We start from the raw sequence: 288,358 nt of genomic DNA, 5'->3' as shown, positions 1-288,358 counted from the left end.
ATTCCGCCGCTACAAGCTCCGCCTCGCCAAAGACACCTCACATCTCCATCACATCTCCCATTTCCCTGCTCCACCCCTTCCACCGCCGCCTGATTAATATCTCATCAAGTGCTCCACTTTTTTTCCTCCAAGCGGCTCATCCGTCATGTGGCTCAACTACGTTTCACTCCTGACGGTATCAATCTTTGAAGATTGCGCCGAGGTGATGCTCCTATAAAAAGAGGCGGGAGATAAAGTTGTTCACCTTTAAATGCTGCGGAGATGGATGCACGACGTGTCAAAAACACAAAGCTGCTCAATCGCAGCTGCTGTTTTCCTGATTAAGACGTTTCAAGCTGCACTGTTACAGTCAATAAACAGCTGGACGGACCAATCAGAGTGGCAAGATTCCAATAAGGTTCCCTCTTAATTGAATCGGACAACAGATTGGATTTATTAACTCCACAAATATTTACTTTTCTTCCTGGGGCCTAAACTCATTACTCTCCTATGGATTTCTCATCCTACACATCCACAGCTGTAAGTTAATAACAGCCTTGCTCTGCATTGTTCTGAATTATTTCCACAAGCTACTGAGCACCAAAAGAAGACGATTTGATGAACAAGGGAAATACACAAGCCACAAGCAGGTATTGATTTGAAAATAGAAAAAAATAAAGATCAACTGAAGATGTCCAAACAAGAGTCGTGTGATTTAGTTTAGAGCAAGCTGTATTTGTATTGAAGAAGATTTTTATGGCGTTTACTTTAGAAACTTTGAGGCTACATGACATTCAACGTGACATTACAGCCTATTGAGCCTCTAGTGTGCTGCAAACAAAGTCTGAAGTTTGACATTTGCTGTTTTAAGGGCAGACGTTTTCGCGTCTTTGTTACTTTTGTAAAAAAAAAAAAAAAAAAAAAAATGGTCACATTGCTGCAAAGTCATCAGTTTAACTCAGAATAGTTAATAACCAGGATTTAAAGCGTCCACGGGGGGAGGGGGGGGGAAATCAGGTGACGCTCCCCATATTCAAAAGAAGATTTCCAAGCGTCCTGAGCTCCCGAGACACAACACATAATTCATCAGAGCGCCGAGGTAATTTATTTCCCTCCGTTTTAATATGTTACAGACGAGTGCTCGTGTGTCTTTCTGCCATTGTTGCTTTACAACACAGAGGCCAGGCGTGTGGCGCGGCCGCCGCTTCTGCACGCCGTTCAGCCGATACCTGTGGTGCCTTTCATGGTTCAGGGCGCTCTAATTTCAACGGGAAGTTGCACATATTTCATGGATACATCCCTGCTATAGAGGGGGTGGGGGGAGAGAGAGGAGGTATAGTAAGGGGGTGGTCGCACACAGGAGGAGGCTGATGATGGACTGTGCCTCTTGCTCCTGTGTGATGCAGGCTGGCCACTTTACAACACAAGGTTCTGAATCATTTGGTTCAGCCACTGGCTGCACTAAAGCTGTTTGATGCCATGCACCCAGGGCTGCTTGATGGAGGGATTGTTGGGAGTCCCACCGTTTGGAGGTCATTGTGTTCACCTTACCAGAGTAGTCACATCATTAATCCATCTAAAGGAATGGTGTTTGAACTGGGAGTATTGGGGACGCATTAAGGGTACATTATTAGGGTAATACAAGGGAGTTGTATTATTGTGAACGTACAGTCGAAACGCTGAGAAGATGGTTGTAATAATATGAGAAAAAAGTTCTTATATTTGGAGACGTAGCTTGTATATAACAGGAACAAAATCGTAATATGACCATACACCATAGCATAAAAATTATTTCCTCATAACGTAACTGTTTGATTCTCGTAATACTTTCAAAACCTCTCTGTTCCCTTCAATGTGGTCTTAAAACCCTGTCGAGCACTTCTGGTCAAGTTTTGAGTCCAAAGCCAGGATTTACTCAAACTACCTTCTACTAAAGCAGGACATCTCACCTCTGACTTTCATCTGTTTTCTTGTTATTCTTTTTGTAGACATGGTAACAAAAAGTCTGTCACTTACAGAGAGATGAGGATGTAAAAGCCAAAAAGCAACAGTTTCCTTGACGCCATCTCGCACAAAGTCAGACAAAATGCTCTCAAATAATCCATTTAACCACAAAATCTTTTGGTAAAAAAAAAAAAAAAAAAAAAACTGCACACCTGTCTAAAATGTCAATGTGTTTAAAACAGCAAGAACACCAAGCAGGACCTTTTCACTCTAGTACTGCCCATCCTCCTGTTAATATAGGCATGCTAATGAAATGAAGAGATACGACACGTTCTCTCACCTTGAAGCAGACCTCACTGTAGTCGACTCTCTGGAAAGTTTTCCCCAACAACATTGATGCTGCTCCAAGCCTCTACTTTCACTTTAAAATCCCCATCAGTGTGTGGAGACGTTACAATCAGCAGCTAATACACAGCAGGAGGGCCAGCTGATTACTCAGGAACATCAATTAGGATAATGAAGCCTCAGGCCCTGACATTAGGGATGGGTAACAAAGAGCAGATAAATAATATACTAAAATATTAAAACAATCTGGGAGGTAACTCTTTGTACTGAAGACTTTCCTTTTCATCTTGATGAATGATAGTTAGAGCTTTATGCTTGTTTGTCGTATTCATCTCTAGTCTTTTTATTCGCTTGTTTTCATTGATCTAAAGTTTTGATTGTTTCATTGTTTGATTTTTTTGGCCATGCACTTCATTTCTATCACTATTGAACTTTGTACTTATTTTACTCTATGGATTTTCAACATTTGATTATTGTCACTAGTACCTGTCACACATCTGCTTGAGCTTGTTTTTTTTTATTGTTTATTACTTATATTAAATACTACAACTACTTCATTTCTTCATTTACATTTCTATATAGTTTTACATCAGTATAAGACATCAAAGACATTACAAAAGAGAAATATAAAAACTTTCCTAAAAATGAATAACATGTTACAAACAAAGGATGCATACAAAGACCCCATTTCAAATAAAGACTGAAAATTAATTTTTATCTGTTTTCACAAGAGTGTACAAATGCATATCTGCATTTTTAGATATTAGTGTTGTGACACTGCATATAGTCACACACTTTCAAATAGATCTGTTTGAACTCTTTAAAGCTAAAATCTGAGACCTGTTTATGATTATTTTTACCATAAAAATCAGGCCACCTAATAGAAAAGGCTCGCTCTCTGGGAGGCGCATCCATTTACCGGCATATTTTACACAACGTTATCAGTTTGACTGTAGTATTCCCGAGGTGAGTTGGAGTAGGGACCTCGAGTGTTATCCCAGCTGCTTGGATTGCGTCTCCTCAGGGCAACAATAATGTGTTAGATTCTAATCAATACCCGACGCCTGAAGAAGAATAGATCACGGAGCTACAGCTGGACTCCACCTCACTGTCCATCCCCCTGCTAGTTATGAATCAGCATCCTCTTCCTCCAGAGGACCCAAAACACAACGCATACATACACATATACACAAAGAGTGAGGGAGAAGCTGACCTATGACCAATGACATTTTGACCCCTGACCTGTCTGTCTGATGGCCTATCGATTACGTCTGGCCTCGCCTGGGTAATTGTTGCCTTGTAATTACTTCACATGTTGTGTTTGGAGCCACAAAAACTGCAATTTTCGCCCGTCTGAATATTGCACGAGAGCACTTGAGACCACAGGACACAAGTCTTGCCTCATTTCAGGAAATTACACCACGCACTGGATGGACAATTGCAGACCGAATGAGAAATAATTGCTTTCTGCAGAAATGGTGATATTTGGGATTGGAGGGAGAGGCTGAAATAAAGATGGTAAAAAGTAATCAGGCGTGTTTCTGACTTCTCCAAAGGAGTCCTTTAGAGGGATTTGAGGCATGTCAGATGGCGCACTGAGAGCCTGCTTCCTACTGTCCAATTTCCTGGCCTCATTGCCTGGGTAACCATGAGGAAATGAGGAGCGGACCTCTCTCTGTTTTGGTGGGAGTCATGGGTGGCAGTTCAGTGGAGTGGTCTCTGTTTTGGTATGAAATGGATTCTTTCAGATAAATGAACAATAAGGTCTTGTCCCCATTTCAAAGACAATATGACATGAAAAGCATTTTTCAATATTCATGTAAGATCTACATGGGTATAAGGAAATTGTCCAAAAAGTAGAAATGATTGTCAACAATGTCCAACATGAAAATGTCCAAAAGTTTGCAAAGACTCGGAGTATGAAAAATCTCCCAAAATATCAGAGTCAGTAATTTCCAAAAAACAGAACTGAGCGTGGAAAATGTCTAAAGCGAGAAATTACCGTAAACGACATCCATTGTGGGAAATGAGGCAATGAACGTGAAATACGGGGATTGTGCAATGAAAGGGACAAACGTCCAAAAAATAACAGTAAACGTGAAAACACTAACAGCGCCTCTTAAACACAGCGAGACGTCACTCAACCTGTTGCCGTTCCATTAAAAATGAAAGAAAAGGATCTTTGTTGTCTTGTCATTGACACATCCATGAAAGATCTCAAAATTGCCTCGGCAAATTGAGTTTGTTGTGTATACAAGTACCTGCCAGATTTAATATTGAAAGGATGATCCAAAATGGATTTTTGATCCCGGGAAAATGAGGGGAGATGTCTGTAACAACAAAAAAACTGGGAAGGAAAGAAAAAAAAAATCCATAACCCTCTCAAGCTAAAATCCTGCTCCCGGGTGTAGAATATATTACTCTCTCCCTTTGCTCTGTCTTTTTCCTTTTTACGAGTTGTTTTCATGTAAAGAAAAACCTATAGGCTTGACCTCTGCGTCAGTTTGCCTTTGGCGATCCACAGATTGCAAGTTTTCAATGCTTGATCCTCGGGGAGGGATCCAAGTCAAACCCTATAAATATTTCAAGACTTTTTCTTGCTCCCTAGACCCTCCACTAACACACTTGCCTCTGCTGGCAAACAAATCCAGCCTGTTTACACTTGCCACTTACTTGTCATTGCTTTAAATTCAGCCTTGTGCAGTGACTTAATGAGAGAGGCAGATACTACCAAATTGCATGTTTAAATGTTTTGCCAACAATCGGGCTCCTCTCTCACTCAAAGGATTCATGGAAGCCGATCAATATTTCTCGAGTCGAAAGTGTTTTTGTTTTTTTTCCGCTGAGCAGAAAACACACACATAAGAATGAGCTTAAAACTGATTCCATGCTTTTTCTCCCCCTTATGTGGGAACCACAGATTTGCATGTCGAGAGAAGAATCCTGTAAAAATTAAATGTTGAAGTGTCAGGAGTCTTTAGAGATACGTGTCGACATCTGGTCGCCATCTGAGGGAACCTGGAGCAAGGCCAAGGATACTCCAAAAAATGAAAATGACTTCATTATGAGGGAATTATCACTGGATGCTGACTGAATACTTGGAACAATCTAACAAGCTGAGGGAGCCATTAGAATTCAAACTGTTGGAAACAGTATACTTTTAACATGAATGAATACATTGAGGCAAAAGTTGGACCGTAAATCTGAAACCAATATGGAGACTTTAGCTTTGATACAGTCCAAATCAAGCTTAATAAAAGGTAAAAACACACATTCCTACCTGCAGCACCCTCTTCCCCTGCTCATAATATAAAGTGACATTATTTGCTCACATAAAAACGAGTGCTTTTCAAAATATGGTATTTTTATCAAGGCTCTTAAACGCTTTGAAGTGATGAAAAATTGCTCTTAAGAGTAAAAAAAAATACAACAGTGTGTGGCTTAACAGTTTTAATTGTTGCTTTAAACAAAGGGATAGAGGCGGTATAAGAGGATCAGTGTGACAAACAGTCCCAGCGGTCCCTCTATCATACACAATACTCAAGCGGCAACAAAGGCGAGAACAAAACGGCGCTGGAAAACTTCCAGGAATCCATTTTACCGTCAAGCTCAGGGTGAATCAAACACTCAGGACACATCAGGTCCTTGTGAAACCAACGTCAACACAGCACTGCATCCACATCATCAGCAAACCTTAGCTGGGATTAAAGAGTGCACAGTAAAATTATTTTTCTGATAATGTCGCTCCCCAAGCTGCCACAAATCCAACTCTTAAAAGGATGATGGATAACAAGATGCCTCCTGGAAGGCGCTGCTGACTAATTGTCCAGCTCATTATTTTGTTGTTGCTTGGTGGAAAATCTCAAATCCAAATCCGTGGATGCCTCTGACACCTTCAAATCAATAGTATATCTCTGAAAAACACCTAATATTCATGACTAAATATCCAATTTATTCAAACTTTACAATTTAACACCAAAGAACTTTTAATGTACCTCTTCATAACTGTGTGGGTGAACTTTGTTGATGACACAACTGTCAACTGATTCTTATGGATATTTACCAATGTTTTGAGTGACAAGTGACATCGCATTTGACATCCCTCATTTTTCAACTCAGCCTCAACAGTTTCAAACCAATGAGAAAAATGCAGAAAAACAAACAAATATAGAAATTTCTCAATCAGAAGACCATATTGTCCAAAGACAGAATCCAATTGAGCAAATGTGTCCACAGTGCCTTTTAACCAAAGGAATCCATCACATTTTGAGGGTCCTATGCAAGATGTGTAACCCGAAAACCTAAAAATAAGGCAAATTTTTCCTTATCTCTTCAATCACTCAGAATAACTTAAAGAGAAATATGTTTTCAAACTATAAGCATTAGTTTTCATAGTGAGAAGAACTTAAATTTCGGAATGAGTGCTTTTTCTTGGTAATTGAAAAGTACTTTGAAACCTGAGGTTTTCACTCACGTGGTGATTTGTTTGTTAACAACCAGCAAATAGTAGGATAAGTGGTACAAATAGCTTACATAATCCTGTGCGACGACTCTGACATAAATTTGGTAGATGCGTTAAGCCTATTGACAGGTGGAAAGGATGTTTGGGATGGATGGCCCACTAAGTTGTGTTTTAGTTCTACTGTAAACAGGATTAGCATTGGCAGGTATCAGGCTACGCGGGATACAAACAGCTCCCAGCTCCATGGGGAATGGACTGATGCAAATACCCGCTAATGAACTCGGCTGTTGTTTGTAACAAGGGAAAGAGATGAGCAGAGAGAAGCCAAACAAGTAGAGGGACGAGCACAAGATTGATTAGTTTGGAAAATGTCCAGCGGTCAACGGCTTATGGAGGGATTTCCAAGCGTGCACCAGCGCAGGCCATCATTTCAGACTCTACCTTTGTCTTCATCCCAAGTTAACACAAGCCAGTTGATCTACTGTATTCCCATTGAGATCAGAGGGTGCTGCATCAAGCTGTCTCGTCTAAAGATGGGACTTTATTGGGCCGTCTAAATCTGTCCTGTACACAGATCCGAACAATGAGGCCAGGAGAAAAATGGACGCCACCTGGCAGTTTGAAAGAAGGACAGCCGTTTCCCGCTGTAATCCATTCAGTGTAATCACCTGGGGGCCGCAAGAGAAGCATCGCCTACCCCTCCCTCTGTTCCCTAAACACCATTCAGTGGCGACAAAGTGATGAAGTGCAGGTTGAAGAGAAAGCCAAGTGTCCCTTTCAGAGATGAGCATGTTTTTACAACTTTGTCTTTTTTTTTTTTTTTCCCTTCCACCCATGTCGATGATCTCTTTCTTTCCGTTACAGTTCCTCAAGCACAATAGAACAAACCGTGATACATTTTTCCTCCTTATCCACGCACACTAAATATTTGGTGTCATCCATTCAGGGGAAGAGTTGCTGTAAATCGCACGTCTGCTGGGAGAGATCGAAAGCAATTACCATTAGACGGTGGCTATCGTGAGCCGAGTGCATCGCCCCAGTTCCTGACTCTCAATGCTTTCTCTCCGACGACTCTGTGTGCATGCAATTTAACCGACGGATCAATAGCTAAAGGCAGTTAGTGGCCTCACAACTCCCTTGAACTGCCTTGCCGGACACGCTTTGGTATCACAACGGAGCAAAATGTCAAACCCGGCCAAAGAATTTGTTCTTGTGAAGCATTATTGACACACTTTAACCCGCATTTCCACCTTGCACCGTGCAGCAAAGTCAATTCTCATTTGGAAAGGGGTGGCTGCAGTGGTGGTGACGGCGGCGGCGGCAGCGGCAAACAGGGGGGGAGGGGGGGGTGATGGAAGGTCAGTAGAGGATGGAGGGGTGAAGGACTCAGAGGTCTTGTATTGGCCCAAGGTCAAGGTGACAGCAGAGTATCAGAGCAGGGAGGCCTTCATCTCCACCATGGCCTTGGACTGGATCAATACCATTAGAGAATGCGTCTGATCCATCACCCCCTCCCCCCCCACCTCCTGGCGTCTTCCTCCTCCTCCTTCTCCTCCTTTTTCCTATCCAGTACAGTTCTCAGTGACTATATCTCCTATTTTTCCTTTTTCTTACCTCAGCCCTATTCACTCTTTAGCGGATTCATTTAATCGGTTGTTGGCTCTCTCTCCCCTTCGCTTTCTGCCGGCTAATCTTGATACTGACCCGCGTCTTCCCTGTGCAGAACCCCTCGACTCCCCGGGCCTCTGCTGGAAAAAAAAAAAATGGACAGGCGGAGATAACTCCAGCCCCATATTGTTTGAACAGCATTTTATTAAGCTGAGCACTCTCTTTAATATTTACATTGGTGCATCCGAGGCTTCAGGAACGCTTTAGGCAATTACACACATGACCAAGTCGATAGCCACAGAAACAGCAAAAAAGCCTTTATCACGCCGCCAGGAGAGTATTGCCAATTCCGCGGCCCGGCCGATGATGTAGTTTGCATTTCAATTAAAAAAGGGCCGCAATACTGGTCTTTTATTCAAAGTCAATGTCGTAGGAAGGATCCACAAAATGCAGCCAGAATAGAGTATTTTGTGTGTAGTGTAATAACGCGGGGGGACATCGCACAAGCTGGTGTTTGGACTCATAATGCCGGGTTGCAGAAATTGAATGTAAAGGGACTTTCACGGCTGAATAGAGAAAGTTTTAACAACATGGTTGAAGAAAATGATTACAGGAAGACTTTTATGTGGACTCCATGACCCTTTTTTGTGACTCAATTGGATCATCCTGGAGCAACAGACATCTATACAAAAATATGATTCTTTGGGTGGAAAGAAAATAAAAGGAAACCTCATTCACATTTCTCTGACTTATCTCGGTTGTCACTCAGCTATTTCCTTTATTCTGTCTTGTTTCATCCAAGAGAACAATTGTGCTTTAGTTAATTTCACAAAAACAAGACTTTAAGGGCTGACATTTTTCTCTGAAACCCGATTTATGGCACTGGAACTATAACTTAAAGCTCCATCTAATGCAGCCATCCCTTTGATTGCGACAGAAGACCAACTTAAAAGCGAAACACTTCAACCCTAAACCAACATTTTCACATCAGCCTCTTCAGATTCAAATCAAAAGAACTGCTTCATCCGCGGTGTAGGTGTGTGCTATTTCTACTGCTCAATCTCTCCTTCTGTTTTGCATTGTTAGTGGCAGCTGTGCTGAAAATGACCCCCCTGGATTTCAAAAGCCTTGGTGGCTTGGCCGCCCAAGAAACAAACAGATAAACAAAAGCAACAGAGGGGTTTGGCAATCAGGGGATTCTAATAAGGTATATGAGGTTGAGCAAGGAAGCGAGGGGGTTTTGCTTTGAAGTGCTCCCAGCCCTATCTGTGCAACCCCCCCCCCCCCCCTCCCATGGTCTTGCCCCATCAACAGACAGGCTCTGCACTGAGTGTGTATGCTTGGAGGATCATAGGTGGCTTTGATAATCACTCCCATACTCCTAAAACAAATGCAATTACTAAGTTAATTGTGTTCAAAGTGGAGGCTGGCAGTGGAAGGAGAAGTCAGCAATCATGACTGTGCTGACGGTGCAGCGAGCGTGGAGAATAATGGATGCATGCGGGGCAAATGCCGGGGGGGGGGGGGGGGGGGGTGCGGTGGTGGGGGGTGGTGATTGCAGAAGGGGTTTAAAGGGGTGGAGGGTAGGGGGATCGAGAGTGAGAGCGAGGGGGTTTGATGAGCGGTCGGGAGAGCGGGTGACACGGCGCTGAGGGATGTGGCGGTGAGCGCCACCCGGCTTGACCTGCCATTTATCAGAGGATAAACAGCGGGTCACCTGACCGGGAAAGCCGCAACACGATTGGTCAAACGGGCTGTTTAGTATGCAGGTGGTATTGCGCGGTAGGCGCTCGCCATGCACACACCACGTCTGCTCCATCACAATGAATTATTGGTCAGAGGGATGATCAATTTGAATCGGCTGCGTCCTAAGCCATGGTCAGAAGAAGAGGAAGAGGAAGGGGTGTGTGTGTTTGGATATATTGCATATTTGTGTGTTTGATGGGGGGCAAAAAGTTGTGTATTTTTGCAAGTCAAGGTTCCTTCTTTTTTTTTTTTCTCTCTTTTTCTAAAGCTAAATTTTCTCTCCCTCCAGAGATAGCAAAGGGAGGGCGAGAAGGAGGGAGGGTTGGAGGGGTGACAACAGATGTGCTCCCTCCTTCAGAGAGCTGCTTGTTTGATGGTGACAGTGGAGCGTATCATGTAGCCTGAGGTGCTAACAGTAAATATTACAATACCACAAGATGCTCACTGCAAACACCATTTCTTGCTCTCTGCCAGTCAATTTCTCCTCTTTTTTTTTTTTTTTTTTTTACCCCTGTGGTGATGGTGTTTTGATGGAGCCAAAAGACTAAGAGGGATATTCTTCATGTGCATATAGACATATAGCATGTGTTATATATAACAGAAGTGTGCAAGGCCTAAATATTCTCAAAAATAGGCATTTTTTTCAAACACATTACGGTCAACTTAAGCCATGATGGAAAAGAAAGTAAATCAACAAGGCACCATCGGCGAGAAAAAAAATAAAAAAATGGCACTTTAAAAGGGCTTTCTGCAGAATAATAGGCGAGCCCGGGATTCATGGGATTGCATTTGGCTTCCTGTGGCGCTGGGGTGTCTTTGGCTCGCTCAGTCATTTCAGACGGAGCAGTGGTGCCGTCCCACCCTGGGCGCTGTACAGATGGGCTCATGTGTGGAGAAATGAGCCGCGAGCAATCATTCTCTCCTTCTCTTTCTCTCTCTCCCCCCCCCCCCCGGCCGCTCTCTGTGTGTGTCGACTACTTCTTGCTTTCTGTTTACCTCTCTCTCCTTACCATCCCCTCCTCTCTTTTTCATCTCCGTCCCTTTATCTCCTCCACCTCTCATTATCACCCCTTCCCTTCATGCATCTTTTTCTCTCTCCATCTCCCCCCCCCCCTCCTCCTCTGTCTCTTCCCCCCTCTTTCCCCCCGTGGTGACTGTGTCCTGGGGGCTGCAGAGTCTCAAGTCTGTGCAGCAGTAGGCAGTGGGGGGACTCGGCAGGAGGCCCCGGCGAAACGAGCTCACCGAGACGTAGGAGCCCATCTCAGGCTTGTGCTACCGGAAAATCTGCCCGTTCACGCTCTGCCGCGCAGCCAGACGCGCTGATGGAGGGCGCGTGATGGGGAAGATGTTGCAGGAGGAACAAGCAGCCTTTGCTTTTTTGTTTTGGTGGAGTCTTTCATCACAGTAGATACAGTTGGATGTGTGAATACTGGCACAGAGAACTCCCTCGGCCTCTTTCTTCATCCACACTGACCTGTTTCTCTCTTTCTTTTTAAAGACTTGACTTCATGGTGATAACTACTTTACTACTACTCATAAACTATATCTTGACAGAGTTTCCCGTGGTATGAAGTGTGTTTCTAGTGATGTGAAGGGTAACACACAAATAATTTAGTCCTAATTGGATTCAAAACGCCATTAAACATTGTTATTTTTCATTGGGACCCTTTCATTGCCGTATACATGCAGCTTCCTGAGGTGGCTGGTTCGGAAGACAGGTATGATTTGGATCCATTTTATTGTCTTGAAAAGGTCACATCAACCATCACTGCTTGTAATCAGAAAGTCTGAAAAATGTAACCTGATAGCATGTGGAAGAAATCTGTTGTTCTTTATTGTCCAATTGCCGAAAACTTTTTGGACTGAAGTATTGAGCCTTCAGATTGGGAAACCCACGTGACTTAATTTCTAAAATTGTCAACGTTTTTAAAAAATATCCTCACTTTTAAAAAGGTCTAAAACTAACAAGTGTTCACAAGGATGGAAGAACCCAAGTTCACCCATATACTGTCTGCTGCTGCTGTATGGTCCCTCTACTACCTCACTTCATTAAATCACTCCCTCCTCCCTTTCAGACTGTCAACCTGTTCACTTTTAGCCTACTGCGCTATTACACCGGAGAATTCACCTCTCCTGTCCTGCTCTGTCTTGTTCTATTACACTTTGTTTTTTTACAGTATTGTCTCTTCTTTTTCCAGGTGTTTCTACTCCGTTCTGAGTTCATGTCTTTCCTGGTTAGATGTCTCATACAGTATCCAGAGAGGACGAGCCGGAAAAAAAGAAAAGGAGGTGAAGGTTTGGGCCACGGTTTGTCCTTCCTCTCAAACTCCCCACACACCCCCATCTTCCACTATCTGGAAAATTCAATAGACTAACCTTAAGAATTTAATTGATGCTGCCAACGGGATTACAAAAGGGTCCGTGCAGCGCGGGCCGGGGACAGCTGATTAGCAGCGGGGGTAATTGTTAATTGATTGATGTATCTCTGCACCTCTCTGCCTCTGTGGCTCCTTTTTGAGACGGTTTTGTTTGCCACAGCCGGACAGCACATTACCATACATCTACTCCCCTCTTTCTTTATTAAACTACAGTCGACTGGATATCTTTGTGTGCTGAGACAAAAGGCGGCTAAGTGTGGTGGGTTTAAGGTCACTGATAGGTGCAGGAAGGGCAGCGATTCCCAAGAAGAATCCATTCTTGCACTTGAAGACAAAAGCAAAATGTCTTTTTCCTTGCCGTGTTTTGTTTAGTTTTCCTGATTCTGCTAAAGTGCGTTTTCTATTTTCAGAAACTAGCACGGAAGAGATAAAAGCTTGGTAATTAAAAAGGAACAATAATAATGAATTTGCAGAAAAAGAAGTGAGAAAAAGGGAAGAAAACAGTGGGAGATCTAGATTTGTGTGTCAGTGTAAAGCGATGCTCCTGCGGTAACAGAACCCTTGTTGGGTTCAACAAACAAACAATCTCTCCATTATCCCGCTTATTTTCCCACTACAAGCTCCTTTTTCATCCGGTCTCTTCTCAGTGTGAAAACCCGGGGCTGCAACTGTCCAAAAGGCGACTCAGAGAGCTTCCGCTGCAGCTATTTCTGCCCAAGCCAATACCGAAACCAACTGCCAAGTATCCCCAAAACCCCTCCCCCATGGCTTTGGCATGGCACCGGGCTGACCATCAAGCAATTACACGGGAACTTGGCAATCGGGAGGAAATCCAGTCATTAAAAGGGCTTAACACTGGCAGAGGGTCTCCGTTGGTGGCAAGCTGAGGCGCCCGCTGCACCCCGTGTTGAATAGGACAAATACTCAGGGAGGGGGAGGCTTGTATCGTGTATGAGGGGGTTTCATATAGCAATTTTTTGGCAGGGGTTCAGTTGGTTTGTGTCATTGTGTACATGAACACGCAGCTGTTCTCAAACACACTCTCCCACCAGATGTTCCCATTCACACAGCAGGATTGTGTATCATTGCTTTAGGGGAAAAAGCTTCTAAAATGTCAACTTTTCAGCAACTGTTCGGAAACAGAATCAGATGTTACGCCGATGACAGTGTGTTTTATACATCGCTCGATTGGCTTTAATGAACCCAAGAAGTTTGTGATTTCTCTGAACCCACACCAAAGCTTTCATTCTGAGGTGAAAACATGAAAACCAGGTGTTTTTAAGCAAGATGACAGCAGTGGTGTGAAGGCAAGAGCTGCACCCATGTCCAAGGTTACAGGCTATCGACTGCAGCAGACATAAACAGTATTGGATTAGACGCAGCTCTGGTTGACGTTTCAACACATTGATTGGGCTTCTCGCCAAGGTTTCAGCAGAAAAGGCAAGGCCAGAACGCTCAGGTTCAACACCAAACAAGTGTGTTTGGTATGCACAGTGAGGCTGATGGAGACCATTCAGTGAAATAATAATTAGTTGAAGCAATATAGTGGTGCATGTATGATTTGCATATTGCTTTCACCCTATGAAGAGACTAAACTGCTGTATCTGCATGTATCTAGCAATTCATCCATCGTTGACTAATAACATTGTATTTAGAGAATCTGTAAATCATCAGTTTATTAAAGCAGATCTTGTTTCTGGATTTTAATATTTGACATATGAGATATTCAATCTTGCCAATTACGGTCTGGTTAGCTTTTTTAGTTCATGAAGACGTATTATTATTCATTTCAGTCCATTTTCATAACCAGCCAACCATTCCTTAAAGGTGCTTAAATATGCCTGCGCTTGCTTTAAGCCAATGGTTCAGTTGCCATAACCAAAAAACACAAGGGACGCAAATCCCAGTCTTAAAAAAATCTTCTTACTGCACAAAGCAACCCAGAATCCCTTTCAATGTTAACCGTAACAATACTCTGCACCTCATAAAGTCCAATAAAAATACACAAACGTTAACCCAGAAAAGAAATAAAGGATTGGCTCATCATTTCACATCTGTTCATGTGTGGAAAATTCTTGAATTTTTGACGCTTTTTGAGAGCTTTAAAATTGATCCTCAACGCGTCATAAAAAAGACAACAAGGTCATGTTGATTTAAGTGTCTTGGGTGAAGTCTGTGCTGCAATAAATACAGCTGCAAAAGAGAAGTAGCTTTAAAGCAGAGTGTTTCCTGTTAATGTCAGTATCAAGAGGCAGAAAAGTTTGAAAAACCATCGTCGATAGCTCATCATCAGGGGTCACAGCCCTCTAAAACAGCCGTCAATGAGGGCGCTGCGGACATGATCGTCCGTCCTCCATGGCTCTTTGCTGAGGCCTTGGAAAGTGCACTCCATGTTGAACTGCCATTGAACTCCTCACAATTAGTCTGTTTTTTTTCTCCCCTGGTTCTTTCCAACAGAGGCTCTGAGCAGAAAAGCTGAGCACTTTTCAGATGAAGGTATCCCTTAGAGATATTTAAACTCCCTGCGTGCCGGCGCTGCCTCCGGGAGTGTGGATGGGATGGTTATTAATGCATTATTTACACACGCTTCCTGCTGTCTCCTATTGTGGCTGGGCTTGATTAAAAGGGATATTGCAAAGGAGGCACTTTTTGCACACTGTGATAGGAGGAAGGGAAGTTACTTTGTTGGGCAGGACTTTTCATTGTTCTTTTTCGAAGTATTGCAAGTTTTGCAGGCTCATTGGATTGGTCTTAAGATACTATCTGACGGGGTCTTGTATTAAAAACATGTCTGCTAGCTGTAGTCCATAATCTAGAAGGATAAGGAAACAATGCTGTTAAAGACAGAATATCTAGATTTAAATAAGAGATTTACCAAAGAAGATCCAGTTCAATTCACTCTTATGATGGAGATTTTACAATGATAATCCTCAAAATCAGACATGTTATGTAATAATTACAATGAAAGTACCACCGGGTTAATGTGTCAAAAGGTTTACCATAACTTTTTTTTTAGTAAAAGCATTTGTCAAATTGCTTTAGACCCTTCATCCCTTAAATGTTCATATTCCTAACAGACCTCTTAAGCTTTACACTCCTCTGTTCATTATACTAGTGCTAACGTCTTTCTTCTCAGTCAAAGGATGACTCAGGGCCTTCTCTTCTCCCTGTAATAATTCCCCAGCTGAATAAATAAAGTCCTCCTTGTATTGGACGGTCATGGAGGAGCATGTTTTAGTGGTATTCTAATTGAAATACATGATTCCGACAGCTTGTTTCTGCACTTAGTCGCAATGAACCATATCTGATTCGTCATTAAGTAATTATGAATGCTAATGCAAATAAAGCACCTTTCAAACGCAGCGCTCTCTCCCCTCTCTGTATTTCTCCTTACAAGGAAATTAATCACTCGCTCCTCGACGGAGGGGAAGACGGGCGGAGGGGAGAGAGACAGCCAGCTGCGGGACGGTCACTTCGCTCTCTGTCGAGATATGAAAGAGCGCAGAGACGTTAATGATGTCTGGGGGATTCCACCGGGGAAAGTGGAAGGACTCAAAGGGAAAATGAGAGCACTACAACGTTTTTTTTTTTTCCTTCCTCCCCCTGTTCCTTGTTACTTTAATAAAGCAAGGAAAGGGAACGAGAGAGAGGGGGTGAGGAGAAGAGAGATTCGCTTAGAAGTCTCTCATAAAGCACAAGCCGGAGCATTTTGCAGCAATTACAGGCAGATTGGGGATTTAGATATTAGTGCCCGGTGGTCCATTAGCTGGTAATTTGCCTGTCTTTTTTCTCCTCTCTCAGTCGAGGAGTGTGCGCGCTAAGATCTCTCCCACTCTAATCCTGTAAATAATAGCTGCATGGAAAAAGAGCCGGTGTGTGATCGCTGAGTGACACTGAAGATAGCTGAGTGGAAGGGAAGAGAGCTGGATGGATGGGACAGGTTCAGAGTCAAAGTACACAGTCAGAGGAAGAGTCTCTACACAGCAGCGTAATGTCAGATTAATTGTGTCACCATGGGATAATTGCTTGCAGTGATCAAGAGGGTGTTTCCACATTTTAAAACTGCAAAATACTTGTTTCAAGAACAAGCAACCTCCTTCAAAAAACTATTAAAAAAATGTACCAATTTTATTCAATAAAACAACTGATGTTTTAAAATGCTAATGCTCTGTAAATTAATCGCCATCGTCAACCAAGAAGCTTGATACCGGACAATCGTACAAAAATCTATATTACTACACATGCTAACTCTAGCATGGCTTGGAAATATTCACGATTCTGTCAAATTAAAATGAAGGTATTTATGTGATGAGCCAGTGTGGTTCTGGTTTCAGCTTCGAAAAAGATCATGGTGATGGGAAGGAAAAAAGTTTGTTGTTGAAAAGTCACAAACCAACCTACCTACCACGACCTACTTAGCTTACATTTATTGTTTCTGCTTCGGCACGAATACTTGGCTCCATTGCTGCGGCATGATCAGCATACCTTTTATGCTTTTTGCTGTCAAGCCATTTTAAACATTTCCTTCTGTATTTCATTTTCTTTTTTTTCTTTTTTTTTATATTTGCAGCTCCATTGCAGATGTTCATCCTAAATCAACAAGCAGCACTCAATGCAAAATCAAGCAATTTAGTCATTTGAGAACTTTTGAGAATTTAGGAGTGAAAATCAGATCATTGATGGGCAGAGTTTGTGTTTCAAACTAAAATCCAAAGGATATTGGAGTTGAGATCCCAACTGGAAAAGAGGAAATACTATAAGCTTGAGGAACATGAAACGATGACAATGAAGATATCCAAGAGGCACCTTAGAGTGAGTCGTCCACCATAAAGCAACAGTCCGCTATAATTGGCTCATCCATGACGCCTGCTATGAGCTGCTGTTAGCCGAGTATTGAGAAGGGACGGCAGAGCCCTGGGACATGCAGGCTCGGGGTGACATTAATCACGGTCCCCCCACTTCATCGATCGCCTGGATAATGGTTCCGCTTATCACTTCACTGGTTTCCAAAGGGGCAAAAGCCAGAGACGTTCAGGGACATCGTCAGTGTCTTCTAACTCTTCTTCTTTTGTTTATTTAGAGTAGATTTTGGAGATTAACAATAAAGAAATGTGTTGCGATGATAAAAATTCATATTCCAGCCAAATCCAGGCAGTGTCAACTTATTAAAAAAACATTTTTCCCTACATGGTTTACATAATGGATCTTTTGCGTAACTATATCAGCAACAGCATAAAGAGGACCCATCCATCTTTCTCGTCTCCTCCCCCTTTTTTTCCCCACCTCTAATCTCTGCTCTCTCATCTCTCTTTGCACGTGGAAAAAGGTTAGCCGAAATCTCCGCAGATCAATTAGAAAGGGGACCTGCCCTTCAGAGACGGGGAGGGGGGAGGGAGGGGGGAGGAGGGAGGGGGTACAAAGGGCAGGAGGAGAGGTAAAAGTAGAGGATAGATGGAGGAGCGAGGTGAGGGGATGGAGGAGAAGACGATGAGACATTAGCATATCAGCACAGTGGCGTTCAGACTAGCCAGTGCTGCTAATAAGTCAGCTGCTAGTTGGCAAGTTTCCTGCTCTAACCTCGGCTCTCTGCCCTGGACGGTTGGCTCCATGGGATGAGAGGAATTCATGCTATTAGTATCTGTCAATCTGGATGAATAAGGTGAACTGCAGCGACCCTAAGGAGCGGTGGACCTTTGGGGGGGGACTTGCTGGTTCTCCTTGCGGCCTCAGTAGGGTTGGACTGGAAGTTGTGGGAGATAAGAGCCTGAACTTGGAGAATCTGAAGTTTAAGGAATGGAGAACAGAAGATTTAGCACAAGAAGGGATGGAGGAAGTATGAAGAAATGTCTAATGACCCAAGGTGCACCCAAACCATTTATTTTCAATCAGGTGCTTGGTGGCAATAATTCTGGTCAACATCACGCAGAAGTTGTGTTCTTTGACACAGAGTGACAGTTACAGAAAGCATAGAAAAAAACAAAAATAATCCTTTAAAAATGTGGCAAAATGTGAAGAAAACAATAAGTAGAGTCTGACTTTTAGTCTTTGTCAAATGTAGAGCTGTCTTGATACCAGGATTTTAAGTTTAGATATGAATGTAGTAAAAATCAAACAATATCAATTTCTGTTTGAAAACAGCACGGCGACAAGAAAAATGGGTAGGCACCCAATACTGGGTGTGCAAGCAAACTCATGCATATTGTCTTAATTATAGAACACAACTGCCTATTTATGCAATTTAGAAGATGTTCTTTCACTCTTCTGTCACGACTTTTGTCTTTGATACATCGGACAGAGTATGGAATCCAAAATCTCAGACAGACACTTAAATACTGAACACCAAGACATCACAAAAGCCTATCACGTCTTTTAAAACTTAGTTACATGGATGTGAAACTAATTTTTGGAAAATATCTCTCGCATGTATAAAGTATTTTATAACAGCAATGCAATATGTCTATAAATGGGATTAACTCCCCTAGTTTCGTTTTGGAATATAAAGAAACAACATCTAAATTCTCGCCCGCCCGCGCAGTTTGATTCAAAGCTAATCTCTGAGTCACCTGCAGCAACAATCTAAACTGAATGTCATACAGTCATGCAGTGTTTAAAAGCTTCCAGTGCAGCAACCAGCTCATTTCTACCTCACATTTTGTGTTGACACTGAGGCCTGAGAAAATGAGCAATATTCTGAATCACTGCAATTAAGTAAACTCTGTGTCCTACTCCTAAAAAAAGAGCAATTTTTAGACCTGAGTCATAATAACGTGGTGGACTGTTTGAAATTATAACCGCTGTGGGAGGGAACATCTTGCAGTTCTGACCTGAGAGAGTTATTTTTTGAGTGGTGAATATTTTTACCTGTACATAAATATTCAGTCAGTAATAATGACTGTGCAAAGTGTGTGTGACACCAGGCTGTTTCCATATATGAAGAGAGTGGCATTAAGTTGGGGATAATCATGTTCTGCTGCTAATTTAAGGTAATGACAGTGTGAGTATGTGAGTGTCTCCATCTCTCCCCCCCCCCCAGCTCTCCCTCATGCATTGGTAATGAGGCGTAGGCTTATTGACTGAGGGTGGAGATATGATTATCTCTCCTCCCCCTCCCCCCTCTATGCTTTCTCTCACTCACTCTCCATTCATCAGGAGAGGATAAGGCATGTTTGTTGCATGTATATTGATTTGTGCTGATTGTTACGAAAGCGGGGTGACTGGTTACGCATCAAAGATGGAGGTAGAGACGCTGGGAGCCCACCAGGAGGCCTGCTGGGGTCTCTGCAGGTCTGCAGCCTGGATGTTTCTCCTGTGGATGAATGCTCTCATGGAGGATCAGGCATCAGCCGATTTGAATAATATATTGTAAAAAGGGTTCCAATAGGATGTTTTTGCTCCAAGGATGCTCAAATGTATTAGGTTTCTCTCATTAAAGTAACTAGAAATGTAAATGTTACCCAAAAGTCAGGAAAAAAATCTGCAAACGTGACCTTCTTTCCCTTATGCCAAAACAAACCTTCTCCAAAGCACTCAGAATCAATCGCCTACCTAATTCAAGATATTCACACTTTTTATTTGATTTGGTGGCTGTATTAATCTGTCTATTTGAGCAACATAGTAATTGCAAATCAAGTGCAACTTCTAAGAATTTCTAAAGTTTGTGATTCATTTGTTAATACTGTTGGCCTTCCACTTGTCTTCCATCTAATTTGTAACTCCATCATTAGTTAAAGGAAAACTGCGATGAATGATCTTTATGGTGTGAACACGCCTGCAGCGTACTTATGTTCTTAATGTCTTTGGGCAAAGTTTAAAGTCTGTTGTTCTTTCAGCAACAGCATTAATGTTTTTCGTAGTTGAATGCTGAGAAAAACTACAAAAGTATAACAGTACAAGTTTGTTCTGACCCTCTGGTACATAACACTCGGCATAATATGTTCTACACTATAGTCCTATAATGCATCTTCTTAACGTGACCCAACAACCTCCAACCAGGGAGGAATCAGCACTTGAAAACTATCAAAGCATTCAAAGTATCCTCTAGAAGTGCGTATGTTGTTATAGGAAGAGTTAGGTCACTTCCACTCCTACTAATGACTTTTCTGGCAGCGTCGTCCTGCGTCTAATGACATTGTTGACACCGACTACCGCTGCCTATCGTGTCACAGGGGCCTCTGGCAATCGCTCAGCCACTCATGTTCTCGCTTTACCGTCGGGGGCACACCGCCTGGCATGGCCAGAGTGACGCTTTTTGGCAGGAATGGAAGCAACCCCGCTGCTATAGCAGCACAGTTTGCAGGACGCGTCAATTTGTTCTCCACCATTGTGAGCGGACGATCTCTCTGGCGGAAATCCAGAACTCATCTGCATATCTTTGTTATCCCAGCGCTGGTGCTGAGGGAGAGGAAGGTAGAGATAGACAGAGGGAGTTTTTCCACGCCATCTGGGCGCTGTTTCTTCAACGGACACAAATTAAAACTCAACCTGTACGCTGATGATGAAGCGAACAATACTTCTAATCTCTTTCTCCCTCTGTGGGCTTTCAAAAAAGAGGAGAGAAGAAGAAAGGAGCTTTAATAATTAGAGGGGTAGAAAGCTCAAACAGATGAAACAATGTCCCCCTCCTTTTTTCTCTCCCCCTTTCGTTTGTAATGACTCGCGCGCTGATGGAGAGGCCTCTTTGAGGATGACATTCAAATGCTGACATTTGAATTATGTCTGTTTATCAGAGAGGAGAACGGCCCGCCCGCTTTTGTTGTGCCTCCTTCGACGTCGCAGGTACTCAAGCTGGCGGGTTCATTTTAATCACACGCACACATAGCTGCACACACACACACACACACTCTCACAGATAATACATAATGGCTCATAGGAATCCTGAAGGGGGCAATTTGAGATGGTTTTGTAAAAGTGCGGGAGAGTGCAGAGACAGTGTACACTAAAAACTTTAATGGGTTTTATTTCAAGCGTTTACAGCCAAAGAGCCATCAAATTGTAACAACCGACATAAAATCGCTCATCGTCACTAATCCCCCCGACTGTATTGCCAGTTTATCTGCATGGCTTATTTCCCGGTGAGGACAACACGGACACCATTTTGTGGCTAAATTCCCTCACGATGCATGTTAACCTTCAGGAAGCATCATACACTTAAAGGGAGATAAAATTTGCATGTGGAAGATTTATTGTCTATCAGTAAATAGGGCTGCAATGCAAAAACAAAAAGGCCACTCGGCAGCCGTGTGGGTCTCTCCTCGGCTGCTTGTCAAAGTTGGGATCTAAAAAATCGAGACGATCCATCACACTGGCACATGAAAAATTATGGAATTCACCCCCCCGAGGAAATGTATTCACGGGATGCAAGGGTGTAAATGGCTGTTTAACAAAGGCGTTGAGAAGTCAGCGGTAAACGCAGGTCTGCAAGGTGTACAAGAACTGAAAGGGAGGGAGGGAGAAGTGCACCATCCCATAATCAAGCTCCCCATCTGAGGGCTATTTCACTGCTGCATATTACATATCACAAGTGAAGTATTGAAACAAGCATGCATATTGAAACAATAAGCCGGCTGGTTTGATTGTCAGGCGTCCTGCTGAAGCTGCTGCAAGAGAAGTAGACGCCACTTATCTATATGTATACATTATTAAAAGAGACCATTAATGTTGTGTAAATGAGGATTATATCGGCACATACCTATGGTCAGTCTGTATGTGTTTGATTATTCTCTGTGCATACATATATACAGTATATAGATAGCGTACGTATGCATTTGATGTGGCTATATGTTGGTGTTACTCCTCATCATTTCCAGGTCTGAAAAACTCTCACTGGTCAGTCCTTTGACTTTTAAGAAATCATCAGGCTTTTAAATACACTTTTTCCAGTTGTTATTACTTCCATTGGAAAGCTTTAGATGGGGTCGCTTGCTCCCACCAAGACAAGAAGGTACAAATCTTTAAAGACAACAACATCCTAAACAACATCTGTAGTAACAGAAGAACGCTCTGACATCAACTGAGAAATAAAGGAAAAAAGGAAAGAAATAATCAGGGCATGTCAGCTATTTAGTTTTACACTACTCCTAAGTTTGATACTTGCAAGAGATAGATTAAAAAATAATTTATGCTGATTTATGCTCTTTAGTTTGGGTTGAAAACCTTGAATCCTACCGTGCAAAAGATGCAGTTTGAAATGTTTTTATTTGCTCTTATTGACAATTCCCTCCCTCTGGTTTGACACACATATTAAGTAACTGTGTTGACATCACTGCAGATTATTTCTCAGGCTAGACGAAGCTCTTCCAGAGCCACAGAAGTCCTGATACAACTTTGTTCACACAAGGGGGCTTTCTCTACATTTAAAACAGTAAAACATACTAAAAAAAACTATATTATTCCGTATTTTAGTGAATTTGTTTAGTCTGTAGCTTCGTGTCTATAAGACTTTCAAACAAAGATATTTCTTCATATGCACAAACATTATGGCTGAATGTGTTTGCACTCTCCCCTCCTGTGGATCAGCTATATGATCACTGTATTGACAAGTGAAAATAAAATAGATTGTGGATCTGGAGAGGGAGGCCGAGTGGAAAACGAGATGATTGCTGTTCAACAAACTGATGACTTTGTGGGAGACAGTCCACTGGAAACTTAAAAGTTTTGTGCAGAACAATAAAGATTCTCTGCAGGGTGTATTTTTTATTTAAAATAAAAAAAATAAAAAAAGTCTTTCACTTTTCCTCTGTCATTGTTGACTTCATCAAAGCATTTGCCCGCCACGTCTCCTTGGGAAAGCATTGTTTAAATTCACTACGTTTTCCCAGCAGACCTGAAGGCCCAGCATGCGCTGAGTGCCGCCTCATGTTCGTGGTCTTTCAGGTCAGTGGGGGAGCCTCGCTCAGCAGTGGAAAGTGGACAACAGCATGAAGGTATTTACAGTCCAGCCGACCGGTCACTGTGGACAAGTTATTCTTAGTCTGATGCAGCCAAGCCATCAGGTGCACATGTGACGTCATTCTCCAGAGGTGACACCATTCCTAAAAGTTCATGCTGGTACCATCGAATATTCATCAAGTCATTCCACCAAAATGAGAAAATGAAGCCTACTCCGAAGACAAATGTTACCGAATTACTCCTTAATGTCATCAAGCTGATGTCTTCTACTGTATGTCATCATAGAATACTATTCAAAACAAAACCATACCATATGATACGGCATGATATGATAACAACTAATAAAATATACAGACAAAGAAAATAATAAGCCCTTATTTGGATGTATCTTGTAAAAGATCCTGACATAGTGACAACATTTTCCAGCTCTCGAGCTTTTTTTGACGTCCACAGTCCCAGATTTCCTGCATTGCTGTGACTGACAGCAGCTTTGGTGTCCGACACATGAGGTGTGATGTGTCATTTCCAAACAAACAAACCCCCCCACCACACACACACACACACAGGTTAGGGTCAGGCTCGCCTGAGGTCAAGGCCCCACGACGACACCGGGGTCTTTGAAAACACACAACGGCGTCTTTGTTCTGGGAGTTCCTGCTTGAGTGAACGCGCTTTGGGTCGGGACTTCTGTTTTCATTTAGTTGTTGCTCCTGGGGCAACAACAGACGCGTCCCCCCTCCTCCTCCTCTTCCTCGATTTCTTCAGCAGTACACTGGGAGATGATTTTGTGAATGAAACCATGCATATCCTGGCAGCCTTTATGATGGAAATGACGAGCAGCGGAGGAACAATGGAGGCAGATCGCTGGGATTCAAGGGTTATGGTTGTGGGAAATAGAGGAGGTGCGTGTCTGTGTCTGTTTGTGTGTTTCACTGAGGGGTGAAAACCTCACAGATCCAAAAGATGCCACTAAAAAAAAACTGTTGTGCTAACAGAATCTGAGCTATTGGCTGCTGGCTTTTGTCAAATATGAGTGAAATTAATAAGAAAATGTTCCAAAACTTCAGGTTGATATCTCAACACATTCCTAACCTAAACTATCCATTTGATGAGCACTGATTGGCTAAACAGATAGACATATTGAACAGGAAATGAGGTCAGTGAAGTCTCCACACAAATGCCCAGCAGTTTCTATCTAGATGTCAATAAACGAGTTTTTAGGAAATTGATCTCGGATAGAAATAAGACTTAATAAATATGAAAATGTAAACTTGATTATGACAGCACCAACTGGAGGTCAATAGGAGTCATTTTATACGCACGAGCAGTGCAAGGAATATTCATTCTATTTACCAATTTCACTAATCACTAAAAAAAAAAAAGACAACTAAAATGGGAAGTGAGGCAGTATATGCATTCCGGTAGAAGTTGTCCCACACAGAAGCAAAAATAAACCACAAGGGCCACCAAAACAGAGAGGGCTTTCTACAAAAGATGAATCAGCAGGACATCTCAGAATCCAAGGATGCCCGCCCCCCACTGTTTGATTGACAGGTTGTTCTTTTGCAAGCGCAAACATGGGAGGTGACACCACCAGAAAAGAAATCCTTCTACAACTGAGTAAAGAATAACTATGACCACGCCTTAATGAGAAGCTGAATGGCATTAAAACAATCTACATTTGTGCCATCATTTGATACTGTGAAGATTCAAATTGACTACATTGATACTATTGAGATATTTGCTGAAGAGTCGAGCATTTATCCACAAACATTGCATAACCAACAATAAAACGCATTCCCTTTTGAAGGCCAAACCGAATCACTCAAAGCAGCATAAATAGACACGTATATCTACATCCCAAATGCGGTGTGGTCATCGTGTTAACACTTGTACTTCGGATTATTCCCAGAAAACAAGTTAATGACTCTTTTGTCCTGTTTTAGATGAAACAACTGTAACGTCTCCACATCTGGCAGTGCTCTTTCTCACTCGTGGCTGAAAATTGTGGGGGCCGCTGCGCCGCGGTTTAATCGTTATGTGATTGTTTGGGCATGTTACAATTTGTAGACCACACCAGCAGACATACGGGTAGATATATACACACACACACACACACACACAGACGTTCACAGGTGTACGCATACTGTATTTGAAGGCTCCTGCATATGGGAGCTTTTGCGGACAGATGTCACCTCGTCATTGATGTTGACATGCAACATTAGCCAATCAGCAAGCTGTAAATCCATCAACTGTAACCATATGGAAGCACTGGCAAAATAAATACTGACTTTTTATCGCATGTGTGGACAAAACATGAAGGTTTAGCCCTTTTTTTAAACGTAGGGAAGAATTTAGCATCCAGGAGAGGTTTGCTCGGAGGAAAGTGTGTTTATGTGTGTGTGTGTTTGTGGTTGGTATCAGTGTAGGGCTGAGTGCAGGCCTTGCTAATCCCTCACAGTAGGTCAACCACTCAAGGAACGGCAGCCATTATAGGCTTTAGCTTCATTTTATTAAATCACTCTCTGCGTCCCTGTTGTGTGTTAATGGGCTAATTTGTACGGACAACGTGCAAAGGATACAATCAATGATATGGTTTTATAAGGAGGCTTAATTAGATAACAACTTTCTTCTGGCCGCTAATTAGAACCAGGAGTCGAGCTGAAAGAGCGGCGCGGACCTTTCTCAGCCCCGGTGCACCGTGGGAATGGAGGTCCAAGGTCAATTTCAAAATTAGTTAAGCTTGACGGGCTGCCACTGACCTGCACAGGTGCTCCCACTTCCCCTGCTGCTCCGCGCTTCCTCTCCAGCCGACCTCGCCAACCCTGAGGGTCACAGACGTCGGGGCCCCCAAGTTTTCCTCCTGGCCCCTCCACCTCCTCAGCCCGGCTCCCCGGGATCAGTCTGGATCCATTAGCAGAAGCAGGAGGAGCTGCAGGCCTGCTGAGAAGACCAAAGACCAGCGTCTGTTAATGCAAAGCTAAAGCGGGAGAGCATATTCAAGCTAAGTGTTTGCACACCTTGAACCGTTGGTGTGCTCTCCTCAGCATGAAGACTTCAAATCACAGAGCTGGCTTAGTAAATCCACTACTGAGGCATATTTAACACATTTACTGGAAGAATTTAAGAGTTAAATCTGCTTATCTACACACAAACATGAAAACAAACTCCCTTCACCTCCCCTCTCCTGCCGTCTGTACTCTCAGTAGGTTTTTTAGCAAAGTGATGGGGGGGGTGCTGGTTGTTGTTAGCGCGAGTTAAAGCTAGGCCCGTTGTTTTTGAGCCCCGCTGCGGTTGTGGCCTCCCGCTGCTCCTCCTGCCATGTGTAATTAAACATTTGGCCTCCACAATTAGTCGGCAGTGTACGCATGCCCCGTGCAGGGCCTGTGCAGAATATGCATTTCAAAAGAACTTGAAAGTGCTGAACTGTCAGGAGGGGAGAACCTTTGGGGTGCAGGGGGAAAAAGGGAAGGGAAGAAGAGGGGGAGATGGAGCGGTCCACAGGGATGGACTGATTAGAAAATAAATTACACTTGAAGTAGAACTTGAAAGTGGACTACACAATGGGGGCCTTGTTTGGCAGGTAATGGATACAGCTTCACCGCTCTGTGCTGATTGTCCTTTTTGTATCATCAAAACATATTGATCGTAGATTTTCAAACTAATCTTGGTCACTCCAAGTAAGTAAGTAACTAATGGTTTCACTATGATACTGCATAGAGTGTCAAGTTTGCAAATTGTGCCAAAAGTTATCTCTGATGTTTTGAATCGTTTTTTAAGTTGAATTTTAGCCAAAGTAGATGGAAATGTCATTCTTGCAATTTTAAAATGTTTCAACATACTGCACAAAAGACAACGATTTTAAAAATCCTCGTCCCTCCAAAGACATTAGGGGTTCTTCCTCTGACAACTTTGGATGCACAAAATGGCAATCATTCCTACAGTTTTTGAGATATTTCAGTTTCCCTAGTAATGCAGCTGTGGATTAAAACGATAGTAACCAAACACATTTGGAGAAAGGAACCTCAGAATTATTTAAATAAGTGTTGATTTAGTTTATATGTTTGATTCAGGACGCCCGCCGCCCCCGTACCAACCCACAGAGGTACCAGTTGGAGTCAAAGCAGCCACATGGCAGCGCTGGAGAAACTTGCAGTAGTGGAGCATCTCAACATCAAAACCATCTTGGTGCTGCCACTGGCCTGCTGTTTACATTCCTGACAGTAATGAAATTCACACCCAGCCGCCGCCTGACAACACAACCGCTTGGAATTTATGCAAACACATACATTAACGTTTGACATTGTGTGTCCACGGGTGAAAAGGTTCTAAATTGCAACCTGCCATTAAAAAGGGAAAATAAATAAATAACAAGCAATCAAACAGCCGCTCTTGTACCGTGTGAGGGTAACGGGATGTTTACGACGAGCTGGAACACCTGCTCCTGTGCAAAGTCTCAACCAGAGCAAGAGAACAGGTCAGTCAGTGTGGCGAGGTAATACTGCTTATTTCTTCTGCTTTGTCTGGTATTAAAAAAAGGCATTATTCTTGAGCAGTGAATCTAAAAACTAAACCAAACTTAAGGAAAGATTGCATTACTTGCATTATTCGGTTACGGCATTTAAAAGGTGCAGATTAAAAAGTTGTCGTCAACTCGGGAACCAAAAAACTGATTCTTCTCATTGCCAGTTCAGTTTAAAGTATTTGGCCAACCCCTTTGCAGGAATGTTAATGGGAAATAAACCAAAATGTGTATATAGAAAGGTATTTATTTAGCGGGGTTTTTTTTGCAGTCTAGTTTAGAAAACATGACCTTCAAGGACCTTGACAGTTCTGTCACACCCTTCAACTTTGTGTAACCTAGTCAGAGCTCCCAGAGACACTAAAGCTCCTCTTGAAATGACAAACCAGCAAGCTCAGGCGCTGGCAAGAGCACCCAGACAAATACGACACCCACTGCAACATCGTATCGTGACTTGAGGAGCAAACGCTTTGGCATCCAGCTGTCACTCAGACTCGGTCGGAAAAAACAAAAACCCCACTTTTCCCTTCCTCTCCAGTTTACCAAGACATGTGAATCTGCCACTTTCTTTGTATTGATAAGCTCAGACAAAAAGTCAGAGCAATACCACGTAGAGTTGAAAATACCGGATGTGTGTGTGTGCAGAGAGAGCGGGGAGAGGTGACTAAGCTCCCCATCTCCCCGAGAGAGAGAAAAACAGCACACAAACACTCATCCTCTAGAGTCCCCTCTGTGAACAATGTGGATTTTAAAAGAAGAAACCTCTCTGCTAGCCCCTTGTCAGCGCTGAAAGCTAGCAACACGTCACACAGACGTTGGCAGCACCACCTGCCCGTGAGGCCCCAGCATCCCCTCTGCAGCCTCTTGTGTGCCATAGAGGTGCCTGTGTCCATGTCCCGCTATTGTGGCATGGACTAGAGGGGGTATTGTGAACCTTGTCAACGGCGCTGCCATCTCCGTGCCAGCTGGCCGGGAGTGAGTGGCTAAAGGGGGCGAGCAAGGGGGGGGGGGGGGGGAGGTGGAACAATGCAGAGATCTGTGCACAATGGGCAGCCGCGGAAAGGCGGCATTGTTCCGGCATGATCGGCCATGCCAGCCTGCAACAGCTCGTTAAAGTGGATGAAATTTTATCCAGGAGCGCTGGTTTCTGGTTAAGAAAATGTGCTTGATGCATAGAGCAAGGTGCACCTTTTCTTTCTCCTCTGTTAACGTCCACATGTGCACCCCTGCAGCCTTACAGACTTTTTTTTTTTTAAATCAAAGAGCGAAAAAGGAAGGGGAGGAGAGGCTTTAAGGGAACGTCTGGAATCCATCTGAGATTGAGAAATCCGACCATCGTGCTTGGATCCAATTGAATGAGGCAGGCCTGGGTAACACGCTCCGACACGGCCTTTCTCTTCCTCCAACACCCCAGCCATGTGGTCCCTGAGCCCTGCCAGGAAAGCATGTCACAGCTCATCACAGTTGCGAATGAATATTCATGCAGCGGAGGGCGCCTGTGTGCGGAAACTATTTACGTGTGTGTGTGTGTGTGTTCCCTTTTTCTCGTGCGATAAACACAGAAAAAAAACAAAAGTGAGTAAATGTGCGTGCGCGTGCTGTAAGTTTGTAAAAGTGATCCCCGGGATGCAGCCGCAGGACTCTGCTTCCGACGCCGCTTGTAACACGCGGCGTGGCTCCCACTGGCATGCTGGCCAAACACAGCCGTGAGTAAGAGTCAGTGTTGGCTGCAATGTGAGGTCTCTCACACACTGTCTGGATTGCAAAAGCACACGCATGCACAAGCGAGCGTGCACACCCCGCACACAAACGCGCGTTGGCTGCCAGAGCTCCACAGATGTCCTGGCTTGTTGATGCATGTGAGTCAGCGCGGGCCGAGCTCTTTGATGGCAAGGTCTGGTGCGAGGTTTTGGGGGGGGGGTGCTAGGATTGAAATGCAAGGCAGGTGCACTGTCACATTTGGCTTCCAGTACATTCTGATGCCCAGATTGGCCCCTGACCTCTCAAACAACAGCAGGCCTGCCATTTTTGAGAGGTGGAGTGTGACGCAATTCAGTAAATATTCCTCGGTGAGGTTTTCAAAGCCACAAAATAAGTTTGTGAAACTTAGTTTTTTTTATTTTTTTTTTACTCTGAACTTCAAACTCTTGGGCAAAAAGCTGAAACTAGTTGTGATACCGAATGACAAGTCTGATATGGCTGAACTCATTGTTCCGACAATGACTAGATTAGCATTGTGGGTAGTGTGCACATTGCCAGAATGAATGTGAAAGATGACATATCTGCCAGGATAACTTTCTTGGATCATAAATTTACTTTCAGCCGTTCAAGTTCACGACAAATCTGGTGGCAACTTTAACATTTGACGCTGGTAAAAAATGGCCAGCACTTACATCACATCAGATGTGTGTAGTTCTGCCGAAGTGGTCCACTTTTAAAACTTCTTCCACAACTTTTTTTTGCCCATTTCAGACGAGGATCCTGTTGCTTTGTAACTTATTTCAGTCCTCTTTACTTTGAGTAAAAAGGTTGCTAATATTTCCTTTTCATCAAAATTGTTAGACATCTTTTAAACATAATTTATATTGAGTCTTACCTCAAGCCAGAAAACACAGATGTGTCTTTTTTGTTATTTTTTCTTGAAGGAATGCAGAAATCAAAGATTGTAGCCTTTTGTGTTGCAATTTTCTGAGTCCTTGTAATGATTCCACAAAAATAACACCTCCCAATGTGCCTAGAGCACGCGCCGGTTACTCGGCAGAGAGTGAGAATGAAGCCTCTGACGAAGCCCGGAGTACAGGTGTCAATGTGATTAATTGCACCGGGGAGGAGAATTAGCAGCCAGCTAATCAGGTCGACCAAACAAGGAGGGAAAATTAAGTTTTTAAAGTGTTAGTTTTTCCTACGATCACGGCCCGTTGGAACAGCAGAGGGAAGTTTGTTAATGGCTCATAAGTCCATCCCTGAGGACCAAATTATCCAGAAGGAAGCGCTCTGTTTGGAGAGTGCCAGCTTGGATTTTGCAGGAGGGGCAGACACCCACACAGCGCTAGCATAGGAACAGCGAGGTTATTGGTAAATTGGCAGCTCAGCCATGTGGGGAGTAAATCTTTGTCATTGACTCCTCAGCAAGGTGGGGGAATCCCATTTGGATAGAAAGAATGTCTTTACCCTAATTGAAGAAAAACAAACTCTAAGCCGGCCACACATAAAACGGGAACTGAAAATCAGGTCCAATCAGGTGTGGCCATTAATTTTCAAGGTTTTTGCTGCCCCTCATTTATGAAAACAACTTCTAAATAATGACTTCTGACACCAGGGTGATGAATGATACGAAAACAAGCATTGCCGTCACCTTTTTCAGGTTGTGTGTTCATGTTCACACCAACGTATGAGCAAGAACATCTGGCCTGGCCTGAAGACAGAACCTGCATGGGATCTGTAGACATTTGAGGTCAGTGAAAATGGCCCCTTCTCTCCACCCTTTGGGTGAATATTGAAATTTTGACTTCCTCTTTCAAAAGAGTTTAGCTCCCTTCACACCTGCCAGTGTTTTGCTCGTGGATGAAGAAACTTGATCTGCTGCAAACATGTGTTTTAATTTAATGAACCAGGGGAGGTTATCAGGTTGGTAGACTTTTTGGGAAGCTTTACATTTTTCAAGATGTACATTTGGATGTTTCTGTGTAACTTCAAAACTAAACTAAATTTTGAGTATATGCTAGCATGCTAAAGTTCAGCAGGCCTGGTGTTTACCATCTCACTTTGGCATGCGAGTACGCTAATATTTGCTAATCAGCATAGAATAACAGACATCTGGTAAAAACTAAACAACTCAACAAGCTTACATTTTGTTGTTGGTAGGAATTCAAAAGTGATTGTCCCAATTTTAACTACAATCCATTAAAGAGTTGTCCAGATATTTCAACTTCAAGATTTAGATGTCAGCCTCCTAGTTCAAATGTAGACATTTTCAGTTTCACTAAATTTAGTGGCACCCATATTTCAGGGTTTTTCCACTTTTAGAAAAGGTCACGGAAAGGCCTCAAATAGAGTGATTATGCAGTCAGGACCAAATTGACAAACCACCAAATGAGCGATTTCATCAAAGACTGCTTTGGATGAAACATTTGATTTTCTGTGTGAAATAGACAATAGCATCAAAAGCCTAGACAATGCATTTAGAATGAATACTCAAAGCCCGAGCTCGCATCCTTTGGAGCGGAAGAAATGTGCATCACAGCATAAACAAAGCCAGGTTGGTCGGCATATGATACAGTTTTCGACTGGAGGCTCCATTCTGGACATACGGAAGTAAGCCTTTAATATCCACGAACAGATGAACAGAAGTCGCCCCAACAAAAGCAGCAGCTGGCACAAAAAACACTCTTACTCACTACTGCTGGTGTTAGATGGCAATGTCCAGCAGAAAGTAGATCCCCAGAATGCTATTGAAAAACAGATAAGAACATAGCACCATTGGGTATGCAGCTTCCTACCATGATTGTGGATGAATTCAATTAAGAAATTCCGACCACACTTTAATGTTTCAAACTGTATTGATTGCAATGACTTAAAAATGAATTCCAGGCCCTCAATAATCAAGCACCTTCAAAGAAATAAATGAGTGAAACACGGACGCCTCATCAGGTAAAGTGACGACTGATGCTGCATCAGGCTCAGGCAAGGATATGAACTTCCATTCACTTGTCAGATGTCCAAGGCCAGAGACTAAATGAAGAACCCTGAACATGATCATTTCCACGAGGTCTCTCCACAAAAGTACAAGGGCTGGGATGAAATATTGATCCAATAATATACTCTTGCCTGATTTGTGTGTAACAATAATTGCATCATTGGTGCCAGATATATTTGTATTTCAAAAATGATGACATGAATTGGGGTAGCGTGCATTTAAAAATTAAATAGCCAAGGAAGAGAGCTGGATGATGTCCGATTATGTGTTGAAAAGAAGTGAAGAGATGATTAAAAGAGGTGGAAGTGACACAAATACATTAATCCTGCACTTTTTTTTTAGGGGCATTTTGTTATTTACAGTTATATCTTCTCTCAATCAATCATTATTTGTATAGGGTTAATTCTGATTCAGTCCGATGGTAGTGGCTGGGCGTTGGGCCACACAGTTTGTTTTTTTTTTCAAAGGCAAAGTTAGGTGGAACTTGTGGACAGATGGACAAAGCTGGACTGTACTAGCTCATTCAGGTAGACTTTCCAATCCTGCATCCAAATCTGTAATTGCCATCCTGAGACGAGCACTTTATCTCAGTCCTGAATGCGATTAATCCGACCGCTAGATTCTGTAAACCCATTCAAACATTTCAGCACACAGGCCATGAATGAATCGTCTGAATCCCTCGACTGTCATTTGCTCCCCTGTTCCTGGCGGCGTTCCTCTTCAGCTCCACCCCTTCTACTCTGTCTCTCAATCTCCCTTTTTTTTCCCCCCTCTCTTTTCATTCATCAACCACCTAACCAACTGTCCACTGGAGAAGAAGGAGCTCCTTTTCTTCCCCCCCCAAAAAAAGGAAAAAGAGTCCAATGGGCAAAAAAGGAAGAGAGAGCACGCAAAGGCAGGACATGAAACCTCTTCCCAACCGCCTCGCCCACCCAGGCCAAAGCCTCTCAACTCACAAGCCCTTCAAGCGGGCATTTTCTAGCGCTGTGAATTTTTGTGCAGGTAAAGATTAGCAAAGAGGCCTCGGCAACAAAGCATTCAATCACATTCAAGTAGGGCCCTGTATCAAATGCGCCCTCCACCTCCACCTACTTTAGGAGAGCAGGTCTTTCTTCTCGTCTCCCTTTTTACTCTCGTCTTCTCTTTGGCTTGGTCAGACTGAATTGCCTTTGAAACCAGCATCTCCACTCCCCGCCCTTCCCTCTTTCCCCTTCATCTCTTGTCAATCCGAGAAAGCCAGGAAATGAACGCTCTTTGTGGGATTAATTAATAGCGGGAGCTGGTCAGCGCGCTAGCAGAGCTGTAATTGCTACTCAGCAGAGGGAGGAGGAGGAGGGTTGGAGAAAAAGTTTGGGTTGCAGTTTTTTTTTTTTTTTTTTTTTTTTGGTGTAGAGGGGGTGTTCCTGAGCGCTTTGAACTGAAGGGCTGTGCTGCAGTGGATTAAAGTGAGAAGAGCGAGATAGAGGAGGGAGGAAAGGGGGGCTTTGAAGTCTGCTGAGAGGTCTAGGAGAAGAAGAAGAACTGAAGTTGGGTGGTAGAAATTCTGTCTGGCAACATCAAACAGTGTTATCGCCCACTTTCACCTGTTGACACTCAAGGGTGAAGACACTAGATTCGCGCTGCGCCGTTTCACGTCCTTCTCTTCTTTCAATCTCTCCCTCTTCACTCCGGAATGAAAATCTCCGCAGAGGACGCAAAGACGCTGATTCGTTTTGTTTTTGCGGTTCACGCGGGGTTGGTTTGGCTGCTCGCATCTGCAGCTATTTGGTGGGTTTCCAAACGCAGCCGCTTCTGCGCCTGAACCCAGGGGTCAGTCCGCTGTGCGTACACCAATGTGCGCTCATGAGCATTTTGTATTATTAGAATATGTTTTTCCCACCCTACGCCCACATGGAGGCACATCCGAGCTCAAAGAGTACGCGGCTGATTGTGGAAAAAGCTGCGAAGGTCGCACACTGATTACTGAGAAAGTTCACCTCCTGAACATCTTTTATTCAAAATGCGAGAGTTTAGCTTATTAATTCTTTGCAACTTTATTCTTTAACAAAGAAATCTGATTATTTTCTTTTTGTAGAAAGTTCAGAACAATGTAAAACAGATGAAGTTATAAACAAACATATAATTTTGTGAATCTACTTATTTTGTCTTCACATGTTGCCTTCTCATTTTCTTTTATGATCGACTTTAATTAAAAGTTGAATAAAGGGTCAGAAAGATTCAAAGTACTTGTGAAAAACTGCTGATTCTTTTAGTGTTTGAATACGTTCTGATGCAATGAGAAACCTTTAAATTCAAACAATGTGCCGTACAAAATGATGTGTGTCTATTCAGAGCTTTTAATACCACACGGTCCTGTTCACACCTCCCTGAAAAACCAGGGTTTATGTAAATGGTTTTTTTTTAAACTTCACAAATGGACTTTTTCTGTTTTTTTTTTGCTGAACTGTCAAATTAGAGTTGGAGCGGCCATGCGTACGGAGACTTAATCACCAATAATCGTTTCATTTGCGGGGGAGATTATTCAGCAGAGGGCCGTCCGGTGAACTGACGCTACACTCACACAGAAGAAAACCGTTGTGTCTTTCTGTCTCCAGAGTTCAGATCAGTTGAAACAATAAGTTCGCAAAAGAAGTAAAAAGTTAACATTTTTATGAGAAACATTTCTTTCAGTGAATTAAGTATATATTATTATAACTGAAACTAAATGGAATAGGCTCATTAAATGCATAATGCCGTCTTTATGAAATGTGATTAGTTCATTTTAAGATTTTTTTTGCATTTTTGGGTCATTGTTGGAAATCAAAGAAATTGTCTAAGTTGCTGTGCTTTAATTTAAGCATTTTTTTTTTGAAAGCTTAACCCATTTAAAATCATTGAAATTTGGTGAACGACGGCAGCCTTTATTGCCTCAAAAGATATGGAAAATTAATATAAAAGATGATTTCCTTAAAAACCTAAATACTAAAAGTGAAATAAGAATGGAAAGAGAGCCTTAATGATGGGGAGAAGCAAACAAAAAAAAAAAAACTAAACAAGAGACACATTTTGGACAGTAATGCATTAACTATGAATCCGTACCAAACTTAATGCAATTTCACAATTTTTAGGTAAACAAGGGTTGTGATTATTCCACCAGTGTTCAGCAGAAAATAAATAGATCAAGTGTGAGAAGCTCATGGGAATGGACGAGTGTAAATGAATACACTTAAGGGGGGGGGGGGGAGGGGGGAGTGCACTGCAGACAGAGAAATAGTATGCATATCCAGTGAAGTGAGCCCACATCCACTCATCCATTATACTAGCTTGGCACATTTTCCACACACACACACACACAGACGCTCAGTCTGGACGGACAGTAACATCAGAATTCAGGGAGGAGAGGGATGTTGTGGAGGGGGGGAAAAAAAAAAAAAAAAAGAGTGATCCTTGATTTTTATTCAACGCCTGTTCAAAATTCAACTATCCTTGAGGCGCGCTTGTGCAACACTTTGCTGATGTCTGGAGGCCTGTAATTGTGCACACACATCAATTATGGATCGAGCGGTGGTACTCCTCTGCCAGCTCCAATCAGAGCAAGGAGGGGTGTAGCTGGTCGCGCTCCCTTGGTGCCTTTTTGGTGGAGCGGTTTGATTACAGGTGTAGGCCTTGTTACAGTGGATGGAAGTGGTCCCCTTCTCGTTCTGTCCGGATGAAGGGGCATGTTGGTGGGTGGGTGGGAGGAGGGAATTAGGGAGGAAGCTAAGGGTGGAGGGGGTTGGCGGTGGTGGGGAGTCTGATTCGGCCATCACGTCCCGCTAACAATTTCTGTCAGGTCCCTCGAGGTTCCCTAATGAGCCCCACCGACACGGCCGAAGGCGAGATCCCCGCGCCGGCCCACTGAAGTGAGAAGCCAGAAGATCGGCACCTAGCAGCCTCGCAATTATTAATCAGACTTCTCTCCCTCTTTTTCACTTCCCCCTCTCTCCTCTTTTCTCTCACTTTCTCCTTTTACTCTATTCATCAGTTAGTCAAAGTGTTCCCCTGCTTCTCCCTCCCACTTCCACAGATCTTCACACCCTCACATACAGAAATGTTCTGCTTTTAAAAGATCATAAAACATCAACAGCTTTACCACTAAGACAAATCAGCATTTAAAGACACATACATGCTCTACTCCACTACATTTAGGAGATTTCTATTTCTTTACTTGACTAAATGCATCGGTCAAAATTAACTACAAACAGCAACTTCATTGAGAGTGTATGAAAGCATTTAAAATTGCATCTATTAGAATAGCTACAACTCTGAAGGAAAACATGCATATTGATAAATCAGCTATTTTATAATAAAAGTTAAACTATTGAATTATTCAACACACAAACAGCTCATTTTAAAACGGATATTTAGACATTAAAAACTGTATTATGAGTGCTGTAAATTCTACAATCTAAGGTTAATCTTGATTTAAATGAGATTAAAAAGGAGAATTAAGCAGAAGCGTATATTGCTGTAATGTTCTGATCAGTGCTGATCTGGTATTTAAATATATTTTGAGTATTTGAATGTCTTATTTTGATGTTCTTAATGTTCTGTTTTATCTCTGTAAAGCTCTTTGAACTGCTCCATGTGTGAAAAGTGCTCCATGGATAAACTTTCCTCGCCTCACTGATACAGTTTTCTTACTTTTTTTGCACATTATTTTGAATGTAGGACTTTATTCTTTTTTTTTTTATAAGTATGTTTTCTCATTGTAACAATATTAGGCACACAGTAGAAGCAGGCTGATTTGTAAATGGCTGATTACCACGAGTTCAAAATCAGCATCCTGCTGTGTGCATGGGAGTCAAATGAAAACTACGCTTCTCCCAATTTAGAATTTTGTGGATGTGATTAAACGCTTCTTTAAGGACTGAAATATTCATACTTCTTAAAGAGTTTTTAACTTATTATGAAACAGACTGAAATGAATACTGACACCGCTATATGAGCTACAAAAGCAAACAAACACCATCAATGACAGGATAAATTGTTTCTATAATGTTATTCTAACGGCTGTACCTGCTGCCACGGGGTAGGTGTCAGACGAGACGATATTCATGGGAGACATCTTTGACTGTTTAAAGAAAGCAGAGGTCGTTTTTTTTTTAAATCAGAAGATGCGTTCAGTGTATCGACAAAATGGACAGAAATTAAAAGCCTCTAAAAAGGAGCTTTAAGCTACAAATTAAGTTGAAGAACCAACAGATTTATCTGATGATGAATGACGACATGCATGAACACAGCTACATTAAAACAGGGTAGTTCACCATTTAAAAAAAAAAAAAAAAACGCTTTCATGAATGGGAAATGAGACTGACGAGCTCTTCGTCATGACACACACACTTGTTCCAATACCTCAGTCCATACTAGTACTAAACAAACCCGTCTACGCTCTCATTCTGCTTTACATTTCTTCATCCGTTTTCCCCTCATAGCCGCTGTCGTTAGCCCTACAAGTTAATTGTCATAGCTTGAATAAAAAAAGGAGAAGAAGAAGAAGAGGAGGCATTTTCAGGAGATATAGAGTGTAAGAGTCTGGGTGGCGTTTTCAGGAAACACCCCCTTGTGGCCGTTAAGTAGCCCCGTTAATAGAATGATAATGTACAGGCTCTATTTGTACGTGCAGACTTTTACACACACACACACACACAGACCTTCTCGCCCACACACACACACACTTTTATCCCTCCATGGAGGGGAAAAGGGAAAGTTGCTTGTCTAAGTCTGCTCTCACTTGGCCTGAGGCAGAATCTGACCTTTGCTCCACAAAAGGTGAAAAGCTGTGTTCTCATTGGTTTGAGAAAAATGCCTCCAGAAGTAACATTTTTCCCTCTTCACATCTCATCTTTTCATCAGTTATTGTGGGTTTTTTTTTTTTTTTTTTTCCCTTTCTCTCCTCTCTTCTGTGCCGTGTGCGTGAGTGAAAACCTCCCGTAGCCTTCCCAGACCGACCCCCTCCCCTCCCCTCTCCAGCCGTCTCTCTCCCTGACAGGCCCTGATGTTGCTGTAACATTTTTATCACCGGGCGGCTGCACACCTACGAGCCCCGTGCTGGATGGAGCGTGTGCTGAGTGCTCGCTAAACAATGTTGCAGGTATTCCTCGAGGTGGCCGCTGGGGGGGGGGGGGGGGGGTCAAGTTCACAACCTCGCTAAGATGTGGATTGTTGACCCTGACGTCTGAGAAATTATATTTATTTCTCCTCTAAACAAGGCGGGATGATTGAAAGTGAAACTGCAACACTTCCCTGTGTATTGCTTTGTCATAATATTGAAGTTGTTATTGTGCAGCAGGTATGACATGTTTCATGTTGATCGACATTTACAGATTTTTAATTACAACTTCGATTCTCTTCCAGGCAATATATTATGAAGCATCAAGATTCATTTGTGTGGGTTTAGCATGCAGAATAACATTTATATATTTCACTTTTATTTGCACATGCTTGTGGAGGGATGCTGTAAAAACTGTAACATGTTCTTTAAATGTTGGAGAAACTTTCACATTGTTGTTGCTTCTAGATTTTTTTTATCGTTGGGTTTTTTTAAAGTTAAATGTTTTTTTTTCTAAGTTCATTGTTTGTATTACTGATCAGGTATTAATTCATTATTTGATAGCAAATTGCTAAAAGCAGTTGTGTCATCCGGCATTTTAGATGCTGCCTGTATATAATTTTGTACGCCTCAAACATCACAGGTTTTTTTAGTAAAACTTTGCCTGTAAATTTGACAAATTACTGAATTAGATTAACATAATTAACTTGTTTTAAACTCAATTATGTGAAAATAACACTTCACCAGACGGAGGTTATTTCTGTATTGTTCTGTTGTGAACTTCATAATTAAAACATTTAAACTTCACGACAAAGCTGCTTTAGTTGTTTAGCAGGAATAATATTTAACTGTTACTAAATTACAATTTAACTCAAACCCATTCAAATGTAGAGCTCCGAAACAGCAATAATAAAACTTTACATTTATTTTACAATGTGTGTGCTTGCTGTTTTACAACCCGGACATTATTTACCGTAGACCTCGCATGTGATTTGCACATAATTATTTTGGATGTTTCCACCTGGAGCTTTGCTGCAATCTCTTATCAAATGAAAATTAACATGAATATTAAGTCTTTAGAGGGGGAATTATTAATAAGTCATGCATTTGACATTTATTTTATAGTTTCTATCAAAAAGTAAAAACTAATTCAGCGTCATCACAATCTGTTTTTAAGTCTCTATTTTCTTAATTCAAACTAAATTTAATTTGCTTTAAGCGCCTCACTTAATGTACTACAACTATATTCTTCATTTAAAGAGCTCAGACACTTTGAGAAATCTTGGAGTAAAAACTCCAACCCACTGCAGTCATATTATTCATTAATGCACTTTGGATAATGTTGGAGTCGTGTCAGATGTTTAATTTGACCTCATTTATATTTGACTTTTATATTATTGCCAACATTTGCAGTTTAATTCATGAATCATAAACACACAATTTATGGATTTTTACAAAATCTGAACTTTCTCCTCATAATCAAACTACAACCCTCTGAGGTGCAGTTTGAAATGCAATATGTCAGGTGTGGGGCAGCACCACAGAAGAAGAAAATCTTAGCTGTGTGTGTGTGTGTGTGTGTGTGTGTTGTTGGCTGAGCTGGTGGTGTGGAGGGTGTGAGCGAGGGAAGAAAGTGTGTGCAAGATTGTGTGTACTGATTTGTGTTATTCATGTGGGTTTCTGCATGTGTGAGAGTGCTCATGGGGGTGAGTGATGGAGATGGGTGAGGAGGAGGTGGTTGTGGGTAGGTGGGAGGGGAGGGGTGGCGAGGGTTTGGGTGGGTGGTAGCCCCGCTGTTTGGCCATACGCTCCTGCCTTCTCTTGCCTTTTCAGCCTGGCTGACCAGAGAGCTCATTTGCATTAGCCGTGTGTGTGTGTGTGTGTGTGTGTGTGTGTGTGTGTGTGTGTGTGTGTGTGTGTGTGTGTGTGTGTGTGGAGAAGGAATGGGGGGTGGATTTTCACTCGAGGCCTGTCTACTCTTCCAGGCAGTAGACTGGTGTGTGTACGTGTGTGTGTGGAAGCATTCATCATGCAGGGTTGGGAGGGGGGGGGGGGATCGCGCACTGGCAGAGAGGACGTGTCACATCCATGTAGCCCCCGCTAATCAGGGGCTGGCTTGAGCTGCGGCCAACAAGCCGCGGCCCCCACGCTCCCTCCACGCCATGTGAAGAAATGCAGATAATGGCGCATGCTGCAGAGAGAGAGGCATGCTGGGAAAATGCTACATACATGTAGAGGTGAGAGCGGCTGGTGGGTTAGCTCGGAGTTGAGCATATGGGGTGGTATCATGCATTTGTGTGTGTGTGTGTGTGTGTGTGTGTGTGTGTGTGTGTGTGTGTGTAAAAGGCCACGCTCTGACAACCCACCAGCACCTCTTTTCCATTGCAAATGCTCCCTCATTTGGTGAAGTGCTAGTGACCCCTATGGGCAAGATGCTGTGAATTTTGGCTATTCATGATGTGCATGGATGAATTTGCACCAGCCCCGTGCAAGAAAAAAAGAAAAAAAAAAAGGAAAAAAATTAACATGGCATAAAAATGATTGCTGAATATGCACCACAAACTGGAGCTCAATTAAAAAATCTGATCCTTTCTTCTGAAGTATTCCACCTCATTTGTTCTTCTGGAGGTATTTTAGGACAGCAGCAATAAATGTTAAGCTCTCCAGATGAAAGATAATTGGCAGTGACGCTTCTTGGCCAACTCCGTAATTTACAGAAAAGGAAAGTGTGTTCTTACAAGTAGTCCAACAACCAACATCAACGTCCAGTGTAGCACAAAACGGTCCTGAACCGCACTGAATATTTGGGACTGGTGGATATACTCAAACCTGGCAAACCAGAGAAAACGCAAAACTTTCTTTTTACACCAGAACACACGGCAATTGACCTCACAAAGTATAAACTTTGCAAACAGTTGGGACATTGCACTCAATAACATCGTCACAACATTGAGCAATTCACTTTTAGGATGGTTTGTTTTTGTGAATGTATAATTCTGTTCCATGATGTCTTGTAAGCCTGCTTTGGAGCTCGGCATATTGAGGCATGATGGTTGTAAGAATGAGTCCAAATCGAATTGTCTTTGTGTACAGTGGCCAACAAGGGCACGCGCTCTGCAACGATCCAAGCGATTTACATATGGCAAAACGACGACGTGCTACAAATCCAGAAAAGCCTGCTGCAAGAATCAGAAACGATGCAAAATGAAAAAACAACGGGAGTGATTCAGGCCTGAAGGGGGTGCTCGGTAGAACAGTTTATGCCACCTTTTGTTGCAACACTGTACTTACTAACGGAGTGATTTACTACCTCAACATGTATCTGAAGTTGTATTTGAGATACACAGACAACTGATTCTTAAAAAGCGCAGTATCATCAGCATAAGCGCTCACTTTCTCTGCTGTTCTATCTTCCCTCGAGCCGTCAGAAGAAGGTGACATCGCCTGATCTGGAACCTGCTGTCCAAGACTGCATCGTCCTCTACAAACGAAAAGTTGAGCTGAGCGAGGGACGGTGACACGAAAAGTGAAGGAGAGAGAGAGAGAGAAGGGATTGATATGAAGAGGAGGGGGTAAAGGGGAGAGGTTTAGCCGTGCAGGTTGAGATTTCAAAGCGACCCCTGTGTTTGCCTTCTTAGCTGCCCTTGTCGTGGCGAGGCGAGCAGATGTGACAAACACACTCCAACCCTCCCCCCAACAAAATCTCTTAAAACGTCTGATCCACATCTTAACTTAAGAAAAATATAATGTATTCCAAATAATATGACACAAAGGGATGATAAATAGCAGGATGAGGAGTGTAATAAGCTAAAGGGGCTGTGTGGATAATAACCCCGGAGATGTGGAGACCCAGGCCCTATATGTTTCTCCTTTGCCCGCTCGGGAGCCCTAATCCTGGGCTTTGAGAGGGGGGATTGGAGGGAGAGGGGCTGAGGTTGAAGTTAGTGTAAGATGCATTAGTGTCTCCTACCCTAATCCCTGCTCTCCAGCTTTTTCTGAGCCGCTTTTGTGTTTCATTTTTTTCCCCTCCTCTCCTCCATCCTCTTTTCTCTCCTTCGCTCCCTCTTTCCTTCTCCTCTCCTGACCGCTTAAATCCCGACGGGGCCCGGTGGAGTGACAGGCCCCCATTCAGCGGTGTGCTCGGGGTGACAGCTGGTGAGAGGCCCGTGTGAAAGAGCGTTGCCCCCATGATGCCTCTGACACCCCTCCTCACACACACACACACACACACACACACACACACACAGATACAAGACAGGAATGAAGGGCCGGAGCAGCAGCTGAGCCTCCCCTGCCCCTTGTGTCCTTTTGCCTCCCGGTTGACGGTCCAAAAATGGCCCATGTGTGGGGAGAACAGGTAGTTGTCATTTTGAAGTGTCAATCTAAGATTTGGCTTTTGTTTCAGCCGTGTTACTTGGTCGTAGCTGCAGCAAATCTCTCGTCATATCTGAACACATGGGCCGCGCGTGCTTCGACTCTCTGCAGGTGTCTGTTGTGTTATCGCTGCTCATCATGCCAGACTTTTTTAAGCTACTTATGCTGACTTATTTTTTTAATTATTGTCGCCGTTAAAATCAAGTTTTATGTAGTTGAAGTCCTCTTTTACACATTGTATGTTTAAGTACATCTAAAAAAGGATTGAACACAAAACAGGATCATTTGAGGAAGTAAACATGTTTCACAGTAATATTTCTAAAACGATATCGCGACCTTGGATTTATTTTAGGTCACTTCGTAGGTTTCCCACTCCCAGCTTGAGAACTGAAATGATTTCCAGGTCTCCCACATGAGAGCCAACTTGTACTTTCACATTGCTTACATTTCTTTTTCACAGATCGTCTCCTTCATAAAATGCACACTTAAAGCTGCGGTATTTCTTATATGTATAAAGCCAAAACTTCAGGAGAAAACTAAGCTTTTAACTATGCTTTTAATAACTGTGTGTCCATGTCGACTGACTTTTGGTAACACAGGAGCACCCAAACACAACTATTTGTGTAAAATAAGTCAAGGATTTTGACTTTTACTGCCATTTTCAGCGACCTGGAACAGCTCAAACTTGCTTGTTGGATTTGAACGAGGCTCCACAGTTTCCAGCTACTTGATCCAAACACCCTCTCCCTAAAGTACAGTGATTCTGCTCTCAGCTCGGCTCTACAGTCAGTTCAGTTCATTAACAAGGCCGGCAGTTTTGTGTGTGATGAGATGGACCTACAGGAGTGTGTTTGTGTGTGTGTGTGTGTGTGTGTGTGTGTTCCCCGTCTGGTGCTGCCATGTTCCTCCTCTGCCCCCGGCTTGCTTGCGTCGCCTCGTGTCCGTCAATCTGCGCCCTCACCTGCACCTGTTTTTGCATGACTTATTCCACGTGTGTGTGTGTTGTGTGTGTGTGTGTGTGTGTTTCCTCCCACTTTTTGTGTGTCCATGCCTAACGAGGGTCCCTGGTCCATATGTGACTTCCTCATTAACGGGCCCACATGACAGGGACAGAGGCGCTGGCCGCTGGCCCAGAGTCGGGCTGACACCGCCGGACCCCCAGACGCCAGCGGGACCGCGCGTGTGTGTCTATGCGTGCGTGTGTGTGTGCGTTTGGCCACAGATGCCCTAACCATGTGGCCCCCTGTTCTCTCTTCCAGTTAGGACCACTAATTACAGGCTGGATCTCACCCCTCCACCTCCCTCCATCCATCCCTCTCTCTCTGTCTCTTTTTGTCTCTTTCTGAAGTGATAATGGCGTCATCGGGTCGTAATTGGCCGGCTGAGATTGATGGTAACTGATAGGAATTGTACTGCTCCGTGTTGTTGTTTGCTTTTACTTGCAGCATCTCGGAGAAAAACAGCGATTTTCAGTGCAACAGGGGCTAATAAACAGAAGCAGGAGCTGAAAATAAAAGTTCGACGGGAGCAACAAAAAAAAAAAACGACAAACAAACTCGCCGCCGCTCCATGTTTGGCGGCGTGTGTTGTACCAGGCGAGAAGCCACGCCAAGTGATTGACAGGCTGTCACAGAGAAGGCAGCTTTTTCAAACGACTTCCCGAGTCAACTCCGCAGAAAAACTGCCTGGTGTACCTGGCAGAGGTACAATTGGATAACAAGCGAGAGCTGTTTGTTGCCACATTCAGCGGGGAAACACAGGCGACAACAAATAATGTCAGATAGGGCTGTTTGTGTGCTGTTAGTGGACACGGGGAGAGTTTTAGAGCTGCAGCGAGGACACAAAAACATAAAGTGACACACCACATCACAGTCAGTGCAGAGTTTACGCCTGAGTTTATGAAAATGGGATTACTATGGTTAGAAAAGGACAGTAGCACTCTTTTAAAATGATGTAGAGACTGGTTATTCTACAGAAACCCAACTATCCAGAAATATTCTGAGGGGATCTATAATATCATTTTATGTTGTTTTTTTACAGCTGAGTTCTGACATATTACAAATCTGGCTATAATCAGAACCCAAAGTGTCCAGTTCCAAAACTATTATCCACTAACTAGGTGTTTATGCTTTAAGTTCATATCGTGCTTGCTTAAGGGGGAGCATCTTAAATTGTCAAAGTTAAGGACACACTGTACAAGCTGAGTCAACCACGTTTGTTCTTGAATATACGTTTCTACTTTATAGAGGCCAAAGCAGAAAAGTGAATTTCCATACATCTGTTTCATGCACATTTCTAATTTGCTCATGATTAAGTTCTAAATGTGAAATAAAAAAAAATGTGCATAACATAATAATATTCCATATGAGAAAGTAGCTGCAATGAAAACTTTCCTTCAAAATATTTCCTTGAAACTCTAGTTTTTGTGAGCTGTGAGATTTGCGCAGAGTGGAAAATGATTCCCGTTTTCTTTTTTTTGTTGTACTGTATAATTAGAAATGTCTAAGTAAAGGGACCCCATGTAACCCAAACATGTAAGGGTATAGCTCAAAAGTATCATAGTGCAAGTTCTGTTTTAGCTCCCCTTTCACAGCTTTTCCCTCTGCCTTCTCCATCTTTGACCAGTGTTTCTTAATCACACACACCTACAAGCTTTATATTTGACCTGATCTTGAATAAACATGAACTGCCTCTGATGAAATATTATTTGAGCTAATTACGGTGCTGCGCTCCCACACAGTCTTTTACTGCACTTACACTTCAAAAATCAACATCCACATTGGGCTTTTGTTAGAGTACAAGACTCCATGTGTAATTAGGTGTCGTATTTTTCTTTATAATTCCCACTTTTAGTTGTAAATTTGTCATATTTAACTTGGCACCACTTGGAGAACAGGCAGCTAAATCTAGTTAGAGGGGATAAACAAGGTAAGAAAGAAGGACCACCAAAATATGTGAACAAATGTATATTTTTCAAGCTGTTCCAGCCTAGCATTGGCTATTTAAGTACTTTGGGTACTAGGTTTTTGGGGTTTAACAAGGCATGCAAGAGTTCTGTTAGATTTAGTCTGTATGGTGGAACAGGAATAGGAGAAAGAAAGTGGGAATTACAGCCCAGGTGTGTCCAGATGTTCCCTCCAATGAAACAAGACAGAAACACTCTTGCAAAGATTCCCACACTTAAAAAAGGTACAAATACAACGTTGTCTGTGACCTGTGCTTGGAAAACCAGTGTCCTGACGATGTCCGCCTCCCTTGACAACCGCCAGCTGCTCTTGGCCACCCTCGCTGACCTCGTTACTTCCAGGTCTAAGCTCTGATGCTTCACCTCTGTACCTGTCGGGTTCACACGTGTAGCTCTTCTCACATACATACATGAGCACTTCAGGGTCACTGGAATGTCACAATGGCGCCATGAAGCATGACCTTTAGTCTCACAATATTTCCACTAAAAGGTTGGTCTACAAACGGTTCATGTTATTTTATGTGAAAATGGTTCATTAAATCGCATAATCATTGAAACAGTCTTGGCTGTATATGCCTCCCGTGGACAGGTGTTGCAAATTAGCATTTTGCTAAAAACACTAAGAGCAGTGCATCTGGGACTTGTGCAAGGTTAAATGTTACAGCACCAAATGTTACTGCAAGTCCATGTCAAATAAACAAACCAATCCATAAATAAGTAAATATAAAAAGTTAAATGGGATGAGAGGATATTCAAACGTGAATGGATCAGTTTGAGGTCCGGCTTCGATAAAAGACTTATCGTGTTTTAATCAGAGCTTTGCTTCTTTGCAAAGATAATCAAACATTAAACAACAAAAGAGGTGTAAATAAAATGGAATAAATTGGGGAAATAATAGTTGCAATTTGTGATTATTCACACGTCGCTTGTTTGGGAGGATGTAGGCTGGAGAAAAGGTTCATGCAATCATTAAAGTATTGTTCAGCTAAGGATGTATCATTCTCACCTTTAGCTTAATATTTGGTTTCTAATTGCTGTGTATGTTTAAGACGGTACTTCTCCACAAGGTGGGTGATTTGGCTTCCCCGCTTATTGAATGAGTATTAATTGCTCAGTTTGTTCGGTTTGAGATTGTTTACTCCTGAATAATGACCTGTCACACTAACGCTCAGGCCCCTGGGGCACTTCAACGTCCTCAGCAGATATCATTTTTCCCCTAAGCGGGTCTTAAACTGCCTCCTGGTGTTGAAATTAATTGCCCCCTGCCCAGACACTGGGTTGACCCCAGACAGCCGTTTGACCTCAGACCTTTCAATTGTGTTGTTGCCTTTCCAGGGTAAACAGAGACAGAAGGCTGCTGCCTTGTCTGCTGACCTCATGCTCTGTCTGTTCATGTGTCTACTGGCCTGTTCTGATACATGCAGGTTGAATACGACGCAAGTCATTCAGTGGTTACTACCATCATATTTATGAATTAAATAAAAAACTATTTGAACACCATTTTTAAGTTTAAAATTCTAGCATTGGATTTGATATGTAAAAGTCACATTTTTGATAATTCGTCCAATGATTTGATATAAAAAGCATGTACAGTCATGCAGTCCAAACAATCTTTACACTTGTGGTTAATCTTCTGCATGCATAAAATATTATAGGCTCAAAAGTTAACATCAAATCTTAACCTGTAAACTTGAATTGCCTTGTATTCATTTTCTTACATATTTACAATAAAAAAAAAAAAAAAAGAATGCTTTAAACTTTGATTGGTGGATGTAAAGAGTTTACATCATGTCCAAGGAATGCTTTATCTTCCGAGGAAAATAACTCAAAATGTAAATAGAAGACAAAATGTTTCTTTGGGGAATATAAATAAGTGAAGAAAGTGCTTCAAAACCAAACTTAAGTACTGCACTTGACCGCATCCAAGTATTGAATTGAAGCACAAAAAAATGGTATAAAAGAATAATTGTGCCAATTTCATTTGCATACCTATAGCTCATGTTGCGTTAGTGCTTTAACATTAAATTTGTGATTCGATGAAACATGATCGAATGGTCAAGATTCAACAACAGTTCCCAACTGGAATTCAACTGCTGACATATCAAGAATAAAGAGATTTCAATTCATTGGAAACGACCGTCTGATTTTACTCATTCCACATGTGGAAAGAGAAAGAGGCACAATAGGAACGGAGCATTTGGTTGGTTGGTTGTTTATTTTCTTGTTTGTGCGCATGTAAAAAAAAAAATGACTTCAATCCTGCGTTCCTCGTCTGCCAGCTCTTGCTTCCTACAGTGTTGTCAACTAAAAATAACACTATGATTTTCAGTACTGTATAGACAGCATAAACAACCAGAATTCAGCTGTAAGGAGTCGTGGTAACGTCGGGGTTACAAGTTTTCAGCCCTCCTGTGAGTCTGCCAATCAAAAGGCCTGTCTGTCAGCCCGTCAACAAGCATCAGAGATAAAGAGGAAAAAACTTGTTCCTGGAATAGAATCAGCTGTTTTCAGCTCTGTCAGACGCACTCACTCTCAGGAGAAGTTCTCCTCAGCTGCCACTTCCACAGATAACACGGATTTCTGCAACAAGGACGTGAAGAAGTGAGCAGCCAAACTAAAGGAGTGGTCACAGAGTGCAGCTTCGGGCGTGTCAAGGCTTTGTCCTTTCTCAAAGCCATGTCATTTCTTCGCAGTGATTGCCCTCTCGAGACATCTTGTGGGCGCTGATCTGAATGATTCAACCACTCTGCGCTATCTCGATCCCTAGAACTCAGCCCGCGGTGTTTAGGTTAAAGAAATCAAGAGAAAAAGAGGAAATTAATTTAAACTCATTTCACCTTAGAATGTGCCCCCGGGTAGCCAGAGGGCAACGAGAAGTAAGGTTGTATGTGATAACAGTTATCAGCTGGCTGCTTATAGACTGAACAGTTTCTCCCCCACAATGCACTGCCTTCATGGCTGTTCAGGGGTCAAATGTGGCACTCTTTGTGTCGATGCCCTTACATTAGAACACTTTGTGAGGTCTCCAACATGATGACCCATTTATTTAGCTTTATTTGTATGAATGAAAGAAAGTACAATGGATCTTTTTTTTTTGTAACTATTGACAAATGTGCTAAAGGTTAACTGATTGGTGTCAAAGGCGTTCTGAGTTGGTGTCATGTCCCCTGCAAATGCCTCGCATGCAAGAACTACACTTGCTGACATGAAATTTATCGGTGAATATTTATCCAAAACCAACTTCCAATACCATTAGCATGCACATTTTAGAAAACGGTAACCGAAGTGGGAACCAAATCGCCAATTTCTTCCCACTAACAAAGCCAAGCAGGGCTACAACCTCAGCTTATTATCTCCTCAAATTTTAATCAAGGCACCGTCACCCCTGGAGGGCAAATCCATTTGCTCGAGTCTACTCTATTATTGGTGGACGTAAACTTCCGAGGGCAAACCTAAAGAGCATATTTTGGGTTGGAAGGCAAGCTTGAATGGCAAAGAGCAAAATCTAGTCATTGCTTTACTTTTACTTTTGGCCATGCTTTTGTTTGGAGTTGGGGATGGCAATGTCTTTACATTCAGCTTTTTGTTAAAATACCTTAAATGTTGTCGATGGATTGACTTCAAATGTGGTCCCTACAGGATTAATTCTACTGACTTTGGCAATGTTCTTAATTATCTATTGATGTGATTATTGGATAGACTGAAGACATTTTTTAATGGACAATAATGGTACCCAGAGGATAAGCCTCTCTTAATGTGGTTATCCTATGACGTTTTCATAGATGATGAACATTTGTTGTTCAAAGTAAAACATTTCCAACCATATTGGATGTTTATGAATTCAAATGGTTGGGAGGATTTGGCTAGTTTGAGCTGCCATGCTCAAGTTTTATAGTGCATTTGCATAAGTATGTGTATTTTCCAATTATTCTTTGTAGTCTTGCTTGGTTTAGACTTTTTGCCAAATACTAATCAAGTTTTTATTTTGCTTGCATCACAAGCTGCCACTGGAAATGACTTCCTGTCTCTTATGGATCTTTATGGAATAGCTTGGCAGATGTGAACATCTGGTTGTGCTGGAGTTTGTGTGTTTTTATTGTGAGCATGCATCTATGCCGCGTCTGGCAGGCTATCTATTCTTTTCTGTGTTTTGTGTAGACATTAGTGGACAAGAAAAGAAGGGGGAGTAAATGAAAATAAAGGATCAACTGATAGGATCTGGAGAAAGAAGCCTGAGGTTGTTAAAGGTAATGAATCTATACCTGTGTCTCTGCAGCCATTGTCGCGTATAATTGCAGTGCTGTTCTTCAGCGGCTGAGAAATGCCATAGAGGGCGGCTCAAACAAAACACCAGCCCCTGCTGTTATTTTACTACAATATTTCCTCCCTGACAGTTTTCTCCCCCTTGTCTCAAGCTTTCACTGGCTTTCAGTCTCTTTTTAGGGTCCAGCGAAAAAAAACTGTTTTGAAAGACAGACAGAAGGGACCAGCTTGGGAGACAAAAGGGAAAGTTGTGACATTATGATGTGCCTGTGATGTTAATTAAAATAAGAGAAAGAGTGCATAAAGACATGTTTCACAGATCTAAACAATAACCTTTTGTTTTAGAAAGAAATCCTTACTGACCCCAAGCGAGTTCACATTGGACATCCCCATTTAATAATAAGCTTACGATGAAATGTCACTTTTCTGCCATTTCCACAAGGATTAGAGCTTATGTAGGGTTGATGGGTTCATGAGAGGTGAAGTGTTTCCTTCGCTTGTCATCTAAGTGTTTGTTATTGGTGCTGTATATCACAATCCTCAATGCTTTGTTGTCATTTAAGTCTCTGTTATCCTATGCAGCTTTGTCTTTGCTTGTCATCACTTTTTTAAGGATCTGAGGCGTCATTTTTTTTTCAAAGGCCCTAAGGGTTTGTTTAGTTTCATGTCAAACAAATTTATATTTTTGATGTGCTTTTTCACCGAGCATGTAAATAGTGTAAGCCAATCTGAAAGTTCACTTCATGTATTTTGGTGTTGTCAGGCACATATCTGTCAGTTTCGATCTCGTTATAAGAAGAATGAAAGCATAAGGCAGGCTCCAATGTCTCCAACTATACATTGATATATATGACCAGTCCATAAAGTATCAAGTCCCTTAGAGAAGTCAACAACCATTGAAATAATTTCCAGAAAAAAATACAAATTACAAAACAGAAGTGTCCACATGGAAAATGATTCATCTTGGTTTTTTGAAACAACTATTACATATAAGCTATGAATGTGCACCCACCAGAAAAAGGAGAGCCAAAAGACAACATTAATAAAAATAAGTATTCGTTGACATTTAAAACACTGAAAAGAAAGCTATTTGTGGAGGTGGACAGTTGGGATGGATTAGCCAATGCACTGACCTGAGTTCAACTCCAGAGGCATACAAAGGAGTTTGTAAATTTTGATTTTTGTGTGAAAATATGTCTTATTGAACAAAAGTTCAAATGTCCTTTAGTGAATGTTTGATTTGCCAAACCAAAGTTCGGTTCGACTTTGGCAAACTTTTTCCTACCAAAGATAACTTGGCCCCAACATCTGCTTGCTACAACAGAAGTCCTGAGAGATTGTCCATCAACCAGAGTCCAAGTTAGGTGAAATATGTTCCAATATTGCAATGGGGAACCACATCGGAAGTCTGACAGGAAAAGAGGTCCTGACATTAATGACGCTGTCGGTGGTGGTTAACTCTTGGTTAGACACACTCTCATACTGTACTCTTTGTTGTTCTCCAGAGAGAAAAAGCAAGTGCATTAACTTCAATGCAACAACTACTGCTGCGTTCTACTGCTTATCCCTTTAGGACACTGTAGGTAAACTAAATTTCTTTAATGTTTACTTGGTTACTCTGAGCCGGGTACATTGTCACCAGTGGCCACGGCTTCTTTCAGCATCAGGTACATCTGAGTGGTCTGCAAGATCTGAAGCATCAGGAAGGCGACTAGACGAGGGGAATCAATGCAAGCCTCTTTAAGGTTCCTTGGCTGTGCAGCTGCTAGCATTTACCTGCGTGGGAGAGAAAGACTGAGGTAAACCCACTGCTGAAGGCTTCTCTTAGGCTCACACCCTGAGGCTCTCTAATTACTCCACAAAAAGTCGGAATATCTGTCAGAACCAATCTGTCGCAGCCCAGAAACAGGAACATGGCAAGCATTCATTTGTTTGCGAGGCAAACACTCGCCATGTTCTTAGCACTGAATCAATGTTTGATTTATTAATGTGTGTTTGCAGGTCTGAGTGCTGCTTGTGCTATTTTATGAAAATGTTCCCCCCGCTTGCAACGAAATAGAGGTTTTAGTTGTAGGGCTGCAGTAATTGGTTACTTCATAATCAAGTAATCTATCAGTTATGCTGGCGATCAATTGCGTAATCTGTTAATTAATTTTGCATGGTCAGTCTTTTCTTTTCATTAAATTACTTGTTAATTCATGAGCAATAGTTACATACAAAAGAGAAAATAAGACTATAGACTTCTCTACATTGTGCCATTGTTTTTAACACCTTTTTTCAGAAACTTGTTTTTTAAGCTGAGGAGTAACTATGAAGTCTTTGGCGAAGGACAAAAAGTGTGAAATGAACACAAGGGATGCTTCTTCTAGATGATGATTCCTGTGTCCCTTCCCCCCCCCCCGACTCTCCTTTCCTCTCCCTCGCCCTTTTACTCGATCTTCTTTGCAGGATTGGCTTTGGAGTGAGGCCGTCCAGCCATATTGCTCAGCGCTCTTCGTCTTTTAGAACCACTTTGTCACTCTCTGCGGTTCCGAGGTAGACTTTGAAAGTGATGTCGCGCAATGCAAAACACCCAGAGAAGGTGGGCCGGCAGCAGACAATGATTAATACTGCTTTCAGCCGTTTCCTTGAAGGGAACCGAGGCGTCATTACATCGCAGTAGAATTACTTATGCTTCAGAAGGGAGAGTGAGGGGGGAGTAAGCAGCACAATAATTCTTTGAATCGCCATATACGGATGTTTTTTTAATTAAAATGTTTAGTGAAAACGCATTATTCACAACCTTGGATTGTATGGGTAAAACTTCTACCTTATGCATCAGGGGAAAGTGTTTCGACTTCGTCACTTTCTCAGAAGACTCATCTTGATTTCCATGCCCGTTCCTCCAAGGTTGTTTTGCATCTTCCATTCATGTTTAAAGTGATAAATGGTAAGATTAAATCTACGTACTTTTCTTTACTTTAGGCCTTAAAGCAGTAGGGACGCAACAAGCAACAAATGTTTGGGATTTAGGATTTGGAGGGTTTGTTGGGGAAAGCCGGAGTGTGCCTGTGCATTTAATAGAATTGAAATAAAGTTTGTATCATTGGATTTCTGGCAGTGCCTGACTACACTGCCTCGCCAATTTGACTTTGGTCTTAATAACCTGCTAATATGTGAGGTCATAGTGAGTCAGCATCCGTAATAGAGGCCTCATTAGGACAAGTAAAGTATAATGACACAGGTTTGCTCAAGGCGTCCTGTGAATCACATCTTCTGTGGGAGGCGGGAAGGTGTTGGAGGGAATACTTCAGGGAGTATATTCAAATATTGAAGTGTGTTTGTCTTCATGTTAGTGATGCATATTGGTGGTTATGAAGTTGGAATATTGGAGGGACTCAACTAGATTTCAACTCGATGAACATATTCGCATTAAATTGATCTCAGTGAAATGGTTACAGGAAAATCAACGATCGATGTAGTTACTAAGAGGAAAGTAGCTGTAATTGTCCTTTAACTACTTTTTAGAGGATGAAAAAAGAGAAGAGATTGAAGTTATGAATGGCTGCTTCTTGGGAGTAATGAGTAATATAATTTTCTAAAGAGTGCTGAGTAATGCATTATGACGGCTCTCACTTAGTCATGACTCACAGTCTCTCTTACACACACACACACACATTTGTCTAGGAAGAGCTTTAACACACTTAATAAAACTACTGTCCTTTCATTAAGCAATTTAGCCGAACAAATTAGAAGCTTCACGTATCCAACAGATGAAATCTCAGCTAGTATCAACCATGCAAATTCAACTAATGCAGTCCATACTCCATTACACATATGATTACAAACCCCTGCCCCACTTCAAAACCCCCGCTACCAATAATCAATCTCTTCATGTTGGGGAATAAAATGCAAAGGGTTGAATTAACAAGCAGGCGTGACAGGCTGATTATTGATTTAATGTCAGCTGCTGGCTGGCACATACATCTGAGGCACGGCACACTATTAAAACGTCCTAACTAGGGTAATTGCATTAGACACCTTTTTATACCACTTTGTGCGGCTAATCGGCATGTAATAAGGAGAGGGAAAAAGACAGGAGCTGAGTGATTCGCTGAGTCAGTGGCTGTGTGGTGTCGTGTCTGGAGGTGGAAGTTAAAAGGGAAGAGCGTAGAAACTGGAGAAAGATGACAGGAGAAACGTCTTTTCTAGGGGAAAATGTGGCATTAACGCCCAAATGTCGCTGCTGTTTGAATACTACAGCTTCATTTCTATGTGGACCACCATGAAGAGAATATGAGAGCACCAAGTGTGGCTAAACGAGACTAACTTTGAGGAACAATTGATTGGGGAAACAGCAGGGCTTTGTCCAAACGTCAAAGAATGATAGCAGCACATCAAGCTCACTTATCAACACGTCGTATGTTCAAATCAAGAAAGATGTCACAGCAGTAAATTGTGTATTCACATGGGGTAATGTTTTAGGCTATTTGGCCCTAAAGCTAGCTCTAAAAAGTAGTTATAGTTGCATCCTCATCCAAATCTCAGCAAGACAAATAATTGGCATATTTTCCCACATTCTCCAACTATTGTTTTTATAATATCCTTCAGCAGTAGATGTGGAAAATGCTTCTTTTTCTTTAAGCGTGTGATAAACCTTCGCTTCGAAAGGCCTGCAGCAGCACGCCCAGTATTTCACTCCTGGGGTCGACTCCCAAAAGTGAATTCTCCTTCAGCCTGACCGCGCGCTCCCTGCCAGCACCACTTCCTGTTGCTCCCTGAATGAAGATGTGAAACTTCATTATGGACCCCCTCAATGAGGCCTGCGATAGGGGGGAGATGGAAAGGGGAGAAGGAGAGGCAAGAGCGGGGTGGGCCAGGTGCCAGGTGCTCCCTGTGACGGGACACCCCATCGCCACGGAGACGTGGGTCAAGGGGCACGTAAGAGTGGAGGGGGGAGGAGGGCACGCGCTCCGGAGCAGCAGGGCGGCCGGGCTTTGGCATGAATTACCCGCCCGCTGAGCCGCTGTTTTGGGCCCACTGGAGGAGAGGTCACGTACTCAGTGGCCCTCAAACGCACACACAGGCCTCTCTCAGCGACAACAACAAGGCTCTGTGTGCGGCCGGCTAGTCACAACAGCTATTCTGCATTTAGCACAGAAACACACAGACGCTAGGAGGGGATGAATTATGTCAGCTTCATTGGTCAAACAGGACGTCTCAATGCGCAGCAGGGCACTAAACACAAATTATTCTCACTAGAATGCTTTTAATATCAAAGAGGACAGACACAATCAGTGGCTGGACTTCCATTTAGAGCATCCCACAGCGCCGTGTGGTGCCACATAAGTTAACTTGTCCAGAGAGCACCTGGACACAACACTTGAGGGTACACAACAGGAAACTGTACTCACTGTACTGTGTCCTTGTTAAGTAAACGTTTATATTGAGATGTTTATTCAGCAGATCTTGTTAGAGAGAAATTGTGGTAACTTTTGTTTAATCATACTGTCGTCAAGTTTTCAACAGCACAGGGAGGGCCTTTCAAATCATTTCTGTGGCGTACAGTTTGACTTGTACACGGAAAATAAGCTGAGACTTTCAGTGGAAGTATAAATTAAGTTCCTGTTCGGTGTCTATTTAAAAAAAAAAAAAAAAAAAAAAAAAAAGAAAGGCCTGTGAATCCTGCGACAGCCACTTTATATGTTTACACATTCGCACAGGAATATTCCAGCAAAATAGACCTAGTTTAAGTACAAAGACCTACTGTATTTTAGTTGCTGAAGGTCCTCTAAGCTGAGGGGATCTTAGTACATAAAAGCAGATGAATAAAAAAAATCTACATGAAGTTGAACTGCACCTATGCAATCAGGAAATTATTGCATATTTTGCTCATACAATTTATTTGGGTCTTAAGACTGCATTTAACAAAGTCATTGTCAAGGTTGTTTTTTTTTTTTTTTAGGTGAAACCTTCAAATGTTTTCACCACGACCAACTTGCAATTGTTACATAATGAATCAGGATTATTCCAAGTCAAAGAAGGCTAAATAGGAAAATAGATTAAATAAAAAAGCTTGTCCTACACAAAAACTAAACATACCTTCCAAAACTGGAATATTCAGTTCTGGCTCACAAAGTCGAACAGCTTCGACCTTTACTGTAATTTAGCAACTTGTGCTTGGTAACAACAGTGGGTCACTGAACCTCCTCCTCAGCATGACTCTGCTGCTAAACTAGAGGATTGTTTTTCCACCAAAAGTACGTGATGATCCCACTCTGGCGGAGGAGTGCTGGAGAGAAACAGAGAAGCCATGCTGTTCTGTGCTAAACTGAATCAAAGGCCAGAGGCTGCTGCTGGATGTGTGCCTTCATCATCCGACAACCTAAGAGAGCGACTCATTCATTCAATCTTCTCCTACACACCTCCGAGACCTCCACACACACACCTCGCAGTGTAATGAATCAAACACTCCCGGCTCAGGGAAACACAACCCTCTGCATAAACACGCATGTGCACGTCACTGTAATTGAGAAGAAAGTTTGCAGGGAAGTTTATGACTCGTTTTTTTTTTTGTTTTTTTTAAAGCGGAGCGCTGTGTTAGCGTTAGCGTGCGGATGCGCGCGAGTGACACGTTGGCGTTTCCTTTCGTTTCTAATCAACAACTGCATTCCTTATTATCGCAGTAATGACAACTGAATCAGTCTCGCACGGATTCATTTGTAAAAGCGAAAATAATTAAGACAAAAGGTCCTGACAAATCAGAAAGACAACAGAGTATGATGCGCGACAGTTTCCCCCCCCCCACGTCCTCCCGCGGTGATGCAAGGCCTGTCCTTTGTGTCATGACTAGTCGCGCGGCGGCATTAATCAGCGCGTCGTCCTATCTTATTAGGCTGAGCTGCGAGATGATAGGGCGGCTGCAGGTCTTTAATCAAGGTTAGAATAATCTGTGATGCTAGCTGATTAAAGACCTGATCATCAGCAACATATTGTCGCCTCCTAATCATCCAAATAAACAGAGAGCGACCTGCCCTCAGCCCCGTCTGAAATTACATGATACACACACATAAATGCCTTAACTCACACACAGTTAGCTTAAAAACACAAGCCTGGCCATCTTCACATGCGCACACTCAGATATCTGCGGCATGCAGCACTTCCACATCAAATGCTTCAAATGCAAATACCACATTTTAAAAAGGCTTCTTTTGAAATTCTCTGCCTCTCAGCGATTGAGAAATGAATACATCACAAAGTAAGAAAGCACAACTTGAAAGACATCCATCAAGACAGCAGATAAACAACGCAACGGCCCCTCTCAAGTCGATGATAACCTCAACTTCTTTTTAATCTACTTTCATGTGCTTTGTCTATCTTTTTTTTTTATTTATTTACTCCCACTCCTTATATTCCACCTCTCAAAGAGGTGATCCTCTCCTTCTTCCCTCTCCTTTCTCCTCCCTCTCTTCCAGGAGCTCATTACCTCGGGACCGAGTCTCGGCTGTTTTCAACACAGAGAAAATTTTAACACGAACCAGCGGCGGCACTCGTTAGCAGACTTGTCAATCATCGGCGCTGGGCAAAGGGAGGGGGGGGGAGAAGCAATCGGCGGCGGGGGTCAGCGATGAAGATGTTCATTCTCTATTCATCCATCACATCTTCCGGGAAATCAATTTACGGCGCGTCAACGTCACATTTCCTCGACAACAGCAGAGATATGAAAGAGGAAGGAAACAAGTTCTGAGGAGAAGACAGAGGAGAGTGGCGAGATCCTTTTAGATACAATCTAATAAACGTCACTCATCCTGATATTTTCTTTTCTGTCACCTGCAGGTTACCTGAAACCATTTTCCTCCACTGGAAATTACTTAATAACTTTCATCTTGAAAAAACAGCTAAGGGCTACCCATGGCTTACTAGTTATTCATACGTTTATCCTCATCCTACTATAACGTACTAAACCTTCATCACACTTTCTGTCCCTTTTTTGTGTCCTGTATACTTTCACAATCTCTTTAAGGAGGGGTCAGATGACGCTTCCTGTGTCACGTTAATGTAAATGTTGCCTTTTCGCAGGTGTCAGCTCCACAGTTCATTAGCGGGCTCGGTTTTTCACGAATACCTGACGAAAGAGGATAAAAGACGAAGAAAGAGACAGGTGGGATGGAAAGAAGGGAGGCATGGGAAAGTAATTGGCCAGCCTCGCGCTGACACTGTCCCAACGTTAGTCGACGACAGACGAAAAGCGCCTTTGAAACGTCGGTTCTGCGCCGGACATGGCGGGCTTTGGGAAAACCTGAAGTTTGAGGTGAGAAGAGGGAAATGACAGGACGGTGAGGCAGTTTGTTTGAGACGGTAGTGTGTATTTGAGGAAGGGGGGGGGGGGGGCTTTCATTCCAGGAGATGTCATGCTGTTTGAGCAAACGCTTCTCAATGAAGGCCATCCACCGCCTGCTGCCGGCGCCGCTACCCCTGCTGTACCCAGCCAGCCTCGTGCCAATGCCTCCAACGCGGCGGCGGCGGTCGCCAGTGCCAAGGAGCCTGCCTGCCCCCTTCATCTCAACAGAGCAGATGTCACTCAATTGCCCTCCACCTCCACCCCTCAGCCACCCTAACAGGCAGCAGAGCCGGCGTGCCAAGCAGGCGACACCCGACGTGTGAAGTGAGGGGGGGCGGTTGCATCGATAGGAGGGCGAAGGAGGAGGGAGCGTTGTAGATTTTTCGCACCCCCTCTGCCCCCGAGCCACCCACTTACCTACCTCTCTCCCTTCTTTCCTGCACATGCCACATGAATAGTCTAGCCCCCCCCCCACCCTCTTCCTTTCCTGTAAAAAGAGACACACTTTCCCCTCTTTCTCCCGAGATGACACCCCCTGCAGGCCTTGGAATATTCTAATTCTGTTTCCCAACTCTTATTATGTGTGGAGTGTGTGACATGTGAATTGTAATTAGTCGCTCTGGGGTGAGCAGAGAGCAAAACCCCCACCTCCAAAAAAAACAGACCCCCAAAAAAAAAAATAACACTGGAGGGCAAATAGTACCCCATCCAATTTAACCCCCAAGTCACCACCTTGTGCTCCTGTCGCGCCTTTGATTTTCCAACATAGGTGTATACGCGCTCTTTGTTTCCCCTTCCGGCGCTGATCCAAGTCCGCTTCCTTCCATTCAACTCTGTATGGTACTGTAGCAAATCTTCTTCACATTGTCTTGGATATTATCTGCGAGGGAGGCCGGTATCAATAACCCTGCAGCCTCCCATCAGCTGTTACAAAGGGCCCGGGCGATACGGGCTAGCTGTAGGGATGGAAGATAATGGTATCGAGGTGGTATTTAAATCTCAGCGAACCATGGCAGCTCAAGTAATTAGCGGATGGGATCCATACTGGGGGCGCTAAGCAGAGCTAATGCTACCCTGGGCTCTGCTGCTGGAGCAAAAATTAGCAGTATGGGAATGTTAAGAGCTATCACACGGATTATCTAGGCTACTTCTGCCACTCAATCGTTCCGTCTTTTTTGACAGGCACAGAAAGAGGAGGTAAGGAGGGGGGGGGGAATCGAGGGACAAGAAGGAGGGAGGGGATTTTAATTTCACAGCAGTGTCAGAAAAGCCAGCCGAGGCCCTGTCTTTCCATTGAGGCTTCATTAGGACGAACAATGGACTTCCCTGCCATCTAATTAGACGAGGTTAATGAGGAGAGGAGGGCAGCGGCGGAGCCCCACCGTGCACGCTGTGTCAGGGGCGGGGTAGGTGGTCAAGGGGCCTCGGGGGCAAGAGGGGAGGGTCAAACCATAAGCATCTTGCGAATTAATGCTCATTTGAGACGTTTACAAGGTAAAGTGTTAGGACTAACCATACTTCCTCTTTAAAAGGGATGTAAATTCCCTCTTAATCTAAATCTATTTAACTTTATTCAGTAGGAGAATGGAGGTAAATGGCTGACGAACGTAATGTTTTTATCTTCATTCAGGTCAGAACTCGGCCTATGTTTCATTACAATCTTTCAGTTTTCATGTTTGAGAAAAACAAGCAACTAGTGGAAAAGACTGACAACCTTCAAAGGTGGATATCAGCAAGCATGTCCTAATGTTTCTCTAAAAAATGCAGCAATCTCCTCACAACTCCAGCTGTACTGTACCTTTAAGTGAACACTCAGCCCATCATCAAAGTCTGCATTCTGCATCCTCCATCCCTCAAGGTTTTTGAAACTCACAGGTAAAAGTAGCTCAACAAATGTCATCAGATTGAAAAACGGATGGCTACGAGATGGACAAAGTCCTTTTTCCCCCGCCACCATGTTTAAAGGATTGCTAACATGCTATTTGGATGTACTAGATATAATAACATCCCAATACAAGCACGGTTTTAACTGTCCTTGTGCTTGAAATTTAACAAACATGCTGCAATGATTTCTACCAGTGCTCATGGATTCAATCTTCATGTACTGCATGTTTAGAACAAACTGTCGAGTCCCTCATTTGACGACAGTTTGGGGTCTTTTCTTGATTCTATTTCATGTTTGGAGAAACATTCCTCCAGTGTTTCTTTTCACTGATCCCATTAAAAAGGGTTTGAGGATTTCTTTTAATGCTTGAACGGAGGGTCTAAGGACATGCACTGTTTTGTGCCGTTTGTGATATTTGACTGTAAAAGTAAAAAAAAAAAAGAAAGCGTTGACCTCCGTGCAGAGACAACAACAGCTTTTTGAAGCAGGAGACCGAGCACCGGGATCAGGTAAGTGCCGCTTCAGAAGCACTTTTTCTCCTCAAATACCAAGAAAGACGACGTCTCAACTTTTCTACACTCATAAAAACCAGTTGAGTTTTTTGTTTACCGTTCCTTTGTTGCACTTTTAATCACGTACTCACAGAAAGGTGAGAAGAAGAGATCCCAACAGACTTGTAAAAACATCGAACCCCCAGAGGTAGAAAAAGAAGTTCAGATGATGAACAAACTGGAATCAGCTCGTTAACAACAACAGAGTCAGAAACAACAACACAACACGCAGCATGTGATGTTGCTCACTATTAAGAATGCAGCTAATTAATCAGCTAGGTGTTAGCTAGCAGAGCAGGTGTCATTAGAGATGTGCCAGACAAGGGAATAGGTGTATGTATGGATAATGGCAGTTAACAAGCTGGTGTTGAGAAACAAAGAGTGACAGATAGTTTAGCAATCCTAATTTCTGTTCAAATGTACGGCAGTGAAAGTAAGAAGATGCTATTATTTGTATGAAATAGTCAAGAAAAGAAGAAGTGGAGAAGCCAGTCTTAGTAATTAGTAATGTTTGGTTTTTACATAGAGAAAAAGATTAGCGTCTGTAAAGAGAAATGAAAAAGAACAACAGGTCATAAATTTAACACTTTTGTTCCCCAGTCAGCTTCCATGATCAAATAGGGAAGGTATGCTTCTTATCTGCCTTAGCGTAGACTAGTTAGTCTAGCTAACCTGCGTTCCACTACTCACAAATGTACTTTTTCTGCAATGTGGCGAGTCAATAAGTCAGACTGTTTAACCTTGGAGTGGGGATAGGGGTGGTTCTTGTGCTGATCGTTTTCTTCGGCTAGAAGAATAACAATATCATTTCAGTATCGTGAAGTGGTGACACCATGCAAAGTAGCCACAACTGAGCTAGTTAGTCTAGGTAATATTTAAAGTTACAGGTAGCTATAGACACAGCGATATAGGTCGCTAGTCAGCTAACCTTTTGGGCCTTATAGCGTGTTTGCTATGACGTGCAATTAGCTTTACGAAGAAGATGCTTTTTTTGTTTGGAAATATCAAGGAAAGAACATCTAGAAGCCATTTTTAGATGTGTTGTTTTCATACACTAAACAACTTTAACCATTACCCTTCAGAAAAAAAAAATAGGGCTTTAATGGCACCTACATAGTAAAAACATGCAGGTCGCACTTTGTTGAGCTGCTAGCTAGCTGTAACACCACTTTCCAAATGAGACGCTAGCCTGTGTATGGATATTATTTTTGAACTGCGTAAAAACAATGCTATCAGAGATTACTCCTGCAGTCACAGAGCCCATGGTGGAGTTACTACACACACAGATTGAGGTAATATCTAGTAATGTGTGGGTCACGGTGTGGAGTAATGACCATAATCACAGAAGCTGTTAGGCTAATTTCAGATAGGTTTTATGCAGCCATTGTAACCAAAAAGCCTTTTTATTTCACAATACCCAGAGACATAGATAGAAGTCTTTATATTCTACAATTTACAGAGCCTCAGTCTCTGCTCCTTTCATTCCCCATTGAAATGACGCTGCTGAAACTGACATGCGCGAGCAAAATGTTAATCAAACAAACCCATTTCTCCTCAACAGCTAAACCAAACAAACGGGCCTCAACTTTCCCATTCAAGTCAGAATGACAGCGTAACACAACACAACAGCGGCGAACGCAGCGTTCTTTATTCAGGGAACGTCAGCCGTGTGCTATTCTGTTGAAAATATCAACTTCAGATGTTGAGGGGAGGAAAAAAAAAAAAAAAAAAAGAGACGGGCGTTTTGTCTGCCTTTGTTGGTTCGGGCTTGATATGCCGCGTGAGCCTTTCAAGCCATTTGTTAGACTCAATTTCTTCCTCTGTTACATCTGCAGATTACGTTTCAAGCAAACAACCGGCAACATGAAGGCACAGCAGCGCTATTACGGTGAGAGAATGACAACTTGCATAGGTAGAGAGCAGGAGGAGAGAGGAGGAAATACAAGAAAAAGGATGAAAAAAAAAGAGTTGATGTAAAGTAGGCGAAGGAAGATTGGAAAGAGGCGGAGATAGAAGTGATGAGATTCTGCAGTGATGGGATGTATGCGTGTGTATTGTAAATGCTTGCATGCAGGTTATGCAAATAAAAGCGCTTTGATTCTCTGGCCTTACACATCGTCTCCCTCTTGTTGTTTTCTCTCCCTCTTGGTTTTGTGTCTCCCTTTCATTTTTGTTCTTAAAACAATACATAAACTTGAAACCTGTTTATAACTTTTAAGTATCTAGCCTGAGGTGCTTGGATGCTCCAAGAGCACCCATAGAGCCTGTTTTAGGTGTAACCTAAATGTTGAGGGCTGAAGATCATTGACATCAAGAAGGTGAGTTCATGGGAATGAAGGCAGCGAGAATGATTCCACTTTAAGGTTTTTATTAGCGCAGGTTTTTTCCTTAATTTGTCAAGTGGTTCGTCCTGTTTCGGAGACAAACTATCACAACTAATGATTGGCCTCGTTCACAAAATAATGTTCAATAATTCTGAACAGGCTCAGTTAACAGATGTATCAATTAAACAATAAATCAAGTCTGCCTATATGCATCATAAACAAACATAATCACTAAAGTAATTCACTCAAACAATAACTCACATGTGGACGCACTCGACAAAGAAAGGTGGAACAGGTCTCGTCCTTTGGAGAGTAAACAGAGCAATGAGCTCGCCTTCTCTTTATGGGAGACCTGATTTGGGGATCTCACTCACCTGTGGCTGATTGCTGCAGCCAGCACAGGTGATTCTTGTTGCTCCTAATTGAGCTCAGGGACTCAACCCAAGGCATGACATCTCGAAAGAGCCCGATGCAGCTGCGGAGCATCTTTGAAGTTTCGGCTAAAGTGCATCTACCCTGAATTTCAGAAAAATGCCTTCAAACCGTTAATAATAAAACAACCCATCAATACATTTAGCTATTAGACACTTTAGCGACAAAAATGTGGTCGGAAGTCGAGGGCTCTTCTCCTCCAGAGTCTTCTTTGGACCACGACCAAGGGCGGTCCAGAGCCGTGTCAGTTTGAACCGTTAGAGACATTCGATGCAGAAGACGTGGAGGGGAAGGAGATGATGGTAGACGCTGTACGATGAGACGATGAGATGGAAGGTTACAGCTGCTGAGAGCTTTAGGAATAGCTTCATCAATAAGAAGGCAGTTTACATCACATAAAATGATATAACCTCAAATATATAACAACAAACAAGTCTCCTCGTCCTGAAGGTGAGTTTTCTATACCTGTGGCCTGGAGGAACAAAAGGTATTAAGTTATGGTATTGACTGTGAGGTTGAGGGTATGTGTTGTCCTTTAAGTTTTGTCCTTCTGTTACGAATGCTGATGAGAGGTTCCTGCTCGTACACAATTATTTCACTGCTCATTGTCATGATCCTGTTTCACAGATTGCGATGAGCTATCCAAACCAGAAAGTCAAAACTGATTCAATAAAATGCTTTACCTCAGCTGTCCGATTATATCGTCTGACTCGGATTATCCTCCCGCTCTCGTTAAGTCACATGCATATACAATTTCAAACATTGGAGTTGCTTTTATGAGAGGAACTGGACTTCTTCACCACTATCACTGATGTTAAGATATTTCTAAGACTTCCTTGCCGTACAATAGGATGATATTATTCATAATAACATCGCTATTATCCCTATTCCTCTTTATTATGTATGGCTAATAAACAAATCTCTCTCTCAGTAATTTGTCCCCCTGATCTATAGCTTCAGCTAAAACACAACCTCACTTGCTCAAGAGTCAAACAGCTGAGGTTTAGATCTCGCCCTGGGGTTGTGCATTTTGTTCATTAAATTGTGTTTTTTTTTTTTTTTCCCCTGCATGAACGCAACATGCATCCACTGCAAGCATGTAAGAAAACCCTCGCTCCCTGCAAAGAAAAAAACGTCACCCAAATCCTTTTCAATATTCCACAGGGCTCCATGAGTGTATACTCCTCAATAAGGAGGATCACTTCCCGCAGAGCAGTCGACTGCTGACAGGATCACTGCTCTCGTCGACTCGGCACACTGCTTTAACCTAGATCGCCATCTAGTGCTCGTTTTTAGCACATCTCTGACACCTCCACACACACACATACACACACACACACACACACACACACACACACACACACAATGTACAGTATGTTGTAACACAACGCAGAAATGTTTGCTACCAGCAGGATGTCTGTGAGTGTTCTGCTTTTAAAGAAGAAGCTTGATCAAGCTTTTTTTTTTTTTTTTTTTTAAAGCAGAAAATACAGAGCATGCCGTGTAATTCTTATAATCGGATCAATAAACAAAACCGAAATCTTCTTTACAAACGTATATTTATGAGGGGGTTTTATTGTGATGAGTGTATTTGCTGTGGATAAGAATCGATATGTTGACTCTTTAAACGCTCATTTTAAAGAAGGCTTTAAACTTCTCCCTGCTTCGTGTTTGGTGCTAACATGCTAACACTGCTCTCTATTTCAAACTTATTTGAGCTTTTTGTTCATGCACTTTTTGAATTGCCCCAATACTGTTTTTAATTCACTTATTAAAACTGCTTTTAGTTACTGAGCATCAACCTACATTCGACTTTTAGGAAATGCTTTTTGCTTTTCTTCATAAATGTTTCCGTCGAATGTTTCCCAATTAAGAAATGTGTCAACCTTCTTTGGCTAGAATATTTGCACAGAATACAACTTGATTCACTGAAAACACTTTAAAATGAAATGAAGATGAAATAAGAATGTACAAGTTTCTCTCTGGATTTTGGTTGTGTAGTTTTAAATGAAGTGGATGCTGGGTGTTTGTTTTTTCAGTGTTGTGTCATAATTTCAGTTTCTTGTTTCTGCAAAATATTCAAGAAATCAAAATACACTTCTACTAGTTTTAGTCTTTTTTTTGGAGCAGACTGGTGTTATTTTTGTCATCATCATCACTTTCCTGTTTTCAAAATCATAACCTTAAAGCTTCATCCTGTTTTCATTCTGTGTCAGGTCACTGCTGCTGTATATTTACAAACTAGTAAAGATACATATATAACCTTATTTTCAGCTTTTTGAATGTGGTTCTAACTCACCAGCTTTGTTTTTCTTTTTTTTACAGTGTATCAGAGCATCTTTGCCTCGGACTAGGACGACTGAACAAACCACTCAACTTGTCCCTGGTTAATGTCTCCGGGTGTTTTGACTCTCCAGAATAAAATGTGTGATTTAAAAAAAAAAAAAAAACATTTTTGAGAGTTTTGAGAGGAGGAGACTTTGTGTTGTTATTGTGCTGTTGCAACACGTCGTCCATGTCTTGATTGTGTGTTGAAGCTATCAGGAGAGTGAGCTTTGTTTTGAGCTCTCTGTTAATGAAACTCTGAATGGAGAACAAACTGAGGCCTGTTTCAGTGTCACATAGATTTACCTTCTGTATTTCAAAGAGACTCCAGATGTCAGGAATAATATTTTTTTTCTTTTTAAACTTTTTTTTGACTGACCACATTTTGGCCTTTATCACCTCTGTGTTTTTATCTGTGAACATTTTCAGTATGTCAGAATTAAAACCTGTATTTGCAGTGTTTAGTTCTGCTTGTTTGTTAATGCTGTCTTACATCTGAAAAATATACTTAAGACTTCAGGATGAGCGCTTCATTCTTCTGCCTTTTTACAGACTCTAATTTAAACAGAGCAGATATTGGAGCTTGTTTTTGTTGATGTTTGATTTCGTCACAGCCTTATTTTCCCCCCAAAAAATATGTCAGGCAAACAATCTTGTTTGTGATTTGTTTGTTTTTTTTTTCCAGCGATGCAAATTTGAATGCATCATTTACATTTTGGAAATGTTGTCATCAGAAATCTACTCGTTTGTTCGTCGCACGGCGGGCGTTTAAATGTTGTCAGGAAATAAGGGGCGGATGTTTCTAGAACAAGAGAATGTCAGCGGCTCCCTCGACATATATTCATGTATATGTTCGCCCAAGTGTGTGTGTATATGCCTCCACTGTATTTATGCACATACCTTCATGTGTGTGTGTGTGAATGAGTGTGTGCAGAGGCCGTGTACCTCACCTCTCTATAATGAAATCATGCGGGTCAGTGAGGCCAGCGAGGCTCGGGCAGGTCACCCAACAGATCGGAACTAAGCTGCTTTGACCCGGCCTGGTACTGCATGCCAAACACACACACACACACACACACACACACACGATGCTCACAGCACAATGGAACCACTGTACAGAGGCGAGGCAGTGTGGTAATGATTAAAAAAAAAACACACACCAACACCCGAGGAGGTTATTTATTTACAACGCAGGAACACACACAAACAAATCCCTTTTTATTTCCCTCCCAAACTAATACAAGCGATCCGAGAAGATGTCCCTTTAAAGAGGGTTTGAGAAAATTACATCAGGAAATTAAATCAGCGACAGGAGTGATCAAAGTTGCCGTGGTCTATAAACACCGAAATGCTACATTAGATTACAGCAACTTGTGTTGCAGCGAGCGAGTTATTATGGGGAGAGCTTTAATCATTTTCTCTTCTATTAGCTGCAGCTCGTATCGCCCAGGGACTTCCATTAGAATTAAATTAAACAGTGGAAATGTAAATATTGACAACATATGCATAATTATTTATTCCACAAGCAACAAGATCAGAAAATTATTGCTGTGGCGTCATGTTAATATGAAAACAGGAATATTTGCATTTGCGGGTCATAAAAATGCTAATCACATTACAGAACAAATAAAATTAATAATAATAATAAAAGAGACAACATGGCCCAAAGTAAAATGTCAATTTACAGTCAATCTGCATTTCTGCAAAGAAAAAGAACCCCCTCCTTCTTATAATCAACCTGTAACCTTTGCTTTTCATATTTCCAACCCTGCCACAGGTCAAAGGTTAATGACTCAAGGCCGCCCCCCCCCCCCACTGGAAGCTGTCCCCTTTCCGACGAGGATAATCAATTACCAGAAGACTGATCCCCGCCGTCGTGTCCCTGCTCATTCCTGCTCCTTCAGATCACCCAGGTCCCCATAAATTTGAATGTAAAACAAGCGCACCCGCACAGGGTTAAACACGTAATTAGCCACGACAAGTGAATATGAGGAGCAGACTTAGTCAGGAAGAGAGCTATGGTAATGCGGGAGACTCCGCGGCCCCTGCGAGGCATCGAGACGGGACGCCGGGGAAAGAGGAAGGGGAGGGTGTGCGAGGAAGATTTCACATGCAGATATTAGAAATGCAATTGTCTTCTGCATACGGGGCGTCGGTCTGGAAATTGACTTTTTCATTATTCAGTTAGTGCAATAATTAAATATTCAATGCCCTGGGTTGGTGAAGCTACTGAACCACACCGAGGATATTTAACCGGGCCTGACAGATGTTTTAAATAATGTTTATTTATCGATACTAATATAAACTGCCCCAAACTGCTGCTCTCCTGTGACCTGCCTCTTGTTTCTGCAGGCTGTGCATCAACAACTCAAATCAAACAGCAGATAAAGAAAACATCAGGAGTTTCTGTCGCTTCCTCACTTTCTGGATTCTTTCTCTGAAAAAGTTCCCAAACTTGTGTCGCCAAATCCGATTGGCTGTTTCCCCTTAGACTTCCGAGGACACGATTCAAACACAAAAACCGGAGCGGCCTTATTTGTCCGCATGAAAAGCGACCCAAATGTATAAATTAATAAATGAATACATGAAGAACAGCAAATAAATAACCACTCGGATGAATTAAAACATGAACACACTGCCATATTTATTCATGGTCTCCACGGTAACACATTCAGTAGATTTAAGAGGGGGACTATATCATTATACAACAATTAGACTTCCATCCACTTTCCATTGCCCGTTATGAAATATGAAATATTCTATGTATTTACATCCGAAAATGTCAATCCCAGTCAATGTCGCGGCGTGATTTGCAAGTCATGCAGCTTCAGAGGAGCCGTCAAGGGAAAGGATAAAAAGGGGAAAGAGAGTCTGGGCCAGAACAAGCGAGTAAAGAAAGGTAGGAGAGGAAAAACCTAAAGCGGGAGGACACTCGAAAAGCTTAGAGCGGCTACAAACCAACCGACGCCGGAGCTTCACAATCGGGGGTTGACACTCTTTTCTTTCATGTGGGTGAGTACTCGTGTCTTTCCTCTCTGCTTATGTTACACTTTCCATATTAAGAGTTCATTCACATCAAGGTTCGAACACACTATTCATGTTATTTTGTCCCGCTGGAAACTGGAAAATGCTTTGAACTGACATGGCTTTGCCACGTTAGCGTGCTCGCAACCGCAGGGTCAACCTTTTTATTCCAAGCGAAGTAACACTCGCAAGAAGCAAACACTCAGCGGAGAACAATACGCTTCCTTTGGATCTGTGGAATCCATTTGCATTGGCAACAGGTAGCGGCGCTTAAAAAGAAGGGGGGGGGGGGGGGCCCTCCCTGAAAAAAAAAAAAAAAAAAAAAAAAGTGGTTCGAAATTCATCCGCTCCTTCACATCAGAGATTCGCTCAACAAGGTAAAAACACGGAGGGGAGGGTGGGGTGGAGGTGGTGGTGGTGGTGGTTGGGGGGGGGGGGACAAAGTGGTAGAGTGCTTTTGTTGACAGGCTCCAACAACTTATAGTGATCCTTCATCGCTGCGTTTGATGGACATCTGAGCACCACTTGTGAAAGCGTGGGGGGAGGGTGAGGAGAGGAGGAGGAGGGGGGGGGAGGAGGAGGAGGAGGAGGATGCAGGGTGGGTGCACGGGGTGTCAGCGCGGGGAGTGATGGAGTGTGCGCTAAAGCAGTGTATTGAAAAAAAAAATAAAATAAACAAATCAGAAACAATTAAGTGTGAACTCTCATGGAATATTCATAGGCGAGCAGCCTTTGCGTGACAAGCCATCACGCCACCTCCAGTCCATTTTTTTTTTTTTTTTTTCATATTCCTCCTCTCCGTGTCCTGCACACATGGAGATGTGCCTGCCACTTAAATCAAATTAGTCATTAGCAAATTGAATCAACAATTAGAGCAAAAGAGCTACATGGCATTAGCGTCAGCTCAGTCACATTTGTCAACCTATCAGAGCAACCTTTATCGGAGTTTTTCCTGCGGTCCAACTCCTCCGTGGTGCGTTCAAAGTCATCGTGTAGCTCAGGGCAGAAGGCCCCCTCCGTCCATTTCCTGCCAGGGTCACCTAGCATCACTGCGTCTCCGGCATGAGCGCGCCGTTGTGCATCTTTTTGTGCCAAACGGTTGTTTTGTCCGCCAGCTCCCTGATGGATCCGGTGGCTGCCTTGATCGCCCCCTCTTCCCCGCCTCTCTTGTGGATTATTCGTATCGACGTTTCTCACTCCTTTTAGTTAGAGGCTGTCAAAAACATCGCTGGCGGAAATGGAAGTATCCTCATTATGCAAATGGCGGCCTCCACTGATGGCATGTTCTGTTTTATAAATTGCATCCTCCTTGTCAGAAGTCAAATTGTATTTGAGTAACTTCAGAGAAATTGTCACAAGATTTCAATTTGCTTCGCCTGCGATGCCACCATCAATTTAGTCAAAAACCAATATAGACACATTTCTTTACAACCTTGATTGTGTTGCTGCGTTGTCACAATCAGAAGTCGTTATATAAGTGTAACTCGTCCTCTGCACGGCTCTGGTTACGCAAAGAACAGAAAGTTGAACATGAAACTTCAGCTCATTTAGTTTTTAATAAAATGTGCTAATTAGCGGTGGTTAGCGTATATTTTTGAATGATTTTCTGCTCACTCCTCGCAGACAGCTGACAGGGCATCCTCCAAGGGGACATTAATAATCATGTTCCATTAGAGGTAACAAGGAAACACATTTACAAGTGATCGTCTGTAGGCTGCTTCAGTAGCTACATCATTTCACTTATCTGCTTTGAAAATCATCTTTACAGCAGAATGAAGCTCAAAACAAAACAACTTTTCACGAAGTAAGGGACTCTGATTTCCTTCTCTTTTTTTTAAAGCATTTGAAGTTTTCACAAGTTATATTTAGCAATAAAAGACCACTTTTCCAAAATAAATGACAATTTGAAATTGGCGTCAGGTGGGAACTCTGATTTTCTACATTGTTTCAGCTTTTTAGAAGTTTTGTTTCTCAATTCAACCATCATGTTTTTGTTTTTTTTTACGTAAGGCTTGGACTCTTCCTTTTTTCCCGAGTGGCTTTTAAAAACTTCATCAAACTTTTACCTGAGAAGATTTAAGAGTGGGGGAGTTGCTTGTATCAGACTTTATGCTGAGTTTGCAGTTAAAAACCAGACAAATCAAATACAACGTTGTGGGATGTTGCCGCGCAAAACGCCCTGTCAGCACACGTCAATACAAATCTGTTTTATAGGAAGTCATTTAAAGCAGAACTTCGATGAGGAAGTATCCAAACGGCTTGATTGTATTCTGTGGAGGGTTTAAAGCCATCTTGACGGTGACTTTTGTTTGCTTCACTTACATTTATTGGACATTATGAGTGCACCAAAGGGACGACTCCACCTTGGCTACACATGCCTCTTTTCCCCCCCCACTCTCCTCCATCATTGTTACAACACAGACTGCAACAAAAAAAAAACAACTGGCCAGTACTGCAGACCAGCCAACAACAAGCAAAAAAAAAAAAAAAAAGAGAGGAAAAAAGCGAGAAAAAGCGTCAGGGTGGATTTTAATATTCATGAATTTCCTACCAGCTCAGTTCAGCAGTTTCGATTAAGCATTAATTAGGAGCCAGAGGGGAAACCAAACAAAAATAAGGAGCTGAATGACTAATGAAGGTGCTGGAGATGTGGGTAGGCTCGCCGTGCCACTAATGCTTTGGTGTTATGGGTGCTACATGGGCAGGAGTGCCAGCGGTGTGGGCGGCTAGACGCACCTCTGCCCACACCAGAGATCACACTCTGAGCGGAATAAAAAAAAAAAAAACACAACACTGGCCGAGGAAGAATAACAGGCTCGCCTCCAAACAGCGAGAACCGCTGCTTTCTCTCATGCTGCTGTCAGTCGAAAAAACTAACAACTGCAATTTTAGGAGAAAGAGGGTGACTTTAGAGGGAGGGTTAGTGCTTTTGTACCGAGGTTTACATGCTCCTCTGGGTTGCGAGGGGAAATTCCTGCAACCGACCTGGATTCAGGAAACATTTCCAAAAAGCAGCTGCATGAACTTGAAAAAAAAACACAAACGGCAGGGTCAGGCTGGAAAAAAAATGGAGATAGGAGGTTTCCCTGCCAGTGCAGAGACACATGCAGGGAAATGTGGACGCATATTTTAGGCGGCTGCTTCACATGGGAAGTTGAGGCTGTGTTCACTTAAAGTGAAAAGTGAAGGAGAAGTTGAGGGTCAGCATCGATCGCTGTTGGAGAGTTCCTTAAAAACATTTTTTTGAAACATTTTGAGAGAACTTAAGGGTCTGCTCTCTGCAGAGAGGTTATGCTTAGGTTGATGCTGGACATCTTAGTTATTCCATTCTTTCACTTTAGACACAAACTTCACCGTGTGCTACAAATGGACGTTAAAATGATCGTCTTCTTATTTAGCCATGCTATGCTGAATGTTTATTTAAAACCTCGTTATACATATTAACTTCAAACATATTGCTTCACCATCTCATATTTACATGTCTCCATGTTGAGGAAATACGTCTGATGAGAGTGAAGATCACAGATTTAACCCCTGCTTTACTGTCTTTATTATACATCACTGTATGTGCTGTGATTTTTAGATCAACATTATATATATATATATATATTTATATGTAAAGAAAGAATCAAACAAAGGATGACACTGAGGTGGAAGTGAAGCAGTGATTCATAAATGTAACGGCCGAAACTAATGTTTGAAAAACATGCGTATGGAAAATTCAATTGATATCAAAATAATGAAGAATTATTCTGTGCATTGAATTTGGCTCGGAGTAATGGTGTGATTGCTGTACTTGTGTGAGATCTGAGGACTTGCAGGAGCTAACAGGCTAATAGCATCTGATGAAATAAACACACTCACGCAAAATGAACAAATAAATCAGATTTAAAAAAAAAATTATACAAACACACAAAAAATAATTGCATTTCAAATTTGAGTCAAAAGCGCTCTAGTTTTAAAAGAAGTCATTAAATCAGTGATCTTCTGTTTTGCATTAATTTAAATTAAAATACAGTACACTCTTAATAATCACATCTATCAGCTCAGATCAGTTTATAAGGATGATAAAAATGTGAAACTACATTACAGCTGTATTTATGATTAATTTTTACATAAAGCCAAAGTGCCCTCAGCTTTCTTTAATATGTCACCACTCACATGAAGCTCCATAATTAGTGTACTTCATGCATTTAGCAGAACAACGATGTATATGTATGACTGTGCTGCACTCACAAATGAATAAACAGCATACATATGAAATGTGAATAACATTTTCATTCATTATTGTCCGGGCTGCAAAATGTCAAGCAGGCCGTGATTTACATCGTATTCATGATTTCAGCTCAACGCATACTTCCTCCTAAAATATTGTTTTATGGTGTCTTATATTTTTACTGGCACTCAAAGGAGGAGAAAGAAATAAAAGAAGTCCTCCGAGGAGCAAAAAAAGAAAAAGGTTATCTTTCTTTGATCTGTTTGAGAAAGGGCTTTGTGGGCTCCTCTCCCAGTAAAACAAGGATAAAGCCAACAGGGGGAAAAATAAATGATATTGTTACCGAGGTATTATCCTTAAGCCTGCCCATGATATTTGAATTGTATTGGTGAATTGTAATCAGGTATTTTAGCTTAGCGCTGGTGTTGAACGCTCACCATCTGGTTATTGGACGACAGTGGGACAGACAGAGGGCTGGAGAGGAGGAGGGGGGGAGAGAGGAAGCAGTTATCCAACAGAAAAGCTCGACGACTTTACTTCCCCAATCTCTAAATCTACACATTGTAATGTAAGTCCACAGACAGGGAGCCCAGAGCAAACAGAGTCTGTATGAGCACATATCAGCTGCAGATCCCTCCAATCATGGGGGGGGGGGGAAGTCAGAGACGCCGCGGCTTTGTTCACTCTGGGAAGCTTTTTTTTTTAAAACAGAGGAAGAAACAGAAAAAAGCTGTGGAGTTTAAATGATTGGTATTTTTAGCTCCTGATTGTTGTTCAAATATAACATAGAGTGGATAATGATCAGGGGTGTCTACACATAAACAGTTCAGCTAAACGATGTTTATGGTACGTTCAAGTGAACGAGGAGGAACCGTCTCTGCTAATGAAATCAACATGTTGGACGACAATGACTCTTTCTACTGACGAATTTCCTCGTCTAAGATTTAAGACACTTATATTATTTATATCTGACAGGAAAGGTTAAGTGTTTCTTAAATTGTTAGCTTCACTAAAGGGGACACAGAGAGTGAAACATTTTTTTAAGTAAAAGAAAAGAGCGTCACTTTAAGAGTTAATCCAGAACATGAAGTCGCAAGGAGACGCGCATCATCGCTCTCTCTCATTGCACACTAATGCTGCTGCTGAAACATCTGAAACGAATCCAGAAACCAAACTAGCCAATATGTAGAGATACAAAAGTTTGTGAGGCGCATCGGACTCTGGAGAAGATTTAGACAAAAATATTTTATAAAAGTTTGTTTCAGATTTTGGCGTTTAGGATGAGACGATATAGATTTACAATATCGCGACATATCGCATCGATAAATCAACGCTGATCAACCGCTCAATATCGTCAATTCAAATACTTTTTATTTCTATTTTAAGGACTGCAATAATAATAAATAATAAATTGCCATATTATAGATCATATATCATATTTGTCATCATTCTATAAAAGGAGCCTGAGATTGTGTCTCAGGTCAGTTGCAGGTCACTGAGTTTATTTGATTTCAAATCTAATCTTGGCAGAATTTATAATATTAACAAATATTAAATGACTGTATTATATTCTTATTCTCATGTATTTTCCTTGCTTTTTTTCATCTGTTAATCCCTTTTTTTCTTCACAAATATTTATATATATATATATATATAAATAAATATATGCTAATATTTAGATTTTTGCAGCTAAGTTTGTCCAAATTATAAATATATGTAGTGTTCATTTATTGCTGCAGGTTTGCACAATTTGAGGTAAATCTGTGATGCATCAATTAGATCATACATATGTATCTTTATAAATAGTATAATATAAATATATTTAAACCTTCATTTAGGGCTGCAGGGCCACAAACATCACAATAAATGGAGTGTGTATCTTCATAGCTCTTCTGTTTCTCCCCGAGAGAGAACAAGTCAAAAGCCAGACCGAGCGGCTCATCTGTACCGGGGCCGGGGACTAGTTTGACCTCCTGACCCCGGCCTGTCCGATGAGAACTCCTGTTTCCGTTGTCGACGGAGCGAGAGTCCTGTTGCGGCGAACCCCGCTGGCTGAGTCACTGCAAATCGTTGTCGGCTGCAGCCGCCGCTCGAGAGCCCTTCAACGGATTTGCTCGCCGCTTTTCAAGTGAGCGAGAGCTGCCGAAAGAGACGTCCGGGGTCCAGGGGGGCCTGAGATAAAAAAAAAAAAAAAAAAAAAAGCAACGTAATGTGTGTGGTTTGTTTTTAAATGTATGAAGGTGCCTTTAAAATGTTTGTTTTTTGCAGGAGGTTTGGTGCAAAGCCACGCTAATAAGGGCGTCATATGTGGTCAGCTAGGGTCAAACACTGGAGATAAACAACAGTGATTACCAGCAACAGATCCGGGTGAGAGTCAGTGCCCTAACAATTAACAAAGGGACGAGTGTGTGTGTGTGTGTGTGTGTGTGTGTGTGTGTGTGTGTGTGTGTGTGTGTGTGTGTGTGTGTGTGTGTGTGTGTGTGTGTGTGTGTGTGTGTGTTAGGAGGAGGTTGGGGGGGAGTGAAGTTTTTCTTTCTCTCTGCATCGCCACCTATCACAATTCATTACTACAAATTAGGGTTCAATAAAATTGCTATTCAGAGATAATTAGGAGTCGGGTTGGTGGTGCTGCGGGTCGCGGAGGGGGAGGACGGGGGATGGAAAAGAGGGGGTTTGGGGGGGGGGGGAGACTTCAGGGTTGTGGGGGGGAGGTGTTGCTATCCACATGTCATCCTGACCTGAACCAACAAACCGAGGGTGTGCAGCTGGGGCAAGTGAAGTGAGACCCTGATCTGCCTCGAATCCCCCCCACCACCCACCACCCCTCACATACGATGAGAAGGCCCGCACACAAAAAGAAAACACACTTACTCCCCCCCCCCCCCCCCACCCTACCCTTCCTCCCCTTTTTCCTCTCACCTGCTGAGTTGGGAGCCGCTCCAAATTAAACAAATTATTTCAGGCCTCTCTCTTTCATTCTCCTCGGAAAAAAAAGAAAGTGGAGCAACGGCTCACCGGCAAACAGTGGTCCCACATACAGACGGCGGCTAATAAGGTTACATCCGTCTGTGTGTGTGTGTGTGTGTGTGTGTGTGAGTGTGTATAAGTGGCTGCTTGAAAGCGAGTGAGCGTTCGGGTTATGCCTGCATATGTGCACCATGCTGAAGAAGGTTTGTATTTCATTAATTAACACTTTCCTCATAGCACAAGCTACCCATCTTCGCATTCGAGAAGGAGCGAAATATTTGTCGGGGTGACACATTATGCCTGAGAGCAGTCGTGTTTAATTAAAACACAGAGATAAATTATTCTTCTGCGTCTTTATCATTGTTACTTAGTTTTCAATTAATCAAAAACTGCAATAAATTGGTCATTTTGGTGTTGACGCTACAGTGTAAACGCTTAAAAAAGTGGAATTTCTTTGACTAAAATGTCACTTTTTAATTTGTTTTTCATTGTCTAACGGCTCAAAGTGAACACAGGAGATTCCTATAAATAATTAATAGACCCTCTGATTGAAAATATGTGAGTGCACCATTGAATCAGTGCAAAGCGCTACTTTAGCGTGCTACTTGCTCAATGTTTTATCCTCCTCTCAAGATTTTCCTCTTCAGTCAACAGGCGCCACAAGAGACGAGCAACACGGGCAATGTTTTCAAGATTCAAGAGAATTATTGGCAATCAAAATATCGCAACCTTTTCTGTATATTTTCCTGAAGTGGACAAAGAACAAGGACACAAAGGAAGTTCAAGAGTTGACCGTATTAGCCTTATTTCAGAAGCATAAAAGCCACTTCTTTAGCGATTAAATGATAACACTGAATATTCACTTTTAGAACCCTGTTGACTGAATCATCAGTGTTACTAATTTATGGCCACTTTATAACAGCTTCTGTGCGAAAAGGTTGTGAAGAAAAGAGTCCATAGTTTTGACATTTGAGCATGATTAGCTTATTCTTTAGCGACATGTTGTGCTATGGAGCTAATTTTCGTTCACCTTAAAGCAGAGAAGAAGTTACACAGTTCACTAGTGAATCCCTTGAGTCAAAAAAAGTCCCACTCTTTAATTTGTTTTCATGGCAAAAGGTAAAAAGCGGAGTTGAATGTTTTAGCTTAGCATTAAAAATACCAAAGCTAAGCTACGTTTTATTGACTCTATTTAGAATATTTTTAGATATAAATGCAGTTTGCATTCTCAAATCATTGTGTCTTCATTGGTTTCTTAGTAACATTAATGGCTCCTGCAGAAACGTTTAGCATTTTATCTTCATATCAAGAGAGCTAATTAGCAAAGATTTTAGCTTAAAAACGGTATTTATTCATAGGTGAAGCATTGTAGCAAAGAGAAACATTTAAATGAAAAAGACGTAAAAAAAAAATATCTTTTGACTTTTCGTTTCCTGGGATTTTTAATTAAACAGAGAAAGGTGAGTATAAAATTATAGCTTGAAACTGAGCGCAGATTAGCTGCATTTTAGGCTAAAAAAATATTATTATTTTGTGCAAGCTTTCGCTTTTAAGCATAAATATAAGGACATCCTAATTTTGTGAAGCCTACATTTAATAAAAATGTTTTTACTTTAATGTAATTTGAAACATTATTGACTTATTTACATTTTGAAGCACTTCATTTTTGCTTTAAGCAAACCTTAAGGTTTTGGCATGTGGCATTATAATAGAAGTTTCTTTGGAATAGGCCGTAGAAAAGGTTGGTACTACAGGAAAAAAACTTGATTTAAAAAATTGAAGAAAAAGCAGTTTTCATGGAAAGAAAAGGTGCAAACCAAACAGCTACGATAGCACTAAAATAAAAACCCATACGCCTCAAGTAGTGCCACTTTACCAACTTTTGTTTGTTCACTTTCTCGCTCGGCTTTGGCTGCTCTTCCTGACATTCAGCTGCTCTGTTGAACCTGTCAACTTTAACTCGTACTTGTTCTCTCTTTTGGCTGTTTGTTCCCTGCATCCTCCTCCTCCTCCTCCTCTCCCGTCTCCTCCAGCTGTCTTCTGCCTGCGCACCACTCTGGCTGCGGCCCCAGCGCCACTCCAGGGGCCGTGTGAACCGTCCAGTCCGGTCACCTCGCATCAGTGTCGGGCTGGAATGCGCCGTGGCCCTGGCCTTGGTCGGGGGACACCACTCTGGGGGCTGAGAGGGAAGGGAGGAGGGGGTGGTGGTTGAGCAGGTGCTCTGTTAGGGAGGAAATAAAGTTGATGTCACGTCCCCTCCCAACGCCATCCTTTGTGGTTGCGGGGGACATGGACACCAATGGACACAGAGAGCCTGTGGGTGCTCTTCTGTAGAGGTCAGATCAGAATCACACTGCGAGTCTTTACTTATTAAGTGGCTTTCTGTGCTCCCGATGGTTAGCCAGCGCTGCACGACAACCAAGCCTGTTCCCCGGCACAAAAAGACCCCCGTAAAGAGACACCACCCTGCTATTGAGACCGCCACTCTGCCGCTGTGTTTGTCCCCATGTGAACAAATATGGCACATGATACCAGAGGTGTAGCATTCCTTCCCTTTTCCACCTTTTGTTGAAAGAAAGAAGTCCTTTACACGGCAAACAGAGCATCGCAGACTCTCTGATCAACAATTAGGTGGGGGGGGGGGGGGAGGGGGGGGACAAGGGGGGGCCTCCAGGGACCACCGGCGGTCCGTAAATACACTTCTCTCTGGAAAATGAAAGCAAAAGAGCTGCCATTTGTAAACATTATTCATGCATTAAATGTAAAACAATTACGCCGCGTATATTTCAGCTTTATTTACTTGCTGTGTCTTGTCTGGGAGTGGTGTGTGTGCACAGACGATGACAACTCTCCCTGTTGTTTCTCGTGCGTCGCTGCACTCTGTAGCTATATTTAACACCAGCACAAGTCAGAGGTCGGCCATTTGTAAGTGGTGAACTGGCACAAAGGATTATCATCTATTAATATGCCATAATAACCGGGTTTACTTTCATGTTTCCTACGTGCATTTGTCTTTTAAAGTGATCTAGTTTGGCAATCTGGCCGCCTCTTCTGCTCTGTATGCTAATGTGAGTGAAAAACACTTTGGATTGTCTCTGAGGAATAAAAAATATGTTTTGGGATTCAGACCAGCAGCGTTTTACACTTTTGGGCGTCGAGAAAAGTTCCTCAGCAGCCAGGGTGTCTCGCCGACTTCATCTGCACTCACTTTCATATTGTTTCCCCAAAGTAGTTTGTGCTAGTGGAGCCTGGTGAGAAGCCAGAGAGCCCATTATTCAAACCGAGGTCCTGACACCAGTTTATGGCTGAATTACATTAACGTGCGTGTAACTCGACTCAAGAAGGAATTGTTAATATTCACCCCGAACTCAGCACGGCCTTTTGCTTGTGTTGGCTACTGACTCTGTCTTTATGATGTTTTTCCATGTAACCTAATTCATTCACTCTGCAGCTCTGGACGCTCTGTAAGGATATCCAGTGTTGGAGAAGAAAAATAAAAAACACTCGAGAAGGAGGACCCTAAATGTATTGAATTATTAATCCATTAATTTCTATGTGTGCCTTGATTGAAGGCGCCAAAAACCTTAATTCTTTCTGAATTGGTAATTTTTTAACTCGGTCTGAAACAAAATAGTTTACATTGTCTCTATAGAATGGATAATAAACACAAATCAAATGGACTGTATTCATTTAGGGATAAAGCGTGTATATATTCCTGTTTAAGATGCACATGTTGACTAGCAACATTTTTTAAAATATAATATTTAATGTATTACAAAGTTTAAGTTTTGCGCTGAAACCAACAGAACGCCCCGCAACACATCACTTTGTGTTTCTCAAGTGAGGCCCCTTAGAGCATGAAATACTCTGATTTTAGTTTAACATTTAAAAAATATTTATCATTAATCGTAATAACATTATTATTTGAAAGATGGTTTTGTTAAAGAAAATAAATATGGCCGTTGTAATCCGTTTATTTTGCTGTAGTTTGATGATTTTTTTTCAGTCAGTTGGATTTATTTCACCATTTTGGGGTTTCAATTGAGAGCATTTGTTGGAATAATTAATAGAAATTAAGAAATGTGATATCGGATGAGGGAATGTAAGTTTGACTTCTTCCTACTCCTTTTCAGACACTGTCACTTTTGTCTTTTTTTGTTTTTATTATCTTATTTAAATTTTTAGTTTTAGATAGTCATTCATTCATTCATAGGTTTCACATCAAGTGAGTTTGTTTCTCTCCATTCAAACACATAAGTGACGGTTGATGCTTTTTAAAGTGATTTTATCCTAAAAGTCAAGATAAAAAAAAAAGAATACAATCTTGATCTACTTTCTGTTTGCCAACAAAGTAACATTTCCACCTGATTGGGATATTACATTGTGTAATTACGATTTCTAAAGCTCCAGCATTACCAATTGATACTCAACCAATCCATTCATTCCTACATTATTTACTCTTTTTTTCGATTTGCATGAACATTTTTTATATACAGAGCGTCAGAGTCACTGATCATTTATGCTTTATAAGTCTAAAATCTATTTTAAAAAGTACCAAACATCAAAGAGGTGTCTTAGGAATGCAAATGTTCTTCAAAACTGTCCTTGAGTTTGAGTCTGATATGAAATTGTTATGATCCATTGATGCTTTTAGAAATGCAAAACGATCAGGTGTGTTGTGTTATTTGGTTCTAAGTTCTGCGTTCTACTGGTCAAAACAAATACCTAATCCGCTCATTTTTACGCAGGTTTTTCTAAAAAAAATGCCGAATGTCAGGATCTGAAGGCCCTGGGTTTCAGTAGGAAATTAAAACTTTTGAGTTTTGGTTCTTTGAGGAAACAAAATTACAATTTATTTCAAGCTCTAATCTCTCCCCCACTGGTTGAACACAACTTGACAAAAATAACTACTCTGACACAAAAAACAAACTCCTGTTTTGGATCAAGAAAGTGGAGCTGTGGAGCTGCGAGGCCTCTCCGAAGTGCACTCGGTGGTTAGTGCACTCCAGCTGCATGGGAGTTGAAGCACCCAGGGCGAGAGGGCTTGAAGGACAGCGTGAGTGACGCGGCAGCGAGGGGCGATGAGGAGAGGGGAAGTGACAGGAGACAGTTGCTACACACTGTGTCAGGCTGGCAGTGTCACACCTGGCAGCTGTCAATCACCACACTCCCGAACACCTCGCTCCCTGATATCGCCGGAGCTGCTGCCAAACATGCCTTGAGTGGTGTCATCCATCCACACATGAGCACTGGCTCACTCCGACTGCACTCATCCTGTCACTGCTAGTCAGAGGCAGGGAGAGAAAACAGGGGAGAGAGAGAGGGGAGAGGGAGGGAAGCATCCGTCTATTTACATATGGAAAGGTCACAAATAGCCTGCAGGCACTGTGCTAATTAGAGAATGTGGCAAAAAAAAAAAAAACTCCAAAGATAAATTGAAAGACAAAATTGGAGAGTTATCTAACTAAAGAGGTGTAATGAAAGTGGGGATAAGGTGAATGAAAGGAGACAGCAAGTGGCTACATCTTGCTAAATAAAACTCTTTACTGAAGGTGGACACCAAAAGTAAAGAGCGGTTTGAGTTCTGAGAAGCTGCCGAGTTACAAGAACTGTCGGCCCGCTCTCGGTTGAGCAGCAAAGGAGCGCAATAAGTGACAAATTCCTGTGTTCCCAGCAATGTAGCTTTAGCTTGGTTAGCACAGGTCTCCACCAGCAGACATTGACCATATGACGGTGTTCAGATGACCGGGCGTGTGTGATCTCCCTTAGCCAGATAAGCGAATCAACCTTTATAATTCATTGTGACAAGCTGACAGGCAAAATGAGTGTAAAATTTTATACTTACATGAATTTTTGTGTCAGATTACCGTCTGTGCGCTTGTTTTTCTGCCCGGCCATAGCCGAGGGCTCCTTTTCCGCGGGCGCTTCACGGACTTTGTTTCCAGGCCTTCAGACACATCGCCCTTCGCCCTAGTGAATTTGCTGATTAATTTTGGATGCTCCCCTTAATTAACACCCCAAAGGAAAGTGTAGATTTCCTAGCCCGCCTTTGCTGCAGCACAAACAAAAATGAGAGAGTCTGAAGAAGGATGACCCCAGGGAGACAGACGTGCTGATGTCCAAAATGACATTACAGGAGCAATGTGAAGGCCCCGTGATGGCGGGCCTAGACCTGGACACGGGCGATGCCTCAGGAGCTCCCAGGCCTTTTAATCAGCGGCTGGAAACGAGCTCCCTATTAGTCTCATTTCATTTGCTTTAGCGTCGGGACAGAAGCAGGCCTTGCATGATGCCACCCGACGCTTGAAACATGCTGTTCTTGTGCCAGTGCTGGTGCCGCCTCCGGCCCACGGTCACTAATTGGTGCCACTCTCTTACTTCCAGTGAAATTGGCAGATGACGGACAGGGGGCGAAATAAAAATTTGATTCCTTTCTCCCTCTTCCCAACATCAGAGTGGGTTTCGCTAATTGGGTTGAATGGCGCCCATCTCGTCTTGTGACAGCCACGCGGGATGCATGAGAAGCTGCGGGCAGCTTGGAGAGCTCTCACCCTGCCATGCCAGCTCGGAAGACACGCCGGCAGGAGGGGGGGGCGAAGTTGAAAAAGACGCAGAGACAAAAGAGCACAGCGAGAGATCACGGCGCTCACTTTTGGGAGACCTTGAACAAACAAAACTTGCGCTTTGTCTCGCTGAGGGCAAGAGGATACGCACGTCATCGCTCAACCAGAAGGTAGCAAATCAGCTGACAAAAAACACCGAGGGTGAAGTCCTCTGAGACTTCCTCTGTCTCCTTGGCCTCCGCATAGTCGGTACATTACTTTCAGTGGGTAATAAAAGTCCAACAAGCAATGGGAACAAATGGAAATAATACCAATAACTCAACCATTCAGGTAAACTCTTGGTGAGCGAAACTCTCATTGAGTAAACACAATCATTTCCGAAATATTTGGATCTAAGGGAAGTCTAAATATCACAAATCTTCTGAACCCACTGTTTTATTTTGTGTTTTTATTGTTAATCAGGATTCAAGTTTCTCTATTAGCTAACAAAAAGAACACACAGCATTACGATCAAAAGAAAGTGGCAGGAATTTCAATCAATAAGTATGAAATGTGGATTAAATGCCTCGTTCTTATATAACTGCAGACTAATACAGTGTCCCATTAGGGCCATTAAAAGCACATCCGATCCGCCCGCCTCCAGTAAAACAGACATGGATGTTTGAGCAGGTCGTCTCAAGCTCCCCCGGCTGGACAATTGTCCACTTTGTGTTCACGGGGATTCAAGCAGGGGAGGAAAAAAAGCAGAATTCCCATTACAAAAGGACAAGAAGTGCAGGTGTAATTGGGATATTTGGGAGTGTCTTGTTTCAAGGCCCATCAGAGCTGCGGTGAAATGAAGCCTGTAAGACTAGAGCCTCTGACTGGCAGGCGAGGCTGCCCTCTCGCTCGCCTTTTGCCCGCTTTTCACTGAACTCTCTTCCAACCTCACCTCTTGTCCTATTTGCTTTTGCTTCTTGATTATTTGTCCCTTCTTTCCTCTGCTTCTTTTGGTGGGTCTTCATTCTCTTTTCCGTCCTCTCTTTCTACATCCCAAAAGGACATGACACAGTAAGCTCCTGCCAAACTCGCCAAGTCCCCTTTCTTACCGCCTATGATAGCAGCTTGATCGGGCAGGTATATGTAACAAATGAGATCAATTAACGTGTCCAAGAGGGGCATCTACCTGAGAGTCCGGTTGCACTAAACGATCTCCTCATCTTTTGTTTCCCTCGTCGAGATTCCATTTGCAGCCTCATCACTTTCCTGGCTCGAACAACGGAGACGATTGTTCTGCCCTTACCCTTAATGGAGTGGGACCAAGAAAGCCTGGCCTCTTACCCTGGCAGAGGATGTATCTTTACCATCAGGACTCCAACCGAGGACAGGGGGCAAACTCGGCGAAAATGAATCCTCGCTCCGCAAACCTTCAAACCACCCAACCTTTCTCTCTCTTCACAGGACATCAACAGGCGCGATTTGTAGCAAATTTGTCTCTCCAAGCTGGTTAATGGAACGACTTCAGCACTAACAAGGAGCTGATTGAGCCCAATAATGGTGCTGCTGAAGGCTGAAATGTCAGAGCAGAGGCCAAGGCTTGAATGTACCTTAAATATGCGCTGAATAGAAGACATACGTGGAAGTTATGGTTGAGGAAATGGATGATGCATGTATAACTCATCCATCAATGAGATGTCAAATCGATCAATCTTTCAATAAGAGTCGTTCTTTACAAGTGTTCCTTTGCTTGGCCCATCCATTTTCATTCGTTTACAGCTTTTCGCCTCATTTTCAGAGGCAGCTTTTTCCAATATCCAACATCCGGACAAATTGACAGTCACTTTTGCGAATTTCATCTCGCCTAACATCACAACCCAGCTTTGATGGAGAGATGGGATAACTAAGTGAAGGTCTGCAGAGAGAAAGCAGCAGAGGAGGCGCCGAAATAGGGGCAATTATCATGAGTTAGAGAGACGGGAGAGCCGGCGATGGCAACCATCGAACCTCCTGAGCGTTCGTTTAAATCTGCTTGATGAATGTGACGCGTGGTGCTCATCTATCCCCTCCATCAGTCTGTCCACTGCAGTCAGACAGGATTGTTTACTTGTAATCAACCTGGCTTGGTTGACAGCTCACCATTACCCCTGATAACAGGGTCTGCTGCAATTTGGACCCCGAAAGAAAATATATATTTTTTTAAAAAACAACACACATGGAGAGAAACTGCTCAGGGCCCGTTCTGATGCCTTATTGATAGAGCGCGAGCCCTGTTATCTTTGCACGTAATTTGTTTTCAAGAACTGTGATTTACATTTCAGTGGGATTACACCTTTTAATGCTACACACGGGCGAGAAGTGGGCAGCCGCTGAAGGAGGAGGAGGTGGGGGTAGAGGGATGGATGGAGGGAGGGAGGCGGTGTGTGTGTGTGTGTGTGGAGATGAGGGAGGGAGGGGGTTCAAACGATGCATTTCCAAGTCCTCAAGTGGAGAGGATTACAATTACAATTAAAAATCAAAAGGCCCGTGTGTCCATCAAACGCCGGCCCATAACCCTTTGTGTACCTTCTGCCAAATCATCATGGCGAGTGGAGGGCTGGCAGATGCAGAAACGCTTTCCAGCTTAATTGTGGCATATTACCGCGGCTTGTTCATCGGGATATTATGCAATAAGTGTTATTTCAGGCAAGGATGCAGGTTGTAAATGGCATGCTAATGCGACTCCCTTGGCAGCATGTTAAAGAAAATCCATGCATCACCATTAAAACAACAGCAAGGGCCCATGGCAAAGTTCAATCATCTTGTATGGGATGCCGCCTTGATATCGTACAACAAGTACAGAGAGAGCCCAGCTGCCACAAAGGACCCTACACGGGTCGGTTATGAAAGAAAAAAAAACACCTGATAACAATATATGGATGGAATTATTTATCAGACAACCTCCTGTAGAACTTCAGAAATATCACACCTTCAAAATATGCTGCAAAACCATTCAAAAGTAAGCTCTTAAGTGTCTACAGATTCAAGAACACAAATTCTCTTAGGATACGTTGCATACTAATAGGAAATGTGTTCACTCAGCTGCAGTATGGAATATTTCTATTGGTCTATATTTATGCTGGCCTGCAGCTCAGGTCACTTTTGAAGGCCTTTATAATATTTAGTGACTTAGAAGGAAACCTTCAGAGAAAAAGACGCAGGAGTGTTTGTTTGCATTCAACACTTTAAAGATGACCAGGCTCGTGGGAATGCAACAACGTGGAGGGTTCAAGTCCCTATAGAATATATATACACAAAGGCTTGATAACCGAGAGTGACGCCCTACACAAACAAGTGAGTACTGAAGAGTTGAATTAAAGAGTATTTCTGATGTTCTGTGTGTTAGAAAGAGACCGAGGAGAGGAGACAGAGGAGAGGAGACTACAGCTTTAGTAGGAGTGAATTTAACAGTTTAAAGGTGATGATATATGTTTTGCAGCAAGGCATTCAAAAGACAGAAAAAGACAAGAGACAAAATACAGGTAGAAAGCTAATGAGGTAAAAAGGAAGAGGGTAAGAAGCAGCCATGATCCTTGACTGATGCTCTTAGTAGCTTCCATTACAGAAGAAATAAAATGCCAAGTCAACAAGAATATTAACAGGTCACTATAAGTAGTCATCACTCGCATAGTTGCTCTACGTATAAATGGCCCTTATTAAATAAATTGTCTTGAAAATGTATTTTAAATGAATACAAATTTTGAAGCACGTTGATTACTGCTGTGCCGCTGCATAACATAGGTCTCCTTTATGATAAACACAAATGTACAATATCGTTTACAATGTGAGAAATGATGATTGACTCATGTAAGAAAGTTGAATGAAGTACTGAAATATGTGTCTTTGAATCTGACCTGTCCAGTCCTAACCATGTGCTTAATTCCTGTAACTCAGATCACAATATTTGACATAATTCTTTGTTTATTCATCTTCTCTGACAGTCGGGGAAATTATGTAAAACAAGCTCTCCATGGCTCTCGGTGTGCGTAATAGCATGCAGATTCTAACACGTTTGCTTTCTTGGAGGCAAAGTGTCCCATTTAAAGGAGAATTACACTGAAATGTCGTAAGGGTTTATCTACATTTACAAACAGTGCATTTATTATAATAAATCTGCTGCATCCTGAACGTGGGTTTGGGCTGCTGGAAGGAGAGACATGCTCCGAGGGTTATGACTTACTAATGCTTATTTAAATTGTAAACACTTCCTTCCTGCCTTTCCGTTTTATTTACCCACTTTTTTCCCCCCTCAAAAATGACACGGCACCTGAAGAATCGCCCTTTGAATTCCCCTTCCATTGAGACGGAGAGAAACATCATTTGCTTTTGTTGAATTAATTCAGTCATTAGGTGGCGGTTTGAAACCTGCAGCTCCTTGAGAAGGCTGGGATAATACCATTTCTGCCATTCACAGCAGCATAGTGTGTCCTGATAGCCGGCAATCTATCGCCTAATAATTTTCTGGCCAAATTATAACACAGAAATCCTCATTCAGGGAGGTAAAAAACGTGTGAATGCGACAGGGAAAAGAGCCCCTCAAACGTCTTTTTTCAGAATGGCAGGAAAACAAGGAGATTATAGGGGAGAGGGAGACTCGCTTTACCTCATCAGTGGCCTTTGTACGCCTTGACTCAGCTTTCTGTAGGGGAGCAGGTTTGAACTCAATCATCACTGGGAGTCTGCGTAGACACAAAATAGTCCTTCCTTATTCCGTGCAGGTGGAAACACTATTAAAATTTACATTTTTCACACTAAAAGCAGTTAAAAAAACACAACATTTTAGACAAACTCTATTCATGCCATTTACTTTTAGATGCAAAAAGTAGAAATGTTCCTTTTTTAATGGACGAGCTGTAAAGATTAATTGCAATTTTTAAAATTGCACCTTTTTTTTTTAGTGCATGCACAAGCAAATCAAATTTCCCAGCCCAATGCTTTTGCATGCACACACACACATACGGTGGATTGTTTCCATATGGGAAAGCGATATAATAGCACTGGGCTACATTAGATCACTTCCATACAGATGTTCGCCTGAATTTCTGCAGCAGTTCGGTCCATCTGTGTTAACAGTGAGCTGCTTAGCGCACGCCTGTGTGGAGGGAGGCATATCAAGCATATGGACATTTTACAAAAGGTTACCCTGCATAAATTAGGTTGAATGGCAATCTGTTGAGGAGAGGTGGCTCACTGCGAGCACGAGGTGGTTTGCGAGGAAAAATGGATAATAAAGGCATTTTGTTTTTATAGCAGCTTATTAAAGAGGAATTCATAAAATGATTATTTTTGTCTCAAAATGAAATATCAAGCATTTTCCTTTTTCATTTGAACAATATGTAAATTACAACTCAAATTAAATGTGAAAAAACTAAACGTGAAATGCAAACTTAACTCTAAGCACTTAGAAAAACTCTTAAAAGGCATTTTCAGAATTTAAGTCAATTAAAAGTGATGCTATTCCAACGTTTAAGTGGTTGAAGAAATGCTGAGTAGAAGGCAAATGAGATTAGAAGAAAAGACAAATAAACGTGTTATTCAAGCACATTATTTCTTCTATTATTTTCAGAATTTTAAGACCTGCAGTATCAAGAAGTGTTCAATTCTAGTATTAGATAAGAAATCTATTTGCAACCATATTCTGATAATTCAACAGAGTCACAGACTGTACATGATTCATTAGCACAGCAGACTGCCTTTAGATTTTTATCTCGTCTTAGAGTGACATCTAGTGGCCATTTTTCTCATGACGCCACAAAGATCACATGCAATCCATACAGCTCTCACTTCTTTTCTAGATGCATTTTCAATGACCATTCAAGTCCAAGACACAGCTATCTGCCTTTTAACACTTTAAAAATGTGGAAACATTCCAAAGATGCGTTTCCTGGTTCTGTTTTCCTTCCGAACATAAAAAAAAATGCAATTTAGAAACAGAGTTAGTTCATTTTCCAGGCATGAATCACCTCTTCAAGCAAACATTTTCTGTCATATTTTCATGCTCTACAAGAATTGTTTGTTGTATATTTCTTGGTATTTTCCCTTTCAATCTTTCAAACAGCTGTTGAGTTGCTGTGCACTCAGTACTTTGAACCTGTCACGTTTACCATCCATCTGTTTTATACACTTACTTCCTGCCTCCTCTGAACTCAACCTAATCAATCAAAAACACCCTCAAAACTCTCTAAAAAATAACCCACAACTGCTGCACCCAAGTATCACACCAGCCGCCCTTTCATACATCCACCGACGCCTGTAATACATTCAGTCTAATCTGCCTGTGTTTGCTCTCATCTGAGAGTTACCTTCATCGCTGTGTGGGTGGTTAAGATTGATTAACAATAACAGCAGCTGACTAGGCAGGAATAATTCAGCAGAAACAAAGCGTCTGTGTATCAAGAAGACCGGCTATGAGAGAGACAGGAGGAGGAGGAAACCACCGCTTCCACGTGTCCGAGTGTTCTGATGTCGATTAATTGAAGCTTTGTAACACAGATCGAGACAGACGAGGTTCAAAGGCAAGAGTTGCCGGACGACGACACACGCTTTTATTTCAGGACACACGGCACCTTTGATGTGTGCTACTTTGTCTGGACATGAAGCTTTGATACAAGAGGTCATCGCGGATGGTCGAGAGGGCTCACCGGACACAACAGGCCTCTCGGAAAAGGAGCGACCCGGTCACAACAGGAATACGACCCAGAACTGGACAATGGGGCACTCAAGTGGTGTAGATTCATATTCATGCAAAGATCACACAGCATCACCCATGGAGAGGAGCTGTTGAGACCACATAGAGCTTTCAGGTGAGTTAACCTCTTCTTCTTTTCAGCCAACAAAGTCCTCTGGAAGAGGCCTCGCTATTTCAAGAAAAATACTGAACAAAGTCTTTACAAATTTGACTGAAACATGACACTATTAAGCATGTTTCTATCGGGTATAAAAGAACCCACACACAACTAGTCAGTAGAGAGGTCGCTGTGAGCTTTAGAAATGGTTTCCTAAATTAGCCTTTTTCTAGACTGGAAAACAGGCTAATTCAGCTGAGAAACAACTACAGAAAAAAGTACAATGTAAGTTATGAGTAACTTTTTCTCAAACTTAATTTTAAAACTTTAAAAAGAATAGAAGCTTAGTGCAAAGAAACGTACAGAAACATCTCGTAAAAAAGCAAATTTTCCTTCCAAATGATTCCACCATGGATGGCAGAAAGATTTTCAGATGTTCTATTTGTCGTATTGGCCTGATAGATTTTTAGATATTGCCTTTGGGGACTTTTTAACCCCCCAAAATATGTTTTTGAATGAGCATTTAAATGCCTTGATTCACCAAGAAGATTTAAAAAAAAGGATAGAGTTCAAAAAAGCTGGGACAGTTTTGAAAGTGGAATAAAGCCAGCCGTTTGTGGGAATTTCCCAGTGAATCTCCTTGAACAACCTAGAGGTAATGGTTGTGCATATTGGCATGTTCGAAAGACATCTAGGGACAAATTGGTTCGAGCAACTTTGGTTGAAAGATCATGTGCAAGAAATAGTACTTGAAGAAATGGTTCATTTTCTTTCCTCTTATGCAAATACAGTTTGAACTCGAAGTTCTTATTCAACTGTTTCCAATGCGTCTAAATTTTTATAAATGAATACACATGAAAGCAATTTCTGATTTGAGGGAGTGTTTACATCCTGTTTGAGGTATAGTTGGTGGTAAAAGATCAAATAAAACAAGTTATTGTTGAGGAGGTTTCCTTAAACTGCTCCAACAGACTGACCTTTCATCCATTATTCTGTTTTTTTGTTACAGTAGTTCCAGCTCCTGAGCATTAAACTTGAAGGTTCACCATTTCTTACGGTAGACTTCCTATTGCAGGCACTATTCTTTCCTCAAGCATTCACAGGTGAGCTGTATTGACCTGCGTTGAGTGATGCCAGAACAACCTAATGAAGGTAAGACGTAAAAGCTTCAGAAGACGGATGTTCCGATACAACTCCTTCTCTTCACCCTCATAAATTTCTCTCTGGTAGAACTTCGTGCTTAAACCGTTGACACCCAGTCGAACGCTCCCTTTGGTTTGTGAGCGGAGAGGTAACAACCCTTAACTCACCCTTCCAACCTCTTTTCATGGCCGGTCCCCTTTGTTCCTCAACATAAAAGGACAAGTCTGGACATGGAGAGGCTGGGAGACACTTTGACGTAGACGCTGATCAATAAAGACCATCTAGCATGGAGATAATGTAGAGTGCGGGTCGTTGAAGTGTCATCGATAGTGCTCCTGGTGAGAAAGGGTTCACGTTATAGGTCATTCTCCGGAGACTGAAGGTGCAGTTATGTCGGGCTACCAATACAAATGTTCTCTTTGATGAGGCTCAAAGTTACGTACCAACTTCAAGATGAGCGAATTGTCTCGTTAGTGGAAGGTTGGCAGCATGGAATGAGAACAATTGGTTTAAATTTAGAGGGAGATTTGAATAGTAGGGGCCTCAAGAAGAGTGCTTAACCCTTAGTTGCACCTTTGACGTCGCTCAACAAAAAGATGGGTGGTGGTCCTGGGCAACCAACCTTTAGTTTGGTACATGTAAATAAATACAAGTAGATATGGTAGACCTGGAAAACAAGGGTAAAACCTTAAATCAGTGTTATTCTTTGGATGGGGTTTTATGTTTAGGCAACATCTACAACTTTAGAACTTTGCTTTCTTTTATTCAAAAACTGGGGCTGATGACAATTTCTTAAAATATATTGGAGAAAAACTATTTAGAGATTAGATCAATATCAAAATTTCCACAAAGTAACGGCAGAACAGTTCAGTGGCCTGTCCCTGGCCAGTCCCACTCATAACCTGCTAGTTCAGGAGGTTATTTGAAGAACTGGAATTATGGGTACTTTAGAGTGCAAGAACCAAAAACAGAGAGTAAAACAGTATGGAATGTAACCAAAAATATTAGTTTTATTTTAAATGTAAAAGTCAGATCCCAGTCAGCAGGCCTCATAGAGTGTCTACTGAGGCTGAGGTCTGCCGAATGTGGAGCAAATCAGCGTTATCGCCCGTTCCTTTCACCCTGCCCATGATGAGCTGTGCTGCCGAGTGTGTTGTTGCCTAATTCCCTCTAACTACAGCCCTGTGTAATCACACACCCCAATTAACCAGCTCGGCTCCCGGTTTCCTGCATCACGCACGCCGCCCCGTCTTCTCGCCACGCCGCGTAATTAGCTTTCATCTGAGAATGAAAAGAAAAGGAGCACCTCAGCAATTGTGCCGCCACTCTCTCCTTCTCCCCATCTCTACCCATCTCACTGCCACCCTGCTCCTCATATCATAATGGCCTGCAATTTCAATCAGATGGATTTTTATCGCTGACACTAAGAAGAATTGGCCCTCATCCTAGTGCCTCTTTGGAACCCCCCCCAAACAAGCAACCTGCCTCATTTGATGGCTTGTGAGACAGCTATCAAGGAGAGTCCTTGTTGTGACTGGGAGGTCTTCGTTTGATATTTACAAAAGGATTTAATTCCCTTTTGTGGATCTGTGCAACGTTGTGGAAGGATCAGGTTCGACGCGTTCCCAAAAGGTGTAGCACTAATTAATTTACAACCAACTAAATGAGGAGAAGATTTTAATCGGTTCGTTCGTATCATTGAGTCAAAAAAAAATGTTGCCTGGGAGAATGCCCTTCCTGTTCTTTTTTAATTCATTTTTAATTTGCAATCAAAACATAGCTTCATTTTCTCTCTAAAAGAAAAAGTTTGGTGGCATCAATCTAGATATTTATTTAAACACTTAGAAGCACCAGTGAGGAAGGTTTAGCTGGGTATGAAAAAGACTGGCATAAATACTGACCAGTTTACTTTGAGCACTATTTCAAAGAAAGATTCTGTGCTAACGTTCAAAGTTCAGCTTAACTTTGTTATGATGAGAAATAATTCACAGTTGGAAGAACAACTTCGGTATAACAGAATATCCGCGCTCACTGTTAGCGAGAGACTGCCCTGCAGATGGAGAGCGAGATGATATCATTAAGGAGTTATCAGCGGTGTGAATGCTCCTCACAGGTACAGTGGTAATGTGACACGAACACCACACTTTGGTGTTACCAGGAACAGTTCCAGCTGGCTGAATCATTGCTCAGTCATACAAGTGAGCAGCCTGTTAATGATGCAGCCCTGACATTTAACATTAAGGTGTTTCATACCAATCTCCTTCAGAGGCGACTCACAGGTAGAACGAACCGAAGACCTTTTAGGGTCTAAAAGACGGCAAAGATCATCTAAATTCCTGGTTCTTTCTGCTCATTCTCCCTGTCTCTTCACCACCATCCCCCTCCTTTCTCACTGTTCTCTTATCTCTCCTTGTCCTGAACGAATCGATGAGGCGCTCGTTAGCTCAGGGATGTTCATCGCTGAGTGCTTGTTGGAGAAGAGATTGGCCTAGATGGGGGAAAAATGTTTGAATGAGGCAAACAGAGGCCTATGTGTACACTTGAACAAACAATTGGATGCAGACGCCCTTAATGGTCGAACGTCTTTGGAATTTGAAGACCTTTACTAAATGCAGGTCAAGCTAAAGTCAAGATTTTATGATGTGGGTGATGTTTGCCATTAATTCCAAAACACTTAAATGTAGAATTCAACATGCAATTATAATTCTCTCTCTATAAAAATATTTACACAGCTTTGGTACGATAGCAGCTATGCTAACCACTCTCCCAGAGGTTCTACTAAGGTAGCATTGCTTTGAGCATAATGCTAATATTGTCGTGCTAAAAATCACTTCCAAAGTACAGCAAATATCATATCTACAACATTCACAATCAGTTTAGTGTTTTAGCATGCCAAAATTTCCTCATTTGCACTGAACACAAAGTACATCTCAGGCTAATCTTGCATTCATGGGAATATCTGAAGAACACCCGGGAAAATGTAAATTCCTTGTCGTGTCATTATTGCAGTGTAAAGTTTGTGACCAATCCACTGATACAAAACACGACCATCGCAGGAACCGATGAATGCCGGGCGAGTCATGATTGAAAGGATTATGAAAATGGTAATTTGGCCCTACTGTTGGTGCCGCCAAAGTCATCCCCCAAAGTCTCCCAAACAAGAATGTCTCAACCAAATGTCAAGAACATTGATCAAGAAACTGAATGTGAGGCAATGGGTTCTACCAAAATCAGCATAATAAATTCTCTTAGGATCACCAATGTCTTGGCATTCCTAAAAAACCATCTTATAGCTCTTTAAATAACCCAGTTGGGACCAGCCATGTCATTAGCATGACTCAAACTGACGGATATCACACATCCGAATGGTAATATGGAACTGCACACCAGTGTTGCCTTAGTTGTTATATTTCTCTTTAAACTTCCGACCAAAACATTAAAAAGGTTTGGCTTCACTCTGTGATGAAGCATTTTTTTTTCACATTTCATTAAAACAATGTTTTTACACCACCTCGCCATTTCACATGAGTGGAGCTGGCTTGCATATAAACTAAATGTCGCTTCATCAACAGGGAGGGGGGGGAAAGAAGCGAGAGGTCGTCAGAGCATGAATACCCATCTGAAGTTTGAGGGGGGAAGAAAGTGTTTATAGAATCATTTGTTATTTCAACACTATTTCCACTGAATAATGTTTCCATTTGGGTAGATAATAGTGTTCACAAACTTTCTACAACTACTGATCTGTCTCTCTGTGCCGGTAAAGGGCAGACATGGACAGATAGACACGGGTATCCTAACACATCCTGAGACTACATTGCTTCTGATGCCATTACTCTCTTAACCGAATGAAAAACAATGCGGGTAAACATATTTATGCAATTGATACGCTCTTTCAGTTTCAATAAATTGGGTTTGCCAAGCTATGCATTCATTTTTCATTAGTGCTTCTGTCTTGTCATATAATTTATACACTGGCTTGCCATATCCTATGTACTGTACAGCAAAGCAAAACGCCTTTAGAGAGGTGTGTGTAGGAGGGTTGATTTCATGTTGTTAGCCTTTGATATCATCTAAAAATCCCTAAATTGAGTGGGACGTACATGTAAGGGAAGGTTTAGAGAATCGTATCTTTAATGTCTGTCCAAATATGACATTTTTGGCCATTTTAAGGGGCCGGTTGTGTAGAAATACTTAGGAATACAATACGCTGCTTTTTTTCCCATTTGATGTCATGAACAAGATTATAATCACGCAAAAGCTGGCCATTAAAATGGCAATGACAGAGTGCCCAAGATTATACCTTATATTCAGGTCTGTTTTGTAATCTGTGTTTCCATTATGTTCATTTCATAGGGGATCTCGAATCCACCTTACACCATTTGTGCTCTACTGAACAAGTGAATGCCTAGTCTGGGCCTGCAGCCAGCATCATGCCAAGTTACAAGCAGACCCTCAACTCAACCCTCGTGTTAGTATCAGAGTGACGGCGACTCCTCTCTCCTCTGAGGTTTGCATACACAGGAAGAGCTTATCCTCTTAATAAATAAACCTGGAACCTAAAATCACAGGAACACAGGAGGGATCACTGCTGCACTGCTCTGCACTCCCCTCCCCTCTTCTCCGTCAGAGAGGGATTATCCCTTTCACTTAGCGCACGCCGCTAATTTCTCCTGCCAGGTTCAACTCCCAGAATGCACCAGGGAGATTGGCTGTCTCTGCTTCTTTCTCCTTCTTTCTCCCCTCTCCTCACTGCCAGTCTTTCTACCCGGCTCCCTGACTTGTTTTATCTCCTGGCTGGTGGGAAACACAAACCCTGGTGTTTCTTTCTCCTCATCCTCTTCTTTGATGATGTTTTACGAATTCACTTGGCAGACTACAGAACCAGATTCCTGCGAGTCAAGGATGCATACGTGTGCAGAAAAAACAAGATTAAGGTGCATACCTCTCGTAAAACAGGTGTTGTCAGTGCCTAACAGGTTGAGTTTTCCCTTTTCTTACCTGATTCAAGCCTCATTTTATGCCCTACAATACCACTGGATACAGGTATTTAGCACCAATGAAATTGAGAAGGGGGTTTTATTCACAGAAACATTTTCTGTTTCTGCTTCTCACATGATAAGCCTTCAGAGGCAAGGAAAGCATAAAGTGGAGTATTTCACTTAAGGATATATCAGCCACAGAAGTCTGACTTTCTTTAAAATGCCTGCTAAACTTCTGCTGCTATTTATTCCAAAGCGAACATTTGGTAAAATGCATTTAGACTTTGGTTTTCAGGCATTGGAAATAAATGTTTAGAAATAATCAAACTTTATGCTGATGATCGTGTTTGCTTTTGTATCCTTCTGTTTTATAACCAACTAAAAACTCCTCACAGGGGCTTTAACTATTTTCAGATTGTAAAAAATAATCACAGAAGGTGACAGAAGGTCAAGAGTTAGTGTTAGTGCACAGAGGTCAACAGTGTTATAAAGGAAATAGAGCGACAAGGACACTTATCATCCATGACAATTCGACTGAGTGTCCCATCAACCCCAAGGCACTATGGGAAATTACATCACTGCTCAGGAAGTGCAAGCACCATCCATTTAACCTCAGCCACAAACACAACTTTCAATTAATGGCTGTATGAGTACACTTAAAAGTCAGACCTCTCGTAGAACTGACGCAGTACTGGTTAATCAAGGAGACACGGCAATGCTGTTCACACCATCAAGCCTGCATCTTTTCTTCTCCTCTCACATATACGTATTTGTATCCTCTGAGTGTTTACTCAGCGCTGTCTCTCACCTTCAGATAATTCTCACACCCTGATGATGAATGCCGCACATTGGACTGTAAATCGTATAAGCCAGAGAATATATATGGAAGGTTTCATGTTTTTCATGCTCACTCAGCAAGTTCAGCTTTGAAGGCAAATTGCAAGAGTAAGTGCAGATAGCAAAGAAGAACATATTGAAACTTCCAATCGAAAACTATGGTAATGTTTAACTTGGCCTGAAATCAGTGCTGTAGCTGCTATAGAGGACACTTAAACATTGTTGGTTTAAGGAGCCTTTCGTGCATTTACGACTAAACCAAATACTTTTTATTTTGAGCAACAGTTTAAGTATTAGTAGATGAAATGGATATATTAAAAGCAGCTTAAATAATACTTTCATCAGTAACTTGTAGCTCAAGATAGCAAAGTGTAAATCCATGAGTGTGTTGCTATTACAAGAGACAAAAATGGAGGCCAAAAGCAAAGCTAGCTAACTCCAGATAAATGCTAATGTGTAAACAAGCAATTGTTTGTCAAGTATTCTGAGATACAGTTAATCATTTTGAGGTTGATTATATGTCGATTTCAAGCTTGTTTCTGCTGCCCCCAAGTGGCCAACCAGGTATGAGTTTTTGAAGTAACGATTTTTACCAGAATGAAATGATTTTTAACATCAGAAATACATGCATGGCATTGTGTTCAATGCATTAAGCTATCATTTAGTTTATCATTTCTATGCAACTATATTCAGCAGTGAACATATGAAGTAGATAAACTGCGGTAAAATTCAACTAAAAATGTTTTTTTGGTACAGTAAAAGAGGGTTTGCACCTAAATCAGTCAAATATCCTGCCAACCGCCCTGCCTAATAGACCAAAATACACCCATGTTTCCAGCAACTACACTGTGCCTTTTTCTTTTCTTTTTTTTTCCGTATGTGGTATTTTGATGTTTAAAATGACAGGATTGAATCAGACTGTGAATGAAATAGCGCTGTTTCCGTCCTACTTCCCCAGTGTCACCCATGGCTGACCTGGCTTTTTTTTTTATTATTATCTCCTACCCCTTTAAGAAGCTTCCTTTCTCTTTGCCCCTTTTTTTCTTTCTGTCGCTCCCTCTCTTTGTAAACCTCTGTAGGTGAACGCATCAGGCATCACAAGTGTTGCTGTCGTCAACGCCGCCGTTATCCCGTCTCTCCCTGGCTCACCGCGGCTGCTGAGCTGTTTGTTTAGGAATCTGGGCCCGAAAATTGTATTCCATCGACCATGCTCGCTATCAACACACAATTATCTGGGTTAATCATGTGGAACTGTGGCAAATTCACCTGGGGCTCAGGAACTAATGACATTCGCGTCTGGCCCTGCTTTAGTGAAATGGCCCCAGCACCTGCAGCAGGAACACGGAGATTGCCAAAGAAAATTTGGTCTCATTTCGTCCTCCTCAACCACCCCCCCCACCCCCACCCATCACCCACACATCCTCCACTTTCTAACCACCCTTCCCCCAATCCAATCTCTCTGTCTCTCTTCCCATTTTCATCCCACTTCTCCCTTAAATTTGCAAATCTTTCCCCCATTATTCCTCCTTTTTTTTTTTTTTTGTTTCTCTTGCACCTTGTAGTCCTGGGGAACGAAGGACACCGACATCCGCAGATTCATCACACCCAATCACAACATCAGGGGGCGAACGTCAAGTCTTCACGCCTCTTGTATAATCACTGTATTTCCAGCTCTGCTACCTGCGTAACACCTGAGCAGTAGACGGCGGGGAAGTGAGGAGGTGATATAGAAGAGGAAGATGATATCTCGCGATGAATTCGTGACTTTGGTTCCGGACAGACAGCGACTCGTGTTCTCGCTGTATAATTAAGAAAGTGATTGAGTGCAGTCAGCAGGGTGTTGATGCTCTTTCTCCATCACACTTTCCCTCCCTTGCTCTCTTTGTCTTTCTCACACACACACACACACACATTCAATCACACACACCACAGAGTCATTTCAACTTAGAGGAAGTGGAGAAGCTCAATGCTCATAATTATACATCAATACAAACATATGTTTCCCAATCACAGATGCCATCCATGTGTGAAATGGGTGTCACACCGTTGGAGGTCTCATTATTTGTGAAGTGTGCGCGTGTCTCAACACTTTGGCTACCACCCACACCGGCCACAGTGACGATGTGATATACCTCCCCTGCTGGTAATCTCAAGCAGGGCTTTTGCATGCCGAGCGTACTGTACACCGAGCTCTATTTCCAACATCCCATATTCAATTCAAGGTGTGAACGAATCCCTTGTTCCTTTGGGGAATGCGTTGGTCATTGTCACTGGATTCATCATTCAACTGGTCAGCAGCAGAATGAGCTGTTCATCCGGGAGGGAGGGGGGGGGGGGGTTCACACCCATTGTGCTCATCAGTTGTCTTTTGGTGAGGAATAAATGACAATTGTGGTAGTGTTATCACACAGAGTCACACTTTGAGTGTTGGCTACGCACAGAGCAGTCAGCCTGACTCAAAGGACGTGGACTCCCGAGCTCTCCCGCTGGGTTACTACAGCATCCTTTCATTGAGATATGCACAGTCAAAGATTCTGATGTCAGGTTTGGAAATGTCTTTGCTGAAGTCTTTGGAAACAATACAGCCTCGAGGCCCTTTAAGTTCTAAATGCAGATTTGTGTTTAGCCACAACAGCAATGGCTTACAAGTGGTCCTCTGCTACCCTCTGCTCAGACTTAATGTGAGGCAAATATTAGGAGCTGGACGATTGCACGGGGGTGAAAAATTGCCAAAAGCAGAATGAACTGAAGTGAAAACGTATCAACCTGAGTATACAATTTGAACTTATCCAGAGGCAATATGAACCTGCCTTTTTAAAAATGCACCAAGACAAGAGGGAAAAGCAAAGGCAAAGACAATATCAAAAAGAAGTTGACTTCTCAATGGATTCTGAGGTCAGTCAGAGATGGACGTCCCACAGAAACCCACATACAAGCACGTTACACCAGAGAAGACCATTGCTAGCTTAAAGCTATCACATGTAGAGTTGGTACACTTACACGTGGGATGAATTAACAGACGTTTTGAATGGTTTTAAGTAAAAAAGCTTAAAGACAGAAGGAGCCAATGGTTGGCTTGTTTTATCTATCTTTGATTATGAAGATTAACCGTAAAACAGGGCGCTCAACATCAAGATCTAGCAATACAATCAGAGTTGTCCTGTGCGGGTATTGGGTGTTGAAGTAACATTTCATATCCCTACATTTTGAACAATGAGCTAGCACACAGTTCTGTGTCATCATTGGGTTTGTTTCTGTGTTTGAATATTCTCACATTTTACACTTTGTCCTAGCGGTTTTGTTGGAACTTAACAGACAAAAAAAAATACTTCTTAGCCAGACTTGCAACCCAACCCTTCTTTCTTCCTGTCTTTGTGCCCAACTTGCTGCGATACAGCTCATATTGCTGACCACATGTAGAGGGTCTGGACTGGAGTTTAAAAAAAAAGCATCTTGTGGCCATTTGTTGCAACCAACACCCATTTAAGTAGCTCCTTCATTTAGCTTTAAATATCCCCCGTCTGCCACCCAAATATACACAGATGTGTTTGCATTCAGACGCATTTCTGTGCCCAGAAATATATTCGAGGCCATAATCATCGGGCTAATTGAAAAATGTTCACTAAAATAATCAAATTTAAAGCTTAAGAGAGCATTCAAGCCCACATGAGAAGCAGGGCAAACACACAAACACACAGGGAGCGTGTCTTGTTGCGCTGGAGTCCGTGACATGGTTTAACAGTCTCACAGGATCCATAAAACGCCCCCGAAGGCTTCATATAATCTCTCTTTTTTTCCCCCTCTGCTTAATAGGAGATAATACAAGCGCACACCCTGATGAATCAATATGCAACAGCAGCTTTAGTTTGATAATTAATACCAGTGTCGGAAATAGATTTGTGATTTGGCAGGGCAGGTCTGATATGACTCGGGTCTCCCCTTTCGCTCTTCCTCTCCGCAGTCAAAGTCTCGTTCCACTCTGCATCCACATCCCATTGAACTAATCTCATTCAGTTTTTTTTTTTTAATTTCAATAGCGCTAATTCTTTGACTAAAGCCTGTTATCTCATTAAAAGGCCCCGCGATGGGATTCGATGGCATCCTGACATCTGTATTCATTCCCCCTCCGAAATGAGTCCTGACACAAATTTAATGAAAAAACAGTCAGAACAGTGGAGATTAGACGTCATGCCAAGTGTCTCTGAAGGATTCAAGAAGGGGTGGGGGGAATCATCTTTTTAGTTTTGGTTTCATTTTTGGAAAGGTGGATTAGCACTGTTCCTTTAGCGGCTGTTGAGGTCTGTTAGCCTAGCTCTCACTCGCTTGTTTTGACTCTGTTACACTCCAACTTTAAGTCGCATTGAGATATTGAGGCGTGCTACGAGTTCCCTGATTGTCTTTTCAAGAATAACTGCTACACTTAGAGAAGTATTCAATATCAGAAAAAGTATGAACACAGCGAAGCGAGACAAAAAAGAAGCACCCCTGGCCCTCTGTAGATAAACCAAGACGCTAGACAGCTAAGCTAATGTAGGAAGTGGATTCCCTCTTCGATGTGCAACCACCAAACTCCCTCATCTCCTGCCTCCTCCCTTTTCCCACCAACCTCCTCCTCCCCATTCGCCGCCATCGCCCTCGTCAAAAGCCTGTGTCGGTTGTGGTGCTGATAATTCCCTCTGTTTGAAAAAAAAAAAAAGAGAGAGATGAAAGCGCTCATGGATGAAAGAAACTTGGATTTAATCTTTCTCGCCGTCTTCCGCTCTCTCTCTCTCCTCCAGTACACGGTGTTGATCATTTTCTTTCAGGGGGGGGGGGGGGGAGAGGGGGTAGGATGGGGGGGGGGGGGGGGTAAAGAAGAAGACGAGAAAATAGAAAAACAGCAGAAAGCCCATTTGGAGCCACGAGGACCAGGTGAGAGAAGGTGGAGGACTGGTTCAATAGAATCAGTTTACCCTCTCTGAATGTACACACAGTGACCTGATGGAAAAGTGGCCCCGAGGAGGAGAGGGGGCAAAGATAAAGAAAAGCCATCGTTTTTTTCCTCCCGTGTCTCATTTGGCCCCCGCTATGATAAGGCCTTCAGCTCTCAGGTATCTGTAGTCACAAGGTAAGAGGCCTGTCATAAAGCGGAGATAGAGAGAATGGAGAGAGCAGACGGGCTCGGAGGAGGAAGAGGAGGAGTGAAGACAGGCTGTAAGAGGGATATTCACCTCGCTGTTTTAAGTAAGACAAAGAATTAAACGCTCAAATTGAATCCCGTTTGTCAGACATGGCGAGTCTGAGCTCGGCTAAAAGAGCCACTCAGAGGCATCCACACAATAGCTACTTCTAATACCTTGCATACATAAAAAAAAAAAAAAAAAAGCTTCAGTTGGCAAGCTTTTAAAATAAAAACGCAGACGTCTGACGGAATTAAATCAGTAGTGGGGCTGGTGTATTTGCACGGCCATATTGGAGGGAAACTGTGAGAGTGAGCCGCAGCCTGAACAACGATTGGTTTGACCGTGAAGGTTTCTGAAGGTTCCTGGACAAAAGTCTTTACATTCAACCGAAATCATCAACTGTCAAAGTGTGATTGTAAATTCACCTTTCATTTGTTATGGACACTATTACTGTATGAAGGTAACCCCCCCCCCCCCTCGATCACAGCCGTTCACCTCACTACCTGCAAAGCCTTGAAGGATTCTCTAACTCCTACTGTACTCCAGGAGTCAGGGAGCACAGTGCCAGGCCACACACCTCATTACCCGCCACTGGCTGCTCCGAGAAGATGAAAAAGGCGGGAGGGAGAATCCACCCAGAGACCGACAGGAGGAGAGGGAGGAGAGGGAGGAGGATCTGAGCACAGACACAGAGAGCGAGCCACCTGCAACTCAGAATTACTTAAACCGAGAAAATGAATACGAGGAATAACAGAAGAAGAGCAAGACAGAGGTAGATTCTTTGTTTTTTTACACCCTGAGAACAGACTCTACCTTTAATCGCACAGAGTAAGGATATCTATGTATATATGAAGTTAAAAATCACGACATTGATGTTGCTTTTTAAGACAGCAAACCAACCTGCTGCACACACGACGTCATTCTGTCATTCATGGACAGATGTTGGAGAATTGTTTATTCTTGCTGCTTTTTCTCCGTATATTCAATCTGCTCACTAATCAACAATAAAAGAATCCGAGCCTCTAACTGAGAGCTGCCAAACATGCAGTTTCACCAGGCATTCTTTTTTTTTTTTACATTTCCTTACAAATCTTTTATATCAGAGCTTTTAAAGCTTGATAAATATGACGAACGGGCGTTCTCTCCTGGACTGTTTGTTGAATTTTTGTAAAGCGCATCGTTGGCCCGAGGACACCAGCATCCTTCCAGGAGGGGATACGCAGGGATAATAACAGGGTGTGGGTGTGCTTTTTTTTTTTTTTTTTTTCTGTGTATTTCATAGCCCGCAGCTCCCCAGCCCCTCTCTGCCAGCCGGGGGAAAGAGAGCCCATATGGCAGCCAAGCGTGGCTCGGGCCAGCACGGGCTCATATGTATGGAAAACAAGGTCTGCGGAGGGAAGTCACGGGGGGTCATTCTAGTCAGAGAGGCAGCCCCGGGTCCTGGTGCAGGTTAGAAGGTCTTGGTTCAGGAGAAGAGGCTAATTTCTTCTACTTGGCTGAGCAAAGGCCTGAATAATTGCGCCCCCTGGGTTGGCCTGTGGGTAATGTGGAGGTAGAGCGGAGCGTACCAACATGAGAGCGAACAGGGGGAGCAAGAGGGAAGAAAAGGTGCTGTACAGCTGTTACAGGCTGCTAAATACACGTAGAAGTCCTCTACATTGTGGAATCATTTAATGATATAAAACACATACATTGACTTATTATTTGCAGGGGTGGTGAAGTTCAAAAGGAGACATTTGAAGTCGGCTTCTTGGACTTTTAAAAACTTTGTTGGACATTTTCTCCTCTGCTGATAATTTATATAAGATGCAACCCATCAATAACAAAAATAAAAGCTACTTACAGCCTTAAGGCTTCGCACTAGTTTGCACATCCAAAGCATGCATAAATACAGAAATTCAAACTAAAGTACAGGTAAAGATTTGACTTGAACTTTCTGCTCCTTGTCTTTGTTAAACGCATTAAAAAGTCAATGAGATTTGGTGTATTGAAGTTGCTTCTTCTTCAGGTGTCTCTGTTGCCGCTGCTGTAATTGCTGTGGACATTTCTATCTCCTGCAGACAAAGAGCTGCAGTGATGATGTGATGTAAAGCCTATAGAGCTCGTGTGGAGAGTATATAAAGAATGTGAGCTCAGGCTGGACGTTTGGTAATGAATCTGCCACCGTGCTGCTCTGCCAGATTGAAAGCAGGCGATATGACTGGATCTCCTGGCGTTCGTGCGAAAATAAAGAGCGCCCTTTTAAACCCCGGGACTGCGTGTGGCGCTCGCCGTGTGACGAGGGAGAGGAGGTGACACGAGTTTAACCACGGTGAAGGCCGGGGGAAGTGAATGTGACACGCTCAGGTGTAATTACACTCGCCTGGTTCACGGCGGAGATGAAGAGGAGCGGGGATGAAGAGGCATCAGACATGAAGACTTGCTGATGAGCTCTCTCTCTGTCTCTCTCTCTCTCTCTCTTTTTGCTCACCCCTTTTGTCACCATCACATCAAGGTCTCACTTCTGTCTGCCTTTTCCAATTATCAAGGTGTGACTCCGGGCCCCCACAAGCCCCTCCCCCTTCTCATATAATGTTTCAGAACTCGGCAAAAAAAAATCATTTTCTTTTGTTTGCTGAAATAATTATCACTTACAAATTTCTCCTCCATAATCTGACACGAGCAACTGCAGCTTTGCATTTCTGCTCTGATGTAGTTGGACAATCCTGATCTTAGAGCAACACTGCCCTCTAGTGGCCGTTTGATGTTTTACATACACTGAAACACAAAATGGATTATGACAGTCTAATTTATTATTATCTCCACCCTGCTGAGCCAATATTTCAGACCTGATGTTCAGATGACAGGCAGACATCTTTTCTACTCGTTTGTCTGCATTGGTTCATCAATTATAATCAAAGCAGAGCGAGATTATTGGACGATTCATTACAGCGGGATCACTTTCATAGATTAAAAATCATTTCTGCACTGATAAAGGAACAGTAGAGGTGCGACAAAAAAAAATGACACAGCTTTACATTGCTGTGCTGATTCCTGGGATTGATTATTTTTTGGGCTTTATATGCCTCCCTTTAGAGACAGGACAGTGGACAGAGTCAGAAACCGGGGCGAGAGAGAAGGACATGAACCCAGGCCGCCCACCTGGCCTCTGCATACGGGCCACACACGCCAACCACTAGGCCACCGGCGCCCCTACCCAATATACATTTTGAGTGAAGAGCTCTCTAAACAGATTCCCTGCCAGTCCGACTCACTCCTAAATGAATGTTATGTGACTGGCAATTAAATGGCCAAAGAAGAAGAAGAAGAAGAAGACAGCGGGACAATGTGAGACAGTTGTGAAAAGTGAAGCTAACACTAAACTATAGAGAATAAACATGTGAACCCTGCAATTTACCTTTTTATATTCTTCAGTCAATCAGATCCTGTGATGCATCATTTTATGATTGTCTCTGCCAATCAATTTCACCTGAGAAAGAAAAAAACCCAGAGAGGAGGAGATAGTGGATTAGTGTTGTTAGACGCTCCGCTGTCTCTTAAAGAAACAAGCTTCCCCTGATGCTGTAAGGCAGAAATATTCCTGCCTTTAACATCACTGCCCCAGAACACCGACTTTTTATTGGACAATCTCCTCATCTTTGAAGTCTAACCCTGTGTGCCATTTTCCCCCACGTGTGTAACTTCCTTTTTTGTATTTTGCAAGAGAAGCCCGACATGTCCAATACATCTTTCTAAATACATCTCACCACAAAAGAAATGGCAGTTTCAATAGCTAATGTCAGCGTATATATTTATTTTGAATGAATTTGAAGCAGGTAAACCTAACAGAAGTCAGAAAACCTTTAAATAGTGTAAAAAAGAAAAGGTCAGACACAAAGCTTAAAACAGGCTAATGATTTAAAGGGTTTATATCTTGTAAACAGTCAAACATCAGCTTCTGGAGCTTCTGGAGCGTTCTGGTTTTTCTCTCTCCGTACCTCCTGAATCATCCGACCAATGAGGAGTGAGAGCAGACCGGCCAGCAGGCAGGAGAAGACGGCCACAGGAGCGAGGAGGAAAGAAGGGCCGAGCTGGATGCTGAGGTGGAAGGAGGGACAGGAGGAGAGTCTCTGATGGAGGACAAACTGCTCCAGAGTGTCCAAAACCTGGACCCACATCAGGTACATGACCACCACGGCCAGCAGACACACACCTGACACACAGGACGACACACCTTTAGTTCATTCATTATGACCTTTTTCTTCGTTATGTCCTTCAGTATAATCTGTTTCTTTGTTCTTGCTTTGCCCCCAGTGCTTTTGTTAAAGTCTCTCTTAAATAAAGAATGAAATATGGAACGTAATGCCTCCTGTAGCATGTTCTGTAAACACGTCTCTTTCTGCATGTGTAAGTTATGAGAGTTACAATGTATGTCAAAGTGCTCCCGTCTTACTACTGCCTAATATTTCCTGAAAGCGAGGCTTCAAACAGACGGTGAGAATCACACAAACAACACCTGCGTTCACTCATGAACAAAAACGTCCCTAAAACGATCATCAATTGAAGAGAAATGCTGACATATGATGTTTCATTTCTTAATTTTAACTCTCAGCATGATGACATGATCCTTACCGCCGCTCAGCTGTAAAGCCCCGCCCATTTTATAGAGCTTGTGATTGGCCAGTGGTCCCGCACAGATGACTGCAAATCCACCAATAAAGACCGACACGGAGCCTGCAACCAGGAAGATGCTCCAGAACGTCCTGAAAACTGGAATATAGAAGGAAAAAAAAAAGAATAAAGATCTTAACGCTCTGAAAAGGATTAAATCATCATTTTAATAAGAAAATGACCAACCAATAGCAGAGGGGTGTTCGAACGGCTCCGTTGGCTCCGCCCCCGATGGTTCATAAACAGGAAATGGGAAGAGGAAAGCAGCCTTGCAGAGCCTGGATGACGGCTGATTGGCTGAAGAGAAAGAGGCAGTCATGACGCGTTGTTTGTCAGACTTTGATGCATCTGATCAGTTTGACAGACGTAAAAGATTCTCACAGATCCAGAGGTCCCACGTTGAAAAGTCCTCGGATTCAGCCATGAAGGAGCAGCGCCAGAACAGACCCTCGTGGAAGATCCTCACTCCGCCTAAAGCCTGATGAGTCAGCAAAACACAGGAAATGAAAATGTTCAATCCAGAATCAAGGAAACTACAACTTTTTGGTTCTGACTTTAAAGTTTCATATTATGTCGCTGGAGTTTTTGCCTTTATTCGATAGGAGAGTGGATAGAGTAGGAAACCGGGGCGAGAGAAAGAGCGGGAAACGAGCCACAGGTCAGACCTGAACCCGGGCCATCCACCTGGAGGAACACATCCTCCACACATGGAGGGGGGTGACCTAACCACTAGGCCATCTGCGACCCGGGTACATTATTTTTATGTCGTTTTTCATCGAGCAGCTGGCTGATTATCAAAGTGTCTGTGTTACATTTGGCACAGGACTGACTTGTGCATTTATGAAGTAAGACTGTATTTGTTGACAAACTGTCTTTTCTAAAATGTGGAAATCAAGTGATAATCATGATCACCTTCTAAACGACGCAAAACAGGGAGAATACATTTAATCACCACAAGAGGGAGACATAAACCTCAGGAAGAAGAGGAACATTAGAAATACACAATTTCTAAAACCTCATTTTACAATGAAGTAAAAACATTTCAACTGAAGTTTGACCGGACAAACAGTGTGCAGACTTATTTCCTTCATTCTGCAGGTAGTGCATGTCTCTCCCTGCACCTGTATGCATTTTACCTGCACGTGTGACCACACTAAATATCTCTTTTGTGCTCTAATAATTACACAAAGGTTGGAGGAGCTTGGCTTGAGATTTGTAGTGTAAAACAAAATAACTGCTTACAGCATTATCCATATTTATTCTCAACTTAAAACACTCGTCATTTTTCTTTGCCCTTCACTGATTTCCTCCACTTCTCCTCGTTACTTTGACTAAACTTCAGGGTAGTTCACTCCTTTCATTTCATTTCTTTGGTTGTGTTTAACATCCTTTTTTACCCTTTGGCGGATACAAAGAACAAAAAGTTGCAGGAAGAAGAGAAAAGCTATAAACCGGCCTTTGGTACAATTTAGTTCCTAATATTAATCATATTGAAGTAGGTCGGGCCCTCTAAAAGCATAGACTGTAAATATTACTGGACGAACCCTGACCCGTCTGTGACATAGGCAGAAAATGAGTCCAATCGACGGCCGCATCCATATTGGATTTGCAGTCTCAACCTAACTTCGGATCAACCTAGCGACAGCAGTAAGGCGGGACCGGCGGGACTTAGCTCCGCCCATTCAGCTCGACGTTAGCAGTCCACTTGACAGCATAGCTAACAGCTAGGCTGCTATCATCAACTATTCCTGCTCGTCCTGAGAAAACTCTACAAACAGTAAGTTAACATTTAACTTTTATACAACACAGTTAAAACGAATTATATTCAACCCAAATATTTAATTAAAGTCTTAAAACTACACTTTTTTAAATATACAATTATGTTTATGAGTTATTTGTTAGAGAAGTTAGACTTTGTCAGTGTTAGCAGAGAAATACATGAACAAAGTTTTATCCATAAACTGTAAATAAATATGAGACATCCAGAAGAAATCAATATTACAAAGCATACAGTTCATGTTACTGTTCTGACAAAAAGAGGAATGTCTGTGTTTTATATTTACTGATGTCAACAGCGATGTGGGTGAACATGACAATTGAAAAATAATTATTTAGTATTTATTATAAGACATTTGTTTTCTATAGAACCTGTGAAGTCATGGAGTCTGTGAACAGTGTCAGCTTCACACCAACAACTTTAAGTATTAGAAAAAATAGTATTTAAGACTGGCATCTATTATGATGAGCTGCAGCTACCTTGTTCAATATTATTCCTGCAGATGAGGCTCATAACAAAAAAACAGCCTGAGCTGTCACATGTAGTTAACTGTACATTTCGTCTTGTCTGAGGCATTAATTGAACACCTTTGTATTTCTCCTATAGACACAGTGTGGATTATTGGTGACTGGTCCGTCGAGGTGCCCAGAGAGCTGCAGAGACAGAGGAAGAAACCTGAGCTTCAACAACATCTGCATTTGTTGGTTCTTCTGGGGTGGACTTCGGTTGCTTCTCTTCAACAGCTCGCTGTGAGGGAGGTCTCCCCCGGATGGCCTGAGTGATGTCACCCACAGGCTGAGAGCTGAGACGGGTTTTAAGCCTTTTGACAAACCGTTACACCGCGCCCACCTGTCAAGCTGGTCAGCTACACGCCTTATTGTGAATAACTCTTATCCTTCATCAAAACATTCATCCCCCCGTACAGTGTGTGTCCATCGAGACATGAGCTAATCACACCTATTTGTTTGTTTTGTACCAGGCTGTAAACATGTTCATCTCTGCTGTAAAAACAGACTTTTTTAATGTTGTTTTTCAGATTAAATAAATATTTCTATATAAATGCACTCCTTTATGTCTACTTATGAGTATACATTTCAGATTAATGCTCAACTCAATAGCTTAGGGAAGGAAGTCTACTTTTACACAACTTCTTATTCTTTTGATAAATACTAATGTAGTTCATTTCTGAAAGTGGGATGGAACAGAGTCATTGCAAAATGATGACCTTAAACACAGCCCCATTCTTAAATCAAGATACATCGAGAGTAAATAAGATCAATAACTGGTGAATAAAAACACAGTTAAAAATGATTTAGAAATGTAGTCTTCCCAGATCAATATCACATAATATCAACTTCTCCCATCTAAACTGGACAAAGGGTTTTAAAATGGGAAGAAAATAGTTTGATTGCAAGTTGTTTGGAGGAGATCTAGTTTTATTTGAACAGCATGAATACAGTCTTCCAAGGTGCAAACCCTCCTCCTCCTCCTCCTGAAGCTTGTGGAGCTCGTTGATGTACTGCTGTCTTATCTGCTGGACATCTTCTCTCAGCAGAACTTCAACTGTTGAAATGTCATTCTGAAGAAGCTCGAGCATGTGACATGGATCCAGGAGAACATGGACTTTTAGTGAGAGGTCTTCAGGATGACAAAGAAAGAGAGAAAAAAATCAGTTATTCATTAAATCATTTTTTTGTTCTCATCTATTTTTCTGTATTCATCTGTGTGTAAGAGTACATTTATAAATTCAACAGTGTACTACCCAGACAACAAAGGTACAGTATTCAGGTAATCAACATCTATTCAAAGTTAAGAAGATAAACATTATTGTAATCGTGCTGTTTTCAGCTCTCTCACTCACAATGATATTCTACATCAAATTGTCTCAGATTTTGTGAGGAAAAATTAAGCAGTTTATTGAGGATAGTACTTCATCTTAACATGAAACAAATATAACCTGAATTATTTAAATCATTAACAGGTCCCAACTCTCTGTGCTTCAGTATTCTTCAAACTATTTCTTATACTTTATATCTATGTGCTTTATATCTTATTTTCATTCCATATGTTATTTATATTTTATATTTCTACAGCTATATTCTGTGTATGAGTTCAGTGAAAATTAATATGGTTATTAATATAGTTCTTAATGGTTACAGATGCTCTTACAAAGTGCATTTTATTTAATTTGTTAACAGTTTGTACAAATCTTAAGACACTACATCAACCATGTAACATTAATGTCATCCTCTATAACCTACACAGCACATTAGGTTCAGTTCAGTTTTTGTTACTGACGGATAATTACTACACAAAGTTTGTTTTTTAATGTCCACATTTACGTGGAGTATAACATTCATCATAACGTCAGATAACCATAATTACAGTCTGTGGTTAACCACAGAGGTGAACCTTTAGCCTCTAACATCACACAAACTCATTATTTTCAACAACAACATCTTAACAAACATTTCTAAACCATTGACCGTAAATAATGAGCTACACAGTTAGTCGACTGGTTTACAAGCTAACGCTAAACAAGCTAGGTCCGTAAATATAAACACATGAGTAAGCAGTAAATATAACACTACTATATCACTTACCGAAGAAAACTGAAGCATCAACTTGTTGGATGGTCTGTTAACCGCACAGCAAGCCATGTATGTTGTCAGATATGTGTTAAACAAACTCTCCAAACGAAGTAAGAAAGAGGAGAAATCAGACGGATCAAGCTGTTAGCCTCCTGACCTGCTGACCTCACAGACCGATGCAGCGCGCAGAGCTGTCAATCAAATCTGACACAACCAAATATGGGCATAGTCGTTTTCCTTAATAGAATAAAATCCGATGAGTTATAAAAAAATTCACCCCCCCCACAGTGTGAGGAGAAGGGGCCGTCAACTTCTCAGATACATCTCGTTTTTTGAACGAGGCTGTAAACATGTTGATTCCTGTGGTAAAAACGGGCTTTTTTGGCTGTGGGCTTATGGCACTTCCGGCGCTTCTGCAGCCAGCCTCAAGCGGAACCTCGAGGAACTGCAGTTTTTTGTACTTCCGCATAGGCTTCATTTTTCGAGACCGGAGGTTGCCCCTTGTCTAAAAGGGGTCGCTGACCTGTTTTTAGGGGGTCGTGGATGTGTGCCTGAAAAAGAAGCTGTTAAGAATCAGTTACACTTCACACTGGACAAGCCCACAGTAGTTTCACTTGTGTTGCTGCTTTGATTTATTTCACCTGACTAAGGGCTGCAGCAGAGGAAATGTGTTCCTTTTCATGCACTGCCCCCCGCTGGTCATTCTGGATGACACCCTTACAGTTGTGTTTTGACATTTTGATGTCACCAGTGGCATGTTCAACTTTAAAAGTTCATCATTTATTGGATTATAACTTTAATTATTCCTCTCAACCTACAGAGAAAAATCTGAGGACTCCAAATGTAAGTGTTACTTTCATCACTGTGGCCAAATTATTGTTCGCCTTACCTTTTGTTTTCTCTCCATAATAATAATCACTTTAATTGTATTCTGCTTGGATTCATTTCTACAACTCTACTTCCTCTTTTAAAGCGATCTACTCAAATAAATACCTCACTGCTGCTCTTCCCCTTTTTAAGACCACTTCCTCCGAAGCTTCCCTTATTGGTGTTGCATGTCTCTGCCGCCAGCAGCCAGTACTCGGTCCCACAGGAGAGCAGCGTGAACAGAAACCCCGCCGCGCCGAAGAACAACGCCAAGAAGAGGAGCGCCTTCAGCCTCTCAGCCGGAGTCATGACACAGCCTGTAAAAGCTCCCTGAACACACTGACGTGGACAGTTTCACTCGTCTGCAGCCATATTCTCTCTACACTGATGCAAACTTCAAATGCAATGACAGGTCTGACATTTAAGATGCAGATAACGTGACCCGGGAGTGAGAAACACACGCCTGTGGACAGCACTGACCACTGACGTGAAAATAACTCCTGGCCTCATGTATGAAGGGATACAGTTACAGGGGCTTTTCACTCACACTAAAATAACATTAAGGCATTGATGGTATTTCCTCAAACCCAAATTTAAACATGTAGAAGCACAGCACATAGACTTTATAAAAAGATGGACGACACAGACAGTTCCCTTAAAGTGAAGCCAGAACGTTTGGAGATTACTTTTGAACAGATGGGAGACTCCAGATACATGTCTTCTCAAACGTGGCCTTAACATTAAAGCTCACCATGCTGATGTTCACTTTTCAAAAAATGTTTGTTTTAATGAGTTAGCCGATGCTAAACACAAGGGACATATAATGACATTATTTGACAGCTCTGTTCACAAATGCAGCTCCTGTGTGTGAGGGATTCACAAAGTAGAGGAGAACCGTCAAAGTAAAAGAGCCACTAAACTTCCACATTTCGAGAGCGTCTGCTCAAAAACGACACAAGAATGTGTTCTGCTGTGGGCTGTACCGACCTGAGGAGTCTTTGACACATGCTGTGTAAATTAAATGCGTGATCTGGTTTAGGAAAGTTGCAAATACTGTGGCTCAACCAACCCATCTTTACAAGCAGACTCTAGAGGGACGGGGGATGGTATTTTGGCTTCACTTTGGTACAACAGGAGGGGGTGGAGATGTGTTGTCCATATTTATACATAAACACATGGTTCAATGTGAAGAGAAAAATACATCACAACTGTAGAAATATCTCCGTGGCATTTATTGGAATGCCGGCATTGAAATCCAGATTTGGTCAAGCCCGAGGCTGTCCAGTAGAACTGAGATCTAGGCAACAGTGATGGTCCAACAACAGTCATTCAAACTGCATGTTCATATATTAATACTACTTTTTGTTTTTTTTTCTAATAGAACGGTCCTGAAAAGATTAATACACGTTGAAAAAAAAAAAAAAAAAAAAGTAAGGAAAAGTGGGAAATATTTATTTGAACAGATTCAGATTTTTTTTTTTTTTTAAATGCCTGACGTGTTTTTAACGATCTACGTTCAAATAAATATTTCTTCATGGGACATTTCAAAACACAGAAAAGGAAATCAAGAACGGTCTGAATGTCTTGTCATTGATTTTTTTTGCACCTTAATGCTAAAAAAAAAAAAAAAAATGCTTTGTGGAAAATGATCTAGCTAAGAGCTTCCCGCTTTTTTAAACAACCATTATTTTTTTTAGAGTACATAACATATGGCAAGAAGAACCCTCCCCCCCAATATACACAGAGCAGTGCGTTACAGGACTCCTGATGATAAATGACATATTACAACCCTGTGAGGAGATTAGAAGTACATTAACGAGGCACGCAGAAATCAAAGAGTTATCACCTATTATGAACCTATTGCAGTAAACATTTTATGTAGAGGATCCTTTGGGCTGAGTCACCTCTTCTTTTTTTTTTTTCCCTCCAGGACATTTGCTGCTGCTTCTTCTTCTTTTTTTTTTTTTTTTTGGCAGTTTGTTTGGTCCGCTGTCGCTTTATTTTTCGAATGACGAGTGTGACAGGAGCATCCGTGCAAAGGCTCATGGGACTTCCACAGCATGTGAGGTCTCGCCACGCCTCGGACAGCACCCCCTAAGACATAACTCCGAAGACGGGGTTGTGGCGACAGATGCTCGGGCCGATCTCCTCGTAGTCTTTCTTGGTGTGGCACACTTGGTAGAACTCAGGCTGGAACAGAAATCACAGTTTTAGTGCGCCTCCGGTTTTGTCCAAAGACTGGCATTAAAAGAAGATTTCGGAGATATTCTGTGGTTTGTAAAAAGTTTCATTCAGGACGATTATGGGGTCATAGAGAAATTAAAAAATCAGTTCTGATATACTCACTGTAGATGCCAGCATCGACCCTCCGAACCAGACAGCGTACCTCTGCATGTGGTGAGTGATGACCTGCACGTCGATGGGCTTAGGCTACAAAAAAATATATAATAACTTGTCAATATTCTTGTAAAAAACTTTCTGCATGTGCCTTGTTTTGCAGATTTATCTACATCCTTCTACCCCGTCTCCTCACCTTCAGTTTGCCTCCGCTCAGCTCTTCGCTCATTTTCAGCCGGGCGTCCACCGTCCTCTTCAGGTCTCTCTGCAGGCGTCTGCCGAAGTCCCTGAACATGGTGGAGCCTCCGGAGAGCACGACGTTCTGCATGCAAGCACAACGAGGAAGGCTCATTAAAAACACATGCACACGCAAACAGAAACAGAAACACTGGACCAGCTGTGAAGTTGTCTGTGCGTTAATTCACCTTGTACAGCGGACGTCTGACATCGATGGGGCAGTTCTGGATGACCTCGTCCACCACCTCTGAGATCGGCTGGGTGAAGTCGGGGTTGGCAAACTGAAGGAGAAGAAAGGGGAAAAAAAAAACACTCAATATGTGCCTCGAGAATCAGCAGAATAGGACTATATTGTTAAGAGAAGAATACAACACACTAAATCTTCATGATTAACACCAAAACAAGGAAATAAAGTGTCATTTTGTCCATTAATTTATCCAGAATGTAATCTGACATCTTAACTTGATATCAAAGATTTAAGATTCAATATGATATATTACCTCAGGGTGGAAGAAGATCTCCGGCCCCAGGAAGCGCTCGTAGCCCACGTCGATGGTGAACTCCTTCTTGCTGATGGCGTTGATGCCCGTGTACTGCTTGATCCACTTGGAGCCGTCTGTGTCGTACTTGTTGAACTCTTTCACGAGGTCGGGACAGACGTAGCTGAAACGCTCCTAAAACAAACAACAACTATTACATCTTTGTTTTTTTTTTTTTTTTTGTTTTTTTACCTCTAGTGGCCACGCTGAGTAATGCATGACAGAGACTACAACAACCAGCATCATCTTTTAAAGAGCATCACTTCCTTTTTTTTTAAATTTTAAAATAGAACATGACACAAATGGTCTGAACTTCACTTCCCTGAACTGATCACAGTTTAGTTTCAGTGTATTTGGACTTTTTCAAACGTCTTTCTGGGTAAACATGATGAATTACTAAGGATTGTTAACAAGTAGTGAGCAGATATGAGTTTATACCAGCTTTTGATGTGTTGTTGTTAAACAGAGAAGCACACCCACCTTGACAGCTTTAGCCGTCTCCAGGGACTGCTCCGGAGGAATCCCCACCTCTCGCTCCCTCAGCAGCTGTTGGGTGAAGTACGTGATGTCCCGACCGGCGATGGGGATGTGCTTGATGCAGCTGCCGATGACGTACCCTTCAGCCTGGAAAACAAACCCAACTAGTTAAGGGAGAGGAGCACAAAGTAAAAAAGAAAAGAAAAGGGGTTCATGAATGAAACGACTCTTACCACAGGGATGACGTGCGTGACTCCGTCTCCGCTGTCGATCACAGTCCCCGTCAGCGTCCGCTCTCCAACTTGTCGGGACGTCCAGGATGCAGCCAGCGCCAGGACAGCCTGAGGAAGGAAAAAGAACATTTTTTAATTCAAATTTGTTGCAAAAAAAAAAACAAATCTAAGGTGTAAGCTGAGATCACAGTCAAGCAAATGTCACTCAATCGGTTCTGGGTTTTAGAAACAGAGGATGACGAGTGTGAGGGATTGAAATCAAGTGGAAAATGTCCAAATCCTCAAAGAAACTCTGACACACTTCCTGAATGTAAGAGTCAAAGCTAATTGCAAAGGTGAGCCAAAATCTGAGTGTAAATGTGTTTTGATCGGTTTAAGTTCAGTGAAATTCTATTCCCCGGAAGAGCATTTCATTTGGTGGGGGCGTTTCAGAAACGTACCTGAACAGCGATGTAGAGTCCGGGGACGTTGAAGGACTCGAACATGATCTCAGCCGTGTACTCCCTGTTCTCCGGTGTGTTGAGAGGAGGCTCCGTCTGTGGGGAGAGAATCAACAAAAAAAACAAAAACATAAACAACCTTTGAGACAGGATTCTAAAATGTGTTCAAGAAAACATCAAGAAATCCAACTCAAAGACAAGACTGAAGAGATCCTGCAAAACAGGTTTAAAACTGACCCGTCTAGCCTTCGTAATAAACTCGATAAATATGTTTCTTTATTTGTTAACTCATCATGAGATCTTCAGGATTCACAGATTCCAATTCAGAGGATTATCGAACTAACGCTCCCCTTTTTTCTCGACTGTTTTGATTACAACATTTGTCACTGTTGCAGCGGTAAGAGAGTGAATGTGTGGGACTACTTTGCGCATGACATGCCGAGGTAGTCGAAACACAAACCAGAGCAGCTAATAACCGAGTTCAGTAAATAGGGAATCAAGATCATCCTGTATTCACTATCATCAAACCTGAATGATATAGCAGGACTGACTTACCAGAAGAAAGTAATGGTCTTCAGGTTCTGCCCGCAGATACTTGAAGATGATCTGCTCCATGAATCTCTCCATCAGGTCCCAGTCCTCCACGATCCCGTGACGGATCGGCCACTGGAAGAGCCACAGGTGAACGGTGTGAGTGTCACTGTGAGCCACGAGGGCTGAACTCAAACTAACTCACCAACAGCGTCTGGGATTTCCTCTTACTTTTGTTGAATACGACGGTTTGTCGATGGCTTCGTCCCCGATGAAAAAGTCCAGGTCGTCGACGCCCCTCATCATCCTGCGCTGGGCCTGGTCTCCCACCTTTGCCGATTCTTTGATGGCGATACCTGAGGGTGGAAAAACCGGAGAATATGTTTGTCAGTTTCAGTGAAATATTGAGATGTTTCACTCAGACAGTTTATTCTTTATAATAATAACACATTTTATTTAAAGGGCGCCTTTCAAAGCACTCATGATCACCTTACAAAGCAGAGCTAAAAACAACAAAGTTACAAAACATAGATAAAATTAACATCAAACAGGCGAATGTACAGTGTATGAAATCATATCAGGTTATTCACAAAACAAAACCATCACAGACATGTGTGTTATGTTAAAATGAATGTACGGAGGCTGTCGTCTCAAGCGGGCGGCCCGGGTTCACATCCCACCTGTGGCCTCTTTCCCGCATGTCATCCCCCACTCTCTCTCTCTCTCTCTCTCCCTGATTACCGACTCTATCCACTGTCCCATCTCTCCATTAAAAAGGCACAAAAAGCCCAAAAAGAAATCTTTAAAATAAAAAAAAATGAATTCATGCTTCGACAATGTGTGTCACTCTTTTCAGATGCTCCTGCCCACAGACCTCAGATGTAAATTAGATGAAGGACTAACTCTGACCCAACAGGTGTGTTGTGCACGCCCCGTCAAAATAAAACAATGAACTAAACCAAACCGGGGGCCGAGAGGTCAATTCTTTCACACCCAGTTTAAAAGTCTATTTTTATAAAACTGTAACTGCTTCAACTATTACAGAGTGGCCTGTGTGAGATAAGGAAGTGGACCTGGAAGTCATATTGTGGTGAAAGGTGGAAGGGAAACTGATCACGTATTAGTCTGTTTAATGTCTACAAATCTTAATAAACAGAATGAAAACCTCTGATGACTGCATTATATCAAATTATATTTATTGTATAACATGCAGTCGTATTCACACTGACACACAAGGTCTGATAAACGGTGCAGAGCTAAATCCTGTGTGTTACTTACATGAAGGGATGATGAACTGTGGCTCAGTGTTTCCTGCATAACCCAGCTTTGTGTACCTAAAAACAAGAAATGATGAAACATACTGGCATATAGTTACGTCCTTGTTCATAAAAGTGTCAGTTTAAAACTTTAAACATGCACTTTAATCGTTAAACAACACATGAATGTGTCAAATGTTTTTCTTCTTTGAAGGCTTGTCCAGGAAGTAAGATTTAGCTCCAGCAGCTAACATCGGCTAAAAGCAATGATGAAGCATTATTCAGAATTAAAACTAACAAAACAAACCACGCAGTCGCTTTGGCTTGATTGTCGCGTTAGCCCCCAACTTTACAGATACTATTTTATGACAAAAAGGTCGATTTAGCTCGATAAGGCTGCACATTTCAGACGAGGAGCTACACGGGGCGTTAGCTTGAAGTTTGACAGTCAATGAAAGCCTTGCTAGTGCTAACAAGCTAGCTCCTGTTTTCGTTACTCACCCCGTGCCACAGTCAACAACACAAGCCGGTAGCCGACCAGCCATGCTCGCTCTCCTTTAATCTGTCTAAAAGGGAATATATCAGGCGCCCGATACGAGCAGATACCCAAAAAGTAACTGATTGAACTCGTAGCTGCCGGAGCGAGTAGCAGTCTCGGCCGATAGACGAACGCTTCCGGGTTTGAGGAGATTTCTTCTTGTGCAGAGTCAGCAGCTTCGAAGGCGCAACACCGCCCCCGCGTGGACAGATAGAACAGAACAGAACAGAACAGAACAGAACAGAACAGAACAGAACGGAACAGAATAGAACAGAATAGAACAGAATAGAACAGAATAGAATAGAATAGAACAGAACAGAACAGAATAGAACGGAACAGAATAGAATAGAATAGAACAGAACAGAACAGAATAGAACGGAACAGAATAGAATAGAATAGAACAGAACAGAACAGAATAGAACGGAACAGAATAGAACAGAATAGAACAGAACAGAACAGAACAGAATAGAACAGAACAGAACAGAACAGAACAGAATAGAATAGAACAGAATAGAATAGAATAGAACAGAACAGAACAGAATAGAACGGAACAGAACAGAACAGAATAGAACAGAACAGAACAGAACAGAATAGAACGGAACAGAATAGAACAGAATAGAATAGAACAGAACAGAACAGAACAGAACAGAATAGAACAGAACAGAACAGAACAGAACAGAACAGAATGGAACGGAACAGAACAGAACAGAACAGAACAGAACAGAATAGAACAGAATAGGATAGAATAGAACAGAACAGAACAGAACAGAACAGAACAGAATAGAACAGAATAGAACAGGATAGGATCGAATAGAACAGAACAGAACGGAACGGAACGGAACGGAACGGAACAGAACAGAATAGAACAGAATAGGATAGAATAGAACAGAACGGAACGGAACGGAACGGAACAGAACAGAACAGAATAGAATAGAATAGAACAGAATAGAATAGAACAGAATAGAATAGAATTACTTTATTGATCTCAAACTGGGAAATTGTGGCGTTACAGCAGCAGGTTATCCAAACACACAATATGAGTAAAAAAAACACAATGTTAGCAAATCTAAATACAATATAATATTAAATACAAAGTAAATAAGAACTAAAAATATTAAAACTAAGAATGTGAATATATACAACCAGGATTTAACTTAGCATTACTAGTCTTAAATAGGAAGATTGAATATGGAAGATTAAATGCAAATGTGCAAAAACAGAGTTGTAAATGGACAGTATTGACTTAAGTTAAAGTGCATGAGTGTAGACATATTATAAGTAGAAACTATTCAATATAACGGCGAGTAGACAGACAAATGAAGTGAACATGACTGCAGGGATAATTTGTAAATGTAACATGTGCAGAACTGTAGCTGTGCAGAACTGTAACTGTGCAGATACAGTAACTGCAACAACTGTAGTTACTGAGATTAACATAAGAAAAGGTTGTTTCCCCTGTGAGAGTTTCACTTCTTAAAAACACTTCATGTAATTCTTTAAATATCCCGAGAAGGACTCGAAAATTTAAAGATTACAGCACATGACAAAGAATACAATATTTCAGTTGAACCTATGCAATTAATAAAATAACACAAAAAATAATAGTGTCGATATGCTTAGAAGAAACACAAGCAAAATCGAAAATACAGTGCCAAAAAATATGTAATTTATAGGGGTTTCTCCATAGAACTAAAAATAGCAACCAGTCTCATCACGGCCTGCTGACTCCACTCGATGATATCAGTGATTTAGTTGTGATCAAAGGCTGACAAACACCCTCCCTGACTACATGTAGGGTCACTGATAAAGACGATATACGAGCAGGTTGGAGCTCCAGGGCTGGATTCTGGCTTCAGAGCGCTCTAGCACATTAAAACCAATCCCCCCCCGGACAGAGAACATTGGTCCTTTGTCCTCGGGTGGACTCATCACTCACTCGAGAGTCTCTTCACCGCAGTGACTCTCAGAGAAAAGCCCTCGGCTCTGCTGCTCCTGATAGAAACAGTCTCCTCGCTGCCGAGCCGGGGCCACTTGATGGAAACTCTCTATCAACAACTGTAGCTGGAACCATTTGTTTTATCACTGTCAGGAGGCTGCTTTCAAAGACCCTCTTTGCTTTAACATCGCTGGGATAAACAGTACTGAACACTAGTGGTGGCTTTTGTCCTCTTTGTAGCAGAAGTGAAAAAAACAGAACCTCATTTGAACCTCAACCTGATTTTAACGTCCTAGAGTAAACATTTAAGTCAATGATCTGAAGCATCTGCTGAGTCAGGATATTGTACTTATAAACTTTAATTATAAAGCTTCCATGTTAACAATGAGAAAGGGTTAAACATGATAAAGATTGAGACAAAGATTGAGTTTATTCAAGAGCAAGAAAGAAAAAAAAAGAAACATCTTGTCTCATGCTGCCGTTCCTCTGAATCCACCTGCCAGATTTTCAGATTATTTAAATAAATAGGACTGGGTGAGCGCTTATACAAAGGGAGACTCTAGCCTTTTTCACACATGCACTCCTGAAAATTTCCAGAAAAATGAACGACAGTCTGCCCCTGAAATGTTCCTCAGTTGCTCTTTCACACGCGTCCCTCACAGCAGGAGATTTGCCCCCTGAGCACTTCTTGACCGTGACAAACCTGACCTCGTTCCATGATGATCAAGACTTTTCTTAAACCTCCCTTCAGCCCGCTCCGTTTCCCATCTTTCCTGTCCTTAAACAACCAGCTGCCTGATTCTGTGTGCTGTACCTTCCTTGTGAGTCACTGCTTTGAATACTAGAGGGCGCCAGTGCTCTCATTTCTACTCGATTATCATCCAGTCGCATACTGTGATTTACAAAAACAAAACCAAACTCCCCCCTCCTCTGACTCAATCCTTTAACTCGTCCACCTCTGCATGTATTAAACACAAGCCTCTTCTCTTTAATGCAGCCTGTTCTTCTTCTTGCACATCCATTTCCCTTTACTTTAATTGTGTTTATTCTCCTTTATTGGCCCTACTTACTGGAAAGAAGATTTGTGTCTGTGCACTAAAGGGGATTGGAGTTTTAATAAAGTGTGGCTAAAGTAGACTGAACGCTAAGTCATCAGATTGAAGGTGATTGTTGATGCTGTACACGCTCTGCTCTTCTTATTCTGTGTAATACGCTTAATGGGATTTGTAATTTAATGACGTTTCTTTTTTTTAATCGATAGCAGAAATACTGCAGCTTTGGTTCCTTCATGAATAGTAAGTAGAAATGAATGAGATGAGATCAGCTCTGATGTATTCATGATGTACAGCACAGGCTGAGGGTTATTGACCATTTTCTTTTGACATCACGTCCAGGCTGGGAAGCATACGTCTGATTTCCAGACAGTAACGGTGAATTAAAGGGTTTTAACCAATAACTGGATGTTTTAAAATCTGCAGGTTGAGCACCAACACAGAAGACGAAAAAAAAAAGAAAATCCAAAGATTCCATAGACTGTATAGTAGTGGACGAAGCCTGAGTGACATCACCCATTGGTTACTGAAGGGCGCTTTATCGAGTATAAAAACATGGACGTACAGTCTCAGTGACATCACCCGTTAAAGGCCCGCCTCAGCTCCAGCTCATGGCATGTTTCTAGATTGATCGAAAGTTTCCAATATGGCGACCGCCACCGACTGTCTTCAGATATTAACGGGTGATGTCACTGAGACTGTACGTCCATGTTTTGACAGTCGGTGGCGGTCGCCATATTGGAAACTTTCGATCAATCTAGAAACATGCCATGAGCTGGAGCTGAGGCGGGCCTTTAACCTCAATGCGTCTGTCTGTCAGTCAACTGACCCGCCCCCTTATTATGCAAATTTATACAGAACTCCTAGCTTCTTACATTGAAAGACAAGTTATAAAAACAAGACTTTTTAATATAAAAATTAACTTTTCATACCAAGTTCATTTGTTGCACAGGCTGTAAACATGTTTATTCAGTCGTTTTATTATGGGACGTAATGGGGTTTCCAAGTGGACACTTGAGGAACTGCAGTTTTTTTGCACTTCCACGCTGGCTTCATTTTAATGTCGTGTGGTTGCTGCTTCGTTGTAAGCGATGACTTGTGCGTATTTCCAGCTCCTACAGCAGAAACACAAACACCTTGTAGCCACTTAGAATTATGTAGCCTATATCTTTGCAAACTGGTCTGCATATAGACCAGTTCAAATAAACAAATGTGGGCCCTCTGAATACCGTTTTGACCGCCTGCATGTTTTTGATATTCTGCTCCTTGTTAGTCCTGTACCTGACACATTTCTCACACATGCCAGTTTAGATAATCCACCCCCCCCCCCCTTATTTTCAACGCTCTTAGCCGACACAGTAAACAAAGCAGACGAGTCGGGGTCTCTCATCAACTCGAGTATTTGCAGTCAGTGTTTGCACGCAAGTCATTAGAGCAAAGCAGAGGTGGGCCTTATTATTTTTAATAATCTGCTGTTTTTTTGCTGCTTCTTAATCCCGCAGGATCTGATGTCGGCACTCTGTGATCCCCACACCTTCATCCTCCTCCTCCTCTGCGTCCACGGTTAATGATGCTCAGTCATACGGGCGCTTCACACTGCAGGAAGCGGCAAAACAGCGGCGTTTAAAACATCAAAGTCATCTGATATCTTCACGATTCGGTTTACATTTTTCTCCTTCACCTACAAAAAAAAAACACAATATTTCAAATAAAACCAACAATTAAAGTTTAAGTTGATCGCCAGTCTTTCTATATCTTCAGTATTACAAGAAATAATGTCACTCTGAGTATCAGAGTTTGAATTTTTGTACATTTTCTCACATCTTGTCTTTGCTGATGAAGCTGTCTTTTAGCAGAGTGTTCACCACAAGACAAAATCAGTCATTATACTCCAGGTGTAATTCAGAGTGGATTATGTTTGATCTGTATTCTTCACATACTCTCACTAACCATTAATCCTCTGTTTCCTTCATCAGTCTCAGAGTTTATTAATGGAACTTGCACACAGGTAGACTCAGGCATTCTCGTGTATTTGGATGTTTTACGACTAAAAGACTGCAGGAATGAACGTATGTGCATCCTCATTCAAAAACCACCGAGGCTGCACTCTGCACAAACAAATCAATAGACGAGTAATTGAGTGACGGCAGCATCCTGAAATGGAGCTAATTTAATAAAACATTGGTTCCACTTCGTCCTCGGTCTGACTGCGTGAAGGTTAAAGACACGGGGGGCTTCCAGGGACCGCCAGCCGAGGAGGATTTCATTTCTCAGAGAGTCGAGGAAAGTCAGCGCCTTCCTCCAAACCCCACAAAGTTCTCCATGGATATCTGAGGGGATTTTTAATGTTACAAAGACAGGTTTAGTGGCTGCATGTGGAGGCTGTTGCAGACACAATTCTTTCCTTTTTTTTTTTGCCAGGTCATCTTCAGTTTCTTGTGTTTTAAACACCCGCTCTGAGACTTTTTTTTCCTGGCGTACCAACTTCCTATAAAGGAGCTAATGCTCAAAGTTAACTTTAAAGGCTCCTAATTAAGTGTTTTAAATCGTGTTGGGCGTGTTAATTGGGATACTTACCGATCAATTAATGCCAGTAAATTGCTCGATTAACCCAGAGAGTCTTTTCATCAGCAAGTCAGCAGAAAATGTCACAGCTGGAGACTCGTGGTTGTTCGCCTCTATACACAGACTCTGCAGAAGTTGTAGGGCGTTTCTAGCACACAGAGTATCATCCACTGCTCCCATAATGCAGCGGAAATCTGATCCAGATTTAAGAGAATTCTCTCCCGGTGACTGCTGAGATATTGCATTTTTGAGCATGTGACCTTTGAATTTTCACCACCACACTTCAATGAGCTCATCATTGGGTTTTAGTCGATGCTTGTGCCAAATCTGAAAACATTGCCTCGAGGCGTTCCTGAGATATTCATAAGACAGGAATCTGGTTTACGTGAAGAAGTCATCGTGGAAATGATCTTTGAGGTAAAACAATATTTTCACGTCATTATTTTATCCTAACAGAAGTTTTCATGTGATTTTCATGTGAATTGTGTCCTAATTGCATAAAAAAAAAAAAAAAGATGCTATGACCTAAAAAAAACAATCACAGCAAACGTGACCTTTGACCTACAACTTGTCATCAGTTCATCCCTAAGTTCCAGTGGACGCTTTTACCTCTTTACGAGGAGCTGCCATGAGACATATGGAGGAGAAAACATGCCGTCCAGCCACTTGAGCAAGTCTGTTTTTTTTTTTTCCCGGAACATTTATTTACACCACATATGAGCAGAATACAGCGTCACTCTTCACAGAAGACCGGTCAGAAGAACTGTCATGAACATTGATCGGATGATCGGATGGTCCGTTTCTCTCTTGGAAACAGAACGGCCGCACGACTTTCCCAAATAAAGAAGAAACGACGAACAACACCCATTTACATATTCAAGCAGTTTCTTAATAGGGCACTCCTGATTGGTTGGAACCTAAAGCACATTCTTGGCCTTTAAATGTGGGGAAGGTCATTTCAGAATCTCTGCTTTGTTGTTCGCTCGATTTGAAAATAAATAACACCCAGATGAATAAACCCAACAAAATCAATATATGACTCATCCAGGGAGTCAAATGTACTTTGATTGGTGCGGATTAGAACATTTAGTATTTGGTCTGCAGCAGAGGCTCCATGCAGTGCTACAGTTTGGACATCTTCTTCAATGTAAAGCTATAAAGGGACTTGAACTTAAAGGGGAATATGGCAGACACAACCTGATGTATTTGTGCTCATAGCTTGATCTCACACTGCACTGTCTCTACGTGTAAGAAATTGATTTTATCGTTTGTTTCCAATTTAAGCTCAGTGTCGCCTTTCTAAACGAAGGAAAAAAGTGTCTTACTAATGTCTATAATGGATACATTCAGCTCTATGTAATCTAGAATAATCCTCTCATCGTACGATGCTGTGCAGCTGTGGAAAATCTGCAAAAATATATGGGGGGAAATCTGCAGTAAAGAGGCCTCAGAGCGGCTCTAAATCAACTCTCGTCTCACTCAAAGTGCCTTCTTTTTCAAAATCTATGAAGATAATCTGAATACTGTTGTATTAAATACAAAATGTGCATTATCCAGAGCAACATAAACATCAGCATCAACGAGAAGGAGAACTGTCACTGAAAGCCAACAAAATCAAAGCTCAAAAATATCATTTTCCATGTAGACTGTTACGGGCATCTTTTATAGCGTGTAATAAACCCGAAAAAGAACTTCAGAGCAGGCTCCTGACAAAACGCTTCACTTCACAAAAAAAGAGCAAAGAAATGCAGAGATGCCCCCGGCTGCAGAGCGGCGTGCCCTTCAGGAACGCTTCTCAAACTGCCTTTTTTCTCCAGGTTTCCAGTGTCATTTTTTCGAGGTCACGGTGGTCAATCAATCCCATCAACAGTTTGTCATGAGGAGGTACAAAGCCGGAGCCGTGTCCAAATCTGCTCCACAGCTGTGATTGCAGGTCGGAGCTCCACGTCAACCTGCGACAGAAAGTCTGTTCACTCAACTGCAAACACATATTTTAAAACCGGCTGTAAACAGTTTTGGCTTTTTATCATTGGGCCTAATTGGGATCTTTGGTTTTTGGAGCCAGCCGCTATTGGGACACTTGAGGAACTACAGCCTTTTGCACATTAGATGTTCAGCTTAGTCAGTCTTTATCAGTTTAGCCTTTGTGCCAAGCTAGACTAACCAGTATCCCTGCTCCTTTTTTGTTCATCTCTATGTTTTTTTCTTTTAGTGAAGGTCGACACTTCAGATAATTAGAGTTAGAGCAAAAGGTGCAATCAAGTTTGGCTCATTTCGCTAACGTCTCAAGGATAACCTAAAGAAGTGATGTTTAACCCTTTTTGACCCTTTGATTTGTTTCTACCTGTGCAGGGAGTTTTTTTGTTTTTTTTTCCTTTTCTATAGCTAGCACTAAAGAAAACAAACTGTACAGCAGAGCGGTGAGGGCATCCTCTGTCTACGTCACGGGGAGGAGGGTCAGCAGCGGCGGGAAGAAGGTCAAGAGGAGGAGAAGTGGTGAGCCGGCCTGCAGGCTTGACGTGGCTGCAGACGGGGCGGGCCGCTTCCTCCTGGGCCCGTTGCAGAGCGGTGTGTTGCAGCAGGAGATGCAGACAGAGTTCAGCCTGCCGGTGCAGAACTGCTGGTACCCCGAGGAGGCGATGAGGCAAGCTCCAGAGGAGGCGCACGACTTCCGATAATGGATACCTACACAAAAAAAACACATAAGAAAAGATAGTTTGCTATGTATGTCCACACAGTTATTGGCCAGTCCTCCAACCTCAAACTGAGAGAAAGGGGCTTTATTTCCTCTTGTTGTAATGAGTTTACAGGGATTGAAAATATTACAGATAAGAGCGCTGTGTTGTTCAATGCTGCACCATTTCACTGCACAGCACAGCCATGGAGTTATTGACTTTGTGTCTGCTCTTATTTACTGATGTTTGACTGTGTCCTATATGTCACCATAATTTAGTTGCTTGTATGAAAAACTTAGATTCTGCAGTGTTGTAACTTTTTATTGCACCCCAGAGAGCCTGATTCCATTATGAAGTCATGTTTCTCCATTTGGTGTTGATGTAGCACGTACACTATGTTATAGAACTCATTTCACTGTTTTATGAAACCTTCTTATTCTGTTGTTTTTCCTCTCCCGGAAATAAAATGTTTCCATATTGGACAAGAAAGATAGATAAATGAAATGTGTGCAGAATGTCACTCTGTCAGATCATTTGAAGTTATAGCAATAGTATTTTTCATCATGAAGCCAGTCCTGATTAATACTTTCCATAGCACAAATAATCTTGAAAGTTTTCTCCTTGCCAAACGGAATACTGCAGGGGTGCGTCCAGGGGCTTGGTCAGGGGTGCCTCAGGCCCCCCTGTGAAATCTGGCCTCGCGCCACCCTAAAATCCTCAATCATGATTGGCTATTTTCCTGATTAGAGGCGGGACTTGTGTTCACTTTAACACTTTTAAAAAATCTATTTATATAATTTAAAAAATATACATTTTGTGTGTATTAAACGCTTTCATTTCCGATTCTAAACCAAATCCACAAATTTACTCCAAATACTGAAACTTATCTTTGATTTATGTTTGTTCTGCCACTAAATACAGTCTGGTAACATGTTGTTGTATTTGTACATCAGTGATGCTATTTAAAAATCTACAATCAAATGTCTTTATAGACACTTTAAAGTCATTAAATAATTTGGCAAAATTGTAAGGTGGACCCATTATCGTGATGTGTATCATATTGCAAATTAAACGTTTAATTACATCTCTCATTTTTTAACCCATTTAACTAATTTCACCTGATTGTTTATGTTGTTGGACTGGCTGAATAAAGGCACCCCCCTTTATTTGACACCCTACAGATGAACCTTTTTATTTTCTGTACCGTAGTGCAAAGCTAATCTAATGTTGTGTCACTTTAAGAAAAGGCTCGTCTCTTTGACAAATGAGCTAAATAAACTGGAACAGGGAGTGAAAGTACAACAACACATCACTGGAATGCCTCCTTAAAACAATGAAAGGGCTTTAGGTTTGTTTTTTTCGTGTGGCTTTATTTTCAGACTGATGTGTTACACAGTGTGAAGATCTGTCTACGAGCCAACGCTATCTGTATCACAGCGAGTCTATCCACACATCAATCCATGCCTCTCCATCCGCCTTTGAAGCCGAGCAGAAGAACAAAATAACAGATAACAATGTCTATTACGCTGAAAATCACAGGGGATTGCTTCGACCTGATCGGCCTCCTCTGCTGGGTCGGAGAGTCACATATTTTCTGGATTAAAAGGTGTTACATCTGTGAGAGGGGGGAAAAATGGATCGTCTGGTATCCTTTTGGAGGGCTATTGTTTCTGTCTCATTAGTCATTTTAAAGGCGAGAGAGAAAACGCCAACAGTTGATTTTATGTGTTGTTTATCTATGCTGCAATTGCATAACTTGAAAAATGACACATTGATGCAATAAAAGTTTTTTTTTTTTTTTTTTTTTTTTGACCTGCTGTTTTCCAGACAGCCTTGTTTACGACATTGTCTCAGACTCATCCCAGTTGAAGCATCAGTATTTATGCTAATTGTCTGCCCTGTTTGGCATCAAGAAGATTGCTGGGTGCTTAGTGACTTCAAATAATTGCCTCCCCTCCTCTGACTGCTGAGGAAATATACTCAATGCTCAGAGGTGTCCTGTAACTTCTTAGTGATATGTTAACCTCTTTCGCCGGGCTCCAATTGGTCACATATTAACCATCGAGAAACTGGAACTCTTGCTTTTCGACTCATCCTGCACATTAACGTCCTGAACTAACAGCATTAATGACTCTTTCTTGGATTACACTGGAAAAAACGCTGAGCTCAGCCGATGCGATCCAAACAGCGTGAGAATGAATTGCCCCTTACCGTCGGGTTTGACCAGCACCTCCTTCTGACACATGTCCTGAACGTTGACGGTGCAATTGACGATGTACTCCGGTGTGGAGCAGTCATTGTGCTTCATCTCCTCACACTGGTAGCACTGGATCTGAAGGGCATCTCCTGCACCACGGAGCACAAACAAGAATGAAAATGTTTGTAGAACTTCTTTAGATCGATACCATCAATGATTTCTTATGAGATAAGCAAAATAATACGCTTAAGCTTGGGAAGAAAAATATTCAACTCAAGATACGAGATACATGCGTCTGGTACAATTTATGAATAAATCTGACTCTTGAAGTTGTATATTTACTCCTAAAATCCTAAATAAAAAGTGTCACTAAGTTCTACGACTGCAAAAGGCAAACAAGAGGAGACAACAGCAGACAGCGCCCTCTGGTGGTCAAAAAAGACTATTGCAATATATTTTCTTGTTAAATCGAGTAATTTCTGAGATTTTTATGAAAAGACTCTCAAGTTGTTGGGGTATGAATCAGCAGGCCATTAGCTTATCTTAGCTTAGCTTAGCACAAAGACCAACACATGATACAGCTAGCCTGGCTCTGTTTAATGGCACGTTAATCACCTACCAGCACTTTTAGACCACTGATGACAACTTTTATAATAATTTTACCCCAAATGATTGAAAATATTACTTTATCAAATCTTGTAAAATATATTTTTAAATCTTAATATTGATTTGAAAAGTAGGACGAAGTAAGTGAAACCAGCTTCATTGGCGTCACTGCTTTTCTCTACTTCAAGGTCACATTCCTGTTTTCCAGGAACCTTATATGTTAGTCTTTTCTTGTTTGCACAGAGTTAATACAACTGAAATTTGTTCACAGTACTCAGATTCCCTCGTTTTGTGAATCTATTATATAACCTCTTCTTTATCTTTTCCTGGAGTCAAGCTGCAGAGGCTTTTATGGATTTGTGTGAGTGCCTTTGATGGTGTTGCAGCAAAAAAGAAGACTAATGGAGAGTGCAATGTCATCGTCCCTGTTGTCAACACATTGTTGTGACATTACGGCTGCTGGAGAGGGGCAGTGGCAAGGGTTCTGTGTCTTTACAAAGCAAGAAGAAGTCCAATCTTTGGTGTTTCTGGGCTGTTTTCATTGCCTGTCTCTTGAGTGTCAACAGAGAGGTTATGGATTCACACACTTGAGGTGAGAACAAGCTGTAAAGTAACAGAAAACACATGAAAGTGTGTTTGAATCCCCTTTTAACTGCATGGATTTCAGAGGTGATAAAGCGCCATTTACAACACAAACAGGCTGTAAGAGGGGACTGGATGCACTCTGGCGTAGCAGAGATTACCCGTGTGAATTCTCTTCCCCTGAGATAATAAAAATGTGGATATCCGACAGCTTGCACTTTGTCTTCTCGTAAAAGATAACATTCAGTGCTTCTTGGGGCTTTTCGCAAATTTCATCTGATGCTTTTAAAGCCTCAAAACTCATTTATTTTTTACAGTGAATGCCCTGCAGAAAGGGCAAAGCATCTGTGAAAACTTTGAGGCGTAAAACCGGAGAAAATGTACCAGCTTTGAGTCAAGATTATGTCAGTTAAAATTGACATTTTGGTGCTTTTTTTGTGTGGTTGTTAGAGCTAGAAAAATAAACAATCAAAAGTTTGGGATCACTTTTGCAGACAGTGTGCTTTATGTGCAAAAGTTCTGTGCAAATATCATCACAATTTCTCAAGAACCCTTTACATCATTGGCAAAGTCCAGAGTGTGTGGATGATTTTTGCAGGCATGTGAAAGATAAAAATTGTTCTTCATTAAAAAAAATGTCTTAATCAGCACAAAATTGAGATGCCAAACCTGTCTGGTTCAATTCATATTTCTATAAGATATCTTCAATATCAGCATCATATGGAGGCATTCAATCAAAACCTTCCACTCCCACTGCCCTTTCTCTCCCAAACAACCAACACAAGCAATCCGTCCCTGCTGACATATATTACCGATGTAATTATTGAAGTGGCACCAAGCATTAATCTCAACTCCGACAGCACCATCAAAATGCATCTGATAAAGGTCCCACATATAACATCACAACTGAGGACTAATTACTTTAAAGCAAGCAAATATCTGCACCCTCCATCAATCATTGTGATAACAGGGTACACTCTTATTTAGGAGGATTATCTGTCATACTGGAGGGCACAAGCCTATCAGGTTTGCAGAATGGCTCGAAATCTTTTTTATTTTCCTCCAACAGCAAAACAAAAGGTGATAAGAAAATCCTGTTTTGCACCCACTGCATTCAGAATCCTATAAACTATAATCACTGCCGGCTCCACAAAACAGAAAAATAAAGGAATAAAATGGCAGCATCTTCAGCAACATTTATACTGAGAAGATCTAAAAGAGAACTGAAATCAAGAAGCTCCTTGGAAACGTAATGTCGCAAAGATAAAGGAGTCGCTGCCTCTGTCTTCTTCCCTACGTGCCAAAAAAGCGCACACGAGTCCAGCACAGAAATGATCCATCCGTGCGTAAAACAGCACCAAAAAACGCAACGTGGCTTTTAATTATTGCTCATTATGGCAAGAAGAAGGTCTGATAGAGAATAAGAAGCAACACATTAAAGGGGGGTTATTGGCTTGAATCTGTGTCTGTCACTTCTTCCAAAAAGCGCAGACAAGCCCGGCGAAGCGCCCACACATCTGTGCGTAAAGAGCTCCACAATCGCAACGTGATTGTTATAAATTTCTCATTATTTTTCCATGTTTCAAAATCTTTCCAAAAAGAATACAAAGATACGTTAAAGTTTCTATTTAATCCAGATCTGGGAGCCAAACCGTAGCCAGAGTCGTAAATTACGCATAGGAAAATTATTAACGAAAAGGCAGTTCTTCAAAAATAAAGTCGAAAATATTTTATAGAATTATTTTAGAAACAAAAGAGATATACTGGTTTGAATATCTATGCTTTGGATGCAAACCATATAAAAGTCAATTATTTGTTTATAATTATGCATGTTACACCTGTTACGCACGAATGAAGACAGAATCCATAGAGTGTAAATGGCTCCACTGTCTCTTCAACTCGCACCTTACCTGCTTCAAGAAAGACTCCGAATAAAGTCGCAAAAACGAGAAGACGCATTCTCTCCCAGAAGCCGCTCGGAGGGGAAACATCCGAACAAGTGGACTTGTTTTAGGCGGAGGAGGCATGGAGGAGTAGGAACCGCGGCGGAGGAACACCAAACCCGGATCCGCTCATCCTCTCGGCTCTGGTTTAAGGTGAGAGCAGAACGCTCCGGAGCGCGCGCAGAGAGAGAGAGAGAGAGAGAGAGAGAGCGAGAGAGAGAGCGAGAGACCAGAGCGCAGAAATCATCAGGCGCACCACGTGATGATGAGCGCACATCTGGTATTTTCACATCTCAGTTATGCAGTGCGTCTTTATGTACTGATAGAAGAGGTATTCAACACGTAGTTTACACATATATGGAATTTTACTCTTTTTTGATTTTTTGGAGTTATAAATGGTAAATCTATATTTATTAATTATCAATGTAATCAATTTGTCAACTTTTATCAAATATTGTCATGTTTGTCTGAAAGTATTATGTTGCTGTAGGTGTTTCATTTGTTGCGTCTCTCTTGATTGTGTTGTTATTTGTAGAGAGAGAGATAAATCATCCGAGCGAGCAGTAACTAATTGCGTTATTATTACCCATCAAGGGCCTAATGGTTATAAATCCCTCCGCGCAGAGCAGCAGCAGCAGCGAGGTCTTTCAGTAAACTGTCGCCGGCTTTGAGCTTCACCTTCCCGCTGACAGACCTTGAGGGGGGGCGGTGATGACACACATCGCCCTTCGGGTGAAAGATTTCAGGGTGCTCTCCAAACATTTTTGTTTTCATGGTGGGGGAAAAAAAAAAGCTAGAATGAATCACCTTGTGACGCATTATGCATGCACGAGGGTGCATCATGCCTCATCTAAATAAATGAAAATACCAAAACACATGTTGGAGCTCAGTTTGAAATAGGAAATAGTTTCTCATATTTATTTAGGAAATAGTTACATAAAATATAGCATTAAAGTCTGGTTTAACAGACAGAATTGCACACAGTAATAATAATAACATTAACATTATTAATAATAATAATAATAATAATAATAATAATAATAATTACCAAAGTAACACTGCTGGTAACCATTTCTCTTTACAAAGGAACCAGGAACATTTAAGGAGAGAGGTGAAGCATGACAATCACACTACAGTCTGACAGTACAAAATGTGGGTATAAATACTGGACATCTAGAAAAATACACAAGTCCTCTTCAGACTCTCTTCATACAATATTAACAGTTTCATAGAAAAATCCAAAACACACACAGGCGGCTCTGTTGATTAGCACCAGCTGGTCAGATTCCAGATAAAGATTTGGCATAATAACTTCACCTAAAGTTCAAATATGTCTTTAAAATAAAGTGATAAAATATTTTAGCATCAGCTCTTATTGATCAAAATAAAGTTGTTTTTTTTAAAACAAGAACTCCTAAAGAATACATGCCGTTTTCAAACAGTAGACGTAAAACCTTGGTTGAATGATTGGCAAACAATTTACACCTTTTTTTGTTGTTGTCTTTTTTCCTTATTTGCATATATCAATCAGCAATGCCCATTCTGATATTAACTTATAGCAGTTTCTATGTACAACATAATATACACCTATGAAAGGAAAAATGAGGTTTGGAGAGTTCAGGTATGCTAAGCTACATCAGAAACTCGGATTCTGAAGTTTTGCACAAGGAGCCCAAAGAAAAAGGAAAAACATTTTTTTTTTTGTTGTTGTTGACTTATTCCTGATGGCTGCTTTTTTTTTTTTTTTAAAGTTCTTACAATCTACATCAGTCCAGTGTGTTCCCTGAGCTACCGACAATGACACTGGATGCGTTGAGGAAAAAAAGCTGGTCGTTAGGTGTACCTGTGCGTCAGGCAGACACTGAAAAATGATCGTTTAAGTGTATGTACCATGTGGAAGCATAGCATGATGTATGCCAGCTGACATCAGAACATTTGCAGCAACAAAAGATTTTTGTTTTTACTGCTTAAAATCAGGGATGCACAACATCTCAGCATTAAAATGATCAGCCCTGATATCGGCCTTTCACAGTTATATCGGTAAATATCGGTGCATGTAGTCAATATGAAGCATGGATTGAGTTTTTTAAAGAAATCAGTTTCAGAGGAGGACATGGCCACACATTTTCTCAGAAATGAACTTCTGAAAATAATACAAATTTCAAATGTTCTTTCTTTTCAGTATCTGACATGAGAAGCTGGAAATGATCAGATATCAGTATCAACTAAAATATCTATACCATGCATCCCTACTTGAAATAACACAAAATGACAAGATTGGCAACTGATTTGACCGTAACATGACTTAACATTGACAAAAATGAAAGACAATATGATTGTTGATGTAGTTAATGTTGTAGTAGATGTAAAAATATTGCTTAAAAAACCAGTAGAAAAGACGAACGAGGTGTGTTATGATGTCTTGTGATCCTGGGCAACAGACTTAGCAGCAAACATAAAATGACACCTTAGGTCTAGTCTCTAGCAAACAGGAATGCTGTCAAATCAAAATGTTATTGCCCTCAGCGCTGCTCATCACTGCTTGAATAATCTTTCACTTTACACTTCTTACAAACTTTGTACAGTATTTCTTACAGTGCAATGATAAGAAGTTCCCCAGCATTGGGGGAAGAGGAAACAAAAAAAATTGCAATGAGACAATGCTGTATATTGCTGTCAAGTCCACCACACCCAAATTTAAACTATTAAAAGTCCAAGTTTGGTGTTGAGTTGAGGTTTCATCCTCGTGTCTTGAATTCTAGTAAGTGCTTTGCGTTGTACATAACCAGGAAAGGATCCATGCTTAGCGGCAGGGCCGAAGTCAAGACCAGTTAAGTCCAGTTGGAGTCATTTCCAATCATTGGTTAAAAGTCAGTTTGAATTGAAACCATGTCCAAGGGGGATTGGGGCCAAAGTCAACAAACCAAGTCCTGTTGGATATTCTTTTACTCGATAAAGCTGACATTATTGCTTAAGGAGATTTGAAAGGTTGAACAAGGATAACAATCAACGGGGAATCCCCACCATTGGTTGGCAGTATGCTTCAATAACTAGCCAGTCAATGCATGGGGTTTTGAATGCAAAGAGAGTAAGAAAAAGTTATCCAATAAGTAAGGGAGTTGGTCTGACAACAAAACTTGACTCGGACTCTGGCACTGAGGTCCTGCCTTGGTACTCGTTGCCCCTACACGTCATTGGAGCCCTGACTGGTGCAGGAGGAGAAGCTGTCGTACAGCGAGTCACTTAGTGAACCCACGGGATCCGCCCCGGGCTTGCTCGAGAAACTAGAAGAAGAAGGCTCGTCCAACTTGCAGCAGTCTTCGACGCTCTTTGCTGTCTCAACAAGGCAGTCCACAACGCGGCTGCCCGAGCCCGTGTCTGGATACAGGCTTCCACTGCTGGAGCTGCTGTGGTTCAGAGTGTTCAAGGACTCCAAGGAGAAGTCGAGGGATCCTGACTGGTTTGCACTGATTGCTGTCTTCTCCATGGGTATCTCTTTCTGCAGAGGAAAGAAAGGAATATGCATTAATTCAGAGCATACCAAACGATATTTGTACTCATCTTTACTCATGGTTAAACTTATTGTTGCTTATTGTTTTGTCTCATGTTCATGCTGGTGAGACCTTCCACACATCTATTGGTTAGACGGATCTGCTTAGCACAGAAGTAAGTCTCATGTTGCACCATATAACTCATCTCATTTGCAGTGTTGTGCTGCAAAGCAATAAGGCAAATGCCACTTGGGAGCACGACAGTGATCTATATTGAGACTTTATCGTACTCAAGGACCAAATGTATGTCTTGGGTGTTGGCAAGCATGCATCACTGGGCATCTGTGCCCACCCACTCCCCCCGTTATATTAACTGTCTTGCAAGATGATTTTTTTTGTAGAGCCCGTGGCGGTCTGCTTTATAAATAAGCATAATTTACAACATGTTACTCAGAGGAAATGTTACGTCTAAAGCTGCTATCTGTCGATAGTGCCTTAATTAGTGGGAGGATATAATCCTGGATGTGCTAATGATCAGGGTGACTACATGTGCTCTGAGTCGTGACAGTTCAGAAGGTGTTACTTCTAATCTTATCCCTGGACTGGCTGTGTCTTCACATCCGAGCATGATGGCCCTTCAAGGGTACAGGCCTTGAGGCAACTCCGCAACAAAAGTGTGAAAGCTTGCATTAATTAATCAGTGGATTCTTTGGAACTTAGATAGACTCTTTGCCACATCATTGCTACACTAATGACCCACGAGTCAGACCCTGTCTTGGGAGAACAAAACAACACATGAAGCTTAAAATAGTCCTTTGTTGTTTATGATGTGCCAACTATTTCAGTGACCTCTACTGTATGTCTCAAAATGCACTTTAGGGAGCTTGTTACTGTACCAATCAGCTTCAAAATCCCTCCTCAGGCGCTGTAAACTACATTCTCTGGGTATCTGCATTTTCCACAAAGCAGTTCCAGTCAGGTATTTCTGCAGCGGTAAGTACACAGAGGAATAGCTGGGGGGGGGTCAAGGCAACCTCTTGGGATGCTCCAAACCTGGACAATTTAGCAGTTTGTTGTGTAAGGTGTATCTTCCCTGAGACCGACAACTAGAACTTCACAAGCATCTATCTCGAGTGTCGGGAGACAAGAGGGGAAAAACTCTCACTTAAACATGCTAGTGTCCCAGAAGTCTAGGAACAAATTCAACATTTAGAAGAAGAACATCTGGGTACATAGATGTATATACATCTATGTACCCAGATAGCTAACAGTAGTCTACCACAGAGCCCTCTACCACCACTTCACCACTTCAAACCAGAGTGCAAGCCATGCACTCACATCGTTTACTGTAAGTAGCCCAAATAAGCTACTTTTTGGCACCATGAGGAGCCGTTTGTTAATGAGTTAAACTAGACCACAAATTATGTTTTTGAATTGATTGGGAATAAAATTCAGACTCAACCTCCATTGATATTTATTTTACTGTAACCTCACATTCTACATATATTTTTGAATGCTTTCTGACAAGTTCTACAGAGACAGTCGGCCCATGCATAATACTTTATATAGCGGGCTCAATGTGTGGGAGGAGAGAGCACAAACAATAGTGACTGTGGTTCCTCTCGGGCCTGAAGCCTTGTCATTTCCTCTCCTAGCTAGCTAATTGCATTCACCTGCCAACCCAGGTGGAAGCTATCCTGTGATTAAGAGGTTGGAATGAAACCACCGGGACTCCGAGCACAGATAGCCAAGTACGAGAACTATTTGTACAAGCAGCAAGACAAGCTGGAGAAGAAGAAATGCCTCTGTTCTCAAAAAGCAACATGTCTAACAACTGCATACACCTCTGCTTTATTAAGGACTCTACAACTTGAGAGCTTGAACTAAAAACTATTCCAAATCAAACTTCCACGATAAGATCCCTTCAAACCCACTTCATGTGCACTTAATATGACCTTTTTTTGTGGGCGCCATCAAAATAGATTTGTAAAGAAGACAGACTCAAAGGTCTTGTGTGCAAAGCTGCAAAGCTGTGAGAACAAATTTCCTCCTGGGGGACAATTAAGTATTGTATTATATTGTATAGTCAAACTAAAAAATGCCCAAAGGAGACATCTGACTCTTGGGTGATATGAACTGTTACTTAGGTTTTTGCAGGTTAGAAGGTTAAGCTCAAATGAAGCACAGGTGTTGCATTCAGATTAGACTTTCAACTAAACACCCACATAATGCTGCTCAACATCACTTATATGATTACAGTCAGTCATGGAAAATGACTTTTTATGGCTTTAGGAAACACAAGAGGGTGTGACGTGAAGGGTAACAGAGATTAGAAGAGCTGGGTGACAGTGAGAAACAGTCTTTGTGTTTGGACTTTCTCCCCAAACCCCTGCTATATATCTGTTTCTGGACAGAAACAAGAAGAAATATGGGGATGTGCTGTCGTATCGCTGATTGGGTTTGATTTTGGAGTAACACAATTACCAGTGGATCGAACCTTCCCGGTGCTGCTCTCTGTACCACCTGCGGGTTCAGCCTAAATGATGGCTGCACACATAACTGAGTCTGCAGGCAGAAGCCTCAGTGAGAGCTTCCCACTTGAAAACACGAGGGGCCAAATTGGTAATTGGTTCTGCATCATATGTCAGGAATGGGATGTCTAAACTAGAATTGAGGCAAGTGCTTCACTCAAAGCTTCTTCTATTGTGAGCGAGATATAGTTTTCCTCCTTTCCCTTGCTGCATTGTTTTCTTCTCTTTTCTTGTTCCTGACATTTTTGACTTGCACAGATATGACTTTTTTGCAAAATACACTTTTTTTGTAGTTCCATCTACCTACATCCAATGATCTCCCTGATTTAGGATTTCTGACGGTGGTGAAGTCACCGTGAGTTGATGTGACTTAACTAAGGTCTGCAAACCCTATGTTTCCTGCTGCTGTTTTAACTGGTGAAATAAGTGATGGCTGACAGCCAAAGAAAATACTATTTGTAAGTCACTAAGATAAGTGCCAACCACAATTTTTTCTGGTCAGCCAATCAAGACAAGACGAGACATGGTCATTAAAAAAATCACCAACTGGTATATTTTAATTTTTGCACGGATGTATACAACACGAAGAAGCAGCCTGGATGAACTGATTGATGAAGAGCTAAGCAACAGGCTTCCCTTCAGCAAGAAAACCAACCTTGTTTGTTCAACTTCGTTGTAGAAAACTACTGATTTGTCAGGATGAAACCAGACAGAGAGTTTGTTATTTTATTCAGGTGACTTCTTCAGTGAAGAGAGTGAGATTATTTGGTTTCTCTGCTCAGGGATATATAACATTTTAAAAGATTATTTAAGTGCAAAAGGGCATATTAATCTGGCCTGAAATCTTAAGGAATACACCATTTACAAAGATAATACTTATAATTTAGTCATCCCAATTTAAAGCTCCAAGTTTCCAATCTGCGGGATAATTCATATAATATGGGGAATTCACAGGGTTATTGAATGTTTAATAAGAATGGTAAAAATCACATTGTATGCAGACGACAGTGTGATATATGACAGGTCTATTCCCACTGTGCATACGGCAAGATGATCTGTATCTTCATTGGGTGGTAAGTTTTGGATGAACAATTTAAAAAAGGTAGAAAACCTACACTGCTGCTCCAGTATTGTGCTGGCTAGCAATGCTATCATTCTGACAGCAGCTCAAGAGGAGCACATATTTCTACTGTTGATATTCATTTGTACGCCGATATAGTTTTGGTTATCCAGCGGCCCCATTTCAAATTACACGTCAACTGAAATGTTCCCTTGCCATGTAATCATTGCTCAAGGAAACAAGCTGTTCCATGCTTGCGGAGAGGCTGTGCATGCTGATTTTTCTGACTGCTGGTTTGGGGACGCAGGTCACATAGACCTCAGGAATCCCTCCAACTTCACTGATGTGACTTCTTGGCACAAGTTGTTTTCCTGCAGCGGTTGCTTTCTCCTTCATACAAAGGGTGGGAAAAGAAAAGAGAGAGCAAGACGCAAAGGAATGAGAAAAGTTTGGGAAGGGACTTCAAGGAAGGACAAGAGGAAACTGTTTAGAACAGAAGTCAACTGAGAGGAGCTGTAGCTAAATAGAGAGAGGCAAAACTGAAAGGAAGACGAGGAGAGACACGTGGGAGAAAGAGGGACTCTGAGGAAGGAGAGGATAGAAGCAGAAGGGGGCGGAGGTTCGCCGTTAGCAGGGCTGTCAGGTGCTGTCAGGATGATGAATGGGAGGCCAGAGCGGGCTGTGAGGGCTCTGATGGGAGCCGCTGAGCTTTACATCACTCTCCTGAGTGTTTGTGAAAGGTTATTAAAGGCGCTTAAATCACCCGCTTCTGACACGGGACCCGCTACCAGCCACCAAACTTCCCCAAAAGTGCCGGCACTGACGACGTGTGCGGAGTCAAAAGATCCCGAGCCGAGAAAAGACAAAAGGAGAAAGCGGCAGCTCAGGTCTCAGGTACGAACATGCAATGAGAGGGGTTGAGGAGGCAACGACACGCAGATGGATTGTCTTTTTTCAAAGGAATAATGTAGGGTAAATGGGTTCAACAGCAGTCATCCATCATTACGGCTGATTCACAGTTCAGTAAGGTTATTGTGAAAAAATCAATACAGACACAGGCTCAAAATGGAAGCCTATAAAGTGGAAAATCACTACTTTAATTTAGGGGATTTAATAACTTGGTTGTGGAATCACTGCAAATATTTCTCATTCTTTGGTGTGTATTAAGCCTTTTATTAATTCCACTATTCCCAAAGTCAAGTACTCCTTACTTTACTCCTTACTTTTTTCTGCTGTTTTAACACTGAAACTCATTTCTTAAACATTCCCTGAGTCAGCTCATTTCTTTTGGAGGACAGTTGATATACAGTGTTTGTGTTGGCAGTGCTTATTTTAAGAAGGAAAGGTTTAAAGACTCACTTTTAGACTGAGAGGGCTTGAAAAGGTATTGATCCTTTGCTGTGATTAATGTACTCACTTTCACACTCATACTGAAGGTTGCGGCCAGTGTCAAGTTTAGCAAAGGTCCATTATGTAAGGGATAATGCACAACGAGGTGTCCATTCTATATTTTAAAGGAGAATCTGTCAATACAGATGAACCCCAGTCAATATCACCGTGGTTACCTGTTTAATACCAAAGCTGACTATTTTGCCAGGGTGTAAAATTAGAACAAGAACAGCCTCTTTTATTTTAACTTCTTTATATATGTGTGTATTATGAAGAAATAGTGAACACCCTGCAGCCAATCAGAATCGAGTATTAACCCAGACCATGGTATAACTTCGATTTTTGCAGCCAATCAGATTGAATCATCCTTTAACCACTTCCTGTTCTGTTTGGTAGTTTAATCTTGCATCAACTTGTTTTAGTTGTAACACGTTCAAGACGATGAGTCCAGTGCTTGAGTGAATCTAAGTTGCTTTGACAGGACAGGACATGATGCGAGGTTGTTTTGGGAGTTTGTCTCTTGACCTCTTGTTTCCAGTCGCTGCTAGCGCTGAAGGCTACCCCGCTACCATCGGAAACATAGCCTAGCGCATCCAATTAGATGACAGACAGGTTTGAGGATGAGACAAACGCAGCGCTCTTGTTGGATCTCGCATGTCAGCTAATGGAGTTGTGCTTGCAGCTTGGTTGCACAGCACTGGCTCTCTCTGCTGGGACTCGGATCAGGATTGAAAATGTATCTTTCAGGAGATTCCTGCTTCTCGTTGCTTTGTTAAACTAAGAACCTTGCCTCCTAGGATAACGTCATACATGTTTTAAGCTTGGTGAGTAAGGAAAAGAAAACAAAGCTCAGCGCTTGCACTGATCTGACCAACAAACATCCATCCGAATGTGTCTCTTTAATGTAGAGAATGAATGAAATCTCCAGGAAATTCTGCATAATTATTCAAATTTATGGGTTTACTTGAGCAAATAGTCTATACCTGGTCATGATGTTGAGCTCCAGAAGGACACCAAAGGTCAAGAATAAAACACACGCTGAATAAATTGAGATGTTTTCTCCCTTCTCATACACGACTGTGTTTTAAGCTTGTGTTGAGTCAGATCCTTTTTTCAAAATATAGATTTTTGTGTCAGCGGGAGGAGAGTTTGGCTGTCCCACAGAGCCGAGGCCCTGCAGGCTGGAGGCCATTTCATGGTCTCTGATTCTCATTTGTCATTCAGCAGTGTTAAATACTAGTAGGCAAATACTCGCTGACACGAGAGGGCGAGGCGATCGAAAGCAATTAGGCGTCTTTTTCTAGGAAAATCTGCAAACAATTCCAGTATTTAACCAAAAGAAAGAAAAAAAAAAAAGTATAAAATAAAACGCTTGGGAGTTCAGCAGATTTGTCCATGCTTTTGGAAATCTTTCAAAAGTGAAGTCTGAGTCACTCCGACTATCTGAAAGCCTCCTTGCTGAAGTCTATGACACACCAGAGTGGCAAAAATTCGATTTATTCATCTTCATGCCTCTGCTGCAGGGAGAAAAAATAATATTCAAACCCCGTCACACCCTGTGTCTATCCTGGGTAGAATTTCATTGAGGGCAGACTCTCGCAGCATCTCACACATTCTCTTCATACATCAGAAAGTCTCATGCATCTACACCTGGAAGCCGCCGGGATTTATCACAGGGATCCTACACATATTAAAATCCAAATCACAGACATTTTCAGACTGAAATTTCATGTCAAATTCCCCATTTTTCCTACAATATGTTTGACATTACAGCAGAAATAGCTCATAGATCATTCTGTCAATAACTGGACTTCTACCCGCACTGTGAGAACGAGATGCTTTCCTATTACTTTGGAAACTTGAGCAAACAGGCACTTTGGTTTGGATCATTTTTATCAGTGATCTCAGTTTAAACATGTTGCTGATAAGTAGCTCTATACACACAAAGGTTAGTCATGGTTGGTTGGTCATGGAGTCCCAACAGGTGCTGTGCTTGGACCAGCCCTTTTCACCTCATTTACGCTACCTCTAGGTAATATGATGCGGAAACGCTCCATACATTTTTGGAATAATTGTACTATACTTGTACTTGTATACTATACATGAGTCTGGTTCTGCTCAAGGTTTCTGCCTGATATCAGGAAGTTTGATTGCCACTGTTGACAAGTGCTTCGCTCATGGTGGATTAGTGGTGAGTCTTACTTTCAGTAAACAGAAAAATAACCAAACATCAGCATGTTATATTTCTCAACGAGAGTCTCACTGTGTAATGACTAATAAAAATGCTTGATAGGAATCAGCAGCATGCCTGTAAATCATCTTTTATGATTCAAACCGATCAGCTGGGAACAATGAGCTGTGCTTTTACTCACGCTGAGCCTGTCTCCAGCTTTGCCATCGAGGGACGACTCTTTGTGCAACAGGTTGTACTGTGAAAGCCTCCTGCTGTCCTCCAGATGTGAAAACACGTCGTGCTGGTAGTAGTCCATGATTGACGGGGTTTTCTCCACGCTGCTTCTCTTTAGGGTCTCCTCGTTGTGATCCACTGTAGGAACAGGAATTTGGTTGTTAAAGTACGTGGACATGTAGAGAAAGGAAGCAGCTGTAATGTTAAAATGGGAAGAAATTAACTGTATGAATCATTTGGTTATTAGAAAATGAAACCGAACCTGAGTCGCTCTTCTTGGTCCTGTTGACCAGAGTCCTCTGAGGCGAGCCCAGAGTGCTTCCCTCGGGTTGGGCCTCAGAGTCGCTGCTGCTGCTCCCCGAGTACGTGCACACTTGCAGGGCTCTTTCCTGTTCATATTAGAAAAAGCAGACTCCTTTTAAAACACAGACATAAAGATAAAATAAAGAGGCACCTTTATACTGTCAGTTATGCTAGGAACAAAGAAAGAATGTGAGATATATATAAATGAATCTACATAAATCTTGAGATATAGCTCTGTGCAAAATGTATGAGAGGGATTATTTTTTCCCATTGGAATGATAAAGTAACTGAATTTTTTCAGAGCACAATGAAATATTTAATTGAAGAAATATCCAATATTTAGACTCCCAACTAACCGTCCAATTTTAACTGTATTATTAAAATACTTATTTTACTTTCCTCGGGCTGTAAATGTGTCAGTTAGCTAATTTGACAGGAAAAGACTTACACCAGGGATATCGTGATCCTTGTTTTTCCCCTTCCTTTCTGTTTCCTTCTCTTTGTCCTCTGTGGAGATGTTACTGCGAAGGGCACCAAGACTGAACCTCTTTGTCCTCATTGCGTCTGAAAGTCAACAGAGACAGGACAAAATGAGTTTTACAGTACAGGAAATAGCATAAAAGTGTCTTGCATTCACCATATGGCCAGCTAATGTAATGCATACGGACAGTCGGGGGAGGAAAACATCATTTGAATTCTTCTAAAGTGACAATTTTTCCTCTCGCTGACAGTCTGATGAAGCTCCATTCAACCAGAACCCGTCCAGCTGCCTACACATCCATTTCCAGTATATATGAATGCAGCTGCAACAATATCTGAGCTATCAAACATTAACGGTGTCCAGCCTGCCATTGTTCCCAGCCATGACTCCAGGCAGCTTTCAGGCCTTCAGTCCTGAATGATAAAGCTTTATTATCACTCTGCCTACTCAGACTGGCGCTGCTCTAATTGTCTCTTTTAACATTCAGCTGCATTACAAAAACAGGCTGCTGAAAAGTCTGCAGTAAGACACCTTTGTGCTTCTTTCTCTTCAATGTGTCAGGCCATACTGCTTTTCCGGCAGCCATAAGCCTCTGAAGTATACAGTATTTTAAGTTTTGAAGACTCTCAGCTATCACACCTCTTAGGGGGTAAAGAGAGATATCCAACTTTGGCCCTTCCAATTTTGTTCTCCATTGAGGCCCTACATGGGTTGCTGATGGGCCATTTTTTTGATCTTATGCCCATTTCTTGCCAATATATATTCTTTTGGGTTGCCTACAGTATATGGGCCCCCGATAGCTTCAACACATTTTGAAGCTATCGATGAGACGAACACCAGTTGGAGCCCACCTAAATCATTGACATCCCATATAGATAATGATGGCTTTATTATTCTAAGCCAACAATATGAGGCATTGTTACAAGGCTGAAATGGATCTGAGTTTCCATTGGTTAAAAGGTTCTACACAATAATAAAGATGCACAAAATATCTTTAGGCTCTACTAATCAACACAAGGGAAACTCAACAAGAGCTGAAATGTGACTCAAATTGCTGCCAACACAGCACTGAGGAAAAAAGATTCAGGCTAACGTCATGTAAGCAACAATCCTCTGGTGTTATTGTAGATTTAATCAGCCATCAGATTGCATCCACTCAACACCTTTTTGCTGTGCATCACGTTTAACTCTGAGCTTTATGATTTATGGCTGTGTTGACATGCTCGTCTAATTGCATTTGTTACTTTTTCCTCAGGGCATGGATAGTGTTAGTGTTTTCTTTTAGGACACAGACACCTTTGTAATCTCAGCTGAGTATCAGATGTCAGAGTTGATGCATTAGTTTAAGAATTAGCTGAACAAACAAGGTTCTTCTTTTAATCAGAGCCTCTAATAAAACCAAGACACTTCCTCCTGTCTGCTTGTCTGGAGACCTTGAGTGCTCTGGAGGAAAATGTATTACATCAAAAACACTGACATTCAATCTTTTACTGAGCTTCTGAAAGGTGAAACAAGCTGTGTAAGGCTTTCAGCCAACTTAACAGAAGCTTCTATGGACATGCATCTTTTTGCATTGATTGAGAAATCCAATTGAAAGCAGAGGTGGGCATATTTTTATCAAAGGCTGCAAGACAGATAGAAATATTTTCAGAACAACAAGAATCAACCCCAATTCTAGCTTTTCTCTTAGCTCTGAGCTAAGTGCAAACATATATACACCAAATAACCCTTTGATGAGACTTTCTCGACTCACCTGAAGTTGCTAATTTGGGCAGGCGGCTCTGGGTGTCTTGCGGGTTGTTGCTACATGTCACAGTGGGGTCGGACAGGGAGTGACCCAAGCTGGCAGGGGCATGCAGGCGGGTTTTTGGGAGGGAAGGCACTTTCACATCAGGTTGTGAGGGGTCTGGGTGAGAGGAGAGAGGATCCCGATCGAGCTCGGAGGAGCCCGCGGTCACCGCACCAGGACTGGATTCGGATTTGGGGATGTGGCGACCGCCGGCCCGGGTGACTGAATCGGGAAGAGGGAAGGTGCCGATCCCACTGTCCAGAGTTCTCATCTGACAGCCGGAGCCTAGAGTGACAGGGAGAGGATTGTGACGTCTGGGAGAAGCAGGGAACAACAACGAAGGAAAAGAGAAAGGAAGGCTTGGATTCACATGCAACGGAAAGGGTTGTGTGTGTAGAGGCCATCTGTAAGACATGGCCGAAAGGAGAAAAGAGAAAAGACAGCGTTTTATTCCAATTAGTAGTATAGAAGTGATGCAATTATTAGTATTCCTTTCTGCCTTCCTGATGCAACTTTGTCTATTAGGGACTCATTTGAAGCATTTGTAGCAGCAGATTCTAATCAGATCTGACACGAGGAAGCACCTGCTGCCAGCCATTCTGAACACAACACACAACTCGTGCTACAACCCGAGGACATGTTCCTTTGATTCATCAGGGCGCCTGCTGGGTCGTAATCAGCAGAAACGACAGCGAGCGGCAACAGATGGACGTCGTTTGGAAAGCACAGTTTGCAGAGCCTTGACTCAGGCAGGAACAGATGGACGTCCATCGAGCTCGGCCCAGGTCCTTGTAACTGTGAACACTCATGGCCAACAGTTACATCGGCTAATTATATGTGGTTTGCAACTTTTTGCTGAATTTGTGAAAGTGAAAAAGGCTTGTCACGTTTCTTTCTTTCCTTGTTTATGCGAGTTGCTGTGGGCAAACTTGGGCTGAACTCTTTCCCATTATGCTCTATCTTCGGCAGTCGGCCTTGGAGGCGATGAATCCTCAACAGCTCTGTGTCTCAAAATATTGGTATGCGAAAACTCTGGCATGTTTTGTAGAGGTGGATCGATATTGACAGGCTCTGCTACTCCGCTGTGTAGCCTCGTCTTGCCGGGGTTTCTGGAGCACAAACACTGACTCGTCATGAGTATTTGCTTCAATGAATAAAAGTTGGCTCTGTGTGCTGTCAGGCTGTACAGCTGAGTTTCAAACGAGTTTGCAAGGAGGGTAAGGGGCACGTTCTGAGAATTGGTTCATTCCTATGAACATTTTTTCTTAGGCTTGAGTCAGAAGCTCAAACTATTGATCCGTATTTCTTTCTTGCATTGCTTACAAGAAAGTCTCTTGGCGCCATTAACCAAGCACTGAACTGCAATCTTCTCTGAATGTCCAAATACTGTGGATGAATTCACAGATGCTGGAGTTAAAGGAGGTAACTTGTTTGTGTTCTTGGTGCAAAAACTTGACGTCAGTGTTCTTATGTGTGTGTTTTTGGATATTTTTCTGACTTCTTCTGACATACTTTGCACTTAAAAGCTGTGAGAAGGACTCTCATGTGTTTGCATGTGCATGTACACTGTGTTCAATGGATAGATGGCCCATTTTGTGAGTCCCCTGAGGACAGTTGTTGCTAAACACATCCAAAGAGTCAAACAAATCTAAGTTTCCAACTGGCATGTTGTGAAGATGAACAGAGTACACACATGAATGCTCATTTGTGAGTGTGAGAAAGAGAAATGTGGATACAGCCATAGATTACACGGCTGTATAATTGAATGCCAAGCCTCGCTGGTTCAAAATGCCCTCTGTAACCAAACCATAACAAGGTCCACAGTAATTCTACCCAGAGGCTGCAACGACTGGACATAATCCAGTTTTTCATGAGCTCCCTATCATTTCAGTACACCTCCTCCAGGGTTTGAAAGGAGAAAGCTGCGGTGTTGATACCTTTACCTTGTTTAAATGGCCTTTATACCAAGAGGAGATATAAGAAGGAAAAGAAAGAGTCCACTTTTAAACCTCTTGTTGGAGAGATTTCTGTGGCGGTAAACACATGAAAGGGCCATGAAGACTGACATAAATTGTAAAGTCATATTTCAGACTAGTATTGTATGTCATCAAGCTCAGGAATTAAGCTTTTTTGAAATCTGTTTATTTTGCTTCTAGAGAAGTCTGAAGGCCCAAGAAGTAAGTCTTCAGAGCCAGCCTCAGCGAAGTAATTGCTGAATTACTGGTATTGATCAACACTGCCATCAAACCCTAACAGATATATTAGAGTCATTCTCCGCTTTGGGCAAGTCCAAATGTTATTTATTGTCCCTTTGCCAGAAAAAGTACTGCCTCAAGGGAAGTTCTTCTAATAAACAAAAACTGACCAGTGGGGAGAGAATCACATTCATAACTTGAGCAATGGATTTTGCTGGAGCTACTCGCATCATAAAATGAATGTTTGGATAGAAGCTGTTCATATGATTGATGGTTTTGTCCACGTTTTGGGCCTGTGAATGCTACACTTCAAAAAAAAAAAAAAAACCCTGACATTAAAGCAGCACCGAGGAGCCGCGGCTGAAACCTTTATGAAATATTTAATACAGACTGTCTGGAAGTGCTTAGATGGCAGAATATATAAAAAGGCACGGTGTTAATCTGAACAAAAAAATAATTGAGGGTTTTATTTTCAGCAGCGAGGCCGCCACCCATCATCAGCTAATTTCCACACTCCGTTTTGGCTCGGTCAAAGATTCACTGTTGGACTCTTTTGTTGAAGCTTTAAAGCAGAAAGACAAGTTAAGTTCAGAACCTGTTTCTGGTTCTAGATTATTCCCAGCAAAGGTCAGCCTTGCCAAAATACTTCTAGTTTAATTATAAAGTGTACATTGTGTTTTAAAGTTGGACCCCAACAGTGAATATAGAAAGATCATATCTACTATAGTGAGACTAAAAACACCACCACTTACAATATGCAAACCAATGACTAACACTGAACCATCTCTAAGGACATCCAATTTATAAACTATTAAAAGTTTTGCTTCTTTCACACACAGTGTGGCCACAAGTTATTAAAAAAACATCCTCTTGCAGAGGATCTAAAGTTTTGCTGGCCGTGGTGCTTTATTACAAGATAAGTCATTCTGACCTTTGAGATGGATCACTGAGACAATATCTCAAATATCTCGCTGAGTGACAACTGAGTGACAAACTCACTGCACTCCACTTCATGTTAACAGCTGTTCCACTCTCTGAATGCCCTCCCCACGCTATAACACACACCACAATGTACGTCTGTAGCACGGATATGATGATAAACATTGTCTTGTCGTGTTTTATGCATCATTTTTTTTCACTTCCATAGCTGCTCAGGCATTGTAAAATATCACCCGGTCGCACATCAATCACCTCACTAGACTGTCAACGTGTTGTTCACCGCCGCCGCTATTTCCCCGAAGTAATGGCAAGTCTGGCAGTGAGGGAGAATTAGTGGGCGAAGGGATTGAGTTGTCAATCACATCAGGAAGTCACAACTGTAAAACGTGTTAATGCCCGGTTGCACTGGTTGATTTCTGATGGTTAGTGACAGATTTTGTAAGCTTGGAAAAGAAAAAATTGGACTGGCTGAGGTAAATACTCGCAAATATGAAAGTCAGAGGCTTAGAAGAGATGGAGCGAGCTCACGGCAAAGAGAGAAGTTAGTCAAAAGGAATATTTCACATAGCATCGTGTGCTTTTTTGCTGTAGGACTTCTATATAAGCTTACCTATCATGTGGTCCTGACATGCTGTATCCGGCATGGGTCCCTCTTCATTTTCAGCCCTCAGGTTGATCTTCTCAGTCATCAGAAGGGTCTAGATCAATAAAAGAAGACACAGTTTGTTGACATAAACTAGAAAAAGGCAGCTAAAATACACCATTTAATATACAAGTACCATCATATACAAGTGTCTTAGAACGGTTTTTCTGTAAGCTGTCAAATTCTATTTTAAAAGTGCCACTTCAGAGCAATCTGCAGAGGGAAACTGAGAATTAAAGACTTAGCGCTACAGATTCATGCGTTTAGTACTTTTTCAGATGAAAAGAGAAGCTTCTGGCGTCGTAAAACATTCAAAGTTTTGTCCAAAAAGAAGTCAGGCCATTGTTGTACTTTCCTGCTTTCCTTTAATTGGGTTATTTTTCAAAAAAAATGAAAAAGGTTTAGTTTTTGGTTGGTTAAAGTGCAGGAGCTTGTAGGTCACAGAGTGTTCGTCTTTTGTTGTATTTCTGTGGGGAGGAGATAGAGAGAAAGCTCCGAGGATGGTATTAAATGTCCCCTTTGTCAAATTGAGTGCCTGCGATAAGGGGCTACTCCATGTTATCAAAATTCCCCATCATGTGCAGTGAGACTGTCTTTTTGAAACACTCTTTCTCCATTCAGTCTGCTCTTTATACCTCCTTTTTTATAGCTTTTTTATGATCTTTTAAGCACTCCGCCTCCTTCCTTTCTCTCTGGTCTTTTGACTGACAGATAATAAAGAGTAAACCCACAAGGTCATAATTTTAGCCTCTTGCCTGCAAAGAGCGCAGATATGATTTAAAGAACGGAGAAACTGCTTAATTTAAGTTTGCATTCTGGCTGAGACATAGCTTTAAAACCTCCAGCCTTGTGGAAAGAAAAACAACATCAGCTTGGGAAGATAATGAAAAAGTAGGCGATGAATTGTAGGCTGAGTAAGAACACAGTGTGAATCAATAGCAACCCTTTAGGGGATGTGATGCTGAAGAGGCGGCGGGGTTGTGGATTGTTTATGAACATGTTCATGTACTGTACAAGTGTGAAAACCTGCGGGAATTTGCATGTGTTAGTGTTTGTGCCAACAAGGCGGCCAAACAAGCACAGCTCGACACAGGCTGCACTTAATAAGTCTGTAAAGTTGTGTTATGGCGCCGTGTTTGCTCACTTACAGCGGTATCTGTGCAGATCTCCATATCTCCCTTCATTTCGCCGTGTTTCTTGGGCGAGGAGATCCCGGGCGGCGATGCAGCCAAAGAGTTGCCCTTCACAGTGGTCCTGTGAGGATAAAAGATTTGATCTGTTTTCATGTCTGTGTGTCGAGTTCCTCCTTTATCAACTCCGCAGGTACAAAGTGAGCCTGCTGATAAATTGCACTGACCTGGTTTTGCTTCAAACATGTGTGTACAGGCACAGAAATATCATCAAATGTTTAACAACCTCAATCAAATGCTTCCCCGTGAGTGATTGTTTGCAGTTTCTGTTTAAAAAAATCTGACAGTTGAGATCTGATATGTGAACTAATGGGACGGAAATGTCGAGTTTTCCTGGCTTATAGATAATTTACTTTGTGTGTACTGCCTGTGTGTCTGAATGCATGTCCAAGTTATGGCTCATGCTCACTGGATTGCAGTCATAGGTCATACAGAAGGCTTCTGCATGTGCTGTTTTGTTGCACTCATGTTTAATACAGTAATGGCTAATGTTAAATGTCACAGAGCAACCAATCTGCTTCAGGTTTTTGTTCATTCAAAGCGGAAGACTGACAGGGAAGAAATCAGCAAATCATCCGATACATTTCGATAATGTATTTTTGATGGTGAGGTTATTGTTTACCCACCTGCCAAGAAGCTCTTTCACAAACTGGTCTTTGCCGATAAAAGCAGTGGTACACTGGATCTGACTGGCAATCTGCCCCATCTGATTGTTGCAGTGGTCCATGATGGAGCTCAGCTTGTTGTTCATCTCGGAGAGATTCTGCACCTCCTGGCCCTCTTTCTGCTTCTTATCCTTTTTCTTGTCAGACTTCATTTGCTTGCCTCCGAGAACTGATCCAATCTTAAGCTCTTTCTTCTCGTCTTTTCCCTTGGGGGAGTCCGCTTTCTTGCCACTCAGAGCTGGAAGTTTGCTCTTACGAAGTCCGAACCAGTTTGCCAAAGACGGGCCTGTTTTCTGTTTGGCCTCGGTGGCAGCAACCTTCTCTTGTTCTTGACATTTCTGCAGATTCTCTTCAATTCCCATCATGACTTTCTCTTCAATAGTGCAGGCTGTGGGGCTGATTTTTTTCTCCTCCATATCTGGGGCTTTGTTTGGAGAGTCTGTCTGGGTTTTTACTTCCTGGCTAAAGTCTGGTTCGTTCGGGGTCAATGCTATGCCCCCGGTCTCTTGTGCTTGATTTTCTGAGCTGTAGACACAAGAGGATTGTGGCTGAAATTGTGGATGAGATGCAACCTTTGCTGGCTTACGAATGTTTTTCAAACCAATCTTATCACTGATGGGTAAGCTGCGTGCCTCTTTTTGTGAAGGTGAGTTGATAGCCTCCCCCTTCCCTGTTCCTTGCGCACCTTCAACCTTGGACCCTGGTTTAGACGTTTTCTCAGGGAGGATGTTTTGACTATTGGACCCTGTCATGCCTCCATAGTGGCTGAGCCGAGACCTGGGGGAATGGACAGGACTCTCAGCTGACCCAACATTGGGCACCTCCAAGGAAGTCTGTCTCGACAAAGAGTTCCCCCTTTCACCTGAGTTTGTGATAATCTGAGTTCGGATTTTTCCTGGTCCATCTAGAGAATTGATGTTGGGTTTCTCAATGTAGTTGGTGCTGAAACTCTGGCTACGAGCTTTGGCCCCATTCATACCCAAGGCTGGCTTGAGATGAGGTTTGGTTGTGATAGATATGGATCTGGAGAAAAGTAGACTTCCCCTTTTCCCGTTATCGCAAGCCTCCGCTTCCTCTGGTACCACAGCAGCTTGTACTTCCTCTTCCTGTAACCTACCCTGAACCTCACCTTTCCCCTCTGTATTGGACATCTTGGGTGGTGGATCAATACTGTATGGTGGTGGCAGGCTGTCATACTGGGGAACAGCAGCCAAAGTCACAGTCTCTTTGGAGACTAAGTTGATATGATCTTTCTCCTGCTTGCCTGGTATAGAGGGACTATTTTTATGGCTAGGGGATTTTAAAAACGCTTTAAACCCCATTGGGATGCGAGTCTTTGAGGACTTTTCTGTGTTTGGGGAAGTTATGACCGAACTGGGTGGACTAATGACTGCTTTACCATTTGGGGGTTCTGTTATACCTTGAGGGGAGTCCTGAAGTGATATAGGTAAACTAATTGATGTCTTCTGCACTGTGTGATGGACATTTTCTTGGGTTGGTCCTCTTTTACCTGCAAATGAGTTCTGAAGTGAGGACCCTCTGAGGGCACTGTAGGGAGGAGGGACATTCTTTGAGCTTTTAGGTGCATTTTCAGTTTCATGAGCACACCCTGAGTTTGGAGGAGGGAGGTAGTCTTTCGTGGTAATCCTCTTAGAAGTGCCTTTAGTGGGAGTCTGAGTCATGGCCGGGGACTTTTGAAGGTGCTGACTGGTTTTGTCGACCAGTTTCTGAGGTGCAAGTGCAGTCCCGTAGCCTGCATCCATGTCTAAACAGTCTTTATCCTTGATGGGGAGTGTACTTTGCATATTTGGTAAAAGTGAGGTCTGGTAACTTGGGGGAGGGCCCCTCACAGTGGTTGGTGTGGATGGTTGAGCCACCCATGTTTTATGTGCTTGAGGTGACCCTTCGTAATTTGGTCTTATCAGTAAGGAGGTGGTACGCCCCGGGGGTGGGGGAGGAGAAGGGGACCTGAGTTTGTTTTTGCTGGTTTCACAGTGTTTGTCTCTGGTTGGCTGTTCGCCACTGTCAGCATACTCCAGGGTTCTCCTTGGGAGGTGTGGGGAACTGGAGGAGGAGCCCTTATTCCACTCTGCCCTGCCAGGGAGCTTGGAGTTTACGGATTTTGGGCTCTGTACGCAGTTTCCTGGTACCTTGATGAACCTGGACAATCTGACTGTAGGAGAAGAGGGGGATTTCTCATGACCAGAGGGTCCTGAGTTTCCACTGGTACTTGGCTCAGTGGTGGAGCCCTTAGAGAACTTAAGTGGGGATCCTGCAGGTTTGTTACGACCAGGTATCTTTGAAGCACTAGACTTGGTACCACCAGACTCGTTCATGGGAGGGATGGAATGGCCCTTAGTGGGTCGGCTGCTTGGTGGCTTGATTAGTTTCCTTTGAGGAGTCAGCGGCATTGGCAACCTTTCTGCACTGCCCTCCCTGCTATTGCTTGATTTACTATTCCTGATTTGATACTCAGATGGCTTCTCTGGAGATTCAAGAACCGAGTAGTTTCTTGTATTTGCAGATTTTTGTTTTGTTGGTCTCTCTTGGGGCACGAGTTCTGCGTAATTGGGAACTACCTTAGTACCTTGAACTTCATTTCGAGGCCCGGCACCAGGGGTACGCTTCTGAGCACAAAGTTCAATGGGCTCTCCTTCTGCATCAAATATTGCCATTATGCTCTCTTCCGACTGAGTACACTTAGTCACTTTGGGCTCCTTTAGTAGGCTGAAAGGCCTGGGCCTTCCATCAGCAGACTGAGTTCGTCCCTGGTCTTTTCCTAACCACCTTTGTTTGAGCAGCTTGGCAGCATCTCTTGACAGCCTTTTAGAATCCATCTCTGCTTTCTCTGCTGACCGGCTAAAGGACATTCGAATGTCACTGAATTCAGACTTAGGTTCCTCTGGATCTTCAACATCAGAGAGGTGACTGGGACCTTGTGGTTCAGAACAGTGTAAAGGTAGCTTGGATGGTTTACTAAAGGCTGATTTCCGTCCTCCTTCAGGAAGAAAACTGTTGATGAAACTCATTAGTTTCTCAGGACGCTCTTTAGAGTCATAACCAAGAGGCTGCGTAGTGACAGGACCAACACTAACATCACCTCCACTTCCTCCTATACTGTCCTGTGTTCCCTCCCAGCTACACAAACTGTCTGAGATACTGTGTGAGAGCCTCTTACAGTAAAACCAGTTGTCCTTTGTGGGGATATTGTCTCCACGACCAGAATGTGGCAATTCATCATCTGCATCGTCCGAATCGTAAGAGAACTTCTTGCCACCGACAGCTAAACCTCTACCCACATGAGTAGGCTTGGATACCCCTTTACTGGTACTCTTGATACCCAGGGAGTAGATGCCCTCGTTGGAGTTCATGCAGTCTTTGTAACCTGACTTGGAGACCTTCGATGAAAAAGAGGCGCTCCTGTGTTTCCTCCTCTGGAGCTTTCGAAGTCCCTCGAGGATGTGGCTCTCCTTGCGCCTCGTTGGCTGCTGCTCCTCCATGGGGTCGCAGATATTACTTGGTGCTGACGAACCCAAACTCAGCCTCTTCTCCCAGGTCAGAGATGACTAGAAAAAAATAATTATATCAGGATATGTGCTGAAGAAATGCAGAAAGAAAAGCACTATCACTCGACTCTGTTTTCTTTATAGAGTAAGAGTTTACCATTTTCCCACTGGAGCGTCCGTCATTCCAGGTATACGAGCCGCTGGAGAATTCACTGCATGCACTTGACAGGGACAACTCACTACTGCTACAGCTGCTGCGTGGGTATACAGGCGCTGGCACTGTCAGACTCAGCTGGCTCAGACACTTGGCCACAGGGAGACCTGCCTTTCCATTCAACTGAACTTCCTAAGATATAAATGGAGACACAAAATTAAAGTGGAAATACCTGTACAAGAACAGTTCTACTGATCAGTATGGGAATCAGAGTTGGATATTTGATTTTGAAGTTTTAGGGTAGCGTTGCATATCTAATTCAAATCTCGCTTGGCAGATCAATTAAATATACCGAGTTCTCTTCAATGCAAAGCCACCATACTTTTCAAACTAACTTAAAAATATCAATCACATTTTCATGTGCACTCATCTAAACACAGCAGATGGGTTTCCAATTAGCACCTTACTCCAGAGAATGTGGCAATGCAAATAAAGAATTTGAAAAAGTTTAGATGGCAATATGAGAAATAAGATACATTAATGTTGCAGTTTCTATCCCAAGAGAAGTGCCATTCGTGGGGATCACTTTACGTCGGTTTTTTGAGTAGATGGGAGGTACATTTGCACATTTAGATTACACAATGAAACATAACTCACTTTGTGGTGATTACTATTTCCTGTGTCTACTTCAGCTCTAAATGCACACATTAGAGTTTATCAGGTGGCAATCTCAGAGGGACAAAACGGGTAAAAGAATAGAGCTAACTATTTTTCAGTCCTTAATGCATAATACATAAGATGACTAATGTAGCACAGTGTCCTATGGAGTCATTTTTACTGACAGGGAGCCTCAATCGATGGTTTTCTGGTAATCTGACAAGGATTTATTCCTTTTAGTGCCAAGTGATACTGCCAGCTCTTCCTGCTGAGGCTGAGGAGGGGTCACGACTGCAGATATTTGGGTCTGTATTTTAATATCTTGTAATGATTTCTTGAGAGGGGGTGGGGATGTGGTCTTGATACCTGAACAATAAAAAATGCATGTTCACCATTAAGCTTACATTGGAGGGAGATTCTGTGTTCCTGGAAAGCAGGAAGGCCTTGCTTCTCTCCGGCTCCAGAAGCAAATCGGCAGCGGATAAATCCATGATTCGAGAGTGGAGTTTCTGAAAGGCATAAGGAAGGACAAACAACCGTGAGTTTTGACTTCAGGGATTTTTTGAAATTTAGAAGAGCCTTGGTGTATGATCAGTGATTCACACAACAACAGAAAAGGCAACACAACAACACAGAGCACAATCAAACTTATTGTAGCTTCTAAAACTCAAATCAGAAGATTCTAAAATGTATCATTGACTTTGAGTTGCTTTTTGTATAAATGGTGCTCTATGTCTCGTCTAGGCTTTTAAATATACAGTTTAGTAAAAAATACATCTTCTAGCATGATGAAGCTAAATTAAATGACATATATGGAAATGCAATAACCTTGAATTAGTACAGCTCTGGTTCACTGAGACCCAGAACTAAACCTTTTTCTTGAGCAGTAAATGTTAGAATAATGCATAAAACTCTATAAAACAAATATTTGGATTGATTTTTCAACATCTACAAAATCAGAGCTGTATGTTGAGGGACTTTTTAAAAAGGGACCATGAGATTCCCTGCATTGGCCGATTCCTACCCCTCAAAGTCATTAAGTCGTTGGACGGAAAAAAAAACCCTGAATGTGAATAGGAAATAATTGCATGAGGGAGTAAGGGATCCCTTTGATTTTTTTTTCTATTCATTTGCTTGTCTGCAGTCTCTTCTGATATTTAACACAAATGCATAAGAGGGAAGGATACAAAAACCAAATTCATTTCCACGTATTATTCTCAGAAGTTAATTACACTGTGCTTAAATGAACTTAATCTGGAAACAGTCGGAACAGAAACACTTGATCTTCTGTTGAATTTCCTGCATGGGGTGAAGCTACTGCTCACTCGGGGAGTATATGTACATACAAACGTTTGGATTTCTGTGATATAAAATGAAACCTCTCACGCTGTGCACCTTAAAGAGGGAAACGATGACAGTGTAAAGTCACCTTCAGCAAATGCAGATGGAGACAACAATGCCACAACTATTTCATCAAAGTGAAGCTATTGGATTCATTGATTTAATGCACTCCATAAACACTCGCGGCTGAAAGTTTGTACTGACTTTTTGTGTGTTGAAAAAAAAAAAAAGTTCTGCACATTATAGTGCAGCAGAAAAGAAAGAGAACGGCTTCTAATGATGCCAAAACTTAACATCTTCTTTTGTCTCCTCAGAACAAACAACCTGCATCATGTCGCCTGTGGCCAAAACACAACCATCCCACGTTTCTTTTTTATTTTTTTTTATTTACTTCAACTCTCTGCAAAACAACCAAAGGGAGAGCTTTAGTGCGAGCTTGTGAATCAGCTTTCAAAGAGATTGACTCTTCACCTTCAGTGACTAGGTGGAAATGGTGCCATGGAAACAGATCGATGCCCACTTTCACTGCTTTTTCAGCACGGAGATAAGGAAAAATATACTATTTTTAGGATTTATATAACATCAAACTCAGAGTCGCGTTTGATTTGATTCAGAGGGAGATGCAGATTAAATGATTTAGTTTAGCCTTTGTCAGATCAAAATCAGGCTATGAAAATGTTTTCAACTTGTGTAATTTTTGTGTCTGAGAAAATATTGTTCTATCCAGAGGTTAATCTCTGACATTTCCCTTTTAGTTTTATGAGTTTTTTGACCCAAACTCATAGTGCCAGATGGTTTCTCGACCTACTTCTAAAGTCATGAGATTGAAATTTGTGCAGCTCCCATGCCGCATCCCTGCTGTCCGCTCCGGGATGGGAGTGGCTGAGGTGTCACGGGAGGCTCTGATCTTATCGTAGGGTGCTGGATTTCACCTCCTCAGCATCCTCATCAAGGATTCAGTCGATAGTGTCGCAGGGTCACGAGGAGAGGGGGGAGATAGATGAAGGAAACGACAAATGACAAGGCCGTGGGTGCAGCTATTGGACTTTTGGAGGTTCAAGGCCAAGATCAAAGTCAAAAACATTTGTAATGTGCTCTGATAGAGCATGCAGCTCTTCGGCTTCTTGTTAACCATTGGTGGGCATTTGGAATAAGTACATTACAGTACGCGTAGAAGCTAATGGAGAGATTTTGTTTCGGATTACTTTTTCTCACTTTTGCCCTCAAGGTTATGATTTTCAAAGCAAAGGCAGCTTTCAAGCTAAATTTACAGTATCGGCAGCTGCTGTCAATAAAGTTGTCGGATGAGCAGAACTGCAAGACATCAATACGCATGAACACAGGTAGACGAGCAGCTAGAGAGAAAAAGCACCCATCAAGGAGGATATTCTTTAAACTCCTGTGAGGAAGTTGCATTTGTGTCGATTTTGGCGCCCAAAGGTGGACAAACACTTATCTCCTAATGAGATGAAATCTTTAACCTTGCTCCTTTAATACTCAAACACACCTCTCATTGTGAATCCGTGAAAAAAAAGTGTAAACAAAGGCTCTCTGAGTCTGCACGCCTACACTTGTTTCATACGACGCCTACGCCGGTGGCACTTTCACACATTAAGAATAAAAATATAGGAACAATACATTTTCTCGTTGGTGAATTTGCTTTGCTAGGTCATATAGAGGCATTAGTATTAAATGCAGTCTGTTTTATAACCAGTAAAAATGACCTCATCGTAACTTTAAGTCAGTGGAGACAAGTCTGGGTAATTGATTTACCACGATCCTGAATAAGTGGCATTATTCTGTTTACATTTCTAACTTGATGGCGGTTGTGGCTGCAGCACGTGTTTAGGAACACAAACAGCCAAATAGCACGAGCAGTAATGAGGTCATGGCGTTCATGCTGTGTCCTTGGGGCCCTGAAGCAGCAGAGAAAACACTGAGGATTTGTCCCAGTAATGGCCGACTCAATTGCCACTTTCCTGTCATATTTGATAAACAGCATAAGTGGATAGGACTGCACACCAGTTATTTTCCCTTGGCTTGTGAATAGCACTTGGTTCGAGAAAACAACTCTTTTTTTTTTCTGAAAAGGTAGATGTCTGATTTTATTTTCATCTAAAATGATACACGCCACTTTGGGAGTCATAGCAATCGAGCTGAAGGCGAAGACGGTGCACAAATGGTGTAATCACCATGAAAAGTTTTATGGTTCTTTATCAGAGGAACTGAAGATGCCCACTGGGAACCAAGGGAACGTTTAATTACTGATAAGCAAAAGGTCCAGCGCCAGATGGGAAATAGTACACTCTGATTGGTGATTAAGTCTCCCCCCTGCTCCAGGCTCCAGCACAGCAAAGAAATGAAAACGCTCCATAATTATTTTCACATTTTCATGAGAGATTCTGTGAGTGGGATGGGAAATTTGTTTGTAGTTACGCGAGGGTGTATTTTGGTTCAAGTAGAAGGGAGTGCACCATTAAAGAAAGAAAGAAAGAAAACAGCAGAAGCATTTTTTGAATACTGAGATGGGTTAGCTTAGCATTAATTCTGAAAAAAGCTTCCAGGGCTACCAAGGAAAAACAAATCCTACATGTAGCAACAACTTTTGGAGCTTTCGAACAAACGTGTTTTATCTGAAATGTTTCGTCTTTAAAGATAATCAGTGTTTAAACTTTGCTCGTCATAAACAGTTTTATCTTTGGACGGAGCCAAGCTAGCTCAATAAGTCAGCCATCCCATACTGTAGCATTAGCTTGCTTTTTAAATACATAAATGATAAATATTTTTGTACAATTTAAAAAAAAGAAAATTCTGATTTGTCTGAGAAACCAAATTCATTTCCCCTTTGTGTAGTTTTAAATGTATTTTTTAATGGACCTGCAGTGATTATCCAAAGCAGATCCCACATTTGGGTTAATTCATGGATTCAATAAAGCGCCTTCAGCCGGATATAAGACAGATAAAAGACATCTCTGAAATAATCAGTTGGAAGTGTCAGTGTGCCGTCATGTTTATTATAGTTAATTATAGATGTTTTGAAACAGCTCTCCCACTCTACAAACTCATAACAGATGAACAGATCATCCGGCGCAGCGTGCTATCGTTGTGATTAATTCTTACACTGAATCACCTGTGCATGGTGAAAATGTCATCCTTGAGTAACGAGCCATTAAAAAAAAAAAAAAAAAAAAAAAAAAAAAGGTTCCTCTTCATGTTTGCGTCATAAAATGTGGACGTGGAAAACACACAAATATGAAAGTGTCTTTTGAGCTGGATCGTGCCCGGTGAGAGGGGGAGAAAAAACAGCGAGTCTCGGCCTTAATTCGCGTCTCAGACTAGATTGCACCCTCTTGGTCCCCGCAGTGGTTTCATCAATATCCCTCTTCAAGCCTTTTATATTGCAGCTTCACTTGACAATGTCCCTGCCTGTCCAATAATGGCCGTGGAAGTACCTGGAACTGACGGAGAGCTATACAAAACACCCATAGCCGTATTATTTCTCTTTTTCTCCTTCTTTAAAACAAACAAAAAAAAAAAAATCCAGTTATCTACCCTGTCTGCCTCTTCTTATTTTACCCTCACTTTTTCACTTTTCCCTGCATGTCGCCTCGGCGCCACATGCTTCTCTACTATCTCATCCCTCTCCATTTTCACCCTCCTGTCCTTTACTTCGCTCCTTATCTACTCTTGCTTGCGTCCTCTCTTTCTCGTCTCGATGGACTGACAGCTACTTTTCCTTCATTTCTCTCTTCTTTCTTTCTTTTATCGCAGCGGTAATTTGCACAATTATGAAAAGCCTATGTTTCAAACCAGCCTCATTGCCCTTTCTTACTACATCACTGTTGACAATATGAGGGTGAAGCATAAAATGGCAGATTTGTCTGTCTTAAAGAACAGACTAAAACTCCTGCAGGAATGCACAGACGTTCACTTTTTAGTAGATTGTTGTTTTTCTGAGATGAACTAAAGCAAATTTCAGCTTTCAAAGCACCAGAATGGAAGATTTGTGGAGAAAGTATGTGCAGTCGTCACAGTCAGATGGTTCAATCCTCGTTTTTTCTTTTGCAGCATTTGATGCCGACAAGGTGCCGCATCAGGTAAATCAATAGCACTCATGCTGCAAACCTTTAGCAAAGTCTCCAAGCTGCATTACTAGCATAACATTTCAAGTATTTCCTTGGTTAGGAGCTTCTATAAAAGTTTCAGGAACTCAGACGTAGCAGTAGTTTTCAAAACCCTCAAATGGAAACTTAAAAGATAAAGATGCTCTCCTGCAACCCAAGAATGAGTTTTTATGGATGTAGAAAAAAAAGTGTTCCTTCATCTTTGCTTCAAAAAACAAAAACAGCTTCTGATGAAAGAGAGAGAGAGAGCAATGGCTCAAGATGGATGCAGAAGTTGCTCTGCCTCTTCTTTTCTGTATTCTAAATCAATGTATTTACAGTCTGCTTTACAGCCTCGGTCTCCCGGCTGAGACCCCGGAGCAGTTTAATAACGAATGAAAAACCACTTCAAATGCATGAGAATGAGCGGCCGGCCTTGTTTACTGGAGGAGCTGCTGCTCAGTGGAGTGCATGCTGAGATTGAGCAGAAGGTTTTATAGAAGTATAATATTTGAAATGTATGTTTATGAGTCTGTTATTTTAGAATAAATAACCTTTAAAGAATCCTTTTGGCACAGGACCAATTTAACCCTCAGTTTTGTTTGCAAGGCTCGCTGAACTGTCCTCTTCGAGGTCAATTTAGACTCCTCTAGACAACGTTGAGAGCAACTTCTCTGTTCGTCAATCGCACTGGCTTCCTTTTTGAGGAAATGGCATTCATGATGTCATTGAAGAGTTTCACTGTAGCAGCGCCTGTACTGTGTTTTCTTCTTTGGACCGCATGAGATTGAGGAAGCAGATCTCGGGTATAAAACCAGTTTGAATCTGGCTTCTCTAGCTGAAGTTGTAGATTGTAATAAGACGCACAAAGGATCAACATCCCCTCCAACCCGTGGCTGTTGTGTGGGCAGCGTACCTGGAGAAGCAGGTCAGATGCAGGTTTGATCCGCTGCTGGAACAAAACGCTCAGCGCCCGATTCTGCTGCTCCAGGTCGAACACACGAGTTCGAAGCTTCAGACATTCCTCTCTCAGATCCTGAGAGGACAGAAACAGAGGGAGTGTTCGGGAAATGTCAAATATATTGAGTCTATATGTTAATACAAAGGGGAAAAAAAGAGATACAGTTAATGCAGCAGCAACAGAGAAAAAAAGGATACGTTTACTCTTACTGCCCTATGTATTTTTTAAATTTCATTTTCTGAATTTTTCACTTTTGTCACACAAGAAGCAAGAAAAAGAAAATGAAAAGAAGAAACAAACCTTTTGGGTGAGGAGCGCCTGCACGACTTGATTTGCAACCTGAAAAAAGACGGAAAAAAACATGGCGTCATCGAATGCTCCTTGGTTGTTTTACATGTCTTTTTTTTTAACCTCTTTTGACCCTCACAGGCCTCTGTAGACTTAGTCCTCAGCTAATCGACACATATGATTTATCATGAGTTCAAGTGGTGCTGTATGCGCATGTCTTCTTCCTTCTCTAACTCTCCCTTCTTAATGTTGATATTAACAGATGTAGAAGCTCACAGCCGCCCTCACTCCAGACCACAGCACCATTCAGAAGCGTCTCCGATTACCGCCCATTGATTGCTCATTAATACCGTGTGAATCCACAGCGGCATTCTCTGAGCGCCCTCGCTCTCGTTTATTGAATGAGGAGAGATGGGAGTAAATACGGTGAAATGAGCCGTGCTTGTGGAACCGCAGGTCGCCGCTTGTAGCTGAAACCAGACCCTGATTCGATGGAGAACTTATTGTTTGACTTTGACACAAGTAATTAGGCTACAAATGAGCTCGGCCACACGGTGGAATCTACACAAGCAGCTGGTGGAACATAAAAAGATAATCACCTCTCCACTGTTTCTGTGTGCAGCCTTCATCGTCAAAACGGGATCATTACAACCCTTCCTTCCACAAAAGTCAACCACACAGGATAAAAATGACGAGCCAACACAACACAGTCGAGGCGAGCTGTTTTAATGAGGGCAAAAGAAGCAGAAAGGAGGCTACTTTTACCCAGAATGCAACACAAGGAAACTCCAACACAGCTCTATCACCAAATTCTCCCTCTCCATTTTTATTATTTCTGCACTCCTTCCTCTCTCCTTTTCTCCTTCTCTCGCCCGTCTTTCCCGCCCTCGGGCACTTCACCATGGTCTGCTGAGCCGGTTGGTTCCAGGACAAATTGGGCAACTTGTCCCCGCTGGTCGTACCCCCCCCCCCCCCTCTCCCCTTTTTATGGAGTGATTCAGCCAACAGCCTGCTTTATTCCCCTCATGTGGCTCTCTAAACAGCACTTATCAAGCTCGCGCAAATAACCGCAGGGCGCACAAGTGCCATTGTTACATAAAAACATTGCTTCTGCAACACCAGCTCACATCAGGTTGAGGTTATTTAACAGCTCATCTTCTGAACAACATGAACCCTGCCTGCAAATAACAACAACCAACATGTGTTTTCACTGTTAACCCTTCGAACTCTGCAAAGGAAATGGACCACTTGTGCACGCACTGACGCCGTGTTGACGTGTTTGTCATCACATCTTGTCAAGAAAACAGAAAACACAAATCATCCGGCACTCTTTTTAAAAAAAGGTAATCAATTCAATCTGGATGGAAAAACTAAAACCACCATTTGATAACTTTACCTTAGCTAACACAGAAATGTACAAACTAACCAGAAAAACAATAATCCTGGTTTAAACATAAGTCAGACATAATGTTTGTTTTGAAGTTCATTTAGGTAAGAGGTGGGATATTATGGTGTCTGAGCGGGAGACACTGTTCTCTGAACTCATAGTTAATATCAGCGATTCCTGTTGGCCTCCCTCGAGCTGCGGTGAAAGGAAATTGCTGACCTGTGGGAAAAGGTTTGAGTGCGTTGGAGGACCTCATTAAAACCTTCATCTTACACTGAACTTTACAAATTCTGCTCACATGGAGTGGAAAACAAACTGCACAAAACAAAACTTGAGGATTTAGTCAAGGTGAGCAAAACATCTGTCGGGTCTTGAGGCGACGTTGACGAGATAAACACTCACCTCATCGAGACAGCGTTCGTACTGTTCCCTCTGGCTCTCGTTCTCCGAGGCCAACGTAGAGTTTCGCTCCTGCAGAACACACACACACACACACACACACACACACAAACACACAAACACTGAGTCAGACACCTCGATGCAGCAGGAACCTCCCCCGTGACGGTGGCTTACATTTGATGCATCAACAATGGAGACACAAGCAGCAATCAAGCGAAGACGAGGCTTGCTTCACAAAGGTCAGATGTCGACGTTAAAGCGTCACGGCTGATAAAAAATGTACAAAGAGCCGCGAGGAGAAAGGTCAAGGGGATGGAAGTTGTGTTGCTGAACTTTAGGGCGGCAGCTAGCCATTTGGAGTTCAGACTCTAATAGGAATACCTCCTCCGCGCTCACGGAGATGAGGCGTCGGCCTATTGATCGCGGGGAGTTTCCCATTTGTCACAGGCAGACGGCATATTAGGAGCTGTCAGTCGGGCCCTGTGGCCTTTAGTAGAAACTACAGATCCCATGAAGGAAACATGGGGAGTGTAATTACAACCCAAAACACTCAAATTACCCCGACCAGGAAGAAACACTGACTAATGGAAGGATGATAATGTGGGTGTTAGTGCAAATGTAAGCAATGGAAAAGGTCATTAAAAAGAACTTCATGCTTTCAAATCCCGCCTCCACTAAACCAGAGGCGGGGCTTAAGTTCATTCCAACTTCTTGAGCATGGTTGCAAGAGGCTTCTTGCAGCTTTTGTGACTTTTAAGAGTTTCACATTTCTTTTGTTTGGTACTCTTAATGGTATGGAAGCCCTAAGGGGACACTCAGCCGCCCATTTTATTAGACTCTGTTCCTGTGATTAATACGTCTCTGTTGTTTTCTTGAGCTCTCGACTTATTTATCTTGTTGGATAACAGCGCTGGCTTTTCCCATGATGAAGAGTTCATTTCTCAAGATCTCGAGGAAACGGCTGAAATGAATTTGTAATCTCAGAAAACCAGCGATGTTATCCCGAAACCAATAAGTCAAGATCTCAAGAAAACAATCACTTAGAACTTCTTTATCAAGGCCACCCCCCCCCCCCCCCCCCCACTATTAAAGCTTTAGTCACTGCATTTAGGTTCATGTGCTTAAATATAAAGCATGATGTTAGGAAATGATGAGGGCACATGGCTAATTAAAGCATCCGCTCTCTCCCCACTTCACAAGTTAAGATGACCAGCAGGCATTTCTCCTCCGTCTCTGTGTGTATTCATTTAAAGCCCACTTTACAGACCACAGTGTGGCCAGACAACTTAATGACCCGTATCAGATGAGCAGGAGAAATGAGAGCCGGGCAGTGCTTACTTAGTGTCAGATGAGTTTATGCACGACCCGGGCTGGTGATGAATCGCCTCGGCTTTTGTCCTAGCCGCTGTGGCCGGCCGCGCATCCATCATGAGTGGAACAAAACGGCAGATAACTTTTGATAAAGCCATTTCGAAGGTAATGTTTGGGTAGTGTGATTCATCAGCGCTGGAAGATAACTCACGGCTGAGGAGCAACAGGTAAATTACCTGCCGTGTTGCTGTAATTAGGGACTTTTTTTTTTTTTTATTGGGGAAGCATTAGCCTAATTGAGACAAGAAAGAGAAAAAGAATACTACACTCTTTTCACATGTTTTTCTTTGTATGTTTGCACTGAGAGATCCTCATATCTCTGAATAAATGCTTCTCATTTACTGTCTTGTTTATTAGTTTGCTTTATTACTAACTTGTGGTTTGAGGATTTTTACTTGATTTAGGACGAGGCTAGACGACATGTCAACATCTAAAAAGCCACAGGAAGCCTCTTAAGAAGCCTGGTGGCTGGATTTAATCAAGTCTGAATGCTTTAATTGCTGCGGCGATCTAAGAGAATGTGTGTCCAGTGGCTTCAGTACAGAAAACAAAACAAAACAATCGGCACGGATCTGTTGCTTTCGGCTCTTGGCGGCGAGCAGCTCAAATCCCAGTGCGCCGAGGAAAACAAACCAAAGCTGGAGTAGAGCCCAAGGCCCTAGCGACTCGTCTCAGGATGACTTTGCTCTCCAAACGGAGCAGACTAGGGAGAGTTTGATGAGCTGTCATGCTTTCAGACGCAACTGAGCAAGGGACTCTTGACAACTGGCAGACAAAGCCGGCCACAAAGGAAAGAGAGAGGTGGCTGCGAGAGGTGGGGACGAAGGAAGAGACAAGGAGGAGAGATAGGAGGAGGAAGGGGGGAAAAAAAAAAAAAGGTGGTTACCTCCAGGGCCTTGAGGCGATCCAGGAGGGGCTTGGTTTTGTCTTTGTCGTCCTCTGATTGGCTGGCATCAGGATCAGCGCTCCCGGAGTCTGGCTGCGTCTGAGGCGCCTGCGGGGAGCCGTTCTCTTCGGGGCTGTCTTGCTGCTTCCGCACTTCCTCTGAGAGTTTATCCTGCCGAGCAGACAAAGGGAAGAGGTTAGAGGAGAGGTACAAGGAGAGGGTTGGCAAGAAGAAGAAGAAGAAAAAAAAAAAAACAGAGCAGATGGGAAGAAGGCGCTTAAAAGTGAGGTACGACCAAAGTAAGGAGCTCAAGAAATCAAAGGGAAGGAGAGAGTAAAAAGGGGAAAGGATCAGACGGGCAGACGGGACAACAGAGCTCCAAAACGTCCTATAATCTCTAATCATGTTTCACTCGTTTTCCATAGAACGACGGTGACCTTGAAGGTCTCTCGTCTCGTCAGTATTACGGGGATCAGAATCTCCCCTTCTCTGAATATCCGCCTCTCTTTCTTCCTCAGTCTCTGTGCCAGCTATCTTCTCCTCTGTCTCTGTTCTCCTGAGGTATTTTCCTTTCTGGCTTCCTTGCATCTGTGATAATTAACTATGGTAATAATTAGCTACTAATTAGGCCGCGTCTGGCTAGCAACGAGCTGCAGAGAGAAAACTCCGCTAACTGTCATGCTCAAGTTATTATCCCCCGTTTTGGAGGATTGTTTGGCACCTCAAGTATGCACTAATTCAGAACCCCAGTTTGAAGAGAGAAAGCTGCAGCGTATTTGTTAATTAGATACCTTTGTGTGTTCAGGTAAAAAGAGAATTTAAGAAGTCTCCTTGGGTTTGGTGAAAGAATGATTGGTATTCTTCATGCCTCTTTCTGTGTTTTAAAGAAGAGAGCAGTGGCCGTGACCAACCTTCACAGGTCAAATGTGTCCGTGATTTGATGGCAGTTCACGTAAAAAAGTGGTTTTCTCCAGTAAAACGCTCTGATTGATTCATTTGAATAGATGTAAGATGAGGCACAGCAAGACAAAAAAAAAGAGAGTGATGACGGGCACCGCATTGACTAAACTTTTAGTTTCCAGTGTTACAAACTGGCATACATTTAGAAATTGTATATTCTAGGTGTCAGAGGTTGAATACTTTAGAGTGTCATTTGAGTTTAATCTCCCAAATTGTTTCTTTTGAATAACTAAAGGACCCGGGGGAAGAGATGCTGTCCAAAGATGATTAAGTAAGAGTGAACATTAGAGAAAGAATCTGGACAAGGGGAACTCATTTGAGTGTCAAAATCATTTTTTTCTTACTCCTCGTCCAATAAATGACGTCAAAACCCCTTAAGATTGATCTTATGACCCTTATTAGGAACCCTGACCCTCAGATTGGGAACCCTTGGAGCAAACAAAAGCAAGAAAAGTACACCTTAAACTGATAAATGCATCAGTTCTCTAATACATTACAAATTCATCATTTTCCCAGCTATTCACTTACAAATCCCCTCTAACAATATGTGCAGTATTGTGTCCTACAGCAGCATCGAGAGGGAGTTAGGCTGACTCTGACATGACTGAAGTAATGGCGGCTTTTCTCTAAATGACAAAGAGGTATTCAGTTGTTCTGAGTGTGATACATCACTGTGCACACACTTTACATTTTTCATTCCTGGCTGACAGATTATTGTCAAACCTGAAGATATCTCAGCGGTTAATGTGCCGGACCAAGTTAGCAGCGCTAATGGATGTCTTTTATAAGTCCAAATGCAGCACAGTACAAGCGTCTCTCCCCTAATAGGAATTGGATATAATGTCCTTCCAGGCACTTTGTTTTCAGCCTGATCCAATCTCCTCTAAACACATATTAGGTTTTCAATCTTGCTTGATTCCATCAGACAATTGTGTTCAAGGCAATGCTTTAAAGTCACGCTTTTTTTTTTTAAGTCTGCTTTTGTTTGCTTTTTGGAGGCGCTGTGAAGTCTGAGAGACTGCTCATCAGACGGCGTTAAAGGGCTCGCTAATAATCTCCGCAGAGAGAGTGTGGAGTCGGAGAGGGGAGGGGACCTTGTCCCTCCCGCTGCCCTTTCAAGTTATTGAGTTTGTCTGCTGAATACACAGAATACAGCTGCTGCAGGAGCGCGGCGTAGGTACAGAGAGTGCTCGGGGAAACAGCAACTGGGAAATACATTTTAAAAAAAAAAACCCTCCAAGTTTACTCTCTTTGACAATGTCCGTCCACTGTGATACATGTAGACAGAGTATCTCTACATGTGGGACAATAGAGTCTGGGACAATAAGGTCTTCAAAAAGGTCTGTTCGAAACATGAGGGGGAAAACAAACCTCTTTAAAACACTTCAATGTCTACAGCCACGTGTATAGAGAAATACAAAATCAAGAGTAGTTGCTCCATTTTCCAAACATACTGATTCATTTGGAACAGTTGTCATTCTGCTTCTCCTTAATATCATCCAGAAAAGAATGACTGTGTACAGATAACACCATTTGCATGATTTGCATACTGACACATTCACTTTGTCTTCAGCGGTCTGTCTAGCCATGTTTTTCTTTTTGCACCTCACTCTAATGCGGCTTTTAATCCCATGTTACTCAACCCTCTCACCCTCACTGCATAGAAAGCAGTAAAGGAGCTGACATTTAATTTTATAGCACTCCTTTTTTTCTTCTGCCCACTTTTATTTGCGCTCATAACTCAGAGACTTTCTCTACATCTATTCCTGGCTGTTATTCACGGTGATGAAGGTGTGCAGTCATCTATAATGACGCTCTTTTTTATTGCTCACTTGCTGAATTAGAGATGCCCTTTTGGTGAATTCCCTGGAGCTCTTCATTACAGTCGTTGATGCTAAAGATGATAACATGGTTTGCTGTATTACGGAAAGTTCTCCTGTGGTGCTAGTGTGATGGAAAAGTTCAGATTTCTGCAGATGTAAAGAAGCAAAGACGTCGCATACATACTTTAATAAGTCGAGGAATGGTTAGAGGGTAAGTAACTTTTCTTCTTCCGTGGTAAAGGCTCTCAAAACGTGGGAATGAGTAACATCACACTGCGGATAAACAGACTGAGGCGTTGTAGCGCTAACACAGCACCGTGTAAACATGCTGAGTTCCAAATTGAACAGTGTGACCCCAGAGGTGACCCCGTGCTTCAGACATTCGCAGTATTTCTTATTCTTCTGCCTCTGTGCTCAATCCCAGCAGCTATTTCTATTATGTAACAGGGTCAGCCGTGAGCGTTTCACCTCGGATCAGTCTGGCTTTATTCTACAGCGCGGCTGTCTGAGGGGAAAGAGGGACATGAACACGAATTTGATACCTGCAGAAACACTACTGACAAACCAGGCAGTTCAAGACCAATTAGCGAACTTGCATTGGCTGCTTTACACTTTCTCTCTTGAAAGTTTCCATTACTTTCTCTATTAGTTTCATTTACTGAACACAGGAAAAGCAACAGACCCTCACAGGATGGTGTTTTTACCTTGTAGGCCTTCATGATGTCCACCGTGTCCACGGCAGTCTGCTCCAGGACGCCCTGATTCTGCAGCAGCGACCGCACCGTCTCTTCCATCCTGCACACAAAAACACACATCGTGCCGTTTTAAATGGGGAGTTAAAGGCGCTTGATAATTCATGCTGGTGTTTTTTTCGATTTGGTCAAATATGAAAATGATGTGATTCCAGAAGCATCAGCTGCTTGAAAGACTTTGGAGTCTCAAATTTGCCCCCTCAAACATTAAAGTAAGTTGATAAATTCAGTAGGTGTTTGTTACTTGAAAAGCATTGTCGCACCCCTCAGCTGTGTATTTTTACACTTTCCATCAGCCTGAACACACCAACACAACCACAAATGGGCCCATGAAGAAAAAGACAATGTGACTGAGTCAGTGCCAGAGATACAAGATGGATGAGTCGTATTTATTTTGGACTGAATCCCACACTTCTGCTCGGTTAACAATGCAGGGAACACTGCAAATGACTGGACTGAGAACAAAATGTGCAACCACAGTCCTTACTGACTTTTTGTTTGTGGTTTTGTCGGTTTGTGTGGCTGCACGTGTGTCCAATAAACATTTGAATTAAGAGTAATCACAGCAGCAAAAAACCATGCGAGTGTCCTTGACCTACGCGGCATGCTCTGCGACAAACAATTTTCTGTTTTGTGCCGCTCGCGCTGCAAGCTGCATGCAAAATAGTTGACGAAGAGTGTATGTTGAAATGCCTCTGCTTATTTCCATCTGAATAGGAACCACATGGTATCTGTATCCCTGGATTGACCTGAAATGTATTATCTTTCTGATTCGGAAAAAAATGACTACCACAGGAGCAGATAAGATGATGTTGGACCAAGATGAGATCATGTAAACAGAAAATAATACGATAAAACTTAGGAGAACCAGTGGATGTAGAGGGACAATGGCATTGATACAAAAGGAAGAACCCAACAAAAGAAGCTTTGACAATGTCAAGTGGGAATCATCTGAATTTCATGAAACTGATTTCCGTCTTCTTCTTCGACTGGTTTTATTCATAGAGAAGTCAAACAAGAGCAAAAAGGGGGTTGGTTGAAAATGCTTCTCTTTGGAGTTGAATTTGGTAGGAACGTTTGACTTTAATATACTTTAGAAAATTCATAGTAATTCTAGAAGTAAAGCTGTGACGTTGAACTTCAAGATAACGCTTCAAATCAACAAAAGCTTCGAAGAATGTGGAAATACATAACATGCTTTGTTTTTCTAACAACTTCCTGGTTAGGGTGTTCCACTGATTAGCCTTGACTGATGAATGACAGTGAGGAAAAATGAACGCAGGCAGGGGCAGGGCAGCAGAGGCCGCACCATCTGTCCAGGCTGAGCCATAAAGCCGGGTGTAATCAGGCCGCTCGCTGCTGACTGAACAGTCAAAGAAGCAGGCGGATTGCTCCAGTTCCTACTTTAAATGCTGGCCTTAATCGGCACAACCTATAGAGCAAAGAGGACGTGACAGAGAAAGCTTTGGTGTCCGGACGCTCTGACACAGGGTCAAGGACTGGCTTGACAGGCATGAGCAGCATGGCAAGCAGGGGGATAGTTGTTGGACAGAGGGGATTTGGGCAGTTGACCCACCTACAGGTAGAGCCCCCTTGTATGTATTATCATGACTGCCAGGTCACACAGCTTTTTGTTCTGACAGGTAAATCCCTGGCGATCTTAAAGAAAACTCAGGAGGTCATTCATGCTGCGCCACCTCTCTCCGACTGCATAACATACAAATAACTCAGGAGGTACCCCTGGAAAAAGCCATGCTAGCTGCTTCTCCCAGTCTAGAGTCTCCGTGCTAAACTAAGCTAAGCTAAGCGAATTACCTGTATCTACAAATACAGATATGAGAGGGGCACATTTTTTTTTTTTTTTTTAAATCTAATTCTATAAAAGAAAAAAGTATATCCATCATTTGCCAAAGGGAAATATCTTTTGACCCCAATTAAATCTTGGTAAATGGTTCAGAAAAGTCCCATATTGCCCATTTGTTAATCGTTTAGTCGATTCTCTTTTTCCAGCAATAATCAGGAACATGCGGCCAGCAGGACAATTGTGAGGACCATTCGGGGTGGACATCTAAATGAGGGAGTTTAAGAATTAAACTTGAAATGTGGAATAGCTGAAATAATCATCAGGCGAGCCAACAGATGGAGCGAAAATGATTCCAATGCAGCATGAATGAAAACATGTGCCAAATGAGCCAGGGAACCGATTAATGCAAAATGAAATGAACGATTCAAACATTTGCTTTTGTTGATTTTGTGGCCATATACACACAGCCATACCGTCTTCACTTCCAGACAAACTTCCCGGCGTGCTCACTGTGACTGGCGAGACCTTAATGACCTTTTGCATTACCAAGTGGCGGTGGCACTTTGATGCCTCGGCCTGCCTGCTTCCTCATGTTGTGGTTGGAGGAGGAGGGGTGGGGGGGTTGTCTGGGTGTGGTGTTTCAGCTGGTTTAAAGGGGGTTTGTAGCATTCTTGTTCACCAGAATGGGGCCTTTGTGTGAGTCTTCGTAGAGTCAAGGAGCTCTGGAAATGCCTTGTTTTTAACTTCAAGTGGAGGAATTTGGTGATTTTGATGGCAGGTGATGGAGAAAATTTGAATTTTGGTGATGGTGCTTGGAAACTTTTCAGGCTTAATGGCAAAGCCCAATTGGAAGTCACACTTATTTAATTTGAGTGAAAAAGTACACAACTCTGCTCTCTCTATTTTCAAATATAGGCACCATAAAATCTTTACGCTAACATTTAAAAACATACCACAAACTCCTTCCAATCTAAATGTAATGTTTAAAACTCTGATATATTACATTAAAGTGTCTGGAATAAAAGATTCTGCCAACTAGTAACAACATCATTTTCTTTGCTAACTCAAGCAGCCCAACACCACAAATAAGAAACGCTCTGGACAATTACCCCTCAGTAATCACTATTGATGTGGCGCTGATTACAAACACTGACAAACCACTTATAATGTTATTTAGCACCCCTTTCCAATCAAAGCACTTATAAGTCGTTAAAAAAGTATTTCAAAAGCATTAAACAAAAGTGCATTAAAATAATCAAATACGTGTTTCAAAGGCAGTAAATTCAGCTGAGGACAAAATGAGATACGTTTCCAGGAAAACATCCCATAAAATAAACAACGTGATTTGTCATAACTGTATATTCACTCACCTAAAACCGATTTAAATGTGTGAGAGAGAGTGTGCTAAATGCGTATGATGGATGGAATATAACTCCCAGATGACAGAGCATTACTTTACATAAAAAACACAGTCTCGCTCAGTGATAGTGTGATTAATCTCAAAGTGCTTTCCAACGACCTATTGAAAGCATCATTCAGTGAAGGAGAGAGAGAGAAGGACGAGCATCTGTGTGTGTGTGTCTTTTAAAGGGGCGTATGTGCCGGCCGAAAGCAAATTCTGACATTCTTGACCCGCGCGACGCACAAGCTGAATTTCAAACCCAACGTTCGACAGCAGTCCAGGAAATACAATTAAGGGTCCAATCAATTTTCAGCCTGAGCTCTGACAATCTTCAGGACAACACACCCCTTCCCTCCGGGCAAAACACACACACATAAAATGCACACATGTCTCGAGCTTTGATGTGAGTTCAGCAAAGTGATGCATCATCAGAACACGCCGGGCAATTAGAGGTGAAATGCTGCGCCACCTCTCTCCGACTGCATAACATACAAATAACTTTCTCTTTCTTCTTCCTCTTTAGTCGTCAAAGGTCACAATGACTTCAAGACTTCAAACGAAGCGGCGTTTTATTCATAAGCCTTTCTATTCATCAAAACTCTGGCTTTACACAGCCCCGACCGTCAATGACAAATTCCTTCACAGACCTGAGAATGATCAAAGGACTCCAAACCTCTCTCAAAACTTACCCCATCTTGAGTTTTTCACCACCCTTGACACGGCCATTTCTCCGGAAAAGTGCGAGAAACACTGTGCACACATCCCTGATCTCCATATGAAGAGACATCCGACTGCACATCCAGCACCTCTCGCTGCTCTCACAGTGCTATAAAATGACCCAGACGCTATTGCTGAAATGTGGGTCTCTAGGCTAAAATAGGCCATGCGCTCATCATATAAGCCTGAGTGCTTTTCGCTCAATCGACACACAGCATGGCCGGTCTCATGGCCGGGTCACACGGAGTCATGCCTGCTCTCATTCTCGACTCGCCCTGTCTCCAGTGTGTCATTATCCGACACCGGCCCTGTGCAAAGACAGTGATCTGGCAGGCAAAGACTTTCCCATATGTCCCATGTTAAGCCCTCTCCAAAGGAGAAGGAGCCCTGCTGAGAGACAAGCAGGCCGGTAGTCTCGGATCAGACGGGGGAATCAAGGATGGACTTGCAGGGATAAGGCGCAACTAAAGACAGGGATCCCCGTTTGTCGGCCAAAGCGTGTGTACTTGTGTGTGCATGCAGTTGTGTGGGTTTGCGTTGGTGATTAAGAGGCTTTGGCTTCCCTTAAAAATCAACACTTTCCGTGCAAGAAAAGCTAACGCAGAGGCAGCATGCCAGAGCGCTGATGAGACATCTCTGCAGGTTGTCGCTTATTTCTAACTTCTCGCTCTAATGATCCTCACAAATGTGCCACTTTTCTTGAACGCAGTTTGAGGATGCTCCTTTGTTTATTTTAGGAATCACTCTCCTGCCAATGGCCGCCTGCGTCTTTGTATGTTTCACGGCCCCCGACTGAGCTGGAGCTGCAGATGCCCCCCTGCCATGGTTGGATATTAAGTTTGCCAGCATTCCTTGGCAACAGAAAATGAACTACACTGTATGTATTTGAATTAAATATAAAAGCTTGGACTTTTGCACTTTTTTTATTTTGCACAGAAAACTTGGAGAAAACTTTATACTCAAGATTGGGGAAAACATTGTATCTCCAATATCTTGCCTGAGCTTTAGCCATGAAACAAATCAAAGAATAATACAAATTTCAGCAAACAAAGTTTTTGGGGTCAGAGTTACAAAACTAGATATAACAAGAATCTCAACTTTTCACCTTCACAAGAAAGATGTTTTTGAGGGCCAAATAATAGAAAAGTGCCAGATATTGGTGACAATGCATCAGCGTTCCCTCTCTGACTCTTCACACACTCTCACTTTATCAGCATTGTCAAAAGCTCAGGTTGACCAATACCCTCTAATCAGATTTGACCAGTGAGCAATTGGAAAATCCTCAAGCTGCTCAAATGATATAGGCAGAACAATAACCTGTTTGTCCGGCTGACACGAGGCCATCCGGGGACCAATGCTTGATGGCTGCAAGGTTAAAATCGCCTCATCTGACCACTATGAAGTCGTGGAAATATGTCGCTTTTAACACAAGAATATTCCATTCTTCTTCTTAGATTCCTTTCCAGAAAATCACTTAAGAACGCCCACCGGATGATTGCCTAGCTTAACCCAATGCTAAGCCAATGTTATCCTCTTAGAGCTTTTAGCAGAAAACATGCAAGGAGACCCTTTCTTGGTCGTGACCTAAATGAAAAAGGAAACTACTGGACGCAGAAAGGGGAAAAGTTGTGTCCAGTTTGGAGCCTCGAGGCCAGTTCAGAGTTGTAAAAGTCATGCACCTCAGTCATGCGTGTTACAACGAGGGGGTTAGCATTACAAAGGTCCGTGCCCTCATGACCACTAACTCCTGTCAGTGACCTTTTAACCCCTGCAACGAGACACACATGCCATGGAGAAAGAGATCAAGAAGGCAAAGTTCTAAGTATGGCTTCACTCCAATATTTGTTGGCCAACTGCTGTGACAGAGAGCGTGGTTTTGGTTATTTCTATTCAGAGGATTCCAGTTTAGTGTCAAACGGCTCTGGGAAAACACACTAGATTAAATAGTTGAAATAAATATTGGGTTGTTGGCCTTTTTAAATAGATACAATTTCAATTGTACATGCAAATAATAAAAATGCATTGACACAGAAATTGATTGGAAAATAAGTCCTGACTCTTTCCAGGACCACCCCAACGATTTAACCAGACGTTGAATCGTTAGCCATTGAGCACTAAAGAGCATAAATTAAAACCGACATATGGAGGGAACCAGATTTAGGTTTTTTGTCGTTTATCCCCCAGACAGGCCCACTACATTTAGAAGGATTTAGAGTGCAAATTCACAATGGTAGTCACACATGTTAAATGGCCAGAGGAAGCAGTTAGCAATGAGGAAGCCATTGGTCCTCGAGAGCATCTTACTGGAGCCTTTGCTTCCCCAATGGGTTACAAGCATGTGTGTTCCACATGTGAGACAAAGTGATAGATTGAGGAAGGCATCCCAGTAGGATACCAGGGTCATTAAGACAACATGGGGTCTGTTACTTCCATTGGGAGTCTGAGAACTGGAGGGGGGTAGAAATGTAGAGTAAGGCTGTGTGATACAGATAACACCTTAAATCAAGTTGTATGTTGAGCTGGATTTATTAAATACCTAAGCCAATTGTTGTAGTTCATTAATCCCAGTAATCTTTTTTTTAGTTAATGGCCAGAAATCTAATGTAATGGTTCTGAAAGTGGATATTTTCAAGTTTCTTTGGTCCTCTATGAAAATAACATAAATAAAGTTGGGCTTTGGTTGCATGCCGGGATCTTTGTATTCAGATATTTCCAAGTAACGTCATTTTTTCTGTCTCCTACAGTAGTTTTATACTGTTCTGATTTCCCCTTTTTGAGTGAACAAATGATCAAATCATCAATAATATACATTTTGGCTTTAGCTCTGATTGTATTCATTATTTTATAGAGATATCAATGTTCAGTTGAGAGCAATTGAGGAATCTGCAGAACAACACTGTGGACAGGTTTCATATGGACCTTTTCTTTGGCAGAACATAGCTCCAATTAAAACTGTTCATCGAGGGGTTGGGGGATTTCCCAGAATAACCAGGACACTGCTTTAGGGCAGAAATGCTCCTGTGAAATGTGATTGCAAAATACTGTGAGCCTTAAAAAAACAAATCCATTCACCGAAAAAGGTATATGACAGACAAAATCACCTTTCTGTTTCTTATATCACTACAGATAAAGGACCAGCGCATAAAACCTGATATAGAGAACATAATAGCAGCTGCTGTGTATATGTGTCAACTAGAGCAGCTGCCAGACAACCAAATCTATACTGCAACCATGAGGTCAGTTTGAATTACATGCTGTTTGGCTTTGGGCTACAATCTGTGAGCACCAGCTTCACAAGCCAGGCACCAGAACAGGCGCGCTATCATGATGTGAGGGATGGATGCCCTACTTCCGCAAAGGCTTGCAATCTGACCTCTTCCAACATGCCTATAAACATCAAAAGCAGCATGTTTAATCCGAAGCGGAAGTGGAGTGTGTGTATACAAGTGTTTGTGATTGTCTGACACAGTTACAAGCCAGTAACAGGTCGCTCTTTGAAACTGAAAACCCATTTTAAGAAATGAACTGGCTTTTTCAAAAGTGGGGAGTTGGTACTGAGGATCTTTTATGGGCTGGTAATTTGGTACAAGTGATAGAGTAGAATAACCCAAATTAAGTTCAATCACACATAATTTCTAGTTCAAATTGGGAAGTTAAAGAGAGGGCCTAAAAGGGTCCAATAAATCCTCTAAATATGAGGTGCTCCCAAAATAGTCCAGACAGCCATTATCTATTTAACAGGCCTTGTCCCCATTGGGCAGGAGTAAGGAAGTAACTTCAAAAGACTGAACCCCCCCTTCCATCCTGTTAATGACCCCAGATGTGTCGTCTTGAACAGGGGCCTGATTCATGCGGCCCCAAATCCTGCAGCCGCCAGGGCCTGCAGGGGGGCCGTTTCAAATGCACCAAATTAAAACACTTGATGCAGGCGTGGCTGGATGCTTGCATGATTAGAAGAGAGTGAATTGATCTGCAAACAGACTGCAATCACTCAGCTGCCTCTCTGAGTGTACTGGCTTTTGCCGGCTCCAGCTGTGCAGTCCAGAGTTGGTAATGTGAGTAGCACATGAATGCAAACAACAACATACCCAGTTCTGAAACTTTACCCCGCGGACCGTGGAGGCATCTCAACCTGAGCGTGACTGTCCAAACAACACGTCCAGACTTGAAAAAAATCTGCCATTCCTGCCTGTTTGCATCATCTGCCTCTGACATACACACACGCTTGTATGTTCTCACAGCGCTGAGTAATGTGCAGAAAGAATACGCAGCTGAGCTGTAAATCTGCAGGCACCAGTCATCGTCTGCTGTTGTTGTTAGTCTAGTCGTAAGTCTCCCATATCCTGCCGTGAAGAGGGCCCTTCAAGACGGCAATGATTCAAAGTCAAGTGGACCGGTTCAGCTGTAAACACCCGGGATCCGCCGATGAGTGCCCATGTGATATGGGTGACAATGGTTGTTAGCAGAATAAAGTCAAGAGGATTTTATTTCCGAGCTATCTTTAGGAAACTGGCTCATCCTTGAACGCTTCAGAGAGGCAAAAAAGTTATCCGAAAATAAGCGAGCAGCACAAGAGCGAGATACGGTTCTGTGGACGCCAAGGTGTGTGTGAGCAAACCTCTGAGCAGAAGCCAAAAAGGGGCTTCTACTTCTCCTTTTCAGGGCGTTACTAATCTCCATTACAGGCAGATGAATGACTACAATGAGGTCTTTAAGAGGATAAGGATGGTAAGCAGAAACAAAAAGCAGGGAAGAGAAACCAAAAGACTCAAAAAGCTGGAAAGGTATGATGACGATATGATATGGTACAACATGAAACAACACCATACCATGCAATATGATAAAATATGACACAATACCACAACACCATATGATACTATATGATACTATACCATACCAAACACTTTACTGTCCCCTTGGAGAAAATGACCCTAGACTCAAGTGCTGCAGACATTTAGCTGCCTTTACAGTGGACTCAATCAATCAAATCAATAAACAACAATCCTCATGTAACCAGAGTAGCAGTAGTACCAATTATTGCTCAACCCATAAAGCCTCAGCAAACATCATTTAAGAAACTCATGGAGTTTGCATTGGGGGACACCAATTCTGTAGTTCTGCTCTTTACCTGGAAACTGCTTCCCTCATCTTCAGGCCTTGCAGGGCCTGCAGCGGCCCCCAGGTTCCCGTTTGCTCACCCGTCATTCTTGTACAAGTAGGGGATGCAAACAAGGAGAAGAGATTCCTCTATACGTTTCTATTTGTTACAAGACCCGGAGGCAGAATCCTAAATGCGCCTTCATGTCTTTTCGCCATCTCTCCCTCTTCTCCAGTCTTGTCCTGATCTGTCCTTGCTCTGAAATGTCTCGCCCATATGGAATTTGTGGGACATCCAGGGTGGGCCCAGGAGGCTGCTAGGTTTGTGGGCTGGAGTCTCCCACTAATCCGTCAGAGTTTAATGACGGCAGGCCATGCAAGTGGTGGTGAAGCCCTTAGGGGGGGTTGACCCAAGTCAGGAGGGGGCCGGGCATGTGACCCACACCAGGCTAAGAACCCAACCAGTTGGGGGAGGGTGTGTGTGTGTGTGTGTGTGTGTGTGGAGGATGTGAATGTACACCTACGTCTGGAGCTAAATGGCCAGTCACTTGAGGAATGCAGACTTTCTAATCTCAGTCTTGAAAACACAGACAAATTGAGCCATTTTTTTTTGTGGGTGAATGTAGAACAAGAAAAGCCAGTTGTTCCTGTTCCAGCGATTCCTGCCTTACATTAAAGCACTGCCAAGGAGTGTGAGCATCACCGGGGCATACTGAGGCAAACACATACACAAACAAAAATGCTGTAAGAAGATGATATTCCCCTGAGTTCGTCTGGCTCCAGGAATAACCGTCTGATCTTTCCCGTTTTTGCGCTGATATACCTTTTTGTTCATTTGTGATAACACAAAAAAAACACTTGTTTCATGTCATCATTGAACACGTCAATAAAATTTAAAAAAAAAAGCATTGAATGAAACCCAGGACAGCACTGGACCCAATTTTTGGCAAGGTTTGAGAAATCCATTTAAAAGTCTAATTTGCATATCTTCGCTGAAACATTTGGCTCGCCTTTAAAATCGCTCAAAACGCCTGTTACCAGTGTGATTTTGCTTCCATAGTCGTGATTCAAAGCACAACCTCAATTAATTAGCGATACGCAAATCAATCGTTGCCTGAGGTCAAGCAGATCCCAGTCTATTTAAAAGATTGGACGTCCACTTAACATGATTTGCGGGTGCTATCTCAAAAGACACATTGATGAACTGAGGTTTCTATTCCCTTAATGCACAACAAATAACCAGCCTAAATCAATCAGGAGATATGGATGAAGCGTCGCAGAACGTGAGCGACGGAAGATAGGACTCGCTGGCGTCAGATGGACTTCAATGAATGTGCATGCATGTTGATTTGGTGTATCCAGACGCCGTCGTTAACTGTAAAAACAGCACAACAACAACAAAGAGATGCAACCAGGGCACAGGTTCATAGGAAGACGATGGTTGGAAGCCTCGCCGACGAGATCTCTTTCTGTCGTTTCTCCTCCTTTTGCTGGCTTGTAAAGTCGCTAATTAAAGTGACCTAACTGATGTCCCATCTGCCACAAGGGCGCAGAGCCAGCAGGTATTGGCTGCCGTGTAAGCGTGTTAATCCACTGAAGGGCCAGGTATGCGTAAACACACTCCTCACATACACACACACACACAGGATGCTTAGTGCGCTAACTCATTCACATTCAGATAAGCACTCAGCAACGCTTAAACAAAGATTAAAGACTTTGACAGTGAGACTGAAATCCCGTTAGCTTGTTTGCGAGGAGGTCGGGGGAGATAGTTTCGTTAAGTTGTGGAAGGGAGAGCTGCTGAACCTTGCACCCCCCCCCCCCCCCCCCTCCCCGCACGCAGCAGCAGCAACAACAAGACCATCGACGACACAGACAGCCGTGAAAATTACAGCAATCCAGCATGATGACAATGAGCGGCGCTGCTGGAATGACAACAGCTGAGTGAGGTGGCGAGGTTGGCTCCCTCGTTTCGATAAGCACTTTTTGAGGACATAATGGAATCTTTTGTCTATATTGCACAGCCACAGTGTGCTCGCTACAGCAGCAGCAGCAGCCGCCTGGCACCCAATGAGAACCATCCATCTGGGCGACCCCTGCCATGGCGACAAATTCATCTGTCTCTGCGGGGACCTGTGCGGCACCCAATCAGGGATAAGCTTTATATATATATATCCTACTTAATAGAATTGCAGTACATTCCCTTTCTCCTCTCCAGACATGGACTCTCATATTGCTGTCTCCTCTATCTACTAATTCACCGCAACATCCGCCCCCCCCCCCCCCCCCCTTTTTTAGGAGTCCTCCTCCAAGAATGAGTGCACTACATCTCCACAAATATTATCACCTTTTTCTTGGTAATATTTGAGAGGAGTCCATACACAGGTCAGACAGGTCAGAAGCACCAATACTACTCTGGGAAAAGTTAGGGGGAACAGGTGCAGCGAGATGTTTTGGACATATAAAATGGGTTCAGACAGGTTTATGGAGGATTTGTGATGATTTATATTCCGTCAGACTGAACTGAGAGTCATGCTATACCAATTGGAAACTACCTGTAAACTGTCTGAAGGTCAGATACTGTACAGACCACGACTGACATAGCAAATGAAGAAAAATTCGATCAAATGAGCGTACAAACCGTGCCCTTCAGGAAGCCCCTAACTCAAGACACTTGTGCTAGATTGCTTGCAAACTTAGAAAGGCTGTTTTTGTATCTGGATTGTTAAGTGCAATGCAGCAAATTGCTTTTATAAAAAGGCATGTAAAGAAGCAAGAATCCCTCCAAAGTTTAATACAGTAGCATCAGTGGAACATTTCAAAAATGAGATAAATGTTCAGAATGGCTCTTAAATATTGAAGTCCTCTCCTGGCAGTCATCTGCACCACAACATCGGGACCATTAAAATGTACAGGATTTTCTCCGCCAACGTAATGAGAAGATAAGCAGTTAATGTGAAATCCTCTGGACTCTGCTTCTTCTGCTTTTGGACGGGTGAAGTGCTGAAAGCCTATCGCTTAATTAAGGAATCGGCTCGGCTAAAAGTTTGAGACTTTGGGGCGGCCCGCTCCGTCACACCCTGGCGGTTGCAGGATGGAGGGCGAGCTCATGAAGCAGAGGTTACTCAAGTTGTGACAAGAGGATTGTTTGATCGCTGCACACTTCACAAAGTCCATTCTCGAAGTAGAAGTCGTGCATCACATTAGTTCTTCGCTGATATGAGGGTCAAAGGACCAAGAGGATGATCAGAAAAGTACTCAGACGAAATGGCAAAGTCAAGAACCCCATATTGATTTTCATGGGTTTAAAGACAAAGTGCTGATTGCGGGAAAATGACTGCTGAAAATCAATGACTTTACTGGAGAAGGAAAGAAACGTTTAAGTCAAAAACCTCATTTCTGTGCGAGTATTCCAGCTTTTCACTCGCCTGTGTCATGTTTGACATAAAATCTTTCCAATGGATCTCGACTTCTTAAAAGGACATTGTGCCTCTTGTTGAAAGTTTATAGCAAAGAGATGACTAGGGCATGTCCCCTTTGTGTTTTCTAAAGGGCTGTTTGTATATTTCCATATAAAACGTGCATATAGTGGGTGTTTTATGAGCTGATTCCAGTACTTTCAAGGAATTTGAACTCTTGGCATCAATGTTTCTAAAACACTTCATCTGTAATTCATAGGATGGTAAATAAGTTCAAGGGAGTAGAAAGGAAAGCTATGGGGAGCAAAAAAAAAAAATGTATGCAAATAAAAGTAGCAACAAGTGTATGTGATGAAGGAAACCAGGATTGAAGGGTCTCTACACCCGAGCTTCAGTCTTACCTGGAGAATTTCTGCTGCAGTGAGACCATCTGCGCCCGTCCCAGCTCGGACTCCTCCGTCACCTCCCGGAGACGCTTCTCGCTCTCCAGTCGCAAACGTCGCTCTTCCTCTAGCTCGTGGATCAGCTTTTCTCGCTGTGGAAGCAAACAAATAGAAGAGCGGTCATCTCTCTGGTGCAATGTGAGGGGGCCTCTTAAAGGCTCAAAAGATCATCCCCTCATCATCCCTGAGACATATTTACACTTCTTTAGTCTCTGGATCCTCTGGAGCCATTTCTCCTGCTGACCTTGACTTCTGACCCTCATTGGTAAAGGGTAACTGGAAGCTATGTGGCTTACGTAATAATTAAGCTCATGTAGGTTAAAAATCATATTCTTGTTCATGTTATATTCTTTAGAGGTGAAAGAAAATAAGAGAAGAAGGACATGATGACATTTACGCTCTGAGATTGACATTTTTACTTCCAAGCGTTTGTCATGAACTTCCTTTTCTTTTGCTGCTGTGACACAAAGTGCACACTAAATGTCAAACTATGTCACGGTTTGGTCTTGCACGCCTCAATCGGTATCTCACTTGTACTCCACTCCGGGCGCTCTTAGAAACTGCCCAACTTTCAAAACAATGCTCGCCATTGGGACAGCCGCCATCTTTGCTCTCTTATTTCAACTCACACGTTGCTCTGTTCTTGCACGAGTCATGAATTATTAAGTGTTATTGAAGCAAAACTTTGCAAAAGGGGGGAAATAAGAGCTAAGATTACTAAATGTTTGATTTATATTGAATTGAAAAGAACTCATGGTGATGTCTTTGCATAAAATCCACTCTATGAAGACCAGAGATACAGACTTTATAGACAGTTACAAACGGAAATCTTAACGCTTTGATGATTTTTAACAGTATTATAAACTATACAGAAGAGATAAATATCTGTATCTATGGATCTGCCACTTTGTTACATAGCAAATATGAATTTCTGACATGGTTTTGCCTTTGAATGTCATGTATAGTGACACTTCGACACACAAAATAAATCATTATTGGTAAAATTTAGGTTGCCACCTATATGGATAAAAAAAATTAAAAATTACAAAAGTAATGGCTGGGAAAAGGAACATTTGACTGTAATATTGGAGGAAAAAAGTAACTTTAAGAGTGGGAAACCCAGTCTACTCTCCTTATTTTTAATATCCTTCTAAAAACCAAAATCTAAATGAAGTCGGTCATACCACTTCTGTTCACAAGAAAAGTAAAGACAGTATTTGAACAATGGTGAGCAGCTCATTGCAATAAAGGTGCCAGATTTAAGCTCAATCACTTGTGACACCTTTTACTTTCTCAATATCATCACCGAATGTTGCAGCTTTTTCTTTTAACCCCAATCATTCCCATCAGGAAACTCTGCAGAGTTCTTTTTTTAGCCAGAGACAATTCCAAAATTAAAATCTTTCCCTTCGTCTAATGAGATTCTTCTCTTCTCAGCCATCTGCTACCGAAAGAAAGACCCATCCTCGCCTCAAAATCCACTTGAAAGTGCCATGACCCTTCGCTGGCGCGCTCTCCTTCTTTGGAGAGGAGAAGCTTGGCAATCGTGAGGAAGATGGCGAGTGATTTGAGCGACCGCCACCAGCCTAGCAAAACAGCTCATTCTCTTACAGGCGGTTTCTCTTACAGGCTGTTTCTACACAAAAAGCCTGGCATTGTTTGCAGCTGTCAATTCATGACAAAGCTGCATTTTCTTAGCTGCTGGTTTAAGTTATCAACCATCTGTCACCATCGTGTCGGGAGTATCAGCTGAAAACACAGTGTTTCGAAATAACCTATGGCAACTGGAGGGGGAGAAGTTTCTTCTTTGGCACACCAAGGTGCCATTATTGCTGAGTAAGATGCTTGAATGTGGAATGCACTCCATCTTATTTGTTTGGCTTTATTGAAGTGTTAAGACATTATGACTGGAGCGCTGCCTGCAAACCAGTCATTCTCTGGCTGTAAATTCAGGAGGGGATTATCCTGTCAGTGCATGGTTAAAGATTACATATCATCATGCGTCTTAAAAAGGTGAGATCAGCGACTCCTGCGGAAGATTTATATGCAGGAATTGGCATTTTGAACTGTAGAAATAGTCTGTAATGCAGGTTGAGGAGACAGATTCAAATTGTATTCTCCCTTTCCATGTTAAGCACCAATCAGGGTTTATCATTTGTTAGGCATAAAGGGTACAATGCTGGGGTTTCTTTTCCACAGGCCAGCATTATACTGACATCTAGTGGTGCAAAAGAGGAAAGAAAGGTGCAGAAGAAAGGGCCTGTATGCACACAGAACAAGTCAGGTTATCACCAACGTTTGCAGCCAGGATTTAAAGCAACATCATGTAATCGAATTGTGAATTAATCTGTCAAAACAACTGGAAAGCATGCCTGTAAATTCCCCCAGCATTTTAGAAAATGGACATGTTTCACTGTGACTATATTGTCTCCGGTGCAACAGTGAAACTGGCAGGTTTTAACTGGGTGAGAATATTAAACCCAAGTCACCATTAAAACCAGTTCTGGTCCTCGCTGCAGCCATAAATCTGAGGGCTACTATGCGGAGCCTCTCTTCACACAACAGGGAGGCTCTCGGGAGTAATGGCGGCTGTAAATCCACAGAAGCATAAAGCACAACGTCCCCCTGCCAAGAAGTGGACCTATAGATCTGGAGTGAAACCAATGATTTTCTGGCTCGTCTTTTGGGTTTTTTTTTTCCTTTGAGGAAAATTGGCAAAAAGATGAAAACATAAAAAAGGAGGTCATACCGGCTGCATATTATTTAGATTAACTTCAACAATATTTAATGATACAAACATGGCATAGAAAAACAGCCACATCCAAATTCAGTTTAGCTTAATATCACAAAATTACAAACAAGCACAAAGGCCTTTTTCTCTGCAGCTCCACGTGTATAAATATGTATAAATGTGTACAGTAGTGTTCCGCAACTTGGTCCCGATTCACACAAAAGCACAGTAGCCCTGATTTTTGTTGCCCACCCGGCCTCACCAACACCCCAGGCATAAACCACCGACCACTCTATGTCTGCTGACAGAGCCTCGCCAACTGCCTCCATAACAACACAGGATTTATGGTGTGCATGGTAGTAAAAAAAGGGCCCTCTATTGCTTTTGTTCAATATATAATTTCAGCATTTTAACAAGGCCCTGAAGCCATTAAATCAAACATTACCATATCTTTATGCGGCCAGAAATCCCCAGCAATACATTACAGTGTTTCTGGGCTGAAACGTTTATTGTCTGGTGCTAATTGAAAGCATATTTGACGTCCTCAGAAAAGGCAGCGCGTCTTCATGCAAAGCCCTGGGAAGATCTCTCAAAGTCAACACACAGAGAGGATGAAAACACGCCTGGCAAGTTTCTGTGAGAACATTTACTTTGGTTAATCCGACGATTGAGGACATAATCCTCTCACTTGACTGGCCCTGGCAAAAGAACGGCATGCGGTGCCTTGTTTGGCCTGCAGGGGGCAACATTTTCCCGGAATAAAACCTGCAGCTCTCAACAAAGCCCTGGGCTGACAAACAATACAGTAGTTCGGTAGAAGCAATATGAAATGGAAAGGGACATGTAATCTATAAAATGGCCCAGGCTGCCTTTTATACTGAGCCATATATCTGAAACGAGAAACCAGATTGGGTGTTTCAGGATTAAATTTGACCTCCGAGACAGGCGAGGCGCTTTCATTTCCTGCTTGATCAAAAAATATCCATGCATCCATCCAGATGTGACTGAATTCATCACCTTTACAGCATGTACAGCTTTAGATTGAATGCACTGCAGGGTGCTATTGATTTCAATACACTTTATGTTTAGTGAAATAAATGAAAAACATGGAATAAGAGATGCACCTAATTCATATCCATATCGAGTCATATGTCTAAAATCATATTAAAAGCACTGGAGCCCAGAATGCAGCCTGCCCCTGTAATTGGACCGCATTAGATGGTAATGGTATTCATCCGAGCTGAATTACTAGAAGATGCGAACCCCCCTGATACCCTCCAACATCCACAGAGGACACTAAATTAATTAGAGACCTCTGCCTCTCCTTGTTGTGCCTGCAACGTTGCCTCCAATAAAATAAAAGCAATGCTATCAGGTTAAGTGCATGTGCGTGTGGGCTCTGACTCTGCAGACTGTCCATCTGCAACTGTACAACACAGTGTGTGTTTTGTGTGTGTTTGTGCAAGGTTTGGGGTACAGTTCAGGGGGCTCAATAATCTCTTCATTACACCCCCCCGCCACACACACACACACACACACACACACACACACACACCCCCCCTCCCTCCAGTTGCAGCTCTTTGCCTAATCAAAGGGAGCCGGGAGCGGATCTCTGGCTCGCTGCTAAAGCAAACATGAGGGACACAATACACCCTGCGCAGGTTCTTCATTCATAAATAAAACATGCCACTTGGCTTGTTTGTGCGCCCCGTGTGTGTGTGTGTGTGTGTGTGTGTGTGAGCTCGTCAGCGATCCTGAATTCAAATGAAAGTGTAACATGAGGAGGATTTAGCCGTATGCAACACAAAATTCAAGTGAAGTGCAAAGTCAGCTAAAACAAAGTGTGCCCTTTTTTCTAAAAAAAAAGGTTGAAAGAATGTTTTTAGAGGGAGTGTTATTCAAAGTCTTTAGGATATTAAAGCACCTTCAAGGAGATTTTAGAAGGTTATGAAAAAGGGTTAAATTAATACTGATGCTTCTATATTAGCTAAACGAGACCATCAGTGGGAAGGCTGATTATTTCAGGAAAGGTTTTTTCAATGTCTGAAACTTGCTATTGGGGGGGGGGGGGGGGGGGGGAGTGTTAGACGAGGAGAAAGCTGCAGAAACATAGTTTTGTTTTCACAGAGTGATACAACTGACAAATCCACCATTAGGATGAAAGAAATATCAACATGACACACATGACTGATTGGTTGACAATGTTTAAGCATATAAAAAAAAGAGCTCTTAAAGTTATAAAAAAAGAAGATTGAAATTCAGGATTTTCTCTGCAGGAAGAAAACAGCAGAGCAATATGTTTTGTTACAGAAATAAGGTGGAGTTTAAACAGTGTTTTATGCACCAAAAATCTGCCTCCTGTGTCCCCAAGGGCTCCATCAATTCAATTATCATGGAGAGCCACTACATCAGAGTGTACCACTCCGCTCTTAGACTGCCGCGGGCACTATAGCAAATAATACACACACCCCAGGAATATGCTAAATCATAAGAGTGGCCCATTTATCATTGCCAAGGGAGCGCCCCCCCCCCCCCCAACACACCCACGCACTCCGAGTCATTCAGTCACACATACACACAAATACGCTGTTGAGAGTGGGCAAAAGAGACGGAGTGGAGATGCGATTTGGGGCCTGGCTGTCAGCGCTCGTCACCCGGTGAATGTGCCGAGCGCTGGGGGGGGGACCCCGTCTCGGCCCTCGCCCCTGTCCGCCACTGATAAGGGCCAATCTGTGGAGACAGCACCTGAGCTGAGTCCCCCCCCCTGAACCTCCACGCTGTCACACACACTCCAAACAGCTGTCAGAAACACTCTGCGAAGGTCCCTCAGCGCTGGAGCTCCACGAGGAGCGAGGCTTTTCTCCCTGTCTTTATAAAACGGGGAGCCCCTCGAAGCTTTCCTTTATCTGCTTAACAAAAGATTCAGTCCTGAAGGTGCTTCTTATGCTCCTTAAAACACTCATAAATCAATGTCAAATAAACCAATACCTCCATCTAATGACCCCAACCTAATTAATCCACGCTTATACTAACAGTGGAGGCCCTGACTCATACATTACACAACTGGAACTCGGTTCACATGGATGGTCCAACCTGGAAGGTTTTAATTCCGGGTTTTTTGAGTCATATATTGGAAAACCACAACTTTAAGTCAACTTGGCTAATAAAAAGTACCAACTAAAGACAACATTTAAGATGCACTTTTGAGAAGCCAGTCTGTTATGAAATGGCTACTTCAAGAACAAACTCATTACTATGGTTTATTTTGTCTTATTTTTGGTCAATATTTGAGTATTTGGATATATTTTGGATAACAGTAAAGGTTTCCTGCCGTTGACAGGCTCAAGACTTAACGATGCTTAAAAACCAAGACTTAACCAATATATTTTAAATCCAAGAGTCCACAGTTTTGCAGTTTCTAGTCATGGAAACCAGAATCAAGTAAATTTTCTCAAAGTTTGTGTTTATGGCAAATTAAGTATATCATAGGTGTCACTTTGTTTAAATATAAACTATTATTATCATTGTGGTAGATAAAGGATAGGTATGTAAGGGTCTATTTATACTTTTGGGTGAGTTTGGCATGGGATCTTGGTTACAGTTAATAAAAAGGGGAAAGCTCATTGCAGGTCCTATGCTTATCGCTCCAAAGAAATTGGAATAATACATAAATCTTTGCATGCAGAACAGTCAATGGTACATGCAAATTGACATCACTTAAAGCATTATGTAGCCAACTTTACAAGCAATCTGGGGATGAGTTTCTTGCCCAAGGAAACTCCATAAATATACAGTACATTATCCCCCCTCTACCTACTGAGCCATAGATGCCCCAATGTGGATGCCAATATGGACATTACCATTGGGACGGGGCTGTTTCCAGAGTCATTAGCATCTGTATCCAGCTGTTCTCAAAGCAACAAAGGCCAGAGTTAAAGCAGTAACAAGCAGACACGTTTATTTTTGCAGGGATGTTTCAAGGCTGAATGACTCAGTACAAAATGACTTGTTCTGAAGGACATTTGGTCGTCTAGGGAAGCCCGTTTCAAAGTACATTTTCTTAATGCCGTGTTGCAAACTGTGTAACGTACAATCTTGCAGACTGTAGCACATGAGAAATCTGTTTTCATGGACAGAAATAGCTGATTCCTATCTTGGCTCCAGGGCCTATTTAACCATACAGTGCCACCCGTTTCCCACTTAAAATTCACAACGGCTCTATTCTTATCTTAACTTCATTTTCTACACGAAATACTCTGGAGAGATCTGATTTTTAAATAAGTGCGTTACACAATTAAGCCAAGTTCAAGTTAATAAAAAAACTGTTCCCTTTAGCGTTCATACGCATGCTCCGCTCAGCCATGAAGGAATCAAACGCTGTAATCAACAAAAACCTCTGGGGAGAATAACTGCGTGTGAATCGGACTCATATCTGTTTAAGCTCAGATATCACAGCGCGTCCACAAAAACCCAAAGAAAAATAAATCCAGTTCCTCTCAAAGTCCGATAGTTTATTTTCCCATGTTGTTTAGACAGCCGCTTCCAGTGGTTAAAAAATCTTACCCCACTGTTTTAAATGCCTTTTTAATGGCGAGTGCAGCCCCCTCCCTACATTTACAAGCCTGCATGTGCACTCCTGTTTGCTCTCTCCCCCCCCCCCCCCAACCCCAACAGGAAAGCCGGCATCCTGCCCCTGATGGACTTGGATTACACCTCGGAGTGGCATCAAACGAGAGTGTGAGACAGAGAGCGGCTCTGCCTTGCACCACGCCTCTGGGTTTTTCTTTTTTTTCTTGGGTGTGAGGAATTCCAGAGAAAACCTACAGCAGCGACAAGGCCGTGAATGAGCGGTTTGACTCCAGACAGACAGGGCAGGCTTGTTGGAAGGGAACTGAATAAACCATGACCTGTGCTCTGTAAAACACCTAACGGGAAAGCCGCTGTTTGTCTTGTAAGAGTTTTAAAGAGAGAGGGCCAAAAGAATCACGTCCTTTTAGAGCTGTTTGAATCATTTCTACCTTCCCAGTGCAGATTCTAAAACCTTAACGTGAGTATCCCTCTGATACCAGTGCAATGAAAAAACAAATACATATTAGAATTTACAACAAAATGCTTCTGAGGAGCTTCCAGTGTAGCCAACGTATAGGCAAAAAGGACTTCTGGCCAAGTATTTCTTTTCCATGTGTTGCCATGTTTACAGTGCAACTCCAAGATTCTACATTTTCTATGTATAATCAGAAGTAGTCATGAAATATATTGTTGCTATGTTGCCTCCTGCTTTGGAACATGCTGGATTTTTGGGGGTCTTATTACCAATCAGCTCAGATTGGTACATGAATTGGCAAAGCCTCAGATAAATAATACAGGATAGCAGACACACAGTATCCGACACTGCAGTTTAGGCAGTATTGGCGTTTCAGATACAGGTATTGATATTGGATCAACTCCATGTCCAAGCCTTGATATGAAGTTCAAGTACAGAGATTTGTCTTTGGAGAGACAGACCTAGTGGTTGTTGGACAAGTATCCTTTCAAACCAATGCATCTTGTGTGGCCATATTTGTGGTCAACTTCTGTGCACATGCTGCGGTTCAAACCCTGATTTGCCCTGCAAAAAAAAAAAAAGGTTCATGCATATCTCCCAAAAGATCCATAACAAAAAGAGTGTTGTGCTGCAGCAGAGCCAGTAGTCGTCATGTTTCACAACAGGAGACCCAATTAAAACACACGCTCCCCAGTAAAGTGTGTTGTTAATTCTTGTTTCATATCCACTCAGGGGTGTGTAACTGCAAGGGAGACCTTGAGGCTTACAATTGCGGCAGTGTGTACCACCATAAAGATACTGCCTGCATTCTTTCCCAACACAAAGCAGGAGTAATATTGCAGCAAGACGCCTCCCCGCGGAGCAGAAGCTGTTGTGCAATGGTTGGCTCGATGTTTCTGCGATTGTGTTTCACCAAAGACACTAATGGATGTAGAGACGGAAGACCAAAAGGCTGCTAAAGAGAGGCATCAGATACAGAGCCACTTCAAAAAGTCTGGGGTTTTAATCTGTCTCTTTGAGTTAGTCCCTTGGCAGGCAAAGATTTGTGGGTTGGGGGAGGCGAATGGGCACAGGAGTGGGCGTCAGGGTATGGGGTGTGGGGGTTTTGTGGGGCACAGGCTAGTTCCCTCCTCACACCGCCAGCACTTTGACAATTATCTCCTTGATGCAGCAGTCTCTTTTTCAGCCCCATAGAAGAACCGTGCCTGAGCTCCGAAGCCTCCCAGGAATGCCGGGGAGAGAGAGTGAGGGGACTCCAGCGGGGATTATCCCAATTTCAAATGGAGCTTAGTGATATCCCCCCCCTCCTCCTTTTTTTTTCTTTTTTTTCTTCCCTCTTCTCACCCTCCTCCTGTCTGGCACAGATAACTCATCCCTCTCTCTCTCTCTCTCTCTCTCTCTCTCTCTCTCTCTCCACCCTGTGCATGCGCAGACACAATTCAAATACACACCCCTCTAAAGTAATAATTAGCATGTCAACCACTCGTGTGAGTCTCATAGACGAGCCTTTGGTCGCGTCTCACGGCATAGAGGAGGACGCACTATTCTTGGGACACTTTAAGGTCAGACGATGGGAGGTTGGTGTTACAAGGAGGACACCGACACAAGGAGGTGCAAACAAATAGTGACTTGTGTTATGAACACATGGAATCCCAACGTGTAAGTGGATATGTGATATTTGTGTATTGGGATATGTCATTTGGTGCAGTGCAAACCATCGTTCTTACACTTATACAAACCCAAACGATGGCATAAAGGCTGAAAAACAACACAATGCCTGTCTCTTGGCAAAATAATGCTGCTATGACTCATTGTGTTGCACGTTTGACTCAACCGTCCCCGTGGACTTTGGGACTCCACATACTGGGTCACCTTTCTGAGCCAAACTTGGAGACGGCACTCTACTTGACAGCTTTATTCTCAACCCTGTGCGCGTGTCACTATTTATGAAAAATGGAGTCTGCACCGTTTACTTTGACCTCTCTCTCTGACAGCCGGAAGAGACAAATTAACCTGCAAAGCGAAACCAAAGTGCAGAATGACTTCCTGTCAAAACTCTTGACGGACGACTTATCTGTCTCACCCTTGAATTCAACACCTTTAAATGGACTTCCAATAAGTCAGTTTGACATATAGATTGAGTTCTTTTTCTCTGGAGTATGTGAACCAAACTACAGGTGTGGACGTGACCTTAACTGATCACATTAGACGTGTTTATTATCGGCTTCACTCCATTCATCTCCAGCTGCTCACATGACTGATTGTCTCACAGTGATATGGAGGGTCCCCTTGGAGGATGCATGCATTCATTTCATCTGCAGTATTTCTGCCAGCTGTGGAAATCAATACTGAACCCTCTTGTTCCCTATATACATCGATACCTGGAATGGCAGGACTGGGAAAGTCACAGAAAGGTCAGAAATGGGGGGAGAGTGGACTTCTACTTCGAGACAGGTTAAGGTAAACAAAGATAGGGATCTCTGTTTGCTTGTATCTGACTTTAAATCTGAATTAGTTGCAGCGATATTCAATGTTTACATTCATTATTTAATGTAAAAGTAATTTTCCACATGAAGAACCAATCACATGGTAGATTCCCTTTAAAATCAGCCCAGAACGTAGCATTTCTCTGGTACTGTGTCTAAAAATAACCTTCAATGACAGCAAGAATGCTGTGCTGAAGTGCCCTTGAGCTTCATCTGAACCCTCGCCCAGCTCGAGGGGGGGGGGGGGGGCTCTGTTCTGACTCTGACCCCGTCATCTGACCTGCTACACTGGGAGGGGGCAGAGAAAACAAGAATTCCTCCTTCAGGGATCAATAGAGAATCAGACAAAATAGTGTGAAAATCTCACAGTGAATCAGCCCCTTTGCGTGCTGTAGCTCTAGGCCTGCTGCCATGAAGAGAATCAGAGGCGTCACTGGGGTGCAGTCAAACAGCTGAGCCTGTGGTTAGAGCCTCTGCGCGGAGGCTGCAATCAGCTGAGCTCGGCTTCATCACGTGGTTTCACTCTCTGACCTCCCTGAGACACAACAACTGAAGGCAATCGGACAAATATGCAAACAGAAATGTGCAACTGTGTTCACATTCAGAGGCAGATTTCTACCTCCTGAACTCTTTCCCTGTGCTTACACAAGTGCTCTCTCAAAAACGTAGTGAAGTGAAATCTCTGCAGTTTCTTTTTAAGCTTAGAACAATGCAGTGTTGACAGGTTAAGCCCCGGCTGCAGCTTTGTCATGTTACCCAACCTGACCATGCTTCTGGATACTTGTTAATCCTGCAGAATGACTGAAACATGTCCAAACTACTGCTGACATTGTATGAACAAACATGTTACCCTATTGAAAAAAAACCAGTGCATGCAAAGAGTGCATTGAATGCTTCAGTTTTATTAACTTACTTTTTGATCAGATGTTCCTGACTTTAAACTTTGTGCACAGTTACGCTACATCTTAACCGCCTATTTGGTCCCACCCCTTCATTTGGAAATATTTTTGGGACTCAATGGGTTGTGGCCGTTGGGCCCTTAAAATGCTCTTCTAAAGAAAGCAATTAAATTGCAGATAATTCCCAAACAGCTTTCCAAACCACAGCTATTACAGATGGATGTCAGCCAGAGAAACAGCTCCTGTTTTTGCAGATAACCATGCAACAATGGCTTAACAGGTTGGTATGTTTAAGTTCAATTTAAGCTGTAGACGTGAAGTGAAGTTACCACCATGTTCTGTGTGTGCAGCTTGGAAAATAAGACCAGACAAGTGTTGTATAAGATTGACTTCCTCTTGTCTGTAGCTCTCTTCTAAACGGCCACGACCCGCAGTAAACCAAGGCCGAATTGTAAACCCGGCCATTGAATTCTTTGGATTTATGCAGAATAGCTGAATATATTTCCAGCTTGATTTCTCCAGTACTGTCTCTTTAAAGAGCCACTGATGAAGTGTCGAGACGGCAAAGTTCGGCTCTGGCCGGTGTGGCGGCTTGGCAGGGCTTTACAGCTTGTTTGTGGGTGTGTGTGAAGTGAGCATACTGAGGCTCTTCTGGCTTTGCACACAGATTATAGGGGATGGGTAGTCTGCGCTGTACTTTACCATTGTTCCTTCGCTCTTGCTCCGTGCGACTTCCCTCTGCAGGCGAGCCACGGCCAGCTTTTCTCTAAACGGAGGGGAAGGAAGAGAGAAAATGCGGGTGAGTCATTGTGAAGTGGGTGACACGGGTCAGGTCCCACTGACACAGGCATTTTGCATTTCAGTGACACATATACTTCTGGAGTTATGCACCAAATTGAAGCTTCTTTACTAAAAAAATGAAAGAAATAAATCATCAAGGTTTCAAATGGAAGGTTGAGTTCAAGTCAACACTCTTGCATTTCATCTTGCTCTATCGTTTGCAGCAGAAAACAGATCAGCAGATAACATACACACACACACACACACACATTTACGCGAACTCGCTAAGGAGACTGGGTCATCCTAACCACACAAAAAAAAAAACTGAGCGCTTGCAGATCTGTCCGGACAAAAATAGCTCAGGAGGAAACAAAAAGCAGGGCATCCTCACTCCTAACAGACTCTCCCTCCCTTCTGTCTCTCCCTCACACAAAAAAAACGCACACACACAAATACACACACGTGAAACGGGCTAAACAAAGAAATTGACTGTGCGCGTCCCAAACCATTTTCCCACGTGAGGAGAGGAGGGCATTCCTGACTGTAATGGGATAAAACCTTGGCACACAAGCGCGGATAATAAAGAAGCCTGTTTTATGGCCTCTCCTGAGGTATCACAACAAGTGAGGCAGCGCTGCAGGAAAACCCAGCCTGACAGTCGGAGGCGAGAAAAAGAAACACATTATTTGTTGAAAGCTTGACAGTCCTGCAAAGTGTTTTCATCCAAAGAGTTTGAAAGAACAACAAATGTGCTGCAGAGGACAACGTTAACATGTGTTTGAATGGTCACAGTCTGCTGGTTTGAGCTCTGAACTCGAACATGTCGAACATGTATTAGCATTCATAGAGACATGTAAATAGGATGCACTAGATGTTATTTAACAGGTTGACGGTGTAACAGTGACACGAGGCACACGACCCCCTGCATACATTGCACCAAAACTGTATCGTTAATCTAAATATTGTGTCATAAACATATCATGACTTGAGGGTACTGTTACATCCCTACTCATGATTTTCATTGAAACTATTGGTCAGATGAGCAGTAGCATTGTAGCTTCCCAACCTGAGCACTGGCCTCAGTTTGAAGGTTTACTGTATCACGTCACTAACCGGGCTGATTAATGCCTTAAAAAGCAAAAATGAAGGATAATATAAGGCAGTGGTTCTCAACTCGTCTGGCATCAGGACCCGCCTCCAATTCCTCTGTAAACCACGCGACCCAGTAACACCGCGACCCACTTCTGGGTCCTGATCCACCAGTTGAGAACCACGTATTAAGGTACATCTCCAAAAAGAGGAAATAGACGAGGTAAACATGTTTATTAAAAGTAAAATATTCAACCTTTAAAATAAGTGAAAACGAGAACCCGCGGGAAATAGGAAACTCCAATATCAAATTAGGACATGTATTGGGTATGACAGGGGAGTTGAGTTGTTTTTGTGAAAGTATTCTTCTAAGTTCACAACAAAGCATCACACAGCACGCCAAGCCACCTAATAACGCACCATGGGAGCTAATAAAGGAGTGTACACAGCAGACAGCCACAAGTCATCACAATCACCTGCACATTTCTCACATTTCTTTAGTGGAGCAGACACCCAAAACCCACATCTCACCCCCACAAAAACAACTCATGACTAACGTCTCTGACAAGACATCATTGTTTCTGAGCGGCTTACCTGCCGGGAAAATCCCCCCCTGTGATTAAGAGCCAGCCGTGGGAGACGTACGTTTGATGGATGAATCCGCCGTCTGGACCCGAGCTATACGATAACGCTGCTTCTGCTGCGAGATTCAGACATGTCTTAGCTCTGCTCGTTCCCTCTAAAAAAGGGGGCAGGCTGAGCGAGCCAGGATTGTGAAAGACACGTTGCGGCGGTGACAAATCCGGGAGGAAGTGGAGCAAAGTGCCGTGAGACAAGGAGGTGTGTTTGGGTGTGTTTTAATATTTGTATTTGTTTGGTTATTAATCAGGGTGTGGGACAACGACCCATTAAAGTTCAGCTGTTATTTATGTTTTGAACACTCATAAATAGGTGAGAAAGTGTGACTGCACTTGAACTTGACTCATGTTCCAGTTAAACATGTGTCTCTTTCTATGACAGCATTACGCTTGAAGCCATTACACTACCTTATAAAAAAAAAAAAGAAAAAAAAGAAAAAGAAATTTCTCTGGAAGTCCTCACTCCAGATATTGTTTTGTTAAACACGAGCGGCCTGGCATTCCTCCAGTCTGTGTTATGGCTGAGCGTCAGGCCTGTAAGGGGTTAAGTTTCAGCACACTTATTGCACAGGCATGTTCCAGGAGCAACCGAGCATGAGCCAACTGCGCCCGGAGAAAATCATCACCAAATATAGAGCAATTTGACATTCTGAGTTGAAACGTAATTATAGTAACCGGCACAAGCAGCAGCAGTCAAAAACAGAGTAGTGAAAGCAGCTGAGTGCTCACCGGCAACATTTGGCTCCAAGTCAATTTGAACAGCGTTCAAGCGCACATGAAAGTAATCTCTAATCCGCTATGTAATAAATGTTTTGAGTTACATATTCTGCTCTGAGTTTTTTCCTTTTTTCTGTATTTCAATCCTGGTTAAATTGAGACATTTTACCAAACGCCTGCTTCATAGACTGCTGCCAGATGTGTTTACTCGTCCAACTTAGCAAGACTCTGCTGTGTCAGGATTTTAGCTCTCATAGAAGAAAGTTATCAGCGATGCAAAGAGGCAATAACTTCGGCTAAAACTTGGACTTGAGAAACAGCACTGTTGACAAACCAACTCAATGACTGGAGGGAAGCTGCCATAAACGAAAGTAATCGCTTTTCATTTGGCTAAGTCTCTTTTGGCAAATACATTACTGTGTTTGAAATAAACGCTCAAATAGTTGATGAAAGCAAGATTTATGAGTGCATGTTTACCCCCAGCCTGGGTTTTTTCCCCGCAGTGGTGGATTTGGAGTCTTTATTTTTCAGAGGAAACGGCAGCTAACACTGGTGCTGTTAACCAAATGTAAATGGGACAGTTTGTAAAAGGTTCACTTTTAAATGTTCTGAAAATGAAAACCAGCTCATTTGGACGAGGTTGTATCCAGAATTAGCACCAGAAAAAGTCCCCATAAAACCAGGATAAACAACCAATTGGGAAATGGACAACATCTGCTTGTCTCAGTCTTAATGAGCGGTTGCCAAAATTCCAAACAGAACCAATTTGAGTGTACTTTTCACTTGTATCTCAAGGTCAAAACCCCTGTTATGTTTGTATCAGTCTCTCATTGCGAAGGAAAACTGTTTTCACCCAACTACGACAAGCACGGTAGGTCAAATTTGAAACATGGGAGTTCAAAGGATGCTCATGACATGCATGACAAAAAGGAAGAATTGTTTCCCCAGTGACAGGAAGTTCTGGATAAATTAAGCTGATAACAATGCACTGTATATACTCACTCTATACGCCTAGCACACTGTATATATTTCACACTTGACTGTGACTAAATGGGAATTATTTCAGGCTACAGCCCAGTGCCTTTCTGCTGTACATCCGAGCATGTGATGAAAGCCCAAGCTGACAGTTGACCGTGTATACATACATTCCCCCTCCACCCCCTCCTCCTCCTCCTCCACCGCTGTTTTTCTCTCTCTTTAAGCATCAACATAAAGCTCGGCTGAGTAAATTCCAGCAGCCAATCAGGAGCAGTGTCTACGTGGACCTCAAGCAGTTCCCACTGACCTGGAATCACCTGATAGCAGCAGAGGCCTTAGTGGTGGGGAGGGAGCCCTGCTGAGAGGAGGAGAGGAGGGCCAAACCAGCTGTGTGCTCTGCAGTTAATGTTGCTGTACGTTAACAAATGAACACGGTGAAAGGTTGTAGAGGAAGGACAACTGCAGCAACAACGTACACTGCTGTAGTCATGCAAGAACCTCAGGATTACATGCTCATCAGCGTGCACCTCTGTGACCAATGAATGACGCCTCGGTTTCAAGCCAAGTGTTCCACGTGGCTGGAAGTTCAAACAGCACCGTTTGCTTCATGCAACAACCAACTTTAAGTGCTTACATCACAATCAAAGCTGGAATGTAAGGTCAAAACTCATCGATTGAACGTATGATAAAATGCTCTTTATTTTAGTCCCAATAAAACACATACTTTATGGATATCAATTCAGGTTTTACCATCGCTTCAGCAATGGAATAAGGTCCCAAAACACTACGTTTCAAGCCCCACAACCCACGCAGACACATGGGTTGTTTGTTCCTTTTCTCTTAATGCAACCAAGAATGTGTAAACTTGCGCCCCAATAAATAGCAGACTGAGACGTCCTCATACTGAGGCATGTCGGTAGGACAAACTGACAAATAGTGTTGCTAGTCTAAGGCACCAAAACTACTTTGCAATAACTGAGATATGATTAGGATTAAGTTAATAACAGAACACTGGTTATATTAGAAACAATGACTTTATGAGTTAGCAGCAATACATGTAACTGTGTGATTGTACAAAGTTTCTTGCACAGATTAATAAACTGAGGGATTGTTGGTGGTGATGTTCTCCACATTGGAGCCCCTGCTTGCATAAGCATTGAAGTCCCCGTCCCCCCCTTCAATTCTGGGTTGACACCATCTGCTGTCCACCCACACAGATTTTGCACACCTCATCTTTTCCTCTCCTTTCTCATGCATCAAAAGCTCTACACCCTTTCCACATCACCAAGTGATCATGACACCAGCCTTGTTTCATTCACAGCAGATCCACCATGGCTTCCCCCACAAATCACCCCCCCCCCCCGCCCCCCCCTGCTCAGACACTGTGTAAACCCCGCTCACGCTTCTCCCCTCCTGCTCACGTTGAGACAACGCGCCGACTGTTTGCTCCATGGCAGCATGCAAAGACACGATCTGTCAGGGCTGAGGGCGGATCAATCAGAGCGAGAGCGTTTTTGCCAACCTGAGCTGACATGTTGGACACCATGAGCTTTGAAGTGCATTGTGGGAGGCAGCTGTGTTGTCAGCGCTGCTATCAGGGCTCCTGCATACAGGTGGTGTAATCTATTGTACTTTGTTTGCTGTTAAGCACATAATGAAAGAGAAAGAAAGTGCTGTGTGCTGCTGTTTCCCTCACAGTACTGTTCACCACCTTATTGTCAAAGTGGGTAATCTGTCGTCTGATTTTTTTTTACTCATTAAACACCACAAAAATGCTCCGGCAGTTACTCACACTGACATCAGGATGTATAAAAGACGCATAAATATAAACCACCTCTCCAATATTGTCACCAGGTCTTACAGGCAGCTAAACACCTCAATCGTTCTGAACCACAAATGTACACAGAGCAGCCGGGAGGGATGCAGAAATGTTTGGATGAGCACAGCGCTGCCCATGCATTTATGCATTAGCGTCTGCAGAGCCCAGATATGCACGCAATCTCCGTGGCGCACACACACACACACAGGGCATCCTGTTCAGATACGAAGCCTGAGTTTTGGCCCCCGACTCCGGACCGGTCATTCCCATCCTTAATCCTCCTCCAGCTCTGTTATGTAACCTCCTGCACCCATCCAGAATTTCAGGCCAGCCTCCAGCAGCGGGACAATGAGCTTACCGAGCCGTTTGATAAGTTATAACATCCAACTCGGCCTCAAAGGATAACAGAGTAGCAACTGCCAGGAGGATGGAGACAAGATGGGATTGAAAAATTGTCAAGTTGGGACTAAAAAAAAAAAAAAAAATCAAACTGTGTTCTTTTACTTCTAAAGAATGTGGTATTTTTAAAGCTTACCTAAATGTTGCAAACAAGAAAGCAGCTTGCACATGACTCTTGTTTTGTATTTTTAATCCTTTTCATGAAATGTTTCAAACTCTTATTCAGATTTGTGTATGAAAAGATAGGAACTGTTTGTTTATTTTCTTCATATGCTTTGTCTTTTTGCCCCATCTCACCATCATGCTCCGTCATGCATCACTCGCTTTAAAACTTCACATTTACATCATCAAAGTGTTGTTTTCTTAAGATGTTAATGAGCCTCTCTGAAGCCTCGATGGCATCAAAATCAGCTTCAGCCCTCAGTATAAACACATCATCTGTTCCAGGCATCTGAGGGGCGGGGCTCCCACATCTGTGACCGTTCAATCAGTCCCGATGCATTAAGCAGCTCCAATCAATCACCAACGAGCTCCGTCGTCGGCGCGGAACACCGGGCCTGACCTGCGCCTGTTCCCACAGCTGGTTCCTGACCTTGTGTCTCCCGCCTCAGGACCCCCGTCTGCAAGCGAGGTGCGGCGGAAAAAACAGGAGCCACATGTCAGCACCTTACATGCCCAGACCAACCACCCATCCACCCTTCCAGCCAGCCAGCCAGCCAGCCAGCCAGGCACAATGAGCCTTACCTCACCACGGCAGACCATCAATTATTGACGAGGTGAAATGTGATGAGGTTCTGCTGTGTGCACACACAAAGAACACACGCCTCCCCATGCCGCCATGTGGCCTTGAGATGTCTCTGCTGTATGAAGAGGGACAAAAGAAGCTGATGTTTTGTTCCTTGCAGGATACGTGACTGTTGGGTCAGTCTACCTGCACATGCTGTACAACTTACCAAATAAGGATATTATCGCTAACATTTCTACATAATTGCAGTTGTGCACAAAAATCTGTTAACTCAACCACAATTGCCTAAAAAACAACAAAAATGTGGGTCATCTAAACACCCAGACATAGCTCCACCCTCTTCCTCTAGATGTATGGAACTATGTATTTGTTTGAACACGTGTGCAGCAGTAATGCGGTCACACGGGTTGAGATGTTCGTGATTAGCCAGATTTATCCAAAGTCAACAACATGTTGAATGCTCCGGGGTTGTTTATGCTTTCCCTCTGTGATAAGATCTCGCCCCTTGGAGAGTTTCAGCTCTGGAGAGCTTAATTACTGCTGCAACTTCACAGCACTGACCTATATTGTTACTTTGTTTTTTTGACAGGAGCGTAAGACTGATGGGTTCAAGGACAAGTGTGGAATGAGAAGTCTTTGCACAACATAAAAGTGAGGGCGAAGGTTTAAAAGCATCAATTTGTAGGTCAGGTTCAGATCAAATGAGCGCGCTGCATCTTCAAACATCTGAAGCAGCAACAATCAGACATGAGAATTCCTCCGAGACTTCTTCTGAGCTCGGAGAAATGCGCTCGCCAACCGTGGATTACCCCTGCCTGACTGTCTGTCTCCCTAAATGTTTTCTTATTCTTTGAGCGGAGCCTGACCTCGATTGTTTCCAAGCCACAGACGCATTCCTGTCCAGACGAAACGAAACATTGCGGATGAGCAGATGTGCTTTAAAAATGGCCGAAGAACCCGCCCGCCTGCATGCCTGTCTGTCTGTCTGCCTGCCAGCCGGGTTTACTCACCAGCAACGGCTCATGAAGAAACGAGGGCGAAGACACAAGGGGGCAACTCATGAACACATGCATGAACACACATGTACAAACACACTGGGAAGGATCAGCAGAGACATGCACACACACTTGCACAATTTTGAATCTTTTATGTCCAAATCATAAAAGAGAGATGACTTCAAACTGAAGAGATGTGCTGTTGCTGAACCTGAACAGGCACAGATGTGAAGAAGAACAAAGATATGTTGAGACAAAACAAGAGAAAGAGATCTCCCCAAAAGGCAAGGAAAACCCCTCTCAGACAAACACTGTTTTGACACCGAGCTTATCAAAGGCATTCCCAACCACACACTCGCATTCCAACAGGTAATAATGTTGTGCGTCTGTGTATTCTAAGTCTTTCCAATGATGCTTGTCTAGCACATAATTGAGTTTAAGTGAAGCACGCTTCCCACTGGACTACAATTACCTCGTGATTTAGGAGTTTTCCAGTGTTTTGCTAGGTGCTTTCACACAGGACAAACAAGGCCTGCTTTTTCTTATCCTGGATTTTCTTTTGTATATTTAGCCAAAATGTCTCAGTAGATAAGCGAAAAAGAAAAAAGTCAACAGAGGAAAAGTTGCTGGAGAGTAGTCAGACAAAGCCTCCCCAGTTGGCCATATTCAACATGTGATAGGTTGGTGTTTTGGTTGCTTTTGGATGGTCTCATAAGCACCTCTTACCAATGAACAAGGCTTGTATGGGCATCTGAAGACCTCAGAGGGTAAACAGTAGGTCCTATGAAAATACTGAATCTTGTGCGACTAAAATTAGCAGATTGGTTGGTAAAACTTCATGGCAGGTGTTGGTTTAGGACCTCTGAATAATTGGAAGTATTTGGAGGGGTACCATACCATACATAAAATGGTGCAATGACTAACACAATAAACATGCTAGTTGTCAAAAACAAGGTGCTAAAATTGGATGATTGGATGGATGGATGGATGGATAGATAAAATGTAATGCTATGATGTAGTCATTAGTAAAAGAAGCACGTGCATACTGTATGTAAATCAAACTTCTCATCCATTGTTCTATTTTACACACCCTGGCGGACCTGGGCTAGAGTAATTGGGGGACAGGGGAATCGCGTTTACTACTGTACTGTTATGCTAGATGCTTCTGCTGACTCATTGAGACTGTGCAAAGGCTGCTGGGTGTTTTACAGTGGCTGTCAACACATCGTTTTGAGAGAAGCAGGGCAAACAGAAGCCCTTTACAGAATGCAGACAAATGGCCTGTTCGCATACAATAGAAACAAAAAGTACGGTAAATAGGAGCACTCGAACCACAGCTCTGCCATTTCAACCCACCCTGGCGTGCTTATATCTTTGTGAGTTACTAGGCAGCTGTTTCAGGCCACTTGTTAAATTGAGATTCAACTTAATACTTCCAGACCATTAGGAGAAATACATGCTTATGGGGGCAAATCCAGATACTGTGGGATAAGAGAGGGATAAAGATATACTCCATGTTCTTTCAGATGTCTCTGGATTATTGCCATAGCATCCTTGTTCTTGCACTCCGGCATGCTGGTAATAAAGTCATTAAAAGTCACTGCACTCTTTGTAATTCACTCTAAGTAAAGAGTTGCACCAAATGGCCGAAAGAGAATAAATACAACGAGAGAGGTGTTTAGAAAAGAGTTTTACTGCATGCAAATGAAGCCTCTCCAGCAGCCTCTCTTTCTCTTTCCTTTCCAGCTGCACCAACACCTCAAACCACTGGACGAGGTCCTGCAAGTTTTCTCCCACTATTACCCTGTGATTTACAGCCATGATAGTGGGGAGCTGAAGTTTTGTTGACATTCCCCGCCCCGCACAACCTCAAATACGACACTGACCCCCCCTTTTCCAAAGCTCGTAAATGGCCTGGCTCCGTTGAAAGCGTCGCCGTGACGAGGAAAGATATATGAAAGAAGAGGGAATGCTCCCAAAAGTGAGTTTTCCAGTGCTTTGATGTGAAGACTTGTGAGATGCATGCTACTTTGGAAGTGTGTCAGCGGGAAGTCTGTGTCTAGTAAACAAGGGCAACATCATATTATCTTGTAAAATGTTGGCATGTAGGACTATGACCTAAAAAACTAATCCAATTTCAGGATTCTCCCCCCCCCCCCCCCCCAAAGGACTGAAACACTTGTGGCATAAATAAGTGAGACAAAAGCTTTATCATAGACGCCAGAATACTCCCTTCAATTCATTCAATTTCTACAAAGAAACATTACTTAAAGCCAGTTCTGACTGGAAAACAGGCAGTGCTTCAGGAGTGCAAAAACTGCCCACGAGTCTTCGCACCTTAGTGCACATGGAGCGAGTTCATCCGTTTAAAAACCACAAAAATGCTCCGACTCTAATGACATCACTTCACAGTCAGTGAGGGTGTCTGGGCAAAGCTTTGTCTCCAGGCAAAACAGTCAGTGAATGCAATAAGCCATTGATAGCTAGCAAATAAAAGCATTTTATTGGTTATAAATTGTGTCGGACCATTAAACTTTATGTTTTTGAGCCAACAGGAGAGACAGAGAAAAGACATCTGATAGTCCCATTTTGTCTGGATTTAAACTTGTTAACATCCAGTTAAATGAAAGACGTGAGACTTCATTGGGAATATAATGTGTTCTGGCTCTTGGGATGAAAAGAAAATGCTCAGCCTGGCAAAATGTCAAAAATTTGTGTTGAGCTCTTTTGTTTGTTTCACATGCTGTATGTGCAAAAACAGGTTCATACCAGTCCAAGAGAGCTCTGCAGGACTGTTTTTCGAGTTCCCACGTGGTGTTCGTGGGGGAAGATAAATGTAGAGGAGGCCAAGGGGAGGAATGCATTCAAAGCACCCTTAATTGAGCTGGATGGCCTGCAGTCAGATGCAGAGCGTCTCAACAAGGCTGGCGAGATCCTGAGATGTGCCTCACACGTAACACATCATTAAACTGGCTGCTTTGGCTCACAGCTTCACGGTACCAATGCAGAGACAGTGGGAATTTGAAACGAAAGTCCCCTGGCTGTCAATGAAGGGGAAGTGCTCCCATGCTGAGGCCCACTGGGCCGACCATTGAACAGGGGAACATTCCTCAGTAATTCAGTTTGACCTGAACCCAATATTCTTGCTGAGGGTCACCGAATACTGAGCACCACATGCAGGGAGGAGGAAAAGTTGGGAAAATCGGATGTAGAGGAGTGAGAGGCAAAGTGACGGACAAGGGTTGGAGGAGTGAGAAGAAATGTAAAAGCACATGTCAGTCTGATCTGCTAGAGTGGTCTTAATTTGGTTGATTGGAACGGTGTTTAGAGTAGAACCAACACAGGATCGCAACTGGCATGCAACATTTTTTTGTTGCAACTGAAGAACTTTTAACATCCACCCCCTTACAGGGAATTTGGTATTACATGGCTTACAACAACATGTAGGCCATCTTCTGCTGTTCCTGTCTTGTGACTTTTAAATCACAACTGCTCAAATATAGGACACATGATGCAGTATTGGAACGTGTTGCACAAACCGGAACATGACAGAGGGGGGAGTAATAACGTGGGGAAAATGGTTGCTCTGCAGAATGGTCGGGATGGAGAGAATTACAGTTTTAATTCTATAAAATCAAATCCCTGCACTTGGCAATCCTCTTATCCAGTAATCCCCAGGTAGGTTACAGAGGGCAGCAGGCTCAAACTGCCCAGTGCAGCAACACATCTGCCCATGTGGCGGGATGATATGACTGGCTGCTGCTCTGGTCCCTATAGAGGCTTTCAATGGACACTGTTTGGACAAAAATATGGACCAAATGGCTAAACTGTTGCTTTGGTTAGTCCAGACAGTAATGGTGATTGCTGCTCAAAAACATGCGAAGTAGTCGCATACCAAGGTTCGGTTTTGTTTCACTGTCTGAAAGGCTATAGATTCAAACTTAAAATGTATGCAAACATTATGTTAAGTTCATGCTTTTATTCATGTGGTGCAATCGTGGGGAAGACATTTCCCTCAGGTCATATGTTTCAATGACAAAAACACCAGATCCTACAAGCTTGGAGCAACATTCCTGTTTACCCTGTGGTACGCCTGGAGAACTCACAGTTTGAAGCAACTACAGTGGCAGTTTTGGGACTTCCAGTGGTACTAGTGTGTAACTTTTTTTTTTGGAAAAGGGCAATCCAATGACAGATTTGTAGGCTGTCATAAGGGAACAGTACTTTGGTGTACCATGTTATTTGACAATTGTTGGTTCTTGGGCCTCTCCATCCATTGGGGTTTACAGTCATAAAGCATACTCTACATGGCAGATGCTATTTTTGCTCTTGTGTTGGGAAGCACCAGTTCCCAAGGCAAAAAAAAACTCAAAAAGACAGAGAATGGCATTTCTTTCTGGCACTTTGACAACATCCAGTAAGAGAGTGATGATACCTCCCATACTCTCCCATGCTCACATTTACATGTTTCCTCACAGTTCTGTTTTTAGAGATAACAACTCTAACCACAAATATAATGCCAACATGTCCAGAACACTACATGTGGTATCTTTGGTGAGTTGGCTACAACCACCTTTGCCTCTTTCTGAGCACTATAAATATGGCTGAGTGTGAGGAAAGACCCCCTGACCTGCCGTGACATTGACATATGGACACTGGTGCTGCAGTACTTCACGCCACATTTAAAGTGAGCTGCAGAGAAGCTGATCATAACAGAGAGGCTCTATCCCCATAATCCATATTCTCCACCACATATCCACACCCAGTTCAACACCAGTCATTTCAGTGTGGGATTAGTGGGCTGGGTAGAAAATCTTAATCTGCTTGAGAGAGAAGAAAAGGAGCAGTGGGAAAGAAAAGCATGCATTCCTGCACATACAAATCCCCTGCAATGCTCGATTGTTTTACCTCTGCTAAAACGACGGGTATCCATTTCCTACAGCTATCAATCAGAATAAAAGTGGTTTTACGCAGCGCCCTGGCCCCATGCTGTTGCCACTGGCAACAGGACACGCGATTCCCCTTCGCAACTGGCTAATCGGGCTCAGTGCAAATCAGACATCATCCTCTGCACATGTGTATATGAAAAGCGCTGCCTCCTCAGGGGATTTACAGGAAAATTGCGGCTCACGTCAAAGTAAAGACGGCTGAATGAGGTGCAGCCCGAGGAAAAAAAAAAAAATCATTAAGCCTTGTTGAATCAGGCGCCAGCCAAAAGCATTCTTCTGACAACAGAGAAGTATGTCACGTATGAAAAGATATCCTCACACAAAGACAGTGCATATCAATCAACCAGAGACTTGCCCTTGCATTTAAAAATGATGCAATCTTTGGGATTCCATATACGCTGATGACTGTCCGCTTCTTACCCTGCTGGAGATGCAGCATCCTGGTGCATTCAGAGGACACGCATGGTAATCCACCAGCACGCTCTCCTCCTGCTCTGCAGCTGCTACCCACTGATCCGGCTGACGATAAAGTTTACATCCACAGCGCAGCACTGCCGGCTCTACACTGCTCCCTGCCTCTTCTACTTGACTGAAACCCAACTACCTCTTTTCTCCTCTCTCTCTCTTTTCTACGTTCCCTCAAGCAATCAAAACCTTTGCCTCCCTCTCCTCTTCTACTCCTCGTTGCTTCTGTCCTCTACTCTCTCCCTGTCTCTCTCAATCTGGCAACATGCGTTGGACTCTCCCGACACTGCTTTCCTCTCCCCTTCCCTTCTTCACGCTACATACGCTCTCCCTCTGCACTACGCTTTCTCTCACTAACACACACACACACACGCTCGGAGGCTCCTCTTCACAGCGCTGTGTGCCTCCCCCCTGCCCACCCCGCCTCCAGGCTTTATCTATCCTCAGACTGTTCCTCTCCTCAGTCTGTCTCTGCTTCTATCTCTCTCTCTCTCTCTCTCATTCTGTCCAGCACTGGGTCCTCTCTCTAGCTCTCTCTGTGGCTGCGTCCCTCCTCCTCGGGCTTGCGGGACGTTTAACATGTGTTCAGGGAGACGGCTGCCTCTCTGAAGGTGGCTCTTTCCTCAGGGGAGGAGAAGCGAGGAGGTTGGAGTGGGGGTTTTGGACAGAAGGAGGAGGAGTTTTTTGGAGGGTGACAACAGTATCGAGGGGGGTTTAACTACAGCGTGAGCGTGAACAGGCAAGAGGCAGTTGGCTTGTGATGGTCCACTAACTGGACCAGAGATGGAGAGGAAAAAAGACTCTGAAAACAAACTAGACAATGTGTCAACAAAACAGGTCTAAACACTTTTGCATTAAATACATTTGAAATAAGAGGGATAAAACCTGTGAGCATGGTGTCAGACTTAGTGGGACAGGGGATGGAGGTTCTTACATGATGCAACGGTTAGATCCCTCTTCTTGGGAATTGTTGCATAAATTGGCCATGAGTGTTGGATTGGTCATCTCTGGAAAGTTGACAGAAATGATCGGCTCAGCTCCCAACTTCAGTGTTTAGCAGGTGTTGGGAAAAGTGGTTAAAAATACAATTTCGTTTGAAGAATATTTTATAAACCGATCTTTACTTTGCCTGAACGAAGCCAACATTCCCAATCCCCAGAAGTGAGCTTTATCAAATGATTTCTGGTGCACAAATCTGGAAGAATGAACAGCCCATTTTCATCCAGACGAGGACAGAGCTTTTGGAAGACAATGCAAAGAAAGAAAAAGAAGGCACCAAGAAAAGACAGATAGGGACAACCGAGGCAGAGTTCAAGATCAAGGGGGAGCGAAGGAGTGTATCTGAATGCCAGAGAGGGGGAAAAAGGGACTGAGAGAGAATAAGGGAGCAAAGTGCTTGGGTCTGCTTGGGCAGGAGTGACAGTCCAGGCTCCAGCCCATCTGCCGCAATCACAATCAGTCTCAGCTGAATGGCTGTGACAAACTGCAGCCTGGAGCCCGCAACCTCAACCAGGCAGGACGCCTGAGAGGGCTGAGGGAGATGAGAGAGGGGGGGGATGAAGAGGCAGAAAAGAAGGGGAGGGGGGGGGGGGGGATACTCTCTATTGTCTGGTTCCCAATAGGACCAGTGCGAGAGAGGGCGGACACCGGAGGGGTGAAAAGGGGAATTAAAAGGGTCCTGGTGACAGGAGCGCTCAGTTAAAGAGGGGAAAGAAAGGACGGGGCTGACTTAGAGCCAGGGCCATCACTGCCACTTTGCCCCGCATTCACTGTCACTAATGTCCTAAATGAACAATGACACTAACCATGTGAGAAAATTAGTTTGCCTGAGAGTGGAAAAAGGGGGGGGGGGGACTCAAAGTTGAGATCAACATGAAAGGATGAGTCGTCCCTTGCAGGGTTTGACGGTTGATTATTTCATGCTGGGAAATCTGCCGCCATCCAACTGCGTTCATAAAAAAATTGACATGTCCTGTCATGTTTTCGTTATCAGATGCCTCATGAAAGCTGGCTTTCACGTTCCCATTTGTCCTCATAAAAGCCAGAAAGATTCATGATGCCTGATTATTGCATTTATGACCAAAATGTCATGCAGAGGGGGGTAATTGTGTTTATCATAAGCACAGCTGCCTCAAAAAAAAAGACATCTGAATACAGAGCGAGCGTGATTTGATTCTAAGAGCAGGTGGTCACCATTGTCCCATTTGGGTAAAAAAGACAAATGGAGGCCTGAGTCAGCAGTAACACTAACATATGCCGCATAATCAAGAAATATTGAGGGCAGTGGTCCATGTTAATTTGATCAAGAGCGAGAGGTGAACTGTTGAGCGATGACTCTTGCGTTTCAAGGCGACCAACGCACAACAGAGTTTGAGAGCAGTGGTTCTTGGTGTCAGAAATAGCAGCACCCTCTTTCCTCCAAGCAGGAAGCAGGCGATGTTTGTTTGTTTAGCTTCACTTTCTTTCACTTTAACTTCTTAATGAGAGTCTTTGTGCGTGGGTGTGTTTACACACAACACATATATGGGTGTATATAGGTTCTTTCAGCCCCAATCAAGCCCATTGTATCTGTAAATACACTGAGTGGTGTGTCTGTATTTGTAATAATAATTTGCCGATAAGTGTGTGAGTGTGTGTGTGTGTGGACCCTGTGTGCCGAGTGATCTGCTGAGCTCATTAAGGCGCTGCTTATTGCTCTGCCAGGGGTGTCAGTGACAGATTCCACTGTTTGGAAACACTCGGCCGCCCACACAGCCAGCCTGGCTCCACCACTGTCACACACACATGCACACACACACACTTAAGCTAGGTTAGCATTCCACAGGGAGGGGTGGGCTGGGGGGTTAGCAGGGAGACAGGACGGTGCTGGGACAGTGGCCTGGGGGACGGCGGGTCGATACGGATTTTTAATGGGGTGCAGGGTGGTCTGAGGGAGAGGGATGCCCACGACTGTTATTGGACATGTATGTGTGAGTGCATGATAGTGTGCACACAAAAGCAGTGCAAGCACCTTTGACCAGTGGTGTGTAGTGGTCCAGGTTTAAGGACGGCTGGTGGTTGTGGTATTGCAGTGCTGGAAGGACTATCTGAAGGGGAAAGTAACGATTCAAGACTGAAAAACACTTACAAGCAGGAATCTTGTTACAATCACAACAGTTCAGGGAAATATTCCTTCATGGCTTAAGAAGAATTCATCAGTGTATGATTCAAAGTGGACTTTTTGTTGCATATTTCATCAGAGTTCGGTCTTTGGCTTCAGGCTGTCCGTAAAGTATTGATTCCCAAGAATGCAAAACAGCATTTGCAATTCAAGTCTATTCCAATTAAGCAAATTTTGCAAGCTTTTTCAAAAATGTTCTGAAATCTTCAACACAGGGCATTGCATATTGTGAAACATCCACTGATGCTACGGAGTCACCAGTTAAATACAGGCAAGTGCACATTTTGAGCACAAGAATTTCAAAACTTCAAAAATGTCAAGAGTTCAAGTGATACTCCTTCATGCTTCAAGCTTTTAAACGCAAACTGGACTTATTGGTGCAAAATGCAAAGTCAACATATGCATTTGAAGTCTCGCATTATTTTGGATTGTAGCATGTATTGCAATTTAGCATTTTTTTTAGGAAGTATATTTGCACACAATGTAACAAGGCAATGTGCAGGTTCCTCCAAAAAGGTCATACCAATAGGAGTAAAGTACTTGTAAACATGAATGTGCAAACATCCTCTCAGTGAATTGCCCAGGGTTTCAGCCATCAGCCACACTTTTCGTCCATGACATTAATCCCCTGCAGCTTGATCACAGATGAGTGACCGGGTGGGGGGGGAGGGCCGGGGTGCGTTACTTGAGCTGATTACCCAACCAGCCGATCCTGTCTTCTAGGTGTGTGTTCCGAGACAGGCATTAATCACACAGTGGGGAGAAGAAGACAAACCTTGTTTCCTTCCCGTCTCTCCAGCACCCTATAGTCGATTAGCACGTATGCAGTGTTTAAGCTTACGCTTCTGAGAACAGTCATTTAAAAGTCTGATAAGACTGCAGGAAAAGTAACGGGTGTAAAATCATTTGGAAGCAGATCAGAGGTACGATGAGTGGGGAGATCCATGCAGGAGATGTTTAGCTGTCAACATGGCTAGACTCTTTTAGGGAGGGGTAAGGGGAGGGTGGGTCTGCATCAAGACGAGCAAAGGAAATGCCAAGCAGCATGTTTGTTTACCAAACACAGCCTGCTCAGGATCTACACAAACGCCCAGACAGATGCAAATCACATGACAAGTCACGCCGAGCCCCTCCAGAGACTGCGTGTGTGTGTGTGCGCCAGAGAGTGTCCATATGTGTGTCGTTTAACTTCTGTGTGGCAAGATGAAGTACAACGCAAGCTATAATGCACCTCCGTCATGTTTCATTAAGCCGGGGGATGGGGGCGGAACGGTAAGGAACGGGGATGGTGGTCCGGCGAGACTTCATCAGCAGGCGAGTATTTTTTTCCCCCCTCTTTGTGCAACTCAGGAAATGCTCATCAAGACTGGAATGAGCAGGATTAACACTGATGGAGTTAATCTTTAATTAATCTTCAGTTAATCTTAAAGAATTACTTTGACATTCCTCTGGTGATTATGGTAAACAAGTGGGACTATTATACCCCGGCTAATTTCACTGGAATCCCTCTATCTCACACCAGTGGTTCTGTTGGATGTACTTTTCCAAATGAGCACCACATTTTTATCACAAAAGCCCTTTGTTTCCTGTCACAGGGATGTCCTTGATTTGGGACTTTTTTTCCACAAGCGCTTCAATGCTAATGTCGAATAATGTTCCATCCATTTATAGTGCCACAGAGGAACCAAAAGGAAAGAAATGTGACATTATTTTTAATGGTTTTTTAGTGATAAACAGGCTGAAACAAGACAATACACTATATAAAAATGGAGTAAACCCAACAACCACAGTACCTGCGCTGTCTAAAAGTCGATGTTTGAAGAGTAAACTAAGGTTGAAATACCGTATTTTATCACACAATTTATATCATTTACAGAGAGCCAACATGAATCAAACATCAGCACAGCACTTGGCAACATTTAGCAAACAAGCAGTGTTAAGTAAAAACAGACAGAAACCTCGAGCACAACCAGACTCATGCTGGACCGCTATCTGCCTTGTTTACAATTATCTATGATGTCATGAACCAATGAAATAGCTGTTTATTGAAGTCAAAAGCCAATATACTTTAACATTGCCCAATAACGCAACCAAACAGAAAGTCCATTTCTTGTTAGCTGTCATTTTATATATCCCACTGTGGCGATATGTTGTCTTATATTCTTGAAAAAGAGATTTTTATCAGCACTGATTGAACACCTGATTGTATAAATCATACCCTTTTAAGAATGAAATGTTGTGAATTTCACACATTTTCACCCCTTCCTGTTTCATCAGATAGATAATAGGATGTTGTTCAAAGCGCCCCGAGCTGGAGGTAAATAGCGTGGATGCAACCACCGTGACTTGCACCAGCCTAAACCACACGGGATCTATCAGCAATCCTAACCACACACAGGAGCTATGGCTCGTCTTATCTGCAAGTGAGGGTGTTTTCTGCAGCACACACACGTCAGTCAAAATAACTGCACGCTTTCTTGAGCGTAAAAAGACATCCTCGCACATTCTCCCAAAGCTGATCGTGATAAAACAAAAATCTTTTGATTGCACAATGGAAAGAGGAACTCAGCTGACGTTAATAGACCTGAATGTTGTGCGAAGTACCATTTAATGAAGCTGAGTGACTGGATTCAGACAAAAAAATACATTATTCGGAGCTAATTAAAGTCGTTTTTCCAGCAGCACAAGGCATTAAAATTAGTGCCTGAGAACTCACTTAGACAAACAAGTGGTGGTAATTAGCTATTATGCAACACTGAAAAAGACTCTTAAACACAACTAATTGCTTCTAGGAATGCAGATAATACCCCATTCAATCCAAATGCCAAGACGACGTGTCACAAGTCCTATAAAACATTGTGTATCCATGTTGTGAAACCACTGGAACAACAAAATGTTTATTACGAAACTATCTGCAGGGGAATGCTGGCACCATTGTGCTTGCTTTATATTTCAAGAATAAGTGCACCAGACAGATGCTTAACCTTGGATGCAGCAGTAATAAAAAAACATGAAGGCTTATGGTGAATGATATCTGGAGAGGGGGGTAGCTACACCAAATCATAGTTAAAGTGCTCTTATCCAGTGTGCATGGGAATGCAGCGCTGCCACCAGCTATGAAACGACCTTGAGGGAGCATCAATAAAAAGCTTCATTAACCCATTCGATTAACCTCATCCTCTCATAAGCTCCATAAAAAACTGATGCACGTATCTTAACCCGGCCTGGACGTCGTGCATGATTCAGGGGCTGGAGAGTTTACGGGACTCCGGAGAGAGAAGTGGGTTCCCGGACTAGACGGACTCTGAATCTTCAGCAAGATAAAGTGGCAAGCGTTGAGTTGTGTCCCAGGACACTGGCGGCGGCACTTCCTTGACTAATTGCTTTGAAGAGTTCATCCTCAAGTTAAGAGTTAACCCCTTACAGCATGACAAGAATAGCTTAACTTGATGCTAACAACAAGGTTTACTAGTATGCTAATTAACCACATTTTAAAATCCTAACACTCCCTACATTAGCAGTAGGCTAGCTGTTACAAGAGTGATTTCAACCCATTGCGTGCCACTGATTTAAGAAAAGGGACAAAGTCTTAAAGTTGTGTGTTATTTAAGTCGTTAGGATCAATGGAGATTTATTGGGAAGTTGTGCAAAACCGCTTGTCTCGATGGAGCTCCTCTTCCATTAAAAAATTAAATTAAATTAAATTAAGCAGCAAGGAAGGAGAGAGGATCACATAGAGGATGGAAAAAAAGAAGAATCTTGAGGAAAAAGCACCCCCAGATCTTTTTCAAATGTCTTATTTACCAAATTCCTCCAGTGCCTTAAGGCTCAGAAGTAGGTTTCATGTATTGATTTATTTTCAAACTGACTGCTCCTTTGAGATATTTTGGATTCTGGGCTCCTAAAGTGACCTCTAATGGACGGATTAGGCTCAGTCACTCACTTCAGAGGGCACACAAATATACTTTGGGAGTGCATTAGATCTCTTTGGGGCTTAACATGATCAAATTATTGCATTAGAACGGTCAATTTATCCAATTAAAGTTGTAAAATGCGTCGCTGTCGCCCAAGCGAGACTTGCAGATCCTTGGAGCGTTGGATGGTTTGCGGGGAAGGCTGAACCCTATCCACGTCCTCATCGACTGAACAGGCCTCGCCACATACTTCAGTCGAGGATTACAGCCTTTCATCTTGCTCAGACTGCCTGCAGCACTCAGGCGTCTTTGAGGCCTGATATTCATGGTAGAAACATCAGCATGGTCCAGATTTGTAGAGTTGTGTCCCAGCTTTGTGTTCCTGTGGTCTTTACGCTTGGGTGCTAACTCGCACAAATTTTCTTCCTTCTAGATTGACCTCATAGGACGGCAAGGACATTTTCCTCAAACAGTGTCTTCTTATTTATAGAAAGTTAGGGAACACTCAAAGCCACTCAAAGAGCTTTGTGAGACATTCTTAAGTCTAAGTCGAAAATGATTGTTGCCGTTTTATTTGCTAATGTGATTAGCTGCTAATCTCATAAACAATTAGGAAAATATGGAATAAACTAATCCCAATGAGATTTTAATAACCAACAAATGCAGTCAGTTTCTTTGGATTGCTTTAAACCCACAAACTTAAGTCGCAAATACAAATATTCTCTAAAGTGGCAAGGGCAAATGGGAATAAATGTTGAGCATTTCCAGGACAAAACTGGTCAATTTTCAATTCTACCCACAGGCATTTTAACGCACACAAAGAAAGTCCCATTACCTATAATCCCCCAGCTAAACGCACATCTGATCTGACCTCCACTTTCCCTCTCTGCTGTGTTTGCAGCACAGTTGCTGTATGAACATGACAAATAGCTTATTGATCAGCAGATGTTGTTGCTAATGTCCTTTCGGCTTGGGCTGCAGCTGCAACCTGTCCTAAGCCCTGTGGATCTCCAGCTGAGTCCCCCTGCTACCCCCCTCCCAACACACCTCCCAGTATCTCAGAGTGGGGCCTGCCTCCTCATCCCCCTCCCCCTGTCCCCCTCTCTGTCCTCTAAGGTGTTGAAGGGGTCCCAGACGAATGCCATCTGCTCCACCAGGCAGGTGAGGACAACTTCAGGCATTGCAATCTAATACTGGCAACACTCGACCCACTAAAAACAAGGTCAAAAGAAGATTCAGGGAAAAACAGACACCGGCTCAGCACAAATAAAGGGAAATAAAAACGGGTGGAAGCAGAGACTGGAAAAAAAATCTAATCTACATTGTTTTAATCCACAGGGAAGATTACACAGTCACGGTGCCTTGACACAGCAGCTTGTCAGAAAGAGGTCATGCAAACTCACTCCCCACCCGTCATGCTTTTTAGCGCCGCGGAGCATCCATATGTCCCTACCATGCATGTCTGTCACTCAGCACAAGCCTTTAATAAACTCCACTTTGCACGTTACAACTGTCTGCGGACTCGCCTCCGTTTCAATGCCAACTGTAATGACACTGCAGACACTTAAAAAGACATTTGCAAACACTGCAAATGAATGATGAATAAGTGGAAACCCCGGGGTCAGCGTCCTACTGTACGCAGCATCTAGTGTTGCCAAATTTGGATTTGCTCCATCTGATGTTGACACTGCGCCGCGGAGCTTTTGTTTCCGTCTGTCAAGGACGTGGTCACATTGAATAGAGGGAGCAGGAAAGCCCGGCCAGCATCCCACTGGGGTTTTGTGCTTCATCGAGCGATGATGCTGCGACTGAGTGCTCGAGAGTGTGTGTGTGAGTGTCTGTGTGAGCACGCAAGGGTGTTGAGGATATGGCAGATGTTTATGAGATGAATAAAAAAAACAAGTTGAACTTTTCCATTTGTAAGTACTCAGGTACCTGTAGGTTGGAAATGTGGCTGCAAATGTGGCACTTTACAAAAATCAATTGTTTCAAAGTCAAAGTTCATCAAGATATTTTAGTGTAGTTATGATCCAAGCTCTTTTCAGCTGTTGTCCTTAATAAAAAAAATAACTACAAACTACAAGAGATATTGCTCAAAGCTCAGATATTTTGTGAGTTAATCCTTGAAGTCTCAGAATCACCCTGAACCAACCACAACCAAGAAATCGTACTCCCCAACAGCAGCCTATGTGATTCACATCATGTTCTAACAGAGTAGCCTTGTTTAAAAAGAAGTCATAATTGTCAGATCCGTGTCCCTCGTCAGTGTGAAACTACCCAATAATATGATACAATGGGAGACGTGAATGCAACGGGTCAGTGGGTTATGAAGAAGGGATGCAGAGAACTAGAGGAATTTAAGGCCTCTTCTTTCTTTTCTTGAAGGATTGATGGGCCCCATATTCTGATGGGTGGAGGGAGACATCTATGGTGTCGTGATCTCCTTCTTAATGAGGAGGAGGAGGCGTTTTTGTGACTTGCGGTCTATGTTTTAGCAGAACAAAAGCCCTTGTGGAGTAATTCATCACTGTCGGCACTCTGAATTGACCAACACTGGAAAGTACAAATCCAGCCTGGTGGTATGTTGTTTTATAAAAACTATGTGTGTCAAAGGGGAGCGATTTCCAAAGCCCTGCATGAATACGTTTAAGGTTGCTTTGCAGTGGCTATAGGGTTGCATCCGCGCAGAAGTTCCTGCAGCAGTGCTAGATCCTGTTGGAGACAAAAGAAAGCACTGGTGCTCAATGGAAGCTGGTTTTGTCTTTGCATTGAGCACCTGCCCTCAGCAAAACATCAACCGCAAAACCTGCAGTAACCAGCATGTGATGGACTCTTATCTGATCGTCAGTTTGAAAAGGAAGCCCTTCAAACGACAAATCCTATTTCAGGTTTGGCGGAAGTTTACACCATACGGCTTCTCACTTATTCCACTGAAGCAAATCCAGCTTTCAACGGGCAAAGTACAACACTCTGAGGTCTAAAGAACAAAGACAAATCACCATTCAAGGCCAAATGTCGTCAAAATTTTAGATCTTAAGACCAATACCTATTCAATATGAATGCTAGCAGACACAGGTGGTAGAAGATACTTTTCAGGGCATTTAAATATTTATAGGGATACATCCTCTGGGCACCATGAATATATCTTTTTCAGTTTTTGTGTGTGTAAAACCATAAGAGTCTAGGCAACGGTCAACAGCTGTCTCTCTCACCACAATTATGCATTTTTGTATCATTGTCTGTATTAACATAAAAATGGTAACGAACCAAGATTAAGATGTTGGATTTGGTAAAAGTTCATGGCTTTGAACCCCTTGGTCCATTGGTCCCATCATGGTCAGCCCCCACAATGACATTTTTATCTCTCTCTCTGTAGCTATTAGGTCACTCTGGGTGTCACCAAAGATGACTCCCCTGTCTTGTAAAGAAAGGTAGGGATGACATAGACGAGGGGGTCATTCCTTTACACATCACTTCCTTTATTAACGGGCTGCCCTGGCCTAGTAAAGGGGATGGTCAGTGGTCATCTATTCCCCCCAAACACCCACCCTGAGACCCCTTTCCCCCCTGTTTCCAACCCGCAGCCCATCACTGCTCGCTCAGGGGGAAAATTACTTGGAGCCGGGGGAATACAGCTCCATTGAGATGGAGAGAGGGTGGTACAAAAGAGGGTGAAGTTTAAAAAATTGTCTCTTTTTTGAATGGGCGCAGTGCATCACTGGAAAAGCTAGGAGGATAGGAGCATGGAGGGGACAAGGTCATTAGATTGGCATCTCCATAAGCTCTACATTTCCATTGTTTGGACAAATCCTCTCAAAAGACCTCCATGAGAAATGCCCCCAGTCAACCCCACACTGGGACCAGAGTATCCCCCTTTGTCTGCCACTTCTTAGTGTGCTTCCAACACAAAAAGCATTTCTCAGGAAGAGCGTACAAAGCTTGTCTCAGACTCAAAACTAAACAACATTGTTCTGCTGCCTCTGGTCGGGAATGGATTGCAGGCAGCTGCTGATGTCCGGGAGCAATGAAACATCTGCCCAGTAATCTTAAGACCCTCTTACCTTCGGACGTTCCGTCGCTCCTCCTCAAGCTGTTTGAGAAGCTCGTCGATGCATTTGTTGGCGTCCATGTATTCCTGCCAAGAAGAGATGGGAAAAGCCAAGAGTAAACAATGGAGTCAGTGTGCAAACATAGGGAATATAGGTTAATTGGAAACACGGGCAGATTTCAAGCACGGTCTTCATCTTAAACATTATCAGCTGAGCCAAGAAATAACAACAATGACCATCTATTCATCAAACACACGCATGCAATGTCGTAAAATCCTTACTGGACTGAGCATTTCCTCCACTTGGGCTTTCATAAAATGTGTGAAGAATGGCGAAAAACAGCAAAAGTCCTTTTGCAAAGGTGAGACTAATCAGTTTAGTCTCTCCTTCTCTTTCTCCTCTCCCTGTGTGTAACTCCAGAAGCACCTCTGGGTAACTTCTAACGGCTGGCCCAGGAGCGAGCCCAGCTGTGTAATGTCAGCTGGGAATAGCCCACACTCGCAAAACGTGTGCTACTGAGTTACAGCACGGTCGAAATGAGCTAAGGCTAAGAGCAGAATGGAAAAAACAGATGTCAGAATTTCTTGGCCGGGTCCTAATGATTTGCCTGTTAGTGGTGCGACTATGCAAAGCAGAAAGGGGGGAGTGCAACGGTAAGAAATAGGCCACATAGGCACCATACTTTAAGCAGCTGGGTTTGCAGACAGTTGAGGTCTACCTTCTACATAACACGGCCAGTTGTGACTTGCAGCTGTCATATGAGTGCGGTAAAGGTTCAAGACTAATTAATTATATGTTAGCTTGACAGCTCATGACGCATCTCTTGGGTAAACGGTTATCTCAGTGGGACAGATGCTCTCCATTGATTTCTAGACACTGTGGTCATGAGCTCGCGCAGTGTAATTGAATAATGGGGATTCCCATGAAGAGGTCACCAGGCCAGGAATCTCAGCCTGGAAAAAAAACGCAGACATTTATTTTGTGCCCCTTTCTTAGCTGTATTCTTATCATCTACGACAACTGCAGCTCCCTTTTTCTGCCCCGAAGCATCTTATTCATAGGCTGTGTTTGTAATCTCTAATTAGAAACCGGCAACAACAAAAAAAAAAAGCCAATCTAAGAAAACACAAACTGTTCTTTTGAAAAGGAACTTTTGAAAACCAAAGGGAATTGGGAAACCAAACAAAGTTCCTGTGGTTTCAAATTTTCCAAAGACCCCTGTTGTTGTACCATGAAAATGAAAAATTAGCAACGTGTCAGGTCTATATGGAAATGTGACTTTTGGAAAATAAGACATGAGAACAATGCACATATCTGGGGTAGCACATCTGCATTTGGGGGTTAGAAAATACCAGAAAAACACAACACAACAAGCAAACAACTGAAAACCAGCTTGACTATAAAATAGTCAAATGTAAAGGTTTATTCTGACCTCCCTCTGACCCAGCTTCAGGGTCCGAGCAGACTTTAAGTACTTCTGCTATCACTGCATGTGCTTTTTTTAACCTGCGGCCCTGAGAGTAAACTTGAATTAGACCAGATGTTCACAAGCACAGGCTGCTGGTCTAAATTCAGTAAGTGCACTTGTTTTGTCTCCACCGCTCCCTCTTCGGGTGCCGGTCTCCCACTGTTCCTTCTGAAGTAATTATCGCTCTTAATCTCGCATCTGAGACCGCCAACTCAAGGCGTCCATCACCACCAGCTTGCCCCGGTGCCAGCAGAACATGGCAAATGCCCAGGCATCCTGCAGAGTCGCCAGTCAAGGGCACTCTGGGTGACCATTAGGCAAACAGGGCCGAAGCCAAAGCAAAGACAACAGATCGATGCTGAACAGCGTGGTGCCATATTTTCCAATTCCTGTCATACTTTGTGATATTTTGTAGCTCCGAAAACTGAAACGAAATAACAGCAACTCCTGATCTTTTCATCATCTCTTCCATCATTGTGGTCATTTATTGTAACTCCACCAGTGTGACAAGTCTTTCATGTTTGGAAAGCCACCAATTACACTGTTAAACAACAGTGCCCCAAAGCCATCTGCTAGACTGAGATAGCCCCAGCATGAACGGCACTCTCATCTTAGCTGAAAGGCCATTAGCTCTCAGCTCCCAATGTTCCCAAACTTGTACTTTACAATCTGCTCCAACTACAGCTAATCAATACCCAAAAACCCATAGTGGAATGATCACATTTATGTTACTCTTTGAACCTTGGGGGATGGGATGAAGCCAGAAGCTGGAAAATATTTTCGCAGAACAGGTTCCGAACATGTTGACAAAATTTAGATTTTCTGTTTTAAAATTGTTTTAAAATTATGCAATCTTTGTTATTTTAATAATCGATAGTATTGAACAGTAACAAAGCATTAAAAGAACTACATATATTTCAGATGACAGGTGCAGTGGGGAGGAATGAATCCATCATATTTGCATGCAAACTCCTACACAATGTCTAAATTGCACAAATACGTACGCAACGCTAAACATTGGCAACATATTTGTGCAATTTAGATTTAATGAAATAAGCATCTAAAAAAAGGTGCAAGACACCACGATCATTCATTCTCACTCTGCCACCTCATCAAGACAATGTGTGACTCCCTTCTCAATCAGACAAATACACCGTCTGGGGTAAAACGCCTGTCTCCTAAAGACCATCAGCAACGCGATCCCATGATTATGGCTGCTGCACAAAGGCGAACCTTCTTCATGAAAGCCCCACATCAGGGGAAATATTTACAGGCCACATCAAACATGGAGTAAAGCTGCCTAAGTCAGTGTTGTCATCACGCAGACCTCTCATAATGACAGGGCACTGAAATAATCCTCAGCACACATGAAGGAATGCAGGGAATGCGGCATGCTTGTTGTCATGTGAAATGGAGGTGGGGGGGTATTTAAAGCAGAGATTTAAAGCATGACTCATGTATGTTATGCCGTATGGTATATCTTCAGGCGGGCATTATTTCTGACGTTTTAACGGCGTGAGAGAAAGCTGCAGCATTCCGACGAGACCCAGGTACTCACGAGTAGAGTGAAAAACACACTGAGCCGAGACTTGATTGAGAGGCTTATTTCTCAGGACTCTTGCAACTGCAGAGCAGCCCAACAATCACTCACCGTGGTTAAAATGTCCAAAAGAGATGTAAGCTTATAAGACGTCCATAATCGCACTTAAAGAAAACTTCATCATTGAGAGGATTTTGGTAAGAATCTGCACATCCTTTCCTGGACAGAGAGAACATGAGGAATTTTGATCGAGTGCTACATGTTATTTTGATAAGGAAGCCCTAAGCGGACATACCTTCGTGGATTCTATGTCACTCTCTATTTTACCTTGTTAAAGTTGTTTTCTTTCAAGATCTTATTATGTCGTTATCCCAAGAGTTTCCAAACAAAGAAATATTTTCAGCTGCCTTGGAGGTAAGACAAGTTTTGTCTGAAAATGTATGGAGAACATCAAAAGCCAATTTTAGGTGTTGGTTTACAAATGGTACCAATGTAGCTGCCAATCAAACTATGGACCTTGCACAACATTGGATTAAAAGCATTCATTGGACATGGTCAGGTTTTTGCCATTATCCTGTTAGCAGGGGCTAAGCTAAGGTTAACCTGGCAGGTAATCTGTTTGCCAATGTTCTTGCTCTATGACCGCAGGTTCCTTTATGATGTTTATCCGGCCATGTTTGCTCATGTGTGAGAGCCTTTGATAAAGAAGCACTCAGTAGCCGTGGAGGGAAAGGGCTCCCCGCCCTGTGCGCTGCTTGATTCCCACATCCAGTCCCCTCCAACTGCTCATGTGCCTTTATGAAATTTTAAAATACGAGCGCCGTCCCCCCCCCCCCCCCCCCACTGCTGCTTTGGCACCAAGGAGCAGGGACGGGGAAAAACAGACACACACTTCTGTTAAAATCCACACAAACATTCAAACAGACACTCAAAGCAAATGCAATCTGTTGAAGATTAAGAGCCAGATTTTAAGTAATAAAACATCAGATGCATCATTCATCCATATGAGCCTCACAAGCACGCTCGCCTCCCTTCACACATTCTTGAAGATTAACAGGGATGGAATCACATCCTAGACAAGCGTCTGGATCTTATAAAGACCTCTTTGGAGTCGACTGGAGAAAACAAATAAACCTTAAGCTAGATAAAACTCTGACCTAGGTCATAGTTGCTTCAAGTCCTGGGTGTGATGAGCTCCCTCCGACGCCTTGATGTGTCTACAGATCAGAGGCTCAGGCTGGCGTTGCAGATAAGACACCTTTGCATGCAGCATTCAGCTAAGAGACCCTGCCAAAGACAAGGTCACAACCTCTACCCTCTATACCGCCGTGCCCCAACCCTCTGCGCCAACCAATCTCTGCTCCCACAGACTGATGACATGCTCGCATGGCCTTTGGGACTACAAAAACACTGGGCTTCGAATTTGACGGAAAGCGTAGCTCCCAGACGTGCTACTGCAAGTCAAAGGTTATGCCAATTGACTGTAAGATTTCTTTCAGGGTGTATTTTTATGGCACACTTGAGAATGAATTATGACAGTGTCTTTGCAAGGTGTGGAAGATATACCACATCTGATACGGCTGTTAGGCTTGGCCGTCTGCCAGAGACACTGCTGGGTTTGCAGCCAACTCCTCCTGCCATCCAATACTCCAAAGTTTATGTGTAGATCGTCAGCGAGATGTAAACACCGCAAATTTAATTTGCATGAATGAAATCGTGTTTCCGTATGCCAGTGTAATTCAAAATGTCAGTGATCCTATTGTAATTAAGCAATCAGTCAGACGAATGGTGTCTTCTAGAAACCTGCCTCGGCTTGTATCATGTCTCTGCATCAGCCAGGCTCGGTTAAATTCATTAGTCTTATCAGCATGTTTGGACGCTCTGGCTGATGATCCTTCACTCGAAGCTCCTTACTCACATCCTTAAAGACCTGCTGTCGGGGTATCAGCCCAGCCATCGGCTCTCATATCCTCAGACCCTGATAACTCGACCGGTAACCCTGCCTTTTTATCAGTGGAAAGGGCATCTACTCAGGTTCATATGTGTGATGTTTCACATAGGGAAAAAGATACAGGGATCTGTGCAGTGTCAGGTGCATCAGTTTGGTGAAGTTTGGTGTCGGGGAGAGACAAGATGTTTGATGTTTGGTCTTGACGTTTGAAGACCGCTGCGTCCTTGGGATAATAAGTTAATTCATTCATGAGGAAATTGCTGATTCTAGAGAGAAAACATTTTGATGTGAATGGGCAGAGAGATGCGTCCCGATCCATCCGTGAGAAATTGTTCCCACCCTGCCGAACAATGCACCACAGCCTAAAAGCTCAGCGACTGTAAAGTTGTAGAGGCTCACACAGTCGCTGTATTGAGTCGAGGACATTCAGGTAACAAATGCCTCCAGTGAGCAGGATATTCTTCATCTGCCTACCTGCCACAAATGGAGCAGTGTCAGGGAATATGGATTACTTTAGATACAAAAGGGAGCCTGTTCATCATCTAGAGGGAGTTTCAACAGTTTGGGTTATCTGATGTTCTTCCTCCAGCAGCACCTACGGCCCAGCCCAGTCTCAAACATCAACACTTAACCACCGTCAGGAATCCAAATCCCTGCAGATTATCTTTCCAAACATTAAGATACGGCCAACACTCAAATAGCCTCCCGTCTGTTCGGGCTCCTCCTCTGCTCTTTAGGGTTCGAATGAGTGGGCCATTCATGCCTGTAGGGAACAGTGGCAAAGCTGTTCACAGCACAAACCTCACAGGGGAGAGCTGAAAAAGTAGCTTGGGAATGAAATACATGGGATCCGACATTGCTATTTGATCACTTCGACAGAGCTGCTTGTGTGAAAAAGCATGTAAAGTGCATCATTGTGAACTTTACTGAATCTTTACTGAGCAGCCAAGTATCAATTAAAAAAACAAAGGATAGTAAAATCTATTTCCCCAATCAGTTTTCTTTTCAGAAGCCAGTCAATCATGAAGCACTGAAAGAATGGCAAAATGGAAGAACTGCACAAGGACCTTTGTGTTTCCCATGGTGAAAGTAATCTAAAAGAAAAACTGACTTGCCTTCATACAAGAATTTTGCCCAACTCTTAATATCTTCCTTAATTATTGGTCCTGGTTATGCAGCCCGAAGTATAGACCGGATTGAAGAGCCAAACCTTTTTACTTTGTCAGTATCAGTATTTCTCATGCACACAACTACTTTTTCCATTTTTTAATAACCATCCATCAGTCTGTTTCCTTTGTCACTTCAATCTATTCCCCTCAGGTTTTGCACTGAGCCTCTGTTTTAAATCTGCAAAAACACACATGAGGGAGGAGCAGTCGAGGAATGCTGCTTTTAGAAAGAAAAACAAATACACAGTGTGTTCATGCTGGTACCAATGTTTCCAGACAGGATGGGAATCTAGGAAACAGGCAATGTTCAGGGGGTAGGAGTATGCCCAGATTTTACAAGCCTGGGGTGGGTGGGGGGGGGATTGTTGGGTTTTACTATCATCTGGGGGCCAATAATCAGCCAGGTGTACTTGGAATGGGTGGGAGAGTGGCGATGACAGGAATGAAAAGGAAACCAGGACCTGGCAGTGTAAAGGAGCGCAGGGAAAATAGAGGGGCTTCTGTCTGAGAGAGAAATAGCCATCGAGAGACGGAGGGGATCAGAGAGACAAAAGCAACAAAAAAAAAAAAAAAAGGGGATGGGCATAAAACAAAATGTTGAGAAGACAAATCCTCAGCTGGTGCTGACGGGCTTTTAGGAAAAACAACAGACAAGAGAGAAAGAAAGGGATGACTAACAAAGGATGGGCCGAACAGTTAGGAGAAGTAGTTGATGAGGATAACACCTGAGGATGTCAAGGAATCTTTACAAAAAGGGATAAAATGTGAAATGAATCTCAACTCACTTCTTTTGGCCTTCACATGGACGGTTCACGGTCAAATGATTGGTACGATCAAGGACCATATGCATACAGAAGAGCAGACACCAAGGTCATTCCTCACATTTACAAGTGGTTGAAGAGTACGTCAACAAGATTTTATCGGTCTGATGGCTCGTGTTTTAAAAAAAAAAACTGGCACCCTTCCATAAATTCCGTCGACAAAAATCGTATCCAGAGTCGTATTTTATTGCCCGCTGACATGACTGGCAGTTTATTTTTCCACCACTACTTCCATTCCCAAACCTTGGTTTCTATATGCCACAGTTACAATGACAAAAAACTGTCCAACACAAACTTTGCGGAACGTCTCCGCCTTTGACTGATAGACAAAGTAGCCCAGAAGAAGGATGGAGAAATCCAATAACCACAGCTATTCACGATGTCTCAAACATCAACAGTATTAGTAACACGTTGTCGATGATGTCAAGGATTTAGTCCAAACATGGCTAAGTGGTAAACCAACAGAAAGCGAAAAGAGACCAAGAGCATGGGAGAATGAGAGAAACCCTTTTGGGGAGTGACAGGAGAAGGGGCAGATCAGAGCCACGGGCTGATGCTAAGCAGATGTTGGTTGGTTCGCAGGGGGAAGTCGGGCTTCTGTTTATGCAGGCTTTGACAGACGGGCGCCGCACCTAACCGAGCGGTTCTGTGGATGAAGCATTTGGGAGTGTGTAGAGAGAGAGAGAGAGAGAGAGAGAAGGCTGATCAAGAAGCAGTGACTGTGTCCCTTCACGGGAAATTAGGCACATTATAGATTGCGCTAAAGCCCTCAAGAGGATCCATTCAGCATTATCTGTACTCTCCAGCTCGCCTCTCCAGCATTTCTCACCTCTTCTCATTACAGTTCGTTGGTAGGCTCTGTGTCATCATGATGCCCAGTGTTTGATGCCCTTTTTTTTTTTTTTTTTTTAAAGATTGGTTCTTTCCAATGGCCCAGAATTATACTCAGATACACAAGAAATGTAGGTCCTTAAGAGATACCTGAAACGACCCATTGCACAATGATGCTTTAAGACCCTGGTTCATGATACCAGGTGAAAATGAAAGAAAAGTACCAATATATCACCTTCTTTGCAAAGGTCCAGCTGCCAGGACAAGAGAGGATAACATCCAAGGTTGTAAATTATAACCCACAAATTAAACAAAGTCTATTCCGCAACAGTCTCCTGACCTCCAAAGCGTGCGGTTTGGCAGAGATATTTCTTGCGCCGGATAGTTTGTCAGATTCTCTGACGTTTCACGTGCATTAGCTTTCAGGCCTCGGCTTTATCGCAGCTCCTCCGTTGTTTAATCCAGCGGCTGATTTATTGATGCAGGCTTGTCTGTGTGCCGAGACGTTCCCAGCCCAGGTGCCGGGCAGATGTCGAGGCAAGCGCGGATGGAGGAATTCCTGCTAATGTCAAGCCTCTGATTTTTCTCTTCTCCGCCTTCGGGATGGGAGAGGGAGATTACCCCTGCAGGCATGCAAGGAACCATAACCGGAGAAATGGTAATGTGACAAGAAGACGGTGTTTGTTTGTGATGCTGTCATCCCCTGAACCCACCTGTGCCACTCATGCTTATCAGATCCACATTTCCTATCTTACCTGACAGTGACGGCTCCCCGATACAGTGATGTGATTTCTTCTTTTAAAGGGGGGAAGGTTCAGTAGAAGACTGATTTATAAGAAATGCATAAAGAGATGGGATGTGGTGACTTTTGACCTCTACTGCAGGACTCGGTGCTGCGATTATTCCCATGGTCATGAATTATTTCAGAAGAGGATATCCGCTGCGCATCTTCCCAGACAGACTGTGGGGGTGGCAGCATGCAGCCTCTGGGTTAACACAACCAGGCTTGTGGCCAAAAGGTTGCCTCTCTGAATCTGAGAACTAACTGCAAACAAATTTGCATGGTGGGGGAGGTGAATGAGTAATGCCGCACTTCCTCAAACAGATATGTGCCCCTGACCAACACAGGCCGTCAATAGAGTTGCCCAGTAGCCTACATTACAAGAATGCGGCGATGCCGGCGTGGGTGGTGTAAATCTAGGTAACCCCCACCCTGCAGGCATTGCTGTAAATAAGAATGTCCTCAGTGAGCTCCCCTTGTTAAATAATACATGTTCGACAATGCCTGCTTTGGTGCTTGCTCGACGAACCTTCAATCGTAAGTTGGCGAGTTTATGACAGAAAAAGCACGACAGACAAAAAAAGAAAACAGGAACATGCATTTACAGATATACAACTGTTTCAGACCTGCCGCTATCTTGAACAACTTGCAGTGCAACATGTTTATTTTGCAAGTTGACACTGCTGAACGAAAGTCCAGCTCTAGCTCCTCTGTGTTAGCAATCATGTTTGTCTGCTGTTGTAATGGGGGTTGGCGGTGTAGAGCGGCTTTATCAGAGGTTTTTTGGCACATGACAGCCGCTTACTTCCCCTTGAACTTGATGAAACAGACTCCCATTTTGCAAAAAAAAAAAAAAAAAGGACCAGACCAGAAGTTTTTAGTCCTTATGTTTCAGCTTCAATGTGAGAGCAGCGATTTTAGCTCGAAGAGATCATCCACTTTGGCTGCATCCATTTAATGGGTTAATGTGAACAAAGACCTCTCAGTGCAGCAGCTCACCGCACTCCGTCAAGTGATCTGAAAGGAGGGACTGGGAGTCCAATAATTCAGCAGCATAAAATATTTAAATCACCCATCATGGACTTTTGAAAGGCATTATTGCAGCCTATTCCAGGGAGCTTTTTACAGTCAGACCTCGTCCAGGTTGGAAAGGAATTTCAATAGGGGTCTCGGGCCAACCGCACACTGTATTTACACAGTAAATGGCACTAAATCCTTCTTATCATCTCAAGTGCAGGCTTATTTTTAGCAACCATATTTGTTTTATTTCTTCCAGATGGGAGCTGGGGAAGAATTTGACATCAGCACTGTTTCTCTTTAAGCCTCAGACTGGATGACATCAGTGGACTTGAATAACTCCCTTGGACTGAAACACGTGGGATTTCTCTGTGTGAAGAATTTCTCAGAGTGTCAAAAGTTTATCTGCTAGATAAATTAAATTTCCCTGGTTATTATGACTGACTTTCCTAGACAGGAACCAGAATTCGAATATTGTTTGTTTGTATTAATATGTTGCTTAGTGGATTTCATATCCTGAGATGTCGCAGCACTTAAACTCTTTCAGATATTTAATGATCAGAAGGGGGTTTCTACTGTGGGAAAATGTCGCAGTGCATGGACCTGAATTTCCTCTGCTTAGGCCGGCTATTTGCTCTTACAATAACAACACTGTTCTATCGTTATTATTTGTTTACCCAGCTAACCCTCTTTATCTGGGGCAGCCCCCCTTTTAGCGAACGCTCTGGCATTCTCTGAACCCTCTGGAAACCATTTCTCAACCGGCGCCCTCCAATAGGCTGATTGAAGTGAGGAAGGGTTACAATGGCTCACCCATCAGATGCCCCCTACCCCTGAAAGCATGAGCCATGGTATTATACATGTCCTTTTATAAAACCATGGCTTTATGGAGCACATGCTAGAGCGTTCTGCTTTGTTGCCCTTGTAGGTCAGAAGTTGGGCTGACCACCCTGCCGGTATTATTCATGGAGGTCAACATGGGAGTCGAAAAAAATGTTGCTTTTTTTTTTCTTTTTTTTTTTTTTAAACTTTCGAATGGGGCAAACCTACTGCTAAAAAATATGTTGTTGGTTAGTCCAGCAGTTCCCAACCTGTTATCCTTGGGATCCCTCCCACATGAAAAAAAAGTGATGCATTTTTAAATCAATTGTTTGTATTTAAAACTTTACCATTATATTCTGGTATTAGCCAACCAGAATAGGTACTTGGCATTTAAGGATGAACGGACTAACAGATGAAAAAAGCAGAGCTAGCCTAGGAACAGAGAAACTCATTTGTATTCATTTATAAAAGAGGAGCATGCATCTTTCATCAGGGTTTTATGAGGGGACAAATTGCTGTGTTCTGTATTGTTGTGTTGCCCCCCTTTTGGAAGTTGATACCTGATCAGACTGTTGGTTCACTGGGGTCTGAAAGGAGCTGGTGACGCCCGCGTGAATAGAAAGCCTGATGGGAAAATGAACAGCTTTCACCATCGGTTCATTTCAGCATCCTCTCTGGGCAACATGAGAGATCCATTTACAGTGAAACATATCCTGAGATCATTCAAAAAAATGCTTCTCCGCGTTGCCGGGGCGCACAGACCCCATGCTGGAGTCGAGCCATGCAAGCTGTGCAGGGGAAGTGGGTCAGGGGGAGAAAAGGCTTAATAATGCACTAATTCAGCTGGTTTGACTTCTGTCTCCTCATTTGAGACAGCGGAAGGGCGGGGAAGTCGGAAAATGCGACCAGGAAATGCCTCCAAAATAAAGCTGATTGAGGGGCAGAGCTGAAATATTCAACAAAGAGTAACTATTTGTAGCATATTAAGCTCATTTCCTGCTGAATGAAGCTAATTCCAGAGACATTAATGTAAGACAAGAATCATGGGAATTTCGCTTGCTGCGCATAATTTCCTGCATTCTCCTCCAGCTGTTGTGCCAGATGGATGGCTCGATAGCCCTCCGGCCGCCACGGGTTCCCAACAATAGCCCCTCCGCGACCACCGTGACCACACACAAAGGCAGTCGTTGACCACGGACACCGCACACAATCAGCGCCCCCCCCCCCCCCCGAGGGTCAAACACTCTTGTGCGGAGCATCCCTCATTCAACCCGGGCTCACCTGAGGCTCCGAACGCCTCATAAAACCTCAATCACTGCTCGGACGTCTGGCTGCAGAAAGAGAGACGGAGAGGATCCTGGAAAATCATTGAGCGCCACGAGCACATCACCATAAAGTTGAGTTATGGACTCATGAAAGGCGTGCAGATCATATTATGTCTTTAGAAAGTGACGGAGGCTCGATAATGTGAGTGGCTCCAGCTAGCCGGGCGACTCACACGGACAAATGTTGCTACATGCAGATGATATTGATTCCTCTTATGGATCTTTAGAAGGCATAGTCTGCCTTTGTAATGACAGAGAGCCTGGCATTCAAATTACTTCATCTCAACAATCAATGAGCCGTATTAAAAGGCAGGAAATGCACAGCAAACATGTGCATTAAGACTATAAACTTCTCGAGTTCAATGAGTTCAAACCTGACCTCATTTCTGCTTTTGCTACATTTCTACATCAAATTGTTTTAAATCCCACTTGACTTAATAAATATACTATAAAACTCCTGCCTCTAAAATTAAAGGTAATCGTCTTTTGGAGAAAAAAAAAAAAAAAACAGAAGAGGAATCACATCCAGTTGGCCGGTTGAAGATGAAACCAAAGCACTCTCTGCAGCGTCTAATTGGATCTGCAGAAATGGCCAATCTTCCACCCACTGACTCTTTGTAATGGTTCTCCATCAAACCGCTCCCTGCATGGATTTCCTTCTAATCATAGTAACGGCTCGGCTCCGCTTATTGATACTTGGCATTTGAGATAATGTGGCGGCAGTAAAGCCCTGAGATAACACGATTGAACACCAGGTGGAAATTGCTCTAAAAAAAAAAAAAACGAGGCCGCATGACGAGGGGACTGAACTCGCAGGCAGGGAGAAGATCAACACAAGCCCACCTATCAGCCCTGACAGCACCCGACTCCTCAAATACTGCGAGCGGCGTGAAGGTCACTGCCTCCCGACTGCCAGGCGGTGGTGTAAGTATACCCGGCAGGCGGATGTGGAGAGCTGGACTCTACTCAACTCCCTCTTTTTGGACCTTTTTGCAGAGCGGAGGCGAGGCTAGCGTCAAGCGCAAACGCTTCTGACAGAGCGCATTAGCCACGTCAGGCGATTCCCTGCAGACAACACCTTATTATAACGCAACACATTGCTGCAGTTTGAGGCTAAACAGACCGCTCCGATTTTTGCCGTTGATACATTTTGCATATAGCGAGTTCCAGTGCAGGATATAGAGATGATAACATTTGTGCTGTGAAAATAACCACGGGCCTTTTTCCTTAAAACATGTGAGGGGAGAGGTCACTAAGACTGGACTGAAGCCGCTGATAGCTCCATGAACTGTACATAATCTGCCACATCTCAAGGTCCAATTACAAAGCATGTTGTTCTTATGAAATGCAGCTGACAAAGGGTCCAGTTTTGCCTCAAATGTTCCCATGATGGATGATTCAAACCAAGCAAACAGCACCACAGCACAGCGCAGTAATGGGTGCATTTTAACCTATGAATCTTTCAGTTAACAAGGCCCTTAGTTTCCCCAAAACAAATTTAACATTAACGTGGATGGCATTGAGTTGGTCGAATTGCCCTCAGAGAACTGGGCGAGATAATAGGAGCCTATCATGCAACCCGTATCATGACACAGTGGTGACAAACTTCCACATGAGGCTGCAGGCTCCCCCTCAGGGCTGCCACCCTGTGACGCACCACACAGACAGGCAGGTGATCTTTTGTTCAGCAGCGAGAAGCACAATATGAAAGAGAAAGAGAGCAAGAAACGGCAGGAGGGGAAGGCAAACAGATGAATTTAAAACAAAAAAAAAGAAATCATGAAAGACAAGCAGGCTCTCTCCCCAGACAATATCCAGGAGCTGCGTGGTGTCTCTGCAGAGCTGTCTGAAGTCAGGCTTCAATGAGAAACGGCACAGGGGACCAGAGGACGGGCGGCCAGGGCCAGGACACTGCAGGGAAGCGTCCAGCTGGAGCACCTGGTGTTCAGAGCGCTTTTACACACTGAAAAAGACACACACACACACACACACACACACACACCAACATGACGGCACCCATGTGAGCTGACCACATGGAGGCACACACTCACACCAGGACTGTTTGGCTTCTGTGTTCGCTTCCACATGAATAAGCTGCTGTGAGATAGAGAATCAGAGTGCTCATGAACACACACGTGTGCTTTATACAACCACCCACATGCACACATTTAACCAAACACACATATTTTAAGAACTATTGTCAGTTAAGGGCTTTTTCATTTTGCTACTTTTCTTATCTTTCACCCTTTGTGAACCAACCTTCTGTGGACACGTTGGTCTTTAATGATCCTGTCTAAAATCAGTTCATAATAAAAGCTATAATCCCAAGAGACTTCATTCTTTTTGCAGCTGAAAGAAAAAGCCTCTGAGTTTTGTATCATTAAATTAAATGCTTGTTGATTACATCACAAAAAATGGATCTTCAATAACCAGAGCCTTGATTTTTTTTTTTTTTGCAATAGAATGCCTGAAACTATAAACTTTTTTAGAAATTACGGATTTCAATATTTCCCGCAATGATGATATCACAATATGCAAAAATACCATTCTACATCCTGGTTAGTTCACTTGTATTGCATGATTTCAGGGATCGTCAAGAAAATGTTAACTTGGAGGTTAAACTTAACAATTTTCAACTCTGGATTTCTTACCAAAGGCTCAAAAAACATCCCTATCTTTAATTCGTTGGTCAGAAAATGTACTAGTTTGTTTAAAATGGAGCCACAGGAATGACAAGTTCCTTGTATATGAACTCAAGAAGGCACCAGTTTGAATTTGTCAAATCGATACTTCTGTTTTGACAGCACATTCCTCCCATCGCCTCCTGGAAGCAGGATGAGGCAGGTTTTCTGACACCACCCAAACTCGTACAGGAATTGAGCAACAGCGCTTTGGGATATCTCAGGGACGCTTACGTTATCAAGCTGTCATAAAAAACGTGCGAGTGTTTGATTTATGTCGAGTGGGAAAGTGACACATATTGAGCAATACGTGGGAGACAGAACATCTACCTGCCTACCAATAATTCCAAATAAAAACCGCAACAACTATAATTCTTACCTCATGTGTGTCTGTCGGCCATATTTGAGGCCTGTTTCGTGTCAAAGTTGTGTTCAAAGTGTAAACAAACTGACACTTCACTATAACACGATGACTTACAATGAGTAACAACATGACCTGGATATTTTTCGGACGTGTTTGTTCTGGGTGTGTTTTGGGTGGTGGGATGATAATCCATGCAAAGCTCTGAATCTGAATTTTAGCGGTTGAAAGCCAATAAGGCGCTATCAAAATGAGTTAATTAATCATCTCGGCTTCCTTTTCACCACCCTCCCATGACTGTCCCGGGGGCTTGTGTGTGTGTGTGTGTGTGTGTGTGTGTGTGTGTGTGTGTGTGTGTGTGTGTGTGTGTGAGAGCAGAGGGTGGTGCAGGTTGCAGCTGGGGGATATTAGCATAACGTAAAGTGAGCCAGCAGACTGCTGAGCTGCTGTAAGCCCGCTGCAAACCTCTGAGGGACAAACAGGAAACGTCTGACACCTGCTCTATTCACTGACCACTGAAAGAGGAGACATTTAAAAGACTGTAGAAACTGTATTAGATGCTAATGTGTGCATTTATTAACCTAAAACTAGTCATTAAGAGAATGAGGCTCATTAGAAGTCACATGTAGTTTCTATTGCTGCTGACAGTCCGTCGAAAGAAGCTAAGAATGTGTTTTTTTTCTTTCTTTTAGGACCGGGAAATGATGCCAAATCTGCATGGACAGACGTCAATCAATCAAATAACAACTCCTGTGCCTTATTAAAGCTTACACAAAGAAGGCAAATGTCTTCCCAAAGATTTATTTCATATTGTTGGATCATCATGCGACTGTCTCTCCTCCCAACTTGATTCATTTTAATGTTTTGCAGCTGCTCATCTCTTCTCTTCTCTTCTCTTCTCTTTTCACGCAAACAAGCTGATCACAATGCTTCCAGTCACCGGGTAATTATTCCCTTTAAAAACACACTCAATACATCACTCTACAGTGAGCAATAAAGTGACACTTCAGACACTTATGAATCATTGGCAATTAGCGTCATTGCCGCCAGGTGTTGCTGACGCAGCAGATGCATTTTTACAGCGATCGTATGTGACACATTGCATGTTGCACCTGTCCTGGACACTCCTTTGTGGTCGGAAATGTACCAACAAAACACATCTCACATCAAGTTTAGATTTAGAGGGGTTCAAGGGTCTAAACAAGACTGAGACGCAGGAGTGTTCTGGGATGTGAAGGCTACAGGAAAATGTCATACGATGTCCCAAGTCTGTTTTACTTGATTACGAAGAACTGTGATCACTGCAAACCAGAAGAGAAAAAGTGTGTGTGGTACTTGCTTAAAAGAAATCTGAATTGGAATCAGAACACAAGACTGAAAGTGAGATACAAAACTGGCTGAGCGGAGTCAACCCAAAGAGAAAAGACAAAACTCAGGATTGGTATACATATTGAAGCTAATTTTCTTCAGCTGCAAGCCTACAAATGCATGCATCTAACTCAGTTACCAAAATAAGTTTAAACGGATAAAAAACAAAGTTTCTGCTGATTTGAGACGATTACCAGTTTTCATTGACTCACTGGGGGACACTGGCTTGAATCAGATTGGACATAACAGACATAAAAATGAGAAAGTCTTGGGATGAACGGAAGTTAATGTCAGTCCTAAAGTCCATATTTGATTTGCTCTGGATTATAAACGTATTAGCAAATGGGTTAGAGCATGCATGTTTGCTCTTCTATCATAAAATCATGCACAGCGTTTTGCAACCCCCGTTTTGGATTTGAGTCGTATTTTCATTTGACTTCCAGTAAAAGAAACGTTAACAGGAAAGTGTTCCTTGTGGCCCCTGACAAGGTTTTATTTGATTTGAGGACCTGCAATAGAGGAATATGATGGACACAGCAGAACATGATCCAGAATGCCAATACTCCCCACCAGGATGCATCATAGCTGAGAAAGATGACTTAGCCCTGTTTCAGGCTGGAAAAAGGCTCAGTGGGTCAGTGTGTGAGCGGGATTTCTAAATGGAGCGGAGGGAGCGCGAGTGAAATAAGATGGAAAAATGCAATCATGCATCCCGGGCCTCTCAGCTCCTCGTGGTACGTCGGCCCCTCCGCCTCCTCCCCCTCCTCCACGAGCCATTAGTCACTATCCAGCTCCTGTTAATGTAATTAGATAAAGGATATATGGAGCCTCAGAGCTCGCCGGAGACATTTGTCTGCATAATTGCGTCCATGCGGTGGCAGAGGCTAAGAACCCCTGGATTTCCACAAAACACCTCTGGCTCAATAACTCAAGGAAGAAGCGAAGGGGAAGAAGGACGACACAGAGACATTTGGAGCGTTACAGAAAAGATAATCCCCTGAAAATAATCCTTTTCTTTATTTTTTTCATTTTTTTATCTCTTGCTGTTTCCAGGAGGACACAAATCACTTTTTCCAAGTCAATCCAATAAGACAAATCACTGAGGCTCCGTTATCTTATTCCCAAAAAACGACTCACAAGCTGCAATAAATAAAAGAGCCCAAGCAGCACTCTTAAACTAAGGTCATATTTTTAGATATGGCTCTTGCATCACATCAGACCGCTGCGCACACAGCACAACCGGTAATAAACCATTAACTGTCACGATCAATCCCCAGCACTTAGTTTGACTACGTGCAGATGGCGGGCAGGTCCCCATGATTCAGACCTTCTGGAGATGTATCCTTGACGCCAAACAAGCCGCATCTTTGCATGTCATTAGTGGCGGTAGCAGCTTGGCGGCTAGTGACCTACATATGGAACATGATAAGATCGGGACGCACCGCACACATAGTAAAGAAACCCCACGTTCCCATTCACCAGGGAGTGATGATAATACAAATTGGATGACCCAAGGAGTAAAGCAGCTCGTCAAAGATTGGACATCCCCAAAAAAAATCTTCTTAGGATGAGTTTTTTGACTGATCAATTCCTGATTTAATCCATGAAAATTACAAAATCTCATTATGAAACACAAGAAGAAGTTAAAATTTGACATGCAAAAGACCTGCAAACAAACTGAATTTCAACTTTCCATCAACCCCCTCCCCCACTTGCCCCACACCTCTAACCCAGGGCAATTCCTGTCTCCTATCTGGGGCATTAACGATGTAGGTGGTTGTGGATTTGGGCAGACCGGAGGGCAGGATGTTCGCCTGATTATCACCCAGTCAAAGACCTACTTCCAGTTCCAGACAGCCTGCCTCCTGCCCCAAATACCTTCCCCGGCGTACGGACGGGCTGGAGGGGATGAAAGGGGATTGGAGGAGGGTTTGGGAGTTGAGTTGGAGAGGAGGGAGATAAGGTTTGGACCAGGACTCACCGCCAGCAGCTCCAGCAGGGGAACGTTTCGGATCCTCCCGCACACCGACACGACACCGTGCTCCTCCAACTGGCTCATCCTGCCTCCCGCTTTCCCCTCGTTCTCTACTGCTCGCCTTCCTCTTCTTCCGCTTCGTTCCCCACTTCTGCCCCGGCTGCTTTGCTGGAGTCTCAGCTGCTGCCTGACACAGTGTGTGTGTTTGCTTTCGGCGGTGTGTCTGTGTGTGTGTGTGTGTGTGTTGGACTGATGATGCAGCAGGCAGCCGTGCAGCCTTGGCAGCCAAGTGCCTCGTCTGAATTCTTGTCTCTCCTCAGCAAGGCCACATCAGATCTAGTCAATATTTAACCAGCCAAGTCAGGTTGGATTAAATCACCTGGGCACGACCAAGTGTGGTTTGCTGCCTGGGAGAGCGCGAGAGTGTGTGTTTTGATGTGTTTATATGTAGAAAGAGAGTGGCTGGTATTTATGCATGCATGTAAAAGACATAAAACATGAACACACAGCAGTACAGCAATCACATTCAGACTCCTGGTCGGCTGCTTCTACGCCTTTCCGCAGCTCATGCTTTGGCCCAACGCTCACACTCGATGGCCCCTGAACAAGGCCCGTGGACCGGTGCAGCAACTCAGGAGATCTAAAGCAATGTAAAGGCGAACTTGGCAGTGAATATAGGATAGAATGTGTGTGTTCATGCGGCTGACTGGCAGCCAATGAAAGACATTCGCCTCAGGAGCGTTCTCCTCCTGTCTCACTGTGAGCGCAGAGCTTCAGTTTGACGTCAGATATGTCGGAGGTCTCATGATCTCTGGCAGGAAGAGAGCGGGTCTTGATCCAGCTGTCTATATTGGACGACTTACTTTTCGATTGGGGATGGCGGATAGAAGGAGGTTTTTCTTTGGGCAGCAACTTGCAATAAACAAGCTTGAAGTTTTGGTACTTTCGGAGCTTTTTCCAAACTTCGATCTCCAGAGTTGATTGCTTTTCATGGCCAAAAAGCAGTTTCACTGAATGGATAAGGCACTTTGCAACTATTTAGCCAAGTCTTCTCCAATAAGCTGATGAGGATCATGCAGCAGGACAGAAAGCTCCAGAACAGCTGCTAAACTGACCTTGTAGTTTTGAGGTTGGAAACAATATTTTAAACTGCTGATTTCAAGGTCACCATTGGACCTTTCAAAGCCAACCAAAACAAGGCCTGAAAGTGCTCAGAAAAAACATTCACATCTCCACTTGCTGAGGAAGATCATGTCATATTATCACAAGCTACAGAAAAGCAACACAACTGACCTTTTGGTTTAATGGTACTAACTTGACTGCTGTTTACAAATCAAGAATATGAGCTTGACAACCCTTCTGACCATGTTCTGAAGGAAGAGAATGAACTCAGATTGCAGGTTTTGTTTCATTCCCTTTGGTCTGGTCAAGCAGATTTCACAATAGATAATCACAGTTCTGTCTGTCAGACTTAGAGGCTGGTCTGGAGACATTGTCACATTTCTTTGAGTTTGAGGTAAACAAAGGCGTGGGGTTGCTAAATTTTGCCTCATTTGATTTATCATATGCCTTCTTTAAACACTTGTCAGAGTGGCTAGGACTCCCGTCTTTTAACCATTTGAGAACAAATCCAGTTCATTTTTGATTCAGCCCAAGCTAATGTTGAATGGATAGTTCCCAAACCTTCTGTGTGCCAAGAATGCATTAGGTAGTTTAACAGCGTCTATGTTCATCAAACCTGCCTTTGTGTTTAAGGTATGGTTGGATAAGTGCCGAACAGGTAAAGGCAGAACATCCCTTCAATTCATATTCCAATATTCAGTCATGCCAGAGCTCTATTGTTAATGCCTAACCAAGGATGGATGTGTAATCATCTGCTATTTCGGAATGCATTATTTTCATTTTTTTAAGTTTAATGACAAGGTGTTTCCCATTAAGTTAAACAAACAGAAATAATCAAGCTTTTCTTCTCATGCACATGCTGTAACAACATTTTTGTGTGGAAGAAACAAAACACAAACCCACTATCAAAAGAATACACAACTAACTTTCAGGGATTGCAGACAAAATCTGCCATCAATATCCAACAAAATCCATTTCTTGAGTTTCTGAGGTGCAACAAGGCATGAAGATTTTGCTCTTATATCTGTTTTTACTGGGAGTTCAGGTAGGTTTCTCTTAGAAGTAATAACATAGTTCACATTAGACCAAGAGAAAACTATTCCTTAGTAGATGGTTTCCAGATTTACTGGAAATCTTGCACCAAAACCGAACTGAACAAACGCAATAGAAAGACTCAAACTAAAAATAAGTTTTGTTGAAGATAATTCTTCCCCATTTTCAAAGCTGGAATCATGGGATATTGGGCTCAATTTCTTAAAATGACTCAAAATGTTTAGCAAAATACTTAGTGTCTCATAAAATACTTGTTGCAACTCTACTCAAAAGACCGATTATTTTCTGAAAGATGCACTTGAAAGACTTCCTTTCAGACCAGAGATTGCGGTTTCTACTCTGCCAATCCCACTGTAAAATCACCATATATTACAACCACTTTGACATAATGCATAGCAGCATGCCTGGAATATGATTGTTTTGCTCCCACTGACCTACATAAGTAGTGTTTAGCCCTGTAGAGAATTGAGCCTATGACCTGTGGCTATGACTGTGATTGATGGGACTTGAGTGGCAGGTGGTGCTCTTGCTCAGACGGAGATTACAAACTCAACAGTCAGCAGGCGCCTGGGCGAGCCTCGCTGAGGAATTTATGACATCAGACACACAGTAGCTTCACACCGGTCAGGTTGTGTGAAGCGGGCTGAGGTGATGCAGGTGTAAAAATCAGCGCCCTGCCCGGAAAGCATTCCAGCAGGTGAGTAATGGTTTTCCATCAAAAGCAGGTCCCGCCTGCTCATGAGAACTTTATTAAGTGGAAATTTACATTGGAATCTACTGTGCAAGACAATTGTTCCTTCACTTACAGTTTTAAGATGAATTGTTGGATTAACGCTAATGCCTCCAGTCACGTGGGCATTAAACCATTAGAGAAAAGCAATCAACCAGCCTATTCAGGAACTATAATGAAAAATATCTCCCTAAACTGAGCAAACATGCCTTCATAATAAAGACAGAGTTTTTAAAAAAGCATCTCCAAAAGGCTTCATTTGTCAGTGTTTGGGACACTAATGCCCATATAATGATTTTGCTCTGGAGACAATCAGAAAATTGAATCTAGGTCAGAATGACGGACTGATTTGGTAATACATCCAAAGCAAATGAGTTCCCCCATTTGTCAAAGTTTTAATTAGATAAATGTAAAAACAACATCAATATAATATAACAATTTAAAGGTAATAATTGAGGGTTTGGACAGCTGTACTTGGAGGTAGAAATGACTGAATGATTGGATCATTTGTTAAGTTATTTGCAAATTAAAGGGAGCTGAAATTCCAAAGTCGTTGTGTCAAGGAATTCAAGAATGTGCTGAGTGAAAATAAAACCATGTTCCAACCCCCGACCCTTTTAGATGTAACCTCCAACCCTCTAAAAACAAAGAGGTCACCAGGTGCGAGGAAGCACCGCTCCTCAATATGAACACCTGGTAGGAACTCGCCATACCAGCTGGACCAGTATGGGTGAGACAATCGCCCTGGAAGGCATCTATTTTGCCCCCATAATGAGGCTCAAAGTCCTCAGGCCAGAACACGTGTGGAAATAACCCTGCATTTAAACTCACTTTAAAGCACAAATCACACGCGCACAAACACACATTTAGCTGTCATCAATCAAACCTACAGCAAAACAAACAAGCAAGGCCTTGAGCACTTACAGGGCATCGTATATCAAATGTTAGTTTTCAAGTGGTTTCTGTATGTATTTACACAGCGGTGGAAGTTTATGTGGAAACATGTAAATACAACCAAGATTGGGCAACAAGGAATCCTGGGATCTTAGTGGAACTTCCCAGACCACCAACCCACAAAGTCCTACACAAAGAATGAAGCTGAGATCACACTTTAAGATTATGGAAGTCACAAAGAGAAGACGCCAACTATTTAGATGCCTCTACAGGCAATACGCAATAAACAACATCTACAATATCTCTTGAGGCTGTATGATGGGCAATGAGGTCATGGTTATTGTTGTGTCTAATGTGGAGCATATGTATGGATTATGTGCAATATATGTGGTCATGTTTAGTATTTGTAACTCGGTTTAGTCTACGGGAATACAAGTGAGGAGTCTAAAGGCTAAATGTATAAAAAACAAGCTCCAGTCAAGACAAATGAAAAAACTAAAATAGATAAGAATGAAATGTGACATCATATATAACTATTTTCCCTTTATCTTGGAGTTTTGAGTCCATTGTTTGACTTTTTTCTTCTCTGTGATGCCCATTTTGTAACCATAGTTACAAGAAGACTGAGAAATAAACTGAGAATGCAATGGAAGCCATCATGGGATCCATTGTTTTACCCCAAAACACAAAGCCACACAATCACTATGTGTGCCCGTGCTTCAAAAAACCCTCAAAGACAAACATTTTTATCAGTAAACCAAACAACAAGCCTGGTTCCCCCCACGTTTTCAGCTCTGGTGTGGCATGAAAGACTTCTCTCAGATCCCAGCAGAGGGTTTGGCTTTGAGCCTTATGAGGAGGATGTGATCACAGGCTGGCTTCTGTGCTGAAAAAAAACACAGGATGAGGCTCCTGCTTCTTCCACCTTCTGCCTCTCACACCCACACATGGTCCGCCAGGAGGCCATAGAGCGATCCTGTCCCACCCCAGCTGCAAGGTGAGGAGGTGGGCTTCCCTGGTGCAGACAGATGCAGCCCCTCCTCGTACACCAGGGTCCTAATCTGCACATCCAATCCTATTAGCCACCCTCTGCCAGTTTCGCCTTGTTCAAACCCAAACCTGCAGTGCCAACGCTGGATCCAAAGATGGCGCCTCATCTGCATACGATAAGCAAACATCCCTCGAGATAGAGATTCCACGCCAGGTGGACGGGGTTAACATCCAAAGATAAGCTCCGCTGGGCTCGGATCATGTAACGTTTTCTGTTGAGACAGGCCTCTGTGTCAACACAGTCAACCCAAACATAACTTTGTTTTCAGTGAGAAAGACGTCGAGTTTCACCAGCTTACTGTTGCAAATTGACATCAACAAATTGTACATTGATTTGTTCGACACTCATTTGTCCAAGGTTACTTGCGCTGCACAGTTGCGACTCCAAGTAGACAGGATGCAAATAAAAAAGAACAACATGCTACCGTTAAAGTAATTTGTAGGCTTCGAGCTCATAAAAAACGTGGCCTAACTACTACTTACAGTGCCAACCTAGAGCCAGTTCAATTAAATGATATCAAAATTGACTTAATTTCCATCCAATATGACCCTTTTATGTTGTTAGATAAGTATAAAACTGGCATTATCAAAGCCTCATTCTCAAGGACATTTATATTTACCCCTTATCTCCTTGTAATCAAGCTGAACAACAAATTTACTCTTAAACTGCTCGACTTTGTTATCTTGATAAACCTCCCTTTGAGTGAGCGGTGTAAAGTGTTTGATGCCGCGTGTAGATTACGCTGGCAGATAAAGAAAGGACTGTCTTTTTCCCTTTCTAGTCCCTGCAGACTTCGGGTCTCTCAAAAGGGCCTCTGTGTTCCAGGCACCGGGCTCTTTTTGAAGGCAACCACAGGGTGAATGGAGTTTGGGTGCAGAGCGAGGATGTTTGGGGAATGGCGCATGTGACTGGAACTGCACAAGGCCCCTTGTAAAAACTTTGATCTCCACTGTTTGATTGGAAGAAGAGCGACTGTAATTGGCCCCCCGACTCAAAGGGCACAAAGGACGGTCTCATTGGACGAGGGAGAATGCGGGTCCAATTAGAAGATCTGGCTCAGAGCTCACTGCCCTCACAACACAAAGTAAAAACCTTGATTAGTTGGAAAAGAACCAAAAGCTACTAGTTTTATTTCAATCCTGATAATTACAGGTATTTCATTGAGTGACATGCTGTAAAGAGTGTTTAAAATCCACCTAAGTTCTGCAGACAAATGTGAATTTATGCCCTCTCACATATCATTACTGAGGCATGAAATGTACACGCAACTTGTGGCATGGGTCAGAGATTTCAGCGCACATTAGCGCACATCAGTATTTCATTGGCAGGCAGAGGAGATGGTTCACATGCTAAGCTGACAATAAGCAGGTCAGTTGGAATGCTTGGCTCATTATCACCCAGAGCTAAATGTGGGATTCTCTCACTTTACTCCGCTGAAATGAATCTCAAAACTCACATCAAATTCCCGACAAATGGATCATTTTCTGGCTTTGACTGTTTCCACAATGCTTGTTCTAGAGAAAGCAGAAGGAGCATTTAACCGCCCTGCACTTGATGCTGAGAGCCATAAAATATTATATAATTACCCCTATAAAAAACAGACTAGGTATTAACAGGGAACTGCCAAATCTCATTACTTGGAGGTTGGAAAAACAGACGAGTGGCTCCTATCAAAACAGTCCCGACAATTATTAAACCAATTTAACAAGCGAATGGAGGCCACTTAGTCTTATCCATAGTGTGTGGTTGGATATAGGGGAAGCTGTTTAGTTTCTAGGGAACACTGTAATCACTCCTCATGGCTCTCTTAAGAGAGGAGACGGTTCCCATGAGAGGAGTAAAAGCTCCGCAAAGTCAGCAAGTGTCCCAGAGTTTGCTGGGTTCCCACACCCCGCGGCCCCGTGGCTACCCACGCGGTGAGCCCAGGTATGCGTGGTATGTCACCTGCACAGCGAGGGAGCTGACGGAGGCCTGGCTGGAGGCTGGTACACCCCCTGCTGAGGAACTTTATTTAAAAGATGAAGTGTGGCAGTGCTCTGGGGCAACAGCCTCAGGCCTGCACCAGAACCTCAAGAATCAAGATGACACACACCGAGCAGACACTGGTCCCTTTGACTTGAGAGTCCTGATCCGCATATGGCGTGAGAACGGGGGCCCACACTGACGCAGCACTGTCGGTGGATTTCTACTATATAATTATACTCAATTAGTTTGAGCTGCTCAGTAATAATATCAAACCTCTTCATTTGTCTCCCTGACGATGTGGGAGCCAATCAGATTAGACTGAGCTTTCTTTCCAATCCAGCTTCAGGGGCTGCTCCCCTGCTTGGTTTTATGTCTCTATTCTGCATTGTAATAAGCAGCAGTAATGATGTGCTGGAGGAGAAGAAGAAGAAGAAGGAGGAGGAAATCCAGTCTTAGCAAGCGGACTCCATGCTGGCTCACCATCTAATTCATTTGCACTTAAATTTAGCATAAACCAAACTAATTTGTCTGTTTTGGAGCATGTTCCTGGGACAATTTTATTGCCTTGCTTGGTCCAGTGAAACAAGTTGCAGCCTGTTGTAACAGCATGGCAGCAAATCAGTGTGTAAAAAAAAACTTTATACGAGGAGGAGGCTCGACAAAAGCCAGGGGGATTTAACTAAACCCTAACACACAGACAAACAGGAAAGCACTGCCACATGCTGTTTGTGAGATAGAACTCACAACAACACGGCGAGTGTTTAATCAGCAATGTGGAGCACTTGATTATTAACCCTCCCCTGCAGAGTGGATCCAATTTAGCCTTTTGTTATCAATTATCTCTGAGTATGATTGCACCGCTGCACACATTATAAATGTTGGCAAGGAAAAGAGTGGGGAAGATGAAAACTAAGGAGTCGCTCTCACTGATTTTGGCATCCTTTGGTTGGATGAGCAGTACTTCACAGTTTGAGGAAATGCATTCTTTTATAATAAAATACAATATTTTATCACAGTGTTATTAGTCATTTTTGTTGACGATTCAAAGATATCATAAAGTCCCTCTAAGCTTTGCACTGGTCCATCTGTGAGTCACCTAACATTGTCTATTCAGAAGATAAACAGGAATTGTACTTCCAAAAGAACAGAGGGCCCAAAATAGCTTCTGAAAGTTCTCTTGCTTGTACCACCTAAACACATGTTCCCAGCATTTATGACATAACCCAAATGTTGGTTGTCATGACTCCACTGGCTTACAAACCCATACTACAGTTTGCATAAAGATGCATCCAAAACATAGGGATGAAAAGGTACTAAGAGAAACAGTCAACTGATTTTGCAGCACAGATCGGTAGATTACCCTCTAAAACATTGTTCAGTGTCTCTCCTGTTAAGCAATAGTTATCAATAGAAATGTTAACTGAAACCTCTCTAACCGCTTCTACTCTAAAGCACAGACCCCTGACAGAGTGTCTGCCATGACCTAGTTAAAGCTGGCTGGCAGCAGCTAGCAACAGCTCACAGACCGTCCACGGCCATCAGGCTCACCGTGCGCGTCCCTGCATGACGAGGAGCGTCTCATCTGCGTGCAACATCAAATGATAAAAATAAATAGAGGCATAGAATCAACCCAGCAACACTGCTGTTATGTAATGTAAATGGTGCCCCAGTTACTTGCGCTGTATCTGATGCTAGTCTGGGCTACGTAACCTGATGCAGATTGTTGAACCCAACCTTTTTCCTGTTACACTGTGTAGAAAGGCAGCAATAAAAAGCAGATAAGGATGACCAAGACTACACGTCATTGAGGGCACTTTAGATACATCAAACACTGAATGTTTACGACGGTATGAAGCTAATTATGTATCTGATTGAAGCCGGGAGCTCAGAGCAGCTTCTCAGTGAACACCCAGGATTATTCCCTTAAACCTAGCCTGCATACATTAAGAAACATATGTTGGCCCAATACATTATGCATATGTAAAGTAGTGGTCATGACTGACATTCAAGCCCCATGTTCACCATATTAGTCGATTGATAGGAGCTTTGTATGAAGCCAGGCCATGCAATCCATTCAAAGAAGGGCAGACATAAATATTTTACCTGGTGTGCGGCTGACATATGGTATTTTGTTTGGAGGTTTGTGTGCTAGTGTGAACTGGAAATCTGTCAGAGGCATCCCCAGTGGACGTTTACTCTTCAGTTCATCATCCTTACAGGCCGTAAGAGGCCTTAAAATGTGTGAAAGCAACAAAACAAGGTTGACCGCTTCCTGGATGAGGGTAATCTGCCGTAAAAAAAAAAAAAAATGATGACAACCGTGCAACAAAATGAAATTAGCACCACTATGTTGAAACACTACATCAGTTATAGGGTCATGAGTCCAGGTCATACACTGTGTTATGTAAAGTGTATTGTTAGCAACATGCCTTTCTGAAAAAACCCTGGAGCTGCCTATTTGAAGTCGATGACTCAAATAATCTGTGGTCAAGATCCTGAGTTAACATGCAGTATGTAACTCAAATACTGTATGCACTTTGGTTTTGTCCTTTTACGCTGACGTATGAAGCGGTGAGCAGAAGTGCCTTAATATTTGACAGACAATGCTAGTGGAAAGTCTGGAAAATGTCTTACACGTGTCATTAGGCTGACTAAATTCTGACTTGGTACAGCTCTTATCAACTCGGACAACCGGGTGGGACTGATTTGCAGGTGACACTTAGGGAAACCCCGAACATGAACATGCGCTCATGCCTTTCGTCTGACGGAATGAAAGAATCCGCCTCTTGTGTTTTCTCAGATGCCTGAAAAAATAAATCTATCTGAGGCTCATATCCTCCCAGGAAAAGGAGTGTTTACAGGGCTCAGTGGGTTTATCTGTGCCAGTGTCAGCCGGGCCACAAAAGGGCCTGAGACATCATGTCCCATTATCAGCACTGGAAGGATGAAGACCCACATTTATATAGGGACAAACCCAGTGGCCCTGGTGGAATGGTGGAAATTAAGTTTATAAGATGCATGGGAAATAACCATGGATAAAACAGAATGTCCTTAATCGGACAAATTTTAAAGCATCTGGTAAATAATATCAAATCCCCATTGTGTAGAAGATTATTTCTGTATTATTGATTTAGGGTGAATTAAAAGATATACAGTAATAAATGCTCATTTGGATTAAATAACAACCCTTTAGTCTATATTTCCAGTCTTGATAGCAAGAAACATGAACTCAACTGGGTCACTAACTTTTCCTACAACTTTTGGAACAAATTTGCTGCACCAATAGAGAAGCAGCTTGTACTTTTCATGGTTGTTCGTGCCACGGACTAAAATCTGCACACTGCCACCAGATCTATGCTGGACCTTTCCCAAAATGCTCTGGGCTTCCTCGTGTCCCACTATTAAAAAAAAAAAAAGACAAAAAAAAAAAAAAAACAGCCCCCTTATGCCCCTGCCGCCGCGAGTGAACATAAATCATTGAAGGAGGAAAGAGTGTGGATGGAAAGAGAAAGTCAGACACAAGTATGGAGTTAGGTAAAGGTACAAGAGCAGACAAAGGGCACAAAGAAATAAGTGCACAACAGAGAGAAAGACGCAGAAAGAAAGAGAGAAAAAAGGAAAGCACAGGGGGTATATGCATGCATGGATAGTCCAGTGGACAAATATGAGCATGTTGAATCACAAGCCCATATCACAAATATGACCTAGTTTCCCTCTAACAGTAAATCAGGTCGCGGTGTATCCAATTAAAACAATTAAAGCCACAGTAAATCTCATATCAAGCAATAACTAATAATGATAGTGATATGATGGTGTCGGAAAGCCTTTGATGAATCACACAGCGTCAGATAAGAAACAACAAACACAGCCACATCACAAAGCACACCACCATCCACTGTGTCAGGAAGGAACACATTCACAAAGCTAAAACCAGTTTTGCTAAATTAAACATTATGCAGACGACACTGTCTTCTCTCGCCAAAAGTGTCACTCCAGTCCTCCTTCTGGATTCACTCTCATGTCGACGTTTGAGAAATAAATGATGGACAGACTTAAAGACTACTCAAAAAAATCAATGATTTTTTAAATAAGTAGATACATTATTAATGTTCTGTGGATTTTCGGATGCATATTTATGATTAAGCGTCTTGTTTAACATCAAGAAAGTCAGTGATATGCTACATTTTAGTTGTTTGTATTTAGACTTTGAGTGCACTAGAAGCAGAAATGACTCTAATATGCAGGATTGTTTTCAGAATCCAGGCATCAAATGGATCCTTAATATAAAAAAATGTAGTTTCTCCAAGGATCTATGGCAGACACAAGATAGGGAGATGTGTCAACAGATCTTTAACATACATAATTCTTGTTTGTTTCTACATATATTTTCATTTATTTTCTTTTAATCCAACTACTTACTAAAGAAATTACTCCAGAAGTAGATTTCTGCACATATTTGTCCAGTACTTGGTATATATTGCACTTTCAGGTGTCCCTGGAGGAAAGGGGAACTTAGTATGGTAACATGCCTTTTTAGGAGAAACGGCCATGGACTTGTGCGTGGAAAGTGAATATTTGGAAAAAGAGACAGGACTGTTTATGGGTTGAGGTTTTTTGACATTAAATTGTACAAAAAGGAAATCTGGCCTAATGCAAACATTACTGCTGGATATAAAGATGTCCAGGAGCTACAGTATGGGAAAAACAGATCCTTACATCAAAGCAGCACTTTTAGTTTCCCTTTGTCAGCAGTGGGTTCAGATAGGTCAGCAGAAACCCATAAAGTCAGCCAGGTCAAGTCAATAAAGTATGTTGACATCATTCGGCTACTTTAAAGCCTCATCGTGATCAACAAATTGCACCATAAACAGCAAAATGCAGCTTTAACTGTTTGTTTCTTATCAGTTTTATAGCATCTGAGAATAAGCTTTGAAGAAGAACTCCCTTCGAATTAGTCGCACTGTATGACTGCTCTATTTATCCATTTCATCTGCAGCAAATGTGCCCCTGATGACTAAAGCATTCCCTGCACCAAAATGCTATTTAAAGACTGTTAATTTGTTTTTTCCTGTGCAGTGACTGTACTGTATGCACCGAGGGGGAATTAAGCTTCTTCTCCGCCGCGCAGACACAACACAGCGTCGTGCTATATGGCTGCACTTGACATTCCAAAGAGGCACTTGCTGGCAGATTCACCTTCAGTTAACCCTGAGCCAAAACAAGTTTCCACTCCTGTGATTCGCAAGAACCGCGCGGAATAACAGATAAGCCTGTCAGTCAACCGGCGGCCACAATGACTGAGTCTCCCAAACAGTCATGGGAGGCTTTTTTTCCTCCCCTCCCTGCTGCTTGACACATGGATGCGTATGTGCTGGAATTTTACTCTCAGGGCATGTGTGACATTTCTTTTCTTTACTGATTGATGGACTAAAAAAAAGCAGTATACAGTTTGATCACAAGAGGTTATCTATCTGCTTTAAAATACTCAATATGAGATACAGTTTCTGGATAAAAAATAGTTCAGAACACAGGAATTGAAGCATCAAAATACACAATATGTCCCTTTTTGGATGTAGATGAATAGCAGCAAGATATTAACACAAGTAACTTCACTACCACATAAAGATTCCCAAGCATTTCCAACTGGAGACAAAGTCCGTAGAGTAGCAACAGACAATGAAGACCCAATTAGGGCATTCCACAATGTTTCCGGTCTAAGCGACCATCGAAGAGATAAACATGTGTTGGGGATTGACTTACCGGCACGCTGCTGTCAAGTGACAGTCTCTTAAACTGCTCTCTCCTCTCCAGGTGTCTGCTCATGCTTCCTCTGCCCTGCAGCGATCCACACACCTGGGAAGCCCTGGAGGGAGAGAAAAGGGGGAGGAGTTGAGAGAAAGTCAACAAAGGATAGCGATATCCGGTAGGTCACGTTTCAGCTGTTACAAAAGGGCTTTCACCTTTTACAAGAGACCAAAGTCCAAATTGAGAGTTAGCAGCAGTTTTTCTCCTCATGACGCGACTTTGTACTTTTCTTCCAGTTTCTATTCCTTCCCCTGAAATTCGAGCTTGACATGACTCTGGTATCACAGAGCTCCAGTCCACATCTCACCCAGGCTTCCCGCCCTCCGACCCTACCCCAAAACCCCTTCAGCTTCAGCCTCTTTTTGTTTTTCTAGGCCTCTCCAAACAGCGCTGGGAACCAGTCCGACCTGGCCTGGCTGAGGCCACAGCAGAAGATAAACACTTTACTTCACGCATACTACTCCCTTACAAATGAGCCGGGGCTTTTTACGCTCACTGTTGTGGTGCACAGAGTAAGCTCACAACTTCCTCACTGGTGTGGACAGGGTCAAAGGTCGGCTGATGGACGCCTTCAGGGTGTGAGACACCGTCGCCCTGACGCGACCTGTGATGCCGTGAGCATGAGTGTGTGGATACATCCTGGGTGGGTATTACGTAACAAAGACAGAGACAACATACAAGACTCACAGCTTGTGATCATGGGAGACTAAAGTGGGCGGGGCAGGCAACAAAACAGGAGGGAAACACAAAAAGGGCAAGAACTTGTGAAATAAACCAAAAGGACGAAACTCAACACACAACACAAGTTAAGATTACACTTATATTATGCATAATTGGTAGTTCCTAACAAACGTCCCAGACACACTACAATAGGTCACGATGCCATGTGATGCACTTTATTTCCTCCTGAGGGCTGAAGGTCCACTGATGTGAGAACCTTACTTCTGCACATTTTTGCTCAGTTCAGAATGAGGCCAAATTGTCTGCGTCCCACTTTTTCAGGTCAGTTTTATTTCCTCGCCACACAAACCTACTTATGCAACCAAACTTCCCCAAAGAGCCTGTATTTTTTTTTTCTGCATCTGCTGCAGGCCATATCAGTTACACCCCGTCTGAACCTTCAACGGCATGACTGCACGTGTCAAACATCTCCACACATCAACATGACACATGCCATACTCTGCCAGTCTGGTAAGTCCAAACCTATCGACATGAAGGGGCAAAACATCAGCATGCATTCATGATCAGGCGCTACACTTTCATCCAGAAGTGCTACTGACACAGGCTCCTTCTGCCCCGTTTCTGCATACCCTTGGGTTATCTTGCAACTTCCTTTGCTTAATCAGTGAGCAGGATGTGAAATTCAGTGTCTCTAATGACACAGAAAACATCAGACTGCAGCCGGTCTCTCAGAGTGGCTTCTGTTCTGGATAAATGTGCAAGTGTATTGCATCAGATCAAATACTCTCGTCTATGTTTAGGTTACATTTCACTTTGGTCCCTTTCCGCTGGAGATTAGTCGAGGAAGTGAAGCCCACTGGATGTAGAGATAGGGGAAATTGGGAGTAAATGATTAAAATGGATTATAGCGCTGTGTCTGATTACCCGGGGCAGATGCAAAAGAACACTGACACCATTTTCCTCAGGGTGTAGAGAGTGCGAGGGATGAGGTAGCGGATGATTCGGATGTGATAAAGATTAAGCAAACACTATAAAAAGGCAGATATCAGGGGCATTCAGATAAAGGCAGAGGGAAATCCCTACATCTGATGGTTGAACAAACCACAAAAGCAACTGAATTCGTGTTTTTTTTTGTAAGGTAGCATGGGATGTTTTTTCTTTTTCATTTTGAAGTTGCAGAAGAGGGAAACCAAAGCACTCCTACACAACTAGCTTGCTAATAGACAGTTAATTAAAGCTTGTTCGCCAAAAAGCTGAGCTAAGGGGACAGACAGTTAGCATTTAAAAGATGTTTTAGTTCTTCTGATGCCGTCTGCAAGCTACTCTAAGCTTTATTCAAAATAGTAAATGATGTGTCGCAGCTAAATTGCTACAGAAAGTATCTCTACCTTGGGCTCTCTGGCTCTCCATCTTCTAAGAGGGCAACACTGCTAACCATGGGTCAACAGTGCAGAATCACAGGTCAAAGGTCAACCAAGGAAAATACACTGGATTAACTTTTCATCCTGCAGGTGACGTGTACATTAATCACTGTAACTGCACAGGAATGAAGTATGTTTTCTGCATTATGTTGCTGTTTAAATGCTTGTGTGATGATGCTGCAGTACCTTTAGGTCTAAAGTCACACATGTAATTGATCTATGTAGTCGTCCAAGCTATTAACACATGTTTACACTCGGTTTCTTTTTAAAGAAATACTTGCAAATATTTGGTTGAGATCTGATTGTCGATGCAAGATGAAGTCTATCGGCCAATTTTCCCACTTGAAAAACGGTTGAATTCTTGTTCATTGGTTGTGTTTTTGATTGCTTGATTTTGAAGGAAATAAAACACTTTGCATCAAGTTACAATGACTAATGACTTTTATTTTTATGTGCAATGAAACACTGGTTTAACATCTGCATGTTTTGTTATATACTTTTGATCCAAAGGTAATTAATGCAATACGGTATTCTTTAAAAAGTGTAAGTCTTACAGTTAGCACTTTTATAATTAGCAACTCATTAAAATGCTCTTCTGTCTGCTTTTATGACAGTCTAAACACCTTCCTGCCACCACAAGCCATTCAGCACTGTCCTCCCTCCCTCCAGATTCCTCGTGATTTACACCAAAAGCAATTACAGATATGTTAAACCAGTTTCGTTGTTGACCTACGCTGAGTGACACGCGTCGACGCCTATAGTCCACACGGCCCCCAGCCGGCCGTCCAGCCAGTCGGAGAGCCGGGCAGTGGGGTGGAAAGGATATAATCAAAGGAGGCCAGGAGGACGCTGACATCTGGGAGTCTTTGTGCTGTAGGCCTAATTAGATGCCCGTGTGAAGGGAGGAGGCACTGTGGGAGAGTGTGTGTCAATGTGGTGTGTGTGTTTGAGGTGGGACGGTAGTAAGGGGTGGTTGGGCGCTAGTGGGGGGGCGCTTTCCTTTTTAACATCTGCTCCAGGAACAAGGGAGGACCCAGCTGAGGTCAGGGAGCCGCAGACAGCTCCAAACTACAACAGGGATAATGTGAGGGGATAACAGCTTAATGATAACACTTAAACCTATGGAGAGATCGCTCCACTGAAAACAGACCACGAGCCTGCTGGATAAATGGTGATAATAAGCCCAGATTGTCCATGAATATGGATTGTCATGGCTCACATTTGACACTGTTCCTTTGTAAGCTGGGAAGAATTAGACAGCTGTGCACTTAGTCCAATCTTATCCTCATTCTGGCTCTTTATCTTAATTTTTCCTAGCCTAAAAAATACTGTAAAGCTCCGTGAAGGAACACTGTTGCTCTCCACCCTCTGGGCTTTTGACCTCAAAAGTGCTACAGAAACCACACTCTTCCACAAGTGACAATACAGCCCTTTGTAACCAATATAGTCCAGCATTCACCCATGCATTTTCTCACTCTACTGTGCAAGAAATCTTTGTCCCTGTGAGTTCAAACACAGATATAAAGTGGCTTAAACTTTGACCCTTTTCTCATGAAACAAAACCTTTCATTCAGGAATAACTACAGTGGAATTCACAATAAAAGAACGCCCTACATCCACTTATTGCATTGTGACTTGATTCAGCCATGGGTTATACATTAAGTTTTACTGAGCAGATAAATTTGAGCAAATAGTTATCCCTTTATGCCTCCAACCAAGGAGAGAATGAAGGAGGAACGCCAAAGACTAAGCAGGAGATTCTAGGTAGGGTTCAAGATACAGGATTTTAAAACTTCAATACGATTCCAGTAAAAATCAAATGATATCGACATGTTGTTTTGATACAATAGCAATTAAAAAAACAACTCCTAAGCATCCAATATTGAGTGATTTCTTGTTTTTAAATTACCAAAAAATAAAAGGCATTGAGTGCATTTTGCATGGGTTTTTATTTAGCTCTCACATCTGCAATTTCAGTACTTGAAAATGTTGGTACTTTTTCAAAATTATCAATGATTAAAATAACAGGAATTTTATCATTCTCAAACATATGGTCTGGAGAAGTGGTGAAGTATTGTACATTTTGAAAACCTTAATTCCAGACATGCATTTTTCATGAGTTTTCAATTAGCTCAAAAGTCTATTATAAAAGAGTCTAAAAAAACGATACTAGAAAGAATAGCCTCTCATTTGGATTTTGTGATCAATACCCGACCGCCCCAAATAAGAGCAATGCCAGGAAGTGCCAGGGCCTGAAAATGGATGGTCGGGGGGATTGGACATTGATTGGTGCAACCCCTTTGCCCCAGGAACCAATTCATTTTGTCTCCATGCCTTGAATGAATGGGGGAGAGAGAGAAACGGGGTCAACACAGAGGCATCCCCCATGGTACTGAGCTGGGTTCTCTCTCTTTTTTGGCAAAGAGAATTAATGAAAGATTATAATTCGCCTGCTACACTTTGTGGGGGGGGGAAGTGGGAGGTGGCGTTTGTGGGTGTGTAGAAGGGGGGGTGCTATTACTTTCCATTCATTGAGGAGTAAATTGAAGCATGCAAGTGTCTGATGTGGGGTTTTTATGTGCAGTGAGAGAAAGGGAGAGGTCCATCTGTAATCCTGCAGCACAGATGGTCCAGACTGATCGGATGTTTTGAGTCCCTCTGCTGGACAGATTGTCTCATCCTGCCTCTGCACGTGTTTCTGTACATTTGGCACCAACGACTCCAGCCTGGCACAGCCTGACATGGAATTACCACGTCTGAGAGCCTCGAACAATAAGCCATATTTTACTCCGCTCTGTTGTTTTTATGCTGTCAGCAAACCAATCATTATGTCTTTTGAATTTTTCCAGTGTTTTCTCATGCACGTTGCCAGTGTTTGAAGCATGCTTGTATTGCAAACAAGTTAACTTTGAAGTATGTATCACATTGGTGTGAAAATGAGAGGCTTATCGTCAAGGCTAATAGGTCAATTTAACAGCTCCTTTGAAATTAATATTGATGCTACAAATAAGAAAGACTCCATATCAACGCTGTACTCTGTTATATAACTGTGATTATGTTCCAGTCGGATAATTTATTTCCTCTAAACAAGGCACAACATGTGCACACCTTTATTGCCTTTTGAATGCTGCGCGAGCTCTTGTGTCTTGCGGGCATTAAAACCTGGTAATTAAGGCAAGTGTAGATTTGTATTACGATACAAGTTGCTTCATTGGAAATCATCTAACCTGCATATTATTGTCCACAGGTAAAAATAGAAGCTTTGTCTTGATGTTTGTACATGCAGATATTTGGTTACATTCATAGTTTTCAATGTTTGCAGATTTAAAAAAAAAAAAACAGAGGGTTGGTAATACTCTGAGTAAACAACCCATGCCCTTTAAGAACCTCAAATTCACTTTTGAAAATTGTGTGTTTTGCTTAATCCTGAATCCAAAGGCAAAGGGGATTTAATTGGCACTGGTTTAAGCAGAGAAAGGTTGCAAGATGCTGATTTGTAGGAACTAAACCTGGCAATTTTGGCTTAATAAGTGACTCTAAACCGTCACCGTAGCAACAACAAATGCATGCAGTGACTGAAGGCTAAAAGTTTGATCCTGTTTAATCAGTACAAGAACAAACGGTGCTGCTCACTATGTTTCAGTCTCAAGTCTGTGTGACATGCTGCAGGACCGTGAGGCATTGCGTGTTCGCAATGAGGAGACAAATATGTGACACCTTCTGCATTTTTAATCGCCTGTGTTTATAGTCATCATAACACGCTCCAGTTCTGTCTGCTCAAGTGTTCTCCACGTTCACATTTTTTCATGTGACAAAGTGACAGAATTTGCATGGGGCCCTCTCTGCAATGCTGCCCCTTTGAAGAGTGTATAATCAATATTTGACTTAGCCTACTTCTTCAATGAAGCCTGTCAAACATGACTGATGCTCCAACCAAACAGCACTCAGAGAGGACTGAAAAGACTGCTTCTCAGATGTGCAAACATCTAAATTACTTCCGAACCACAATCATGTCAAACAAGATGAAAAGGGGGACGATCTACCAACAGGAAAATGTGTTTCTCCGACAATTTCAGTTTAAAAGAAAAGTTTGCCTGAACTTGTTTGAGCAGCTTGAAATTATGTTTAGTCAGCAGTGCTTTGCAGGGAATATAATATTATGGGGGGGGAGGGATAAAGGAGGGAGGGGGTGGAAAAAGAGGAAAACAATGAGCACAATGTCGTCATCCTGTTCATAAGGAGAGTCCCTGTAATTCCCAGAGCTTATCCCACCAGATGCGTAGGATGCTTTAATATGCATCCTGGGAAGAAAAAAAAACCAAGCATGCTTCCTGTTGCAAGCCAGCGAGCTTCACCCGACACTGAACACTGTACACTGACCTCTCATGATAGAGCAACAGGTACAAAACAAAGCTAAAAACATTTACTCCAAAGGTCTAAGGTTGATGCAGCATGCCAAAAGGGGGCAGAGGAATTTTCCAACTGTTATCAAAATGCACAACTGTGCCCCACAAACACACACACACCACACTTTGGTATGTGAGCATCATGCGATGGGCAGCTCTCTTAAAAAAAGACCTGAAACACACATTTCATGAGAAGGCTGCTGACAGCTTGAGAAACAACAGCGTGTTTATGTGTGTTTATCAGTCTGAATGTTTTCCTGTGTGCTGCCTCTCACGGAGAAGTTCTGCAGACATCAGTTTCCACAGTTAATCATTCATAGTATATGGAAAAACAAGCATCTGGCTGTGTATCATTTTTTTATCCATTTATGTCAAGAGTTAAAGATGTTCCTACCTGCTAAAAAATGTCTCTGCATGCGTGTGATTCGGGCCTATAATAATAACATTATTTATATAGCACTTACCTAAACAAGGACACAAAGTGCTTTACAGAATGCATACAATCTAACAAAATAAAACAAACATTAAAAGTGCTTCACAAAATATGGGTGTGAGAAGCATGTCTCTAAAATAACAAAGTGCGAACCCAAATTTCCCACAGGGATTAATAAAGTATTTCAAAATAATAATAAAAATCTGGCATGGTTCAGCTACTTGTTAAATTCCGTTTCATCAACTAATTGCTAATTACCTAGCAGCTGTGTCTTGTTATGAAAGCTTGTTGTTGAAACAGTTTTTAGTATCATTGTTGATATTTTTAGGATTAGCATGGCTGCAATAATTTAACAAGTCTTACTGGTAATCTTAATATTTTGTCATTCTTGCTGTTTTACTTCATGTAAAAAAAATCCTTTGTAAATTTGAACTTGGGCAATAAAACGTTTTTCTTTGCACAAGCACTAACACTCTTGCTGTTGGCATTTCAGTGCAAACTATGTAACCATGCTGTGCACCCACTTTTTCCCCACTTCTCTTTCAGTGAAAAGGAAACTGTTCAAACTTCCCATAATATCAGAAGACAAACAAGCAGGACTCTAGACTTACTCAGCGGTGGCCGGATCCTCTCCACTCAACAGGTCAGTAGCCGGCTCTGTAGATCCCACACCCTCAGAGGTGTTTTGGTTGGGAAGACAACTTGATGATGTGGAATTTCCTTTGATGGCAGCTGAAAACATGCTGTCGTAAATTCCCCTGCAAGTGTTGCAGTCATTGGTGGATGGGGGGGGGGAAGCCTCACAGTCTCTTTAAACACTGTCTGTGCTGGAAGTCTGCAGCACCCAGCAAGACTTGTAAATAGAAGAGAGGGGAAGGGGGGGGGGGGGGGGGGGGGGGGGGGGGCGTACTGGGGCGGGAGGATAAGGAGAGTGAGGACAAGTTCCACATTACATCACCAGCAGCTGTTGACAGGCCTGTGTTTATTAACTGTCTGCCAGGGCTGGAGGAGTCACACCACATGCCTCGCCTTCACACACAACTGCAAAAACGTTAACAAGACAAGACAATGAGTCTGAAACACTTGCTGCACGCAGCTACGTGCAAAAGAATTGCAGACACATGTATGCAGACGTGCACAAAAAACAAAATTCACTATGCTTTGAGTGTAAAGAGACACTCAATTTCTTCCACAGGATTTGACTTTTTCTGTATCTTGCTGTTTGCACTGGCTATGAGACATGCTGACTAGACCAGTAAAGCCGTTTTCCTGACTCAGACACCAGTAACTGTAATGGTATTACTGCAAAGCAAGAGCTGCTCCTGCTGCCTTTGCATTCCTAAAGTGTCTTGGCTTGGCAGAGTCCCTGGCTTCTTAGCTCAGCCTGCACTCCTCTCCCTCCCCTTCTCAATCTCGCTTTCCTTTCTTCCATCCTCATTTAAATGGAGGCACATGACTCCCAGCTTTACTGCCAAGTAGACTTCTTTATGCCGGCCAGGAGCCACCAGCGCTCTGCTTTTCATTGGCTTCTCTGCAGGGCACTGCTGCATTCCTAGCTGCCAGCCATCCTCACAGCCCATAAGGCCTAAAGAGGTCAAATCAACCTCATCCCAGATGTCATATTTAGCTTATTTTCTTTTTTTATAAATCAAAATGTAAATGCATTTACTTAAACCTTTATGTCATGCGTCTTGCCTGCTGCCTGGGTGTCAGAGCCCTGCAGCTAAAGCTTCAGCCGCCCACTGTTTGTCATCTCTTCCCACTGTGAACAAATGCCTCGCTTCAGCCCATCTCCTCGCGCTCTCAAATGCAATCATTTCATCAGTAATTCCATTCTGTTGTTGCATTCTTCCCGTCTATACTAATGCATTGCAATATTGTTCGCTCATAGACAAAAAGAAGGCGGTCAAGTGGGCTGACGACGTTGCAAGAACTTGGAGAAAAGATGTCATACATTTTCCGAGTTGTTTTGAAGCTAAACACCAGCCAGACAAATCAGAGATTGTGATCCCGGCTCCTACTTTCATCACCCGGATTCAATTAAACCCAAATGCCAGGAGATAATTGGATCAAAGCAGCATTTTCCTATCACATGTAATGAAGGAGAAGGGTAATAATATCAGGAGATGGACCATGTCACTCTCAACATTCGATAATGGAAATCTGTGATTTTTTAATTGGAAGCTTTTTGATGCATTAGTCTAATCTAGCCTTGAAGAAGAAGAGAATGAAAACAAAAATATTGCCGGGTTAAAATTCATGAGACGAGTGAATTTGTGACGCAGATAGTGTCAGTATTCTACTGCCAATGATGCAGATGTTAAATCTATAAAGGAAAAACACAACTTTTACTTTTGGCCCCTGTGACACTGTAAATGTCTTCAAAGCCAAGACTCCGAGTATGAAATGTCAGACATCTTTACAGGACTGTCATAAACGTAAAGATTTGGCAGCTACCTAAAACATCAAGAGAACCATGTGTGCATCGTGTCTGCAGGTTCAGGTCTTATCTTGTGGTTCAGAAGGGTTCAAAGTTGAGGTACTATCACCACGGGGTATCAGCTCAGGATGCAGGAATCCAACAAGACTTGATTTTATGTAGCAAGTGTATTTTTTCAAATTAGGTGAATCATAAGTGTAACAGAAGACACACATGGGATTGAACATCCATGCTGAAAGACAAAATAAAATAATACTAGTACAACAAACAAGTCAAATTACGTTACTTTCTAAAGAAAATAAAGCTAAATAAAGTGCTTAGGAGAAATTAAAGTAGACTAGATAGGAACTAAAATAGGAGTAAAAAGCCACCTTACTATTGCTGAACTGCCACCCCATGTGAGGATGAAAACATGAGTGTAAGGGAGTGCAGTCTTAAATAAGCAGTAGGCAGGTGAATTCAATCTAATTAATTAGTGACAGAGTGCAAACGACAACCAATCAAAGGAGAGAGTGAGAAACCAGGAAGTGTACTAAAGGAGTTGCAGTAGGAAAAGAGAGGAAGTGAAAGGAAACAAATAGTGATCTTTACTACACTACAGTCCTTCAAATGCATGCGTTAGAGAGTCACATTTTGGCCCAAACCTTGCACTTCCACCGGTGTGAACATGTGGTAGTAGCACCTCGAGACTGCCGCAGGAAGGTAATGATCCATCGAACATTCCTCTTGACCTGGGGCCAATCCGGATCCATTCATGGCAAGAGGTCCCAACTCTTTCATGTCACAGGTCAGCGCCCCGCAGGAGCACTGAGGAAACGATTGAGAGAGGAAAGCCGTATATATTCTGCAGCAGCTCGGAGAGGATGCAAGGAGACAGGTCAGAGCGTTTAGTATGCACTTGAGGAGTTCTTAGCCCTTTACATTGCAACCATGCCTACGCTCAGAGGAGGAAGTAGTCCCACCATTGAGGACAAAAACAATATACTGGCTGGTTGCCTCTGATATTTCCATCTTTAACACATAGCTACATTTAACAGAGGAAATAAACGCCTCCTGGATGCTTGGAAATGGACAAATAATAGTTTCATGTATTTTGATATAATAACACTCATTAGGTGTGCTTTCTCATTCAACGTCACGGCTCCCTGTGGATTTCTTGCTGCTATTAGTTGCAGAGACCAGAGCAGTCATAAAGCTGTCAACTCTGCATCTTTCTGGAATACTTACAGCTCCTTCGGCGTACCTGTGTTATGGAGAGCCTTATAGTACGGATTGTCTGCTATCAGTGGGACGTTTTGACCTGAGACTGCTGCTAACATAATGTAATGGAAACACCAGACGGTCCCAGAGGTTTTTGATAAATGATGCGACAGAACAAACGTGGAACATTTATGAATGACAACAAATGTGACCAACGCTTTGGACCACGAAAAAACTCTGTTGAGTCAGAAGGTTTCTGTTTCACAATCAAATAGTGATGTGGGCCAGAGCTTATATGTATAAAAATGACATTCAATTTGGAGATCATTTTTCTGCCAGCTCTCCGTATGTCCCATGTGTATATTTGGAAAGAGCAGGAAGTGGTTTTAGTGCATGGCCCACGCTACACTGACATGTTGGAATGCCACTTCAATGTTATTTGCAGCTGCACTGGGAACCGAATGATGTCCCATTTCACAGAAGAAGCCCCCAGAAAGCACATTCATGTGCATGTAAGCATGCTGGACTCGAGAGACAGAGAGAGAGAGAGAGAGAGATGAGGCCAGTACATACGGTAAAGATGTCATCTTCCACAAATCAGATAGAATTGAGGAGTTTGTGCTGATGCCAGCTTCTTTGAATCCACAGGAGATAAAGCTGGGGAGATTTAGATGAACCAGGATGTAATGCGGAGTAGAGAACCATTATCCAGCTTTGACTCTGTCAGCCCTTTTAGAGATATATTGTAGTGATAAATAGCAGTTGCTCTCCAAATGCTGTCTGAGCGAGTCATGTGATGTCTGATAGTATTGTATATTTAATCAAAGAGCTTTTTTTAGAGCAGCAAACAAGGCTGGGCATGCCGCCAAGTCTTTACTGTACAAATTGACTTAATTTCATTGAATTATAGTGAATGGTTTCCTGACGTGGATGGAGGTACATTTGTCTCGTCTCCGTCCATTTCCCCGTTCCTGCTTCGAAGAATCAATGGGTGTCCCGAGGTAGCGAGGAACGGGCCGTATCTTATGTATGTCTCATGCAATGTTTTCCACTCTCCCTGAGGTTAGAGGATGGGAGAGGCGAACAAATAGGCCTTGTGTTTTTCACCCCATGTTTGTATGCAGTGCCACGGTCGGGCTTCCTGCCAAGTTTGCCTCCTCTTCCCCCTGGACTGCAAAAGCAAACCGGAGCAACCACAGCCGCCGCTGCCTCCACCTCAACCCCCCCCACCCCCCACCCCCCCTCTGCTCCCCTTTTTCACCCTCCTCTTTTCTCTCATCAGTGTGAACACAAAAGGAGGCAGAGAGGCAAGCGTCCCAGCGAACGTGCCCAGATTAGGCCGAGGCGATGATGAAGACGACCGGAGCAGAGGTGAAGGATGAAGGGGGAGGACTGGAGGAGTGGTTGTTATTTCACGGACAAGGCTCCTTGCCCTCTGCCATTGAGTGTACGCCAGCTGGGACGAGGAGTGGCATCCTTCGCCGTTTCTCTCTTTTGGTTTTTCCATCCGTCTCTTGTGTTTTCAATGAGAGCATTGTACAAGCCGGAGGAAGGATATGAGGTCCCATTTGGCTGTCATTGACATGTAAAAAGAGTGTGGCGGCGACAGCTGACGAGATCAGAGCTCTGTAATTAGCTAGGGGATGTGGGTTGGACTCCCACGTTTTTGTGGAGAATACACACAACACATGAAAGATACATGGTAATAGGCGCAGTTGAACAAATCAGCTATATTTAAGAGTTATCTATAAGCCAACGTGTGAGGTTTCACACTGAGCTTCTCAGAACACGTGAACCGTGTGCTCTGGCCCAGGGTGGCCCACACATTTAAAAAAAAATAAATAAATTAACTGGAGAACTCGGGGGAGAGGTTTGGACGCACAACTGAAACATTCATCCATGGGAGACACAGGTGTGATAAGCCGACTGTGAATAACAACCCACTCTCATTGCACATCATAAATCACAGCTGCACTGAATGTGGAATGTGCTGAGTACGAGGATTTTAATATGTGTTTTGGGTTGATATGCAGGAAAAAGTGAGCTGTATTGTAGATTGAATCCACATTTGTTCAGCACAGGTGAAACTCTAAGACGTAAACAAACCGTCATGAAGTAGGAATGATGAGCATTACTAGTCATTAAATGTCTGTTAAGACATCCAAAAAAGCAAACAACCAAACTCCCAAAACAATTGAGCTGAAAGACAATAAAATACTTAAATATTAGAACTGCTGCAGACTTCGGTGAAACATCTACCATAAGAAACTTTTATTATAAATAAATATTATTATGTCACGCACCGTTTCTTCTTTTCACTGTGGTGGTGAGCGGGATTTTGTCTGTTGTGTTCTCCAGTTTTTCTGCAGGGCTTTACTGTCAGCAGCTTTTATGGCGACAGTTTCTTCAATAGAAAGAAATTGCCTCGCAATTAAAACATCAAACCACGCCTCTCCCTAAAACCCCAAATTGATGTTTTTACTTTTCCCTTTCCAAAGAAGTGAAACAAAGATTTACTGTATCAATCTGTCAGCTTGAGGGGTGTCGAAAGGCTTCAGGCTTCAAGAAATCAGTTATCACATCTCACGAGAGAGAAAGTAAAGAGTTTATCCAACCATTCCTGAATACTTTATTTATTGGTGCATGTGCATTCAAACTTAACCTGCTGCTTTCTCCTCTACCCATAGGGCCTCTTACTGCAGGACAGTGTGTGTGTATGTAGGGGGGGGGGGGGGGGGAGGGTCGTATGGGATACCAACAGACAAGTTACCGTGGTGATTAAGCTCCTCTTTCAAACTTGGGTCTCATCTTTTGGAAGGTGGGTCTTCTCTTTGAAACAGAGGATCTGGGCCGCTGTCAACCCACCACAAGGGTCTCAGCATCGCTCCAAAACCTGCTGATGACAGTAACTGTTCAGAGATGAGAGGAGCCATCCAGCAGTGGAGGACATCAACCCAACGTGACCCGGCTGTCCCATGGGAACATCCTGGTGGCCCCCCCCTATAACCCCAGTTTTTCAGGGAGCTGTTCGATGTTCTGTATGGAAGCGGTTAGCCTGCAGGGGGGGGGGTTAACTCGTGTTTACCTGGACATTTTGAGACATTTTACCGGGAACTTCATGGGAAGGCTCTCTCTGGAAATGTTCCTGGGCTACTTTAGAGGGAAACTTTTACAAGAATTTTGTATGAATTATCCCGGGAAATATTGGGAGTTTTTGTAAATTCTCAAGGAGTTTTAAGTAGTTTTCCACAAACCTCCCCCCCCCCCTTAATTTGGGGGAACTTTCAATGGGAACTTTTCCAGGGGAGTTTCAGGAGTCTTAGGACATGTTAAGGAGGCCACATGTGATCCATTCAGTGAAAGAAACAAAGAAAGAAAACATTTGCATTCCAGTCGGGTCCTCGCTCTGCGTTTGGGGCTCGGACCCTAATTTTACTTTTAATGTGAATTTCAGGTCACAGGGGGCAGGATGAAGAAAGATTCAGACACAAAGACAAAAAGTGACATCGTATTTAGAAACGGCGACTGCGGACAGATGGGCTACCAAAGGTTTCACCGTTCTGACCTGTAACATGGTGGAGATGGACGGACAAGGACGCCGTCTGTTCCTTAATCCGCTCTCTCATACCGAGTTAAAGTGCCTCTCGTGGGAATCAGTTTGAGCCCATCTCCACCTGGCTGAGGGATCTGACACTCACTCACAGCGCTCCAAACACAGCAGTGAATATCTGGTGTTTAAGGAATTAGGTAGCACGTTAGTAAGCTGAGCTTGATGGATGCGCATCGAGCACTCCTGTATCCAGAGCGTCTTCATGCTTCACTCCAATGAGGACGTTTCCATGAAGTACACCATGAACCTGACAAAAAACACAAAGTGCTGAGGCTTGCTAAGTGTTAGGATTTGGTTCTTTAGGAATGAAAGGAGTACATTTTTCTTATGAATTGATTTTATTGACATAACAAGTTCATATAAAGATTTAAAAAAAAAAAAAAAATCGTTTGTTTAAATTTTGAGATGATAAAGTCCCTGTCATGTAGTGAAAAGTTAATCTGACAGTCTTGTTGTATTGTATACAAAATGATTACTTTTTTAAATAATCAAGTGCAATTCTTAAAAGATGTATTTAAAGAGTCTTGTGAATATTACAGGAAATTAAAGTAAAATCTGTTTTAAAAAAAAAAAGAAAAATGCTTTCAAAGCTAAAAATAAAAAGGCTCTATGATGAAATGTCCTGAACAAAAAAGTCAAAGTGCACTTTGTCTTTATGTAGTTTCCCTGTTGCATTGTGCGTCTCTAGCTGATTAATCTCTGGCCCCCTCTAGTGGTCGTAGACTGCTATTGAAGGCGCAGCAGTGTTTGCTCCCGTCAGATGTGCTGTGGGTGGTTCTGCAGACACACGATGAACTCTTTCACGTCTTTGCCCTCGAAGCAGATCTGGTAGACCGAAGAGAACAATGGAAACCTGTTGGAAGAAAAGAGATTTTATAAGGTGTTTGATGACTGAGCAGCCCTTCGATGCAGCTTCACTGAATATAATAAGAGCTCATTCAGAGGCCTAATCAGACAACTTAAATGAAAACACCTGTGTTAGAGGAGCACAGCTGTGTAGTCCCACTTTAACACGGAGGTATACACATGATGTCGTCCTTATTTATAATGATCCCATACCTCAGGATCATGAACACTAATTAACATGATTAGGCACACCTGTACAATCTCTGCTGTCTGTAACACAACGTTCATGATGTCTGTTTTTAAACACACAGTTTCATCAAGGTGTTCATTCATTTGAATGTTTTTCATTGAGGTCAGAGTTGGTGATGTAGCTGTTGTGCTTTTTTAAGAAGTGTTTCTCAAACCCCAACCCCACCAACCCTTTGTAACATATCCAATACATCTGTTAAACGGAAATTTCACCAATTTCCAGCCTCTATTTGAATCACTACCTTTATTTTACAAGTGTATTGTTTAATACACCCCCCCCCCCCCCCCCGATACATATATATTAACCTGAAAAAAGATTTAAAGAATACCCCTAGATGAATCAAACTTAAACTGTGCAATTAAAAATAGACTTATACAAGAAATGTACATAACCCGTGAAGGGATAAAAATATGTGAAATTTAAACAAGAACCTATAAACAGTTGAGGAAAAAAATCTGTAATTAGACCTGAATATAAAAAATAAAAATGACCTTTAAGTTGTGTTGTTTATATATGTAAATGTTTTCAAAAACAGACATTAAATAACAGGCAGTGCAAACATTAAATTAAAGGTGCTATTTAAGTAATCATTGAAGTGTCCAACTAGAGGCTGACTTTTGGGACAGCTGTGCAGATGGGAAATTGAAGATTTCGTCCAAGTAAAATGGACTAATGATGCATCAGGTCTCTATAAAGGACTGTAAAGGACTCACTTGTTCACCATGTCCCTCTTTTGTAGGATCTTGTAGACTTCCGCTGACGTCTGTGGACCCTGCAGCTTCTGGCCGTTGAGCATTTCTGCCTCCAGCTCAACGATCGACTGCAGAGGAAGAGAGACGGAGTAGTTTCAACACCTCATACCAGATTTACTTTCATTAACATCGTACAGTCACGGACGACATCGTCACCTTGGAGGTTCTGACGAAGGCCTCGGCCACTTTGCGGTTCCGTCCCCCGTAGCAGGTGGTGATGAGGTCGGCCACGCCGCAGCTTTCCAGGAACGTGTCGGAGCTCACTTGGCCTTTGCAGAACAGCTTGGTGAAGGCGACCATCTCCATCAGACCCAGACGGATCACCGCTGCCTTGGTGTTGTCGCCGAAACTAAGACCGTCGCAGAATCCAGCCCCTACTGCCACGATGTTCTGGAAGGTGATAAATCATACAGTAGTAGTAGTTCATTTATTGATTTCATATTATAGGAATTCACCCGACAGAGAGGTCAGTGTTCCTTTAACTGGGCCCTGTTTTAAATTCATATGGGTTTATATACTAATAGGTACAACAGTCCTGCAGTAGAATATTTCAGCCTGCAGCACCAAAACAGGCTGCAATATAATCCCTTACAACTCATCAACTTACTCCTAGTACAAGTACAAATCTTTTCCACTGACAGGCTCGGATACTTATCTTATGTTAAGGACAAAATTACACAAAGAGCTAGACTGTGTTTGTTATGGTAAGATCCTTTTTTTTCCCAACAGGAAACAGCAGCATCATCTCTTCCCTTAGAGTCACAAGACTCCATTAAGAAAAACAGTCATTTTACCTGACAGTGAGACAAAGTGTCCAGTCTACCAATGTTTGTGTTATTGCATCTTGTGTTGGGGCATCACTTATCATTAAAGACACAGAAGTCACCCAACAACACATACACACTAACGGACAGATTGAGGAAGCTGTAGACAAGCACGTCCTGTTTCCTGTGAGGTCAAAAGACAGTTTTCTGAATGAAGTCTGGTGTCTTTGAAGACAACAGTCGCAGCAGTGTCTGGTTTTTAAAAAAAAAAGCTTACTGCAGAAGACAACGACACATCTAACTTAACGGTACATATTTCTAAATATGTGACCTTCTTTACCTTGAGCGCTCCACACATCTCCACTGTATCGCTCTCCTGCACCACAGTGATGCGGAAGTTGGGAGTTTGGAGCATCTCCTTGAAGATGGCGCCGTTTGCCTCGTTTTTTGCGCCTGTATTGAATGCGGTTGAAGAAAAAAGAAGCAGAGGAAGTGAGGCGGTGTTTTCCAGTGTTGTCTCACTACTTCACCACATCCTCTTTCTGATTTTTTTTAAATCTCCACTGTGTGCAAGTTTTGTGAAAAAACAGCATCTAACCGATGGTGGTTTCACAAAACTTCTCATCAGCCACTTCGCTGGCGATGTTGGCCCCCATCAGGACGCTGACTTCGATCTCTAGTTTCTCCCGGATGATGTCAGAGATGAGCTTCAGTCCGTCCGGTCCCTCATCGATACCCTGTAAGACATTTAAAACACATTTCTGAGTTTCTCGCTTTTCACTGTGGCGACTGCACATTATAAAGCATGTGACCGAGTATTTCCCCTTTTTGCCTCAAAGAGCAATAACAGCATGTTACTTTGATGAGGGATATCCCGATGGTTCCCTCGGTGATGTGAGGTTTCATCTGGTCGCAGAGGTTGCTGATGAACTGGTGCGGGATTACGAAGACGAGGATCTTTGCTCCTTTAACGGCCTCTGTGATCTCTGGAATTGCGACCTAGTGAAGCAGAGTCAGACTTTGAATTGTGACGGATCACAAAGCGTGAACATATAGATAAAAGAAAGCATCATTTATAACAATTACAAAAAGCTTAATGTGTACGATATAATAAAAGAGGTGCATAAGAACACAAAAATCAGGGAAATGAAAGGTGTCCCACTGGTTCTAATCACTCATTCTTCTATTCTACTGGTGAGTTGTATTTTCCGCCTCTTTTCTTCTGTCATTGCAAATGTAGATGGACTCTGTTCCACACAAGACCTCAGAGACGCAGTTATCTTATCAGGTTCAAACCTGATAGTGCTGAACTATGTAACCCGTCAACACAAGTTGCTCCTTATTGAGACTTACCACATTCCTTGGCAGCTTGTGACCTGGTAGATATTTGACGTTTTCGTGGTCAGTATTGATGATCTCCGTGAGCTTCTTTCCGTCGATCATCTCTTCGTAAACCCACATGTTCACAATGGGGTCGAAGCGGTTGGAGGCTTTGACATTGCGCCCGATTATTTTGGCAATGGACGAGCCCCTGAAAAAGGGAAGAACATATAAGCAAACTGGGGTTGTGTCACCATACCAGAATTTCAAACTTCGATATGATACTAGTACAAAAACAACAATATCAATACCTTTTTCGAAACCACGGTAACAATAATACAGACCTAAGGGTAACTTCTTGTTTTTAATTACCAAAAAAAAGCTTTATCTTATGAAAGCTTTTAGTTCAAATGTTACATCATGACTGAAAATCTGAAGTTTTGTGCTTTTCAATACTATCAATCGTTGAAGTTACTCAGATTGTATCGTTTTCAATGAGCAGTATCGAAGTATCGAAAACTTTGACGATCTCAAAGCAGACAGCGTCATATTTCATTCAATCCAAAGAGCGCATCCAAAACACTGTTCACGCAGAGGCTCAACATACCACCATGTGAAACTAAACTATGTCTGTCTTCACGTTGAGTCATGTGAAAGAACATCTTCATCTGCATCACAATGCATGCGTGCTTTAAGGGCGCGCCAGTATAAACAAACAGCATGCATGTTGCAGCTCGCAGCGTAATCCTCTCAATTTGGTCCAAAATGTGAGACGCTGTCAAAAAGGAGGGGAGCTAAATCCACAGCAAGCTTTTACAATTTCATAAAGCATACCAGTTTAAAGATATTGGAAAGATTACGCATGTGTAGATCACAAATCCTCGTTATGTTACTGTGCGCATTAATTGCATTGTGCCTCTAGAAACTGGACTAGTGGTTTAGTTTCGGCAAGATGTATCTGATGAAGAGATGACAAGTTACCAATTTCCAGATCCAACGATGCAGACTTTCTTCCCAGGCATTTTCAGAGAGGTAAATCCTTCTTTACAGTCTATGTAAAAGTCCCTGTACTTGTTTTTTTACACCGTCTAAAATAACTTCCTTATACGCCCTATGATTTTTTTCCCCCACTGGTTTACCCCTCCCTTCGCTCGTAATGGATACTCCCCTTATCTGGTTAAATGTTGAATACCATCCACAGACTTTAAATATCAATATCATCCCACCTTGTCAGAACAGCAGACTTTTAAAGTGCAGCACTTCACGTTGATATAAGAGTTTTGAAACATTAACACGTGTCTACTTTAGATTTAACTGAATGAATACAGAGGTACAAAAAGAGGGAAATCTAATATTCATTGCATTTACATGTGACCGGTTATCTATAATGAAATATGGAATGGAAATATGGGAAACTGCCCGCCAGGTGTTCTCAGGTGTTCTGTAAGGCAACTTCAATCTGCAAATTAAAAGCACATGCACGTCCGGTTACGATGTTGTTGTTGCTAAATAAAGAAAAAAGAAAAATAGATAAACACATTTTCTCCTCTTTCTGTTACGTTTAAACGCATCCACGGATGATGTTTCCTAGTTTTGAATAGCAGCTGTATCCCTCGTACGACATAATAAAAATAAATAAATAAATGAACACAGACAGAAAATTGCAGAAAACTTAACAAATGAAAGAAGCATCTGAATGAGTGAATCGTGAGGAGCAAAACCACACGGTTTTATTTACGGAAATTATCAGCAAATCCAAACAATGAAAAAAAGGATATTTGGAAAAAATACACAATTAAAAAAAGATCAACTTCCGGTTTATTTTTCAGACCTGTATTTTTTTCCCCGTTAAATTAATTAATATTTTTGCCATGACTTTAGGCGTGGGTTATAAATATTTGTGATACATATATTATTGTTATTATTATTTTTATATATATATATATATATATATATATTTTTTTTTTTTCCTGCTACAAACCGAACACGGAAGTGTGCGCTTGTCAGCTGGTCACATGACTGTTTTTCTGTCAAAGCAGTAAATATCAGGCTACTCCCTGTGTTGGCAGGAGGAAAGACAATGTTTTATAATTCGTTATTTAACACAGCCAGTTAACAGTCCAGCTGTTGTTGGGTAAGTGGTCCGTCTAGTGAAGAGATGAACCGACTGCTTCGCTTTGTGTTATAACAGAGACTCGTCCACTTTATCAAATCTGTGGCGACTTAGCTTTAGCTAGCTTGACAGGTTAGCTCGACGCTATAGCACGCTGAGTTAGCGTCTACAGGAGGCGTCGTTTCTAGTGACTATGCAAGGGGAAACAGCGGCTCTACGAATCTCGGAAAGCGATGGAAAGCTGGATGTATTTCCCCAGAACAGGACCCCCAGCTCAGGGAGAGCGAGTGCCAAAAGCTGGCAGTACAGGTGGGTGTCTCATTTTGTCCTGTTAGTAATGAGCCCTGTGTTGGTGTGCACAGCCTGTCATGAGCAGATTATTTCCTTATTATTGCCTTATTTGTGTTAATGACGAAATTCACTCTACAAAGACTTGTAGAAGAAACAGCATATTTTCCTTTCATTACTTTGTAATAACAAGTATGGAAAAAAGAAAACATGATATAAATATGAGGGCTTGAAAGTTTCCAAATATTTTTGAAGGTTTAAAAAGAGGCAAGCTTTATTCTGTGGCTTGGTTCTTTTTATTATCGTTGCAATTTCTGACACAATCATTTTTGATGTAATAACATGTGAACTTTTGAGATTCAAATGTGATACATTTTTCCAATACTTTAAAATATTGGAGTTTTTAAACCAAACATTCTTCGTCAAGATGCTTAAACCCCATCAGCTGCTTATGAGAGGAATGAATCCAATACAAATTGCAAGCAAACACATATATATACACATACATATATATCTAAGTTGAACAAATACATCATATTAGATACTTTAAACGCACAAATACCTCATTTGTATTTAAGACTTTTTCTTAACTGGAAAGAAGAAAGTTCCCCATGTTGGTTACCCAGGACTTTATGGCTGTGGTATCGAATTTAAAATGTCCACAAGGTACTGAACCCCCTAAAGAAAGGATAAGCGCTCAGTGAAGAAACCCCTTGTCCCCATTGTGCCCCTTTGGCCCTTAGTTGCCAACACAATCGAAACAGCATTGGCACCTTCAACTGACCCAGGCTTCGTCCATGCAAGCTCCAGGTGGTGACAGTGCTACCACATGCCCTCCAATGGCCCCCACAACCGAAATGCACCTATTACTGGTTTCCGACATTAGACGTGGAAAAAGAACGACAAAGAGAAAATAGAGAAACCCTGCGAAAAGTCTGTAGAGAGATCTTAGAAAAATGAAAACGCTACCCTGTGATTGATTTGTGCTCTTACAATTGTGTTTAGTCTCTTCAAGTATTTTAACAAGTGTTCTTGTCATGCCAGTGACCACATGGAGAATATTGATGGCTACCTCATGAAGTACACTAACCTTGTAACTGGATGGCAGTACAGGTGAGTTTTTACACTGCTAAAATTCCTACCTAAATTGACTTGTGTCCCAATAAAGGATAAACAAGAAGCTCTCTTCAGCCAATTCTGCAATCCTGCCAAATCCGTAATCTAGTCTAATCCAATTAATGCCGTTTGTTGTGGTTTCAAAGTGGGGTTAGACGTTTTGACTGTCTTTATTTTTCAGGTTTTTTGTCTTGAACAATGAGGCGGGTTTTTTGGAGTACTTTGTCAATGAGCAGTCACGGCCACAGAAGCCCCGCGGCAGTCTCCCCCTGGCAGGAGCCGTCATCTCCCCAAGCGACGAGGACTCGCATACGTTCACCGTCAACGCCATCAGTGGGGAGCAGTACAAGCTCCGGGGTGGGTGTCTAAATATACACACACAATCCTCTTGACTCTACTTTAAGATGATCCAGGTTCTTTTGGTCATCTCTCATCGTCTTGGTTTGAAGACCTTTTATAGGAATGTTGTTTGCTCCTCTCTCAGCTGTTCACTTTATCGTTGCTGTCATCACCATCCATCAGGCTCATACAATATTGATCTGGATGTTTTCCATTATCTGCTCCTGGGTGAGGCGGAAGCATACGGGAATGGATGCTGCGTTAGATCATCCTGGAGTTATCGTAAACAGACCTTTTCTCTTCCTTGTCTCTCAGCCACCGATGCCAAAGAGAGGCAGCACTGGGTGAGCAGGCTGCAGATCTGCACGCAGCACCACACAGAGGCCATGGGAAAGGTAGGATGCTGTGCAAATATTGATGTTTGCAACGATCATGCACACATCTCACTCTTGTCCCTGCATGCAAATACACAAAGATCTTTAAAAAAATAATGGAGAAATTACGCAATATGTGAAGATGGGCCAATAACAGCCACATTTACTGCTTACATCCAACATAGAGCTGCACAGTCGTCACTTTCCTGTTTTCCTTCCTTGTGTTGCCAAAAGAGCAATTTAACACAGTCAGCAGCAAGAGGGGTGGCAAACTCTTACGCTGTGAAATATGAATGTTTGTCAAAATGTATCAGGTTTTGCTCTGTGTGTGAAGCCCTTTTAATCACTCGAATTGATTAGATATTGATTGGCTCACTAGTAGGCTGCCTTTGTTCTATTTCAGGGATCTTGAGATACATGAGGAGTAAAAACATTCCAGTGTCTCAGGTTGAAAATAGCCAGGAGGTTTATAGAAAGTTGCATAGATGGTTTGGATTCTTATGCATGTATTGAAACTGACCTTTCAATACATGAATGTACACTCCCTTTCTTAAAGGTGAACTTTAAAGAGATAGTTCTCCTCTTGTAGAAAAACATTATGAACATGGCACATTCTCACAAAAAGCATGACTGCAAATCATTGAATGAAAGTGGAAAAAAAATGAACAGTTAGTTTCCCCAGACAAACTATGCCTTGCACATGGACTTGTAGAGTTACACTGTAATGACAGATCATAATTTGCTCACACAGACTAACCCCCCGCCAAAGTCCCGGAGCTACTCCATGGCGTCTCAAGGCAGCGGCAGCTCCCCCATGTCCGTGCGCCGGCCCAGCCAAAACCCCAACTCCCTATTCGGGTGGTCGCAGACCAACAAAGGCTCGTCGCTCTACTCCAGCAAGAGGTCCCTGCTGCCTGATCACCTGCTGGACGCCAGAGAGGTACAGCACACATCTCCAGTGTGTTATACTCATAATGATTTGTTCTTTGGAATATATTCTTTATGTTTGAAAAGAAGAACAGTTAGTACCGAGTAATCCAGGTAATAAAGATGGGATTTAAATATAATTTATTCAAACGGTAAAATTCTAATAATCCTCTTTCCGTCACATCAAACCTTCTGTAACTGTGGATTGCTAGACATCCACTTCCCACCTGCCTTCCCTTCTGCCATCTTTAAAGTTCACATACTATCCCCCTTTCAACAAATTTCAGTAAGTCTCAGAGCACACATTTTCTGAAAAGTGGAGCAGGCAAAAGACGGAGAGGATGGACTTTTGTCATCCTTGGGTTGGTTTGTAGACAGACTAGAGACACATATGAGTGTTAGAAAAAACATGGTAAAGTGTGTTTTGCATAATATGTGACCTTTTAAATACACTAAAACAAAGAAAGAACTGAAGGGCTAACTCTAAGTCAGCAGATGTATTCATTCAAAGTGCACTAGAGAATTTAATTGTATTCATAAACAGCATGGTTAACGTCTCGTGTGTAGACTACAAATTCTACAAAAATAACACAATAAATATTACAGTAACTCACCGTATTGTCAAAACAAAAGGCTGTCACTATGCTCACAATATGATGTTTTATTAATGCTGAAGCTTTTAATGCTGAGTAGATCTCCACAGAAGTACAAACAGCTGTGAAGTTCTACAACACAAGCCGTGGTAAATATCAAATATTGAAGGTGTTTGTTTTGTTTATATTTGATGAGTTATGAGCACTCGTCTTCACTTTAAGGAGCTCAAGAGGAAGCCGTAGTGTTGACGTTAGCATGAGTAAACTTCAGCATCATGTACTCTGTTCTCTTAGGGTGCTTTCTATTCGTCCCATGAATTAATCAGACCACAGCAGTTAGTCAAAGAGACTTTATTTTCAATGTTTGATGAGAAAAAATACCCAAAGGTCAGCTCACAGTTTGAGAAAAGTTTTTTTTTTTGTGATGCTGTGGAATCTGTGAGATATATAACTTGATAACCATCCTCCTCCAGATGATGACCCAGGCTCAGGGCCAGCACCGAGACCTCATCCAGAGCATCGAGGGCCTCCCTGCAGCCCCGGGCCTCTCCCCTTTAGACCAGGACTTCCTGATGCTCAAGGCCACCTCTATGGCCACCATGAACTGCCTCAACGAGTGCCTGCAAATCCTGAACCTGCAGCAAGTGGCCAGGCTGAGGGGCTCCCTGGGAGGTCGGTGTTTTGTGTGAACTGGTTTGCATGCTTTTCTAACAGCTGTTGGTACATTGAGTGTTGTTGTCTCCTTTGCGAGCTGCTTTTGTGCAGAAAACAAATCCCTGTGTTGCACACGCAGGCCTGCTTCCTGTCTAACAGACAGCGTTGGGCGGACAGTGGAATTATTTTGCATTATTTATAGGGGAGCGTTCCTTTTCTTACCACCTGTCTCAAAGGTAATGAGATCTCAGACGGTTAAAATATCCGTCAGCTGCATTAAGAGGACAGAATTTAGCTCTAAATAAGCTCCATCTTTAAAGATATAAAGCCAATGTGTCAATGTTTCCTCACCTTTATTACCCATAATGATTTGAATAGCTCCTTCCAGGTAGTATCCCACTTTTTCGCAGCAGATCTTATTTCTCAATGCATATTTCATTAGGCCAGACTCATCGCCTAGCCAATCAGATTAAGTTGTCCGACGACGCACGAGGTGAATATGAATGAGCTCTGCCCGCCTCTGTGGCCGCCTATGCATAAAAAAAATGACCGAGAGGGTACAGCCAATCAGGAGACAAGGATGTATCCTGTCTGCAGGGCCAGAGTATCCTGATACCTGGCTCACTTCAGGGTTTGGGTTTCACTCTTTTGGTCGAGTGCAGCCACCAAAGGAGCCGCCATCTGTCTCAAAGCAGCCACAAACGAGGTCGTGGGGTGTTTTGGTGGATGGTCGGTGGAGTTCAGGGTCAGCTGTGAGTGTCAGGGGGACTTGGGAGGGAGGGGGGAAGGTACCACGAGCACATCTGAACCTGCTGCTTTGAATTTACCCGTCCATGGCAGGACCCAGCATCGAGTGGCTGGAGCCCAAGCTTCCAGACATCCTGAAGAACGGCAGCGGCTCCCTGGGCAGCTTCCCGACGGGGGAGGGCCCGCTGGAGGGGGGACAACTGGAGCTAAGCAGCCCGGATTCTTGCAGCTTCTCTGGGGTAATGTCACCTAATCTCTTTCAAGAATCACCTTTTAATCTTAAGGCTTTCATATCCAACCAAAACCATTCAATTCTTATCGTTTAGCTTTTACAGATCTCAGACAAGCAGTCACGTTACCCGACGACCTGAACAATCACTTGCTTTCAACCTCTGCCGAGTCATCCGAGCCAGTCGTTGAATAAATCACACTCCCCTCCCTCTGTCTCTTAAAGGAACAAGAAGACATCGACGCGGAGGATGAGGCCGAGGACTCCCTAACGGACAAGGAGGAGGACCTGGGTGTCGTGGAAGAGGAGCGCAGCGTCATCCTACACCTGCTGTCCCAACTGAAGCTGGGCATGGACCTCACGCGGGTAGGTCGAGTTCCATGTTCTGCCACAAAATACACCTACAAGCATGTCAGGCTCCAGATGTCGGCTTCTGCATCGGCACAGGGCTATGACAGCCTACGGTGTATGATGCTAGAAGAATAAATCAGACTTCACTTGTATGAACACATCCTGAAACATTGGGGAGGACAGTGTTTCAGTATTGGTGCTAATATTGATGCAGTTCATCTAACACTAATCTCCTGATGCATCACACATCATGATGTAACGACAAGGATTGCCTTGTTTTTTTTTTACTTTCTGTAACAATCTTTTCTGAGCTGAATGATTCATCAAAAAAAAGTCTGAACGGAAAATCTGTGTCATGACCCTGGATTTAATGAGGCACGCTCTGTTTTCCTGTACTCTGATTTGTGCTGACCTGAAAGTCTGAAGTAAGCACGACTTGCTGCGTGCGTAATTACTACTCCAACACACACACACACACACACAAAACAGAGAGAGCTGCGTCCTGGATAGTCATACTATCTTGCAGTGTCAGTTTGTTCCGGTATTTGGATAGCCTCGTCTTTGGTTTCTGATTTATAGCTCCTCAGATTGAGACTCCATGAGCTCTTGGTCTCGTTCAGATGACGTGTCAACCTCACACCTGCCCTTTTTACTGATTTTGAATGATGTAAAAAGGCACCAAAAACAAGAAGGTTGTCAATGCCAGAATATTAGTTATGATTCAAGTACAAATGAGAGAAAATCAAAACCTTCCTTTAATGCCACGGCAACAAAAATACAAGTCCTTGACGAGTTTTAGGTCATTTCTTGTTTTGAATTTCCAAAATGTCAAGAGAAGCTGTCAAAGTCTTTTTTGTTAACGATCTCATCTGCGTTCGGCTTCTTCCCCCAGGTGGTCCTCCCCACCTTCATCCTGGAGAAGCGTTCTCTCCTGGAGATGTACGCCGACTTCATGTCCCACCCGGACCTCTTTGTTGCCATCACGGACGGCAGCAGCCCAGAGGACCGCATGGTCCGCTTCGTTGAGTACTACCTCACCTCCTTCCACGAGGGCCGCAAGGGCGCCATCGCCAAGAAGCCCTACAACCCCATCATCGGAGAGTCCTTCCACTGCTCCTGGAAGGTGCCGAGGCCAGAGGCCCCCAAGGAGCCGTCGCAGGGGAGCCCAGAGCCGTCCGCCTCCCAGGACCCTTACCAAGTGCGCTTTGTGGCGGAGCAGGTGTCCCACCACCCGCCTGTGTCCGGCTTCTACGCCGAGTGCCAGGAGAGGCGGATGTGTGTGAACACTCATGTGTGGACCAAGAGCAAGTTCATGGGAATGTCCATCGGAGTTTCTATGATCGGGGAAGGTAAGCTGGAAGCGTTTTCATTCTTTTTCTTTAATAAGTAGAACGTAACAGAGAGATTCAGGTATTGATCTCTGTCTTATTGCATAACAGCAATAGATTTCTAAAAGATGGAGCACTGTTTCTCCAACACAGAACCCTGCAGAGCTGTCAATCATGACATTAGACCACCTTTTTATAACATTAAATAACTCTCAGGCATAAATCAACGTGGTTAAGAAGTATAATGTCCTAATGGATGTTTGGTCATGTGTTAACTCTCTCCAGGTTGTCTGTATCTGCTGGAGCACGATGAGGAGTACACGTTCACGTTGCCTTGTGCGTACGCTCGCTCCATCCTCACCGTCCCCTGGGTGGAACTGGGCGGCAAAGTCACCATCAACTGCGCAAAGTCAGGCTACTCTGCCGTCATCACTTTTCAGACGAAACCCTTTTATGGTGGCAAATTACACAAGTGAGTCCCGTCCTGGTGACAGGTTGATATTTGTTTGGTTGCTTAGTTTCTACATCTTGATATCGCCGCAGGACGAGCTTTAACTTGGATTTATTTTCTTACCCAAATGCAGAGTGACAGCAGAGGTGAAGCACAACACCACAAATGCAGTAGTGTGCCGGGTGCAGGGCGAGTGGAACGGCGTGTTAGAGTTCAGCTACACCAACGGAGAAATGAAGATGGTTGACGTCACAAAGCTGCCCGTCACAAAGAAGAGCGTTCGGCCGGTCGAGAAGCAGGGGCCCACTGAATCCAGGTCAGGACAGATTTCAGCATCTGTAGCATTGTAAGGCAAAAATATCTGAGCACACACTTAAGTATTCGCTGCGTTTCAGGCGGCTGTGGCAGCACGTGACGGCGTCCTTACGGGAGAAAGATATCGAAAAAGCGACGGAGCACAAGAGGCTCCTGGAGGAGAGGCAGAGGACGGAGGAGAGGCACCGCGCTGAGACTGAAACCGCCTGGAGGACCAGATACTTTGAAAGAGAGGTGAGGAGGACCACAATGACAACTCTGATACTGATTTGTTTGTATTTTTCTTTAAATAAGCAGTTCATAGATTTAATGTGAGGAACACTTGTTCATGACTTCAGTATACATTTGATCCTGTTTCCAAAGAGAGGAAACCTTTGGATTCATGTTTCCTGTTTTGGTTTTGCACAACAGAACATTATTAACTATTTCAACCTTAAAGAACCAAACAGAAGCCTAATCGTCTTTGACCTTTGTTAACTGGCTGCAGAAAAGAAACAAGATTTGTTCATTTTGACAGAGAGCTAAGCTTTTGGTTACTCACTTGGGTGTGACCTTCAGAAACATATACCTTTCAAATATGTCAGAACTATAAACGCTGTTGTTTCTGGGTTCATAACGCCGCCCCGAGATGCATACAGCTCGCTCAGTTTGACTTTGTTTCTGTTTCGGCTGCTTGAGGCCGAACAGATGACCCAGTTTGTGACCTCGTAGCCCGGTCAGGGGTCAGGGGTCAGGCTCAGGTCGTTTTCAGGATTTTTACACTGACTTTAGGCTGTCCAGTTTAAGTTACAGTGTGCCTGTCTTTCTGTCTGTCTGTCTGTCTGTCTAACATTAGTTTCTTCTCCTCCTCCAGGGTGAAGGCTGGATCTATCACAAACCACTCTGGAAAAACTCAGCACTCAAAACCTAGTTCCTTCAGCCCTCATACCTTTGGATGTAGATGTTGTAGATTCAGGAATGTGTGTGTGTGTGCGTGCGTATGAGCGAGTGGGTCTGTGTGTGTGTGTGTATGTGTGTGAGAGAGTGAGCGCACACACACGGTTCTGAGACGGGAGCATGACCTGCACTGATGTACCGACGGATGCAATATGGGGAGAAGGACTGAAGGTGTTGATGTTCACGAAGCCTCCAAGTACAAGCGGTTGTACTGCTGATCTCTTTTCTTTTCTTTTTTTTTTTTATAATCCAATGACCACATATTCTTGTACAGGTAATGGTACTCTCTATACACAGCCTTAAGATAGTCTGACGAATGATGCTCAAAGTTTGCTGATCAACCTGGATACGGTTCTTCTTGTTTTTACGCTGTAATGTCACACTAAGAGGAAGTGACTTTTGAGGACTTTCTCCCCAAGATGTCCGATATAAAGACAAGCAAAGTCATTGGATTACTGCCTGATGCGATGAAGATTTAAATACTGTGAAGCTGGATTCTGTGTGCTGGATTGTAAAGTTGCTCTACATTATTTTCATCCGTGTTAAAGCGCCTGAAATCTTTCCGTCAAGTCAAAGTATTTCTTCACCTTCTTTAGCTTCTAAGTTTGAGACTTGAATCTAACCAACCCACTGTCATCAGATTCAAATAGCTGTTGGATCAGTGCATGAACAGACGTGACTCTAACCCCCAATTCACACATCCTCCGTGCACGCTGCGGCCTGTCATTGGAGCACGCCACCAACGCCACTACGCTCTGCTCCGTTTCAAATACGCTGCAGGCACGCGTGATCTTCTAGTTCTCCTGTGATGCATGCACAGCCGATCATGGCTGCGCTCCGCTGACGTTCCAGAAACGGATCCAGTGGGGTGCAGGGGCAGGGCGCCGTCTGACGGAGAAAAAACCGTGGCGCTGACGGGCCGCGGCGAGCCCAGAGTTTGTGTGAATAGGGGGTAAGTCAACCAGTGATGACACAGTGAATATACGCCTGGCTCTGTCCAGCTCTTTATCAACATTAGCTTAAAGCGCTTCTGACTTTCACAAATTAAAATGCTTAGTTTTGTTTATTTTGGCCATAAAAAAGGTGTCAAAATGGCACGTTTTTAATGATGGTTTCTTGTCCCGGTGCAGTGACTTTGTTGGTTGTCATGACAACAAAGTTGCTGCTCCTTCAAGGAATGTCGAGGAATGTAGCTTCAAATGAAGGGGTGTTTATTTGAATAAAGTAGGAGGAAAAATAGATGCAGATATAGCCTACATTTCCCAGAATGCAACATTAGATCCGGCACTTTTAAATGCCACACTCTCCAGACTTTCAGTTTTGGATTTAAAGCGTCCAAGCCCATGCCGAGAAGTCACCCCCCCCCCCCTCCCCCCCATGACATCATCAGGGTCACTGCTGCAGCCTCTTCCTCCCCCAGAGCCTCGTAGAATAACTTTTTACAACGTTTTTTACAGACACAAACTGTAAATGTCAACTTAAAAGCATTGTCCCCATTCGGTTAATATAAGTTGTGTGCGTTAAAATATACTTTATTGATATGAACGATGCTAATTGATCTCTAAATTCTGATTTCTTGAATTCTTCTTTGGTGCTATATTGATATTAGTGTGCTGTCACAGTCACACTGCTTGAATGGCATGTCCTAGACTAGCTGACGAATAACTACATTTTAAATGATTAAATGACTGTAATTGATTGAGTCAAATGTGAATGCATCCAAAATGATTCCCCAAATATTCACCTCTTTCTCTCATCATTATCATTTTTAAACTCTTGTGGTCTCTGAAGTCTCTCATTGATTGCAGTGAATAAGCTCCTCCTGTGTCTGCATAGCTCCCATTTATAAATGTCTGTGTGTAAAAGCTTTTAACCAAATCTGCTTGTTTTTGTAATGCAAATAAATATCGTTTTCTTTGAACGCGTGTTCACCCCCGATCTCGCGCTTTAATTTTAGAGCTGTTCATTTCCTGTGTGGAATGTTTCATCAGTGTTTCACTGGATTTAGAACCAATCTACAACTTTGCCATGTGCATTTAATAACCTGATGTTGACCCCCTTTATCTTCATTTTATCATCACATTGTTGAAGCATCTCTGCAGAAAGAGGAAATCCACCCGTTCCATTGATAAGCTAACCCCTCCTTTATGTCTCTGTGCCTTATGCAAACTCTTTCTGTGCGTCGGCCGCTAAAAGAAAACAGCATTTTAAGCAGAGCAAAGGCGTATGATTTCTTTTCGCGTGTGCTTGAGGGTGTTCTTGTTTCTCTTCAAGGGTTCAGTGCTTCATGTTTGAGAGGCGTCGAATACAGCACTTTTATTCTGGCTTGTATTTTATTTTTGGAAGTCTACTGGTTGTCTTGCTGATCTAACGAATGCACTGACATTGAAGAAGACGTGATGTAGAAAAAATGGACGTGTGTGATCATAAATAAAATGCGTATCAGTTGTAAAACATGTTGTACGTTTTTTTTTTTTTGTCTGTCTGCCAATTTAAACCTGGGGCCTCAAGCAGCGGCCTGCCCTTCCTTTTACCAAGCAGTGTCTCTACCAATATGAAAAAAAAGGAATATTGAATATAATACTGAACATATCAAATGATATTGAAAGCTGCTGTTGCACATGCTGCAAATAGAAATGTCTTTTTTGGCTAACAGGAGGGTCAGCTTGGCAAGTTGGAGTCTTCACAATGACGCGTGAGTTTTGGTAAAGATGACACCCATATGAAAACGTAGGTGATTTGGTCACTTTGGTTTGATTGTTAGCATTACATCTCTGTCTTACACAGCAAGGATTCACCGTTCATCCAGCGCTACATCTACGGCCAGAATGATCTGTTTCATAGCAGCAGGTGTCGTCCTCGTTCTTGGAATCCCACCTATTCTGATTGGTGCCGTCGCTGCCTCTGCGGGTGTACCTTAAGACTTCATTCAAACACCTACTCACCATAAAAACTGCTCTTTACTGAACCATCTCAGTGGTGTCCCAGCTAAACAGCGTCTCCCTCTTGTGTTTCAGATTGGGAGCTTGACCTCTTAACAGCTCTCCTTCTCCGTATGAGCGAGGAGAAGCAGCCATGGTTTTGCCAATCGTCAATCGCCAATCAATTTGGATCAAGCTGCTCTAGGCTCATTATGCTGTTATGGGCTCAGACTACTGGATAAGGGTTTCAAGATTGTAATTTCATGTCATTGCTTGCTTGTATGGGCTTTTAAACAATTGTACTTTTTATTTAGGCGTCGGGTAGAGAGCTGCAGTGGGTGATTCGTTCCTCAATCGTGGTCGTCGGGATCATGGGAACGTCCCTCACCTGCCTGGAGAGCAGCATCTTGGCCTTCTGGATCCTGAGCTCAGACTTGACTTACACCATAATGCTCCCTCCCCCCAACTCATCTGCATCCTCTTCACCAGGGTCTCCAACGGCTGTGTGGGGCTGTCATTGTCTGTGATGAGAGCTCTGTGCGGGCGAGCCGGTGTTCAATCTGCCTGTCATACTACATCTCCCAGGCTGCACTTTGGTGGATGCCGTTTACATTCAGCGCTCGCCATTCAACACCATCTGCATGCTGTCCTGTCTGGTGTCCATCGTGGCTTTTTCACATGTTTGAAAAGGGGGTCCTTCCTAAGACTATCGAGTCCTCTGTTGACCAAGACGTGTAAGAACAAACCTTCCCACCAGATGGCGCTGTTTCTCCATCAACACAAGTGCTGGTAGACGTGAATGGACCACATCAGCAACTTTATACTGACTCCAAATAGAAAAAAGCTCCAACACACACAGTTATTTCACATTAATTCAAAAGTAATTGAAATACGTTCTTTATTCACGTACATTTGTTACCTTTGTCTGATCACCTGTCATCTCTCTGCATCTTTCTCCAGGCTGCCATCTCAAACAAACGAGTCCTCCGCCGGTCCGTGAACGCACCGTGAACAGGTGTGTGCAGGTGTGCTTCACAGTGGCAGTACAAGCTCTCTGCTCCACTATTTGTTATGTTAACACTTATTTGTCACTCTTGTAGGTGTTTCCTTGCTCTGTGTAAAGTCTCAAGAGTCATCAATGTGCTGCAGCTCCAAGGTAAGATTTTCCTCTTGATTAGTTTACCTGTTAGCTGTTTTTAGTTCACTGGTTGGTCTTAGCTTTAGTTATTGACTAACAATCAATGTTCTAATAGTAAATCATATTTTAACATAAGTTTTAATAGTTAAAACTTAAACGATTTAATGTAGATAAAGTAACATGCAAATTACATTATTTGACAACGTATCCCAAAACTGCTTGAAATACTGAGACTTAAAAAACCATTACATCAATAAGACCACAAAGCTCTAACAATTGACTATAAAGACTAAATCTGAAGCAACACTTGAAGTTACAAACATGAGAAGAATTAAACATTAAAGAGACTGCAAGTGGAAACAATGAAACTTTAACTCTATAACTAAACAAACCTCAGCAGAAAGAAACAACGATTGGGCATTAATGACCAGAAAACAAAACTACAGAACAAGACAAAGTGACGGACTATTTTCCTTCTCACTTTTTTTCTTTTATCACTTCAGGTGCCAGAGGTGACTGATGGACACAATGTTTATTGACGCGTTTGACAATAAAGACACATTCAAGAGCTGACTTACTGTTGTGGTTTTTGACCTGCACAAAATAAAACCAGTGTGTTCTGCACATATTCAACAAAGAGACATTCATGAGCTCGGATTGTTATTGCACTGCACAAATAAATGCATGTTTCAGCACTGCAGATCTAAAAACAAATAATCACAGGTGGGGTTGATATCCAGTCCTCTTTTTTAAATCTATGTTAAATATATGATTTATATGGCCTGCAGTGTCCAGACAAGAATAAACAGCAGCACACACAGCAGCAGTACGGCAGCTTTCAGCAGCAGCTTATGCAGCAGTCTTGGATGAACCGGTAGATGTGTAGAAATGTAAACCCAGCTTTACTCAGTCTGTATTTATTTGTTATTTTGTCCTTATTGATCTTAAATGCAGTTGCTTCAAGTATTGTTGTGTCGCAAACCAGTAACCAAAGCTTAAATTTGGAGATGTTTTTATGGGGTTTGGCCAGTAATGGGAGCTAAGTTTTGCTGTGTGTTTTTTCTTCCTCTTGCTCTGCTCAGACCAACAATCTGCTTGGATTTGAAGCGCTTAATGCAAGTTGTGGATGTAGTAGATTTGTAACGTAGAATTCGCTTTTTTCAAGTCACTGCATCATATCAAGAGTACACTGTCACTTTTTTAAAGGACATTTATCTAAAGGAGGTTTGGGAGTTTGAATGTTTCCTACATTTAATATTACTGTGACACAATGATGCATAAATGTCACATATTGTTGCAAAGGAAACATTGTGTTCGACACAATATAAGGAGTGGAAAATATCCATTGGAAAATATCCATTCTCGAGTCTAAATTGGCCTTTTACATTTGTTAAAAAGGAACTAATAAATGTCCAAAAACTTCACAAGAACATTTGTACCACCTACACACCATGTACTGGTGATCTCCACCTCCTAAACTTTCAGTGCAGCTCGTTTGTTTAGCCTGCTGCAGTCCCAAACCTCCTTTAAAAGTTTATTGAAAGGTAAACGTCCAGAACAAGAAGGCTGCTCTTAAGGATTTCTGACCATCCCTGAAGAGTATTTGATCGTATGCTTCAGGTCTTCCTTCATCCATGTTTTGGGCTCACAGCTCAGCCTCTGATAGTCTTAGCTTTCTAAGCCTGCTCTAGCCTTTACGAACACCATCCACCCGACGCAGCAGAAACCCGCTTTTCCACCGTCACACATGTAAATGTACTTAACTGCATGAGCAGAAATTAGTCATTTTAGTTTTCTAGACACATGAACGCGAGCTCACGTATTGCATGGAGACTGCACTTGACTAAATGATCAAAGGTCTCAGTCACCCATGTGACACATATTTAAGGGACAGCACTGAACTCATCCACAGAGATTTAAAAAAATGACAGTTAAACCTATTTTTCTGAAACTGAAGTATTTAATTCTCTGTTATTTTTCTATGTAACTTATTTGTTTTGAGAACTCTGTGATGTTGGACTACTGGTTGATGATTGGAAGAAGATGAATGCAATGCATAGCCTCTCAATGTAGCAAGCAAGACATCAGACAGGCGACACTTTAAGCTGTGTGCTGCATTTACTGTATGCTCTCCTAGTAGTCTTGATTTCAAATTTCACATAACCATTTTAACATTGACATTTCCCTCCCAACTCTGAGCTCATGTCTTTCCATCTCTTTGTAAAGGGAGCTTGAATATATCAGTTAGACCAGATGGGCACTACAGATGTTTCTTGCTCTCTTTTCTTTGGTAAGCTTCCTTTCTTGAGCACACGTGTAGATCAAAAGTTGCGAACTCGAGTCATCCACTCAACTTTCATGGGGATTTGCAAACTTTTGCACAGAGATTACAAGAAGAAAAAACGTGCTGTACTGGATCTAAATGTCACTTTTTAAATCTAGTGCTGTTCACAATTGTTTTTTATGCATTTTTAAATGGTTATAAATAAGTAAGTAAGTAAGACTCTAATTAAAAGTTAAAGGTTTAAAATAATGCATTTCATCACTTTATCTAGAGAGGGCGCCACCTGGTGGTTAGTTGTTGGTTACTGCACTTAAATAAGAAATTAATCAGACTGCTGTTTCTTTGAGTAAATTAAACACAGAAGGCTGGATTAAGAGCTTTCACTTTTAAATTAAATAAATAAAGTCTATTCATATTACTTTATCAAGATGAACATTTAATCTCTGAGCTCTGTGAACAGTAATGTTTAGAAAATCATTTTACCTCGGAGCTACAGCACAGAGCGAGGAAACATCATACTACTGTATGCTATACAGAAGTAACTGCACTATTTCTATTTTTCCACACATTTATGTGGTGGAAAAAAGGTTAAAAAGAGGATACATTTCTGTTATAGTGACTGTTGGATGTAATTGCAACCTATCGCCAGCAGAGGGCAGCAGTGTGATATGAATGCATGATGCAGCGGTTAATTAGACCTGACCTGTTCACCTCCAGGTGAGCTGTGTTGTAATATTTACAGTCTATGGTTGTAAAGTGTAGAAGTTACATTAAAGCCACAAAGAGTTAAAACCTTCAATATCATGTCGATCATTTGAAGCACAACAAAGCATTTAATCATAATAAAATATATACTTTAGTGCTACTTAGCTGTCGTTATTTTTAGCCATCACATATTCATAATGAATGTATATAACGTGTATGCAGCATTTTTCGTGTAAGTAAAGCCAATATGTAGCCTATTACATTATATAATCATGGGGAACTTTATCACGTAAATAAATGGAGCAGAAAATACTAAAAGTAAAGTAGAAGTACCTTAAAAGATTATGAATAAGTGGAGTAATTTAGTAATCCTATCACGACTGTTAATAACAGGCCTCTCCATTCACTGTGATCAGAGCTGATTGTCCACAATTCCTGAAAATATTGTGATGATGTTTCTTTGTTTCTCAGCACTTCCACCATGGGTGCCTTCAGAGTTAAGAATCTAATCCCTTCACACTTTGGGATTTCCTCCAGGTGTATTTGGACTTTAAAATTCACTGGACCCAGGTGAGGTTCGAACACGCAATCCTCGGACTCAGAGTTAGTCCTCTAGCTCACCTGGTGAACAAGGCCAAGGGAAATGTCGCTCATCAATATGCTGTACTTCAACCACAAAGAGCAGATAATCTATGGAAAGCTCCCATCCATGGTGGTCGACCACTGTGGCTGTTCTTGAGGAGACCCTGGTGTCTGCAGGCTAACTTTAGAAGCTTTGTTTTCAGTGAAAGGGATGCAAAATATTTTGTCTCAAGTCTAAACTAAGACCCAGGAGCATCTCATTTAGAAAGGGGCACTCTGAAGTTGTTTCTTAATTCACAAGTTTGGCTTACAGCTGATTTTAAAACATGTGATAAAAACAACAGAAACTGTGGTCCTACTTTAGGTTTTAGCTCTGCATGTATGTGCTTAGCATCGCTCCTCCATGCATCATGCTTTCTTCGGAGCATTATATTTATGTGCATACTGAGACATTACAAACCATACTTCATGTCCACAAAGTGCAATGAACATCGGGGGGAATTATTACAGAAAAGCAACTGTCACTTGTCCTTCATGAAGTTGTTTTTTTCCTCATGTGTCGCACTGTTAACTCGTGCTGATGCTTTCCAAATCTGACGCACTCGATGACATCTATGAATGCAAGCACATGTGTTAGTAAAGAGATAATATACAACGAAAGTCATTCATCACTATAAACGGAGATAAAACATAAGTAAAATTATAGGAGAACATATTCTAAAGTGCACAGATAGATTGAAAACTTGTCCTGACTTGAACCTTGACCAGAACGATCCCTGTGTCTTCCATGTGTGCCTTTAATTTTTTTTAAACATGAACCTAATGACTCTGAGCTGTCAGACTGTCCTTCCCTCGTCCCAAAGCTTGTTTTCAAACTCCTCTGTGATCTGTGCTGAGATGCATCACAGTGATTTGAGTGATAGAAAATACCTTCAGGAGCATTAAGCATGCAAAGTCAACCAGAAACTAACTCTGTGGTTGCTGCTCTGCCTTTCCTTGCAGCATAATAATTTAACAGAGTAAGTTGTCTGAGCATGCTCTGAGTTAATGGGTAGAATTGAAGTATTACTGAAAGTGAAAGGCTGAGCCTGTGTTGGACTGAGAGACTTGTTTTTTTTGTTTTTTTTTGATGAAGTTGTCCACAACTTCAGAACTTAATGTTTGAATGCAAGTGCAGTATTGTAAAAGATTTTCCAAGCTTGGTGTTTTATAGCTTCAATGCACAACACATTGGAAGTATAACAAACAACTCGACACAAGAGTTATCCGGTTCCATTAAATTATCCGGATCGTGTTCACATGACTGCAAAATTACATCAACTGGGATCATTTCAAAGCATGGTTTGGCAAGTTAAGTTGTAATAAAGTGGGTTGAGGACAAAGGGCTTGTGATCTTGAATCAAACCTTTTTGTGCAGTTGAGAAAGTGTATTACTTTTTCTGTGTCCTTTACTTGAATCTTGTATGTTTGGGAAATGTTTGTCTTTTCTTCCAGATAAAACTGTAGGGATGGAAAGTCGGGAGAAAAAGAGAAAAAGAAGGAATGTTGTTCGGCAAAGGGGCTGGCGATGAATCAAAACCAGCCTGGTGTTTTAGTCGAGCCTAATTGTAAAGCACGAGTCTAACCTGATAAGTTACCATCGACTCCTCTGGTTAGCTTTTCCAAAGCTGCCACAGAGAATCTTTATCTCAGTGGACAGAATGATTTTCCTGCATTAGTCAGAATGAAGCTGCATCCAGTCGACATCTTAAGAACTGCAGCTACAGGACTTTCTCTACTTTTAAGTTCAATTGTTATGAAAATGATGTTGGCAGTAAAAACTCTTCGCTGTGTAGGAGTTAAGATATACTGGTTTGCATGGATGCTCTGATCCAAACTTCAACTCATACCTGCTTCCATGGAGAGGCAGGTATGGATAACATCTGAACCTTCTTTGTTTACGAGGTTGTTTCAGAATTACCATCACTGACTGGCTGGTAAAATCGTGCATAAGCTGCAAGGACAGTTTTTCTTTTCATGATCAGCTGATCATAATATGAGGGCAGTGATCACAGAGGGAGGCTTGATGTTGATTGGAAGCTGAGTGCAGATGTCCACAAGCGACAGTTTCCTTTGAGGCACATAAGAACAAGTGTTTATTCCTTTATCTTGCACATATACTGAGTATTTTCATGAAAAAACACACGTTTTGTTAATGGTATCAGGGTGAGCTTGCGAACTGACAGAATAGCCACTGTCCGTCGTTCTCATTGGCTGTTGAAAATGAAAGGGCGGGCTCATGTTGTTGAGCCTAAGCGATGATTGGCTTACGCTGCTTCCGCACAGCTGTGCATTAAAGTACAGTACACAACACCGACAGAAGGCTGAGGAGCTGCTTGGTAAAGAAGCTGTACAATTTCCTTTTTAGGAAATAAAAAACACTTTTTCTGTCAGATATTTTCCACGATTCCTCTGACCTAAAGGTAGGTTTGTTCACATATTATCTCCCGCTGTGACAATATTCTGCCTAAATCTGCTGTTCGTTGTCGTAATAGGATGCACTGTCACTGACTAAAAATGACGAGTTAAACTTGGTGATAAAAGTTGATAATTTCAAACGATAGAGGAGTTAAAGATATTTATTTAAAGTCTGTTTGTTAGCTATCTCGACGAGTAATTATTTAAACCAAAATGTAAGTTTTTCATAGTGTTTAATCCGTTACCGCCCACCCATTGGAAGTCCAAAAATGAGTTATTACCTGCACACCTGTATCTAATGTCCTAATTATGACAGCAGGAGAATCACATGTAGACCGCACTCACCAATACAAATGATGATAGTTCGGTGTCTTTTGTTCTATAGTGTTAGTTTTTATAGTGATATAGAGGAATTCTGTTTAAAAAAGATTTCTGGATGATATTATGTTTA

At 42.6% G+C, this 288,358-nt stretch overlaps 6 protein-coding genes across 10 annotated transcripts; 1 reads left to right on the top strand and 5 right to left on the bottom strand.

The window, feature by feature from the left end:
* Positions 1–105,657: 105,657 nt before the first annotated feature.
* On the bottom strand, positions 105,658–112,261 carry LOC109984173 (transmembrane protein 182). Its single transcript, XM_020634207.3, has 5 exons — positions 111,779–112,261; positions 106,799–106,895; positions 106,604–106,714; positions 106,379–106,516; positions 105,658–105,959 (listed from the first exon to the last, which is right to left on the bottom strand). Exons 1-5 carry the CDS (start codon positions 111,959–111,961, stop codon positions 105,691–105,693), a joined length of 798 nt encoding a protein of 265 aa, XP_020489863.2. The 5' UTR covers positions 111,962–112,261; the 3' UTR covers positions 105,658–105,690.
* A 604-nt stretch (positions 112,262–112,865) lies between these two features.
* On the bottom strand, positions 112,866–118,393 carry LOC109984191 (actin-related protein 3). Its single transcript, XM_020634229.3, has 12 exons — positions 118,204–118,393; positions 117,725–117,780; positions 116,678–116,802; positions 116,471–116,581; positions 115,916–116,011; positions 115,476–115,583; positions 115,246–115,389; positions 114,727–114,900; positions 114,415–114,507; positions 114,186–114,311; positions 113,999–114,082; positions 112,866–113,842 (listed from the first exon to the last, which is right to left on the bottom strand). Exons 1-12 carry the CDS (start codon positions 118,245–118,247, stop codon positions 113,747–113,749), a joined length of 1,257 nt encoding a protein of 418 aa, XP_020489885.1. The 5' UTR covers positions 118,248–118,393; the 3' UTR covers positions 112,866–113,746.
* A 3,723-nt stretch (positions 118,394–122,116) lies between these two features.
* LOC109984141 (ly6/PLAUR domain-containing protein 1) lies at positions 122,117–131,978 on the bottom strand. Its single transcript, XM_020634166.3, has 4 exons — positions 131,764–131,978; positions 128,680–128,814; positions 126,205–126,478; positions 122,117–125,745 (listed from the first exon to the last, which is right to left on the bottom strand). Exons 1-3 carry the CDS (start codon positions 131,810–131,812, stop codon positions 126,231–126,233), a joined length of 432 nt encoding a protein of 143 aa, XP_020489822.1. The 5' UTR covers positions 131,813–131,978; the 3' UTR covers positions 122,117–125,745; positions 126,205–126,230.
* Positions 131,979–132,682: 704 nt separating this feature from the next.
* LOC109984185 (nck-associated protein 5) lies at positions 132,683–248,979 on the bottom strand. 5 transcript variants are annotated; one of them, XM_020634222.3, is made up of 19 exons: positions 248,892–248,979; positions 218,219–218,292; positions 194,212–194,275; positions 182,308–182,441; positions 169,420–169,510; positions 165,933–166,103; positions 163,679–163,747; positions 161,902–161,940; positions 161,557–161,676; positions 155,601–155,705; positions 154,543–154,731; positions 150,841–154,445; positions 150,173–150,278; positions 148,992–149,079; positions 145,212–145,532; positions 143,426–143,541; positions 142,937–143,063; positions 142,640–142,812; positions 132,683–135,295 (listed from the first exon to the last, which is right to left on the bottom strand). In XM_020634222.3, exons 1-19 carry the CDS (start codon positions 248,952–248,954, stop codon positions 134,981–134,983), a joined length of 5,970 nt encoding a protein of 1,989 aa, XP_020489878.3. In that variant the 5' UTR covers positions 248,955–248,979; the 3' UTR covers positions 132,683–134,980. The 5 variants fall into 5 exon arrangements, with proteins under 5 accessions (XP_020489878.3, XP_065807999.1, XP_020489879.2 ...); XM_065951927.1 differs by lacking the exon at positions 248,892–248,979 and adding an exon at positions 236,323–236,542; XM_020634223.3 differs by lacking the exons at positions 218,219–218,292; positions 248,892–248,979 and adding an exon at positions 207,039–207,686.
* Positions 248,980–263,657: 14,678 nt separating this feature from the next.
* On the bottom strand, positions 263,658–268,200 carry gpd1c (glycerol-3-phosphate dehydrogenase 1c). Its single transcript, XM_020634174.3, has 8 exons — positions 268,041–268,200; positions 267,093–267,270; positions 266,598–266,738; positions 266,338–266,476; positions 266,080–266,192; positions 265,132–265,365; positions 264,937–265,043; positions 263,658–263,980 (listed from the first exon to the last, which is right to left on the bottom strand). Exons 1-8 carry the CDS (start codon positions 268,079–268,081, stop codon positions 263,884–263,886), a joined length of 1,050 nt encoding a protein of 349 aa, XP_020489830.1. The 5' UTR covers positions 268,082–268,200; the 3' UTR covers positions 263,658–263,883.
* An 871-nt stretch (positions 268,201–269,071) lies between these two features.
* On the top strand, positions 269,072–280,274 carry LOC109984144 (oxysterol-binding protein-related protein 11). The gene is made up of 13 exons (XM_020634173.3): positions 269,072–269,481; positions 270,505–270,573; positions 270,758–270,933; positions 271,231–271,310; positions 272,041–272,229; positions 273,283–273,481; positions 274,304–274,449; positions 274,665–274,805; positions 275,683–276,139; positions 276,404–276,590; positions 276,703–276,885; positions 276,965–277,118; positions 277,738–280,274. Exons 1-13 carry the CDS (start codon positions 269,366–269,368, stop codon positions 277,792–277,794), a joined length of 2,154 nt encoding a protein of 717 aa, XP_020489829.1. The 5' UTR covers positions 269,072–269,365; the 3' UTR covers positions 277,795–280,274.
* Positions 280,275–288,358: the final 8,084 nt, after the last annotated feature.

The sequence above is a fragment of the Labrus bergylta genome, chromosome 24 (genome assembly GCF_963930695.1).
Source record: "Labrus bergylta chromosome 24, fLabBer1.1, whole genome shotgun sequence".
NCBI classification, from domain to species: Eukaryota; Metazoa; Chordata; class Actinopteri; order Labriformes; family Labridae; genus Labrus; species Labrus bergylta.
The sequence above is the reverse complement of the archived record's forward strand: the minus strand, read 5'-3'. Positions and strand labels throughout refer to the sequence as shown.

Excerpts from the sequence above, each read along its gene's own strand:
- LOC109984173 (XM_020634207.3), bottom strand. The coding sequence starts at position 111,961 with ATGACTCCGGCTGAGAGGCTGAAGGCGCTCCTCTTCTTGGCGTTGTTC. Across the intron at positions 106,715-106,798 it reads AACGTGGGACCTCTGGATCT|CCAATCAGCCGTCATCCAGG; the intron begins GTGAGAATCTTT and ends CTTTCTCTTCAG. Across the intron at positions 106,517-106,603 it reads CGAACACCCCTCTGCTATTG|TTTTCAGGACGTTCTGGAGC; the intron begins GTTGGTCATTTT and ends TCTATATTCCAG.
- LOC109984191 (XM_020634229.3), bottom strand. The coding sequence starts at position 118,247 with ATGGCTGGTCGGCTACCGGCTTGTGTTGTTGACTGTGGCACGGG. Across the intron at positions 115,390-115,475 it reads TCACGCACGTCATCCCTGTG|GCTGAAGGGTACGTCATCGG; the intron begins GTAAGAGTCGTT and ends TTTGTTTTCCAG. Across the intron at positions 113,843-113,998 it reads GGTCGATGCTGGCATCTACA|CCTGAGTTCTACCAAGTGTG; the intron begins GTGAGTATATCA and ends TTTCTGTTCCAG.
- LOC109984141 (XM_020634166.3), bottom strand. The coding sequence starts at position 131,812 with ATGCGTCTTCTCGTTTTTGCGACTTTATTCGGAGTCTTTCTTGAAGCA. Across the intron at positions 128,815-131,763 it reads CGGAGTCTTTCTTGAAGCAG|GAGATGCCCTTCAGATCCAG; the intron begins GTAAGGTGCGAG and ends TCCGTGGTGCAG. Across the intron at positions 126,479-128,679 it reads GGTGCTGGTCAAACCCGACG|GTATCCATTATCGGAAGTCG; the intron begins GTAAGGGGCAAT and ends TTTTTTGTGTAG.
- LOC109984185 (XM_065951927.1), bottom strand. The coding sequence starts at position 236,400 with ATGAGCCAGTTGGAGGAGCACGGTGTCGTGTCGGTGTGCGGGAGGATC. Across the intron at positions 142,813-142,936 it reads GACCAAGAAGAGCGACTCAG|TGGATCACAACGAGGAGACC; the intron begins GTTCGGTTTCAT and ends CTGTTCCTACAG. Across the intron at positions 135,296-142,639 it reads AAGCTGGAGACAGGCTCAGC|AAAGAGATACCCATGGAGAA; the intron begins GTGAGTAAAAGC and ends TTTCCTCTGCAG.
- gpd1c (XM_020634174.3), bottom strand. The coding sequence starts at position 268,081 with ATGCCTGGGAAGAAAGTCTGCATCGTTGGATCTGGAAATTG. Across the intron at positions 266,739-267,092 it reads ACAAGCTGCCAAGGAATGTG|GTCGCAATTCCAGAGATCAC; the intron begins GTAAGTCTCAAT and ends CTGCTTCACTAG. Across the intron at positions 265,044-265,131 it reads CCTTCGTCAGAACCTCCAAG|TCGATCGTTGAGCTGGAGGC; the intron begins GTGACGATGTCG and ends CTTCCTCTGCAG.
- LOC109984144 (XM_020634173.3), top strand. The coding sequence starts at position 269,366 with ATGCAAGGGGAAACAGCGGCTCTACGAATCTCGGAAAGCGATGGAAAG. Across the intron at positions 271,311-272,040 it reads ACACAGAGGCCATGGGAAAG|ACTAACCCCCCGCCAAAGTC; the intron begins GTAGGATGCTGT and ends TTGCTCACACAG. Across the intron at positions 277,119-277,737 it reads CCAGATACTTTGAAAGAGAG|GGTGAAGGCTGGATCTATCA; the intron begins GTGAGGAGGACC and ends CTCCTCCTCCAG.